Below are 288,358 nucleotides of genomic sequence, written 5' to 3'. Positions count from 1 at the left end.
TGTATTTGTGTATTAACGCATTCCTTTGAAAAACTGCACCGATAGTGCATTTTCCTGTGTAATAGCTCTACGGAAATTAAACCCCGTTGATAGTGTATTTCTATGGATAATCGTATTATGGTGATTTGAAACCGCTGATAGTTTATTTTATGCCTAATTGTTTTATTTCCATTCAAAAGCCCGCCGATAGTGTATTTCGTAATTCCCATGGAATTACAGCTCCGATAATGGAAAAAAGGCTTTGTTGTGAAAATTGCTCCCGATAACAAGGGTTGGGGCAATTAATGGAAAAGGACTGGTGATAGTGGCCAAAAAAGGGAAATTTATAAACATTCAGTCTAGAAATAGATGACTGATACTCCGGTGGAGGAAGAAGAAGGAACTCCATCAGATTTAGAAGAAATTGTAGCAGGATTTGCGCGTTTGTCAATATCGCCTGCACCCAGGCCACTAGAAGGAGACACCATTTTCGATGTGGAAAACATTGAAAGATCTATATCAGAACAACAACGATTAGAGGAAGCTGGCGCTGAAAGACAAGCTTCAGAAAATCAAGTGTGAAAAGGGTGACACGATCTCTACATATCTGAAAAAGCTCACCACCTGCAGGGATGAGCTTGGAAGTGTAGGGATCACGATAGCCGATGATGACATGGTGAGTCTTGCACTCCTCAGTCTTTCTGAGAGCTGGCATAACTACTAAGACTCAGTTAATGGAAGAGAAAAACTTCCATATTGGAAATGACTTTGGTTGGATCTGATGCAGGAGGAGACAAGAAAAAGCACCAGAGATGGATCCTCATCAAAGCAAGATGATGAGGAAAATCTAGCCTTGGCGAGTAAGGCAAGGAAAGGGAAAGGGAAGGCATCCCATCCCAAATCCAGGTCTTCCCATGGTGGGAAGAAGTTTGACAAATTGAAAGTGCGATGCTTTCATTGTCATCAAGTGGGCCTTATGCTACGAATTGTCCACAGAAGAAATCCAAGAAGGGATCCTCGAAGGTATCTGATGGTGAGGCACTGTCCTCACAGTTTGAGTTGGATTTCTCTCTTATCACATGCATGGTTTCATCCATGGTGGGATGTGTGTGGTACCTGGATAGTGGAGCTTCATTCCACATGTCAGGTGACAAGAATATTTTTAGTACCTTGGAGGAGAAGGATCTCCAGATGCGGATCGAGATGGGTGATGATGGAAAGTATTGTGTTTCCGGTGAAGGTACGGTTGTGTTTTAGAGGGAGCATGGAGCTCCTCTCACCTTGACTGATGTAAAGTATGTACCAGGTCTGAAGAAGAATCTTGTGTCCGTTGCTATGATAGAAGATAAAGGCTATGATGTAGTCTTTAGTAAAGGAAAGGTATTCCTGAGGCATATCGGTATTGGACAGACCAAGCGAATTGGGATTCGAGTAAAGAATCTCTACAAGCTAGAGGTAGATGACTGTGTTGAATTGAGTTCCAAAGCTGAGATGGTGCAGAGCCAAGATGTTGGCGAGCTATGGCATAAAAGATTGAGCCACTTGCACCATGGAGCCCTGAAGATCATGCAGCAGATTTCTACCAGACTTCCCAAGGGAAAACTGGAGCAGACGAATACATGCAAAGGTTGTACCTTGGGTAAGTATTCGAAATCTTCCTTTCCAGATCGAGATAGTATAGCTGGAGCAATTCTGGAGCAAGTTCACTCAGATGTTTGTGGAGCTTTCTCTACAGCCTCCACCACTAAACAAAGGTACTATGTTATTTTTATTGATGATTTTTCTCGTAGATGCTAGATCTACTTTATGCAAAAGAAGGATTATACCTTCTTGACGTTTTGTGAGTTTAAAGCCTTGGCAGAGAAAGAATCTGCAAAGAAAATAAAAGCCTTGCATAGCGACAATGGCAGAGAGTATGTCTCCCAACAATTTAAGAACTTATGCACTGCAGAAGGAATTAAACGGGAGTTGAAGGCACCCCATAACCCACAGCAGAATGGGGTGTCTAAAAGGAAGAACAGATCGATTATGGGAGTAGCTTGAGCGATGTTGCATGACCAAAGCCTACCACTGCATTTGTGGGTTGAGGCATGCAATATAGCAGCATACTTGCAAATAGAAGCCCGCACCGTATACTGGGAATGAAGACACCTATGGAGGCCTTTTCCGGGAAGCAACCAGATGTGAGTCACTTCCAAATCTTTGGATCATCAGTTTACTGTCATGTGACCAAAGATGCCTAGAAGAAGCTAGATCCAACAGCTGAGTTGGGAATACTTGTGGGGTGCACTGATACACCACACAACTATCGCGTGTACCTGCCTACCAAGTCAGAGGACAGTGGTACGCAGGGGTCTGAAGTTCGACGAGTAGAAAGCCATGTGAGTATCACTTGAGAGGGAGCTCAAGTTGCATGCAGATGAGGAACTTTCAGTTCCTAAGGAGGAGGAGCCTTAGATTGATGCGGAGCAGCCACATGCAGAGGATCCAGGAGTGGAGACATCCACTCATGCTGAGGCTTCCAAAGATGAGTGGAAACGCTCAAGGGAAGCTGACAGGTTGATGTTGGATACGCGGGAGAATATGGGACAGCCATCTTCTCGGTGCAGACAAAGGGGGTCTCCCGAGCAGTACATTGGTTAGATGGCCCTGGTTGGGGAGTGTGTAGAGTCCAAGCCTTCTTCATTCGAGGAGGCAATGTAGCAACTAGTCTGGGTTGATGCTATGGTAGAGGAGTACAATTCTATCATTCGAAACAGTGTGTGGAATGTTGTCCCAAGACCTCGGGACAAGTTAGTGGTGAGTTCCAGATGGCTTTACAAGGTAAAGCAAGCAGTTGATGGCAGTGCTGAGAAACATAAGGCAAGGTTCGTTGCTCGAGGTTTCTCACAGGTCGAGGGGATCGACTACGATGAGACCTTTGCTCCTGTAGCAAGGTACTCATCTATTAGATCAATGTTGGCACTATCAGCTCAGACGGGTTGGAAGATCCATCAGATGGACGTGAAGAAAGCATTCCTCAATGGGAAGATTGAGGAGGAGGTGTACATTGAGCAGCCAGAAGATTTCGAGACCTTCGATTGTGAGTCACATGTGTGCCGACTCAAGAGGGCTTTATATGGGCTGAAGCAAGCACCCTGTGCTTGGTACACTAGGATCGACAGCTATTTCACCACGTTGGGCTTCACCAAGAGTGAAGCAGATGTGAACCTTTACCACATCATGGTAGAAGGTAAGCCATTGATCATTGTTCTTTATGTTGATGATCTAATTTTGACAGGTGATATTCAGCTAATCCAGTCTTAAGGAGGACCTCGCAAGAGAGTTCGAAATGAAAGACATGGGTCTTATGCACTACTTTCTAGGTATGGAGGTGTGGCAGAAAGATGGTGAAGTATTTGTGTCTCAAGGAAAGTATGGCAATGAGATATTCAGGTGCTTTCACATGGAGAAGTGCAAGCCCATGTAGACTCCTCTAGCTGGGAACTGGAGGAATGAGGATGCTACTTCATGTGAGGTAGTAGCTACTACTGTTTATCAGTAGCTTGTGGGTTCACTTATGTATTTGGTGAACACATGAACAAACTTATGCTTTGCGGTGAACCATCTGAGTCAAGCTATGGTTCAGCCTACCAAGCTATTTTGGAAGGCAGCGAAGGATGTGCTGAGATACCTCATAGGCACATCTCAGTTTGGATTGTGGTACAGAAGGACAGAGGGAGTGAAGCTTCAGGGATTCACAGATGTGGATTGGACAGGGAGTCCATTAGAGTGAAAGAGCACCTCTGGAGGAATCTTCAACCTTGCTTTAGCTGTAGTTTCCTGGTACAGCAGGAAACAAAGATCAGTTGCACTTAGCTCAGTAGAGGCTGAATACATGGCTACTAGTCATGCTGCATGTGAGGCCATTTGGATGCGGAAGATTCTAGTGGGATTGTTTGGTCAGAGGATGGATCCAACCATGATCTACTGCAATAATCAAAGTTGTATCAAACTCTCTAAGAATCTAGTTTTTCATGACAGGTCCAAGCACATTGATATCCGGTATCACCATCTTCGAGACTGTGTGGTCAAGAGGATCATGTTGTTGCTGTATGTTTCGACCAAGGAACAGGATGCATATATTTTGATGAAGGCATTGTCAAAATGCAAGTTCGAGTTCCACAGAAACAGGATTTGGGTTACTAATAATCCCTTTCTTGTTGAGAGGGAGTGTTGAAAATAGCAACAAGAAATGCTAAATATAGAAGTGCTAAAAATAGCACTGCCATAAATAGCATTTCGGGATACCTTCCTATTTTAGTTAGTCCCTGAACTAAAATAGAGAAGTAAAATTCAAATTTGATATTAGCAGTTGTTTGTAAAATAATTAATTAATTCATATTGAGTTAATTAGTTGTAGAAAATAAAACATGAAGTCTAGGTGAGGACATGCAACAGTTTCTCCATTGATTGAGGAATTTATCCCTTAGTTAAAGAGATAAGGATGAGTTTTAATTTGAGTTGTAATTAGTTAGCTCAGTTAACTGAGTTAAGTCCAGTTAGATTAGTTCAAATAGTTTGTTGAACTAATTGTGAGTTCAGTTAGTTAATGCATGCATGCATGTAACTACTGCACTTCAGATAACTAAATATTCTCTCATAAATAACTCATGCATGTCAGTTCAATCAAAGACCCAGTTGAGATCAGATGGAGGGACAGTGTACTATCAGTTGCAGGAATATTCCATTGTGAATATCTCTTGCATGCAGAAGGAATTCATTCCTTGGAGATTGCGCAGTTACTTCTTCAGTTTAGTGAGTGTGTGATGAGGCCAATTCACACAGGTGGCATCACTAGACCCCAAGGAAAACTGCGCAAGGAAATAGGAGGCTTGGAGGGCTGAGGGAAGGCATATCTTGTGTCTATTCAATCTGTGAGTTGTATTGTTTGATTATAGAGAGAGCAGGATAGCTTGTGAGCTGATTCTTTTTGTAATCTAAACATATTTCCACTTGTATGATAATACAGAGATTGGGGTTTTAGGTTGAGACTTTCCCTGGGTTATTCTTCTGTGTTCATGTATGATTGATTTCTTTTCATCTATTATATGTGTTCTATTTGATCTTGCTCATATTCGATTAAGCTTCCGCAAAGTTTGTTGTAGAAGTAGATCTTGTATTTTGCTTTAGTATATCGCATAATCTGTTGATCTACAGTGGGAATTTCTGCAAATCCAAATAAAAATTTGGATTTGGGTTTGATAATTGATGGTATGGACCAAAATAAAACACTTCTGCCACATTTTGTTCGCACACCAAAAAAATTATGGGAGGAAAATTTTATTCAGTTTCACTTGGTTGGTTGTGTGGTCTTTAATGGGAAGATGTTTCCAAGGGTTTATTTCACAGCTCCAAATATTCATAATGATGCAAATCTGACCATAACTATAATAAAAAATGTGGTTTCTCATTAGTCTAGTATTCTTCTTGAAGTTTTGTATCTGCAATTAGACAACACAAATCATGAAAACAAAATCAAGTTGTTTTTGGATATCTAAACATGCTTGTTGAATTGAGAATTTTAAAAAAGTTAAAGGTTGGTTTCCTTCATGTTGGGCACACTCATGACCATATTGACTAGATGTTTAGTCATTTTTCAGTAACATTTAGGAGGAAGGATGTTGGGAGCCTGCCATCATTAATTGAATGTATTAAGAAATCATACATTCTAGAGCCTTTTTTTCATGCGTTGGAAGAAAATATTGACATGCAAATGTTTATTTAGGGGTAGCGTGGTGAGGAAAAATGAATTGAACAACTTAATGGCATTATCTTCCAACATCAAATTTGTATCAACAAAATTGATGAGAAAACACTTATATGGGACAAGAAATATTCAACTATTGCAGAATGGGGGCCGTCATCAAGTTTAGCATTTTTGAAGTTCATTCCAGATCATCTAGTATTTGCATCAAATATATTATTATTACAATAAGTTGTTTAACTCCATAATGCATAAGGCATAAGAGAGAGATAAATTATTATGATTGCTTGGAAGAAAAGATGTATTAGATATACACATGAGTACTTTGACGTTGTTGATTTAGTTTGGTGGGCGTCTTTTTTAAATAATAAAAGTGATATCATTTCAAGATCAAGAAATGAAGATACAATTTTGAAGACTCTATTTATTTGGACGCAAAATATAACAAATGAACAGGAGGAGAGACACATTGTTGAACAACAACAATCTCGAGGAATTATTAATTCTCCACAGGTATAGGAAAGAGAAATCTATATTGGTTCTAGAAGATCATGTGCACAATGTGAAGCCATAGAAGACCTTTACAGGGGTTCTTTGCAGGATTTTAAGGAGGGTTACATGATAGCTAACAGATGGAGATCCACTTGGATATCCATTCTAGGTTGCCAAGGTTATAAAGGTCATTAAAGAAAATGAAGATATTACAGTTGTTGAAGTACATTGGTATGCCACAAATACCCACCCATTCAATGGTGTGTATAAGCCAGAGATGGTAGTTGAAAAACAAATTGGAAGAAGGAGAAAAATAAAGGGTACAAATATAAATCGTCACTGCACATACCTCTTAAAATTGGAGGACGTTGACATACTTGTCTATAACTTCAATTTAACGAAGAGAGGAACTATTCGCTTTAGGACCATATATATTTTGAAGAAGTTGCTACAAGAAGAAATAATGTTGAGATGAGAGTCTGTTGAGCCTAGTCGTAGATCTAGAAGACTTTTGAAACTTGAAATGGTGGGCATGCATGTTGACTCAGATGAGGCTCTAGTTGATGAAAGAGAAGAATATGGGTCATCTTCATTTGCATCCAGTCATTCATTTGAAGATGTAGATTCTTATGGTGTGCTAGAACCTATGGGTGATTTTGAATAAATGTCTAAGATATTTTATGTAAATGATGTTTGCATGGTAACTTGAAATAAATATTTTGACTTCCATATGATCTTACATGAAGTTATGAGTCATTTCTATGTTTGTTGGATTATATGTTTGTGTTATGAAGAATTCATTTCTTTAGAATATCCACAATGCAACGTGAATGCAATAATAAATTACAAAAATAATGTATGTTATATTCAATCTACCAAAGTTCATATTTTGATTAAAAGTAAAGAAATATTAGAAATTAATGTTTATTTTTTAAATTATACAATGATATTGTCATGATATTATTTATTGTTATAATTTGGTATAAGATAGTTTTAAAAATGTTGAAATTTTAATGCCTCATTAAAAGGGGACACTTTGTTTTGATGGTTGATTTTTAGGTTTTTGTTGCAATAGGATAAGTTGTCTTAGGTTAAGATTTGAAAAGAGCTATAATTTTAGCCTTTAAAATAAAAATTACTCTTGGAATAATGAATCTTTCATTTTAATTATTATAATAAAGAAGTTATAAGTTAGGAAATTTAGAATTGGAGCATGATAGGAAGAACCTGAACTAGGGTTTTGAGTTAGGGTTTTGTCGCTAGTCACCATGGCGGGGCGCGGAGGAGGGAGTTCAGCTCCCTCTTACAGACAAGTGGTTGTGGACAGGAGCAAGGGAATTGGATCGCATAGCTTCAAGAAACCAATGGAGGTGGCCTTAGAGGCTACGAATATAGAAAAAGCGGAAAATATCAAACCTCATGGACAGGAGGAGAATCATGAGGAAGCTAGTAAGGAGAAGAGGACAGAGGTTAGTAGTCAGAAAGTTGCTCCTATGAGTAAAACAGGGGTATGTAAACCCAAGTCGACCACTATTCCTCGGGTCATTTTAAGTGATCCAGTGCTACAGGTGCACAGAGATCACATGGCGGAATATGTGGTTATCTATAAATTTATGGGGATTTGACTGACAGAGGAGGCCCTGCAAGCATGGATAAGGAACCACTGGAAACCAAAGGGGGAAATCAACCTTCACCTTGGGTCCAAGGGTTTCTTCATAGTGGTGTTCACAAGCTTAGAGGATAAAGACAAAGTGTTCAATGGAGGACCCTATTTTTACGCTTTTGCGCACCTTTACATGCAACCATGGGTGATGAACTTTGTCCTGGAACGAGAAACTTTCACATCGGTACTGATAGGGATAAGACTCTACTCCCTTCCTTTAGATTATTGGCTTCTAGAGTCTCTAAAGGTTATCGGCAAAAATCTAGGGCATTTTATAAAGATCTCTGATGCCACTCTAAGAGGCAAATATACCTCCTTCGCCTGTATATGTTTGGAAATGGAATTATTTGGGGCACTTCTTGAAGGAATCATTTTAGAGGTGTATGATGAGGAATGGGTGCAGGAAGTGGACTATGAACATGTCCAATTTAGGTGCCCTAAGTTCCATGAACACGAGCACCTATATAGGGACTGCCCATTGAACAAGCTGGAGAGCAAGACAAAAGACACTACAGACAAAGATCCCGAGGGTTTTACTAAGGTGGGGGGGTAAAGGGAAAGGAGACAAGAGGTACCAAAAGAACATTAATGAAGACGGACAACCAAGCCACAATAGTTTTAAGATATTACAAGAAGAAGTTGGAAACAACGGGACAAACCAGGAATCGGAGAATATTCCCACTGAGAAGGAAAGGGATGCCAATATGGAGGATATACCAGAGAACAAAAAACAAAAGGATGATATGCCGAGCATGATGGAGCTTAGTAGGTAACATTAGATGACCCCAAGTGACGCTGGAATGGAAGACCATGAACTATAGGAGATTCTAGAGAGGGACAATTTAGATCTAGAAACGTTTTTGGAGCAAGGAATCACTAAAGGGGTAGCTTCTTTACCAGAAGAGGAGTTAGATAGAGTCCAACAGCTCTTCCTTTGGAGATCACAAATGAAGGGTTTTGGAGTCAAAAGGAACCATGATAGCCAAGAGAACATAGGGGTGAAAACGATGGAGGATACACCGATGTATTCTTCCAAGAACTCGGGTAGGAGAAGAGGAAGAAAAAAACAGAATGAGTTGCTGACAGAATGTGGGAAACTTATGATCAACTCAAGTAAGATGAGGGATCTTACCAGTTACTCCTTTACAAACCTTTCTTAATGAAGCTTACAACCTGGAACATTAAGGGTCTATGAAGTAAAAGGAAACAAATAAATCTTAGTAGTAGAATAAAAGAAGAAAAACTTGATATGGTTTTTATTCAGGAAACAAAATGTTTGATGGACAAGATCAGAGAGATACACAACAAATGGTTAATCAAGTATGAGTATCTAGAGGTTAAAGCTGACAACTCGGCGGGTGGGATTCTTACACTATGGGATCCTCAGAAACTTGGAATCCTGGATGCTGAAGCTTCTAGGAACTATCTATCACTGGTGATTCAACCTTTGGGTGATAAGGAGATCTACATGATCACTAACATATATGGTCCTCAAAAACTAGAAGACAAACTTAAGCTTCTGACCTCACTTGAGGAGCTGAGAGAGAGATATCCTGATGTGCCCTGGATTCTAGCAGGGGATTTCAATATGATCATATCTCTTACAGAGAAAAAAAGTGGTACCAGAAAACTAGGCAGAGACTCCATTTCCTTCCAGAACTTCGTAAATAACATGGGGCTAGTGAACACTGAAACAATGAATGGAACTTTTACTTGGAACAATAAGAGGGAAGGGGTTTCTCAAGTCGCCTCTAAACTAGATAGATTCATAATCTCAGAGGACCTCCTTCTAATAGGCCTTGATGTGTCAGCTATAATCCTTCCCTTCAGAGGCTCGGACCGCTGGCCTGTCCAACTTGAATCTAATTTTATGGGTACACCGAGGAACAGACCTTTTAGGTTTGAAAATGTCTGGTTCTCTCACCCTGACTTCACTAGCCATATTGAAAAATGGTGGAAGGAAGGTATGCCCGTTCAAAGCACTAAAATGTTCATGTTACAACAGAGACTTAAACACATCAAATCTAGGCTTAAAGATTGGAATGCAAAAGAGTTTGGTAATATTTTTAAAGCCAAAAAAGAAGTTGAGCAAAAACTCCAAGGGATTAATTAGATCATCATCATAGAAGGTTTTACCAAGGAATGGAAAATTCAGGCTGACTCTCTTCAAAACAAATGGGAAGATCGGTGCATGCAAGAGGAGATTCTCTGGATATAGAAATCGAGGGTGCAGTGGATTAGACAAGGAGAAAGAAACACAAAGTTTTTTCATAGATCAACCTTGGATCATAGATCACATAGTAGAATTTCAAAACTTAAAGCTTCTCAAGGAAAAGAGCTTGTCTCTCACAAAGAAATGGAATCTATCCTAGTTTAACACTTGCTGGGAAATAGTCAAACAAGATACCCTAGATGTTGTGGAGGACTCTAGAAGATCCAAAATAGTCCTGAAGGATCTTAATGCCTCTTTCATAGCTTTGATTCCGAAGCAAGAAAAAGATATGACTTCGGACAAATTCAAACCCATAGCCTTATGTAATGTGGTATACAAAATTATTTCCAAAGTGATCTATAATAGACTCAAGCCCCTTCTTCCTGCTCTCGTCTCAGAGGAGCAAACTCGATTTGTGGAAGGGAGACAAATTCTCAACAATATTATACAAGCTCACGAGGTGGTACACTCTCTTAAGAGTAATAATCAAGCTGGTACGATCATGTAGCTTGACCTAGCGAAAGCTTATGATAAGCTAAGCTGGTCTTACATTAGGGCAGTGCTAAGAGCTTATGGCTTCGACCACAACTGGATAAGATGGGTTATGGCCCTTGTAACCATGACTAGCTTCTCCATTCTGCTTAACAACTCTCCCTCTAGAACCTTTAAGCCTTCCAGGGGTCTCAGACAAGGGGATCCACTCTCCCCCTTCCTCTTTGTTCTCATGATGGAAGGGCTAGGCAGAGCGATCAAAATGGCAAATGCTAAAGGAAGAATCCAAGGTCTGAAACTTACCCCAGAGGGTGATGCTTCTACTCATCAACAATTTGTGGATGACACAATGCTGCAGGGCATTCCCACGGTCAAGGAAGCCAGAGCTTTCAAACAGATCCTGAACGACTTTGCTTTGGCCGCTGGTATAGAGGTAAGCCTTGACAAATCAAAGGTTTTCTTTTTTAACACTGACATTGCTATTCAGAGGAACCTCACCAGAATTCTTGGGTTTCAAAGGGATCAGTTACCTTCCAAGTACCTTGGAATGCCTCTTACGGACAAACCTCTAAGCAAGGGAGTGTGGGAGCCGGTAACTAATAAACTGCAGGACAAAGTCAGGAAATGGACATGCAGGTCTTTGAATTTGGCTGGGCATCTTGTGCTTACAAAGGCTGTCCTCTAAAATATTCCCATTTTCATGTTTTCAGCTCTTCCTGCTCCTAAAGCAGTTATGCAACAAATCAAGAATATTCAACGAGATTTTCACTGGGGCAAAGGGGAAGAGAAAAGGAAGTGAGCTTTGGTAGCTTGGGACAAGCTCTGCAAACTTAAGGCCCATGGTGGTTTGGGGCTTACTGACCTTGAAACCCTGAGCAGAGTTTTAGGAGAAAAACTTTGGTGGAGGTGGCTGAAGGAATCAGAAACCCCTTGGGCCAAGCTTTGGAAACAGAAATATGCATATAATTGGCAGGAGAGGGATCATATCTAGATGTCTGGGCTCATCAAGGGATCCCACATTTGGAACCTTGCTTGGGAGAATAGATCCATTGTCCAGTAGCATAGTTTCTAGGAGATCCGAGCTGGGAACCTTGCACGGTTTTGGGAGGATAACTGGCAGCAGGAACCAAATTTGTTTAGAGAAGAACTAACCGCTCTCAAAAATGACACTGACAACAAAGGTTTACTTATGGTAAGTGACTTCTAGGATCAGGTAAGGGACAATGGTAAATGGAGAATGTGGAAGGATCTTGGTTATAGTGAAGCGAGTCCTTTAAAGGCCCAAGTGGATTCCCTAGCTCTTGATCTGGAACAGAGGAAGATTTTGGTGTCATCCTCATCTGACCAACTGAGATGGGGTTGAAACAATGAAGGCACCTTTAACCTCAGAGAAGCTAAACGCAAGGCCCTAGGTTTTGATCATCCAAACCCTGATCAGGTGTGGAATGACCTATGGCAGAACCTGCAATGGATGAAAATCAAGTTGTTTATGTGGCTGGTTCACCAAAAGAAAATTCTCACATGGGAGAATCTTCTGAAACAGGGTTTTGTGGGCCCATCCAAATGCCATTTATGTGGCTTACAGGAGGAGATGATGGAACATTTACTAAACCTCTGCCCCTTCACCTCAACCTTGTGGGATTGGGCGACCTTAGTGTTCGGGCAAACTGACAAGGACAGACTCAGCATCACCAACACTTTGAAGAATTGGAGGAAAGACTTCTCAAGTAATGACATTATTAACAAGGCTTGGACTCTGGTTCTAGGCTTTATTATCTGGTATGTATGGAAAGAATGCAATGGTAGGATTTTCAAGAAAAAAATAGGCTCGACCTAGAACATCATTGTCCAAATTTTAAGGCAGCTCAAAGATATAGTAGGAGCCTTGATTTGGAAAATTCCTGAGGACCCTCCATCGCCCCAGGATGATAGCATACTGTTGTAGTTGGGTCTCCATTCTCTGGTCCCCCAAGGCACTGACAAGGGTGTGAACAAAACAACTGCTGGTAAAGATATTTGGAAGCCTCCTCCTCATGGTTTTTTGAAAATCAATATAGATGGAGCTTCTAAGGGCAACCCAGGGATGGTTGGATTTGGTGGTGTCATAAGAGATGAGCAGGGGTGCATAAAGGATATCTTTCACAGTCATTTGGGGAATGCCACTAATAACATGGCAGAGCTCATGGCCTTAGAGCAATGCTTGGAAATCTTGGTGGAGTCAAATTTACACAATGCCATCATTGAAGCTGACTCTGAATTGGTCATTAATGCGGCCAAGAAAATGTGTAATGGAACGGCACCTGGAAAAGTGTCGAAACATTGGAGGCTATCGCATGTCTTTCAGCATATTCATTCCTACCTATGAACCTTGAGAACTGTCAGCTTCGTCCATGTGAGAAGAAAATCCAATATGTTCGCTGATTGTCTCACGAATAAAGGAGTGCTATGTAAGGAAAGCTATATTCGGCATGATTGGGAGTCTATACCCTCTGGAAAACTGTGTGATGATTGTCAATATTAGGCTGCCAAAGATATGGAGCACTTCCAGACCATTAGCAGTGAGCAGGAGGAAGACTAGCGGAAGGAGGAGAGAGAGGAGGCCCTTGAGCCGTAGTCACTCCTAATCATAAAAACTCAAATGAAGAGAAGAGTGAAATAGTGAAGTGGATGCACAGTAACTATTGGATCTAGATGATCAACGGACGAGATGTGTTCGGGATGGGTGGTTAGGATTAAGTTGCATAAGGTGGAGCTTAGAAATGAACAACAGAGTTTCAATCTAAGTACTGGTGGATGTTGAATGATGAGAATCGATCTGGACCATCGGATCGACAAGGTGGATTGACGGTGCTCAGTAGACTAGCAGGAGTAGGAGAGAGAGGAAGTCCTGGAGCCTGGTTGAAATGCCGTAGTAAATCCTAACCATCGATCCCATAGTCAATGCTTACGTCTTAGTCAACTATGGGGGTCGAGAGCTAGTTAACCTGTTTGCTAGATGAAGGGCCGCAGACTGTGGGATTTAATGGCCTTATTCATCCAAATATCAGGCTGGAAAGGAACCGAACGTTAACCACAAGGACGAACCCGAGCATTTATAGATTAAAGTGGTTTAATCTTTATCGGCTCCGTAAGGATGTTAATTGTTGTGTAAGTGGTCCGAGGTGATGTCATTGTAGACCGTTGGATCAAATGGGTTTTGATCGATGGCACTGGATCACCGAGCAACTCTGTTGATCAGAGGAAGTATCGACCGTCTGATAGAAGGTAATTTTGACGGTGGTGATTGAGCGTTTAGGCTTGGGCGAGCGGACCCGAGAAGATTATCAGCGCGGTTTCAATTTATTTGAAGTCCGGTCGTTTTCACATTTCACATGTGAGAACGGTGAAATCACATGGTGGTGCATTGTAATGCAATCTTGCGACATCCGTTGATCTGGCGGATTATATCAATGGTGGAAAAAGGAATTCGCATATCGCAAGTCGGGAATTCTATGTGCATTTTCTTTTGATTCTTTGTAACTATGTGATGCGATGTATGATTTTGGGTTTTGTTGACCCTGTTGTCTGTTAACCAGCAACGGGTATGTCTTGAGCTGGTCTTTACACTAGTAAAGACGTGTACCATATGTAATCCCCCTTTTCGATTAATTGAAGGTTCCACTCTTACTTGAACAAAAAAAAGAATCTTTCATTTAGTTGTTCATTATTAAAAATTGTTTTAGTCATATAATTTGTCCATAATTTCATGGTTGAAATATGTTAAAAACTTAAGGTTTTTAATTCCATGGTTGAAAATTTGTCAAAATCTTAAGGTTTTTCTAAGTTATGATATTTTATCTTTAATGCTATTGTTGAAAACAGTTACAATTTTAGGGTTTTTTTAGAGTCAAGATATTTTTCTTTAACAACATGGATGGAAATTGTTGGAATTATAAGGCTTTGAGACATGATATTTTATCTTTAACATCATGTCTGAGAATTGTTGGAATTTTATGGTTTTTCAAAGTCCTGATATTTTATCTTTAATTCCATTGCTAAAAAGTGTCAAAATTGTAACCCGTTTTTTTTTGTTCCAACATCAACACTTATTGTTTTGAGGGTGTTTTTTAATCCATTTTGCAAAAAAAAATGGTTTTTATTTCCATTTAAAAATAATGTTGAAAATTTACCCTAAAAATACATCGTTTTGGCATATACAATTTTCGTTTTTGGGTTGTTTTTCATGTTTTTTTGGGGTTTTTGGGCTAGAGTTCTCGTTTTGAGGTAATATTTCACGTTTGATCGGTAACTATGTTCTTCTAAGTGTGGTTATTTTCTAGATAGTTTCTCTCAGTTCTATCCATATAGACATAGTTGTTGTATAGTTAATGGACAAAGAAAATATTTGAAGGGTCATCTCATATTAGCCTTCAAGTTTTCTTCCTCTCTATAATTCATGAAAAAGTTGATGTATCTTTGAAGTGTCTAGGCACAATTTTTGAATACAAATATAATGTTACTATTAAAAAAAATTGACCAAGTTGTAACTAGCAACCAAATGCTCAAATTGAGAAAATTCCATGTGGAATGGAATCCTCTCATCATGCAATGCAGTCTAAGACTAGGTTGAATTTTTTTACTACCTGGACCATTTTGCATTAGGAACTGTGAATTTCCTCAAAAAATGTGAAAATTATCACGATGAGACTTCTTTGATGTAAGAGTTGTCATGAAGAATATTGCACCAAGGAAAAGGTCACAAACAAACTCGATATACTCTAACCATATGGTATGACACAGGTACACTTAGACACTATCTAGAATGGCTTCTTTGGTATGTGTTATATTCTTTGCATGGTTGTTTCCATGTGTTGTACATTGCATCGAGTGTAGTGGTGGGGGTAGGGGATGGGGGCAGTGCGAGTGTAATTGGAGGGGTGGGGGTTTAGTGGCAACAACCCTGAAAAAAATTTGGGTGTTTTTTGTATCCATTTTTTGTGATTTTTGGCATATAATTTTTGCCAAAAGTGGTTTTGTGGCACATGGTGATTTTCCCATGGTTTTGTAGTTTTGATTAGAATTGTGGTTGTATTCTAATCTAGGGTAAATGGATTGAAGATTCATGGATTTTACCGGATATATGAGAGAGAGAGATCTTGCTAGTTTTCTTGGTTTTTAGGATAAAATCTCTATGTTAATTTGTGTGTTTTTCAGTCCATCTTTTATGTTTTAATTAAGAATTTATTTGAAACAATTAATTGTACAGGGTTAAAATCTGCATGGCCCATAAATCAGTGACCACTCCTACAAATACAAGCTCCCATAAAACCATAAGTCCTAAAGAGAGCCCACATGAAGCCCTCCAATCCAATTAGAGATAAAAGTGACCTAGGGGAAACTTTCAAGTGAGAGGGGCGTGGTCTAACTAAATAATTAGATACAAAATTGAAGATGAGACACAGTTCTAGGATACCTAATACAAGGACTCACATGGATTTTACATGGATTTTGAGTTGTGACCTTCGACTTACAATGGTGATGAATGTTGCACTAAAAAGTCTATGTACCCCGGTTGACAAGAGGGGTTACAGGCCCTAAAGGAAACTTCTAGGCATTCAGGAGAGGTAACAACGCCTCAAACCACCACACATGACCTCTTGAAGGAATTCTTTAGATTTGAGTGGGGATGTTGGTGCCATTAGTATTTTTTGAGTATTGGGTATGGATTTGAGGGATTTGGAAATGGTCAGGGGAGGAAATTTCATAATTAGGCCCTAAAGGAAGTTTTTAGGTATCCAAGGCTAAGGAGGATTCCTCAACCAACCACATATGTTCGCCTAAGGGTATCCTTGGCTTATGATGGGGGATGCTAGTGCCATTAGATAGTTTTGAGCAATGGGCATAGGTTTCGAGGGAGGAAGCTCGTGCCTTATGCCCTACTGAAAGATTCAAGTGATCTAGGACCCTAATCAATGCGTCAAAGAATAACACATGACCTCTTAAAGGTATCTTTGGCCTTTGAGAAAGCATGCCAACTCCTTTAAAAGGTTTTCAACATTATGAATGGGTCTTTGGATCTCAACATGACCAAAAGAGAAAGTGCAAACCTTATTCTCTAAAAAAAACCTTCTAAGCATGTTTACTCAAGTCAAAAATTATTGAACATGACCTCTCAATAAAATTTCCACTATAAAAATAGAGATATTAAATCTTTTACAACACTAAACATATTACTATATACATGGCCATTATAACGCTATAGACAGTTTTAAGAGGAGCTAGACCCTTAAACCCTAAAGAAAGCATGTAACTTAATCTTACGCAATAAACGTGAGGGAAAAATTGATCAACATAATATTTAAAAATAACAAAAAAAAATACTTAATAATATAGTTTAAACATAATTTTAAAAAAACGACACCTCAAAAAGTAAAATTGCTTCTTTTATATACCTATAACGTTTAACTTACCAAATCATAGTTTACTTTATACCGCTTTCTTGATATTTCATAGTTTAACAAAGAAAGACGAACGACAAAATAGATATACGCAAAGCCAGCTTTGAGGTTTGTTTCGTTTGTTTTTAACTTTTTTTTTTATTTTTTATTTGATTTAAAATTATATCAGATATTTATTAAATATAAGTATTTATAAATTTATTTATATAATAATAATAATTCAATTTTAAGATTATGGTCCTTTCAAATTGGTGTATGAATTTTTTTTTTTAATGGGACAAGAGATTCATATTTGGGCAATAATTTGATTGTTAAATTTTAAGAAGGCATTACATACTCTATTTCTTTGATTTTGAAATAGTGACCTCTCACGGAGAAATACATGCTCTTAACTTTTTTGGTTTATTATAAAACGTGTTTTTGGAAATTTCTCAATTTTTTTTGGTTTATTAAAAAAATAAATTTATTTTAATTCATATTTTTTTATTGTGTTTAGAAGTGTTTTACAACTCAATGTGAAGAATATCCAATAACTTGTTAAATGACGTGTTAAATCAAATAATAAATAAGAATAAAGATAATGCATACTCAATTAAAAAAGTAACAAAATAATAAATTGATTCAATTAATTTGTTTTATTATAGTTTTGTCAAAGCATTTTTCCATATAAAAAAAAATCATAATATGTATAACACATTAAAATTAATTTAAAAATAAAGATTCATATTAGTAACCATCATATTTTAGAACATATAATGAATGAACCTAGATCTATATTAATTATGGACTTAGTAAGTGTTCAAAAGGATCAAATCTCAAATCTCTCAGGATGCAAACATCTTTTTGAGTGTAAAACTTGAGGAAACATTTGAGATTTGATTCCTCTAGACCCTTGGTAAATCCAATATACTAGTTGTAAAAAGAAATGTTTTAATATATTTATGCATGGTAATTAGGTAAGAGTTTTTTTTTTTTTCATTTTGTAAGCTCTATTTCTATATTTAATTCAAGTCGTAATTACATTACATACTACTCGGAAGCACTAAGGATCGCCTTGGTCTTCCAGAATGGAAACCAAACCAAAGGCTAAATCTTAGGCTTGAGCTATAATGTAGAAAAATAAATAGAAGTTGCATAGTATGTTTTCCAAAATAAGACCAAAACTTGGGTAAACCATAAGTCTGCAAGTTATAGTTAAAAAATGAATCTAACTGACATCAAATAGTAAACTTGTAAGAGAAATCAAACCTGAATTATTCATGCCTATGTGTCAGAGAAGTTGGTGTTATTGGAGGAGGCTAGGCTTGATCTTCCAAGAGGATTCGTTCAATTCTTTGCAGGCACTGGTTCATGATCTCATATAATAAATGGTTTTCATTGGCATTATGATACAGGTGTTGTCCTTGATGGCAACTCACATATATGATGAATGATAGCAGTTCATAGTGCAATAGGTTAACCACAAAGGATTACAGATCAAACTCTAGGGGTTGAAGAAAGAGAATGGTTTAAGAAGTATACATCGGTTCACTTTTGTCCAAACAGCGTACACACATGGGTTAACAGAACAAAAGCAGCGTATATGTATGCACACACTTTCATAGAAGGAAAAGTGCGTATGGGACTGAAAATCAAGGTTTTGGCTCAAGGTATTGGTCTGAGGTTTTGGTCTGAGGTATTGACAAAGGATCTAAGTATATAAGAAGGAGAAGATCAAAAGGCTAAGTGTGCAAGTAATGAATATCTTATGAAGAGCAAATATGCATGTTATGGGTTTCTGGTGCTTTGCTTGATTTGAACTAAGGATGAACCTAAGCGGTTGATGATGGATGAGATTTGATGATGGATCAGGATCATAAGACCTGAAATGTATTATCATTATGTGGTCTGATCATGGATAATCTAGATTTGGATGCTAACACATGTTTTATTATGTAAATGTTATGATCTGGGTATGACTGAAGTCTAGAATAGTTGTGAAGTTTTTAGTTAGTATTTGTAGATGTATACATTGGTTCGCCTTGGTCAAGGCACGTATACACGCCAGTTCGATACTTAAAAGTAGCATATACATTATGAGATATGATGTTTGAAGTTGCAATTGGTTCTGGTTGTTGATGCAGAGTTCTGGGTTTTGCTCTGTGTTTTGGTGACTGTGTTCTGGTGACAGTGTTTTGAATGTTCAGATTGATTGATTGTGATTTGCGTCAATGTTGATGGGTTTTTAGTGATTGGTTGTATTGCAGTGGTGATTGATTTTGAGCTTCAATGTTGCTGATGGGTCCAGTATGAAAATTGGATGAAACGTGGCCTTCATATTATGTTGTTGTGTACTAGGAGTATCCAGTCTGAAAATTTATGAAATGTGGTCCCTGGAGGAAGAGAGAAGGTCGTAGCCTTCTGTAGGCCAGCGCCTACGTACTGGTAAACATATCGGCCAGTACAAGAGCTAGGGGGTTGTAGTTCCCTTCTAATAGCAGCTGGAGAATGAGTGAAGGTTGGAGCCTTCTGTAGGTCGGCGCCTACTTACTAGTAAACATATCAGCTAGTACAAGAGTTATGGGGTTGTATCTCCCTTCTAGTAGAAGCTGGAGAATGAGAGAAGGTTGTAGCCTTCTGCAGGTGGGTGCCTACATATTGGTATGAGTCTGCACCAGTACAAGATTGTAAACAAGTTTTTCTTATATTAAAAGAAGACAGAGATGACAACAGTAGGTGGTTTTTCTCTCGCATTGGGTTTCCACCTTAAATCTTGGTGTTCATGTGTGTTACTTATGTGTGATGGTTTATTTTTTTATTACTGCACATGGTTACTGTTTAAATGGTTAATAAAGTACTGATTAAAGATCAACATATGATGAATTAACTGAATCATAAGTTCATTGGATATACATTGGTTGCCTTAAAGATAGTTGCGTGCACACACAAGTTCCCTTCATTGAAGTAGTGTATATAAATCTGAGTATGAAATGAAAAAGTTATTGATTTGATAAATACTAATTCAGCCTCCCCCTCTTGGTATTATTCCCAACAATTGGTATCAGAGTAGGTCCTTTGGCAGAAGCTTGATCGCTTGAAGGAGATCCCTAGAAACAATGGGGAAGAAGCTAAAGAAGAAAGCGCCTCAGAAGAAGAAGACTTCTCAAAGGAACAGTGACAACAGGAGAGACAATTGACCATCAGGTGGAAGAAAGTATTCAGATTCAGAATCACCTACAATTGAAGATGAATAAGCAAAAGAAGTATCAGGTACAAATTTTTGGTCTTTTGGTGATACTTTTCTCTGTTCATGCAATGTTGAAGATATTGAAAGTGATATAGAGGTAGAAGTTAAAAGACTCAAAGATAAAATTAGAGATCAACAAGATCTATTTAACAAAAGGGAGTTTGTCTTCAATGAAGAAGTTACCAGATTAAAAGCTTAGTTGGAGGAAGGAAACAACGTAAGGAATAAGTGCAAGGAAAAGGAAGACCAATGTCAAAGATGCAGGATGAAGTGACATCATTAACAAATGAAGTAAATGAAAAGAGTTCAACAATAAAGAGACTTAAAGATAGGTCCAGTTACTATGAAAGTCTTGAAGCTGAGCTCGCCTCTATAAAAGAATATCTTGAAAATCCAAATAAGTAGAATGAAGAACTACCTCAAGCAAATGAAGAACAAGAAAATGAGATTCTCAAATTAAGGCAACAAGTGGAAGAAAGAAGAAAGGTTGAACAAATAATCAAGAAACAAGATCTTGAAAAGGAAGAGCAATATTAGGTTGAGGTAAATATCCTAAAAGGTAAATTAGAAGAAAAGGATTAACTTTTACGATTTCAAGATAGTACTAAGATTTTGGACGACATTCTTAGTAGTAAAAGGTCTCTTGCCATCAAATCTGGTCTTGGTTTTCATGAAATTGTTAAAGGTGAATCTAGCTCACAAACTAGAGCAAGGAACTCTGATGCAAAATCTAAAATGCTCAACAAGGAGATAAGAGGTCAACCCCATCAACAACCAAGGAAAGAAAGTCTTCAAAGAAAATCATTTACTCCTAACCATGCAAGTGATAATCGATTCTTTCCTCTACTAAATCATGTTGAATGTTTTATATGTCATAATTTTGGACATGTTGGAGCAAGATGCAAAAGTAGAATGGTTCAAGCTAATAACCATCACACAGAAAGATCATCAGCTTCTAAGTACTTTAAGGGATATTCTTTTTCTTGCAATATGTTTGGTCACAAAGCCATTGACTACTATAGAAGGAATATGAAACATATAATATGTTATGCTTGTAACAAGTTCGTGCATATAGCAAAAGAGTGCAGGAGCAATTTTCGGCCAACATATCAAAAGGAGAAAACATTATCACACTCCAAGATATGAAGAAGAAGGAAGTACAATCAGAAGGATAGCTCAGTCTACAGATATAACAGACTCAGGGGGAGCTGAAAGTGTGAAACTTTAGTATTCCAATTCTCATACGCAGTTATCATGAATACAAGCCGAGTATATATGCGAGTTAAAAGCTTCACAATCGTGTATATGGTGTTTTGAGTAAGAAGCAGTGGGATAGACTCGGGAAAAGGGGTCTGATATGGTTCAGTCAATTATCAATTATCTTTTCTGTTTTAATTGATGATTATTATAGTCTGTTGATGATATGTAGAAGTTCTTTTGGCCCTCATAAGTTGTTAATAACTTGATGAGTAACTGGTTTATGATGATTCCTTGATGATTCTTACTGACAAATGCAATGATCAGATCTGACAGTGAACATATGGCACAAGTTCAGGGGGAGCATATGCTTCTAATAATGCATTGTTTTCATTATACATGATGATACTTATATTGTTTGATTCACATAGTTGCTTTGATTCATATGACTCTTTTGATGATGGACATATACAGGTTGTTGATCTTGATGTTGTTGACAGAAGCTTATGGTACAAATCATATATGGTGTGTGATAGTTGTTGATGGCTATCATGGTCTTGTTTAGATCATTGGTCCTTGTTATGAATGTCATGTATATCATTTGATGTAAAGGTCATGTAAATACCTAATTTGTAACCCCACTATGCATGGGAAGGATAATGTAATAATTGTTATTTCAGTCATGTATAAACATTTGGTATATCCCCACTTGGTTAGGTGGATGAGTCAAATTTGGTGTATCCCCACTTAGTTGGGTGATTGATGTATGTATGAGTCATTGGTCTTAGGAAGCTCATACTCACTTAGTTGATTTATAGAGTCATGTTATTCTTTTGAAACATATATCTGCAGACTCTACATGTACTCAGGGGGAGCATGGACATCATAGTGTATCTCAAAGGGGGAGAATATCTTGGTCTGCCCTTTTCCCTTGATTTCAAAGGGGGAGAGTAGCTTGGTGTTGTTTGATATATCTATCAGGTTCTACAGCTTGACGTAATAAACACCAATATGGTTGCCATCAAGTCCAAAGGGGGATATTGTTGGAATTATGATACAGGTGTTGTCCTTGATGGAAACTCACATATATGATGAATGATAGCAGTTCACAGTGCAACATGTTAACAACAAAGGATTACAGATCAAACTCTAGAGATTGAAGAAAGAGAATGGTTTAAGAAGTATACACTGGTTCACTTTTGTCCAAGTAGCGTACACACGCGGGTTAATAGAACAAAAGGAGCATATACGTATGCACGCACTTTCACAGAAGGAAAATCACGTATGGGATGGAAAATCAAGGTTTTGGTCTGAGGTTTTGGTCTGAGGTATTGACAAAGGATCTAAGTATATAAGAAGGAGAAGATCAAAAGGCTAAGCATGCAAGTAATGAATATCTTATGAAGAGCAAATATGCATGTTATGGGTTTTTGGCGCTTTGCTTGATCCAAACTAAGGATGAACCTAAGCAGTTGATGATGGATGAGATATGATCCCCAGAAATGTATTATCATTATGTGGTTTGATACTAACACATGTTTTCTTTTGTAAATGTTATGATCTGGGTATGACTGAAGTCTGGAATAGCTGTGAAGTTTTTAGTTAGCATTTGCAGATGTATACGCTGGTTCGCCTTGGTCAAGGTGTGTATACACGTTGGTTCGGTACTTAAAAGTAGCGTATACATTATGAGATATGATTTTTGAAGTTGTAGTTGGTTCTGGTTGTTGATGCAGAGTTTTGGGTTCTGCTCTATGTTTTGGTGATTGTGTTCTGGTGACAATGTTCTGAATGTTCATATTGATTGATTGTGATTTGCATCAATGTTGATGGGTTTTCAGTGATTGGTTGTATTACAGTGGTGATTGATTTTGAGCTTCAATGTTTTTGATGGGTCCAGTATGAAAATTGGATGAAATGTGACCTTCATATTGTGTTGTTGTGTACCAGGAGTATCCAGTATGAAAATTTATGAAATGTGGTCCCTGGAGGAAGAGAGAAGGTCGTAGCCTTCTGTAGGCCGGTGCCTACGTACTAGTAAACATATCGGCCAGTACAAGAGCTAGGGGGTTGTATCTCCCTTCTAATAGTAGCTGGAGAACAAGTGAAGGTTGGAGCCTTCTGTAGGTCAACGCCTACGTACTAGTAAACATATCGGCTAGTACAAGAGCTAGGGGGTTGTAGCTCCCTTCTAGTAGAAGCTGGAGAATGAGAGAAGGTTGTAGCCTTCTGCAGGTGGGTGCCTGCGTACTGGTATGAGTCTATGCCAGTACAAGATTGTAAACATGTTTTTCTTATATTAAAAGAAGATAGAGACAACAACAGCAGGTGGTTTTTCTCCCGCATTGGGTTTCCACCTTAAATCTTGGTGTTCATGTGTGTTGCTTATGTGTGATGGTTTATTCTATTATTACTGCACATGTTTACTATTTAAATGGTTAATAAATTACTAATTAAATATCAACATATAATGAATTAGCTTAATCATAAGTTCTTTGGATATATGTTGGTTGCCTTAAAGACATGTTCCTCCATTCATAGTAGAAGTCCATCACTATTGCCATTTTTATTAAGTAGGACGTTGGCCAACATCTCCTTAGGCCACCAATATAGCTCCACCGTAAGCCAGTATTGGTTGCACCTCCCTCTTTCTCAACCTAGTGCTAGTATCCAACTCGATATAGAGTTGAGAACATTCGTATTAGAGATGTCCTCTCACTCCTTAGCCACCTCTTGTTTGATGTCATCAATTTCTTCTGGGATTACTAGAGAAGTGTGCATCCAATACCTATTTTCCATTGCCTCCGGTTTGGCTCATGCGTGTGCATTGTTGAGACCGTCATGACCTCTTGAGCCTTGTCGAGAGTGTTTTCTCTGATGAGGCATGTTTGGCTAGGATGGGTTCTTCATGGTGGAGAAATATTTAGAAACAGAGGATGAGTGCATGACAAGATAGGAAAGAGCCACGGAGGAGTGAAAAACTAGAGGAGAGGGAAGCCACTTCACTTGGGCATGGATTCATCTTGGGGCCACTTATATGTTATGGAGAGACCAAATATGCAGAATTGATTGTGAGGGAATGCCTTGTGAGGTCGAGAACGAAGCAATTCTTGACGTGAAAATCCTTTTGTGTGTGGAGAGAGACAGTGACGAAATTAATAGAATGAAACCCAACCAATTGGCAAGAACTTGCAATGGTGTTTTATGCGATAGGCTTGAGGAAATAAAAACAAAGGTACCAAGCGTGGAGGGTCTGGTCCTTTCCCAAAATGCAAACAAAAACTAGTATAACCATAACCCATTGCACTTGGTAAATGTTAAGCCCACTCCAATTATCACTCCTCTTGAATCATGAAACATTTCCTACCTTGGAGTGAGTTTATTCTTGTGAATTTTGTAAAACTCAAAGCTTTCAATGGCAGTGGTCACCCTGAAAAGGATGTGCATTATGAACTCAATTTACATGAGTCTGCTGCAGAGCAATATCGATTGAGTGTTGATCATTATTATTAACCATATGCTTATACAAAACTTAAGTGTGTTGATTTGATGGCTAAGCTTCATCCCATCTGTTGACGTGTGCATGTGGAGGGGGCATGGAGGCTAATGCCCCCCTCGTTCTCACTACCGATATTTCGTCTAACTACATAAGTGAACTCTCATTTAATATACATGTGGTCAACCCATTAAAGAATAATAATTAAGTAAAAATTAAAATATAAACAAAATTTATATTTAATTATTATTTTTTAAATAATAAAATCTAATACATTATTAAATATATATTAATTATAACACCATTTTTTATGTTTTTATAATATTATTAATGATAAATATGATTCTGTTATTTTTAATCAACTATATCTTTCCACTTTATTTTTTAATTTATTATTTTCAAAATTATGATATTATTACAATACGAACATCGAGGATGAAAATCACTTCCTCTTAGTGTGCCCCGGGTACAACGACATTAGATCTCAGTTTCAAAATCTTTGTTGCAATACTGACCTTCCTAGCCTTTTACGTTGTCAAAATTACAGTGAGCTCGGGAGGCTTCTCTCCAAGCTTTTTGAGCATAGGAATAAAATCTTAAATCAAACTAAACAATTCATTTCTTTAGGTCCAATAGACCAAAGTTTGGTCTCAGTGGACGTTAACCACCACCACCATCATCATTATCAATATTTTTAATAAATATTATATTAATTATAACACTATGTTTTTATGTTTTTACTAATAAAAAAATATAATTTAATTGTTTTTAATCAACTATATCTTTCTTTTAATTTTTAATTTATTATTTTCAATATTATTATATTATTACAATATTTTTAATAAATATTATATTTATGTGTATCTCATTTTTAAAATAAAATTTAAGTATTAATATGCATATACAATTAATCATATACGACATTTAATACATAAATTAATGTAATTTATTATTTTTACTATTAGTATAATACTTTTAATAAATATTATATTTATGTGTATCTCATTTTTAAATAAAATTTAATTATTATCATGGATATGCAATTAATCACTGCATTTAATACACGGATTCATGTAATTGCTCACAGATTTATATAACTCAAATGTTAAAACAATAAATCCTAAAAAATTATTTTAGTTTGTGCTTTTCAAATTAAGTTAAAATGATTATGTTATTATTTTATTTATTTATTTTTTAAATATAATTTAAAATATGTTTTTTTTCAATTTTGTTATGATAAAAAAAAATATAATCCATATAAAAAGGTTTTTTTAATTATAATATAAAAATGTTAAATTATATAAATATATTATCTATATAAACTTTTTATTGATGTAATTAATATATAATACAAAAATTTTGAAAATTTTCATTTTACACTATATATTATTGACTGGAGAGAGTTATTTTACAATTTAGAATGAAGGTGACTAATTTATTTTGACCATATCACTAAAATTCATCAAAATTTTAAACCAATAACCATACTTTAAAAATCACTTATTCACCACCATTATTTATTCATAACTTTCATTACATAATATATCAATTATTCTTCCTAAAGCTGGTTATACGCTTTACTCCTCTTATGTCGAGGCATTTAGTATTTGAGCCTTCTCCTACCTCAATTTCAATGATATATATTCTTCTTACGTATGTACTACATGTTATCTAATTGGATATCTCATTAACACTGTGGGTATAACATCCCACTTAATTGCATGTAATTCCTAACACTCAATAAGTAGCACAATAAAATAGTAACCAATTTATGGTTGACCATTTCTACTTATTGAAATAATCAATGTGTTAATTCTTGTCATTTCTTTGCATTACTCTCTATTCCACTACAACACTACAAGGTTCTATGTTATATAACACATTGCAGAATTATTTGTTCCCATATAACCTTTTAGGGTTCCCTCTCCCCACAATGCTACTATAGCTACCCACAATACTTAGACTTGAGAAATTCGATATAAGTGCAAGGATTAAATCTATCCTGGTTCATTCATCAAGCTCGACTATACCCATTGTAAAGTATCTTAAATCAAATTTTAAACCATGATAAATAGTGAAAATTTGAGTTATCCATGCATGTAAGCACACACAAATGCAACACATAATGAGGTGGGACATTATCCTCGTTCATCCACAACTTTTATCATATGCAAAACGAGAATGATAACATACAACCTTCAAAGCTTAATGTAAATTAATCAACTAAGAAGGTATTCATATTTTTATGAGATGCTTTATGCATAGAAAAACAATAGCTCATATAATTATCCCCCCACACACATCAGTACCCATACTTTAATTACTACATCTGAAAATAACTAGAATTCAGAATCGTAATAAGGGAATTCTTATTTAGTAAAATAAACGATTTTCCTAAAATACTCACCCTTCAAAAACTGCCGACTGTGGGGTTCGAACCTACACGCAGTTATGCGCAAATGTTCTTAAGTCGACCCCCTTAACCGCTCAGGCAATCAAACTTATATAATTAGTAAATCATAATGGCCTTTTGGATGCCTGAAACAGAGACATCCCTACTCATACAAGTGAATCCTATCTAAGCAAAGAATTATATGCTCCTAAAACCTCTGGTTGTCATATAAAAGAGAAGTAATTTTTGCTTACGTGCCCAACAACGTGTTTATTTCCACAAAAAATTATTTGTTTCTAGAATGCGTATGTACAGATGTGCAACTTGATAAGCCATCGCACCCGAACACCTCCCACTCAGTGGATAAAGCATGCAAAAAAAAATTGACACCACGGATCGAAAAAGGAAACCAGTTGTCCTTGTTAAAATTTTCGCAGTTAATCATATTGGAAAGTGATGTTATGTTTTAATTATATCAATAAAACTAACATCTAACACCCATTTGCATTTATAAACTTGAGTTCTTTAAATAAAAGGTAATAATGTTAATATAGCTCTCTTTCCTACTAATTTAATATAGGAATTTATATCAATTCTACGACAATTGAAAAAAAAAAGTTACTCTCTCTTGATTATTGTTAGATTGGGAACGTGGGACTGGGAAGCGTTGTTGCATTGTCATCACATTGGACGCTTAATCATTCCCGCTGAATTTTACGACCACACAGTTGTACGCTATCATGCTTCCTATGACCATACCTACCACAATTTTATCTTGATCTTGACATAGATACAATTTCACTCAGCCCTAGGTGTGCCCTTATTCCCTCGAGAATGCCTAGCTTCATGTTAGGAAAGATTCTTTCAATTTTACGAGCCGTATCAATAAACCACTTGTCATGTTCAGTACTAGCCCAAGCCAAACCAATGGTGTGAGCCTTCAAGTAGTGTGGATCGAATGGGCTGTTCTCTGGGAGTAGCAAATGTGCAAGAAATTCATCCATATCACAAATCAAGAGACCATGATTGTTCTTGTAACCAAAAATCTGCATTTCATATTTCCATCATGTGGAAATAAACTTCTTCAGATTCATGACTATAGAAAACACTTCCTCAACGTTTTGAGCCAAACGTTCCAGTGAAATTTTGAGCATTTGTCACTGGGAATAGACATCACAGAATCATTCCCCAACACCTTATATAATGAAGGAAATACTATGAATGTCTTCACATTTATTATTACAAATAGAATCAATGGGTTTTATGATCATAAAACCAAAAGGAACACCAGAATGATTACACTGTCATCGACGACCATCCGGGGTACACATAAGACCATGTAAGAAGTTATTCACCACCTGCTTCCAAAGATGATCGAGTCACTTAGGCTCCAGAATCTTATTCATGAGTATAGGTTTTAACCCCGTACAAAAATTACCTTCATACAAATTCTAAAACACATAAAATAAACAATGCGAGAGCATAACACATAAAACACATATACACAGATATTTTCCCCTAGATCCCAAAACTAGGACTACCAACTTGATTTTTCATTATGTTCCTTTAATGTTACAATACATATTTATAGAAGCTGAAGCATCCAATACCATGGACCGAAAACCATCACGTCCAAAACCATGGACTGAAAGCCATCGCATCTAAAACCACGAACCGCAAACCATCGTGTCCAAAACCATGCACAAAACCATAGGTAGGTCCGCCTAACCTACTATAGGGTCCAAGTGCCCACCTTTACCAACAACACCTTTTTGTCTTCTATCATATACCTCACAAAGTGATACTGAACATCAATGTGCTTTGTCTTTAAATGATAAGCAGGGTTTTTTGCCAAGAAAATTGCACTTTGGCTATCACAGTCTATCCTTATAGCTCCCTGTACTAACCTCATACTTGAAAACAATCTCTGTAACGAGACTGCTTCCTTGCTTGCATGAGTGGCTTCCAAGTATTCTACTTCTGTAGTTGATAGTGCCACTATAGATTGTTTCTTACTCATCCAACTGACTACACCTCCAAATAGGTTAAACACATACCCACTTGTAGATCTTCTCTGATCTAGATCTCCAGCCCAGTTTGCATCAACAAAGCCACGAATATCCAACACTCTGTCCAATCCTCGTCTTCCTTGGTAGCACAAACCATAATCACTAGTGCCACGCAAATACCTGAAAACCCGCTTCACTGCTATCCAGTGCTCCTTCCTTGGTTTTGACATAAACCTACTCAATACTCCCACTGCATGTGCAATGTCTGGTCTAGTACAAACCATTGCATACATCAGGCTACTGATTACACTTGCATATGGAACATGGGACATGTACTCTTCTTCTTCTTGTGTCTTCGGACATTGTTCAATAGATAACTTTACACCTACAGGAATAGGAACCTTCACCGATTTACTATCCTGCATATTAAACCTCTGCAGTATTGTCTCGACATACTTCCTCTGGTTTAACCAGAACTTCCTCTTTGCCCGATCTCTTTTAATTTCCATGCCCAAAATATAGTTTGCAGTACCAAGATCTTTCACGTCGAATTTGGAGGACAATTGGGTCAACAAATCCTAGATAATTTCTTTTTCATTTCCAACCAGCAACATATCATCCACATAAAAGACCAGATAAATAACACAGTCACCAATTAATTTAAAATACACATAGTGATCTGCTTTGCTTTTGGTGAAGCCAAGTCCCCATATAAATGTATCAAATTTCTGATACCACATCCTTGGTGACTGCTTTAACCCATACAGAGACTTTTTTAACTTGCATACCAGTTCTTTCTTACCCTTCACCGCAAAGCCTTCAGGTTGCTTCATGTAGATCTCTTCTCCCAGATCCCCGTGAAGAAATGTTGTCTTCACATCCATCTATTCTACCTCAAAATCAAAAGCAGTAGCAACAGATAAAGGTAATCTAATAGAAGCTACCTTGGCAACAGGAGGAAAAATATCACCAAAATCAATTCCTGGAACCTGGGAATAACCTTTTGCTACCAACCGAGCTTTGTATTTCTCCACCTTTCCTTCTACATTTGTCTTCTTCTTGAACACCCATTTTCTACCAATGGGTTTCCTTTTAGCCAGCAACTCCACCATATCCCAAGCCTCATTTTTGTGCAAAGATGCCATTTCATCAACCATGGCCTCTTTCCAGAGTTTTCCATCCTCTGAATCTACTACTTCTTTCACAGTTATGGGATCATCATCAATAATAGATAAATCAAAATTTGAATAGAAAGCAGATGGACTATACCTTTCTGGTTGCTTTCTTTCTCGAACCGATCTTCTCACACCCGGAGTTTTTGGCTCTTCATATTCTGATTCCACCTCTGTTGTAGAGTATGATTCTTCCTCCTTAAGCTCAAACTCTATATTCTCAGGTTCCTTTGGTTGGAGTTCATGTTTAATAACATCTTTCACCTTTTGGAACACCACATCTCGACTATACACAACCTTCCTCATTACTGGTGTTAGAGTCGGTCTGGTCAGTCCTCCGTCAGAGATCAAAACTCTTTATGCATTTCATTTTTAGGAGTCCCGCTCCATTTACCCAGCTGCATTCCGCTAGGAGCATGCCATAATCTGACGGAAAAGGTCATGCTAGTCATTTCCCCTCATGTCTGGCTCCTGCTGGCTTAGGTCTTTTGTCAATGATCACCAAAGTCCATGACAGTCAAGGTCTGGTCCTTTAATGGACAAAAGTCATTTTCAATCATTAGGTTTAGGGATTAATCATTTTGGTCTTTAAATATGTCCAGTAAAGCCATGCAGGCCAGAGTGAGGCCATTACAAAGTAATGATTCAGAGAGTTTCATCGTCATATTGATAAACTTCGACTGTTTTTCAAAACTTTGTTTTGAAGAAAAGTCAAATAGTGTCATTGGTGATAAAATTTTCAAAAAATTCGCTAGTTGATTTCTTCAAATGCAGGCATGGTTTCTGTGGCCAAATGTCATGTCGTGCAATCCTTGCAAAGAGTGCCGAAAATTTCATCATTTGAGCTAAAATTTCAAAGGGAAAGTGAAAATCAGTGTTGCTTTAAGTCAGCGAAAAAGTATCAAAACATAACATTAGAAAAATGGGTTTTTGAAGAAGCAAAAATTTAACCCATGACTTCCAAGTCTTTATATACAAGTTTCCACCAAAATCAAAGTCATTGTGTGAATCAAGTGCATAGGGAAGCATTGCAAAGTGTTTGAGTGTGCATCGTGCGTGTTTGGAGCAAGGTTGGAGGCAATTTTCAAGGCGCGACGCATATACACAGGGGCGTGGCGCACACAGAGCCACCCCTCAGTGTATTTTTTCAACGGGCGCGACGCACACCCAGGGCACGACGCACTGGGTTTTGCGCATGGCGCACACCCACAGAGGGCCAAAACCGTGCCAAATTTCCTCAAATTTCTTGTGAAGCCCATCAAATTGAAAGGTAGGCTCTATGACATGACTTGTTCATCAAAGTTTATAAATAATATGGTGGTTTATGGCTATGTTTGAAATGCAACAAAACTCATAAAATCAACCACAAGAAAACACCAAAGGCCATTGTTGCTAGGGTTGCATAATTGTGGTATTGAGGCCAAGGTTCCATTTTCACCCACCATTTTTCCCTCACCTACCATTTTTCCCTATCCTCCCTTTCTCATTTTTCCTATTATCCCTACCCTAAAACACTACCAAACCCTATTCCCTTCCCCTCCTCTTATTTGTCAACATAACACCCCAAAAACCTACCCTATCAAATTCCCAAACTCCCTACATATCCCTAAACAAACTTCTCCCCATAACCCATATTCCCATCACATTACTCCCCTCCTAATACTCCCTTTTGTTTCATTGTTCCCCTTGGTGGCAGATATCACAAAAGCACCCAGCTTCACACCACCATCAAAGGGCAGCCTAAATACAGTACACAGAGCAGTCATTGCATCACAGCATTCATTAGAGTATGAGATGGAGACAAAAAGTGACTCATCCTCGAAAGAGCAGGCTCCCAGGAGACATCACAAGAGTGGCAAACATGTTAGGGATGAGCCCACTACCCTCACCGAATTGCAGGCCTGCCCTCTTGCCATGTCATGCTTCCAGCACCTATCATGTTTTGAGTTTTGTCTAATGTTCGAGTTCATCATGAGTTGGCCCGTCTTTTTGTGCTTCACCTACATGGAGATCACTCTATCTTGGCCGGGGTCACCTTCACACTGACACCCGAAACTGTCTCATTAGCAACCGGTATACCGAATGTTGGAGAACCATGGCACAAGAAACAAAAAGTTGATTGGCAGCATTATGAGCCTTACATTAAGGCCAGTTGCTTGAGGCATCTCACAAGAGTCTTTCCATTCAGATATTTGAAAGATGAATATGCTCCACTCATGAAGTTGATCATGAAGTACTTCAGCTGTGAGGGGAGGTTCTCTCGTCTATATGCCTATCACATCAGGTTTCTCATGCACTTTACTAGGGTACGGATGATGAACATCCCATTTTTCATTTGCAGGAACATAGAGAGGATGAACACCTTCATGCAACACAAGACCCCTCAGCAGCAACTTAACAGTGTTTATCACTTTGCTCTTATTAAGATTTTGGTGGATCATCAGCTAGGATTGCAGGGCATTACTTGGGATGACTTCATCTCCCGTGACCTCTTCAACACTTCACAGGTAGAGTCAAAGGTTGAACATGATATAGGTGGTCCTTTTCATCAGTATGAGCGCCATGAGACCACTACTATGCCAGTATTCATCACCTATCTGAGGGGTGCTAGACATTTGTTTGTAGCAGCAAAGCGAGTGTTATCTCCACCCGGGGTGGAAGGGGCCTCGCTTCCGACATTAGAACTACAGGTACAGGACAGAGGTAAGGAGCCAATGCATGATTAGGGGTCTTAAGGTGAGCCATCAGGTGAACGAGAGACCGAATTCGTTCTCCTTCATGATGATGATACAGATACAAAATCGACAAGTGCACAGCTCAAAGAGATCATCCAGGAGCAGCAATCAGAGATCGAAGCCTTATCCCTTGATTTGGAGAGGGCTAAGTGGAACATGAAATATCTAGAGTAGAGGAACAAACAGCTGGAGGATCAGCAAGCGATCATGGAGCTACAAAACATTCGTGAGCATCGCCAAGCTGCACAAAGGAGAAGAGTTGAGCTCATGTCATTGGAGCAAGAGATTAATGAGGATCAGGAGGCCAACCTCGAGAGAGTTAACATGCACTTGGAGAGGCTGCTGGACAAGGCCGACAAGGACCATGCACTGCTGAGACACATGGCTTTCCACTACATGGCGCGAAACAAAGTATGCAAGGCTCGAATTAGGAATTTGAAGGCTAAATTGAGGAAAGCAATCAAGAAGCAAAAGAGGCAAAGGGAGCTCGATCGACTTCAGATATTGGCCGAAGCCTCTTTGGCCTAGCATAGCACTTCATAGAGAACCTCCAGCCCAAATTTCAAGAAATTTGGGGCAATTTTGGTCACATGGTAAATTTTTGGTCACAACACAGGTTTTTTCTCCCTGTGCGCCGCGCCACTGGCGCGGCGCTTAGGATTGGGAGCTCCAAATCACAAATGGTTTGCATTTTTGGATTCAGCATGAAAAATCATGACTACTGGTGCTTGGACAAGAAATTTGGACATGATTTGAGTCTCCAGGAGGTCAAAAACACTCAAAAAATGACCTCTCTGCCCCTATTTTGACACACAGGAAGCAGTCTTGGGAGAATGAAGATTTGGAGGGGAAAATGAGCACCAAATTCAGAAATTCCACTTGGGTTGGAAAGTAGACAGGCCAGGCTTTCCAACAAGCACACTTGGGCACATTTTGGACTCCTGCAAGTGCCTCAAAACAGGCTCCAAAGTGGCGCGGCACATATAGAAAGTGGCATGGCGCATATAGGAAAAAAGGCCAATTTCACCTCCGTTTCGCGAAATTTCAATTCATGACTTCTCCAAGTGGGTCCGCTCATCTACATTTCACCTTTTCGGCACCTAAGGCAGTATTTAAAGTATTTTCACTCCAGATTGGTTTCTATCCAAGTGGCGAAGGAAGGCGAACAGTCACCCAAGCCATTTGTCATGTTTGTAACGCTGCACCTGTAGCTAATGGTTGGCTTTCCACCTCCATTTTGTAATGATTCGAGTAACTCCCCAACCCTTGGGCATTCTATCTCTTCATGGCACATTCTATATATTGTATGCAAACTATTTGCAAAGGGTTGGTTGGCTTGTAATTTCTGGGAGACTATGGGAGAGAAACTCAGTTCTTCATTGTATATTTTGACAGAGGATTAATGAAAGGCAGCGGCTCTGTTTCATGAGATTCATGTGGTTGTGAGTGTAGCAAATGTGTCTCTTATGTTTCATATGTATTTCGTAATGTTTCACAGTTCATTTCATATTCATTTCCAGTGAAATTTTCTAAGTTAGATAAGGTAGAATTCATTTTTATTGCTCTGCCTGTGGGAAAATTTCATGTTCAGTGTTCTTCTTCTGTTGAAAAGGATTCATGTACTTATGCCCTTTTCACCCTCCTAAGAAATTCCTTCATTCCGCGTTATGTAAAACTAAATTGCTAGACTTTCTTCCTGTCTTGCCTCACGAAGTAATCTGTGCCTTTGTATTAAATTCTCTACTCATTGCTGTCCATTGGTCCCATACCATCCCAGAAACTCAGTCATTCATAAAAAATTTCTTCTTGTATCCATATTTACTTACTAGCCTAAGATCAATATTTCACTGTTAGTCATCTCAAACCATTCTGTTTACTTATTCGCTGAGCGTGACTCAGAGAGAGCCCTCTCCTGTTCTGGTAGGGCTAGCTACCAGACTGAGCGTGGTTTGTGGTTACCCTGAATTTTGCCTTCCTTCAGCCTAAGGCAGATTTAGGTGCTAACATAGTGGTGACCATACTGGGGATGAAAATGGTTTGCTTGAATATTGTTTTGCCCCAGTACATATCTCAAGTTCAAAGCTGATTGTTGATGGTGAACAACGATCAGACATAAGAAGACGGCTGAAATCATTCACCTGGCGACTCCTTTCACTGAAGAATCCAGCAACCGGTGCTTCATGGTGACTCCACTGCAGAGGGATCAGTAGCTTTGAGATTTTTTTTAAAATGGAGTGGATTGCAAGAAGATACGCTCCCATGAGCCGAGATCACATTCCAGGCTTTCCAAATAAGATTCCGAAAGTAGATTGGTCAAGGAATTTGCCTACGTTTAAAGATGATGGTAAGAAGGACGCTGCTTTACATCTAGTTCGATTTCACATGCATATTCGCAAGTTGAAGGTTGATTTTCCTAAAGATTGCTTGATGAAGATATTCATGGCCACTCTGGAAGGTGAAGCCCAATCTTGGTATGAAAGTTTGTCGCCTGCTTGTATTTACTGTTTAAAGGATTTTCATGCCCTGTTCATTGAAAGATATCAAGAATCTTATCCATCATTAAATCTAGTTCATGATTGTTGCAAACATGCTTCTACTTTTATTGAAAGCCTTGAAAAATACTATGAGGATGATAATTTTATGGATGATGAGATCATGGAAGCCCTGTATGAAAATCCATTTCAGCAGCATAAAGATGATCATGAAAATTTGCAGCAGGATCAAGATCTTAGTACGGTGGAAGAGGAAGGAATTTTGCATCTTGACAGTCAACAGGAATTACATGAAATGGATCAGCTATATGAGGAAAATTTGTATACTCCTTCACTTGAAATTAATGAAGACAATCATTGTTTGAGCAAGAGAAAAAAAAAAGTATTATCTCCTCTGTCTAAAAATGAGATAGATCAACTCTTGAATGGTCAGGTTACAGCTCAAGTTAATGCAAATCTACAGTGTGCACATGGTCAAGAAGGTGACGGTAGAACTTCTTCCTCTAGTGAAAATGATGATGGTCTTGTAAGCAGCTTTATAGATCAGCAGGCTGAAGATCTCCATATGGCTGGAAATGATGAAAGAAGAAGTTTTGTTTCAGATCTGGTGGAAATAAAAGATGATATGCAAGAAAATGATGTTCCAATCTCAGATAATGGGGATGATAAATCAGATCAAGAGACAGATGGTGAGGAGGAAAAAGAGAGTTGCATGGTTGAGGCTGCCTCAAATGGAGAAAACAGAGGTACAGACCTAACTGACCTTATCTCACTAGAACTAGACCTTCATGAGGAGGTAGCTCATTCCCTCTATGAACAGCGAGATGAGATCTTTGTTCAAGTAAGTGAAAAAGCTCTGGGTGAATTTATGGTAGATGATATAAATGATTGTGTTGGGTTTCAAGAATCATTTGAGGTTTCTTTTCTCATGATTGATGAATGCAAAGACAATCTAGTTGTCATATCATATGAAGATGACCTACAATATATTCAGACTTCAGCAGACCAGACCATTCAGGATTCCCTTTCAGACTCTTCCTCATATGTCTCATGTTTTGAAATGTTCTTTGAAGAGGAAATCTGCTCACCTATTTGTTCAGAATTTTTTGAAGACCAGGAGCATACTCTTATTTATGAAGAAAGACCAGAATCAAGAGAAAAAGATACCTTGTTTTTTCAGCAGGAGGTCAATCTTCATGTTTTTCAAGATCCAATGGCAAATCTGTTGCAGACAGCAGTGAAGGTGATTATTACAGTCTTCAGTGATGGAGGAGATCATGGTCAATTAACTTTTTGGATGCCCAGTTCCAAGTATCTACTGTTGACCAGGAGATTCGATCAGGAGAATCAATCAGCAAGGCACCTGCTTGATTGGTTACATTGGAAGACACATTACACATGATTGTACATATTTCATTAGTACACAGGTGGATGTCATCATGATTTGAAACCCTCGAATCTTGATGGACTACTGCCATTGAATAAGTTTTGTCAGTTCTTGTGTTAGTTAAGTCAGTCATGAGTCATTTCCTTTTGCATTGAGTCAGTTTTTTCAGTCATGTTGGTTTCATAATTAATGTCGGTTTAAGTCAAGTTCCAGTCAATAAATGTGTCAAAGTCTTGTGTTTTTTGTCGAAATAATGACTCCATAGCCCAATGGACGAAGGCACTGTCTAGCTCTTCCAGAGATCTGCTGTTCTTGGCACCTCCAAGGAGCTACCATCCCCCATTGGAGCCAATGTTAGAGTCGGTCTGGTCAGTCCTCCGTCAGAGATCAAAACTCTTTATGCATTTCATTTTTAGGAGTCCCGCTCCATTTACCCAGCTGCATTCCGCTAGGAGCATGCCATAATCTGACGGAAAAGGTCATGCTAGTCATTTCCCCTCATGTCTGGCTCCTGCTAGCTTAGGTCTTTTGTCAATGATCACCAAAGTCCATGACAGTCAAGGTCTGGTCCTTTCATGGACAAAAGTCATTTTCAATCATTAGGTCTAGGGATTAATCAGTTTGGTCTTTAAATATGTCCAGTAAAGCCATGCAGGCCAGAGTGAGGCCCTTACAAAGTAATGATTCAGAGAGTTTCATCGTCATATTGATAAACTTTGACTGTTCTTCAAAACTTTGTTTTGAAGAAAAGTCAAATAGTGTCATTGGTGATAAAATTTTCAAAAAATTCGTCAGTTGATTTCTTCAGATGCAGGCATGGTTTCTGTGGCCAAATGTCCTGTCATGCAATCCCTGCAAAGAGTGCTGAAAATTTCATCATTTGAGCTAAAATTTCAAAGGGAAAGTGAAAATCAGTGTTGCTTTAAGTCAGCGAAAAAGTATCAAAACATAACATTAGAAAAATGGGTTTTTGAAGAAGCAAAAATTTAACCCATGACTTCCAAGTCTTTATATACAAGTTTCCACCAAAATCAAAGTCATTGTGCGAATCAAGTGCATAGGGAAACATTGCAAAGTGTTTGAGTGTGCATCGTGCGTGTTTGGAGCAAGGTTGGAGGCAGTTTTCAGGGCGTGACACATATACACAGGGGCGCGGCACACACAGAGGGCGCGGCGCACACAGAGCCACCCCTCAGTGTATTTTTTCAATGGGCGCGGCGCACTGGGTTTTGCACGTGGCGCACACCCACAGAGGGCCAAAACCGTGCCAAATTTCCTCAAATTTCTTGTGAAGCCCATCAAATTGAAAGGTAGGCTCTATGACATGACTTGTTCATCAAAGTTTATAAATGATATGGTGGTTTATGGCTATGTTTGAAATGCAACAAAACTCATAAAATCAACCACAAGAAAACACCAAAGGCCATTGTTGCTAGGGTTGCATAATTGTGGTATTGAGGCCAAGGTTCCATTTTCACCCACCATTTTTCCCTCACCTACCATTTTTCCCTATCCTCCCTTTCTCATTTTTCCTATTATCCCTACCCTAAAACACTACCAAACCCTATTCCCTTCCCCTCCTCTTATTTGTCAACATAACACCCCAAAAACCTACCCTATCAAATTCCCAAACCCCCTACATATCCCTAAACAAACTTCTCCCCATAACCCATATTCCCATCACATTACTCCCCTCCTAATACTCCCTTTTGTTTCATTGTTCCCCTTGGTGGCAAATATCACAAAAGCACCCAGCTTCATACCACCATCAAAGGGCAGCCTAAATACAGTACACACAGCAGTCATGGCATCACAACATTCATCAGAGTATGAGATGGAGACACAAAGTGACTCATCCTCGAAAGAGCAGGCTCCCAGGAGACATCACAAGGGTGGCAAACATGTTAGGGATGAGCCCACTACCCTCACTGAATTGCAGGCCTGCCCTCTTGCCATGTCATGCTTCCAGCACCTATCATGTTTTGAGTTTTGTCAAAGAGTGGCTAATGTTCAAGTTCATCATGAGTTGGCCATCTTTTTGTGCTTCACCTACATGGAGATCACTCTATCTTGGCCGGGGTCACCTTCACACTGACACTCGAAATTGTCTCATTAGCAACCGGTATACCGAATGTTGGAGAACCATGGCACAAGAAACAGAAAGTTGATCGGCAGCATTATGAGCCTTACATTAAGGCAAGTTGCTTGAGGCATCTCACAAGAGTCTTTTGATTCAGATATTTGAAAGATGAATATGCTCCACTCATGAAGTTGATCATGAAGTACTTCAGTTGTGAGGGGAGGTTCTCTCGTCTATATGCCTATCACATCAGGTTGCTCATGCACTTTACCAGGATACGGATGATGAACATCCCATTTTTCATTTGCAGGAACATAGAGAGGATGAACACCTTCATGCAACACAAGACCCCTCAGCAGCAACTTAACAGTGTTTATCACTTTGCTCTTATTAAGATTTTGGTGGATCATCAGCTAGGATTGCAGGGCATTACTTGGGATGACTTCATCTCCCGTGACCTCTTCAGCACTTCACAGGTAGAGTCAAAGGTTGAACATGAGATAGGTGGTCCTTCTCATCAGTATGAGCGCCATGAGACCACTACTATGCCAGTATTCATCACATATCAGAGGGGTGCTAGACATTTGTTTGCAGCAGCAAAGCGAGTGTTATCTCCACCCGGGGTGGAAGGGGCCTCGCTTCCGACATCAGCACTACAGGTACAGGACAGAGGTAAGGAGCCAATGCATGATGAGGGGCCTTTAGGTGAGCCATCAGGTGAATGAGAGACCGAATTCGTTCTCCTTCATGATGATGATACAGATACAGAACCGACAAGTGCACAGCTCAAAGAGATCATCCAGGAGCAGCAATCAGAGATCGAAGCCTTATCCCTTGATTTGGAGAGGGCTAAGTGGAACATGAAATATCTAGAGCAGAGGAACAAACAGCTGGAGGATCAGCAAGCGATCATGGAGCTACAAAACATTTGTGAGCATCGCCAAGCTGCACAAAGGAGAAGAGTTGAGCTCACGTCATTGGAGCAAGAGATTAATGAGGATCGGGAGGCCAACCTCGAGAGAGTTAACATGCACTTGGAGAGGCTTTTGGAAAAGGCCGACAAGGACCATGCATTGCTGAGACACATGGCTTTCCACTACATGGCGCGAAACAACGTATGCAAGGCCCGAATCATGAATTTGAAGGCTAAATTGAGGAAATCAATTAAAAAGAAAAAGAGGCAAAGGGAGCTCAATCGACTTCAGATATTGGCCGAAGCCTCTTTTGCCCAACATAGCACTTCATAGAGAGCCTCCAGCCCAAATTTCAAGAAATTTGGGGCAATTTTGGTCACAAGGCAAATTTTTGGTCACAACACAGGTTTTTTCTCCCTGTGTGCCGCGCCACTGGCACGACGCTTAGGATTGGGAGCTTCAAATCATAAATGGTTTACATTTTTGGATTCAACATGAAAAATCACGACTACTGGTGCTTGGACAAGAAATTTGGACATGATTTGAGTCTCCAGGAGGTCAAAAACACTCAAAAAATGACCTCTATGCCCCTATTTTGACACACAGGAAGCAGTCTTGGGAGAATGAAGATTTGGAGGGGAAAATGAGCACCAAATTCAGAAATTCTACTTGGTTTGGAAATTTGCTTTCCAACAAGCACACTTGGGCACATTTTGGACTCCTACAAGTGCCTCAAAACAGGCTCCAAAGTGGCGCGACGCATATAGGAAAAAAGGCCAATTTCACCTCCGTTTCGCGAAATTTCGATTCGCGACTTCTCCAAGTGGGCCCGCTCATCTACATTTCACTTTTTCGGCACCTAAGGCAGCATTTAAAGTATTTTCACTCCAGATTGGTTTCTATCCAAGTGGTGAAGGAAGGCGAACAGTCACCCAAGCCATTTGTCATGTTTGTAACGCTGCACCTGTAGCTAATGGTTGGCTTTCCACCTCCATTTTGTAATGATTCGAGTAACTCCCCAACCCTTGGGCGTTCTATCTCTTCATGGCACATTCTATATATTGTATGCAAACTATTTGCAAAGAGTTGGTTGGCTTGTAATTTCTGGGAGACTGTGGGAGAGAAACTCAGTTCTTCATTGTATATTTTGACAGAGGATTAATGAAAGGCAACGACTCTGTTTCATGAGATTCATGTGGTTGTGAGTGTAGCAAATGTTTCTCTTATGTTTCATATGTATTTCAAAATGTTTCACAGTTCATTTCATATTCATTTCTAGTGAAATTTTCTAAGTTAGATAAGGTAGAATTCATTTTTATTGCTCTGCCTGTGGGAAAATTTCATGTTCAGTGTTCTTCTTCTGTTGAAAAGGATTCATGTACTTATGCCCTTTTCACCCTCCTAAGCAATTCCTTCGTTCCGCGTTATGTCAAACTAAATTGCTAGACTTTCCGCCTGTCTTGCCTCACGAAGTAATCTGTGCCTTTGTATTAAATTCTCTGCTCATTGTTGTCCGTTGGTCCCATACCATCCCATAAACTTAGTCATTCATAAAATATTGCTTCTTGTATCCATATTTACTTACTAGCCTAAGATCAATATTTCATTGTTAGTCATCTCAGACCATTCCGTTTACTTATTCGCTGAGCGTGACTCGGAGAGAGTCCTCTCCTATTCTGGTAGGGCTAGCTACCAGACTGAGCGTGGTTTGTGGTTACCCTAAATTTTGCCTTCCTTCAGCCTAAGGCAGATTTAGGTGCTAACAATTGGGTTCCAAAGCTTGTAACCCTTTAAACCATCCTTATACCTAATGAATATGCACTTTTCAGATTTACTATCCATCTTGGTTCTTTTCTCCTTTGGAACATGTACATATGCATCACATTCAAATACCCTCAGATGTGAAAGAGAGGGTTTCTTACCAGTCCATAACTCTTGTGGAGTCTTATCCTCCAACACTGATGAAGGTGATATGTTGACCAGGTAACATGTTGTCTTCACCACCTCTGCCCAGAATTCTTGTCCTAACCCGGCACCACTGAGCATGCTTCTTGCCCTTTCCATCGACGTATTGTTTATTCTTTCTGCAACTCCATTTTGCTCAGGTGTGTATGGAGTAGTCTTCTGCCATGCTATACCACACCTCTTACAGAATTCTTCAAATTCCTTGCTGCAAAACTGTCCACCATTATCTGACCTCAACACCTTTGTCTTCTTCTCTTTCTGGTTTTCCACTAGAGCCTTAAATTCTTTAAACCTGTCAAAGACTTCAGATTCCTTCTTAAGGAAATATATACATGTATTCCTTGAGAAGTCATATATAGATGATACATAGTACATAGACTTACCCAGTGATGGAACCTTCACAGGTCCAAACACATCACTGTGCACAAGCTCTAATATCTGTTTCGCCCTCTTACCACCAGAGGGGAAACTCACCCAATTTTGCTTCCCATATACACAATTTTAAATGAAATCAAAATCCAGAGAGCTATTACTCATAACTTCTACCATACCTTTACCATGAAGTATTTAAAGGCCCTTCTCTCCAATATGTCCAAGCCTTTGATGCCATAGCATGGTCTTCTCTCCAAAGACCACTAGATTTTCTGCTCCACATTCAGGAACCATAGAACTGTTGCACCCATCAACAACAGTGCTACTTGCAACTTGTACAGAGTTCCAATACGAACTCCCTACATCAATACTAGTGCTCCCCGAACCATCTTGCAGGTATCTTTCTCGAACACTGTTTTTACCCCTGCATTATCCAACTTGCTGACAGAAATCAGATTTCTGGCTAATGCAGGAATATGCAAAACACCCGGAAGTGTTCTAACCCTTCCACCTTGCAACTTCAACTTGACTTTTCCACGACCAACAATTCTAGCCTTCCTATCATCCCCTAAGAATACATCACCACCATCGTATTTCTCATACTCGTAGAACCACTCTCTATGGGGAGTGAAGTGAAAGGATGCACCTGAGTCAATCAACCATGCCTCATGATCTACATGTGTACTTAAAGAAGCCAAGTACACATCCCCACCTTCATCAGAGGTGGTTTTCACCTCTGCAGAAGGAGAATCATCAGATCCCTTTCCTTTGTCAGAAGCTTTAAATTTACAGTCCCTTTTGTAGTGTCCTTCCTTTCCGCATTTCCAGTAAACCACCTTTATAGGTTTTCTTGGAGATTTAGATCTCCCTCTAGATTTATATCTCCCACTCGATGACTTATTTTTGTTTCTGTTATGGGACCGTCCTCGTACAGACAAGGCATCACTATTTTGGCTCTCCATATTTTTCCGTCTCATATCCTCCGTTAGCAAGGATGAGACTATTTCATCAAACTGCAAGGCAGTGGCATTGCTACCTATTGCAATAACCAGACTATCCCACGAATCTGGTAGAGAACACAACAAACTGATGCACTTATCTTCATCTAAAATTTTAATATCAACAGATAATAACTGACTTACCACATTATTAAATGCATTCAGATGTTCTGTCACTGAGTCTCCATCTTTCATCAACAGGTTATACAGCTTTTTCCGCAAGAACAGTTTATTCACCAGAGACTTAGATTGGTACAAAGTCCCTAACTTGTCCCACAAATCCTTAGCCGTAGCTTCCATTGATACATTCAACTATACTGAATCTGAGACACACAATTGTATTGTGCTCTTTGCCTTTTGATCCAACTTCTTCCATTCTTCATCAGACACTGTCATTGGTTTAGTACCTGGATCTACCACAATCCACTGATCTTTATCTACCAACAGATCTTCCATATTGAGTTTCCATAACTCTTAACTCTGACCATTAAATTTCTTGATCTTTATCTTTCCATTGCTCGCCATCTTCTTTCAGCACCAGAATTGATCCCAGAGATCTCCCACTAAACAAGGTCTACCACAGGCCCGAGCAAAACGCCTTAGCAACAAAGGCGTCCCCTTGAAGCCAAAACAACTCTAATACCAAATGTAGGTTTTAACCACGTACAGAAATTACCTCAATACGAATTCTAAAACACAGAAAATAAACAATGCGAGAGCATAACACATAAAACACATATACATAGAGATTGTCCCCTGGATCCCAAAACCGGGACTACCAGCTTGATTTTTCATTATGTTCCTTTTAATGTTACAATACATATTTATACATGCCGAAGCATCCAATACCATGGACCAAAAACCATCGTGTCGAAAACCATGGACCGAAAACCATCGCATCCAAAACCATGGACCGAAAACCATCACGTCCAAAACCATGTGTGAAAACCATGCACAAAACCATAGGTAAGTCTGCCTAACCTAATATAGGATCCAAAAACAATTTCCTCGAGGCGCTACCCCGGATCCTGTAAAGGGGGGCTACCCGTCCCCCTCAAACCCTCTGTGACCCCCCCACTGTGCAATTGACACAACGATGGGGGGGCTTTGCCCCCCCTCTAGCCCCCCGGTTAATTACGTGGGCTGGTCGTGGAAAGAATATGACACAACCCAAAAATGGGTTGATCACCACGTGCATGGTACTAGACAAAGTTCATATAACCTCTCAAGATATCAAAAGAAGCATAAATTATACTATGTTGAATAGGTTGATACATATATATAGCTGGTTCGACAGAAGACCATGCTCAATATCCCACATACCACCTTTGAGGATTTCACGACCCCACATAACTGGGTGACCAGATTCAGTGATTGCATCATAAAATGACCAATAGAATTAGCACTCCCAAATCAACCACTAGAATGGATAACCATACACCATTCTAATCTTGTCCTCTTCTTCAGTAGCAACTAAATGAGATCTAGCATTGCAAAAGATGTCCAAAGGTTTAACCCTCTGAGCATTCTTAACTTGATGGGCAAGGTTCCGAGCATCTGAAAATGCATCATCAAATACATCACATTTCTTATGACACATGTTTTACATTACGCATCTGTAGGGCTCCTCAGCGCTTGAGCCAAGTGGCCACAGATAAAACTTACAATCATTAAGGTGTGTGGGATAGACAATATGAGTAGGTCGAAAGTCATCTCAGACTTATCAATGTCCCTCATAATATCAGGGTCCTTAAAGTCAATACACTTGTATTCATATTCATTCAATAGCATGAAATCATTTCTACAAGCATCAGGTGAGAATATTAACATTTGTAACCACTAAGAATCTCAACACTCTTATCCACACCATACCATTTATCAATAAATGGAATGGCATCAGCACAATAATCTCCAGAAGCCCCATGTACAAAGTAGGGGGCAGTACTCTCTCATAGTATAGTAAGATTCAACTTCATGGGAGCAGACTGGAAACAAAACACGATCAAGTGATTTGCAAAATAGGCTTGTCGAGAGCCTTTTCCACGCACATAATTATCATAAAACTTCGACCCTCACTATTCTTTAGTGATTCATGCACATAGTAATCATTTACTGGTTCTAAAATTAACTCCATCAAACCATACACACTTAATTCTCATAACACTTCGACCCTCACTATTATTTAGTGATCCCTTTGTGCAATTAGAAACACAAATAGTTACATGGTTGTCAAGCAGTATAGGAGATTTCACTCTTCATTACAATATCAAACTTTATCTATTTCAAAATTTATAAATTCCAATAACTTCGGTTCCAAAGTACTCCTCCAATAAATCATTTTAAGATTTAGTTTCAACCTTTATGGATTCTAATGCCTTAGGGCACTACTCTAGAACTCATTGGAATATTTTTTATAGAAATTTTATGACCTAGTTAAGGACCTACAACTCATTCATATCTTACCAATGCGGGTTGGCCCTTAGGTCGCAATATTTGAAGTTAGAGCTCTGATACCATTTGTCACAAACCCCTTGACCCAATATTAACAATCACTTGCTATGCTCCCATCACTAAATTTAACTTCAATTAAATTTAGATTCAATAGTTGTCACATGCATAATTATTTAATCATCTCATAAGCAAAGATAACACATGCAATTACTCTCATATGCTTAAGATTCGACAACATAAAGAGTAAGGAGCCAACATACAGAACATCCCATACTATTGAATCAAACTAGATTAATTGAAAGAATGTCCCTTGAAAATCCAAGTACTGCCACCCAACCTAGAAATGACTTCCTTTAGTTCACGCCCGAGCCGAGAGTTCTTGACATGGTTTCCTTTAGCGGCATCCTGCTTTTGGTTGGATATTTTTATCCATTTTCCTAGGATTTTCCCAAAATAGCTTGCCTTTCTCTCTCACGAGGCTTTTCCCATAAAAGCTTTCCTTTCTTTCCTGCAAGGCTTTTATGTTTTTCTTGCTTGTATTTATCTCCCGTGAGGCTTTTCCCATAAAATCTTTCCTTTCTCTCCTGCAAGACTTTTATGTTTTTCTTAAACTTAGCATCTTTCTCCAGCTACGAAGCTTAATGGATATTTATCTCCCATTCTATTAAGCTTATCTAGAATTTGATCTAGAAGTCTTATCATGAAATAATTATCCATTCTCATTCACCAACGAGATTTTATTTGGCAAGAATCTCATCTCTTGTTGTCTCCTTTTCCAAGTGATTAAATTATCTTTATAAAGTATTTACTTTCATTGTTACACCTCAGACCTAGTTTTTTTGTTACGCTCAGTTTTAGCTTAGGTACGGCATGATAGCAACATAGTGTTACATACAATGGAGAGGTGTTACAATAGAGATTTGATCGCTCTCGACTCTTGGTAGATCTATAGTTAAAATGGATCTAGGCTGATAATATAGTTTGAGTGAGTCTAATGGGCTCTTGGTAGATCCACAGTTAAAATGAATCTACGTTGATAATATAGTTTGAGTGAGTCTAATGATTAAAAACATATGTTTTATTAAATAAATTATAAGTTCAAAGTTAAATAGATTATATGTTCAAATACAAAAGATAGATACTACCATAAACTTCAACAACCAAATATATATTTTATATTACATTTATAGATTTATAGGTGGTGAAAATTAACCAATCACTAAAAACATCACTCCAAACACTCCCAACATTACTACTTTGATAACTTTAACTATGATCAAATCATTCATTCAATTGTTTTAGCAATGTTTCATTACACTATTGTACCACTGTGTTCATGGACCACCGTGCCCAATATTTTAGCAGAGATAAAAAAGAGATGCCTATTATTTTAACCATTATATTGTTTTCCCGGTACAGGACGTGATTGTTCCTAGCAAGTGGATCTAGTCCATGCCAAGAGACGAAGAGGGTCTATTTCATGCATAGAGAGTTCATCGTCCATTCCGCAGACATGACAAATTTAGCTTCTAATGTTGATACCTATTGGTGGTATCCCCACCAATTACGAATTAAGCAGTTGTGTTACTCCTAACTAATATGGTCCAAATATAGTTTAGATGAAGTGCTTTGATTGGTGATGGCTATGTGAGCGAGCATGTTTGCTCTCAAAATTTTAGATCCAAATTAGTTTTCGAGGGATTCAAATCCTCTCTAAATAAATGACATAAACAATGTAATCATTTACCAGACATTTTTATCTTGATCGTTGATTCACTGAATATTTGGTAATAAGACGGACCAAACAGACATGGAAACAGTGAACTATTTGACCTCGCCCATATCCGTCTGATTACCGAATATTTAATGAATCAGCAATCGAGATAAACTTAGTGTAATCCACCTAAAATAATATTCTTAGATGATAATTTTTTTTTTGATTTATAATTTAAAATAAACCGATATTATTCATTGTTGTAAAACATCGGAATGGTTTTGTGGAAAGGTTTTCTTAATTCGTATAACCAAGACTATGCCATTGCGTGTCTCTCGTAAACAAATCCTAAACACATTCGTATTTGTTTATTAACAATAATAAAATGGCCACTCTCCTAGCTCATCAACATTCCCATTAACTAACTAATACAATTTACAAACATGCATTCAATATCATTTAGCTATGACACGAATAAGCTAAATATATCTTGTAGACATTTTTGATCTAGTAACGTTGTGAAAAGGCACCTTACCGATGGATATTGGATATGTATCAATGTTGATTGTGTAAGGAATTCATTAGGGGAATTAGGAAGCAGGAACAATCAACTTTGGTCATAAATCATTCTCGTTACTGCCCACTTTTTTTCATTACATTTTTTATAATCAAGCTAGGAAAGATTTGACTCGTTTTAGTTATACTTCATGTTTTTAAGTTGATTATCAAATAGATGACTAGGTAACAAATAGAGGTGAATTTATATATTTCTTTTCCCATTCTACGTATTTCTTTAGTGATTTGGTATATATATTGGAATTTTTTTTAATAGGATGTTCATTTTATTCATTTGGTATATATATTGGAGCTTTGTTATGGATTAGTTTATATTTATTGGAGCTTTGTTATGGATTAGTTTATATATTTTTTGGAAAGAATATATTTTTTTTTTTTTGTATAGAATCATTTTAATACTTAGGTAAGAATTGGGTTAAATATCGAGTAAAATTTATAACTTTATTCTCATATATTTGAGTTTATTTAATAATAATATTTTGAGTTTAATTATTATTTTTATTGTTATAAGGTAATCTATTTATAATGAGTTTTTATTTTTTTTATGCAATATGTATAATATAGTTGATAAAAGAACTATCAAACCAAGTTTATTATAACCACTTTACTACCTACTTGTTTTACCCTTATTTGTTGGATTTTTTTTTCTCACTAATGAGTTGTTGGGATGCATATTTGATTACAATATAGGTTCAATTTATTGCATTCATCACTAGCTAGCTCGTCAAGCAATCTTTTAGGTAAACCCTATGTTTTTCCATGTTAACAAGTACCCCAATGTAGCTACACATAAACTATTCTTTAGAGCTCAAGGTTGTTCAACAATAAAACTCGAAATCATTAGAACAATATAATTGATATGAGTTCAACATGTTAGTTGATAATAATCATTCCTCCCAACCACCTCAGATAAACCTAATTGAGTATACTAAGACCTTATCTTTTCCACTAGCTTACTTAATCATTAATTTTTCTTGATTGTTCAATCATGTAATACATTATAGATTCTTCCACATGGTATACATTTCTTTCTATGTGGTGACTGAGTAGAAATTTAAAACATATTGCTCTTAATTCAGTTGTTACCAAAGTTTAGTTGTATTTCTTTTGTAGCCACAAATGAATCATTAAAGTCTATGCTTACATAAGAAAGGATACCTTACAATGGTCTACTTAATGTAATTCTCCTCACAATAAATCCATATCTCATGGAGTCCTCTCTAGCCTATCTCATCTAGACCTTGTTGAGCTTGACTATTCTTTCATTTCACTAATAAATTGTATGGTGAACAAAGAAACTATTCAAAATCGAATTTATTGTAACCATTAATCTATCTACTTGTTCCCTATTTCTTCTAATTAGTTTTGTTTTAGCTATTACTCAAAAATATTGCATTTATGGAATACTAGGTTAAACCTAGTAAAACCTTATCTTTACCATTATTTATCTTAATGATATAATTAAATTATAGTGTCAGGTAATAAACCCTAATTTTTTCCATAATTAACACTTTTATGATGTATGTTGTAATTATAAAGCACTATGATACATATAACTCATAATTTAGTGACTTATTAAGATTCTTAACAAAGGAAAGCCTCAATTACGAAATTCATTTCCTCCCTATAATTCCATATATTAGAAAGTTTTCTACCTATTCTATTTCTTCAAATTTCTTCAAGAACTAACCATGATTTTCCTTTATATACAAGTAAAACAGAAATTGATTTGTCCTTTCTCGAGATTCAACAACTCATCATTAAATGAAGAATATACAAAAATATAAGCATTTTAATCAGTGCTGAAATTTAATCTCCACACGTGTAGATTGAACACAAAATTTGTGAACATTAAATATATTTAAGGTCTTCAATTTGGATTCACACAAATTACTAAAATGCCAATTTTAAAATGTTAATTAAGTTTTTAATAATTTAAGAATTGTAATTTTTTTAAAATGGAAAGGAAATAATTATTTTAAAAATTTATAATAATAATATAAAATAATTAAAATATAAATGTTTGTGAGTGGTAGTATAATGAGTAAAAAAAATGTTAAATAATTATTTTAAAAATTCATAATAGTAATATAAAATAATTATAAATATATATTAATATAATTATAAATATATCTGGATGCGGGTGACTTAAATGAGATTTAATGAAGTTATTCAGGACTGCCGGGGCGTGGTACTGCCATCTGCTGCACCGCGCAATTACCCATGCCTCCAACTGGTGTCAATTGGCTCGCTCTTGGCTGGATTCGGCTCACTTAAGGCGAGACCGATCCCACATGAAGTTAGCATTAAAGAATTGTTCAGTCCAACGCAAGGTAAACATTGTTTCAATCATGGTCCTTTCGGCTCCCCTTCCCTATATTTATTTCCCATTCTCGCGCCTCTGCTCATCCCCTATAGCTCTTCTCTGCTACAATTCGGTTTGTGATTCCTGTGTGTCGCTCTTGGTGGCTCTCGCCGCTGGAACTGCACCCCCCTTTCTTCAGTCTCAGGCCTATTTCTCGATTTTCTGTGGAATCCACCTGGTCCTTTATCTATTCCCCACCGGAGATTCCTGCGCTCCTTCGCCCTCCCTCTGCAGCCTCATCATGGTTCGGCATAGAAAGCATAGTCGTATCGGTGGAAGCCGTGGGGGGCGAGGACGCTCTTAGAGAGCTCAGTCCGCTGACCAAAATCCTGCTCCCTCTTCTCTTCCCGTTTCTCAGTCAGAAGTGCCTCCTCTCAACCCTCCTTGCAGGCCTTTCTCGCATAGCACATTTCAGTCCTCCCGCTTCCAGTTCCAAAGCAACCTTAACAGGCCCATTATCTTCGCCCATGTTTCGGTTATTTTTTCTAAATAAGAAGCGCCACCTCTGGTTACTATCCACCCTCTTGTGAGCTCTCTCAGGATAATCTTGGCAAAGGGCAAAGCCAGAAGGATGAGCAGAATATGGCAGCTGCATACAAGCTGAATGAGCGTGGCAAACAACATGACAAGGTCGAAAGCCCTGATGATTCTCAGCAGCCAGGTGGTAGCTCACATGGCAACTTGGTATCGTTGGCCGCGGCTGGCTGTTCAAGCGACACTCATCCCTCGTCGACTCCTCCTAGCGGCAATGATGCTGGTGACGTGGCTACAGCTGAAGAGGATTGGTATGGCAACTCCTGCCTAGTGGTTGAGGAGCCCCCGAACCTAGGAATGGAAATGTAACGCTACCTGGCATTTTCGCTTCTCCCTGTTTTCTCATGTATGGTCCTGGTTCGATGCGCTCAGGCGATTTTTGGCTTGATAGTTCAGATTTCCTCTCGGCAGACTGGAATGTGGTCCCTTTTTCTGATAAAGTGGCAGATTGTAGCTCTTATATGGATTCGGTTAGCTTTCCTTTTTGTGCTAATGATCCTACTAGGATTCGACTTCTTACTTTTGCTTATAGTCCTCCCATTCTTGGGATGGTTTGCTGTGTTGTCTGCTCTCAGATGCCTATTCCTGAAGCTACAACTTGTAATATTATTTTGACTTTCTTTTAATAGATTTAGCCTTTACTTAGAAAAAAAAAAAAATTATAAATATAAAAAATGTATATAGGTGGTAGTATAATTAGAAAAAAAAAGAAAAAAGAAACATGTTGGTAATTTTTTATGATAGCTAAATAGTTAAAAGTTCGATCATAAAAAATGTATATAGGTGGTAGTATAATTAAAAAAAAAACACATGTTGGTAAGTTTTTATGTATCTAGATAGTAAAAAATCTATCTCTCCTCTTATCAAACCAACAAAAAAAATTATAAATACAAAATAATATAAATGAATACTAAAAATAATAAATATTAAAAATGTTAATAGACAATTTATTTATATATAAATAAATAAAATTTATATATAAAAAATATATTAAATAAAATTATATAATTTGTATTTATAATCTAATATAATATCTATAAAATAAATTTTTATAAAAATAATAATATCTTATTAAATAATAAAACAATATTATAATAATTCATTTAAATATGTAAATATGTAAAAAAGTATTTCCATTAATCATTGTAAAATCATTTAAATATAATAAGTACTTTAGTATAGCATGAGAGAGGTTACTAGAAAATAAATTTGTGAAAGGAAGTTTTAAATCCATTTTTAAAGTACTTAAAATATAATGAGTAATAAATTTGTGATTTAATAAATTGATAATTGGAATAGATTTAAGTTAGAAATTGATATAAATATTAAATAAAATTTATTTATAAATATAAATATTAATTAATTATAATACAGGAAAATTTATTTATAAACATACTCAAAATAAAATGTATAATATTATTTAAATGATAATTTTAGTAATATTAAAATAAAATGATAATATAATGTATTATTTTATATAGTTTAATAATAATTTTATATTTATATTTATATATAAATGCATAATTTTCTATCTATACTATAAATAGTGTGTATCATTTATGTATTTTATTTTTGTTTTTAACTTATTTTCAATTTATATATTAAAACTAGTAATATTAAATTTATAATTTCTATTAAATTTATAATTTCTATAAAATATTGTATAGTAAAATATTATAATTTTTTTTGAATTGTTTTAGTAAAATATCTATAAAATTAATAATAATAATAATAAGTATAAAAAAAAAATGTCATTACTTTTAATAATACATTATTAAAAAAATCGTTTTATTAGATTAAGTTTTAATTTTTTTTCCTTAAGTTGTTAAAAAACCTATGAATGAAAAAAGTTTATTGAAAAAGTAGCAATGAAAGGAAAAGGTTGCGTAAAATATTATTATATAAAATTTGATTTATTTTGCTATTCAATTCAATGAAAAGTCAGAGATAATAATAGTGAAATAATAATAATAAATATTTTTATTTACAATTTATTTAATAGAAACTAAGAAATTTGTATTACATAAAATATTGTAGTTAACTTTAAACACTAAGATTACAAAAAATGTTAACCTCAGATTTCAAATAAAATTGATAACTCGTTATCTATTGAAAAAATTGATAACTCGTTATCTATTGAAAATAAAGAATAATTATGTCCACAAGTATACATCCCAATATTTCTTACATCTATATAAAAAAACTCCTAAGATTCTAATTACTTTGCTAAACATAACATTTATTGAAAGACTTGGCTATTGGTTTTGTAGATTGATTGGATGAGATTATTGATTGTCAATACTCATGTCTTCAAGAATTTGTTGGACTGTGTCATCCTCCTTAATCTTTGGATGAACAAAGTATGTAGACATTTTAAAATTTGAGGTTGTCCTCTAAGAATTTCTACTTAAATTGAGAAACACATTTCTAAGCATATTACACTTTATTTATTGTATCCATTGAACAAAAATATTCTTGATTACATAATTATGTGCGGAACATTAATGTTCGTTCTCTTGGAATTTGATATAACTAAGAAAATGGAGGTCGTGTTACACTAATGGATACTTAACAAAATAGGGCTACTAATTCTTAATTGAGGTAATATTATATTTCAACTTGTGACCATGAAACTAGGACACTAGATCATTACGTGTGAAACATTAATGTTCATTCTCTTGGAATTTTGATATAACTGAGAAAATGGAGGTCTTGTTACACTAGATGGATACTTAACAAAATAGGGCTATTAATTCTTAATTGAGATAATATTATATTTCAACTTGTGACCATGAAACTAGGACATCGGATCAACCCTACTGCTCACTCTGTGTATAAATGAACAAGGTCACTTGACACATTAAGAAGACCAAAATACCTAATGGGATGTGCATAATCAAATAAAAATATCTCTCGAAAATAAGTCACAATCACCAACAAGAAAGAGACCCTTGAATTTCAGCCTCTTGGGAACAATGTCACAAGCACCTTAAACAACTCAGGAATGGACTAGACCCTTGTGCTAAAAAACACAGTGAAGATTCAAACACTAACTTGTGATTTCAACACACATAAACCAAATTCTAGAGGCTACAACATAGTAGTGTAAACCACAATCTTGTAAGAAGAAATAAACATAGGGAGATTCTTACTAGTCTACTGTCAAGATGTTCAACCTTGTTCTAGTGTTTATGTGTGCCTCTAATTGAAGTTCCATTATTCCACCACTATAATGATAAAACTCAACACAACATTCAAAGGATGAGCCAAAATTAAAAATCAATGTGTGAAGAATTGATGCACACGTCATAGCTTATCCCCTAACCTCATATGCAATCCAAAGCATTTAATGATGAAACATGTGTTTCATAAATGAGCTGATATGTGCTACTATTGTGTAACTTGCTTGATTATAGAACTAGATGGTAATATAACACCAATTTCCCCCCTTATCACCCCAACTTTGAGAGAAGCATCCTCATTAGCTTGAGTGTATTATTGTGTACCTTGCTTGATCACCGAACTAGATGCTAATAGAACACCAATTTTTTCCCTTATAACTTGCTTGATTATAAAACTAGATGGTAATATATCACCAATTTTTCTCGTTATCACCCCAACTTTAAGAGAAGCATTCTCATTAGCTTGAGTGTCTTCTTGATGATCTTGATCCCAAGAGACCTAGAAAATGAGGTTGTTTGAAAAATACTATTGTCTTTATGAGAGTGAGTTATAATGGAAGCAATCTTATTATCAGAACTAAAAGAGAATTTCTATAACATCAAATTAATAATTAAACTTGAGCACTTCATAAATGTCAAACTCTTAATTCCTGACCCAATTACATATACACTTTTTCTTGATTGTTCAGAAATTCTCCAAAAATCCAAGCAAAAAAAATTAAAAATAAACTCCCCTCCTACCACCCTTAACTTGATTAAAAAATGTAATTGTGAAATTTGTTTCTTATCATTTTTAGATATATATTTCTAAAAAACATATTTTCATGAAACCAACAATAACACAAATATTTTTATAAAACTAATTATGTTGAACAACCTACCATTATCATGGATGTTTGCCTTTGGTGAGTTATATGTGTACATTGGTTTCAAGGTCTTAGCCTTTTTGGCCTTCCTATAATTGACTTTTGGAAAGCAGAACACAAGTGACAAAAATATTACTTGACTTTGGAAAGCAGAACACAAGTGACAAAAATATTACTTGTCATTCCTCGTTTTTCAAATTAGGTTAACTTAGAATAAGTATCTCTAATGACCTCTTTGTCCATTTATGTTAGTAATTTTCGTGGGACACACATGCAAAAAAAATGAGTAACACTGACTTTCATGACACGTAGACAAACGGGATTATGTACAAGTAAAGTCTTCATTTGATATGAAGGGATAGACACATAGGTTGCTTACGTGGATGCACACGAAACCTCAAACCCGCATTACACTACATGTTTGTAAGGCTGTCAACTTGCAACTTATTAAAAGCGTACCTATATTTTTTTTAAATATACACGTGTACATTGATATCATGTTCTTAGGCTTCCTATGTTTGACTTTGGAAGCACCTAGAAAACTTGTTTTTCAAGTTAGGTGAATGTGGAATGAGTGTGTGTAGAGTCATTATTGGATTATACGTGTACCTTCATCTCAATCTCAAGGTATTAACCTTCCATCATTGACTTTGGAAAGTATATAACAAGTCACAATGTATAAGTTTTTTATGGTTAAAATTTGATTTGTGACTTTTATGTTTTTTTTTTTTATATGTGAAAATTTGGCTCTGTTGGAAAGCGGTGTTCTTATGTTAATATATTAGAATGAATTTCATTACATGTTTAATTAGAGCTATAAAAAAGAGTGAAATTTTTATTTGTAAATGGTTTAATTTTTAATTATAAAATTATAAGTAATTTAATTTGAACATTTTTGTTACTCTTTTTATTATCAGGGTAGGGTAAATTTTTTTATTTTTTTTTCCTTTTCACGTATATTTTTTAATGATGGGTATAGGCTAAGTGCTTTAAGGGTTTTTCATCGATTTTTAGATTTAAAAATGTATTTTAAGTGACAAAAATTAGTGATTTTATACAAAATTGTGTCACTAAATTTTGACAAAAATAAATAAAAACGCAGAACAGTTAAGTTTCGGTCTTATCTAAAAACCACGAGAAAAAAGATTAAAAAAAATAAAAATTATAGCTTGTAACAAAATTAAAGATAACAAACCTTATCTTATCATCTTCCTCAAATTGCTTCAAACTCTAGCCAAAATCACTTAACTAAAGGAGGGTTAGCATAAATATGTCAACTCTTGGTTAAAACAATGGGGAACAAAGAAATACATCACTAAGAAAAATAACAGTTATATTGAAAAAATTATTCTGTTTATTATTTTTTTTATTATTTGATGTCATAAAGAAAGGATAAAAGAAAATTAGGATGCTACAGGGGAGGTTATTATGGGTTTGGTCTAAAAGATCAAAAACATTTCTTGGTTTTAATTAGTGTATAGAAAAAGAAAAAAAAGGTCAATATCCATAAAATAAGAATAAACTCTCATGATCTTTATACTGGAAAAAGACATTCCTAAACACAATAAGTAGAAAGAATTTGTTATCTTTGTGATATTAGGAGAGTTGAAAATAAAAAACACATTTTCTTACTATATATGTGTACACCCACATTAAATCACAATTTCAAAATATTTATTATAATACTCAATTTGTCACCTTTTAACTTATCAAAATTATGGTCAAAGGATCTCAAGTCTAGTAGTTTGGTGAACAATTTGTTTCCCTAATTGGGTGGGTTCAAGTCTTTGTAGACATGTTGTAACTTGCCTCTTTGTGGCATTTATGATAAGCATTTATGAAATAGTTGTATATGGTGATTCTCGTTTGAGTTTAAAAAAAAAAACTATGATAATTTAAAAACTTTTTTTAACATATAAATAAAATTTCCCATGTTAGGTGATCATCAAGAAAATAAACCCATTAATCCCCACATGAACATTATGCCACCTCCTAAATGCACACTTACGAGGACAAAAAGATATGATAATTTTAATATTTTTTTAAACATTTTTAGCATATAAATAAAATTTCCCATGTTGGGTGATTATCAAGAAAATAACCCCAATAATCCCCAACATGGAGGTTTTAAATGCACACTTGTTATGAGGACAATGCCACATTTAGGAAGGAAACTCCAAGCTAATCTTGGCATGAGACGAGGTTCAATGATGGAATCATTATCACCCTCAACGAAGATTTCACTACTTAATTTTTTTCATGTTTGAGTTGGTTTTTCTATTATTTAAATCATATCAATTTTATTTTCGAGAATCTGTATTTCTTAATCCCCTGTTCTACTACTTTTTCTCTGGCATTATTGTGCCTTCTTATGTCTCTTTCCATCACCCTCCGTTATTCTATGTTGAGTGTATGTTTCCTTCCTCTCCTCTCATTACGATAGTCTCTTTTGAGCATCTTAGGTAACTAGTCTTCGATCGGTCTTTTTTTCTCTTTCAATTGTTGCATCTTATCCCCTTAACAACACTTGAGCACCCCTGATCATTATTTTTTTGTCAGCCCTTGGCTCTCTCTCTATTGAATCTTTATGTCCCCTTTGTATCACTTGAGCATTTCATCTTTCTAATAGTTGATCAGTCACTTCATCTCTCTTTGTCAAGCAACCTTATCCCTCATCTCTCATTCCCTACTATGTCCTTCATCATGCCTCACCAAGGCCTTGGTTACTCCATCTAGGGTCCCATAAGGATATACTTTCTCCCTCATGTATGTGGACAATCCAACATGAAGGTCTCTATTAGCAAGTACCAGGAGCACCCCTCTCGCTTGACTTCAGAGGAAATGGATGCAATAGAACAAGAAGCGCAGGTGGAACATAGATTTATGTCTAATATAAAGGTGGAGGAGAATGTCAAGCAATGATCCCTTCTACGGGAAATACCCACTGAGACAAACCCAATAGATGCAAACAATGGATTTGTATTCGCAGATAAAAACTATAATGAGTAAGGCATTGGTTGAGATAAATGAAAAACAAGAGGAGTTTCTTCTCTACATTGACGCCTTGCAACAAGAAGTTAAGAGATTAGATAGCAAAGTTTTATTGTTAGCTATGACACTGGCAAACCTAGAATTCCACATCACTAGAAAAAGACAAGGAAGCTGCCACCCTCGATTCTCCCAACAATTCATTATACTCTTTGTTTTAATGTTTTCATTACTAAGATGCAAATGTAGACTACATTATCCTGTGAACTATCACTACTGTACTTTATTTTTTTGTTTTTTACTCTAATTTAAATAAGTATTATAAAACATTTTAATTGATTTTTGTAATCTCAAACTTGTTTATATATATATATATATATATATATATATATATATATATATATTTCCTATTAACAAACCAATTGATTTTTTATTTGTAATACAAAATTAATCTAAGTTAAATAATTAAAAAAACATATTTTCCAATATATTTTTTTTTAATCTTATAACTAAGCTTAACTACGGGATAAAATAAAACATAATAAAAATATTTAAAATAAATTAACAATAATAAAAATATTTAATTATCATTTTTTTTAACTGAAAATGTAAACTCTAACCCTACAATAAATTAAAAATAATAAAAGAATCTTGTTTCTAACTCTACTTCTAAATAAAATACAGTACATAAAATTAATTTAATTTTTATAGCCCAGAAGGATGTTCTTCAAATATACGGGAATTCCCATATGGCCTAGAAATTATTTATTAAATGTGGATACGCAGAAACCCTAAACGTAGAGTATTATTTGACTGTAACGCCAGCAATTGCTTGATGATTGCAGCATAAGAATTATTCGTTCCAGAGTTACTAGGACCCTTGAAATTCAAAGAGTCCTGCCGTAATTGTCAAATATAATCATTACCGAAAACAGAATTCCAGGAGTAAAACGAGGGAATGATAGCCGCGCAGAAAAACATATTTTTGAGTGAAAATTTTGACAACGATTTTATATTTTAAATTTTCTGCATTGCAATTACATTTTCAAAGATTTTAATCCAGTTTGAATCGACAGTAATAATCTGGTTTCTCCTGTTTCCAACAACCGGAAGAATTTACTGTAACATTTACAATTAGCAGCAGCATGTAAGTATTCATTTAAATACTGTGAAGCTCTGCTAATGGCGGTCAAGGATCGATTAAGTTGAAAAGGAAGCTTTCAGGCCATCATTAATGTGAGTAAATCTTCTTTTTAAGTCCTGAAATTTATATAATTGTTATTTTTTAACTGAAATTGAGAATATGTAGAGAACGGGTAATTTGGAAAATATTCATCATGGTTGTTATATTCAATATAACTATTTCATAAATGTCATAATTATCAAGTTATATATAATTATTTCATAAATATCACAAATCATCTAGTTACATTGTATTTTTGAAACAAATGATTCATCGTTAAAATTCTGAGAAATATTGTATTTTCCAAACAAATGATTTACCAAACCATTCTGGCTTAGATTCTTCGAAAAACCCTATATAATTAATGGAGTACCATGTCCAGTTCTGTGTTTGTTGTATATTCTCAATGAGTTTGCAGAAGAAAACAAAGAAAGAGGATGGGAAGCTCAGGAAAGAAGAATCTGCAAAAAAAAAAAAGGCTGTCAAGCATGAATTGATGGGTTGAAAAAGAAAGCGTGTGTTGTTGTTAGGGGATTCAACTGAAATGCCGCGTTTGTAAGGCATACTTGTACTGCGCATCCGCATGCAGCTATCCCCATAATTCCAAATAACAAATACCTGCCGGGAATAATATTACCCACAACATGACCACCATTCTTCCCTGTAATTTCCTGATAATTCAATCCCCAGGGGGAACGAGCAAAGGAGGGCCATTATGATTGCGAGACGTGGCTTAATCCTGCGCCCGCGGCCCCGCCCAATGATCGTCTTATTCACCCCACACAAATCTTTGTTGCTGCACGCGCCTTGTAATTTTGTGGCGCAGGCTTATTCAGAATAGGAATCCCATCCCCCATGCCTGGCTTCTTCATGATTGCAACTTAGCCCCTTTTCGCTCAGACCCATTGGCGCGTGAAAATTATACTGTAGAAAAACCATCATGGCCCAGTTTGGCATGAATTGTAATGGCTGCGATTATCATCCAGGAGAACAAGATCATGAGAAGTGTAGGCTACAGAGCATAAATATTGCTCAGGACATTGATTTTCTCGGTAATGATATGGAATACTGCAAAAGACAGGAATCTGTAACTGAACCTGATCTTGATCATGATCAGGCTCCCCATGGCTGCTGCAAGAGCAGAGAACCTAAATCAATCGATCTTAAGCAATCTGCTCAGGCATTGAATATCAGAGAATTAGGTCTTGGGAATTCTTTAATGAAAAGTATAGGGCCTGAGGATCAGGGGATTCACATCTGGACTGAGCGCGAGAGGCGCAAGAAGATGCGTAATATGTTCTCGAATCTCCATACCCTTTTGCCACACTTACCAGCTAAGGTAATTGCCTCTTAAATTTCTGAATTCCACCAAGAACTTATTTATTCCCTAATTCTTTTCAAGTATTTTTCATCCAAGATTTGCCTGGCCCTGTTTCTGTTTGCGTTACATGTTAGAGTATTTAATTTGCGTTGGGGTTTTCTGAACTTTACAATTTTCAGAATAAGTTGTCAGAATAAGATAGTGCTCTGAGTAGGAAAAATAGTGATTGTTATTTGTGACCAGGCGGACAAATCTACCATAGTGGAGGAAGCAATCAGCTACATCAAAACCCTGCAACAGTCGTTACATGTTCTTGAAAACCAGAGATTAGACAAAGCCCGAGCTGCCACGACGTTGGAATTTGAATTATCAAACACTTTCCATGAGCTGCAGCAGCAGCAGCACCATGTCTCAGCTGCTGCCATGAGATCTTCATCAGAGACTCCTGTTTTTTACCATCCATTAATTCCTGAGTGCAGCACCTCCAGTGGTTTCGAACCGTGGATCAGTAAGCAATATTCAAGAACAATTTCTGCTGGTTCTCCTGCAATTGACCACTGTAACTTTTTCCAAACATGGTCATCCCCAAACGTCGTGCTGAGTGTGTGTGGAAACGATGCTCATATGATGATCTGCAGCAGCCCACCAAAGCAAGGCCTGCTCACTACAATATTTTACACTTTGGAGAAACATAGGGTGGACGTTGTGACTGCTCATATCTCCTCAGATAGCTGTAGGAGCATGTACATGATCCATGCCCAAGCCCACACGGTATATAATTTGCTGCCAGACTTCACTAGTTCCCAATTCAGTTCCATAGATTGATTTGACACAGACTGATTTATTACATTCATTCAAATTTCTTTGGCCAGAGATTTAAATATATTATTTGGTCACAGGTTTATATATTTCATTCATTCAAATTTCATTTCCATGCATTCATGGGTAATAGATTCACATAAGTCTCCATTCATTCAAGTTTCATGACTGTCAACAAGATCAAGTTGGGATGGTTGAAGTGAGGAATTGTTATTCTTCACCTAGATTCCATTCCACTTGTTACAGGCTTGTTCTAGTAAAGCTGATGTACACGTTCAAATCCCCCACCAAAAAAGATTTGAGCAGTGAAGTGAACTGATAGATAGATGGTATATATGTTGCAGATGGTCAATACTGGAGATCAGTTTTTGGATTCAAAGTCAAGCGAGGAGACGTTCAGATCTGCTGCAGGAGAATTGGTCATTTATCTCTCCTCTTGATCACAGCTTTAGGGTTAATTATCGTTGCAGGATCCACAGTAATTCAGTTTGGAGAAAATTTATGCTGAGATTCTTGCAGGTATTTGCAGAAACTTCTATGCCAGCTTGTATAGTAGTGATTGAAAATTAATATGCTTTGTATAATCGCACATGAATATCAGCAAATTCAGTGTTAAATTTTCCAGTGCAAAATGGTGTGGCTTATGTGGCATATTCTTAATTGGCAATGCCAATTTCAGCTCTAAATGAGTTTGAATGTACATGTCATAATGGTCTCATGGATTCATAAGGGAGAGGACAGGAGCCACCTCAACTGTTCAAGCACTAACAGGAGCCACCTCAACTTTGCAAGCACTAGCATAAACTTAAATCAAGGAGTGTATCTTCATGGCTCTAAAAGAAAAGCTCTGGGAGTTGTGTACATTGAAGTGTTGAGTATCATGTACTCTTACGAAAGGAGAAATATGCACGAGAAAGGCTATAAAAGCTCCACCGGAGCATGGTAAATAATTATTTATGTATTTTTTAAATATCTTTTATATATTAATATATATGGATAATGTATGAGAGGTTATTCCATAAATATATTTTGTTATTTTGATCATATATTATTTTGTTATAATTATATATATCACTTTTATTAAAAAACTTTAATTGAATTTATTTGAGGTGGTTAGTAAGAATTGTTTAATTTTTGTAAGTGATATAGTATTAATCAAATTTTAATATTTATATTTCAAAATATTTGATTTTTTATAAATTCAAAGTTTATATATATATATAAAAGTTATATTAAATATGAAAGATATTATATATTTTTTTCATTTTGAATATATATATATATATATATATATATATATATATATATATGAACATGCCAATAAAATGTTCCAAAGATACAATTATTAGTTATTTAAATTGCATTTTTAGATCCATAAAAAGATTTTAACATTTTTAAATCCATAAAAAAATTTCCATATAAGTTAAATATTTTATTTATGGTACATATTAAAATAAATCAATATGAAGTCATTTTCTATATATCTCTAAATTTATATTACATATTGATTTTTTTTGTTATTAATATTTTTGAAATGCTACATATAAATTTCATATTAAATTGCTCAATTTTAAGATATTTATTATATATTAGTTAACATGTATATTAATTAATATGATTTTTCTTTTGGTTATCTCTCTACATAAAGTTGATATACAATTATTTATATGGTTAGATATACAATTATGTTAAGTAAAAGAAATATTTAATTTATGGCTAAGAGTGAAATATTTTTTTATTATTGGTATTTTATTTTACTATTATAGGCCTACTTTATAATAAGTATGGAAGGAACTGTATATCTCCCTCATTTTGGATTGTAATGTCAACAAAGATCCATCTTAACTTTGGATTTATCATGTATCAAGAGGGATCAAATCCTAAACATTCTTTTAAAGTGAAAAATCATGATGAAAGATTTGCACCTCCAAGGATTTGATTCCTCTTTGTTCATGATAGATCTATAGTTAAGGTGGATTTACATTGGTTCTAGTGCCAAGCAGTGGTTTGATGGATTTATGTTTGTTCTAGTGCCAAGCAATAGTTTGAAATTTTTAGATGATCATCAATATGTATCAGTACATGTTCGAGATGAATATGAACCTTTAAAATTTACACCATTATGAACCCAAATAATAACTAAGTAGCAATGTTTAGTGATGAAGTCTTTGGATAATAACAAAATGAAATGATAAATATATTGAATCATGTCAATCTATCTTCTTCAATTTTTCAATTTTTAGCATGGGGACACAATCTGTAAATGATAAAAATTATGTTTATATATATGTCTAAGATGAATTCTTATGATCATTTTAAATTTACTTAGTTTTCTTATTTTGTTGAAAACATAGAGTATACAATTCAAAAGTATATTTCAAGAATTATATGAGGAATAAGCTGAATAGAAATAAAGTAACAATGATGAATGATGAAAAATGTACATTGAAATCACTGCATGTACACATAAACCATTGCAACAATTTCAATGTACATGACAAAACAAATTGATTTCAATGTATATGTCAATTTCAATTTTCATCCAATTTCTTTTTCTATTCAATGTAGATTTCACTTTTATTTACAATTTTCATATGCAATTCTATTTTTATTTCATTTTCAATTTCTATGTAAATTTTAATTTTAATTTTTTTTTTTTATATATCAAATTCTATTCAATTTTTAATACATTGATTTCAGTGTACATATGAATTTTTAGATGCATTCATTTAGAAATGATAAGAAATTTGCATTGAAATCAATCCATTGATTTTAATATATATTTCAATTTGAATTTACATTTCATTATCAATTTCTATTTTTATTTTTATTTAAATTCTAACTTATTGACTTAAGTGTGTATGTCAATTTCTAGATTAATCTATAAATGACGAAAAATGTTCACCAAAATCAATATATATACAGAAAAATTAAATTTCCTTAGAATGATGGATATCCACTGACTTGCACTTTTATATCTATTTTTTATTCTCAAAGAGATATAAAATGATAATTATAGACATTAATTGGTATTTATGAGCTTTAATATGATTATGACTCGGTATTTTCAATTGTAATGTTGTTAATTTATGTAGCCAAATGAATAATATTGGAAGATTATGTTCAAATGCAAATGGAATTTTTCTAATTCTAATTTTTTTTTGTAAATATTCAAACTTGATCACATGGTTTGCAGTGTCACTTATTTTTCTTGAGAGTACTTCATCAATGCAGGTGAAATCAATATATTGATTTTAGTGTATATGTCAATTTTAATTTTAATCTTTATTTCTAAGTCAATTTTTATTTATGTAGATAAGGGCTATCCTCTTAGTATGATATTGCTTCAAGTTATTAATTTTCATATTTAGATACGCACATATTTATTCTCATTTACTTCAAAAATCACTTCAATATCTCAACATCTTCATTGATGTTTCAATGATAATGTTCTTGAGACTACTCTATCAGTATATGTATATTGAAATCAATACATTGATTTCAATGTACATGTGAATTTCACTTTCTAATTCAATATAATTTTTATTTTTTTTTCTATTTCAATTCTACTACATTGATTTTGGTGTGCATTTGAATTTCTACGTGTGTTGATATAGAAATAATGAAAAACATACATTGAAATCATACACAAAAATCAAGTTTTCTTAGAATTAAAAAACTCTACTTACTTGCACATCTATACCTACTTTTTTATGGTAAAAAAGACATAAATGGTATTTTTAGACGTTAATAAACTAATTTGTATTCATGAGCTTTGATAGGATAATGACTATAATTGGTGTTCATTTTCCTTTTCACTCACTCTATGTGTCCACTGAAATGTTGTTAAAATATGTAGCCAAGTGAATCATATTGGCATGTTATGTCCAAAAGACAAGCACCTTTTTTTTTTTTTAAATCTTTTTGTCAAGATTTAGACTCCATTACATGGTTTTCATACATAGATGCCACTTATTCTTCTTGAGACTAATCTATCAATTAATGTACATGATTTTCATTGTACATGTCAATTTCAATTTCCATGTTGATTTATATTTCTATCAAGACAACGTTATACTCTTATTACTATGTTACTTTAAATTTGGACATTGTTATTGTTATTTTTATTGTCAACAATCTCTTCAATATCTCAATACTTTCAATATTGTCTAATATTCACCAATTGCATGTAAACCTTGCTTTTTGCATATGGTTTTTTATTTACCTATATAATCCACTTTTCAAAGATACCAAAACCTGAGAGTCTAAAATTACTTCTTTTTAATTTTAATTTCTTTCATTTTAATCTCACATTTTTATACATAAATCTATATTTACTATACCACTTTTCTATATCCTTATATTTTATCGTCCTAAGCACAATAGGAAATAAATTTCCATCTTCATTCTATTATTTTTGTTTTTTTCTATATTTTTATTCTTACTTAATTAATTCTATGTTCCACTATTTACATTCTTCCACTTTTCTTTTAACACATTTTCCTATTCTTTCTCCCTAATATCTTCTAAACTAATTTTATGGTCTATTATTTATTTATGGTTACTTTTAACTCATTTACTATTTTTACTTTCGTTCTTGTATCATTTATTATTTTATATGGTATTATTAGTCCTCTCCCTTTTTATGTTACAGTTTCTCTTCTTTATATATTTTTATCTTTGAGTTATACTTATCCTTAAAGTTTCTATTTTACTTCATTATTTTTATAATCCATATATTACTATTTTTTCTTTCATATTTTTTACTTATATTTTTATTTTTATTTTTATAACTTTTATATTATTATAAACCTCCATTTTCTTTATTTTCATTTTAAATTCTTTAATAATTCTCATACTAATATGACTTTTAATTCTATAATTGATTGTACATTTTTTAACCAAAAAAAATTACTAATATGACTTTTAATTCTATAATTGCTTATAAATTTTTTATAAAAAAAACATTAAAAAAATTGATTACACTTTTTAAGAAAAGAAAAGCGTTATGGAATTTCCATAAAAATCTACATAGGTTAACAAAAGAAAATGATTATCAAAATTCCTTGAATATTTAACTTAAAAGGATCCGCCTTGAAATTAAGTATTGGTTACCCATCACTCACACTTAACCCAGACAAATTAATGTATTTGGAAGAAGCAATAACCACTTTCACTGTATGTTTGTTGTATAATTCATTATCTAAAGTTCGACTAGGCAAGAGAAGGCACGGGCCATATGATTGGAGTTTAGGAACTTCATGTTCATTTAGAAATATTATCCAAAGCAAGAGTAGGCACAAATCCTATGATTGAAGTTCAAGAAGTTCTCACACTTAACCCAGACAAATTAATGTATTTGGCAGAAGCAATAACCAATTTCACTGGATGTTTGTTGTATAATTCATTATCTAAACTTCAACTAGGCAAGAGCAGGCATAGGCCATATGATTGGAGTTTAAGAACTTCATGTTCATTTAGAAATATTATCCAAAACAAGAATGAGCACAAATCCTATGATTGAAGTTCAGGATGATTAGAGTTTAAGAACTTCATGTTCATTTAGAAATATTATCCAAAACAAGAATGAGCACAAATCCTATGATTGAAGTTCAGGATGTTCAGAATGATTATATTTATAGTTGAAAAATGATAGATATTCCTAAAAATCCAAAACCTAAAAAATAATAGAAATTTAGGTTTTAAAGATTAAAATTTATTAAAAAATATATTGAAAATCAATTTCAAAATTCTAAAAAAAATAAAATTCTAAAGAAGGTGATACAAATAATCTCAATAGGAAAAAAACTATAACAAATAATCTTACGAAAGCCCATGATCCATTGAGAAAGAAACTATAACAAATAATCTTACGAAAATCCACCATCCATTAACATAGTAGCTACCTACAAACCAACTTTTATTCCCATAATGGCTACCTCCAATTATATATATATATATATATAGATATATATATCCCATATATTATATATTTATTTAATATCTTATATATCCAATATATCCAATCAATACTATAACCTTAGAATACAACATCGTCACTATAACGTTAAAAGACAACGTTATTATTATATATCTCAGCTTTAATTATAAATCACTACTTTAAAGGTTGGATTTCATTAAAAACAATCTTTTCAGATTTAATATGTTCAAATGGGTGGACAATATTTTTAGATTGATATTATTGTGTATGTTTACTTATTAATTTCAACTTAATCAACTTTATCGAACTCTATTTGTCATAGAAATTGTGCCCTATAGAAGGTAGAGTAACATATTGACTTAAGATAAAAACAAAAAAACAAAGTGATATATTTTTATATGTCACTACTTTTGCACTAATATATTTTGGAGAAGCATGGATACTAGATAGCACAATTCGCAAGGAACACCATGAGCTCAATCTACAAAGAAAATTTAGCAAGTACAATGAACTGAGTAAGCATACTGAGAATGAGTTATTGATGTTTTATAATGTTTAATTTAAATCAACCAAATGCATATAAATATTTATGTTTTCTTATTATAGTTGACATTGTTTTTTATTTAGTGAATATTTTATTTTTATTTTAAAATGGACACTTGTCAACTCCAGGTTGAGCAAAAAATGAATTACACATCTCCCTTATACTATGTTGTAGAATGCACATCTCTGTGCAATGTGTCATGGCATTTTTAATTAAAGCTAACCAAATATGTATATTTATTTGTTTTTTATTATAGTCAGTATTGTTTTTTATTTAGTAAATATTTTACTTTTATTTTAAAAGGAGCACATGTCAACTCTAATTTGACCATAAAAGGAATTGCACATCTCCTCATATTGAATTGTAGAATGTGCCTCTTAGCATAATGATGAGCTTTGTTGTAATGAATTTGGGCCTTCTTGTTGATTTTGAGTTGATAATTTTCTTTTTTAGCATGTCTACTACCACTATAATCATTAGGTACACCACACCTACCCCTAACATGGACACAATTTAATCAGGGAGAATGAACAAAGGACCTCATAATATTTAACATAGCACATTTACATGTTTTCTCAAATAACCTAACGCCAAGGGCTAAGTTTAAGTTGATAATTAGATATATATACCATAAATCTAATTATCAACTTAAACTCATCCCCTGGGGGAGAGATTATATAAAAATAATTTTGTGACCCGTGCACACATAAGTGGATCAAGGACCACCTCCATGTCCTTCAATTTCAAATTCATAAGTTAGCAAATTGAGTGGTTGGGATCATGATTTGTTCTCCCATCCACCTAGGTTACACTATTGAAAAATGTGGCAAGAAAGTCTCAATTTGATTTTGCCTTGGTCAAATTGAGAAAATTTGAATTTCCACATCAACAAATAACTTGGATGTAGTTAACTTGTGTGACATTTCTTGTGTCACCTAGTGTACTCAATAAATTCAAGTTAGACGGCTTGGAGTTCAGTTAAGCATGTGTGATTGCTAATTTGTAGTAATCAAGGTCAATTATTTTAAGTTGTTTTCAGTTAAACTAGTTCTAACTATTGGAGGAACTAGTGGAAGTTCAATTGTGTAGTGGGACTTCAGTCTAACTCAGTGATCATGTAGTTAATTGATCAATCAACCCAAAATATCTAGTGCATGTAAATAATTTGAGTTCCCCGACTGTGGTGGAGATTCCAAGGCAATGTAACATCAATTGTAGACTAGTCTTGAGTGTACAAGTGCTGTATGCAGTCATATGATCAACCTTGGAAATTGCGCAATCATTTTGCAAGAAATTCATAAATAATAGGGGCCTAATTTCCTTAGGAATTTCGCAAGGAAATAGGGGCTCAAGAAGAGGCAGAAATTGACTAAGTCTAGGTCAGAGCTTCTCAGTGAGCAGAGAGATATGTTATTGACTTGTAGGTTGTGCTTAGTTGAGCAAACCAATTGTAATACATATTTATTCATCAAATTAATGCAAGCAAGAAAAGTGGTTTTTAACGTATTTCTTTCCCCTGGAAAAATATTGTGTGCATGTGTGTTATTTATCTTTGCATGCTTTTGATTGATGTTCTAAATTGTGAATTGAATTTTGCAGAGAAATAGAGTAGGTCTGTGTCTTGTGATTTTGATTAAAATTTCATCAGTAGTTGCAAATCTACACCATAATTTCTACATGGTATCAGAGTCGGATTCACATTAGAACAACAATTTTGAATCTTTTTCTCAGGAAGTTTGAATTTGCAGTTCAGTGTAGCAAGATCTCTTCAGAGTTGGGAAGATGACCTTCAACGGGCTGAGACTAGAGTATGACTTGGAAGGAAGCTCTAATTTCATTGCATGGAAGGATCACATGGAGGTGGTTATTGATGACAATGGATTGCTAAAATATGTCAAGGCAGACATTGCAAAACCAACATTAGTTGATGCCCAAAACCTAGCTCAATGGAAGAAAGATGTAGCCAAGGCGAGGAGAGTAATACTGGAGAGACCACATTATCTAAAATCTCTAAGGGAAAGAAACTCCTTACGAAATGTGGCAAGCACTGATATATCTATTCCAAAATAGCAACGACCACAGGAAATTGGCGCTCAAGGATAAAATTTGAAATATCAAGATGCAGAAGAATGACACTATTTTGTAGTATCTTAGTAGGTTCACACAATTTCTTGATGAGCTTGGAGGGGTCGGCGTTAATGTTGCATAAGATTACTTAGTAAGAATAACAGTTCTAAGTCTTCCCAAGAGTTGGCATAGCTACCAAGATTTAGTGAACGAGAGGCATAAATTACCTAACTAGGAACGCTTATGGTCTGATTTGGTATAGGAGGAAATAGGGTAGAATACCTAAGATGGAACTTCATCCAAGGGTGAGGATGAAGAAAACTTTGCATTGGTTGGAAAGAGAAAGAAGGAAAAAGGGAAGAAATCTCAAACCAAACTAGAATCCAACCAAGGGGGAAGAAGAAAGATTTGTCCAAAATTAAATGCTTCAATTGTCATGAATCCAGGCACTATGCCACGAAGTTTCCACACAAAAATTCAAGTAAGAAGACCTCAGAAGGAGAAACAAGTGAATATTTGGCTTCATAGTTCGAGCTTGACTTCACCCTTATCACATGCATGGCCAACATAGTGATGGGGAACTTGGACTTTAGTGCCTCATTCCACATGACAGGGTGTAGAGAGTTTTCCAGTGACCTAGAGGAGAAAGATCTCCGTATGCATATTGAGATGAGGGATGAAAGAAGGTATAATGAGATCGCGATTGATACAGTCTTATTTTATAGAGAGTTGGGATACCCTATCAAACTCAAGGATTTCATGTTCGTTGTAGACTTAAAGAAAAATCTCATCTCTGTTGGAGTTTTGGAAGACCGTGGTTATGATGCGATCTTCAGCAAAGGGAAAGCATTCCCGAGACACATAGCCACAGGACAGGTGAAGAAGATTTGGTTTCACATGAAGAACTTGTATAAGCTAGACATGGAAGGTTTTATTGCATTAAGCAAGTAAAGTGAAGAAAGTGTAGAGCCGCGATGTCGGTGAACTTTGGCACAAAACACTTGGCCATTTTCATCATGGTGCCTTGAATATTATGCAACAAATAACCACTAGCATTCCTAAAGGAGCACTTGAGTAACATGATGCATGCAAAGGATATATCTCAGGAAATTACACAAAATCCAGATTCCATGATCGAGACAACAAAGTACATGCAGTCTTGGAAAGGATCCACTCTGATGTTTATGGACCTTTCTCGACAGCCTCCACTTCCAGACACAAATATTTTGTCATTTTTATTGATGACTTCTCAAGGAAGTGTTGGATCTTCTTCATGTGGAAGAAAGATGAGACATTCTCCAAGTTCATAGAATTCAAGGCACTAGTTGAGAAAGAAACTGACAAGAAGGTGAAGGCTCTCAAGAGTGATAATGGAGGTGAGTATGTTTTGAATGAATTCAAAAATTTCTATGTGAAAGAAGGAATTCAAAGAGAGTTGACAACACCCCACAACCTACAACAGAATGGGGTGGCTGAGAGAAAGAACCATAATGTTGTGGGAGCTATGAGGGCTATGTTGCATGACCAAGGTCTACCACTACATTTGTGGGTAAAGGCATGTGACATAGCAGTCTACTTGCTGAACCAAAGTCTTCATCGGATTTTTGGTATGATTACATCAGAAGAGTCCTTCTAGGGGAGAAAGTCAGATGTGTCGCACTTCAGGATTTTTGGAGCCTCTATTTACTGCCATGTTTGCCATGTGTACTTATCTTGCTTCAGAATGACAGTTGTGTTAAGGGATGTAAATTTTGATGAGGAAAAACTGATGCAGTGCTCTCTTGAGAGGGAACTTTAGATCCCACAAGAAGAGGAGCTTTTAGCTCCAAAGGAGGAGCCTCAAGAAGTTGTGGAGCAACCAAAAATTGAGGAGTAGAGAGTGGAGACATCCAATCAAGAAGAACCATCTAGAGAAGGCAGAAAAAGAACCAAGGAACCTGATAGTCTTGTGTAGGATGCGAGGGAGAATGTAGGAGCTCCTTAAAATTTGTGGAGGAAAAGGAGGTCACCTGAGAGGTGCAATGACTACATGGATCTAATGACTGAGGTTGTAGAGACTGAGTCATCCTCTTTCAAGGAAGCAATATAGAAACCTATATGGTTTGATGCAATGGTAGAGGAATACAAATCCATTGGAAAGAATAGTGTTTGGGAAGTGGTCCCAAGACCGACAGATTAATTAGTTGTGGGTTCGAGATGGATCTTCAAGGTCAAGCATGCAGTATACAGAAGCATAGAGAAGTATAAGGCCAAACTTTTGGCCAACGGATACTCTCAAGTTGAGGGAATTGACTATGAGGGGACCTTTGCTCTTGTAGCAAGGTACTCATATATTAGATCAATTCTTGCACTGGCTACACAGATGGGGTGGAAGATCCACCAAATGGATGTAAAAGCAAAATTCTCAATGGGGTTATTGAGGAGGAGGTCTACATCGAACAACCAGAAGGTTTTGAGGCATTTGACAGGAGTCTCATGTGTGCAAACTCAAGTGAGCATTGTATGGTCTCAAACAGGCACCTTGTGCTTAGTACACCAAGATTGATAGTTATCTCACCAGTTTGTGCTTCACCAACAGTGAAGTGGATGCAAACTTCTATCACATATTGGTAGAAGGTAAATTACTTATTATTGTCTTATATGTTGATGATTTAATTTTGATTGGTGATGAGCAGTTGATCAGATATTGCAAGGAGGACCTTGTAAGGGAATTTGAAATGAAGGACATGGGTCTCATGCACTACTTCCTCGGGTTGGAAGTATGGAAAGGCGATGGGGAACTATTTGTGTCTCAAGGAAAGTATGAAAATGAGATACTACAGAGATTCCACATGGAGAGTTGTAAACCCATGGAGACACCTCTAGAAACCAACTGGAGGAAGGAGGATGCCACTTCAGGTGAAGAAGTGGATGCTACCATTTATCGGAAGTTAGTGGGTTCACTAATGTATCTTGTGAACACATGACCAGATATGTGCTATGCAATCAAACAACTGAGATAAGTATGGTTAGGCCAACCAAATTATTTTGGAAGGAAACTAAGCATGTTTTACGGTACCTCAGAGGCACTACCCAGTTTTGACTATGGTACATATGAAAAGAGGGAGTGAAGCTGTATGGATTCACAAATACAGATTGGGTAGGGAGTCCATCCAACCGAAAGAGTACATTAGGTGGAATTTTTAGTGTTGGCTCCACAATAGTTTCATGATATAATATGAAGAAAATATCTGTGGTGTTCAACTCGACAGAAGCAAAATACATGGATACAATTCAAGGAACATGTGAGGCAATCTAGATGAGAAATATACTTGTGGGATTGTTTGATCAGATGCTGGATACAACTGTGATGTACTGTGATAATCAAATTTGCATCAAGCTCTTTGAGAATCCTATATTTTATGATTGATATCTATATCTATATCTATATCTATATATATATATATATATATATGGTATCACCATTTACAGGACTATATGCAGAGGAAGATAATGTTGCTACAATACATTTTGACTGAGGAACAAGATGTTGGCATTTTGACAAATGATTTATCAAGAAGGAAGTTCGAGTTCCACAGGTGAAGGATAGGGTTGGTTGATAATCCCTTTCTTGCTGAGAGGGAGTATTGAAAAATGTAGCAAGAAAGTCTTAATTTGATTCTTCCTTGGTCAAATTGAGAAAATTCAAATTTCCACACCAGCAAATAACTTTGATGCAATTAACTTTGTAACATGGCTTGTGTCACCCAGTTTACTCAGTAAATTTGAGTTAGAGGGCTTGGATTTTAGTTATGCATGCGTGATTTCTAATTTGTAGCAATCAATATCATTTAATTCAAGTTGTTTTCAGTTAAACTAGTTCCAATTGTTGGAGGAACTAATGGAAGGTCAGTTGTGTAGTGGGACTTCAGTCTAACTCAGTGATCATCCAATTAATGATCCATCAACCCGAAATAGCTAGTGCATGCAGAGAATTTGAGTTCCCCAGTTGTGGTAGAGATTCCAAGGCACTGTAACAACAGTTATAGACTAGTATATGACACATTAAAAATGAAAATGTTGGACACATTAACTTGGATATGCTATTGGCAGTTAGTAAAGTACGATGAAACCACATGTGTATATTGATGTGGGACTACATTAATATTATAATGGACTATGGATTAAGTCAATGTGTTATAAAATTTAAATGATTAATGTTATGTTGTGATTTTGCTTATGAAATTATTTGATGTATTGATTATACTGCGTTTAGGAACAAGGGCCATGCTTGTCGATCGGTTCACATATAGGTAATGGAATTATATGGAATATTATAGAGTATTTCTAGGAGAGGAAAAATAATATTTCTATTCCCACCTACTAGCACTCATTTTACATGTCTTGAGTTAAAAATATAGTGATGTTTTTACTTACTATGAGGAGAAGTCATGGATTCAGTTATTCATGAGGTTTAGTTCAGGGGTATGCAATAAGATGATAACCTTATTCCTAAATGACTTTAAATATTTCAACAAGGGTGATAAAATATTGAGTTAATAGGGTTTCAACAGTTGCGCCATTCCCCCACCAAGAAAGTTAGTTGCTTAAAAGACATGCACAAACATGACACCCTTGGTGCTTACTGAACAATTCCTCTTGAAGGGCATGGTAAAGCAAGGAAACTTTGGTATTAGTTATAATTTTTTCAAAATAAACATTGAAAATGGTAGAATAAACATGTTAATATGGTTAGTTTATCATGCATATTTGATTTAAAATATGAGAAGAAAACTTAGTTATGAATCATAGTCATAAAGGAAAATTTAATTAAATGACATAAATGTGATACAACATATATATTATAAGTTATCTCATTACAAGCGAAATGATTTAGTTAATTATAAGTTTTTTTTTTTAGTTACATAGTCCAAGGTTGCCAGTCCTCGATATGCCTAGTGGAAAATTAGACTAGATATTGAACTATATAATCTTAAGATTGAAGAAATTGTTTCTCACTAATGCATCTAAAAGACTAAAAGTGCAACACTAATGTTGATTGTTCTAATACATTGGTGGGATATTATTAATCTAGTAAAAATGAATTTAGACTTGCATGTAGCCTGAGTTGTAGTGCCTATAGCGATTTTCAACCTGCAGGTAATAGGAGGTACCTAAGAAGAGGGATCCAACCCAAAGCTTAGCTACAAGCCCTTCACTAAAACTAACAACCATGATTATTTGGATAAAATCAATGGCCACTTTTAAGAGCAATGGTTCTAACCATTTGACATAAGTAGAGGAGGGGGGTCCACACTTGTGGATCCAACTCTTAGGTCCACTAGGTATATCGAACGACGACAATGTGTTGAAGAAGATTGACATATTATAGGGGGAGCGATGAAGTCAACTTAGGAAGGGGTGCACTCGTGATTCCTCCCTCCCTTGGAACCTTGATATTTCTTGGTGTGTTCATTGTTGTCTTCATTTTCAATTCCTTTTGACTCCTCTAAGGAGTAATATCAATCGAGGAGAATGATGAAAGAAAAGATGACATGAAATCAAAAATTGTTATCGTTTTGCGATGGGGAGAGGTATGCCATGGTTGGATGTTTTCAAAGAGAAATAGAGGAAAATAGATCCTTCAAAGTGTCTCCACAACCTTCAATGATATTGTGGGAGGGGAGTCTATAGCAACCTGATAAAATTGGTTTACATTGAGTCGGTGCAAGATGCGGGGGTCCATGCCAGGGAATTGTTGTAGGGGAGTAATATATGTTGTAGCTTGTGTTTGGAATTGCAAGTGAAGAAAATCTAGAATGAATTTCTCCCAACTCATATCTAGTGAGGCATTCATTAGATTTATACCATAATAGGCTAGCTAGTCTAACAATTTGTTACCTTCTCAGCAAACATGCGAGAGGAGAGGAGTTGGGATTTGAGCCAAAAGTTTTGCAGTATGAGAGACATGGGTCTTTAATTTGCAACTTTTGGTAATTTAATTTGGATAAAATACACAGTGGATTTTGTGAAATATATTGATGATTGTCTTTGAATCACCTTTAATGATGAGTTTGTTGTATTTTTTTGTTGGCAATGAAGAGCCCTTGTTCCAAATCCCATATTTCAACCACATTGTCTGTGGTATGGTTGATGGTCCCAGTAAATATGTACACAATCCGACCTTGCATGTTACGAAAAAATTCCCCGTAGCTTGCAAGTCTAGGATTTCATTTATAGGGACCATAAAAGTTAAGCTTAATGAATTTATGCAGGGGGAGGATACCAATGGGATGGGCAGGAGGGGTAAGTGGGAGTGGGGGGGTGGGGGCGTAGATGCTATATGATGGATAATATGAGGAGATATGCCAAGAAGTGAGAGGATTTGGATTTCAACTAAGTTTCATTCCTAGTCCTTTTCTGTCTAGGATAAATAAATAACTAATTCTCTTAAATTATTAAGGATGGTTTACCAAAGGTCATTGAAGAAGGAGTTGGTTTTCTTAAAAAAATTGATTATGCTCCTTCCACATGTTCTAGAGGAGGAATCCTTGGACCCAGTTCCACGCTAGATTTATAAGAGGATTAGAGAATGGGGATGGTTTCTAGAAGTTAATATTTTGGAGGATGCATTCAACGTCTCTATTAGTTTGGTGAAATATATTAGTGAGGTTGTCCCAAAGAGTGGCCATTTAGCAGTATTTGTTAAAGATATGATTTTAGGTTTTAGAGTTGGAAAGGAATAGGATATAGATTGAGGGACCTATGAATCCCCGACATTGAAGTTTATCCGAGGTCAAAGTTCTTTTCTAGTTTAAAATCCATAATAAGATAGTTATTTTTGGCCAATGTTTATGTAGATTTTCCGGTAGATTTACAGCTCATGTAATTTCCTAAAAAACAAGACAAGAATATACTCTACACTTTACAACAAAAGCCCATAAATATTGATAAAAACAGTAATCGATAAGAGGAAGATAATCAATGGAACATAACATAATATGTAGCCAGGGAAAGCTACAGCCCAAAACCCCTACTATCTATTTTACATTAATTAGAAATCCAATATGAGAATGCAATGCTTGTTCTCACAAGAAAAATCTCTGCACAAGTATAATCAACTCTCAGCTCACAATCTATCTCAAGCCAAATCCTTAGCCTATTCTGTAGTTCTCCAAGACCATATTTCCTTACGCAATTCCTACGATAAATAGCCCATATTTAAAGGGAATTCATGCTTCCAAAACTGTGCAATCCAAACATAGGTCCTTCTCTGATTTCATGCATCATATTTACAACTCAATAAATCATAAAACTAATAGTACACTATCCCTGCACTTTAGTCTCAATTGGGTCTTTCTCATAACTGACATGCATGAGTTTCTCATGAGGGAATCTTCAATTAACTGGAGTAACACTTGTGGATGCACCAGTGCACCAACTAACTGGTAGTCCTCTATGAGTTCCATAAACATTAAAACTAATTTAACTGACCATAACTTAGTAAAATGATTTAATCTAATTACTACTCAAATAAACCCATCCTCGACCCCTAAAATTTAGGGAGAAAATATACATGACTCCAGATAGACTTCCAACTCGAAATACCTAAGTTAACTAAGTCAACTTAACTTAGTTAACTATTACAAGTTGCTACGAGAAAAGAATTACAATTTAACTCTCAATTTAATTCAAGGACAAATTAAATTGGAATTTCTGGATGTTATTTTTAACATTTCTTGTTGTTATTTTCAACACTCCCTCTCAACAAGAAAGGAATTCAACTCGATCCTAATCCTGAACCTTTGGAATGTTCTACATGCAACACTTCTCTCTACTGTTGTTGCTACAACAATTCCAGAAATTATAAAAACCATCCAACCTGAATTACTATGATTCATCTGTCATCAAAGTCTCTGACTACTACTGCCTTTGTCAACTGAAAAACATTGCACTTCTGCTGACTATGCCTTTCTACATTATTGTCAAACCTTCTCTGTGCTCTTTAGTATCTGATTTCTCTAACCTCTATCACTTTGATCTCTAATTGCATCAACCACCACTAATTCCTCCCGCTACTATGTACTTTGGGCTCCCGTAACAAGGTATGATCTATGAGATAAAACCTCTCAATGGACCCTGCCCAATTTCGGCCCTCTTGGGACTATCACTACACATCACCCCACCTCACACCTAGAGGTATGGTTACACGTTCTCCCTCTACCCACTTGGCTTGAAATTCCCCCCCTACTGGAGGTCTCTACATGAGTGGATGACTCCACTTGGTCTCCTATCTGCTTCTCCAGTTGTGGCTACTCCACAATTGTTTGAGTCTACTTCTGAGGCTGCTTCTTCACTGCTTGAGTGGATCTCTCCACTCAACCTCCTCTCTTCTTCTCCAATTGTAGTTGCTCCACAATTGTGTGAGACTTCTTTTGAGGCTTCTTCTGGGGCTGGATGTTGAGAGGTAATTTTCTCTCCCTCTCAACCAAAAAGTCTCTTACCTTTGCCTTTCTCCTCAAGGATTTGCTCGCATCTTGTACAACAGCATATAGGTTCTTGACCTGTGCACCAATCTATTTCACCTGTCCCATGGTGATGTGTCTAAGGAAAACTTTTCCCTTACTAAAAATCACATCATAGCAATGGTCTTTCAATATAGTGACTAAAACAAGATTCTTCTTTAGTCTTGGAACATACATCACATTTGTAATCCTCAGAGGGGAGCCAGACTCCTTCTTAAAGGTAACCGTACCACTCCTAGTATCTCTATACCTCCTGTAATCTCCAAACTCTATGCTCTTCTTGAGGTCTTTCTCCTCAAAATCACTAAAGAGATCTTTGTTCCCCGTCATATGGAGCAAGGCACCGTTGTCAAGATACCACACACCTCCCATGACAATGTTGGCCATGCATGCAATGAGAATGAAATCAAGTTTGAATTTTGAAGCTTGAGCTTCCCCTGCTGCAGCTACTGTAAGCTCCTTCTTGCTTGCTTTCTTCTGTGGGAAATTCATGGCATAGTTCCCGTGCTCGTGACTGTGAAAAAACTTGACTTTCAACAATTCCATCTTCTTTCCGCCCACCTCACCTTGGCACTCCTTTCCCCTGGCCTTATTTTCCTTACTCGCTAAGGAAAAATCCTCTTCCACTTCCTTGGAAGAGGTCCCATCTCTAGTGTTTTGTCGAAACTCCTCTTGTACCAAATCCGACCATATTTGTTCATAATTTGGCAGCTTCTCCCTCCCATTGACAGTAACCTGATAACTATGTCAACTCTTGGGAAGTCCTAGAAGATATAGGCTTACCATATCATCCTCAACAACAATGATTCCAATGCTTCCAAGCTCATCTCGACAATGAGTGAAGTTGGTCAAGTAATTTAGAATTGAGTCGCTTGACTCCATCTTGATTTTTCGAAGTTTACCTTTCAGGGCCAACTTCCTATTGTCACTATTGCTCTAGAAAAGGTTTGTTAATGCTTTCCACATAGAATAGGGAGTTTCGTTCCCATGAAGACTCGAGAAAATTTGGTCTCGAACTCGCCCAAGGATTATTCGCCTCGCCCTTGCCACACACTTCTTACATTTGGCCAAATCTTTTGCATCAAATGTTGGTGGCTTAGGAATTTCTTGATGAGTGAATTCCTTCAAGCCATTATCCTCCAAAATGGCCTCCATCGTATCCTTCCAGGCTATATAATTTGAGCTGCCATCCAAGGCATAGTTGAGCCGCAAATCGTAGAACGCCATCTTCCGATCCTGAAGTATGTATTGCAAATTCGAATTTCACCTCTAACCCTAAACTCAAAAACTTTAAAATCTCCTCTACTGTACTGTAATCATATCTGATACCATGTAGATTTTCCTGTGGATTTATAGCTCATGTAATTTCCTAGAACACAAGACAAGAATCTACTCTAATATTTACAGCGAAATCCCATAAAGATTGATGAAAACAGTAATCGAAAAGAGGAAGATAATCAATGGAACATAACACAATACGTATCCGGGGAAAGCCATAACCCAAAACCCCTGCTATCTACATTGCATTAATAAGAAATCCAAGATGGGAATACAATTCTTGTTCTCACAAGAACAATCCCTGCACAAGTGTAATCAACTCTTAGCTCACAAGCTAGCTCAATCCTAATCCTTAACCTATTCTGCAGCTCTCCAAGCTCCTATTTACTTGCAATTATGACTTGTAATTCAAGATGCAACTTGCTAGCTTCATCTTCCCAAAATTTCAACTGTGCTTGGAGTTGATTTTCCTATTGAGACAATTGTTGTTCCAACTGTAGAATTCTATCATTTTTATGCTTCAAAAAATTCTTTAATCTGGTAACATTATCAATGTTGGAATTTGCATAAGCCCCATTGAAATAAACTAGCTCCTTAGTTTTATGATCTTCCTTAAGTTGGGAACAATCCCAAAATGTTTGTAAATAAAATTTTGTTCCTTCTCTTTCATTTTTTTTTTCCCTTGTTTCTGCTTTTCCTAATAAAAACCTTCTTTTTAGGACTATAAAAGACATTAAATGAATGAATATATTCCATATTGATTGGTGGTAAGGATATCTCCACTATTTTTGTCTGTGTATTGTTACTAGAGATAGAACTAATGGAAGTTTTCATCAGGAACTCAGAAGTAGCCAAACCAGTTTCACTGCAAGCATCAGCATTGATGGGAGGAACATCTAAAATTGAAGTTTCTCTATCTATTATTGTGTATTCTGCTTAAGAGTAGAATTCAAAGGAGGAACCTCAGGAGATTCTTTTTTTTTAGATGTATCTATTGTCATCTTTGAAAATTGATCCCATGGTTCATGTATTTTAATTGAAGCAATGACCCTTTTGATAATGTCCATTTTTAGAAATTCATTAGTGTATTTTGCAAGAAATTGCTCAACATTTATTTTTTCTTCATCAACAATAATAATTAATGCCTTAGATGTGGAGGATTTCGTGGAAATGGCTTCACCAATTGGTTGTTGCAAAATCATAGATAGGGATGCTCTCCTTTCCTATTTAAATGTAAGAAAAACTTGGTGTTGTTCAGGGGAGATTTCTTGAGCTTTCTGGAAAACTTCTTCATTAGATTGAACTCTACAAAACATATCATCAAAATAGGACTTATCATGTACATATATTTTAACAAAAGCAAAAACACAATGATTTCCAACAATTCTCAGAGGGTCATGATGTTTAAAAGGAATTTGGGCCAACTCAAGTGCACAAAAAAATATTAACTCTTTCCTAGCATGTTAAGGGTTCTCTAAGGTATAAATTTCAATCTGTATAGGAAAACTTGGATAGATTTTCTTATATTTTTTGTGTAGTTCAAAGGCAATGCATATCTAAACTATCTGATAGCATATTATTTACAAATCAATCTGGCAGGGATGAAAATGGGTAAGGCATGTCGAGGTTCCATACAACCATATATTCTCAGATAAGAAATTTATCCTCAAAAAAGCAATCACCAATCTGGTTAATGCCTTTCTTGGCTTCTTTTGAGACCTAGAGGGGTTTTCAATGGAACATCTCTTCATAAATAGGAATTATGACAAAGTGGTGAATTGTATAAAAATGATCAAAGTAATTATCCTCCTAGAGATTTGAATGGTCTATGTGTATGGGAAGTGGTTCAGTGTTAATTTTTCTTAGGGTTATATTGTTGTTTGCTTTGATAATTGCATTTCTTCATTAACACATTAAGTTCACACCATAACATCATAACATTATTCATATTTACATCATTGTTTAGCAGCATATGCAACTATATAGAAAGAACAATGTTAGCATCATCAATGCGACAGAACATAAAGGAACAATAGAAGAAAAGAATTCACACATAGAGACACCAGGATTGGTCGGAGACCAGGGAAAAACCCGCTATGGGGAAAACCCTTTCGAATTCTTCTTATTATTAGATTTTCATCAAATGATTCAGAAAGAGAGAGTACAATGATCCATATATTCATTCATACAACTATTCATCAAAAGAAACTACAACATCCATGAAATAACCCAACAATGCTTATACTCAAAATCTTGATTCAGAAGCTTGTAATGAACTGTCATTGTCTGTAGTCAATTGCCGAATAGTGAAGCCACTTAGTGAAATATTTGGACAACTAAAATTCCATCATTTAGGTCCCAGTCACATGAAGGATGATTTATGCGTGTGACTGGGGAGCTTCCAGTCACTCTCTGGAGCCTACAAGTGACCAACTGCAGTATGCAACTAAGATTTTGAAACCCTAGATGTTGGTGTCATAGAGGACTAGTTGTGTGTGCCACTGGGATGCTTCAGTCACATGTATGAGCCTGGTGAGTGACTACAGTCAAGATCTAGCTATCATGTGCCCACGACTGAGGCCCAAAACCCTAAAACAAAAATACAAGCTTCAGACCTTGCAATTTCATCTTCGAACGAACCTGTTCCTCTGCGGACAAGCCTCATACCTATGTGAGCGAAAAACCAAGATAGAAGAGTGTTTCATGATGATGTCCAAATGAGGTATAGGTCACTTGTATTTATATCCTTCCAAGGGTGTCCACTTTTCTTTAGGTTTGACCTAATCCAATATGCACATGTGGGCTTATAATTCAAAATTAGACTTTCCCTTATCCGTTTTGAGTGATATTTAAGTCGATTTTGGTCCTCTCGAAAAGAGGAATTCAATGTAGTCATTATCTCCATAAAGTGAGATGTCTAAAGTGGAATTTGACCGGAGTTGTATATTTTAACACTCCCTCTCAACTAGGGAGAATTCCACCTGCATAATGTCATGAGTATCCTGTCAACAAGTCATATCCAGTCTCAAGTATCTCATGATCACGTATTTTCACTGGTCATCTCAATTAATCTCTTGCTTGTTCTTGCTTATTTCTTAATTTTCCCTACTCATATGCTGAATATTCTCAATTCTAAAAGAAGAATAATTTTTCATCAGAGGGGAGCCTAAGCTACCACTTTATATTCATCATTCTACCACTTGGAATCTCTACCAGCAGGCTACCACCCAGGAACATTAGCGGGGAGTCAGATCTATGACCCGCATCAACATTGGAGACCATATCATGAGGGGAAACATATATTAAACTTGGAACCCAAAATCTCATGGGGGAGCTACTACTATGACCCCATATCAAGCAATAGGTGATATGGGGGAGCTACTACTCAACCCATCCTATTGCTTAGAGATCCTCCCAGTAATGGCCCTCAATAGTCATGTGGTATAACACCTACATCATAATATGAGCTTGGGTGAGATACACGACTTACCAAAGGTAAGGATCACACGCTCCAAAGCATCATCATCCCATTGGCTACACGGGGAGGGACAATCCCAACAAGCCCAACTTGTGGGTATGATTCCAACTAGGGTATGCGTTGTAAAGACCAAGATAGGGTGAGGTATTACTCCAACCCTATGGGTAATAGATAGGGGTGATACCCTATTGTATAGATTTCCCTCAACCCCAAGAGCCCTCTATCTCAATTCCCCACCCTATGAGCTCAAACAGGGGAGGAAGAGCTAGCTCAGTGTCCTTGATCAACGATGCTTTCTGTGTATTAAAAACATATCACCATGCTCATATCTGGTAATCATCACGTCTTAATAGAATTTATTTCATATTCATACAGGACATTAAATCAATATCATATTAGAACAAAAATATATATATCACAAAAAGAATACCATAGTCATCCTCCTTCTCAAGGAGGTGCCAACCACAAGCCTAAGATTGTCTCATACATCAACATTGTCTTAATATATGAAGGTATTTCAACCCCAATTATATATGGGATTATCTTCCAATCAGATCCCACTCTTTATCATCATAATGTATCCATGTCATATCCATAACTTTCTCAAACATCTCTCCAAAAATCTTCTTCGTCCTGCCTCATATCCAGTCATGCTAGAAACCTCATACTCAGCATCAGTTGTGCTTAAAGCTACGAAACTATCATATCATGGCAGATCTCATACTAAGGAAACACCCAAATGCGCTCATCAATAATAATCCCAAAGATCATCAATACATCCATGTAGTCACATATCACATGAAGAATGTCTTAGTCCAAACAATTGTTCATTCCATGCAAATATCTCGAAGGGTTCTCAGTGGCAACTCTATGTGTATGAAGAGGCTCAATCACGAATAGAATTAGGTTCTATGTATGACATACATGTATACGGATGGGTGTTCAATCAAAACATCAATGCTTCAAAAAACTTTTGGTTTCCATGTTGAATTCAACAATATCTCTTCACAACTTAAAATTCAATTGGAGTATCCAAGATTTGCATTTCCACTTTCCAACACTTCTTCAATATCTTTGCAATATATATTTTATTTTCCCAACTTCATAAATCGATTCATCATGCCATGATTTATTATTTCAAACTTCATAACACATATCCCTCTTACTTAGATCATCAAAGGCTCATTAGTTTTCAATAGTAGATTGTCAGCATATAAAACCAAAACCAAAACTCAAAATGATACCTTGGAACACTTCTGAAGGAGAGGTTTGGATCAACACATCATCCTGGCTTCACCAGATAACTATCAATGCATACACATCAAGATCGAGGAGCTTGATTCATACAATGCTCTTTGCAAACATAACACTTTACCAAACCAATATGTCCAGTCTTACATAAATCAATATTGTACAATCAAATCAATTGAGTCAACTTATCGAAGTTTATCTTCCAGATCAAAACTAATATCAATATCACAGTATTAGATTCTTTAGACCAGGTGACAGGTAGAGCTCTCATCAAGTCATGACTTCATCTATTATCATGCCAACAAGTTGTCATTTAATTATCAAACCAAACTTTATCATGACATCCACATGATCATAATATAAGTCACTAGATGAAAATGCATATGCCAAGGATAAGTCATTCATGTTCCATCCATTTATTGTGACATTACTTAACAATGAATCACACATGTTTATACTTCAACCATTGTGCTAAGGACAATGAGGAAATACAAAACCATTATTAATAGTAGTCACAGAAAGGTACTATGCCTGTTTAGCATTATTATTAAGGCAAATCATCAGTCGTTAAATCAAATCAATAGTCATAAGGTCAAATCCAAATTTTCTATCACAGAGAGATCTATAGCCCAAAACATATCACAACATCAAGTCAAAGTTCTAAATCATTATCAACCATCAAGTCAAATACTTCTTATCTATATCAATCAACCAAAATCATAATGATTTTTGTTGATATGCATATCCCGGTCACCTGCAAACACACATTTATTCAACACATTCAAATCAAAACTTCCCTGCTCATAGAACTTCCTATTTTCTGCTACATGTCTGTAGGACTATCATCCTTGAGGTGAACTTTTGATTTCATGCACAAAAATTCACTCTTGTGTCCTATAGGCATACACCCATAGGCCTTCCTCTGAGCATTCAAGAGGCTACAATCACACTCTTGATCTTACTTATGTGTGGATGAGAGGCTACAGTCGCACCTATAAGCTTACATATGTGTGACTAAGGCTTGGAGTAATGGAAAACTCTCTCTCCGAGATCAGAACTTGGTTGTATATCAACAATGTCAGATATTTGACTATTCAGGTCCTTAAATCTTAGTTCAATAATAAAGAATATTTTATACATATAATGAAAGTGATGATAGAAGTATCTTATGGAGATATTCTCCCTCTGAATGGGAAGCCACTTCAGTCATATTTTTTCAAGTCATAAACCTGTCTATAATACTATCATGCATCCATAAATCTATTAGATCATAAATTCAGACTATATCACATATTCATCATGGTCATATCAACTATTTCATCATGAAAACAATCTTTCATCAAGGGTTAGCATCAAATATCTAATAGGACTATATATCATGTAACTCAATCCATTAAGTCAGGGCATTCAATTTTACCATATGTCATGATTACTAAGCACATCAAATCATAACCATGGTAAATATGAATCTCATTTTTATACTTATATCATTATGCTTTTCATAAAAAAATATAAATAGTATCAAGTTACCATTTGTTATAATCAAGGTTCTAAACTTCTTTATGAGATCAAGGTATCTAGAATGATAGGAGTTAGCCAAACATCTGTTGGCATTATGATTCAGGTGTTGTCCTTGATGGCAAACCCATTCAGGTGATAAATCAAGAAGGACGCAGGAAATATGTTCAGCAAGTGCGTCCTCGCAGGTATACCATACAGAACCCGCGTCCAGGGACGCAGGCCAGCCGTTCAGGAGGTGCGTCCGCCCAGTGCACACATTTCAAGGCAGAGAAAAGCACGTGGGGGTTTCTTGTGTGGTATCTAGCCGACGGTTTTGTGTTTCTATGGTGTCGGCTCGTGGTTTTGTTCCATGTTTTGGGGAGAAGCTTGCCTATATAAAGCAAAGGAGTTCATTTGGATTATGCATCATCTTGGTTGAATATCTTTTGGTGAGATCTAGTCCAGATCTATGAAGGCGAATCTTCTAATGGACTGTGATCTCTATGGCGCATGATCAGATCTGTGGATCTGAGTGTTTGGGTTGGTTCTGAAGTCCTCATATCTTTTATATCTGAAGGGACGCAGGTTCAGTGAAGGGAAAGTGCGCCGGGACGCAGTACAGTAAAGGCTCAGGTGCGTCTCTGAGGCAAAGGACGCGGCGCGACTGTGTTATTGGGTGCGTCTCTGAAGCAAAAGACGCGGCGCGATAGTGTTTCTGGGTGCGCCGGTCGCAGCAAAGCATAGAGGAACAGTGCGTCGGCACGCAGAACAGTGGAAGGTAGACTGCGTCCAGTCGCAGGTCACAGAAAGAAAATATGCGTCCCTGTCTTAAGATGATCTGTTGACTGTATATTTCTGTTCATAAGGTGTTCTGGGTTATTTCTGTAATTACTGATCTGATATCTGTAGTGGACTGTATCTGTTGTATTCTTGTTGATCATTTGATTCTTCATAAAAATAAGTAGGGGGTTGTAGCTCCCTTCCAGGAGAGACTGGAAAACGAGAGAGAGTTGTAGCTCTCTGCAGGTTGCAGCCTGCGTGCTGGTAAAGGACTGCACCAGTACAAAATCATTGTAAAAAGAATTTCTTGAAAGAAGATAGAGACATATTGCAGCAGGTGGTTTTCTCCCGCATTGGGTTTCCACCTTACATCTTGTGTTCTTTGGTGTGACTGTCTATTTTCTTTATTCATGCTCATTATTTTATGGTACTGATATGCAAGAATAATTCAAAAGATCAAATAAGGAAGATTTGGTAAATTGCTTGATAATACTGATTCACCCCCCCCTCTCAGTATTATTTCCAACAATTGGTATCAGAGCAGGTCCTTCAGAAAAGCTTGATCGCTTGAAGGTAGATCGTTCATCATGAGCAACTATGAGAGAGAAGCATCAATCAGGCCACCAGTTTTTGATGGGACAAACTTCAATTATTGGAAGGTAAGAGTTACTGCATATCTTCAATCTCTTGGTACTGAAGTTTGGGACATTGTAGAAACAGGCTATGCTTTTCCTTCAGCTACTCCTACAGATCCAGCTGAGAAAAAGAAGTATGAAACAAATGCAAAAGCAGTCAGTACTCTATTAGGAAGTATATCCCAAACAGAATTCATGAAGGTAATGCACTTCAAATCAGCAAAAGAAATATGGGACAAAATGATCACAAGCTATGAAGGAGATGAACAGGTAAAACAAGCCAAACTTCAAACTCTCAGAATTCAATATGAGACTCTCAAGATGTATAATGATGAAAGTGTGGCTAATTATTTTCTTCGGGTAGATGAGATTGTAAATTGTATGAAAAATTTGGGTGAAGAAGTAAAGGAGTCTCTAGTAGTTCAAAAGATTCTAAGATCATTATCCCCCAAGTTTGAATCCAAAGTATCTGCTATAGAAGAAAAAGAAAATCTCCGTGTTCTTACTATGTCTCAGCTACATGGAATTCTAACTGCTTATGAAATGAGAAAGGGAGGACCATCAGACAGAAGGGAGGCTGCTTTTAAAGCATCAGGCAAAGAAGATTACTATGAAGCAAGCCATGATCCAGAAGAAGAGGAAGAAGAATCAAATTTTGTCAGAAATCTTCAAAGAGGTTCTGGAAGGTTCAGAGGTAAGCTACCTTTCAAATGCTTTGCTTGTGGAAGAGTAGGTCATTATGCTGCAAAATGCTCTTATAAGGATAAAGGAAAGGAACCAGTTAGATGGAACAAGAAACAAAGCGCAAATAAGAAAAGCTACTACACCCATGAAGATAGTGATGGCTTATCAAACAGTGATGAAGATGAACAAGGTAATAAATATAGGTTGTTAATGGCATTTGAAGATGATGATTATGAGGATGCTGTAGATGTGGATAACCTTTATGATGAAATTACTAGACTCAAGAGATGCATAGAAGAAAAGAACATGATTATTGATACTCTACAATTCCAAATTGATGAAAAGGAAAAACATCTTGAAAAATTAGAAGGTGAAATTGTTGGTCTTAGAAAAGAAATTGAGAAAACAAAAACTATTAATCTCAAGTTTGTCAAAGGATCTGAAACTTTGGATGAGATTATCAGTGTGCAGCGGTCTCCACTAAATAAGACAGGTTTGGGCTATAATGGAGAAACTTCTCAAGCATCCACTTCAAAAAGTTATCTTGATGCAGCAAGAAGAAATGAGCAAGAGCACAAGGAAGATCATCAGGTAAAGCAGGGACAAATGTCAAGCAGAAACTATCAGGGGCAATCCAGCTTAAGGGTGAACAAAAGCCACAACCAGCCACAGGTAAAATCTTCTCAATTTGGTTCAAGAATAGATGAAAATAGAAATTACAATCAGTTGGCTGGTAGATCCAATAATCGCAGAAGCTTCTTCAATGGACAATGCTTTTCTTGCCATAACTTTGGTCACAAAGCAGCTCAATGTGTTGCGTATAAAACAATCACGACTAGGGAAGCTCAAAAACAAAGAAGTATGACAGGGATTACAAAAAGGACCTATAACAACTTTTCAGCTCTTGAAAATGAAGTTGAATGTTCTATTTGCAATAATTTTGGACATAAAGACTTTGAATGCAGAAGCAGGTTTCCGGAAAGAAAGGTACAAGAGCAGAAAAAGGAACAAGCCTCAGGCGCCAAAACATGGAGAATAAAGGAACCTCAAACAGAAAGATGTGGGATAGCATTTTATGCAGAAGGACAAGAAAATCTATGGTACATTGACAGTGGATGTTCGAAGCATATGACAGGTGATAAAGAAAAACTTGAGTCTTATTCTAATTTAGAAAAGGGAAAGAAAGTCTCTTTTGGAAATGATACTCCTGCAACTATAAAAGGAAAAGGTATTGCTCCTTTAAAAGAAGATGTTAAGGCTGGAAATGTTTTGTTTGTTGATGGATTGAAGCATAATCTACTAAGTGTCAGCCAGATGTGTGATCAAAGAACCGAGGTTATATTCAGATCAAATGGATGCCTTGTTCGTGATCTTGATACAGGTAAAACAGTTCTCAAAGGAAAGAGAACTCCAAATAATCTATACATATTTGATGAAGGACAACAACAATGCTATCTAAGCAAGAATGAAGAGCACTGGTTATGGCATCGAAGGTTGGGACATCTAAGCTTCTCACAAATAAGGAAAGCTTGCAAATATCAGGCAGTTCGCGATCTTCCAGATATCAAAATTCCTGACAACACCATATGCAGATCATGTCAGTTTGGAAAACAAACCAGAACTAACTTTCCAGAGAAAGAAGGATCAGCCAGCATGCCTCTTGAGCTAGTACATACAGATGTATGTGGACCATTCAGAAAAAGAACACCTAGAGGAGAGGAATACTTGATATTATTTATTGACGATTTCTCCAGGTTTGTTTGGTTAGGTCTTATGAAGCACAAAGATGAAGCATTCGAAAAATTCAAAACCTTCAAAGCCTTGGCTGAAAATGAATCAGGTCACAAAATTAAGTGCCTCAGATCTGACAGAGGTGGGGAATTTACTTCAAATGAATTTTTCGATTTCTGTGATGAACATGGGATAAGGAGAGAATTCTCTATAGCTAGAACGCCTCAGCAAAATGGAGTTGTTGAAAGAATGAACAGAACAATCCAACAAATGGCTCGTGCTATGCTTGATGAATCAGGAACCCCCGCAACCTTCTGGGGTGAGGCTGCACATACTGCGGTTATTATTCTCAACAAGACAAATGTCCGGGTGAACAGCACTCAAACCCCTCATGAGCTCTGGAGTGGTAAAACTCCTTCGGTAAAGCACTTCAAAATATTTGGGAGCAAATGCTATATCAAGAATACTGAGGAGCAGCTTGGCAAACTTGATCCTAGAGCAGATGAAGGCATTCTTCTTGGCTATTCTCCACATAGCAAAGCATACAAATGCTACAATAAAAGACTTGGCAGAATTGTTGACAGCATTGATGTAGTGGTTGATGAAAAGGGATATATTCCTAGGCAAATACATCGTGAAGACATCGAAGAAGATGAGAGCTACCCTCAAAGACAGAATGATGAAGAAGAAGAACCTCAAGAAGAATCTCAAGAAGAACCTCACGAAGAAGCAGAAGAACGGACAAGAATAGAAGAAAAGACTCCATCCAGATATGTTCAGAAGAACCATCCAGAATCTCAGATCATGGGACAAAAAGAAGCAGGTATACAAACTAGAAGAACAGTTGCAGAAGCTTCAAGCTATTTGGCATTACTTTCCTCCACCGAACCACAAAATGTGAAAGAGGCATGCAAAGATGAATGTTGGGTGAAAGCAATGGATGAAGAACTTGAGCAAATCGAAAAGAACAACACTTGGGAGCTGGTTCCTAGACCAAAAGATAAGAATGTTATTGGAACAAAATGGGTCTTCAAAAATAAATTGAATGAAAATGGAGAAGTAATTAGAAACAAAGCCAGACTCGTCTGTAAAGGGTATGCGCAGCAAGAAGGAATAGACTTTGAAGAAAATTTTGCTCCTGTTGCAAGACTTGAGGCCATCCGAATGTTCCTTGCTCTCTCAAGTTTTCAGAACTTCAAAGTATTTCAAATGGATGTGAAATCAGCCTTTTTGAATGGAGACTTGGAAGAAGAAGTGTACATTGAACAGCCAGATGGGTTCATTCTTGGAAATGATCCAAATCTTGTATGCCGATTGAAAAAGGCTCTCTATGGTCTCAAACAAACTCCAAGGGCTTGGTACTACCGGTTGGACAAATATCTTCATCAACAAGGTTTCTTAAAAGGTTCAGCAGATAGCAATCTGTATATAAAAGTTGAAAATGACAAATTGCTAATACTTGTTGTGTATGTAGATGACATTATTTTTGGCAGCAATGAAGAAGCTATGAGTCAAAGCTTTGCCTCAGTCATGCAGAAAGAATTTGAAATGTCCTTGCTAGGAGAACTGACATATTTCCTTGGTTTGCAAATCCAACAGAAGGAAGGAGGAATCTTTTTATCTCAAACCAAGTATCTCAAGCAGATTTTGAAGAAATATGGCATGGAAGATGCAAAACCAGTATGTACACCCATGGTCACAGGATGTAGTCTCAGTGCAAATGATGAATCTGCAGCAGTACATCAACCAACCTACAGATCTATGATTGGAAGTTTACTATATTTGACAGGTACCCGACCAGACATCATGCATGCAGTTGGAATAGTTGGAAGATTTCAGGCAAATCCGAAGGAGACTCATCTTCAAGCAGTGAAGAGAATTTTCAAATATCTTCAAGGGACTCAAAATTATGGCTTATGGTATCCTAGAGATACAAATCTTACTCTTCATGCCTATACAGATGCAGATTGGGCCGGAAGCGTGGATGACAGGAAAAGCACAAGTGGTGGTGCGTTCTTTATGGGTCCCAGACTGGTCTCTTGGTTCAGCAAGAAACAGAGTTCAATTGCCTTGTCTACAGCTGAAGCAGAATATGTTGCTGCTGCATCTTGTTGCACCCAACTCCTTTGGATGATGCAGAATTTGCAGGATTATCAAATCACTTGTACTCCTCCAATCCCTATCTTATGTGACAACACAAGTGCAATCAGCATCTCAAAGAATCCGGTTATGCATTCAAAAACCAAGCACATACCAATCAAGTACCATTTTCTCCGGGAACAAGTACTTGAACAGAAGGTCAAGTTGGAGTATGTTCCTTCTAAGGAACAAGTTGCTGATATTTTCACCAAACCGTTGCCCAGGGACACTTTTGAATACCTCAGGCAAAAGCTGGGGGTTGTTGATGCATCATCTTACTGTTGATCATCTTCCTATTGGTGGTATAGGCTCAGGGGGAGCACATAATGCATTGTTGGCATTATGGAGAAGGAGATCTTGGAAATAGCTGCAATATGTCTCTATCTCCTTCATGATGGATTTCTGGTTACAGATCTGGAGATGCATGAGCATAGGGGGAGCATACCCTTTGCCCTTGATGTCAAAGGGGGAGAATGAAGCTGAAGATTATGTGGTTGCCATCAAGTCCAAAGGGGGAGATTGTTGGCATTATGATTCAGGTGTTGTCCTTGATGGCAAACCCATTCAGGTGATAAATCAAGAAGGACACAGGAAATATGTTCAGCAAGTGCGTCCTCGCAGGTATACCATACAGAACCCGCGTCCAGGGACGCAGGCCAGCCGTTCAGGAGGTGCGTCCGCCCAGTGCACACATTTCAAGGCAGAGAAAAGCACGTGGGGGTTTCTTCTGTGGTATCTAGCCGACGGTTTTGTGTTTCTATGGTGTCGGCTCGTGGTTTTGTTCCATGTTTTGGGGAGAAGCTTGCCTATATAAAGCAAAGGAGTTCATTTGGATTATGCATCATCTTGGTTGAATATCTTTTGGTGAGATCTAGTCCAGATCTATGAAGGCGAATCTTCTAATGGACTGTGATCTCTATGGCGCATGATCAGATCTGTGGATCTGAGTGTTTGGGTTGGTTCTGAAGTCCTCATATCTTTTATATCTGAAGGGACGCAGGTTCAGTGAAGGGAAAGTGCGCCGGGACGCAGTACAGTAAAGGCTCAGGTGCGTCTCTGAGGCAAAGGACGTGGCGCGACTGTGTTATTGGGTGCGTCTCTGAAGCAAAAGACGCGGCGCGATAGTGTTTCTGGGTGCGCCGGTCGCAGCAAAGCATAGAGGAACAGTGCGTCGGCACGCAGAACAGTGGAAGGTAGACTGCGTCCAGTCGCAGGTCACAGAAAGAAAATATGCGTCCCTGTCTTAAGATGATCTGTTGACTGTATATTTCTATTCATAAGGTGTTCTGGGTTATTTCTGTAATTATTGATCTGATATCTGTAGTGGACTGTATCTGTTGTATTCTTGTTGATCATTTGATTCTTCATAAAAATAAGTAGGGGGTTGTAGCTCCCTTCCAGGAGAGACTGGAAAACGAGAGAGAGTTGTAGCTCTCTGCAGGTTGCAGCCTGCGTGCTGGTAAAGGACTGCACCAGTACAAAATCATTGTAAAAAGAATTTCTTGAAAGAAGATAGAGACATATTGCAGCAGGTGGTTTTCTCCCGCATTGGGTTTCCACCTTACATCTTGTGTTCTTTGGTGTGACTGTCTATTTTCTTTATTCATGCTCATTATTTTATGGTACTGATATGCAAGAATAATTCAAAAGATCAAATAAGGAAGATTTGGTAAATTGCTTGATAATACTGATTCACCCCCCCCTCTCAGTATTATTTCCAACAACATCAAGTATACCAATATATAAAAAATCAATATTTCCAAATAGCTTCATAGAATCAAGAAATTCATCATGTCTAAAATGAAATATTCTTGCCAAATATCAAGAGTATCAAAAATCAATGTCTCTATGTAGCTCTACCATGACTTAACTAAATACATCATCTCATTATGAGTACCATGAATCAAACTTTCATATGCATGAGCCATTTGTGAAGGTGATATACTTATCATACATTAGGGCTTACCTTTCCATCCACATTGAAACAACACCATACAATTTAGATACATGTGCACCTTCTCATTTTACATAGGTAGCTTGTAGCACTTTGTCACCTTTTCATCAAGTGCCTCTTTACCTTTTCCAACGCTAGTTCTTCGCTTCCTGCACTAACCATCTTTCTTACATCTCAGATGATCCTTAAGAAGGATCCACTTATCCTATATCATCAAGAGGTTAGAGGCATCGAAATAATATACATGCAAGAAGTATAAGTAATAATAAAAACAATAATCATATCCATAGGTATAAACAAAAATAAAGACATAAAGGAGAGTCATAAGTCAAAAAATACTTATCTTCAATGAGAGGTGATCATCTTGAACCAACCTTTAAGGACCATAACTGTCCATTGTCTATAAGAAAATATTTCCTTCTCTATTTTAGCCAACTTTATCAGCAACCAAGACTAATAGAGACTATCTCATCAAGGGCTTCATCAATTATGACACACGTGCTTGAGCATCTTCACATTGACCCTACTAGGGTTTCTATATTTAATATCTCAAATATTTTCCATAAACCAGGGTTTCTCTCAAACCCTTCTAATATCTGTCAAACCCTAATACAAAAATTGCCTAGGGTTTCCTTCAAACCCTAGAATTATTTTATGTATCCTCCATCCCATCTTTCTTCCATTAATGGTGTCATCATAGGGGTGATCTCCATGACTTTTCTTCAGCTCGGATCTGATTCCATGTTAATTTTTCTTAGGGATATATTGTTCTTTGATTTGATAATTTCATTCCTTCATTAACACATTAAGTTCACCCCATAACATCATAACATTATTCATATCTACATCATTATTCAAAAGCATATGCAACCATATAGAAAGAAAAATATCATCATCATCAATGCAACAGAACATAAAGGAACAATAAAAGAAATTCACACATAGAGACACCAAGATTGGTTAGAGACTAGGGAAAAACCCACTATAGGGAAAACCTTTTCAAATTTTTCTTCTTATTAGAATTTCATCGAATGATTTAGAAAAACAGAGTACAATGATCCATATCTTCATTCATACAACTATTCATCAAAAGAAACTACAACATCCATGAAATGAACCCAACAAAGCTTACACTCAAAATCCTGATTTTGAAGCTTATAATGAACTGTCACTGTCTGCGGTCAACTGTTAAACACTGTGGTCACTGAGCGAAATCTTCGACAACTGAAATTCCATCATTTAGGTCCCGTTCACATGGAGGAGGAGTCATGCATGTGACTTAGAAACTTCCAGTCGCTCTTTGGAGCCTACAAGCAAGCGACTATAGTTTGCAACCGAGATTATGAAACCCTAGATGTTGGTTGCATAGAGGATGAGATATGTGTGCGAATGGGATGCTTCAGTCGAACGGATGAGCCTGGTAATGAGTGACTACAGTCGAGATCTCTCTTTCTAGTTCCTTTGACTGAGGCCCAAAATCCTAAAATAGAAATGTGAGCTTCGGGTCCCGCAATTTCATCTTCGAGCGAAGATATTCCTCCATGGATGAGCCACAAACTTGTGCGAGCCAAAAACCAAGATAGAAGAGTGTTTCATGATGATGTCCAAATGAGGTAGAGGTCACTTGTATTTATAGCCTTCCAAGGATGTCCAATTTACTTTAGGGTCGACCTAATCAAATATGCACACGTGGGCTTATAATTCAAAAGTACACTCTCCCTTATCTGTTTTGAGTGATATTTAGGTCAATTTTGTTCCTCTCGAAATGAGGAATTCAATGCAATCATTATCTCCATCAAGTGATCTTTCCAAAATGAAATTTGACCCCAATTTCATATTTTAACATTCAAAAGAAGTAAATTTCCATCACATAGCAAGAAAGGAATTTGGAAAGAAAATGGCATCCATAATATAAGCTAGAATATAAAAAGGAAGATCGTGGGTATTAGTCTTAAAGAGTCTAAAAAAACTAACCTACTTGGATATGTTTTCAGATAGGATAGGTTCCTAGTTAAAATAATAACCCTATGAGGCCTATTAAATGAGGGTAACATATTCCAAGGAAACTGTGTTACTCTTTTTCTGCCATAAATCATACAAAGCATGACAATGAAAAAGGAGTGTGTTGAATTTAAAGGAGAAATGGCATACACTTTTGAAACCTATTATTTATATTTTTGTTCACAAATCCTCCATGGTTTAATCAATTCACATATTTTTTTTCATATTAAACCTATTATTTATATTTTTGTTCACAAATACTCCATGGTTTAATCAATTCACACATCATTTTTTCATATTCAACACATTCCTTTTAAATGAATTTCTGAAGGAATTCAACATTATATTGAAGTTTGAGCTCAAGAAGCTCATACATAACTTGGAGGTCCTTGGGATGAAAGGAACCCATGATTACACCACGAGAAGTTCATATTATCCACATTGATGTGTCTACATGGTTTATGGCCCAACGTATCATGTTTGTGTATGGAAGAATTGTGGGTCTTGCATCAATTTATGAAGGGAATACTTTGTAGCATCACACCATGATGTGTTTGGCCACCTACCACCCTAAATTCATTCGAAAGGACTGCCTCTAAACTTCCATGAATTTATTCCTCTAACATTTTATACCTCTTATACCACTAAGACACACCTGCATCAACCTTTGTGATTATTTTATCTAAAAACATAAAAGCATTTGGATTCTTCTCATCAAGATCTTCGAGAACTAGTCATAGGGGTCTTTGCACCTGCTTGACTTGCTTACCAAATCCAAATACATGAAAGAAAACATAGTTAGAAAACGGTTTATTGTTTCAAAACTTATTCATAAACTTCAAAAAGAGGCAATCATTACATATAACTTTGAAATAAATGTGATTAAAGACTGAAATACCATGCACTAAATGTAGGGTGATGTACTAGTTACATGTGGATTTTCCTAATTAATGTTGAAAATACTTGCATGTTGGAAAAAGCCACATTTGCTAATAAAAAAATTGAACGTCAATTATTTGACTAATTCGTGTGACGCAAGATGATGACCATGTTTACAAGATTTGTCACGATGAGATGGAAAGATGAAACTATCTGCGGACAGGAAAAGAATTGTGTTTTCAAACATTATTGGATTGATTTGAGTTGACAACTTCTAATGGGGCAGAGTAATGACATGTCAATCCCTAGAAGGTGACATGTGGTATTTGAGAATGAATTCTGCATATGGTGATTTGGCCAAGATTTAGGTAACATGTGGCAATATCCAAGACTGCCACATGGAATTGTATGCCACGTCGTCATGGGGCTCATTCCTCAGATCGATGTTATAATGTACCATTGAAAATGGTCAGGGTACGCAAACTAACAGAGGTTGTGAGATGAAGATTTCCATGATATTTAATGGAAAAAAATTTGTCCCGCTAGGGGACTGTATGGAAAGCCTAGCACCTTAGTAATCAAAAGGGGACGAGAAATATTTATGAAATATGACAGGAAATTGAACATCATGCCATAGAATTTTATAAAGTGAGTTATGTAGGCTCTTAGCATGGGATACCGAGGTGCGGGATGGAGAAATTTGTGGCAAATAGATTGGAATTTGTTTGTTGCACAACAAAACTCTGGAAAGGCATGTGTATAATGTAAAGCACAGTCTGATTAGAGGAAATAATTTTTTGTGCTGAGATATGTGAAAAAGGACATTACTTAACAATGCTTATAATACTTGACCATTTTTTGTAGTGTTTAAAGGGGGTTTTAACCATGAACTTTGTACATATGGGAAGATAGTGGAATTTTACAAGGGAAGAATACACGATAAAAGGAAGGGTTTGGAAGGGGGAGAAGGGAAAAGTAGTAAATAAAAACTTAAGAGGGTCCCTATTTTATTAAGGATTAAATACTACAACGTTGTTATTTTTCCACAATAGAATGGTACCCCAAGTGAAGAATATACGCTCCATTTTGAGAAGGGATTTGGAAATTAACAAGGATTTGTTGGAGGGCTGATATTTTTTGGGTGAGGTTTGTTTGTAGATTATTGCCCCATTCTTTCCAAGTGTGCCAGGTTGAGCAAGAGGTAATTGAGGAGTTCCAATATTGAGGAATTGTTAAGAGTCCTCTGGCCTAAACCGCATATTTGATGGGATAGATATGCATTTGCTGAGCTAGTTTCGGCCATTTTTTTTTGTGAATTTAGCACTTTGACCATCTCTTACCTCCCAGAAGATGTGCTCTTAAATGAGATATTTGTGTGCTCATGTTGCATTCCATATATGGGATCCTTTGATGTTGTTTTCCTACTTGATAAGGTTAGACTTCTACATATTAGGAGTGTATTTATTTCTCCACATTCTACACCAAAGAGATTTTGGATTTTTTATCCATTTCCACTAAGTCTTCGCACTAAGAGCTCTATGCGAATTTTGAGATCTTTGAGTCCCAATTTTCCTTTGATTTTAGGTTAACAAAGCTTATCCCAAGCTTGTAGAACCCATTTTTTTTCTACTTTGTCTCCTCCCCATAAGAATTAGCACTAAAAAATTATTATTTTGTTGACGATGAATTTTGGGGGTGCAAAGGCAGAGAGAAGGTAGATATACAATGATTGAAATACATATTTTAAAAGAGTGAACCACCCAACTAAGTTGAGAAAGTGAAAGGTCCAGCTTGATAAATAAGTTTCAAATTTTAGAAGAAGGTTTTCCTAGTTTTTTTTTCCTTGAGGGGTTAGACGTTAGGGGGCACCCAAGTATTTTGCTGAAAGGGAGCTTTTTTGGAAGCCAGAAGTCTTACAATATGGGTTTGAATAGCGAGAGGGTTGTTTAAAACTAAAATTTGGGATTTGATGAGGTTGATAGATGTAGTAGATGTTGCAGAGAATGTAGTAATAATGTGCTTGAATGCAATGGCTTCCTTGATAGTGGGTATACCCATGAGTAGGGTATCATCCAAAAATTATTGATGTGTGGAAGAGTGATTCTGGGTACCAAGAGGTAGGCCTTTCAGGAGTCCAGCATGAAGTGAAGCAAAGAGAGACTAGCCTAAGACTTTAGCCACTAGTAGGAAGATGTATGAGGAGATAATATCTTCTTCTATGATGCTTCTAGTAGGTGTGAAAGGGGTGTGAGGAGAACCATTAATGAGGATGGAGAAGAAATTTTTGGTGATGAAGGCCATTATCTAGTGGATCCATCTTTCCTCGAATCCAAAAGTTCTAAGAATGTGGAAGATGTATTTCCATCTTAACTTATCAAAATCTTTGGACATTTCTAGTTTTATGAGCATATCAAGGTTTTATGTTACAAAAGGGTATGATGGTGTTCATAGGAAAGGATGATGTTTTCCATTGTTTATCTTCCCTCTACATATCTGTTCTACTCTTGGAAGATGAGAAAGGGAAGGATGGGTTTTAGTCTAATAGCAATCACTTTGGAGATGGCTTTGTAGATGACATTGCATAAGGAATTGGGGCAACAATTAGAGGGAATGTTGGCTCCAAAGAATTTGGGAAAAATGGTGCTGAAAGTAGCATCTAGGGCTGAGAGTATGGAGGAGGAGTGTCTGGAATCTTCTACATTCTACCATATATCATTCTTTAGGATAGGCCAACAAGCTTGATAAAGTTCAACTGTTAGGTCATCCAAGCCTACGAATTTTCCTTTAGGTATATCCATGACTACAATTTCCACTTCATGCATGGTGATTTATTTTAGTAGCATGTCATTCTACTCCTTTGTGACAAGCTTAAGGATATTTTAGTGATTTTCTCAATTGCTTGTCTCCTATTTGTGATGAGTTTGAAGAGAAGGGATTGTAAACGATTGAGAAATTCTTGCATGATAGCTTCATGATCCTCTTTTTTTGGTTGGTTGTTTATTTAATCCTAGAAATTTGATTTCTTTGTCGATGATTAATCATTGATCCATGAAAGAAATGGGTGTTTTTCTTGCCTTCTATTAACCATTGGAACCTTGATTTTTGTTTCTAGAGGATTTATTCTTACTTTAGTCATTATTCTAACCAATGGGAAATGATAGCTTTTTGTTGATTTGCTTCATATGTTTTTCCTTCTGATATGATTTCTTGTTGTATGTTGGTGTTGTCACTGCTACAAAACCCTCCAAAACTTCACCATATTTAATTTGTGGAGCCTACCAAACTGTTGCATAAAGTTTCGCTTTGGTTTTCAAGTGTTGTTTCAAGTCATTCTACATGTTTCAAGTGTTCTTGATCATTCTTAAGTGTTTTTGCATTGTTTAGAAAATCACTAGTGCGCTTCATGGTTACAATACCTTTGTTTGTTGTAAAACGAAACTTTCGGCCGCAGTCGCACACACTTTGTTTATTGTACTTGGGGAGTGTTTGTAAACTAGAGTTTTGATATGTATTCCTCATTGTTCAAGCCTGTATAATTTTTATTGATGAGTTGGTATGTGTCACACTTGATTTCATGTCTAAACTCATTTTATTCGCCCGTTGTTCTATCTTCTATACATAGACAAATTTGGTTGCACAAGTTAACCCATTAAGGCTAGGAGCGCATTGGCTCACTCTTAAGCATTGATCAAGAATACTTTGTTGTTAAAAAGTGCACCCTATGCCCTCTAAGAGTGCATAGCACACTCCTAATCATCATTCCCATTTCCCATTCCTAACTCCACATAGAAAAATCAAGTCTTCCCCTTGAGTAGACTCCTTCGACTCGAACAACTGTGTCCTCCTTGAGCACATCCCAAAGCCCTAAATCCTCATCCCTTCGTCTTTCATCAATGATACCTATGCCCTCCTTGTCTCTATTGAGTGCATGAGCACACCCTGAAGCCATGAAGCTTCATCCCTTCATCCTTCGACAGTGCATCTCGCGCCCTTCCTATCTCCCTTGAGCGTGTAACATACTTGGGAAGCTCAGATGTTATTCGTTCATCCTTCAAACATGAACCCTATGCCCTCCCTTGAGCTTTCTATCTCATGTTGAGTGCATGAGCGTATCCAAAAGCCTTGAAGCTTCATCCCTTCATACTTTCAAAGTGATCCCTTGCACCCAAAAGTTACCCTTGCTCTTCCCGAGTGCACTGTTAAGTCATGAAAATAAATTGTTTTAGGCTAATGCTTGCTTTCCATGAGTGATTTTAGTTGTAGGTGTTTCCAAAACAACATGGAAATTATGTATAAAGAGGTCGAGCAAAGAGGGCATTCAAAGGAAGCATTCAAGAACAAAGAACACACTGAAATACCGATGATCAAAGCAACCCAAAAGACTCCATGTGATCAAACACCCTTTGGAGGGTGAAGACATCAACAACATGGAAGTTACATTCAATATCATAGATACAAGTGGCAACATTGTCACCTGCCAAGAAAGTCCATGTCAACAGTCACTATGAGTCCTAGTCATCAACGATAGTGACTTGTCATGTCCTCACCACATGATGATGTGGAAATCATGATGTAATGATGTAATTATTGTAAATACAGAGAAGTGGAAGTCCAAGAGTCTTGTATGGAAAAAAGAACCATGTGAAGAAGTCCAAAAGACATGTAATTTGATGAGTCATATGTAATTCCAAAAGTCACTTGGAAGTTCAAGAGTTATAGAAGTCCAGAGGTCATTAGAAGTTGGAAAGTCAAGATTCATGAGGATATGAAAGGTCGTGCCTTATGTTATAAAAGGAGCCTCATTACGCAAGCAAAATACTTTTAACCTTAGCTTCTCCCACAAGGAATTAGAGATATAGATATAGTACTTTTGGGAAGCAAGGAATGGCTCTAATGCTCCACTATTGGAGCTAGTTATGTTCATTGTACTCATGTATCTTGGAACTTTTTCTTAATACTTGAAGCCATTTGGCCAACATATTTTCATGCATAGATCGTGCATGTTTTGAGACGACTCTTTTAATGTTTGCAGTTTATGTTGACTTCCTTATGTACTAATGTAATTGAAGTATTTCAGTGACTTTGGTGCTCACCTTGTTGGAAATGTGGTGTGATGATTTCAATGAACGTAGCATCTATGTGAACTATTTCACTTGATGTATAATGATTCTTTCTTGTTTATGTGTGTGCATATCCACTAGATTAGTAATATTAATTTTCTTTTAGAGGCGGAAAAATTTCTCCCCATGCAGTGAAAAAAACTTGATACATCTACAATTGAAAAATTCACAAGGCACATTCTCTTGCTCATTCAAAAGCACATGCACACTACTCTCTCATGCTAATTTCTTAAGCCAAGGAAAATCTCTAAGTTAATGGCAGTGGAACCACATTTTTGGATGGGACTCCTACTCCAAACAATGTGAGGTATAATTGGGACTTCATATTGGGTAGATCCCCTATATATGGGTGGGATATAGCACCATCAACATTCTGACGCTAGAAGGAGGGAAACCATTTTTTTTTGGTTGATAACTTGTCACATCCTATCCATTCATTTTTTGGACAAGGCAGTAATATCTTGAGTACCACTCCAACTCCTATTCCCAAGGTAGGAGGCTCTTCTGAACCTCGTCTGGAGTTGGCCTACAAAGTTACCTAAGAACAACTTTGGCAAATTTGGTCTATTAATTGTCAGTTTTCCAAAGCTATCGGTTTACTCCCTGTTGCTCATAATCTTCCTCATCATCCCAAGAAGAAGAAAACGTGTACTCATGTATTGGTTGCATCGGTGGAAGATTTGATCTTCCACTCTTGAGGAATTGGTAGAGTCTTCAAAAGACACGTGTAACAAGAGTCGCTTCCACCTATTCATGAAGAGTATGAGGAAGATCTTGTTCTTTATGACAGAGAACAACCAATGGTTGATTTCAAGTTTAACTGTGGTTTAAACAATGAAGGAGAAGGCTCATTAGATTCAGAAAAGGAGGAGGAACCAAGGGACAAAGACATGGCTGATCAAGAATTGGATTGGATGGCCCAAGGGTCGCTCACTCTTCCGAATAACCTTCATAGAATGCCTCGACATCTAGAGAAGTTTTTATCTAAGTTTGATACTGACAAGAAGACAAAGGTAGAAGATCATATCAATGATTTCTACATGAATCTACAAATTCTAGAGGTACGATATGATGATGTTGCTTTTAGGATTTTTCCTTTCACTTTAGAAGGTAGAGTAGCAACATTGTACCATAGTTTTCCTGCTAATTCAATCCATGGTCTGAGGGAGTTTAAGAAATTGTTTTTGGAGAAATTCTTCGATGACAAGACTCTTGCCATGTTATTAAAGGAGATCAAAAATATTAAGATGGGGGAAAAGGAGAAAGCCAAAGGTTTCATTCAAATATTGAACCACATATTGAACAAGTTTCCCCCAAATACGCAGCCTCATGATTCTATCATTATAGATTATTATACAGTTTCCTTACCAACAAACATTTCTGCTTTTGTTAAAAGAGTTGCAAAGGAGACACTGTCATTAAAATTTGCAGAAGCAATCACCATGGAGAAAGACTTGCGTGCCATTGGAGCCATTACTGATGATGAGGAATATAAAGGCTCCAAGGAGATTGGGAAGAAGTCTCAAACTTCTTCAAGTAAGGCTAAAGAAAAGGATTATGTTGATATTGAAAGACTGACTAAATATTTAAAGGAATTTACTAATGAAGTCTAAAAATTAAATAGAAAGTCAAGTGAGGCTTCTACCAGTAGAAATCCCCCTAAGTCTTTCTTATTTAGTAGGAATAACAAAAACAAAAATCGACTGAATACGTTTTCCTAGAGTTAAAATGTTGTGTTGAATGTTGAAAGTATAGGCATGGATAGATACTATTCCTTCCATCAAGAGTGGAATTCAAATAAAACCTTCCCACAGTGGAACCACAACATGAATTCTCTAGCAGCACATATTGTTAATACTTTACTAGAATATGAGTAGTCTAAGTAAACAAAAGAAACAAATGAGTATGCAATGATTGAGGAAAGTATAGGTATTGGAAATTCAGTTAATACTTTTGATTTCATTCTTAAGACTGGCAATAAAAGTTCTGAAGCACCACCTCAAAGTGAAGCCCCTCATAAAAAAACTGGTCATTATAGTTTGAGGAGAAAACAACCCATTTCTAAACAGGAGGTGATGAGACAAAAACTGAAGGGTCAATTGTTAAGAAGGCTCACACCACCAACTAATCCCGCTCATAATACACAAAAAAGTATAGAAATATTACTACTTCTAAGAATACTTCCACTGGCAACAAAACCAAGTCTATCCCTCTAAACGTTTCTAATAAATCTACACCCCCAAACACTTCATCATTGCTCACTAGAAATTAATCTATTGATTACAATATATTTGAATACTTGAAAAGAGCTCGTTCCAAGATTTCCATCTTTGAGCTCACAAAGATAGCAGGCCAGTGTGAACTGTTTGTCCAAGCCTTATCATAGCCTTCATCAGGTGACAAAGCTTTGAATTCTCAAAATGTGTCCAATAAGTCTTCTGGAACTCTTGAATCTGTGGTTAATGTTGTAACTTTAGATGCTAACGATATTTGCCCCCCATTTTTTCTAACTTACAAAATATTTAATTACAATGTCCATAATTTTTTGGCTTATTCAGGTGCATCTGTGAATGTAATGCCATTGTTTGTTGCTAAGAAAATTAATGCTAAATGGGACAAAAATTATGCATAAATCATTTAGCTAGACATATCACTTGTCTAGGCCATTGGTGAACTCAAGAATGTTATTATCCACTTATCATCAGATCATCGGGTACACCAATGCATAATTATTGTAATTGTGGACATCCCTGAAACCTATGGTGTAATTTTGAGTAAAGACTCGTCTAGTAAATTACAAGGGTATTTTGCAACATATTGGTCACACTTATGACTTCCATATAAGCGTAGAAAAAACTAGATTTGAGTGCAGAGTGAACCATACATGAAATATACTATGACACCACTTGAGGGTCATAATGAGCATGTTCCCTTTGCAGATCTAATCTTTGGAAATCATTTCTTGGAAATTGATCACGGGTTTATTAAGCACAACCATCACCCATCCCTCTAATACACAATTAGAGCTCCTTGTACTCCAACTGGTGCTAATGAATCGTGTAACATATATGTACATAGAAATAATAGTATAGGAACTAGTTTAGTAGCTAATAATATTTGGACTTTGTACTTTGAGGATTCAAATATGTAGGATGGCTATAGAGTTGGTTTTATTGTCATATACCCAAATAATAAGAAGTACATCCTATCATTCCATTAACAATTAAAGTGCACTAACAATACTATCGAATATGAAGCTCTTATTCTTGGGGTTAAGAAAAGCCATCAACCTGAAGGTAGAACTCCTCAAGGTAATTGGTGACTTAGAAGTGGTTACTCAATAGGTACGAAACACTATCCACTATGTCTCACCAAGTTTAAAAAAATACAAAAAATGAGGTATGGCGATTGATTAGTTATTTTCAAGCTATTAATATAATTTCTTCTTCTAGAATTAGAAATGCTGCAATAGACACATTAGCTATTGCAACCACTAGAATGTCGCCTTTAAAAATGGTTTTTCTATAGATATTATATATAAACCATATGTACTAGATAACGTAACTAATTTCTATGTTTTAAATGACGACCAATAGATACTGCATTTTATGGATAATGCTAACATATTCAAAGTGCGGCCATTGAGGAGGATGAGCATGATAAGGATTTAAAGGAAGCATCTGATACAATGAAATGAAATATTATGCCTAAATGTCTAGTGTCCTTGGAAAATTTATATGACCTACAAAACCAGTTCATAGGACCAATTAACACTAAGACTCAGAGCTCAAAGTTGTCATTTGAACAAGTCAACTTGGGAACTCAAGACGATCTGAAGTATGTAAACCTTGGTACATGTTGTTCTCCATAAGAATGAAAGCATTCATCCACTTGTTCAAAAAATATTGGGATGTGTTTGCATGGAATTATACTCATATTATCCAACATGTCATTCCCATTAAAGAAGGGGGAAACCTTTTCAACAAAAGCTAATAAAAGTTCATCCAATGCTAGAATATCTAATCCAAAAGGAGTTGAGGAAGTTGTTGGATGCTCAGATAATTTTTAAGGTAAGACATTCTACTTGGGTTTTGAATTTGGTCCCTATCAGGAAGAAGTCTAGTGAGATAAGGTTATGTGTCGACTTCCATAATCTCAATCAAGCATCAGACAAAGACAAGTACTTGGTGCCTTTCATGGAACAGATTCGCCAAATCATATCTAGGTCTGAGATGTTCTCACTGCTAGATGATTTTTTTGGCTACAATCAAGTGCTAGTGATAGAACCTTACCACCTCAAAACCATGTTCAGGACCAAGTGGGGAACATTCTCCTTTAAGAGCATGCCATTTAGGCTTATCAACCATGGTGCTACATTCTAAAGAGAAACGGACATTGCTTTCCACGACCTAATTGGCAAAGTGTAGAAGTTTATATGGATTATGTTATTGTGTTCTCTAAAAGAATATTAGACCATGTGCATCATCTGAAACAAATATTTGAGTGGTTTCATGAAAATGGGGTTTCTCTCAATCCCAAGAAACACATCTTCGGTGTGTCAGAAGGAACTCTCTTAGGACACATCATTGAAAAGAGTGGAATTAAAGTTGATCCCGAAAGGGTCAAATCTATAACTCAAATCTTGTTCTCATTAAATAAGAAGGCTATGCAATGTTTCTTGGGAAAGATTATTTTCCTATGTAAGTTCATCTCTGACTATGCTCAGATAGTTAAACCATTATAGGAGATGATAAAGAAATATGCAATCTATAAATGGGACAGAAAAGAGAAATATTCTTTTGCTCAAATTAAACAAGTTATTGTTGAGGTGCCTGCACTATTTATTCCTGATTATGGAAAGGATTTCCTTCTTTATACTTTCACTTCAGATTCATCTATTGTATTTGTATTGACTCAGAGGGATGCTAAAGGAAATGAACGACCTATTTCTTTCATGAGTGCTAGCTTGCAGAGGTTAGAGTTGAATTACCCAGCCATAACTTACGTTGTATATAAGGCAATCAAAAATTTCATTCCCTACCTTCTTAAAGCTCACACAATCATATATGTTCCCCATCCAACTGTTAGAACACTCTTTTTGCAACATGGGTTGGGTGAGAAGAGGGAAAATTGGATGACATGTTTGCAATAATATGATCTGGAGTTTAAGCTAGTTCATACTATTAAGGGTCGTGGCCTTTGTCAATTAGCAGCAAAAGTGAGAGATGCTCTAGAGAAATATTTTCAGGATGGGAGAAGGAAATAGAGATGTACAATGTTGAACAAGTTCCCCAGACAAGCTCGACAACACCATGGTACTCAGATATACAAAAATTCCTAGAGCATGGCACCTTGCCTACACATCTATCGAAAAAAGAAAAGAGGGAAAACTTCCTTAAAGCTTTATCTTCTCAACTTGTTCATGGAGTGATTTTGAGAAAGCACCACAATGGTGTCTTGCTAACATGCCTTGAGCCTCAACACACACAAAAGGTATTGAGAGATATACACAAAGGATCGGTAGGTGGTCACTATGTGAGTGATACAACTGCATATAAACTAATGAGGGTTGATTATTATTGGCCCACCTTATTCAAGGACACTCATGCTTATGCCCTTAAGTGCCAAACTTATCAAAGATGTGCCGGTCGAGATCAAAATTCCGCGGCCCCACAACTACTAGTAGTAGTTTAGGAACCTTTTCAATAATGGGAACTAAATGTTATTGGAGAAATATTCCCACCTTCATCAAAGCAACACAGATACATCTTGACAACAACAAATTATTTCACTCAATGGACAGAAGTAGTTCCTTTAATACAAGTTAACAACCAAGAAGTCATCCAATTCTTGAAGAAGAACATTATAACCAGGTTTGGCATTCCCATGTATCGTGTCTTTGATAATGCGTTCTATTTTTATTCATTGAAACTTTATGACTTTGCATTAGAAAATGGTATTGTATTGAAACATACATCTAACTATTATCCATAAGGAAATGGTTTAGAAGAATATACAAACAAAAATCGCATTCATATAATCAAGAAAATCGTTTTCTCTAAGAAAAGTAATTTGAGCAATGCTTTAATGAATGCATTATGGGTTGGCCATGTGACCCCTAAGCCTTCCCTCAAAACCCCACCACACTTTATGGTAAAGAAGTTATCTTGCCTTCAAACCTATGTCTCCCAACCTTGCAACTCTCCCAAGAGTCCCAAGGTAGACCATAACTTCTGGTTCAAAGCAGGATAAATACTTTGCTTAAGCTTGAGGAAGAAAGGCTCAAAGCTAAGGAAAGATTTTACATCCATCAAAACTGTATTAAGCATTGGTTCGACAAAAAATATGCAGGGACGAAGAATTTCAATGTCGGTGACTCAGTATTAAAGTGGTATAAATCCCACGAAGAGAAAGGAAAACACACGAAATTCCAATCATTTTGGATAGGCCCCTACACCATTGAAGAGAAGCTTGGTAATAATAATTTCAAGCTGAAATCCTTAGATGGGAGGACTGATCCTATTTTTGTTAATGCCTGATATTTCAAGCACTATTTTCAGTAGTAGTTGATCTACGTTTCCTGTACAATTTTTCTTTATTTCTATTTTTCTTTTTGCTTGTGCCAATCTTATGTTGTGTGTCGAGTCATGTCTTGTCTTGTTTCTTGTCTTAGTCACTTTACATAAATAAGACCTTTTGTGAAAGAGTGCATGTACCAAAAGGGCTTTGTGGTGGAATAAAGAGGAGATGTGACAACCACAATTCTTGGATATTTGTTAGTTATTCTTCTTTGTTTTGGGAAGATGTCATAGGTTGAGCTAAGTCCAGATGAAAAATATGATACATCCAAAATGAAAAACTTGAGGGAACCTATTAGATTTACATATATTATAGTATCCAAACTCCTTCACTTGGTTTGAAATCTACTTGTTGTGTTACATGCGTATCCAATCTAGTAGAGAAAGGATAAGGGGAAAATCTAAAGTGAGAAAACCAATATAAGAGGCTATATAAATAATTCTATGAATGGGCAACCTCCAAGTTGGGATCCCTCTTCCGTCCATTGAAAATAATAAGTGTCAAAGTACAATCATATTAAATAAATAAATAAAGGGTGTGTAACACCCTCCTCCCACATCGAACCAAGCAACTAGCCAGTTGGGGTAAACATGTGATGAGAGGCTACTATGATATGATTCAACCTCCTAGGTAACCCTAAGGAAATGGAATCGATGGAAACACAACATGCAGACCTCCCTCAGGTGCTTTAGGACCCCACCACTCCATGTGCCCAACCACTGAGTTAACCTAGTATTTAGATGAATTAAACCCAAAGTCGCTCCCATGAAAAGTCATGCATGTGACTGTAACCCTATAGTCGCTCTCATAGGCTTGCCTGCCAAAGACCCAAATTATCAGTGCTATGCCAGGGACTCCGAGATTTGAGCCACTTTTTCAGGCCCAGAGCCCAGGTCACTGCCCAGAATTGAACCATCTCTTCAAATCAGTAAAATATCATGGAAATGACAGTACTAAAGAAAATTCTTGTTCAAGACCTTGACTGGACACCTACTATCCATAACAGACATTTTGTTAAACACTTAGTAATATGTAACCTACAGGTGTAAATAACATATATGAGCATAGGGGTTTCATGCTTATCGGAGATTCGCTATGCGGCATTGTCTCCTTATCACATTAGATGCCATTTCATGCATTAGGTCATAGATACATTGATCATTCAATAGCAAGTAAGAACATAATGAGAGCCACTCATGGTTGATGTCATAAAACATGTAAATAACTGGCATAATAGGGATAGAAATACCAATGAAATCACAGCCATATAAACCACATATAATCCACCATAATACTCATATAAATACAAGGAGAAATAACCTCTTATTTATGATCTAAAATCCAAACCCGGAGTGGGACTTTGACATTCCACCCGATCGTAGAATGGCTGAGCCAAATCTCTCTTCATTCATTCACCCTTGTTCCATATTCCAAGCATCAATATGGGATTTCATAGAACACATCAATCAAAACTCATCTAGGGCTTCTATAGGCCATCCACCTCAACCCATAAAACAATGATTCCACCTCACGACAAGACATCACAAAACCATCATCAGATCAGTCTCTATCCGAGCCTTCCAGGGCTCTAGAGTGTTTTTTCCAACCCAGCTCCCAGGACTAGTAACTCAACCCATGGCTTATGTCAAGCTCCAGAGTGTTTTTCCACCCAAGGCATCCAAGACTAGTAACTCAACCCACAACATTTTCTAGGCTTCAAGAGCATTTGTCCAACCCAGGCTTCAAGAGCATTTGTCTAGTAACTCAACCCACCAATGGCTTCCAAAGTGTTTGTCCAACCAAGGCTTCCAAGACTAATAACTCAACCCACCAATGGCTTCCAAAGTGTTTGTCCAACCAAGGCTTCCAAGACTAGTAACTCAACCCAAGCTATCATAGGGATTCCAGAGCATTTTTCCAACCAGGGATTCCAGGACTAGTAACTCAACCCACGTTCTTACAGGGCTTCCAGAGCATTTTTCCAACCAAGGCTTCTAGGAACGAATAACTCAACCCAAGCTAAAGGAAACATGAGAACCAACCAAAACAAACACTGAAAGTAAACTGATAATCACCATGGCTATCCAAGAAATGGAAAGGCTAGAAAAATCCACTGTCAATCCAGACAATCGTCCATTCCAGTGGCAAATCATAACCAAGAAACCACATGCACGTGCCATGCATACCAAAACTAGTGAGGAAAAAATACATGCAACTCGATACCTGTAAGAAAATATGATGTAGTTGCTGATCTTGGAGCCCTCTTGCACTTTCCTGCTCTTCCTTTTTCTTCTTGCTCCAAGAATCCAAGTATTCCACACCCACCAAGAGTGCTCCAAGAAAAATCTAAGTCTCCAAGAGTATGAGAGAGAGAGAATAATGAGAGAGTTCTAAAACCAAACTGAACAAGTACTGCCCACTAATCCTCAGAAGCATTTTTATTAATGAGGCCTCTATTTTCTTCGTTTTCCATTATTTTCCTTAATTTTACTCCTCGCATGCAACTTGTGACCTTTCACCTTCCTTTTCTCCTAATTTCCGTTATTTTCATAAATAAAATGCCAATTAATGCCTCATGCCTTTCCAAAACCTTAGCCATTACCTTTGCCAATTTCCTTAGCCATAATAAACTAATCAACACCCACTAAGATGTTCACCCACCATTCAACTTAGAATACGTGTCCCATCACTGTGGCCTTATATATACTTTTACATGGAATTTTCACCAGGGCTGTTACAGGGTCAAAGAAGAGAAAGGCTTCCTATGGAGGGAGGTGAAGAAAGTGACTTTGTCGGGGTACTTTTCAGGCTCACTATTAACAAAGAAATGCTTGTGTTCCTTTAGTGACTCCGTCGGGGTACTGTTTAGGTCTACTTGCAGCGAATAAATACTAGATATTAAACTCATACTCTGAATATATAAAACTCACTACGTACCCTCCCCTAGATTGAAACAATTGTGGTATGGCATATCTTTTGTGTGTTTGAACAAAGTAAAGGGAAGTAAGGTGTTATGTTTACAAATGGGTTGTAAGGGGAAGTCAAGGCAATCCAATTGGTGAATCAATACTTCCTTAAGGGATAACCCTTTAACTGAAAATCTATTCCTAGGAAGAGAAGTTGAAATTTGTCTAGTGTGTCGCCAAGTGTTGTCGCTGCTACAACACCCCCCCAAAACTTCACTACATTCAAATTTTGGAGCCTACCAAACTGTCGCATCAAGTGTCTCTTTCGTCATCAAGTGTCGTTTCAAGTCATTATACATGTTTCAAGTGTTCTTGATTATTCTTAAGTGTTATCAAATTGTTTAGAACATCTCTAGTGCGCTTCATGGTTACAATACCTTTGTTTGTTGTAAACCGACAATTTTGGTCGTAGTTGCACACACATTTCTTATTGTACTTGGGGAGTGTTTGAAAAATAGTGTTTTGATTTGTATTCCTCATTTTCAATCTTGTCTAACTTTTATTGATGAGTTGGTATGTGTCACACTTAATTTCATGTCTAAAATAATTGTGTTCACTCCTTGTTCTATCTTCTAGACTTAGACAAAATTGGTTGCACAAGGTAACCCATTAAGACTAGGAGGGCATTGGCACACTCTTAAGACTCCTTCATTTTTTGGAAGTGCACCTTGCACCCTCAAAGAGCATAGTGCACTCTGAAGTATCATTCCCCTTTCTTGTTTCAAATTGTTCCCAGGAAAATCAAGTCTTCCCCTTGAGTGCACTCCTTCGACTCAAAGAGTTGTGCGCTCCTTGAGTGCATGAGTGAATCTCGAAGCCCTGAAGCCTCCTCCCTTCATCCTTCAGTAGTGTACCCTGCATTTTCCTTGGCTCTCTTGAGTGCATGAGCGCACCCTGAACCCCTAAAGCTTCATCCCTTCAACATTCGACAATGTGCCCTCTTCCCTTCCTATCTCCCTTAAGCGCACAATGCACTTGAGAAGCTCGAATGATATTCCTTTATCCTTCAAACCTATGCCCTACACCCTCCCTTGATATTTCTCTCTCCTGTTAAGAACATGAGCGCATCCCAAAGCCTTGAAGCTTCATCACTTCATCCTTTCAAAGTTCGCCCTTGTGCCCAGAAGTTCCCCTTGCTCTTCTTGAGCGCACTGTTAAGTCATGAATAGAAAATCTACATCGAACATGTTAGAATAGGACATTTTTTAGGATGATGCTATTTTTCCATGAGTGATTTCAGTTGCAAGTATTTCCAAAACAGCATGGCGATGATGCATAAGATATAAGGAAAATAGGGCATTCAAAGGAATAATTAAACAACAAAGAACACGTTGAAATATTGATGATTAAAGCAACCCAAAAGACTCCATGTGATCAAAGACCCTTTGGAGAGTGAAGATGTCAACAACATGGAAGCTACATGCAAGATTAGATATACAAGTGGCATCATTGTCACCTGCCAAGAAATTCCATGTCATTAGTCACTATGAGTCCTAGTCATCAATGATAGTGACTTGTCATGTCCTCACCACATGATGATGTGGAAATCATGATGTAATGATGTAATTATTGTAAATACAAAGAAGTAGAAGTCTAAGAGTCATGTATGGAAAAAAGATCCATGTGAAGAAGTCCAAAATACATGTAATTCCAAGAGTCATATGTAATTCCAAAAGTCATTTGGAAGTTCAAGAGTTATAGAAGTCCAAAGGTCATTAGAAGTTGGAAAGTCAAGAGTCATGAGGATATGAAAGGTCATGCCTCAAGTTATAAAAGGAGCCTCATTACTCAAGAAAAAGACTTTTAACCTTGGCTTCTCCCATAAGGCATTAGAGAGATAGAGATAGTACTTTTGGGGAGAAAGTAGTGGCTCTAACGCTCCACTATTGGAGCTAGTGATGTTCATTGTACTCATGTATCTTGGAACTTTTGCTTAATACTTGAAGCCATTTGGCCAACACATTTTCATGCATAGATCGTGGATGTTTTGAGACTACTCTTTTAATGTTTGTGGTTTATGTTGGCTTCCTTATGTACTAAAGTAATTGAACTATTTCAGTGACTTTGGTGCTCAACTTGTTGGAAATGTGTTGTGATGATTTTAATGATTGTAGCATCTATGTGAACTATTTCTCTTGATGTCTAACGATTATTTCTTGTTTATGTGCATTTGTACCCACCAGATTAGTAATATTATTTTTATTTTAGAGGATCATTTTCTCTCCCTTGCAGTGAAATTATAACCTTGATAAATCTACAATTAAAGAGTTCACAAAGCACACACTCTTGCTCATACAAAAGCACATGCGTGCTACTCTCTCTTGCTAATTATTTAAGCCAAGGAAAATCTATAAGTTAATGGAAACCAAGCCATATTTCTGGATGGGAATCCTACACCAAATGGTGTGAGGTATAATTCGAACCTCATATTGGGGATATACCCTATATGTTTGCGGGATCCAACATTGTAAAAAATTGGACATTTCTTTTTCTAGTTGGATCTTATCTTTGTGGATGTGTCCAAAGATAGAGAAATTCCAATCTCTGATTTTTTGCTTGAGAAATTTAAGTCTCTACTAAAAGTGAAACATGGTTGTTCCAGAGAGAATGTTTGAATCATTCCATAATGATTCCACCTTTGGGAGGAAGTCAGGAGACCAAAGACGGAAGGATTCAAATTTGAAGGGATTTTTATTAATATGACCTTGCAAACTCATTTTCACCTACATTGGCCAGTGGTTTGAGCCATGACTTGAAAGAATGTTGGCTTCGAAGTTGGTGGAGGAAGTAAGTAAGGAATATGTGATGAGGAATCCGTCTAGTTTGGATGCAATAGAACTACCTCTTCTTTTGTTGTTTCAAGTGTATATGCCATTTTTGAGTGTTAAAATATATTAGGCTGTAGTTTTTGATGAAATTATTGAAGAGTCAAATTTTCTCTTCCATATTGCAAGTTCCTCCTTCATTTTCTTGGAGGTTGGTTATTATGTTAAAGTATTCTCCTATAATCCAAAATGTGTGCCCAATGATTTCATACACTCTCTGGAGATTTAGGAGAAATATGTATTTGTCTAGAGAAGATATAGGGCCATATATGTTATATATTATATATTGGATAACAAAGCTAATATGATGAATGATGGTTTTGAGGATTCGAGGGGGGGAGAAGGAATTTTTAAGAGTGATGGTGGAGGGGTTCCATATGATGGCTAGGCTGCCTAAGGAACCTTTGGCATTGTGGGCGATGTGTTCATTATTTCTCAAGATTTTCTTGATGTATTGATGAAGGAAAGTTGAGAATTTTGTTTCTTGAATCAAATGGATGTTAGGATGTTCTTGTTGGATTTTATATTTTAGGAGTTTGTGCTTGGATTTATTTCTAATACCTCTGACATTCTAGGTGATAAATTTTATTGAGGAATGTGGGGAGAGGGTTGGAAGATGAAATCCATAGTTGCTACTCTTCTGAAGTTGACTAGGAAGTCTCGTAAAGCTTGCAAGGGTTGAATGTTGGTTTTTCTTCCTTTCTTTTTTGGTTATTTTGGACTAATTCCTTGATATTTTGGTGAATTTATTTTTGTGCCATGAGAAGAAGAAGAGTAATGAAGTATAGAATTATCACCTAGTTTCTAAGATTGTCAAAGTGTTTTTTGCTTCTTGATATATGCTCAGGCTATAATCTACACTTGCTAATATAGAATTTTTGCGGGATCCTTGTTGTGCCACTCCTTAGCTAACAACTGTAGGCCTATGTTTTGAAATTATATAGTGTCCATGTCCTCCAGGTCAGTTTTTTATTGGATGGGTCCCTCCATCTCTAAATCGTTTATATTTTTTGGATCTACGGGTTGGGTGTCAAATCCCTCCATGCTTGAGTGTTTGGGTTGATCGTTTTTTCCTATTTCCATCAACAGTGATTACTCTAGTTCTTGAATTCAATCTTGCTTTGTGAGGTGTTGTAGCACTATGTAATAATTGTGGTATGAAAATGAGTTGGGAGTTTGGGTGGTCGTGCCTTTCCTGTATATTTTCCTTTTATTTTCTACCTTAGTGAACCCTTCCTAATCTTGAGTAGTTAGGGCTACATTAGGGGCTTGTTTGGTTTGTCAATATTTGAATAGGTGTCCATATTCGTGACACTTGCGACATCGAAATTGGATTTTCTCATAGTCAATGTATTGTTCCCTAAGTTCATCCTCACATCTTAGAACTATTTTTGCTAGGAGCTTTTGTGAGTTGTCCTTGAAAAAAGTAATGAATACAAGTTTAACCAGAATAAAAGATTCATATAATTAAATACATAGTAAATTATTTGGCATTAATTATAAATGTACTATGACACTTATATCTTTGCATAAGTCTAAATTAGATATTCCAATCTAATGTTCTCATCTTTTTTAATGGTATAGTGTAGTTTTTTTTATTTATTATGTCCTGAAACCAATTGTTGGTATAAGTATTAAATTACAGATATGAATTATCATAGTTTAAAAATAATTTAATTTCTTTATATTTTCTTTCTATACAATTATGAATAATAATTATTTTTAGTTTCATAATTAGTTTTTATCATATTTATTTTATTTTATTTTATTTTTATTAATGTGTTAAAACACTAGTTTTTGAAATATAACCTAATATCAGTCAAAGAAATTATACTAAATGATCTCATGACACAGATACATATGAGCGGATCAAATCCCAACACCATGTCTTTCAAATCAAAAGAATCATATATTTTCTCACGAGGAGTTGAGGGAAGATTGGTACACTTGGAAAAGAAAAGTTATAAAACAATTCAAAAAGGCATAAAATCATTCCTTTATTTAAATCAGAAGCATTTACATTCTAAATTTAAAAGTAGACAACAACAATGTTTAGTTGGGACCCTTAGTGAAAATTCCCCTAGGGATGGATCTAAATGATCTTCTTAACCCCATATTGTAGACAATTAGCCAAGTCATCCAAGAAGTTGGCTATAGAAATGTTAATTGAGACCCATTCAGTCATTTTATTACAAGAACTGATAACAAAAGTGTAAGATTTATCCAAGCTCTTAAGGGGTTGGGATTTTAACTCTATTGCTACATTAGAAATATCTTTGGGAAATTAATGAGGTGAAAATTAGGATCATTCTTTTGTTCTAAATCTTTGGATTTTTCACTATGTTTTGGAACTTCTCTCCTTTATATGAATCTGAAGAAGTAAATTAGTTTCTTGAATATTTATGGTCCTTACTCTCAAGGGAAAGAATATTGAGAAAAAAATCTTCAACAATCCTTGGTTCCATAAAAGGATATTGGTGATAAAATTCCCCTTGATGCATCAAATATTTGGGGGAAAATTTCCCAAGTGGATAATATATCTTTTCTTCGTAAATAATATGGAAAGGGTAGTTTATTGGACATTGAATATATACAACTCACCCTATCATGTATTGATGGGAGGATATGTGAGGCAATAATAGCAAAGTCATTAGATAAATTTCCAGTTTTAAATGTTTTCCTTTAGGAGACACTTAAAATATGTGAATGGTTTTCCTTGGGAGGAGACTGCGATCACAATCATGGAGTTGACCCCTACACAAGGTAAGTTTCCTAACCCCTTCAAGATGAACCTTGAATGGCTCAAGGAAAAGTACTTTGTCTTAAAATCAAAGATTATTATAAATCCTTTAATGAATCCCTTAATGAGTCCACAACCATTCAATTCCAAGAAAACTTGAAAAAGGTCAAGCACATGGAAATCTAATGGTCCAATGAGAAAAAGGAAAAGGATGATTTTTTTTTTAAAGAAAGATGAGGAGATTCTAGTCTCCAACCTCACCAAGGATGGAATTAGTTTTTTGATGGAAAATAATAAATTTTAGATAAGTCAACTTGAAAAAAAAAGAAGAAAAATGATGTTGGATGAAAAGAAAGAACCAGGCACTTGAAAAACAGGGAAATTTAGATTTAGTCAAGTGATAATACTACAAACAAATTCCACAAATTTCCCAACCACGGGAAAATATAAAATGTACCTAGAAGATTTCAAAGAGGATGGATCGAGGGAAATGACCTTCCTTGAAACTTCCACTTAAGGACTAAAGTACCTTAAAATGTTATTCAAATATGACTCTTAGGATACCATTATGTCTTAGTGGCTACAACACCCTCCAAAATTTTGGCCCACACTTAAATTTTGGAGACTACCATGGATCCTATTATCGGTCATTCCTTAGTCACTTATTAGTAAGGTGATGATTTCAAGATCTCTTCTTCAATATCAAGAGTCGTTCACGCTTCTATCTTTATATAGAAAGTGTCATCTTCGGGCATGGGAGTTATCGCTTATCATGCAAAGGGAAGTTTTGGTTTTCTTCAAGGGGAAATGTTTGTTAAAATGAGTTGTTCCCATCATGTAGATAGGTATCACACTCATTTCCAAAGTCCCATGCACTATTACACAAGTGTCGTCATTATCCTTAAAAAGTATATCATCGAATTCACACTTGTCGTAAGTTGCCACAAAGGTTGTTGCATTAAGCAATGTATGTTTTCATATGTTCTGGATGATATATGTTGTATCACTAAGTTTCCAAGTGTGTGGTCACGTTCAAGTTTTATCACTATTCACATCAGTTTCACTGATCCCACACTTAGCCAAATTACGGAGGATTCCTAGCAACCTAGCCTCATCCAGCATTCCTAAATTGTGCACTTCGCATCTGCAACCATCAAGCTTTTTCCTTGCCTATTGACACTGCTTAATGCATAGAAATCCCAGCATCCTTTGGCATCCAAAACTACACAGAGGCTACCTATAGTGACATTCCCTTAGTCAGAGCTCACTTCCATTAAGAAATATGCAGATTTGTCCTCCAGGCCTCTCTGCAACCCAATCCCCCTCGCCTTTGAAAACTGCGTGGATTTTTCCTCCAGGGCCTCATCCCGTAGCAACCATTGTCTGCTTGAACTATGTAATTCTATCCCTCAATGGGTACTACACAAAATTTTCCCTCAGTGGGCGCTGTGGCAGTCTTATCCCTCAGCCCAGCCCAGTCACTGAGCCTTCTCCCCCCAGACCTAATACTAGTTCCGACTCAGTCATTGGATTATCATGCAACATCTTAGACTAGGGGTTTATGAGACTAATGTCCTCTTTTCATTAGTGGACTACAGATACAGGAATTCTTCAAGGCTATGGCAACATGATGAAGAAGGAGGACATTCTAGATGACACTAAGAAGTTTAGGAGAAAATATTCTTATCAAATTAGAAGACCAAGGAACCTGGGGTATGATAGAAGATCGGGACCGCATGAAGACTCCATCTGATTCATAACCCTTTGGAGGGTAGGTACGGAAAACAAAGCACATATCATAAAGTTGAAATACACCTCTTAGCGTAGTATGAATGACAACTTATCATTGTCATATCATTATGTCTTCAATGACATGTATGGTCGCAAACACTGAAAGTCATTCCATGTGTTTTCTCTAAGTGTTTTTCTCCCTTTCGCTTGTTGGATCAATTGTCATCTCTTGGCATGTTTGACTATTATGACATGTTTGTGAGCCTTCTCTGATGGTTTCAAAGGTCGACCTCTGTGTATATGATTTTTCCTAACCATGTAAACACATGTCACACTCATACACAAAGTCTTGAGCACTATCACAAAAGTGTCATCACGATCATCCTAAAGTCTATCTCAAGTGTTGCACTTGTCGCTTTTTGACCTGAGATAGTCACATAGAGGGTAATGCTTTGTTTTTTCTCTCGGTGGTATATGATGTCGTTTCATCAAAGTAATTTAAGTGTGTGATTACATTTCAAGTTCATCAGGAGTCTATCTACCTTCTGCACTTAGCCACTTTCGGAAAATCTTCCTGACCTGGCAACTCAACTTCACCATGCCCCAGCTGAGTTGTGTACTGTGCAGTCTCAACCCTCATTGGTGTGACCTTGCTACCTAGAACTGTGCAGTGCGTATTCAGTATCTTCCAAGGTAATTTTATTGTGCAATTCCAGATCCCAACAATGTTCCTTCACCCCCAGAATTGCGTAGTTGTGCCTCCCAGACTGCCTTGAAATACACACTTCGCACTTTCAGTCTTCAAGATTTTCCATTTCCTGCTGGAACCCTGCAATGCATAGAGATCCCTACTTGCCTTGGCCTCTAAAACTACACATATGTTTCCTTCAATTACCTTCCCTCATCCAGACCTCACTAACCTCAAGAACTGCGCATATTTGTCCTCTAGATCTCTCTGATGCCCATTCCCCCTTGCCTTTGAAAACTATGAAAACATGACCCATCATGGCCTCTTCCCACATCAGCCACTATGGTTTGAAGTGCACATAGCTTACCCCTCATGGCCTCATCCCACATAATCCACTACTAGCTTGAACTGCACAATAATGACTCCGAGTGGCCACTACGTAATTTTTCTCCCCAGTGGGGACTGCACTGAAAAGTTCCTCAGTCAAGCCTGAGTTGCATTCTACGTAGTCTTAGTGATCAACCCCTCTCCTTGTCACCTGGAGCTTCGTAACAGGCCCTCTCTCCCAGTCTGTCACTTGTCTCGGGCTCAGTTCATGGATAACAATGCATCATCTTAGACTAGGGAGTTTTCGGATTGATGTCATCCCATCATGAGTGAATTGTAGGAACATGTACACTATCAAGTCATGGCAAGATGATGAGGAAGGAGAAGAAGGAGGAAATCATTCCTAAGGCTCACTTGTAGTTAAATAGATGAGTGAACCTATCAAGAGAAAAAAAAGGGACACAAGTTTGAAACCACCTCCCAAGACCAAAGATCATTGAAGACCCTGTATCATCAAGATATGTGGAGGAAAAGAGAAAGCATATCCAAGAACACATCTATAACTTAGCAACAATAGTGACTTGACATTTCCACATCATAAAGTCAGTCTATGTCAACAGTGTCATTTCAAGTCATGTCATGAGTTTTCATATGCCACATCACTATTGTGGGTCATGTATATTGTAAATCAAATGTATTGTAAAGTGAAAGTCCAATGGACACACATGAATATGAAGAGTCATGTAAGTTGAAAAGTCATAGGAAGTTGAATAGTCATGAGGGTAGTCAAAGAGTCACAAGGGGAAGCATCCCCCTTGGTTATATACCCCCCCTCATTGTATGAGCAAATGACTTTTCACCTTGGCTCCTCCTGCAAGGAATTAGAGAGACTAGCTAGTTCTTTGAGGAGAAAGGAGTGGCTCCAATGTCCCACTACCGGGGCTAGTGATGTACAATGTAAATATGTGTCTTGGAACTTTTTCTTAATAATAGAATCCTTTTAGGGCCAACACGTTCTTCATGGATGACTTATAATGTTTGTAAGACTATTTTGTGGACGTTTGTATTTCATGTTTTCTTTCACATGTACTAATATAGTTTAACTATTTTGTTATTTTAGTGCTCATATTGTTGAGAATGTGTTGTAATCATTGTTATTTTTGTCTCATCCTTGTGGACTATTCTGCAGGATACTAGAAAAAAATTTCCTTGCTTATCGATTATAATGACCATCACATCTGTTGTGGAATATTCCACTAGATGTTAGACGAATCTTCCTTTGTTCATTGGTTGTAACAATTGTCGCATCTGTGGAATATTCCGCTAGATGTTAGACAAGTCCTTTTGGTTCATGTGTGTCTCTTCCTGGGTGGTACTATTACCTCTCACTTTGAGGCTCACTTTCTCCTCTCATTTTTCAATAAGAGAACCTAGACACAGTTGTGTTGTACACTCACCTTTATTTTTGAAGATACCATTGCATCACTCTCCTGTGCTGATAGCTAGAGCCAAGGCAGATCTTTGAGGATTTCGAAATCGGTTCTTTATACTAGATGGGAATCCTACACTAAACAGTGTGAGGTATGATTGGGACTTCATATCATGGAGATCCCATTGCTTGACGGATTTCCAGCACCGTCAACAAAATGGTGCTAGAAGGAGGGAAAGATGATAAGTTGAGCCTATTGAATCTGGTTTGAGTCTCTTATCTAAAATGGCTCATACACAAATCATACTCCTGGGGTGTTTCTCCAATTTTTCCCTTCATAAATTTTTAGCCGCTGAGGAGCCTCTTGATCACTTGTCCTGGTTAAAGTTTGATGGTGAGGATGGAACATCCATAACGGAGCACATTTCTAATTCTTAGATTTTGCAAATCTTACGAAATCAATGATGAAGAGTTGTCTTGTTGTTGAAGCCTCGAAAATCGGGTCTACATCAAGGGGGATACCCACCTGGTCCGGACCTTGGTTAGCAGCTCCTTTTCCATTTGGTATAGTGGGTCCGACTGGGGATATGGGACCAGTTTCCCAATTTACGTGTGTGTGTGTGATGGACTGATATTTCTCTTTCTAACAGTTTCTAAATGGAATACTTCTACTCTAATTCTAATCTAATAATATAAAAATTGTATTCTAATAAACAGAAATATCTAAGTCTACACTAACCCGGGGTGTAACCTTTCTTTTATGCGATCTAAAATGATTTCAAATAACAACTGGTAATAAAGATCATTCAACTGTTATGAGAAAAGAATTCAATAAAGATGAACCACTTCGTATAAAAAGTTAGACGAAACAGTTGTGAGAAACATATCGCATAGTAAGCTACTCATACATCAAGCATAAATAAATAGCTATCACCGTACAAAAGTGCCAAATGATAACTCAGGCATTCATACATCAATATATAAATAACTGAACATGAAAATCACTTTAACACAAGGGCAGAAATAGTTAAGAGATAGAAGTACCATTTATAACTAGTCCTACTCATGAGCTTCAAGCGATAACGATTTATCTCTTCTTGATCTAACATCCACTAAGAGTACAAAAGTGCAACATCAGTAGCAGATATCAAATGCAAATATCAATAAATCCTGTTCCATTCATTCATCAAAACCTCCTCAGAGGGTACAGAAGTGCATGTTCTGGGGATAAGTTTTTGACAAATTTCAGGACCCTTCTCTAAATGCATGAGAAGGGTTTAAATACTACTAACTAAATCTAAAAATAAATTATTACAAAAATTTAGGATGCGGTTTAAATGACCGTCCTCATTTCAATAAAATAAAACAAAATTAAAACTAAAATTGAATCTAAAATTAAAACTACTTATGTATCTGCTCCTTAAAATCGCATGCATTCAGCATCTGTTTGAGAAGAGTCGGCTGGCCGACTTCTGATTTTAACTAAGCTGAGAAAACAGAGTCGACAAGAGCTGGCGCCATCTTTTCGGCGGAATTGATGATACATTTAAGAGTCATCCACTGGCTATGTGGCTTTACCAAGTATGCCCAGTAATAATCCCAGTTCAACTTGGTTAACCCTTGGATTGCTTGTGCCTTTTCTTGAGCTTTCTGCTTCCAATTTGTCTCTATCGTTTCTTTCTTGCAATTTTTGGGGCTTGCAGGTGACTGAGCAATTAAAAGCTTTCATTTTCGAGAAATTTTTCTCAGCGATGTTGCCTCCGTTTCTTGGTACAGGTTTCCTTGATGCGTTTTTCGCCTTTTGCGCTTTTTCCTTCCAGTAGATATCGTTCTCTGTTCTCCGTTCCTGCAATTCACAAGTGAAGTGAAAATAATGACAAGGAAGGGTGATGGGAAAGTTTTAAATGCCGAAGATGCATAAAATATACCACCTTACGTGAGATGATTTTTCGATAAGTACGAAACCATATTCCATTAATAACTGGAAACTAACTCATTTATTAGCATTAAAGCTCATAACCAAGTGTCAGCTTATGGAAAATACTTTTTTGAATAACGAGTCCGAAAGATCTGCGATGAAGCGATTTTGTGATTTTCTTTGCAATATCGCAGATCGCAACATCGCAGAATCATAACGTCGCAGAGTTGATCGCTCGTGACATCGCATTATCGCATTGTCGCTGTATCGCGAAATCGCAATATCACAATATCGCAGATCGCAGGAACGTAATATATGACAATATTTGTTAACCTGTTTTCTGCGAAATGCGATTTGTGATCGGTGTCATCGCATATCGGCAAATTAAAGTGTTTCAATGTAAATTGTGCTTGATGTATGCGATGCGATATTTGTTTTTTATCGCATATCGCGATCTCGCAATGTTGGAATTTGGCTTGTAAGGTGGTATCCTGTCATCTTTTTGCGATGCGATATTTCCTAAGGAAAGATTTTGTCTTACCTTATCATAAAACTTAGATTTTTAGATTTTTCAAGGGGGTTTTCCTAAGCTTATGATGGTAAGTTTTATTCGAAAAGGAAATTTAAGCACTACTTTGATTTTTTAAATTTTTAACTAAGGGTCCCCACTTATTTAGTATTAGGAATAACACTAAATAAGAAGGGGGGTTGTTGCTGGCCACAACAATTGGCGATTCACTTGGAAGAACTAGTTATCTCTGCTGCTCTTTTGAATTTTCAAAACTTCCAAAACATAAAATTTTCCAGAAAATTAAACTTTACTATAGAAAGACTAAGTACATTATGCTTTTGCCTATCAATGATATTTTGTTTCTTCTTTTTCCCAACTTTGATTATTTACTTCCTCAAGCCAGTCCTTGTATCTACATCAGTCATTACTTGGTTTATAAAGATAAAAACAAAGTCTTCTCTGTAAATCAGTTTTAAATATGCTCATTTGTCATAGGTAGAGCCTTTGCTACCAGCAAGCGTTTATAGCTTTGACAGGGTTACCGATTATCCAGCAATGATCCTGTATCCTACTTAGAGAAATTTACAAATTTTCAGAGAAAAATCCATTTCCACACCTTTTGCTTTCATTTTCTTTTTATTCTTAAAGAGCAATGTCTTGGTTTGGTAGCCAATTCATGACACAGTTATTCACTGATTTATAACTTTGTTGAACAAGCTGGCTCGTGATGAGACCCCTTTTCTTTTGATTTTAACAATCTTGAGTCATTGCCCTGTTGTGGTATGCAGTATTTGGCAAAGTCAGCGAGCTATAACATCTATGATCATGATAACTCGGCTCGTGATGAGACCTCTTACTCTTTAAGTTAAAGTGTATCTTTGGTTCATTCTCTGAATATTGTAGTTTCCTAGGTGGGGAGGAAGTCATTTTTTCCTTAAGACAGCTCTGGAAAACAATGATAGAGTTTTTGGGAAAGAGATTTTCTACAGAGAATCTTCATTTTGTTATTGATACCTTTCATTGACTGAAATAAAACAATTTCTAACTAAAGGTGTTTTTTGTCAAAGTTTATACAGTTGAAACTAATATCATTTCTAGGCATATAGTCTTTAACTGTATCTTTCAATAGTAATGATTAATTTTTCAGAAAGAATTCTATTTATACAAGTGAAAAAACAAAATCTAGAAGAGAATTTGTGTCTTTTTCGTGAATCTCAAATGTAACCATTTACAACTGATTTTATTATGGAAAGAAAAACAACTACTCTACAAGAATAGAAGAATGATCTTCTATGGAAAATATTTCTTAAGAATCTGACCATTAACAGGTAAAGAATCTCTTCTCCCTGTTAAATCTTGTAACATGAAGGTAGATGGACCTATGACTTCTATGATTTGAAAAGGACCAAGCCACATTCTTTGAAATTTTGTATGTTTTCCCTTTTCCTCATGAGCCTTGTCCCATTTTAAAACTAGATCTCCCATCTGAAAATCTTTTCTAGATATCATATTGGAATCAAAAGAGGCTTTCACCAATGCTTAATGATGAGCGTGAGTAATCTTAGCCCGTTCTCATTGTTCTTCTAATTTAATTAATTCCAGCTGCCTTAGTTTTAGGGAAGAAGTTGGTGCTTCATCAATATATTGAACCAAGGCTAAAGAGGGAATTGCCAGATGTGTTGGAAGAACCACTTCTTTTCCATAAACTAAATTAAAGGGAGAAGTGCCGATAGAGGCTTTATGCGTTATTCGATCTGCCTATAAAGCATATATTAAAGACTTATGCCAATTTTTGTGATTTTGGTCAATGGTTCGCTTAATGATTCTGATTAAGTTCTTATTTGTAGATTTAGCTAACCCATTCCCTTGTGGGTAATAATTGGCCGAGTATTTAAGCTTGAAACCCCTTTTGAGTGCAAATTCAGTCATTGCATTACCAGAAAAATATGATGCATTATCAAACATTAAAGCGGAAGGCAATCCAAACCTGGTGATTATGAACTGATCTATGAATTCAATGATATTTTCAGCGTTAGCCGTCTTGAGTGGGACTACTTCTACCCATTTAGTAAAGTAATCTGTTGCTGTCAGGATGTATCTATGCTGTTTAGAAGAGTGAGGAACGATCTCACCCATTACATCCAATCCCCACTGATCGAAAGGCTATTCAATGGTAACTGGTTGCAGTGGCAAGGATGGTTTCTTTTGTCTCCCAACAGCAGTTTGACAAACTTGACATTTCCTTACGTAGTTATGTGCGTCTTTGAATAATGTGGGCCAGTAATAGCCTGCGCGTAAAATTTTGTGAGAAGTTGCATCTCCCGCATAATGTCCGCCTGCTGGCCCATCGTGGAGTTCCTGCAAGACTTTTTCAGCTTTAGCTTTCTCAAGACATCTAAGGAGAACAGAATCACAATTTATTCTAAAAATAACGTCATTCACGAGTTGATATTGTTTGGCTTTTAACCTTAGGGCTCTTTTCTTGGTATGATCGAGGTTTGTAGGAGCATATCCATTCTTTAGATAATAAATAATATCGGCGTATAATGACTCAACATTGTTTAGGCTTACCTCGTACACTTGTACCTCTGCAGATGGATTTTCGGACATTAGCGATGCTCCTGCCAACATTTTGCAAAAGCCTTGACCTTTTACAATACTTGCTGGTTTGATTTCTACGTCATATTCCTGTAAGGCAATAACCTAATTGGCCCTTATTTCACCCACATCCTTCTGTACTAGAAGATTTCTTACCGCTGGAAATGGTACTATGATCTTGGTATGTGTTTTGAGTAAAAAAGGTCTGAAATATTTAATTGCTTTGAAAACAGCATAAGCTTGTTTCTCCACATCTGAATAATTCAACTCAGCTCCTTGTAAATTGGAACTGAAAAAAGAAATTGGGGCTTCCACCTTTTCTTGATTTGCTTGAGTGAGTATCGCAACATATGACCTATTTGAGGCAAATGTATACAAAATAAAAGGATCGGAAAAATTTGGAGTTGCTAAGGATGGAGCATTGATAATTGCTTGTTTGATTAGATTGAATGCCTCATGTTCATCTTGGCCCCATCTAAAGTTTGCGTTCTTTTTAATCATGGCTTGTAAAGGAGATACGATTCTTGAAAAATCTGGAACAAATCTCTTTACAAAGTTAATCTGGCCAAGGAAAGATTGCATGGATTTCTTGTTGTGAGGTAGGGGTATCCTTGATTCTGTCAGGATCAATGTGAATTCCAGATTTTGACACTATGAATCCTAGAAGTTTTCCTTCACTTAATGCAAAAAAATATTTTTTCGGGTTAAGCGAAATCCCATACCTTAAACAACGTTGGAAGATTTGTTTTAAATCTTTGAGATGGTTGTTTCGTTTCTTAGAATAAACAGTTATTTCATCCAAATAGATTACCACTGATTTATTAACTAATCCCTTGAATGCAATGTCCATGGCTCTCTGAAATGTGGCACCCGTTTAATCAAACCAAATGGCATCTTTTGATATGTGTATGTACCCCATTTAGTTCTGAATGTAGTTTTCAATTGATCGTCGGGATGTACCAACACTTGATTGTATCCTGAGAATCCATCCAAGAATGACATTAATTCTGAGCCCGCAACTGCCTGCAGTATTTGTTCCATGGGAGGTAAAGGAAAATTATCCTTTTGGCAGGCCTTGTTAAGGTTTCGAAAGTCAATGTAGATTCTAATATCTCCGTTTTTCTTTCTGACAGGTACCATATTGGAGACCCATTTAGAATGTCTAACGGGAAAAATTATTTTGGCTTTCAATAACTTATTGAGTTCAGTTTTGATTTGATTTTCTAAATTTGGATGGATCTTTCTCAACTTTTGTTGGACAGGTTTTTCATTATCGATCATTGGGATAGTATGTTGGATGATGGAGGTGTCGTATGTTTTGATTTCATCGTAATTCCAAGCAAAGACACTTTTGTATTGTTTCAAGAGACAGATATATGCTAATTTTTCTTCAGGGGCTAGGCCAAGGCCTAGGTTGATATTCTGTGGTTTGGCATCAGTTCCTAGATTTACTAATTCATAATTCAAAGTTGAACTTTGGAGTTTTGAATTGGTAGATCTTTTGAATCGATCTTTCAAATCATAAAGGTCTTCTAATTTGACTACTGATTTAGGTATAGCATTGTTAGTACTATCCTGTTGCAATTGTTGGTCATGTTGGTCTTCGTCAATTATTTGATTGGTGTAGGATCCTTCAGATGTGAGAAAACTCACGATATCAGGATCGTCGTTGAAAATCCTCCAATTGGTAATGTTATCAGGAATAGATGGTCTAAAAATTAACTCAATTGAAAATCGGTCAGGGCTAAAATCTTCTGAAGGAATGAGCTTGGAAGCTACGTTGGCTAAGAGGTATGCGCTAGCATTCTGGAGTCTGGGAATTGATGAAATATTAAATGCTATAAAATGTTCAGTCAGATCTTGAACTAAAGATTGGTAATGCTTTAAATGACCTGATAAACAGTGTATAGTATTACGTACCTGTCTGATTACAATTTCAGAATCTCTGAAAACTTGCAGGTATTTGACGTCTAATCCGATTGCTTTGTATAACCCTTGGACTAGAGCCTCGTATTCTGCGGTATTTTTGGTGCACTCAAATTCGAGTCTGCAAGTTAGCATAGTTTTATCTCCATCTAGGCGTACTAACACGCATCCTGCTCCTGCTCCTTTGTTAGACTTAGAACCATCATAAAATAGTTTCCAAAACAAAGATTTATTTACAGGGCTATTTATAAAATTAATGCATTTAGAACTATCTGTTTGAGAGAAATTTTCTACTTGAGATAAAACAGAATGTTCTAAGTAAGGTGAAGTATGAGCATTAAAATTTCCTAGGAAAGAATCTACTGAATAGTTGCCTATGATGTTAGAATTATATGCTACTGGTTCATTTTCTCCCTCGAGTTCTATTACTATGTATTTCTGATGTCGTTCGCGCTCAACTTTTATTTGGTTTGGTTTACCATTATAAGGAAGCCACATGTGAGACCAGTCGGTTGCAAAGTATCTGTGAAGTTTTTCTGACCAATCTCTGCTAAGAGTTAAGCCATAAAATTCAATAATATCAGCAACTAAAATGTCAATAACTTGACATACCTTTGGGTTGGATGACAACCTTATGGTAACCTGATTTAACTCGCCAATCACTTCGACTTGCGATTGATCTAGCTGAACTATGCGTACAACGGATTTCTGTGGTTGAACGTTCAATTTTGCACATATTGATCTTGGTAAAATATTCGATGAAGCTCCAGAATCCACTAAGCAATTATGCACGTTTTTATTGAAAATTTCATAAGTAAGGAGAAATGGGGGAGTATGCGATCTCGATCTTCCTCCAATTAATGCGATATCGTTTGGATCAACTTTATTAATCGCATTAGTTGGAGGTCTTCCCATATCATGGGAAGCTTGAGAGATTACAGCGGCTGGTAAAGGTGCAACTGGTACAGCATGTAATTCTTTCAAAAGTACTTTTTGTTGGTGTTTTAACTTGCTCAATTCAAAAAGAGTAATATTGGCCCTAGTCTTTTTCATATCTTCTATGATATTATACTCCATTTCATCCGAAACGATTAGCGTTTTAGATGGAGTTGATGTGTCTGTTTGGACTGGGCTGGTTTGAGTCGCTTTAGGTGATGTTTTCTTGGCTGCAACTTTATCCTTAGTCATCGAGCTTGCACTCTTTGGCTTAGGTGTAGGTTGAGGAGGATCAAGTTGATTTCTGCTGCGAGTACTAACCGGGAATGCCTCTTGATCCTCTTCATCTGGGAGGATGAAATCCCACATACCTTGTAACTCTACAACTTCTTCTTCATCGGTATGTTCTTCAGTAGCGTTTTCCTCTTCCTCTTCTTCTAATTCAGCATTTGTAATAGCATTAGGGGGTTTGGAATCGGTTGAAGGATTTCTTTTAAAAGGCCTGTATGGCTTTTTAGAAGAAGTTTCTGCCACTTGTTTTTTAATGTCGACCATCTCGTTAGACATGGTCTTCAAAAATTTTTGTAATCCTTCTAAATCGAATGGATCTTTCGGTTTTTTTTTCTTGGGATCTTCTTTGAAAGAAACCTTCTTAGATTTCCATTCCTCTATCGCGTTTTTCTTTTCTAGGGCCATAATACGTTTCTATACTGCTATTGCTTCTTTCATATTTTCAACTAAAGTTGTTTTGTTAGCCCTATCAACAAAGATTGCTAAGTTTGATGGTAAAGCAATAATATACCATTCACTTCGCACTTCTTCGCTAGGCTGAGAAGCAGTAGGAATTTTGTTTAAGATTTTATTGAAACGTAAATTGAAATCTTTGATAGGTTCTCTTGACTCGGCCTTAAGGTTAGACAAGTCATTGATCAGTGTCGTTGTAGACCTGTCATCACCAAACTTGGTCAGGAACTGTTCTTGGAAGATGTCCCAACTAGTAATAGATCCAGATGGTAATGAGAAATACCATGATCCGGTTGTTCCTTGCAGAGTATAAGGAAAAAGTCGAACAACAGCATCTTCGTTAACAACTCCATTGAGATTTATGGATAGCATAAAGTTATTTATATGTTCTTCCGCTAGCATGCCTGCCTCAGGATTAAACTTAGGCAGCCATTTTTCAGGATGGGCCGGTAACTGACTCAAAGGTGCAGGCATTAAGACTGCCCTTGGGTTATTCCATGGAGATTGGGCCATCGCTGAACTACTAACAGAGGAAAGTGCAGAAGATGATCCCTGCGGTTGAGAAGATGAGGATATTACGACTCCAGATGGTTGAGAGGGAGTTGTGGAAGTTCCAGTAGGCTGATGGACAATGATCTGAAGTGGAGGAGTGGATGGTTGACTTCGCTGTGAAGAGGTTGAGATGGATGATGATGATGAAAGAGTCTCGCTATCGGATCCTTTAGGAGACTTCCTTGCTCTCTTCCTAGTAGGTAGAGGTAATTCGGTTGGCTGAACACCAAATTTTTAACCTGGTAAGAAGATGAGCATGGTTATATTGCGAAGTCATGCTGCCTTGAGATTTATCAGATTTTCGAGGAGATATAGAAAATCGCTGAAGTTTGTGAATCAAAGATTCAACTTCAGGAGGTTCAATAGTAGATTATTCTGAAATGTCAGGGTTTGTAGCAGCGACTGTTGCTCCAGTGACTTCTGACTCTGGATTTATAGATTCTAAATGCAATGGAGATGTCGGGGGAGATGGTGAGGGAAATTTACTCTCAAAATGGTATTTAGATTTAGATTTACTTGCCATTCACAGTTTGAGCCCTCCTTCTAGCGCCAAATATGTTGAAGCCCCAAAAAAACGGGTCTACAACAAGGGGGATACCCACCCGGTCCAGACCTTGGTTAGCAGCTCCTTTTCCGTTTGGTATAGTGGGTCCGACTGGGGATATGGGACCAGTTTCCCAATTTACGTGTGTGTGATGGACTGATATTTCTCTTTCTAACAATTTCTAAATGGAATACTTATACTCTAATTCTAATCTAATAATATAAAAATTGTATTCTAATAAACAGAAATATCTAAGTCTACACTAACCCGAGGTGTAAACTTTCTTTTATGCGATCTAAAATGATTTCAAATAACAACTGGTAATAAAGATCATTCAATTGTTATGAGAAAAGAATTCAATAAAGATGAACAACTTCATATAAAAAGTTAGATGAAACAATTGTGAGAAACATATCACATAATAAGCTACTCATACATCAAGCATAAATAAATAGCTATCACCGTACAAAAGTGCCAAATGATAACTCAGGCATTCATACATCAATATATAAATAACTGAACATGAAAATCACTTTAACACAAGGGAAGAAATAGTTAAGAGATAGAAGTACCATTTATAACTAGTCCTACTCATGAGCTTCAAGCGATAACGATTTATCTCTTCTTGATCTAACATCCACTAAGAGTACAAAAGTGCAACATCAGTAGCAGATATCAAATGAAAATATCAATAAATCCTGTTCCATTCATTCATCAAAACCTCCTCAGAGGGTACAGAAGTGCATGTTCTGGGGATAGGTTTTTGACAAATTTCAAGGACCCTTCTCTAAATGCATGAGAAGGGTTTAAATACTACTAACTAAATCTAAAAATAAATTATTACAAAAATGTAGGATGCGGTTTAAATGACCGTCCTCATTTCAGGAAAATAAAACAAAATTAAAACTAAAATTGAATCTAAAATTAAAACTACTTCTGTATCTGCTCCTTAAAATCGCATGCATTCAGCATCTGTTTGAGAAGAGTCGGCTGGCCGACTTCCGATTTTAGCTGCGCTGAGAAAATAGAATCGACAAGAGCTGGCGCCATCTTTTCGGCCGAATTGATGATACACTTAAGAGTCATCCACTGGCTATGTGGCTTTACAAAGTATGCCCAGTAATAATCCCAGTTCAACTTAGTTAACCCTTGGATTGCTTGTGCCTTTTCTTGAGCTTTCTGCTTCCAATTTGTCTCTATCGTTGCTTTCTTGCAATATTCGGGGCTTGCAGGTGACTGAGCAATTAGAATCTTTCCTTTTCGAGAAATTTTTCTCAGCGATGCTGCCTCTGTTTCTTGGTCCGGGTTTCCTTGATGCGTTTTTCGCCTTTTGCGCTTTTTCCTTCCAGCAGATATCGTTCTCTGTTCTCCGTTCCTGCAATTCACAAGTGAAGTGAAAATAATGACAAGGAAGGGTGATGGGAAAGTTTTAAATGCCGAAGATGCATAAAATATACCACCTTACATGAGATGATTTTTCGATAAGTATGAAACCATATTCCATTAATAACTGGCAACTAACTCATTTATTAGCATTAAAGCGCATAACCAAGTGTCAGCTTATGGAAAATACTTTTTTGAATAACGAGTCTAAAAGATCTGCGATGAAGCGATTTTGTGATTTGCTTCGCAATATCGCAGATCGCAACTTCGCAGAATCATAACGTCGCAGAGTTGATCGCTCGTGACATCACATTATCGCATTGTCGCTGTATCTCGAAATCGCAATATCGCAGATCGCAGGAACGTAATATATGACAATCTTTGTTAACATGTTTTCTACGAAATGCGATCGACGTCATCGCATATCGGCAAATTAAAGTGTTTCAATGTAAATTGTGCTTGATGTATGCGATGCGATATTATTTTTTATCGCATATCGCGATCTCGCAATGTTGGAATTTGGCTTGTAAGGTGGTATCCTGTCATCTTTTTGCGATGCGATATTGCCTAAGGAAAGATTTTGTCTTACCTTATCATAAAACTTAGATTTTTAGATTTTTCAAGGGGGTTTTCCTAAGCTTATAATGGTAAGTTTTATTCGAAAAGGAAGTTTAAGCACTACTTTGATTTTTTAAATTTTTAACTAAGGGTCCCCACTTATTTAATATCAGGAATAACACTAAATAAGAAGGGGGGTTGTTGTTGGCCACAACACTTGTGTGCTTTTCTTCCTCACCCTTTAAGGTCGTGTTCATTGGTGGTGCCATACCTTGCCACCCACTTCCATTCATTCCCTTTGTCACTTCCTTGGGGAGCTTCATCAAGCCCTCGGTGAGTATAATTACCGAAATGTTTGCAAAATAATCAATCTCTTAAGAATGGAGCCTAATGAATTAGTTAAGAATAATTCTGATTGATTCCTTCACCTTTGCTATGAAATTTTGGAAGAAGATTTGAATTGGGAATTCTTGAAACAAGAGTTTAAGCGCTTGGTTCTTATTGCTTCATGCGGTGAACCTGAACCTCCTAATTTTTCTACTTCCCCAACTCTTGTGAATCATGAGACACCTTTAATTTTAGAGGAGGAATTCACTGTCCCTTTTGTTCTTTGTCCTCCTCCTTTTCTAATTCCGATAGGGGTGCCTCTCTATGATGGTAACAAAGTTGAAAAGTTTGAAAATCAAATTCCCAATCCATTTTCTCATTCTTGTCCTACCTTTCATAACTCATATTCAATGGAGGGAATTCCAGAATGGCTTATGAGGCCTATGTTGAACACTAAATCCCCCACTCTGTAAGATGATGTCACTGTTCATAACTTGAGTCTCGAATCTGATCTAGATTTCTGCCATCCCCTATCATCTGCTGGTCATGAATCTTTGTACCATGATCCACTTGAGCAATTTGTGCCACCAGCTAGTCTTCCACACTCTCTTGATTTTTGCATTGTTGGTTCAAATTGCGATCAGGTATAAGGAAATCACTCTACACAGCTAGAGGAGAAAGAAGGTGAAGGTGATTTCAATTTTTCTTATATTTTTCAAGATCCTTCATGTCAAGATGATGCGCTTCCATTCTTGGATGATTGTCAATCTCGCAATCTCAGTAGTGAATCAAATGTAATCAATTCTTTGGATAAATCCATAGCCTTGGGAAAAAATCATTCTGATGAAGATAATTTGGCTGGTGTACATGGTAAAAAATTCCCAAGTGCATCATCTGATATTTTGGTTTCTCATGAAGATCTTACCTCTAATTTTCATATCGAAACTTCCTCTTCACCTAACTATCCCTTGTGTCCTACCATTTGCAATGCATCTACCTGCAATGAAGATACTCCATGTGTCTTTCATTTCTTTATCCGACGAGTTATCACAAAGAGGTTAGGTTTTCCATGATGAGATTGAAAACAATCAAAACAGAGAGTACTCTTCCCATCCCTCATCGTCTCTTTTCTTGCATGAAGACCACTCTTCAAATTAGCTTGCTCATGAAATTCCACAGATTCATTTATCTTTGAATTACTATCAGAAGAGCCTTTCCATTTGAGTAAGATGATTGTTGAAGTTGAAAAATTCGGTGAAACCTATGACAAAGATGGCTACCATCCGATGAGAAGTATTGAAACGAGCAACAACATATATCCTCAAACCATGAATGATCTGATTCAAGCTTCAAAATGAAATTCTACAATCCTAGGAAGTTCTCGGACCTGCCAAGGAATCGAGGCACTTCAACTTCTGTTGATGGTTATGTAAGGATCTTGAAACTCCTATTAAGCCCGCCGAACTAAGTCAGATCTGGTTTCTCTCACACAAACCTTCTTTTTACATGGTTTCATTTAGTTTAAATCTATTTCTCAAATATGTTTGCTATTTCGAATGTAATCTTTCAAATTTTTGAAATTTTACTTCTAATCGCACTCAAGAATATTTTTTGGTTCATTCGTCTTCATGCAAGTCTCTTGCAAAAAAATCAGTTATTGAATGTGTACCTCTCGTAGAAGTTGATTATTCCAAAGACCATATTTGGCCGAAGGAATCATATCTATCGTATGTATTTCATGAACAACGACTCCTAGATTTCTTTGTGAATATCATATCTCGAATCTTGTCCTTCATTGCACCTGAAATCCTCTTGCATGTGAATGAATGCACAAGTTGTCACACGAATCAAGTTCTTCTTCGTTCACCATATCCCAACTGGTCTCATGCATTTGTGGTGCTAGCATCCTTTTTAAACTCTTTTGATGACTATGATGCTTGTACAATTTGTCCCCAGTTGCAGGAAGGTGGTTTGTCATATTTGGCTTGCAAGGAGCTTGATTCGATTGTTCAGAGCATTCACGAGATTGTTCAAATTGATTTTTCTTTGTTTATTGCAAAACAGGAATCTAATGCTTCAATTAGCTCATCTGATCATTTATTTGTCTTTGGTGATTGTCATTCAGCTTATCATTTTCCCATCAACACATTAAATGACAGTTGTTCCACACCCCTTGATATTCATTGTTCAACATCTCTCTCTTCATATTTTTGTCAAGCAAGAAAGGAACTTCAGCCTTTGTTGATGGTTATGGCAGGTCCTCACTATCTTGGCATGATTGTTGAGTATGATCATATCTATTTTCCCTCACAAGATTCCCATCGTGATCCCATTTCTCTAATAAAAAATTCACCTTTTTCAAGATTTCGGGGTTTTCAAGAGGGCCATCATGAATTTTACGATCCAATCGTTGAATGGCTGGAACAATCTTACTTGGAAAGCTCTGTAGCAAACAACAAGTTTCAATATTTCATCACGCTTGCTAAGGAGCTCAGTGTAGATGAAGACACATCTGCAAGAAGCTTCCGAGGTTTGTTGAAAAATGGTATTCATCGAAAAGGTAAGCATGTGGATTGGATGAAAGTATTGGTTGTGACACACCTTTCTACCCACAAGAAAGACCTTCCTTTTCTTGTGCAAGTTATTCAATTTTTTATCTTTTCCATTGCACAGTGCTTTATATTCGTTTTAATTGTTCGTATCTCTGTGGATGCAGGTTGGGAACAATTATGCTGGCTTCACTGGAAATTTCATTACACATGACCCGACCTTTTAGCTGTTAGGTTAGCAGTAGGATTAGTTGCATCCTAGCTTTCCCTCTCTTGCACCCATTCTACACTCGTTCCTTGTAGTCTGTCCTCATTTTCTTATTCTGGTTCTACACCATGTTTGCTTTAGCCATTTGTTCTCTTTTCTTCTGGTTTTGTTTCTTCGTTCTGTAGATTCTTTCTCTTGTCTTTCTTTATTTCTTGTTGAGTTTTTCCTTTTGTTTCCCATTAGAGGAAATTTCAGCCTAAAAGTGGCCTTGTAAGGGAAAATCAAGAAATTAGTAAAAAAATGCCATGTAGACAAATTTTTCATATTACTTTACTTTTTTTTTTTTTTGTGGTAAGCTTTGGTAGGACTCTCCGATTTTCATGCCCATTACATACCCCGCTATGGGGGAAGGGTAGCCCAAGATTTGAACCCAAGACTTCTAGTTCGGTGAGACTTCATTTCCACGGCCACTGCCACTTGAGCTACCCCATGCAGACTCATATTACTTTACTTTTATCTATGTTCCACGATATTTATTAGCATGAAATTTAATACAATTTTTTAATATACTATTTGTAATTTTTTACTTTGATCGAAATTCCTCAATATATGACACTTTTTATTAAAATAATTATCTATATCTATATATTTTATATTTATATTTAAATGTTTATATTTAATTGTCTATATATATTTTATATTTAACTCATTTTTTTTGGTGTTCTTTTAACATCGTTGTCTACCGAGACCATAATTTTGACCGGAATATATTTTTTGTCCGGAATCTGGTAATTTGTCCTTTATGGAATACATTGTTTAACCATTTAACTATTTTATATTTAACTATTTTTTAATCTTTTAATTATTTTATATTTAACTATTTATATTCAACTATATATTTTATATTTTTTATTGGAATTCAGTCATTTCTCCCTTACAAAATACATTTTTTTAACTATTTAACTATTTTATATTTAAACTATATTTAACTATATATTTTTATATTTTTGGCTAGAATTCGGTAATTTGTCCTTTCTAGAATATGGTTTTTTAACTATTTAACTATTTTATATTTAATTATAACTAGATTTTATTTTTAACTATTTTATATTTTATATTTAACTACAACTATCTATATTTATATTTTATATTTAACTATCTACATATATTTTATATTTAACTAATTTTTGGGGGGTTTTCTTGGGGGGTGGTCATTAATTTCAAATGGGCCCGCAATTTTAATTTATATTTTTCAATTAATATGTGTAAGTTAGGTAAATAATATTAATAAAATATTTCATGAATATCCAAATTAATAATAAAATATTTCACGGATGACCAAATTAAACAATTTAAAATTATTTGGGACATTTACCTCTTTTTAAATTTAAAGGATTTTGATTGGTTTACATATTATGACATGGAAATTTTGTGAAAATTTCAGGCTGAAATTTCATCTAATGATTAGGCGAATAAATGTTGTGCCTGGTCCTATTTGGCATATGTTTGGCTTCTTAATATGTGTGTGGCCGAACTATAAAGAATCTTGTGACACTTCAGCATTTGGCCAGCCATCTGTCTATCTTCTTTGAGTTGGCTACATCTTTTGGCTGATGAAGTTTCGACGGAAAATACGATCCATCCATAAGGAGAGTTTTGGTCCAACCATGAACCCACATCTAGTTTGAAAATCTCATGCTTATACTCGGTTTTTCTGCTTTGGTTTTCTCAAGCTTATTCAACTAGTAGAAACAAAGAAGGGGAAATCTAAACAATAATACAAAAATCATAGGTCTCTATATGCTTCTCTAAAGGAACAACCTTTTCTACTCTCAATAATTTGGGATCCCTCTTCCGCCCCAAAACAAATAAGTTCCTATGCACAATTCTCTTTGAAAAAAAACAAAGGAGAAAGAAGAGAAAGGTTTCTTGTGCAGAGAGGTACAGCAAGCAACTCTGCCGAGGTACTATCCAGGCTCGCCAGCAGAAGATAAATGTTTGTGTTCCTACGTGACTATGTTGGGATACTCTCTAGGCCTGCTGGCAGTGGAGCAACACCAAAGATGAAAAATTATACTCTGAAAATCTTAAGCTCGTGAGCTACACTACCTTTCCCAACTAGAAACATTTTGATTATGTTGAATATTATGTTGTCTTCGACTGAGGAGGTATAGAGGGGACCATGTTTGTTTGTGGGGTAAATGGGAAGGCCAACGAAATATACATGATGAATCAATACTCCCTAAAGAACCAAGGCCCTACACGGAAGGGGTTAACCAAAACAGAGAAGATGGATTCTACTGGTGTGTTGCCAAGTGTTGTAGCGGCTGCAACACCCTCCAGAATTTTAGCCTATACTCAAATTTTGGAGCCTACTATGGATCTTGTGATCGGTCATTCCTTCGTCACTTATTGGTAAGCTAATAATTTCAAGCTATCTTCTTCAATCTCAAGAGTTGTTCACACTTCCATCTTGATATAGCAAGTGTCATCTTCGAGCATGGTAGTTATCGCTTGTCAATCAAAGGGAAGTTTTTGTTTTCTTCAAGGGGAAATCTTTGTGAAAATGAGTTGTTCCCATCATGTAGACATGTTTCATGCTCATTTCCAAAGTTTCATGCACTATTACACAAGAGTTGTCATTATCCTCACAAAGTTTATCGTCAGAGTTGCACTTGTCGTAAGATGCCACAAAAGTTGTTGCATTAAGTGAAGTATGTTTTCATATTTTCTGGATGAGTCTATGTTGTATCACTAAGTGTCCAAGTGTGTGGTCACAGTCAAGTTCTATCACTATTCACATCGGTTCCACTGATCACACACTTAACCAAATTCCAGAGGATCCCTAGCAACTTAGCCTCATCCAACCTTCCTAAACTGTGCACTTTGCATCTGCAACCCTCAAGGTTTTTCCTTCCCTGTTGGAGCTGCGCATTCCACATAAAACCCAACATTCCTTGGCATTCAAAACTAGGTAGAGGTTACCTCCAATGACCTTCCCTCATCCATAGCTCACTTCCCTCAAGAACTGTGTAGATTTGTCCTCCAGGCCTCTCTACTTCCTAGTCCCCCTTGCCTCTGAAAATTGCACAGATTTGTCCTCCAGGGCCTCATCCCATAGCAGCCACTTCCTCCTTGAACTTCACAATTTTGTCCCTCAGTGGGCACTGCGCAAAATTTTCCCTCAGTGGCCATTATGCAGTCTTATCCCTCAATCCAGCCGAGTCACTTAGCCTTCTCCCCCCAACATAATACCAGTCCTGTTTCATTTAGTGGATTATAATCCAACATCTTATACTAGGGGTCTATCAGACTAATGTTGTCTTGTCATGAGTGGATTATAGATACAAGAATTCTACCATACTATGGCAATATGATGAAGAAGGAAATGAAGAAGGAGGACATGCTAGATGACACTAAGGAGCTGAGGAGAAAATATATTTATCAGATAAGAAGACCAAGAAACCTGGGGTATGATAGAATATCGGGAGCACATGAAGACTCCATCTATTCATAACCCTTTGGAGGATAGGTACGAAAAATAAAGAATATCTCATAAAGTTTAAATACACCTCTTAGCGTAGTATGAATGACAACTTATCATTTTCAGATCATTATGTCTTCAATGACATGTATGGTCGCAAACAATGAAAGTCATTCCATGTGTTTTCTCTAAGTGTTTTTCTCCCTTTCACTTGTTGTAAGGACTATGAATAATTTTATCAACTATTCCCTATGAACAGAGTATGACTTAACAGAGTATCACAGCCTACAGTCGTTGCAGAGATAGTAAATGAATCTAGAATTACCCATGAAGAACCTATGATAATAATTCCTAAATTTATAAGTGTAATTGACATAACCAATGAAAGTACTTACCTGTAATCCTACGGTCGATGAGGCCTCAAACTATTCCTGCTTCGGTTACCAAGAGACCGAAACCACCCAGCCAAACTGAGCAGAACCTCGCTACTCAGTCCAGTAAACTTCTCAGTTGAAGCAGATTGTTCCCTCATGCCTAGAACCTCAGAACAAGTAAGGCCCAACTCTTCCTGATGATAAACAAACTCTGTGTATCAGTTTTTCTCCTCCTTTTCCTCCCCCTGTGCCTCCAACTGTCCCTTCCTTCTTATATGTTTCCATTTGCCGACATCCTCCATCACCGTGTCAAAATTATGATACGTGTTTGATTTTTATAAAGAAAATCTGATTTTATTTTATTTGAAGATCTTAATTTGAAATAAAATTTATTTATTTATTTTAATGATTTACTTTTATTTTATTTAATTTATAATAATAATTTTTTTATTTTTTTTTTAAATTTTTTTTTTTTTAATTTATTATAAGTGGGTCATTACACTTGTTGGATCAACTATCATCTCTTGGCATGTTTGATTATTATGAAATGTTTGCTAGCCTTCTCTAGTGGTTTCGAAGGTCAACCTATGTGTATACGAGTTATCCTAGCCATGTAAACACCTGTCGCACTCATACACAAAATCTTGAACACTGTCGCACAAGTGTCATACGGTCATCTTAAAGTATATCTCAAGCATCGCACTTGTAGCCTATTGACCTGAGACATTCACAGAGAGGGTAATGATTTGTTTTTTGTCTCGATGGTCTATGATGTTGTGTCGTCGAAGTACGCTAAGTGTGTGATCATAGTTCAAGTTCATCATGAGTCTATCTTCCTCCTGCACTTAGCCACTTTTAGAAAATATTCTCGACCAGGAAACTCAGCTTCATCGGGCCCCGACTGACATGAATTGTGCATTCTCAACCCTCGCTGGTGTGACCTTTCTACCTCGAACTATACAGTGCACAATCATTATCTTCTAAGGCAGTTGTACTGCGCAATTTCAAAGCCCGACAACCTTCCTTCACCCCTAGAATTGTGCAGTTGTGACTCCTAGTTTGCCTTAAATTGCGCACTTCACATTTTCAGTCCTCAAGATTTTCCCTTGCCTGCTGGAACCCCGTAATGCACAGAAAAATCTGCCTCCCTTGGCATCTATAACTACACAGATGTGTCCTTCAGTGACCTTCCCTCAGCCAAAGTTCACTGCCCTCAAGAGTTGCGTAGTTTCTTCCTCCAGGTCTCTCCACTGCTCAGTCCTCCTTGCCTTTGAAAATTGTGTAGAACTGACCCCTCATGGCCTCATCCCACATCAACCATTGCTGGCTTAAAGTGCAATATTATGAATTCCAGTGGCCACTGTGCAATTTTTATCCCCTATGGGGACTCTACTGAAAAGTTCCTCAGTCAAGCCTGAGCTGCACTCTGCGCAGTCTCGATGATCAACCCCTCTCTCTGTCACCAGGAACTATGCAATGCACAGTTACTGGTCCCTCTCTCCCAGCCTGTCACTTGTCCCGAGCTTAGTTCATGGATTACAATGCATCATCTTAGACTAGGGAGTTTTCGGATTGATGTCGTCTCGTCATGAGTGAATTGCGGGAACATGAACACTATCAAGTCATGGCGAGATGATGAGGAAGGAGAAGAAGGAGGAAATCATGCCTAAGACTCACTATTAGTTGAAGAAACAAGGGAACCTATCAAGAATAAGCAGAGGGACACAATTTTTCAACCACCTCCCAAGACCAAAGATCATTGAAGACCCCACATCATCAAGCTATGTGGAGGAAAATAGAAAGCATATCCAAGAACACATTTATCACTCAGCAACAATAGTGACTTGACATTTCCACATCCATAAGTCAGTCCATGTCAGTGGTGTTGTGACAAGTCATGTCACAAGATTTCATATGCCATATCACTATTGTGGGCCATGTATATTGTAAATCAAATTTACTGTAAAGTGAAATTCCAATGGACACACATGAATATGAAGAGTCATGTAAGTTGAAAAGTCATAGGAAGTTTAACAGTCATGAGAGTAGTCAAAGAGTCACAAGGGGAAGCATCCCCCTTGGTTATATACACCCCCTCATTGTATGAGTAGGGGACTTTTCACCTTGGCTCCTCCTGCAAGGAATTAGAGAGACCAACTAGTTCTTCGAGGAGCAAGGAGTGGCTCCAATGTCCCACTACTGGGGCTAGTGATGTACAATGTAAATATGTGTCTTGGAAATTTTTCTTAATAAGGGAAGCATTTTAAGGCCAACACGTTCTTCATGCATGAATTATAAATGTTTTTAAGACTATTATGTGGACGTTTGTATTTCATGTTTTCTTTCACATGTACTAAGATAGTTGAACTATTTCAGTTATTTTAGTGCTCATCTTGTTGAGAATGTGTTGTAATCATTGTTATTGTTGTCTCATCCTTGTGGACTATTCCACAGTATACTAGACAAACTTTTCCTTGCTTATCGGTTATAACGACTGTCACATCCACTGTGGAATATTATGATGGATGTTATATGGATCTTCCTTTGTTCATTGGTTGTAATGAATGTCGCATCCAATGTGGACTATTCCACTAGATGTTAGATAGGTCCTTCTGGTTCATGTGTGTCTCTTCCTATGTGGTACTATTACCTCTCACTTGGAAGCTCACTTTATCCTTGCCTTTTGCAGTAAGATAACCTAGACACAATTGCGTTGTACACTCACCAGGCACACTCACCTTTCTTTTCAAAGATACCATTGCATGACTCTCCTGTGCTGACAACTAGAGCAAAGGCATATCTTTGAGGATTTGGCAATCAGGCCTCTATACCGGATGGGACTCCTACACCAAACAGTGTGAGGTCTGATTGGGACTTCATATCAGGGAGTCCCCTTGGTTGATGGATTTCCAGCATCACCAACACATTATTACAGTTATCTATTTAAGTTTCTTTCTCCCTAGATATATTAAACTAGAGGATAGTCAAGCACTTATGGTGGAGGTGGGGAAAGAAGAGCTCCTCTAAACTCTCCAAAGCTTCTAGAAGGTCAATTGAGCTAGTCCAAATGTCCTTTCTATTGAATCATTTCTTAATTTATATGATTTTATTGTAGTAAATTACAGAAAAGTAGTGGTATAGAAATTCCTTATAGATTCAAACTGCAGATTGTAATATGCTAAAACGATTGACTTGAATCTAATCTACTCATAAAAAAAAACAATAAACGATCGATGAAATTACGAATCATAAAAGAGAAATAATTCAATCACACATAACACAATAATTTTATGGAGAAATCCACAACTTAAAACCCCTGCTATCTGTATATTGCATTAATCAGAAAATATGAGAAGATTACAATGTTTTTCTCAAGCTTGAGCAATCTCTGCACTATCTCTATCTATCTCACTACTTACGAGACAAGCTCAAGACAATACTTATCCAATTATGATGTCTTCCAAACTCCTATTTCCTTGCGCAATTTCCTAAGGAATTAGCCCATATTTAATTTGGAAATTCCACAAATATGAATTGTGCAATCCTCATAGGCCTTCCTCTGATTGCATGCACCACCTGTACAATTTAGATGATTATACAACTGATAGTACAATGTCCCTGAAATATAATCACAATTGAGTCTTTATCAGATTTGACATGCATGATTTAATTATGAGTGAATCTTCAGTTTACTAGTTGATCACTGTTGGTTACACCCCACTACTGGATCTCCCACTAATTCCTCCATCACTTGGAACTAGTTTAACTGACTTTAACTCAATTAACCTAAATTAAATAACTAAAACTCAAAATAAACTCAACCAAATATCCTATAATTTAGGAGATACTCTACATGAATCTAGTTAGACCCTCAACTCGAATTAACTGAGCTAACTAAGTCAAATTAACTTAGTTAATTATTACAAGTTGTCATGAGATGTGGAATTACAATTTAATTCAAGGAAAAAAATAAATTAGGATTTTCTTGTTACATTTTAAACACTCCCTCTCAACAAGAAATGGATTATCTGCTACCATGATCTTGCCTCTGTGAAACTTGAATTTTCATCTTGACAATGCCTTTGTCAAAATATCTGCATCCTTCTCCTCTGAATGTACTCCAGAAACATAATTATCCGTTTCACAAAATCTTGTAGATGGTGATAACAGATGTTGATATGCTTGGACCAATCACTCTGATTGTCACAGTAAATCTCTGTAGGATCAATCTACTAACCAAATAACCCAACAAGGATCTTCCTCATCCATATACCCTCAAAAGTTGCTTGACTAGCAGCCATATACTTTGCTTCTGCTAAAATGAGTGCAATTGGTATCCGCTTCCTGTTGTACCAAGAAACTGTTATTGAACCAATAATGAAGATCCCCCCTAATGTGCTCTTCCTGTCAGATATACTCCCTGCCCCATATGCATCTGTGAAGCCTTGAAGCTTCACTCCCTCTATCCATCTGTACCAAAGACCAAACTGAGTGATACCTATGAGGTATCTCGACACATGCTTACTTTCCTTCCAATAAATTTTGGTTGGCTTCGTCGTAGCTTGACTAAGCTGGCTAACTATAAAACACATGTCAGGTTGTTTGTTCACCAAATACATAAGTGAACCCACAAGTTGTTTATAAATAGTAGCCTCCACCAATTCACCTGAAGTAGCATCTTCCTTACTCAAATTACCTGTTAGAGGAGTCTCCATGGGATTGCTGCTTTCCATGTGGAACTTCTTCAATATCTCGTTGGCATACTTTCCCCGGGAGACAAACAATTCCCCATCTCCTTTCCATACTTACATACCAAGAAAGTAATGCATGAACCCCACTTCCTTCATCTTGAGTTCTCTTGCAAGATCCTCTTTGCAAAATATTTTCAGCTTCTCATCACTTGTTAGAATAAAATCATCAAAATATAATACTATAATAAAAAATTTACCTTCAACCACAATATGGTAAAGCTTCGCATCTACTTCACTTTTGGTGAATGCCAACCCGGTGAAATAGCTATGATTTCTGGTGTACCAAGCACGGGGTGCTTTCTTTAGTCCATACAATGCTCACTTGAGTCTACACACATGCAACTTTCTATTGAAGCTCTCAAATCCTTCTGGTTGTTCAATATACACCTCTTCCTCAACCATACCATTGATGAATGATATCTTCACATCCATCTTATGTATATTCCATCCCATCTGCGTTGACAGTGCTAGAATAGATCTAATTGAAGAGTACCTTGCTACTAGAGAAAAAGTCTCATCATAATCAATTCCCTCCACCTGAGAGAATCTTCTAGCCACAAATCTGTCCTTACATTTCCCCACACTCCCATCTGCTACTTGCTTTACCTTGCAAAGCCATCTAGAACTCACCATTGACTTGCCTGTTGGTCTTGGGACCACTTCCCAAACATTTTTTTCTGATAATGGAGTCATACTCCTCAACCATGGCATCAACCCATACTAGTTCTTGCATTTCTTCCTAGAATTAGGATAGCTCAACCTCTAAACTCTCGCTCATTAGAGTCGTGTAGCCAATGTACCGAACTTGTTATCACCAAAAAATTGATCATGTAGACTAATTTACTAGATGGATCGAAGTATACCATGTAAAGCCAATTTTACCCTAGTAAAATTGCCTTCACTGTGAGAAATTACCTAATAAACCACCTTTATTAAGTAATTTATAGTTAAACCCATGAAGAATAATTAAACAAATCATTATTTATTTGATTGTCTTCTAGGAATAATTAATTTAACCACTGTTTTATTATTATTCCTTTTCAAATTTGACTGAACCATGAAAAATTAACAATAAATCATTATTTTTCTTATTTTTCTCTAAGAATAATTAATCAATCACTAATTAATTATTATTCTTTGTTAAATTTGACTAAATCCCCTAGGAATAATTAAATAAATCCTTATTTGTTTATTATTCCTTAACTAATTCATTGAGATGATAAATAAATCATTTATTTATTTATTATTTCTAAATAAAAGTTTAAATACTTTTTCCCTCCTAAACAAATATAATAAAATATTCCAAGTGGTTATTCCAAGAATGAGATCAATAATATTTTATTATTGTTTATTATTCAAGGATAACTCAATATTTTGTTATAAATAGAAGGGTTTTCCATTCATTATTCACTTTTGATTATTTTCATTGTTGCACCCATTGTTGTAACTCTAATTATTTTCGTTGTCACACACATATTTTTGCTGGTTTTGCACATTATAAAGGAGAGAGACTCTACACAAGCTGAAGACATTCGAGGATAGCCAAGAACCCATCCCTTAGAGGGGGACTGGTAACATTTATTTGTTCTCTTCACAGATGTTATTATTAAATTATTCTTTACATATTTGGTTTCCATTGGATTTTTGGGGTTATTACTCTTTCTTTCACTGTTTGACTATGATCATAACATAGATAAGAATTTTGGCAAGTTTTCTTTCTATTAATAGTTGCAGATCTACAACGTTTAGCAGTCATTTCTATTGTTGAGATTGTTTGTCATCCACAATATAAGTGGGTTCTTTTCGTACAACATTGAGCAGAAAACACCAACAAATTGGTGACTCCACTGGGGATTTTCTGATTGTTGCCAATCGCAAAATTGGCGACTCCATAAGGTTTTATACTTCAGATCCAGAAACTTGGTTGAAATTTGGTTTCAGCATAGGGTTTCTTCTTTGTTCAATTATCTTAATGTTTCCTAGTGTTTTAACCCTAGATGTGATAAATTTTCGACTTCCGCAAGCTTTCTGGTTGTTTCCGCAGGTCACAGGAACCAACCGTGACAAAGGCAACACTTTTTCCAAAATTTGCAGACCGGGAGTCTCAGAACAGAAATCATAGTTTTCAGCCCAAAAGGTGTGATCTGGGCTTCAGAACACAACTTCCAGCACAAAAAGTCTGATTTCATCAAAAAACAAGTCAGAACCTGCGATTTCTAGGTTTTAGGGTTTTTCTCAGATCTATTTCTGGGTTTTGTTGAGAGTTATCTATTGGGTGTCTGACCTCCATCTCATCCCACTTAGGCCTTGATCCATTCAGATTTACTCGTTGAAGTCAAATTTAGCCTCCCCTAGGGCTTCCAGTACACTTCCACCTTTCTAGGAGGAGTTTAGCTGAGTGAGAAGTCTGAGTTTCTGCAGCGCCTTCAGCCACATTTTCCAGATCTGTAACCGTTTGTTTAAGATATGATAAGATAGGTTTCTACCATCCATAGTTTCAAATTTAAACTTGTTTGGTCATTCCCTTAGGGTCCAATCGGTTTCCCTAGGTGTTTCACCCATCTCCCTATCTTTTCGCAGCGATATTCCCCTCTGATTTTTTTTTGTTGTTGCACCACTTTCCAACAACTTAGAGTCACTTGATCCCAATCACACTGACATTCAAATCTCTTGACCGTTTCAGTGTATTTTCCATAGGTTTAGCCACCAAGCAGTACAATTTTTGCAAACCTAGTTTGGGTGGGGTTTAGTTAATTGTTTTATTTATTTATTTTCTGTTATTTATTTTAGTTTATTTGCAACATTTTTTTTTCCTTTTTACAAACACGATCTGGTCTTAATCAATTAATACACTTGCACACACAAGAATACCTTAAGAAAAGGATGCTTGGTTTACACCACCAAGCCAAGACTTAACATAATAAATTTATCTCTCCGCATCAGAGACAAAAGATATATTGTTGATCCCCCTTCACCATTTCCATGTTCTATGTTTCCTTCCATCATTGCGCCATCAAGGAGTGTGTCGCAAAGAATATTAGGCCTTCACCCCCAGTTTCTTCTTGGGTGTATTAGTCCTCCCTGTCGGATTCGAGTTCATAGCCCTCCAAGTCCCCATACCGACTATTCTCCTGGTCCTTCTAATTCCTCATCTAATTCCAAGCCCCCTTCACTGCATATCGTCACCATCTCTGGACCCATAGCTGGTGCAGGAACCCAAATTGGCAGTGGGTCCGGTGCTATACCGGTGGTCACATCCGGCGAAACAGTCTCAGGAACCATTCCAGCAGCCCCCATGCTCCCCTTTATGGCTGGGTTAAGTCTACCGAATCTTAATAGTTGATAAATGACCCCATACACCATGATACTAGTTGGCCCTCTATGCCAACTAAGCTCTCCTCAAACATCCCAAAGTTTGAGGGTATTTTTCGAGAGGATCCTTCCACATGTGGTGTTCGTCCAACTCCATAACCGATGACTCCATTTGTCCTCGGCTCTTCCAACACACGCTCACTGGAGATGCTGCAAAATGGTATGTAGACCATCCCTCCACCTCTCATTCTATTTTCGCGATGCTTTCTAAAGTGTTCTTATCATATTTCCAGTTACCTCTCCAGTAGGACACTAGTACAGAGCTATTGACTACATTCCGTCAGTCCTCTGTCACTTTCCTTTCTGACCATGTTCAAGAGTGGTGTCGAAGGAGGAGCACATGTCGTGCCCTGCCTTTCGAAGACTGTGTCTATCTAGATTGGTTTATTAAGAGCCTTTTATCCCCCATTAGAAAAGATGTCGCATCCCATTTTCCTCAGACCGAGGAAGAAGCTCTCCATACCGCTTTGAGATACGATCTAATTTATGCTCAACCAGGTTATGTATATACTGTCATTCCAGACCTCCCTCATCCTGGAAGTGCCAATACACCAGAGGCATCTCACGCCACTGACGGTATTGTTGGATCCCTTTCACACTCTTCACCATATTCTCAATAGAGTTATGGCTATCCACAGGTGGGACACTAATTCCTCCAACATTTATGCCCCTCCTATTAGCAACATGTTTCCAAGACCCCAACCCATCTACCAAATTATTACTTCTTCTTATGCACAACCTGATGCTCTAGCCCCTCAAGCATTAGCGCCGCAACATCCCATGCACCCTCAACCCCAGCAACCATCGCCCCCTCAGGGCTAAGTGTTTGTGTAGAAGAGTGATACCAATCCCCAGAATTCGAAGAAAAAGAATAAGGGGAATAGTAACAAGGGCAACCATGGTAACCAACCTAGTGAACCCCAGGGAACCAGCCTAACACCAACAACCAGCAACATGGCGTCCAACCCAAGCAGAACAAGGCTATTCGTACAAATAAGCCTTGTGCATGTTGTGGTGTACATGGAAACTATACACATGAGTGCCCCCTTTTACCCCAGATGCACCAAATGTGGGAAGCTCAACCAGCTTCTCGAGGTCAACAATCACCTCAGAATCTTGTGCCACCTCAACCAGCCGCACTCACAAATCCTTTCCCTCAGTAAGGATTTGTTGCTGCTCAACCCCAACCAGGTCAAGCAGCCCACCTCCCCCAACCTTCTGGTCCCGGTGACTACTAGATCCTGATGATGAACTCTGATGAGGTTAACCCATCCAATATCAACCTACAAACTTGGTCACGTCAATATGACAAACCCTCCACTTTGTTAGCTATCGAATTGAAAACCAAATTGTACGTTGAGCCTCTTATGACACCAAATGGTCCTTTACAGCTCCCTCAACCCAAAGTTGAGGCCATTCCCAAGATTCCAAAGGGACCATTATGTTGTAATGCAGCTTCTAATAGATATGCCCACACATACAATATAATAGACGACTTGGCGCAATCACCTATTGATGTTGACACTGGAAGTCCTCCAGTCATGCCTTTCCCAAAAGAAGGCTCTACTAACTGCCTTGGGCATTGTGCATCGTTCTGATGATCATTTGATTGTCTTCCCAGATGATACATCAAAGCATCCCCCATTGCCTTCATCTGTTGCTTTCCCGATACCAGTTAGAGTTCGTAATGCCAACATCTAAAGTCACATGATTTGTCCCCCTCCACCATCACTTTACGTGTTTGGGATGGACACTCCTCCCAGCCCCTTGGAATGTACCCCAACTGTCCAGTGACCCTTGCAGGAAAGGTTGTCCATGTCGATATCGAAGTCATTGATGCCCCTTTGGATTAAAACATCCTCTTAGGTCGTAGTTACATATATGCCATGTTAGCTATCACATCTAAGGTGTTCCGCAAGATGTGCTTCCCCCACGAAGGGAAGATTGTTACCATTTATCAATTGACTTACTACAAGCTGACATCTGTGACCTCCCCTGAGTCCATCATCTCGTTGATGTCCGACAACTAATCTTCAACTCCTTGCACCAGTGTCTCACTCGGAGTCTATAAGGATTCCTCATTTTTGGGTGCCTTCCTTGGTCCCCCCCCCCCCATTTCTGAACCTACTTCCATGAGTGTTTACATGTTACAAGCATCACGTGCTACCCTTAAGCAGTCTGATACACCTAATCAACAACCAACTCCTCAACATGTTATTGTTGCTCTTCCAGCTGAACCCCTTAGACCCACTCCCCAAGGACCTCCTCAATTTGTGGATGCCTCTCCTATGTTCCCTCCAGGAACTGTTCCTCCAAGTCTTAACCATCTAGGAGCTATTCTGCTGGGACATTATCCTGCCGACCAGATACCTTTCTTATTCCCCCCTCTGGAAAATTTTTCTATACCTGTCATGGCTTCGCTGGTCCTTTCTAACATGACTCTCAGGATCCTAGTATGGTACATCGATCCCCATGAAAACACTCCACCTGGTCAGCCAAGATCGTATCACGTTTTGACCCCGGTTCAACTGGTCCCCATGACCCCTGCCTCTACTTCAGTTCCATCACAAACTCAACAAGAACCAACTCCTATTACGAAAGAATCTAGCCATGGGGAAAAGCCAAAAGGAAAGATTCAAAGGACCAAGCTCCCCAAGCTCCTCCACCCCCTAAGGTCCCAAAGCCGAGACCCCCGTGCGCTTTGTGTGAAGTCATTGGGCACACCACCAACAATTGTCCTGAGCTTCCTCAAATTAAACCTTTGGTTCGTGAAGTGTTCCCTGAGTCGAATATTCCAGAAGTCCATGTTAACATTCTGGTCCCACCTACGAAACTCAAAACTCTTTGCACAAACCACCCTTGTGCCCTTTGTGATCTTCATGGTCATTATTCCCATTTTTTCCCTCGTCTCGATGAGTTTCGCGATTTCCTTGGGGCGATTCGTGACTATGAGGCCACTCGTAGTGGAACCTCTGCTCCTCTACCTGTGGATTTTGGTACCACCAGTCAACCAAAACAAGGAAACTCTGGCCCTTTTATTGTGATCCCTCCCACTGATGTCGAGATGACAGACACCACAGGCCCCATACTTTACCTATTGTCATCCTTGAGTTCCTCACTAGCAAAACTTCCTGAGGTTGCTACATGCATTTCTGTCGAACCTTTTTCGACAAAATCTGAGGTCTCAACATCAGTAGATCCTCCATCTACCAGTATTTCATTTACCATTCAAGACGATGCGTATGTGTGTTGAACCTTAGAATTACCTCCTCCTTGACATTTGTTCTCACCTTTTTCTCTCATTTTCTTATAAGACTACAAATCCAATCAATGATAAATGCTCGGTTTTGTCTTCGGAAAGCATTAAAATGATCACCATATTATATTTTCATGTTCTTGTTATTTTAATAGATTTTTGCAAATTAGCTACAGAACGCAGCCTATTCTCCAGGTAACTGTGGGTTCCGTAGCTACTCTCATGGTTTGGCAGGTTACAAGTGTCAAATGAAGATCTGGGCCACATGGGCATTTCCAGAATCATCTCAACATGGATTCTATCCTATTCACTTGGTCCAGATCGACAAAAAAGCGTGCCTAAAGTCATTGTCAAATATGGAGTCAAATACATTATCTAGAAGCAGTAGGACTCTTGATTTTCTCTTTCATAGCTAATCAAGAGTCTAACAGTTTTTTTGAAGAGTTAATTCGAATTAAGACACCTGTAGTTGATCAGAGGTTAAACAGCCCTATTACAATTCGAATTAAGCCACTTGTAGCAAGTTTTCTCATAAACAGTCATGTTAGAGTTAATTCGAATTAACCACCTGTAGCAAGTTTTTCTCTTAAAACAGTTATGTTATTTCCCTATAAATATCGATTGCATGAAACCAAGAAGTAGTTAGAACCTAGAAGGAATTATAGGCTTTTTGCTGACACTCTGTATTCTGACTTCATTTTGTTCATAATACAAACTTCGTTTTGTCAATGGTGGTTTAAAGTGCATCTTTAACTAGCTAGCATCCCAGCCACATTAGTTGCAAAGGGCCCTTTCACTGAATGAGGTTTTTCACTTATTATTTTCAGTTTAATTTCTATTACTCTGTTTTCAACAAGTCTGTTTTCTCTAATTTAGAATGATGTTTCATTTTAGTTTGTAACCAATAGTGTAAGGATAAAATCACAACTGTGCAACCTTGTTCTTTTGAGATATTTTATGGAAAAATGACTTAATGAAGATTGAAGTAATAAGAATACACAATTGCTTAGTTTTGTTACTCATTTTCTTAGCATAGAACTATCAATTAGCTGTATTAATAGATGTTCTCAAAAACCATTTCAAAATGATGATGATTCTAACTTAAATGGTTAAATATCTAATTCATATAGTGATTGAATTTACTGAGTACATTATTAGTTTTACATGCTTTTACCTTTACTTTTCTGCTTTCAGGTCCTTAGTTGCATCACTTTACATTCCAAAAAATCATTTCAAGGAGATTGATTCCATCATATTCCAAAATTGAATGGTTGAATGTTTAAATGAATGCAATTACTGAGTTACCTTCTGCATCAATATCACTTTTGGTTTTTAGAATTAGATCCATGGATTAGGACTAATGATAAGATAAGATGGATTCTCTATTTCCTTATTAGGTTCTAACTAGTCAATAGTTCTTGGTCCATTTTTAGGAGATTAGATTAACTTAGGAACCTTTCCTTTCCTTTAAAAATCATTAGATCCATTTAAATCTCTCATAGATTGTATATTCTTAGACATCAAAGAACAGAAACCCCCAAAACAAACATAAAAATATAAAACAACGAAGTAAGAGAAAAGTTAACTAAGCACATATAGTGCATCACACTTCATCAGTCTATAAACCTCGGTTGATAATTCATGCAAGAAATTTAGGACACTAAATTGACTAAACATTTTGGTGCCGTTGTCGAGGAAGTGTAATTAGGTAACTTCATCTCTGTTAGGTCCCTATAATACTAATGATTACCTCATTACTATTGTATTTATATCCCTTATTAATATTTTTTTACCCCTATTGTCCCCATATTGTTATTACTGTGCCCCATAGAATCCCTTTATTGTTATTTTTGTGCCTTTATATTATTATTGTTAGGTCGGCTGGGTTATATTGTGACTCCTTAGACTCCTATATATAGAAAGGAGGTTTTGTCATTTGAATCATCAAAGAATCATTCATTTGTGTAATGTAAAGGAGGTTACCCCTCGAAGAGGCTAAATTCTAAGGCATTGATCTATCTTTTCTATCTTTTTGTGAGCTGGTTTCATAACATTTGGTATTAGAGCTTTGGATTCTAGGGTTTCGCTGCTCCAAATAGGTCATCATGGAATTTTCGCTATAACTTTTTTTCTGCGACGTTTCAGAAGTGAAAAAAAAACCCATTTGAGACAATATCACAGTGAACCTTGAGTCTTAATTTCAGAGCTTTTCGCACTATATTTGCGGAGATATGATCTGAGGAAGTTGGTTTTTTTTGCAGACTCCTGAATTACATTCCAAACAGGTGAACTGGGGAAAATCGTCATAACTTTCTCTCTGGGCATTGGATTGGAATTTCGTAAGAAGGTACAGAAAGAGGATAGACTGTAGTTTCTTGTATATATTTTTCAGAACCAAAGGTCGAAACAGGGACACATGGCACGTCGTACAAGTTCGCTCTACTGAACTAGTCTATAATCAGGTCACTGTGGGAGATTTGGCATAACTCTTCCTTGGAGAATCCAATTTGGATCAGACTAGTGGCATTGGAAAGAGGACACAGAGGGCTACTGCAGGTTGCAATTTTAGAATTGGATGATCCGAAATTACAGAGATACATCAGAGGCAATATCAAGCTCCTACAAAGTGAAAAAAGGTGTGTAGATTTTTTTAAATTTTTGCTTAAGCTTGGTTTGAAAAATTATTTTGAAGGAATTCAAAGGGGATAGTAGAGCATTATTATCGGTAACTGATGCCTCGAGGAAAGAAAATGAAAACACCTATTAGGAAACCTGAAAGCTCTGGCATGACTCATGAAGAAGAGGAAGAAATGCTACATGATATATCAAAATTACAAGACCAAGTGCAACAAAATGTCACTCTCACAAAAGCTAATAGAAGCTAAGATAAATGGCGTGGAATCTAAGATAAAGGGCGTGGAAGCTAAGATGGATGATTTGAAGGTAGATTTGAAGACAGGCATGGTAGATTTGAAGACAGTTTTGACAAATTTTCTACAAGAAATACTTACTAATGGTGAAAGGGTAGTAAAGGAAACTCATGATGTGAACAAAAGAAATGTTAATCATGATTTCATAGACTCTAATGTTGGATCGAAGACCAACCATATTCCAAAAATCGATATCAGGAAGTTTGATGGTAAGGATCCCGCAACATGGATATTACAGATGGAGCAATTTTTCGATCTCAATAATGTGCAAAACACACAAAAGGTACGTATTGCAACTTTATATTTGGAACCAAATCAATTTGTATGGTATCAATGGCTTTTCTCTCGTAAAAAAATTATCACTTGGGCAATTTTTACAGAATAATTGATAGCACATTATGAGGATACAAAAAGCAACACTTTTTTTAGCCAATTGATAAGTCTCAAACAAAAGGGTTCAATAATGGAGCACATTGAGGAGTTCCAAAAATTGAACATAAGGGTAAAAAATATTCCAGAGGAGCATAGGATTGATGTGTTCATAGGGACTTTAAAGGATAATATCCAACCTGATGTTCACCTTTGTGAACTTGATTCATTAGAGAAGGCATTCAGGTTAGCAAGAAAAATGGAAAGCAAAATTATGGCAACCAAGAAGCATACCACTCACAACTATAAAGATGGAAGTGTTGTTGCCCCTAGTCTTCCACAACCTATAAGGTTGACAGCACAACAATTGGAAGAAAAAAGAGAAAAAGGGCTTTGTTACAGTTGTGATAGCAAATACACTAAAGGTCATAAGTGTAGAAGAAATTATTCTACATAGATTGTGAATAGGAAGAAGAAAAGGAGCAAGAAAGGTCAAAAGAAGAGGATATACTCCAGGAACAAAACCTAGATAAAGAAGAAATGAAACCGACCATATCTCGTAATGCATTGGTTGGAATTACCACTCCTCAAACCATCAAGATAGAAGGACAAATCAAGAAGAAAAAGGTAATAGTGTTGATTGATTCAGGAAGTACCCACAATTTTATTCATTGTAAGGTAGCAAAAGAATTGAATTGCTTCCTATATCCAGCACTAGAGTTTCAAGTGATGGTTGCAAATGGAGGAACAATAAATTGCTCTGGAAAGTGCCATAATATCAAGCTATCCATGGGAGAATATGTATCTACTAGCCCAATGCTTTCCATTCCAATGGGAGGTGATAATGTTGTACTAGGGGTCCAATGGCTACAATCCTTGCGTACGATAGCTTTTAATATTCAAGAACTTTTCATGAAATTTTTGGCGGAAGGAAAGGAAGTTGAATTAAGGGGTATTGTAGGGAAACCGGGAAAGATAATCAGCTCTAACAGTATGACAAAGCTTCTAAAAAAGGAACAAAGAGTTGTAATTGCACAATTATGTTCGCTAGATGTTTCCACATCAAAATCATCTATTTCTCCGGATCTCCAAAAAGTCTTGGACAATCATTCCAAGGTATTTGAGACTCCCATAGGTCTCCCACCTATTTGTGATCATGATCATGCTATTCATCTGATTCCAGGAAGTGTTCCTCCAAACATCAGGCCGTACAGATATCTCTATGCCCAAAAGAGTGAAATTGAACGTATGGTTGCAGAAATGCTAGAGGTTGGTATAATTTAACCTAGTCAAAGCTCTTTCTCTGCTCCAGTAGTATTGGTGCACAAGAAGGATGGATCATGGCGCATGTGTCTGGATTATAGGGAGCTCAACAAGCTCACTATTAAAGATAAGTTTCCCATTCTTGTCATTAATGAATTACTGGATGAATTGCATGGATCAATTTACTTCACCAAGTTGGATCTTCATTCAGGATATCATCAAATTAGAATGAAGACTGAAGACATTTCGAAAATAGCATTGAGAACTCATGAGGGTCATTATGAATTTTTGGTCATGCCTTTTGGCCTTACCAATGCACCTTCTACATTTCAAGGTTTGATGAATTCCATTTTCAAACCCTTCCTTAGAAAATTTGTGTTAGTATTTTTTGATGATATACTAATCTATAGCAAGTCTTGGAAGGATCATGTTGAACATGTTGACAGGGTGCTACAACTATTGGAGGAGAAACAATGATATGCAAAAAGATCCAAATGTTTCTTTGGAGTACAAGAGGTGGAATATCTGGGTCATATTGTATCTCATGAAGGAGTTAAGGTAGACCCTAGCAAAATTAAAACCATTAAGGAATGGAAAATGCTAACATCCATAAAGCATCTGCAAGGATTTCTCGGGTTGACAGGGTATTATCGCAAGTTTGTTAAGAATTATGGGAGAATAGTAGCACCTCTAACAACATTATTGAAGAAAGATGCATTTTCATGGACTCCAGAAGAAACAAAGGCCTTTGAACATCTTAAAGAGGCAATGTGCCAAGCACCGGTCTTGGCTACACCGAACTTCACAAAAACCTTTATTGTGGAATGTGATGCTTCAGGAAATGGAATTGGTGTTGTTTTAATGCAAGATGAAAGACCCATTGCTTTTGAAAGTCGTCCAATCAAGGGAAAGTTTTTACACAAAGCTATTTATGAGAAGGAAATGTTGGCAATACTACATGCACCTAAGAAATGGCGACCCTATCTAATGGGAAGACACTTCAAGGTAAAGACGGATCATGATAGCCTTAAATACTTTTTAGAACAAAGATTATCCTCTGAAGAGAAACAAAAGTGGGTCACAAAGATGTTGGGTTATGACTTTGAAATCATCTACAAAAATGGGAAGCAAAATGTGGTGGCAAATGCACTCTCAAGAAATGATGAGGATGTGGAAGCATTGTTGTGCACCATTTCTATTATCCAACCAGATTGGCTAAATGAAACAAGGGAGGAATGGAAGAATGGTGAAGAAGTGTGGGCACTTATTTGAAAGTTACAACAAGATTCCAGTACATCTAATACATTTAGCTGGAAAAATGATTCGTTATGGTACAAAGATCACTTATACCTCTATAAGAATTCCCAACTCAAACAAAAGATTCTTATGGAATTGCACACTTTTCCCTTAGGAGGGCACTCAGGATTTTTAAAAACTTACCACAGGGTTAAGAAGTAATTTTTTTGGGATGGCCTTAAATCGGATATTCAAAAGTTTGTGGCGGAATGTTTGGTTTGCCAACAAAATAAAGTTGAAACAATTAAGACCTCGGGTCTATTACAACCTTTATCCATTCCAAGCCAATGTTGGGAGGAGGTTTTAATGGATTTTATCACAGGTTTACCCAAGTCTGAGGGAAAGAGTGTCATCATGGTGGTAGTTGACAGACTTACCAAGTATGCACACTTTTGTGCATTATCACATCCATTTAAAGCCAGTACAGTTTCTACTGCATTTATGGAAACAATTCAAAAGCTACATGGAAACCCAAAGATTATTGTAAGTGACAGGGATCCCATTTTCATTGGAAATTTTTGGGCAGAATTATTTTCTTATCTCGGTACTCAGTTAGCTCATAGCTCATCTTATCATCCCCAATCTGATGGGCAAACTAAGATAGTAAACAAATGTTTGGAAGGATATCTTCGTTGCTTTGTATCTGATAAACAGACATAATGGGTCAAGTGGTTGCCTCTGGGTGAATGGTGGTATCACACTTCCTTCCATATAGCAACAAAAATGACCCCATTTATGGCACTTTATGGATATCAGCCACCATCCATCACATAATATTTAAGAGAAAATTCTAAGGTTAAAGCAGTGGAACATCACATCGAGCATCAACAACAAGTCCTCCAACTCTTAAAGGATAACCTCGTGTTGGCGCAAAATAGAATGAAACAGCAGGCAGATCAACATTGCAGTGAAAGAAGTTTTGATGTAGGTGATTGGGTATTCCTATGGCTACAACCATATAAACAAATGTCCCTCAAGCAAGCTAAGAAGGATAATAAATTATCACTAAAGTATTATGGTTCGTACAAGGTGTTGCAAAAGATTGGTACTATGGCATACAAATTGGAGCTTCCTGCAGCTTCTCGAGTGCACCCAGTTTTCCATGTTTCATGTTTAAAGAATGTTATAGGCGACAAGCTCCCAGTTCAAACAATATTGCCAGAACTTGACAAGGAAGGAAAAATTATATTGGAACCAGAAGCAGTGACAGAAACAAGAACTCGAAAGCTACAAAATCGATCAATTTCAGAGTATCTCATCAAGTGGAAGAACTTATCCACTGAAGATTCCACATGGGAGGATGAGAATTTTATACAGAAGCATCCAAAACTACTCAAGTGTTGAGGACAACACTTTTTTGAAGGAGAGGGGCATGTTAGGTCCCTATAATACTAATGATTACCCCATTACTATTGTAGTTGTATCCCTTATTAATATTGTTGTGCCCCTATTGTCCCCATATTGTTATTACTGTGCCCCATAGAATCCCTCTATTGTTATTTTTTGTGCCTTTATATTATTATTGTTAGGTTGGTTGGGTTATATTGTGACTCCTTAGACTCCTATATATAGAAAGGAGGTTTTGCCATTTGAATCATCAAAGAATCATTCATTTGTGTAATGTAAAGGAGGTTGCCCCCTCGAAGAGGCTAAATTCTAAGGCGTTGATCTATCTTTTCTATCTTTTTGTGAGCTGGTTTCATAACAATCTCTTACATCAAAAAAAATGATTTGCGTAGAGAAACAGACTCTAGGGGTAGATTCATAGCTAGAGGCAGGAGTTCAATTCCTATAACACCACCTACTCCACCAAGACTAAGAAGAGATACATCTCCATATCAAACTCATACTCATAGCCATAGGCCTCTTGAAGTTCTAAGGTCATAAATTCAATCAAGAGGATCTCCTACTTCATCTACTGAGGCAGTCCTATAGGAAGAAAATCTTGGATCTCCAACAGAAGGAGTAGCCTTTTTCACCTCTATAGGAGAACATATTTTAGTTGAAGAATTAAGAATACCTAGTGGAGAAGAAGAAGTAGAACCTTTCTTCCACATACCATTGATAGAGGAACCAGAGGAAGAGCAATTAACCTTGCAGGTTGAATCTTATATTAACTCTGAAGAAACTATAATGGCAGAAGAAGGAGAGGATGGAGAATTTTCACTGTTTGGAGGAGGAGGAGGTAGAGGAAGAGGTAGAGGAAATAATGGAGAAGGTAGAGGAAATAATGGAAGAGGTAGACGAAATAGGGAAGTTAATAATTCTTTTGGATTCCCTATTGATCTGAAATGTGGGTCTAAAGGCTTCTTGTCATGCTTACAAGAACCTCTCCCACTCCAAAGCTTAAATATCCCCAAGATCTAGCTTATGCTTGACAATTTGCAGAATTAAAAGAACTTGAAATAGGTTTATGCTTTTAGTTTGCCTTTGACTGCTTAATTGCCTTAAGTTTATTTTCTTAAATTGATATATAAAAACACATAACAGTAAATGCAGCAAATAAACAAACACATAAAGACAAGAAGTTTAATTAGGAGTTCACGCTGATATCTTGGGCTATGTCTCCATGAGCTCTAGTCAACTCAACTAGGCTCTTTGGGATTTTGGTAATCTTCTTTTACAAGTTACACACTCAACTCCATCGGTTTACAACTGAACCTATGGGTTTAGAATACCATCTTATCCCGCTGGCTATCTATACTCTGCAAACAAAACTATGCTTCTCTGGACTAGATTCCTTTAATCAGTGCTTCAGGCTATCTTGAGCTCTTGGCTTGCACCAACTCCCTCAGAATTCTTTTACTATCTTTGTAATTCCTACTTCTATCTTTAGCACACTTCGGACATCAGCAATAGCTTGATCATTTGATCTCTTTGCTGTTCTGTAACTTCATTACAGCCCATGGCTCTTAGAAGTCTGTTTTGAGCTCTCTGGCTTTGCGGCTTTAGCTCTCTAGCTAACTGGCTCTAGATCTCATCTCTCTGGCTCATCTAGCTCTGGCTCTCTTAGCTATCTGGCTCTATCCATCTGGCTCTTCGTCTAACCTCTGGTGGCTCTTCCTTTTCTCGGCCCTCTGGCTCTAAAGCTCTCAGGCTTTCTGGCTCTTGGTGCTCAAGTTCTCGGGCTCTTTATCCCTTCCTCATCCTGAGGAATCATCCCTGGGCAATTCGCCCCCAACCTCTGGTGGCTCTATGCCTCTATTAGCTCTACAGCTATGGGATGTTACAGTGTGAGCTCTCTGGAGAGAGAACTTCCTTGAAGGGAGCCTGTTGTGAGCTCCTCGAAGGGAGACTAACTTCTCCATTGCTACATTTTTGTGAGCTCCCTGAAGGGAGACTAGCTTCTCTGCTACTACATTTTTGTGAGATCCCTTGTCAATCGTGCTCTCTGGCTTTTGTAAGGAATCCTTCTAACTCTGCTGTTTCCATCTGTTCCTCTCTGTGCCATCATTCCTCTGCGGCTTCCTCTACTCCTTGTGGCTCTGCGTCTGGCCCTCTAGCTCTATGGCTCTGTGGCTCTGCGTCTCTATAACACATTCCTGTTACAAAACGCCCGCTATAGTGTGGCACAAATGAATAGGAACCGTTTTACATTGGAAAAGACACAGTAGGCCTTTTTTCAGACAAAATCCGAAAATAGAAATATAACGGAAATACACAAGAAAAACAAACACAAAACACATCATCGAGCACAAATCTAGATTTCAAATAATATTAAATCGTGTCTATAATCCTTATCGGGTCCGCCTTTGGCCGTAATATCGCAATCGCATTGTCGCATAGTCAAAAACCCAAATACACGGGAATACACAGAAAATCCGAAACTCCAGATTTCAAATATTATTCAATCGCGTTCATAAACATCATCGGGTCCACACTTTGTCGCACGTTGCATTGGCATTGGCTCCTTGTATCAGGGATTCGCCGATCGTCAATCGCCGATCACCGATATCGACGCATTGCTATCAGCCCCAATCGCATGTCGCATATTGCAATCGCAATGACCAAGAGGGTCTTCCCTTTGAATGTGCCGATCGCCGATCACCGACCATCGCATATCGCAATCTACTCGCCCAAGGTCCCGATATCGCATGGCATCCTACCTCTGATTCGATATATCGGAGATTGCTAATCGGGGGTCCTTAAGTCCTTTGGTCTAAGTCCTCCCTTTGAACCTTCCGATGTGATTTTTCCATAGAAATCCTTTATTTCTCTTAAGTCCCATTTAATAAGAAAATGCCTCCTTTTCAAAGGACAATGGGCAATTTTCTTTTTACAATAACTTCTTCATCCGAAGTCCGTTTTAGCCCATTCAAATTGCGTTAGATTCAATATGAAGAGATATATGCAATGAAACTATTCCCAAGAGCATCCTATGACTTTCATTTTCCTCTGTGAGGAATATTCATAGACTTAGAAGTCTATATTAGATCCATTTTGGATCACGCCTTCCCACTAAAAAATCTTTTGGACTCCAAAAGACTGATATACTGATCTCAACAGTAAATGAGAGTATGTCACCCTCTTCTTTCAGCCTCCATACACTTGCCCTGTGTAGTGCCTCTGAACAAAATCCTTTGAACACTTTCCTTCCTATATGTGCTTGTTCTCCTGGGAAGAACTATCTTCCTCCTTGACTTCATGCAGAACTCCTGTTGAGAAGGTCACATAAGGTAGTTTGAACTTCTTTGCCTTGATCATTGATCCAAGGTGGCTCAAACCAATGTGAAGTTGCATCTTCTTCACAAAATTTTCATTTATACCTATTTGACATACTGTCAACAACAACTATTAACAACAACAGGTTTACATATAACAACTGGATGGCCTAAACTCCTGATTCAACAAAAGAAACAGATTTCACATCTTGTGAACACCTCCATGTCTTTACATCTACATACAAATGATTGACTAGATAACAAGTCAACAAAACATGCCTTTAAAACAATTGACCCTTCAATTCAAGCATGTAGAAAAAGAATTCTACAATTCTTTTTCAAAGATGAAACACTTCATCATCATCTCCATCTTGGAGACCAAATACATGTTTAAATACAAGGAAATCATCAACATCCTTGTGTTCATGCATATCATGCTCATGCATGCATTTCATCTTTCAACTTTCACTTAAGTACACTGTACTTTCGAAGCTGAAATGAATATAATGTTGCAGCAATAAAGTGAGCCTCCTACTCAACTTTTCCATTCACCTTCTTGGTAAAAACCTGCAACTTGCATCTCATTAACAAATAAATGCAAATAGATGCAACTTGATATAATGCATTTTCAAAAAGACATGCAACCTTAATTCGATAAGAATTCTAACCATTTGTTACCAATCCATTTCAAAGGTCCTTCCTTTGTCTACACATCAGCATCAACATGTGAATCATCCTGAAACACATCATTTATGGAAACTTCCTTTCCATTCCTGCCATTTTCTCTTTCCACCTTCTTCAAGTTTCGTGGAAGCATTGTTGGATTCAGAGTCCAACATTTTGCAGCAATATGTCCTTGCTTATGGCAGTAAGTGCAACACATGTGCATCCTCTTAACAGCATGATTTGCCTTGTCCAATGGACCTTTGGCTTCTTGCTTCCTTTCCTTCAAAAGTTTCTTGCATGTGGCCATTCTCTTCCAACATCTAGAAACATTATGGTTATCCAAACCACAAAAGGAACATGCAATTCTTTTCCCATACTTATATGGAAATTTACCATGTTGAACATAATCAAAAGGAATATGATTAGAACCAGATTTATACCTTTCTCTTTCACCTTTATTACCTTCATGAGGAGGTGAACTGAATGAAGAAGTAGCTCCCTTTGGGACACCATCAACCTCTTCAATGGTTTCAAAGTTTCCACAACTCCCTGGTTCAAGTGTATGCTGATATACACCTTCTTTCTGCAAAGTATGCTTCACACTATTGCATTCCCCAAGAATACAATCTTCACAATCTTGAGGTAGAAGACCTAGAATGAAACTCCTTCTTGGAGCTGTTTCAATGGTATTCATTGTAGCTTTGGAACTTTCTCCATAAGCTTGTCCATAGCCAAGACCCAAATACTTAGGCCTTTCCTTAACCATTATTGGCTCAACAATACCCTGTGCATGTTTACCCAAGCCTTTTCCTTCATAGTCCATCTTGGACATTAACTTGGACTCTATGCCTCTGGTATGTTTTTCAAAAGAACCAATATAAAAATTCTTAGAGGAAATTGAAGACAAACTGGAATTATTTACCTCTTCTTCAATCTGATACTTGACTAAGGCTTCCTTTGCAATAAAGAGTTGTGTCTCCAACTCATGCATCCTTTCTGCAACTGCTTCTCTTCCTTCATGGAATTCAACTGCTCTCTAAGTCTGGTGCTCTTCTTTCATCCTCATACATTTCTCTCACCATATCCATCATGGTGAACAAGTCTTGCTTCATGTCTTCATCAAAGACTCTTGTGAAGAAAGAAGAATTTAAGGATTCACTTGTAGAAGTTGTCATTATCAGAATGAAAAAAAGAACTTCAAACAAGATTAACAAAGAGCTTATTCAAGCAACCTTTTGCAAAAAACCTCTTGTGCTTCAAGGATTGATTTGAAGTCCTTTGGGATAATAAGAATGCCTTCAACCCTTCTTCCTTCTTGTCCTCTCCTGGACTTAGCTAATAATAGCTTTCCCTTCACCTCTGCAAACTCAAACAACAGTCAGTTTACAAACAATCAAACAACAAAATCCTTGCTACTGTTTGAACACCTTTCAAGTAAAACAAGCATTTAGATTGCTCTATCAATCAAGAATTCTTATCTAATACCACTTGCATCATGATGCAATATGCTTCATGACCACCTGCTCTAGTATAACCAACTTTGATATCACCTTCTTGAAGGTGGGGTTAATCAACCTTTGGCTTTGATATAAACAACTCTGATACCACCTGATCTGAAATGGGGGTCTAAAGGCTTCTTGTCATGTTTACAAGAACCTCTCTCACTCCAAAGCTTAAATATCCCCAAGATCTAGCTTATGCTTGACAATTTGCGGAATTAAAAGAACTTGAAATAGGTGTATGCTTTTAGTTTGCCTTTGACTGCTTAATTTCCTTAAGTTTATTTGCTTAAACTGATATATAAACACACATAATAGTAAATGCAACAAATAAACAAACACATAAAGGCAACAAGTTTAATTAGGAGTTCACCATGATATCTTGGGCTACGTCTCCATGAGCTCTAATCAACTCAACTAGGCTCTTTGGGATTATGGTAAAATTCTTTTACAAGTTCCACACTCAACTACATTGGTTTACAACTAAACCTATGGGTTTAGAATACCATCTTATCCCACTGGTAGTCCATACTCTGCAGACAGATCTAGGCTTCTCTGGACTAGATTCCTTCAATCAGCGCTCTAGGCTATCTTGAGCTCCTGGCTTGCATCAACTCCCTCAGAATTCTTTTATTGTCTTTGGAATTCCTTCTTCTGTCTTTAGCACACTTCAGACATCAACAATAGCTTGATCATTTGATCTCTTTGCTGTTCTGCAACTTCATTACAGCCCATGACTCTTAGAAGTTTGTTTTGAGCTCTCTGGCTCTCTGGCTCTAGCTCTCTAGCTAACTGGCTCTGGCTCTCAACTCTCTGGTTCATCTAGCTCTGGCTCTCTTAGCTATCTAGCTCTGTCCGTCTGGCTCTGCTTCCAACCTTTGGTGGCTCTACCTCTACTCAGCCCTCTGCCTCTGAAGATCCCAGGCTTTCTGGCTCTTGGTGCTCAAGTTCTCAAGCTCTCTGTCCCTTCCTCATCCTAAGGAATCATCCCTGGGCAATTCGCCCCCAACCTCTAGTGGCTATGGGATGTTACAGTGTGAGCTCTCTGGAGAGAGAACTTCCCTGAAGGGAGCCTGTTGTGAGCTTCTCGAAGGGAGACTAACTTCTCCGCTGCTACATTTTTGTGAGCTCCCTGAAGGGAGACTAGCTTCTCTGCTGCTACATTTTTGTGGGCTCCCTTGTCAATCATGCTATCTGGATTTTGTGAGGAATCCTTCCGACTCTATGGTTTCTATTTGTTCCTCTCTCTGCCATCATTCCTCTGTGGCTCTTCAGCTTCCTCTGTTCCCTGTGGCTCTACGTTTGGCCCTTTGGCTCTGTGGCTCTGTGTTTGGCCATTTGGCTCTATGGCTCTATGTTTGGCCATCTGGCTCTGTGGCTCTGTGTCTCTATAACGCATTCCTATTACAAAACGCCCGCTTACAGTGTGGCACAGATGAATAGGATCCATTTTACAATGGAAAAGACACAATCAGCCTTTTTTCGGACTAAATCTTGAAATAGCAATATAAAGGAAATACACAGGAAAAACGCACGCAAAACACATCATTGAGCACAAATCCGGATTTCAAATAATATGAAACCGCATCTATAATCCTTATCAGGTCCGCCTTTGGTCGCAATATCACAATTTCACTGTTGCATGGTCAAAAACCCAAATACACGGGAATACACATAAAATCTGAAACTTCAGATTTCAAATATTATTCAACCACGTTCATAAGTCTCATTGGTTCCACGCTTTGTCGCAAGTCACAATCGCACATCGCATTGGCATTATCTCCTTGTATCGAGGATTGCCGATCACCAATCGCCGATCGCCGATATCGGTGCATCGCTATCGACCCCAATTGCATGTCGCATATCGCAATTACAACGACCTCGGGGGGCTTCCCTTTGAATGTGTCGATCGCTGATCGCCAACCATCGCATATTACAATCAGCTCGCCCAGGGTCCCGATATCGCATGGCAGCCTACGTCCAATCCGATATATCGGAGATCGCTAATCGGGGTTCCTTGAGGCCTTTGGTCTAAGTCCTCCTTTTGAACCTTCCGATGCAATTTTTCCATAGAAAGCCTTTATTTCTCTCAAGTCCCATTTAATAAGAAAATTCCTCCTTTTCAAAGAACAATGGGAAATTTTCTTTTTACAATAACTTCTTCATCCAAAGTCCGTTTTAGCCCATTCGAATTGCGTTAGATTCAAAATGAAGAGATCTATGCAATGAGACTACTCCCAAGAGCATCCTTTGACTTTCATTTTCCTCTATGAGGAATATTCATAGACTTAGAAGTCTATGTTAGATCCATTTTGGATCACCTATAGTTGATGAAGAAACATATGCCACAATGAAAAATATCTCACCTTCCGTCCTCCCAAATTTTCATGGATTAAAAAGTGAAGATCCTGAAACCTTCTTATTTGAATTTGAAGTATTGTGCAAAACTTACAATTATTTACAAGACTCTCAAAAACTCAAATTGTTTCCTTCAACATTGAAAGGAGCTGCTTTAAAATGGTTCATGGGATTGGTCACTCAGTCTATTAGAACATGGAATGACATGAAGAAAGTGTTTTTGGACAGGTATTTGGATTATTGCATGCCTATCAATCACAAAGATGAAGTGTTCAAAATGATGCAAAGAGAGGATGAAAATTTGGAGGATTTAATTGAAAGATTCAACTATAACCTAAAAAGAGCAAAAATGGATAACTTAGATCAAGATACTTTAAAAGCTCTTTTATTAAAAGCCATTAGAGATGAGTGGATAGATATAATTAACATGATGGGGAAGGGAGATATTTCTCAACTCCCATTAAGTGACATTGGAGAATTTTCATCTCTTGAGAGGAACGTCCAAAACTAGGAAAGGTCCAAGAGATCTTTCTCCTGTTAGAGTGAATAAATCTGCAACTGGATCAGTGAGTAGGGCAGAAATTGGAAACATGCTTGATGAATTTAAAACAGATATTCTAGGGAGCCTTAGTGAACAGATAGACACCCTTAAGTTACAAAACAAGCAGAAAGCTGAGAATGATGCTTTGGCTATCTTCTGTCCCAAATGCAGAAAGAAGCACGCTTTAAGAGAATGCCCTTTGGATGCAAAAATCATAAAGACTTGTGTGATTTGTTCATAAAACCATGAGACCAAAAGTTTTCCTTCAATACTTGGTCTTAAGGTTGTTTTTCAAGAGGAAACAATTTCAAATCCAACAGAATCTCTTTACTTTGTCTCTAAGAGACCATGGCAGGGGAAACAAAACCAAGGTTTTAACAACCAAATGTATATGCAGCCCCCTCCAAATTGGAATTCCTGGCAGCAAACTTGGCCTGAATCTCAATCTCAAACTCAACCTTGGGCTCAAGGAATGCAAAATCCTTATGGAATATTCTCTCCATACTATCAATATCCTCCATCATATCCAAACTATCCTCCCCAAAAAATTCCTCAACAAAATCAACAACCCCAACTTCAAAACCAAAACCCTCAACTTTCACTGCCATTTCCACAGAGACCAAATTAGTTACCTGCCCAACCATTACCAAAACCCAATTTCAGAATACCTATATGGTGGAAGGACAACAATTTCCAACTTATATGATCACTCCATTAGATCTCAATGATGTCCAACTGAGATCTGGTAGGATATTAGAAAAGAAAAAGCCTTTTGTAGTTATTCAAGAACAAGACAATTCTAAGGAAGATTCTCTACAGAAAAATAAAAGTTTTGAAGGAACATCTCCTCAAAACTAGAATACTGAAAATGAAAAACAGAAAGAACCAATAAAATCAACTCCTATCATAGAGCAACCACCAGTATCCACTTATACACCTCCTTTTCCAGAAATGTTACAAGTTGATAGAGGGGTATAAAAGCATATTATGTTGCCTAATTATGATTTTCTAAATGAATTGAAAATTTTCTAGATCAAAATCCCTTTGTTACAAGCCATTAAGGAGATCCCAATTCTAGCTAAAACAATAAAGGAGTTGAGCATGAAGAAACCAGGAAGAAAAACAAAAGAAATAAAAAGAATTCATCTAGCAAGAAAAATAGCAGACATAATGATGGGAAAAACTGCCATACAAAAATATGTAGATCCAGGAATTCCAGTTGTAAAAACACATATCAATGGAATTGAAATTCTGAATATACTGATTGATTTAGGAGCACCAATAAACATAATGAGAAAATAAACCATGGAACATCTCAAACTTCCCAATCTTCTTTATACACCTACATTACTGCAATTGGCGGATAGATCTGTAATCAAACCAGATGTTGTGTTAGAATATATTTCAGTGTCCTTAGACTCTTGGGAGTACCCTATTGATTTCAAGATCTTAACCCTAAAGAGAAATCTAGGAGGACATCCACTCATATTAGGAAGACCTTGGCTGGCCACAGTTGATGCTTTCATTCGCTATAGATTTGGTGATATGTATATCTCTGATGGTAATTCAACTAAGAAATTCACTCTATATCCTCCAGCAAGAAAAATCATAGAGATATATGACAAAGAATGGATTCATGATGAAAATGATATTCAGCCTCTTTACTATTTCAACCATTAGTGAAGATAGTCAAATCTTAAATATAATGGAAAATTTTGAATCATCTCCAGAATATGAACATGATCAATTTCAAGAAAAATCCAATATTGAATACTTGTCATCTAGGCAGATGTCTCTCTATTCTATGGAATAATTTGGTAGCTCTACAGTTCTTTCCAGGGAAAACATTGAACATAAACAATAACTTGGAAAAATTACGACAGGAAAAGCTAATCAAAACTTTACAACAACATTCTTTTGCATATGCATGGGAATACACTGACATGAAAGGAATTAGTCCTAAGACTTGTATACATAACATCTACGTTGAGGAAAATTGTAAACCTATCAGACAACCTCAAAGAAGGATGAATCCAAATCTTAGGGAAATTGTGAAAGAAGAGTTGCAAAAATTGTTGAATGTAAACTTCATTTACCCAATTTCAGATAGCCAGTGGGTTTATCCTCTAGTGATTGTGCCTAAAGGAATGGTAAATGGAGGGTATGTATTGATGATCAAGAATTGAATAAAGCTACCCTGAAAGATCATTTTCCTTTGCCCTTATAGATCAAGTGCTAGATACATTAGCAGGAAAGAAATATTTCTCATTTTTGGATGGTTTTAGTGGTTACAATCAAATTCAGGTAGCACCTGAAGATCAAGATAAAAACACATTCACCTGCCCATGGGGAACTTATTCCTACCAAGTACTCCCTTTTGGATTGTGCAATGCACCTGCAACATTCTAAAGAGCAGTACTCGGAATTTTTTCTGATCTAATATGTGATTGTGTAGAGGTGTATATGGATGATTTTACAGTTTATGGGAATACATTTGAAGAAGCTTTAGAAAATTTGGAAAAAGTTCTTAAAAGATGTAAGGAAGCAAACCTTTCACTAAGCCATGAAAAATGTTTTATGATGTTTACAGAAGGGATTGTTTTAGGACATCACATTTCAGGAGATGGAATTAAGGTTGATAAATCTAAAGTTGAAGTCATCTCTAAATTATCAATTCCAAATTCTCAAAAGGATGTTAGAAGTTTTCTAGGATTCACAAGATACTATAGAAGGTTTATAGAAAATTTCACTAAACTAGCATCCCCACTCTTCAAATTGCTCACCAAATATTGTGAATTCAATTGGAATCCTGATTGCCAGTTGGCATTTGAGACTTTAAAAGAAAAAATTTCTGAGGCACCCATCTTAAGAGGTCCAAATTGGAAACTACCTTTTCATACTTCAAAATATGCTTCAGATACAGCTCTGGGAGCTGTATTATGACAAAAAAAATTGATCCCTTGTGCCATCTATTACACAAGCAAGAATTTGACACCCACTAAGTTAAATTACACTGTAACTGAAAATGAATTCTCAACCGTTGTTTATGCCATCAATAAGTTCAGACATTACATAACATGCTATGAAACCTTTGTTCATACAGATCACTTTGCAATTAGGTACTTAATGAATAAACCTATTACTAATGGCAGAGTTACAAGATGGTTATTACTCCTGCAAGAATTCAACATCACTGTTCTAGATAGACCTGGAAAACAAAACACAGTTGTTGATTTCTTGTCTAGAATTCAAAATATCAAAGATGACACTCCAATTGAAGATAAATTTCCTGATGAATATCTTTTTGCAGTAACTACTCAAACCCCTTGGTTTGCAGATATTTCTAATTACTTAGTCATAGGAAAATTACCTTCACATTTGTTTCCTAAGGAGAAAAGAAAAATCATTCAAACAAGTGCAAGTTACTCATGGATTACTAATGAATTGTATAAAACAGGTCCAGATCTCATGATTAGAAGATGTGTTCGAGAATATGAAATGCCTGAAATTCTTAAGGCATGTCATGATGAACCTTGTGGTGGACACTTTGCTGATGAGAGGACAGCCTATAAAATCCTTCATTTAGGATATTATTGGCCCTCCATCTTCAGAGATGCCAAAGAATATGTAAAAAGGTATGACAGTTTCCAAAGGGTAGGGAAACCTTCTCCTTTAGATGAAATACCACTACAAACTCAGGTACTCATTGAACCTTTTGAAAACTGGGCCTTGGATTTTGTTGGACCAATTAATCCTCCATCTAAACAAAAGAAGTATATTTTGGTATGCACCAATTATGTCACCAAATGGGTAGAGGCTAAATCATTGCTAATGAAAAATCTGTAGTTAATTTTCTTTTTGAGGACATCTTCACTCGTTTTGGTGTTCCAAGAGAAATTGTGACAGATCAAGGTTCTCAATTTACATCTAAAATGGTGGAGAGACTTGTGGAAGAATACAAGATAAAACATAAAAATTCTACTTGTTGTGGGGAAAAGTGTCTATTCAGAACGACCCTATCCCACTAAGGTGTGACAGTGCCTTAGCAACAAACAGAGAAAACTACTTTTGTATTCTTCTTTATGAACTATAAACGAAGAGGAATAGGATGAACCAACCTGTGTCTTGCGCTAGTCCTTTGATCCAATCTCTCTCCTCTTTGACAGCTTCCAGCTACCTGCTCCCTTACTTGCCCAGCTTCACCAAGTTCCTGTAAGATCACAGAAGAAGAAAACTACACAAAGACATGGATTTATATTCATAAATAGCTTAGGATCAGATTTAAGCTAAACATACAAATGTAACAAACATCAATGATACACAAGCATGTAGGAGAAACTCAAATAGTTTTATTGATATAACAAGAAGATCCAGGAGGAGATACAACCAATGATTCCCGATCCAGCATCAACCTCCCAGCAAAGGAATCCCCTCTTCACCTCCAACAAAGCATAAATCACCCAATACTCTGATATCAATCTCAAAACCAACAGCAATTCTCTGCAATGTACAAAATTCCAGCCTCTGGATCTCTGGGATGAGGGATCCATATATAGATGTATGCAAAGAAGATGAGTCAGCTTGTCTTTTGACTAGTGTCTTCTCTCTGTCAGTTCTTGCTTCCACTTGGAGACTGAGAGCCTCTTACTCATCCTTGGTCGAACTCAGTGAGGCAAGTGTCATAGGGGAAGATTCTGGAAGCTTCCATTGTCTTTCCACCTCGCGAAATGGCACTGCCATTTGTCATTTCCCGCTCAACGCACCCTGGTAGTGCATTTAGGTGCGTTGCAGCGCACCTAGCTAGTGTACTTGGGTGCTATGCAACGCAGGTAGCTAGTGGAGCAGCTGAAATGATCCTGATTTGACTGATTCTGAGCAGTTTCTGGTGGAGAACTTCTGGGAGAAGCTGTAATTTGTTGACCTTGTTCCTTTAGGGGTAGGAACAACACTTTTAGGGACTTAGGATCCCTTGGTTTATGGACATTTCATGCTTAAAGCTGTAAGGCACAAAAATGTCTATAACAGTTGCCCCCTAAAGTATGAGGCCGTTTATCGGGTGAAATGCTTTATTAGGAGGATCCGAAGTTCTTTCAATGCTGGGAGGAGACCTGTAATAAGATACAATACAATACATTATCTTCATACTATTTTTCATGATCTAGCTGAGGCGGGAATTCCCATGCTCAGCTTTATAAATTCATTTTCATGTACATAGGACAGACAATCGTCTGTTGGTAGACTGATGATTCTGATAGAGCCATCATCCTTTTGGTAGGATGATTATCTGTGCTGCAATGTTGTACATTTCAATGTCTTTATTTTCCTGAATATATATCGCAGCCCGGATGGATGAAACTAGATCCGGGGTCTTCAATCTCGTCCGATCTTCACTCGAAGTACAAGTCGATCCATGTGAGAAATGTTTTGAAGTCGAACATGGAAAGACATCGCTTGATTACCAGTCAATGATGTAAACTGTTAACAAGCGCGAGAGGAATCACCGATAATGATGATGACCCTCAAGGTACTGCAGTACAATTCACGTGGTGTGAATAAAGGACTTGGCGTCGAACACCACGCAAAATCTTTCGGTCGAAGGTCATTGATATATACCTGTCGCCGGAAGTGAGAAACTTGCCATTGAGGCATGCAAGCTTCAAAGTACTGAAGGGGGGTGTTCCTAGATCAACTTCTTGGATAATGAGCTGATGTCGACAAGAAGCGATCCGTCAAAGGAGGGCCTTAATGAATCCCACATCAATGACACGGAACGGAGCAAATGATTTTGATGGAGGTGAAAACGATCTGATGATATATGGTTCAGGATGGCGGTCATGAAAGAATGAAGTATAATGTATGGTAGTGGATGGGACATAGGTGACTTCTCTTGAACATATCGGCGACACTTATGTGATGGATTGGTAGCATTTACCCCAAATGTGGATGGTATGGCGTGACCATGGTGATGTGACCGGTGAATGAAGCAACCCAACCCGACTCAGGCACGGAGTGGAAGTGTCATGTTCAAGAGCAACTTGCTACCAATAAAGATTCTTTGAGTTTTTCCCAATTTTTCCCCAGTCATTGCTGACCAGTACCTCTTTATTTTTGTCAAGCTTGAGGAGGATAACATATGCTTGTTCTATAATTTTCCCTTCGGGCAAACCCATCGCTATGTTTTAACGAGCCTAGCGATAGTGAAACTCGTTCTCGTCTAAAGACAAGTTTGTCGCTATTAATCTTTTTAACGAGTCTAACGACAAAGATAACTCGGTCCTTTTCATTTTTAGAGAGTCTGAAAAGGTACGTAAAGTTAACTCCAGAATTCCTTTTTCGTCATCTAATCCCTTAAGCCCGAAAAAGTATAAAACAATACAGAAGGGATGAATTTTCGATAGTTTTAACGAGCCGAACAAAACAAGCGCTCGATCTTTTTGTGCAATAATCCCTCAGGTCCAAAAAGATTAAAATCTAGAGGAGGGATAGCACTTCCGGTCGCTTTAACGAGCTGGAAGGCCAAAACTCGGCAATCTTTTCATATTTTACGAGTCAGATGAAAAGAGCTTAAAGAAGACTCGTCTTTTGAGGAACGAGTGATAAAATGGGTAGCAGCTGATTCCAGGTAAGGTTTGGAATTTTCCAATCACGGCAGTGTCACAAGGATGGCTAGTGAAATCACTCTTCGCAGAAGTTCCTCAAAATGGGTAAACAATCAAATGGAGGTGAATGATCGGCCAATGGAAAAGTGGAGGTGACGGTGCAAACACGACCAAGGCTTTAATGGCTGATAATGCTACATTCACGGTGGTTATTTACGGAGGATAGTTCATTTTTTAATGAGCTTAAACGCGGATTGAAACACTTGCTCATGTCTTATGTTTATTTTTTAACGAGCTTGAACTATGCGCTAAAACTGCTCGAATAATCCAGTCATATGATAAGAATGTCTCATATAAAAACGGCAACTTTTAGATTTTTGCCCCACATCCTTCCTTTATGCAAGTTAGGAAACGACTAATCCAAAAAACAGATAAACAACCGCTCTTTGCTTGCACTCCAAAAGGTTTGCATGCCCCCAGGTATAAAATACGATTTCAAGGTTACCCCTCAATTTGCAGACAAAACAATTGTTTTATCGGGAAAGGCCTACCTCTTACAGGTTACCCGAAGATTGCTCTGTTCACACAGCAAACAAAACACTTCTTCGGCGATGTCTACCGAGATAAACAAGGGTGAGTGGCGAGATCAACCAACTCACATAACTTTGACAAAAGAATCTTATTCTAGAATAACCCCTCTTCCAATCACGGACGGGGTACAGACTAGTCATATTCTCCCGCGGAAACCTACCCTATACTCGAAGTTTCCCTGCCGAAGCAGACCAGGATGCATGCCCCCTGGGTTTCAGTCATATCCCTCTGAATTACTCGCGCTCATCGGGAGGACGGACTGGGGGTTGAGACATTTCTTGCGTGAAAAGACCATTTAAGGATGGTATATGACTATTTGTTATGCGTGATCCGGGAAATGAAAGCTGGTCCACGAGCTTGACCACTCTTCCTTCGTGCGGAAAACACATTACTCTAAAGAGTGAGGAGACGATGGCTCCTGTGCAATAAATATAGTCTCGTCCAAGGAGTAGGTTATAACCCAAGGGTCCTTGAACTACCATTACGTTCATTTGAACTGTCTTCCCTCTCAATGTTATGGGCACATTGGGAAGGATCCCTAAAGGTTGACTGGTTCCTTTATCAAAGCCTGTCAGATTTCTCATCTCAGGCGAAAGCGGTGGCGAACCAAGCGCTTTCCAAGCAGTAGAGGAAAGGATACTCACAGAAGCCCCCTCATCTATGATGGTACCAGCCATGACCATTCTATATATTTGAACGATAATTCGGAATGGTATGCTTGCTGGTAAACGGGGTCTGCCTAGTTGATTCCAGTCGAAGGAGACAACTAGGTTGCTTGGAGGTGGGACCGAGTAGACGACCAGGTATGGCTCTGACGAACTTCTTTCCTGCGGTAAAGGAATGGGTAGATTGCCCCCATGTTCGTCGGAGTCTGTGTTGATGAAGAGAATTTGGACGGTGTCATCCTTGTTCTCTTCAGTGACTGTATCATTCGAAGATAAAACCTCTGAAGGCAAGACCGGGTCAACTGCCGCCTCGACCCTTTGACTTTCGTCTGGTATGGATTCAGCTGGTTTATCTTCAATGACAGGTGCTTCAGCCGACCACTTGAGCGGGCCAGCTGGATTCTCAACTAACGATGGACTCGGCAAGAGTTTTTTATATCCAGGAGGAAGTCGTAACGGTGAAACCGGACGATCATCCAAAACTCTTTTAGCTTCGTCTAAGAAGGGACAACGGTGGATGGCATGATCGCCTTCGCACAGTTTACAGGGAAATCTAGCTCTCCCTTTTTGTCCTGGGGCTTCACTTTCGCTAGTTGACGGTGTGCTTTCAACATGATTATCAGAGGTTGATGACACCGGATTGTGCAAACGGGGAGACCAGTCCCTTAGTATCCGGGGGATGCAAGGACAATCTCTGTGAAAGTGGTCTCCCTTGCAAATGACACATGGCGATTTAGGCCTGGTCGGTGCAGTGTGTGGATTTTCGTTAGACGACACTTGTTTCCCTCCATTCGCCTTTGGCTCCTTCTTCTTCTTCTCTTTCTTCTTCTTTTCCTTCTTCTCCTTAGGAACTTGACTTTTGGCTTTGCCAGCCCCATCAAGCGAAGAGGAAGGAGGAGAGGAAGAATTAGAGGAAGTAGAAGGATGGTGGGAAACTCTGGACTCGTCTAATTGCCGATTCGATTGTTCAGGAATAGTGGTGTTCTGAATGACATTGGTTGAGAAGAGCCATACCGACAAGCCAATTGTCAGTCCTGGAAGCGACAAGGTGGCCATATGGGGTGCACCAACATCTCCCCAAGAGGAGAAGGGACTAGGATTTCCACCAAGGGGAATTCCTTGGTTGGTAGACTCCATTTTCTCAACCTAAGATCAACGTAGGAAAAGGGTAATGATTATTCCGTTTAAAATAAATTTTTAGACGCTTTAGACACAACTTGTTTTTTCAGTTTTTAAGAGTCGAGAAAAAACAAAAGATGACTCTAGTCTCCTTCGATTTTTAATGAGCCTGAAGTGACAAGTGCTCAGATGGACCTTTTCCGTTAAGGAGTCTGAAAAAGAACGAAAGGGACTGCTCTGGAGATCTAGGTAGAGGGAGTACCAAACCAATCACAAAACTGCAGAATACGTTTTACGGTACGGCAGTCAATCTTCCCGAATGCTGTGTTCGGTGCATTGCAATCAGTAGGGCGGTCGACACGGCTTCCTATGGATAAAAGGTTTTAAGCCTATAGGGGTCTCCCAATATATACTCGATGGTACGTGGGAGCACAAGTCCATACTGGCACTTATCATCTCACAGTGGAGGAATCACCCAACCATCAGTGAGGACAACAGTTACCAGGCTTTACGACGCCGGAATACGTCTCTAGCCTAGACCTCTATGTTGTGCGTTAAGTTCCAAAGCGTTGTTAGATTCATTCAATTTATTTTAAGTTGATCTTTCTTATGAAGTTTGCCTTTTGGGTTCACCACGAGATGTAGATGTAATTCCTAAATGCAATCTAAAGATGATAAGCAAATCTTTTATCTCTTTTCAACAATGAAAATCCTAGCTACAAGGGGAAAAGAAAGACACAATCTTTTCTCAAAGAGCAAAGAGCACACTGTAAATGCACTTTTCCTAAATCAAGCCATACAAACTATCAATATGCAAATGCACATGTGCATGTATTTGTTTTTCACTTTCTTAATATTGATGCCTAAAAAGAAAGTTGATGTACAAATCTGAATTTGCTTTCAAGTGACAAACACAAACAAGCTTCTTTTCGAAATCAAAAGGTAGAGATGATTACGACACTTTACGATTTTCGAAATAAACACTCGTTTCGACACTAGAAAGTCACAAATTCAAACCAAAGGCAAAAGTAAAAGCATAATCGACTGTCAACAGCAAATAAACTTTCTCCTAAGACCAAAATCGACAGCTACGACAGATCTAAATCAAAGGACGACAGTATGACTATTTTACTTTTGCAATGGAAAACTGTAAATGATGCCACAAACACACAAAAACACCTACAGTCTTTTTGTACAAAGGAGGCAGAATTAAGGCAAAGAAAAGGAGTTTTCAGACAGGTACACACACTGATCACAGGCTGCAAAAATCAGAGACAAAACTGGAAAAAATGAAGCAAAGAACCTCAGCTGCACAAGGCAAAGCTGATCAGCGCACCTGTTACACAAAGAAACTGGATTGCAGCGCAGGTAGCCCTCTCGGGACCTGCGTTGAAATGCAGAACCTCTTCACAGAGCCTGTGCTGGGGCAGAAACAAGAATTCTATTCGGGTTCTGGGTCACGGTTTGCAGTTTAATCTATGGTTTTTGGCCGAGTAAAAGCAATCAGTAATGCACAATCAGAGGGATGATTTAAAGGAGGTCTAAGAGCTATCACAAAGGGCAATCAGATCATTTGTGAATCAGCTTTTCAAATCATAAACAGATCCAGTGAATGGATTGAAGTAGCAGGTGTCTACTTTGCATTTATAAATGGCAAATGCAGTTCGATTGCTACTTCTAAGTCTATGAAACAAACAACAAGAGAAACACAAATAAACTAATTAGACACGTTCCCCAGCGGAGTCGCCATTTTGTTGTGGGGAAAAGTGTCTATTCAGAACGACCCTATCCCACTAAGGTGTGACAGTGCCTTAGCAACAAACAGAGAAAACTACTTTTGTATTCTTCTTTATGAACGATAAATGAAGAGGAATAGGATGAACCAACCTGTGTCTTGCGCTAGTCCTTTGATCCAATCTCTCTCCTCTTTGACAGCTTCCAGCTACCTGCTCCCTTACTTGCCCAGCTTCACCAAGTTCCTGTAAGATCACAGAAGAAGAAAACTACACAAAGACATGGATTTATATTCATAAATAGCTTAGGATCATATTTAAGCTAAACATACAAATGTAACAAACATCAATGATACACAAGCATGTAGGAGAAACTCAAATAGTTTTATTGATATAACAAGAAGATCCAGGAGGAGATACAACCAATGATTCCCGATCCAGCATCAACCTCCCAGCAAAGGAATCCCCTCTTCACCTCCAACACAGCATAAATCACCCAATACTCTGATATCAATCTCAAAACCAACAGCAATTCTCTGCAATGTACAAAATTCCAGCCTCTGGATCTCTGGGATGAGGGATCCATATATAGATGTATGCAAAGAAGATGAGTCAGCTTGTCTTTTGACTAGTGTCTTCTCTCTGTCAGTTCTTGCTTCCACTTGGAGACTGAGAGCCTCTTACTCATCCTTGGTCGAACTCAGTGAGGCAAGTGTCATAGGGTAAGATTCTGGAAGCTTCCATTGTCTTTCCACCTCGCAGAATGGCACTGCCATTTGTCATTTCCCACTCAACGCACCCTGGTAGTGCATTTAGGTGCGTTGCAGTGCACCTAGCTAGTGTACTTGGGTGCTATGCAACGCAGGTAGCTAGTGGAGCAGCTGAAATGATCCTGATTTGACTGATTCTGAGCAGTTTCTGGTGGAGAACTTCTGGGAGAAGCTGTAATTTGTTGACCTTGTTCCTTTAGGGGTAGGAACAACACTTTTAGGGACTTAGGATCCCTTGGTTTATGGAAATTTCATGCTTAAAGCTGTAAGGCACAAAAAATGTCTATAACACTACTCCTTACCATCCACAAGAAAACGGTCAAGTTGAATCTACCAATAAGGTGATGGAAGGCTTCCTAAAGCCTTATGGGCCTACAAAACTACATGGAGGAACACAATAGGATATACTCCCTATGAGCTTATTTATGGAAAGAAAGTCTTGTTCCCTTTAGAGTTTCAAATCAGAACCTTCAAGATGGCAGTCCAATTGGGATTGGATTTATCAAAAGCACATAAACATAGATTGAAGCAACTCAATGAGCTTGATGAAATCAGGCAAGATGCAGTTCAAAGAACCAGTTTAGTCCAACAGCAAAGGGCTAAATGGCATGATAAGTATATCAAGGAGAAGAAGTTTCAAGCAGAGGGTTGGGCACTTTTGTTCGATTCAAAATTCAAATATTTTCAAGGGAAGTTTTAGACTCATTCGATTGTGCCATATGAGATTGAAGAAGTCTTTAATAATGGAGCAGTGAGAATAAGGACAATAGATGAAAGAAAGGTACCTCTTCTTGTGAATTGTCATTGGTTAAAGATATATCATAAGCCAATTTCAAGAGAGGATTTTGTCAGAATTTTCCAAGATAACACTGAAATGAAGTTGGTGAAGAAGAATTCTTCTTCTCCACTAACTTAGTTTTTCTTGTATATATATATATATATATATATATATATATATATATATATATATAATAAATAATATATATATATATAATAATATATAAATAAAATGTATAAGTATGAAAACCAATTGTTCATTGGCATACTTATACAGGAAATACAGGGTGAAAATCAAAGATTTCTGACATCCTATATTTCCTATTTTCTTTTTGTAATAAGTAGTGACATAAAGCTACATTCATTTGCAGTTCCTAATCTGCAAATTCATTTCATTTCATTTCATCTCACTTCACTTTCATTCCCTTTCACTGTTATATTCCATTTCCATTTCATTTCACATTCATGTTCCATAGCCATACTTCATCTTTATCATGTTCTGCAACTAATTCCATTCCGCAGCTAATTTGATTCTGCAACCATATCTCATTTCGCAGCTCTGTTCCAAATAAATGATGATTGCATGGAATTGAAGAATCTTGTTTTTGAAGACCGATATGCTAAAAAGGGTATCTGTGGATCAACATCAAAGAAAACAACAAATGAAAAGGTTAAGTTCTAAGAGCTAAAGTGCAAAAATTTATTTTAAATAGCAAGGTTAGAATATAAAGCATGTATAATATCGGCATTCATATGTTTCCTTAACGAATCATCATTTGATTTGATTGCAATCTCCATCGTACCGCATATCTACCACATCCTCCATATTTTTTCACATAATGGTCCATAATTAACTCCCTCATTATTTTTAACGGTCATGACTATGACATGACATACTTGTCCACGTTTCTCCAAAACCCCTACCATCTACTTATTTCATACAAACCCGCAGTTCCTTTCACCATATTCGCAGTCAGTCCTTTTCATAAACTAGGAAAGTTAATTCTGGAGGTTGAGGAACTCTGCGTAGTAGAAGGCATGGGGCTCATTGTCAGATCAAAACCAGTAGGAGCAAAGTATATGGAAGGATACCCATAGCTCAAGGAAATGTTGCAGAAGGCTGGATGGCTCAAATTCATCGAGAAATTTGATGGTTTTCATAAGGAGATTACAAAATCCTTTGCTAGATCTTTTGATGGCACAGAGGTAGAAATTGGAGATATTAAGTTTGCAGTAACTGAGTCATTCATAACCGAGGCTACAGAACTTCCAAGGCATGGTGAAAGATGGTTCAAAAACAAGGAATTCCACAATGAATCATGGAAAGTAATACTCAGAAACCCAGGTATGGATGTCTCTGTTTTTAGAAAAGGAATTCCCATTTCAACTCTTAAAAGTAAGTGGAGGAACATGCTTTTGATATTATAGAAATTTATCACCTGTGAGGGGACATTCGATTGCATGTATGTCTACCATATCAGTTTACTGATGAATTTCCTAGAAAACGGAAAAATCAATCTTCCCTTCTTCCTACTAAATAGTTTAAGAAGGATGGCCTGAAATGTGCAAAAGAAAATAGAGTTCATATATACAACCATGTATCATCATGGGTTGATAAAGGTACTGATTGAGTTTCATTTAAAAGGCATAGGAGATACCTAGGAGAATTTTCTCATTAGAAACCATTTCCAAGAAGCACCAAAGTCACCTAAAGAAGATAATGCTAGAAGAAGAAGAAAAAAAAGAAAGAAGACTGGTATAACTATTAAAGACAGACCTAAGTCTTCATTACAGAAAGATGATGAAAAATTAATCTCTGAAGAATTGACAGAAATTAGGAAGCAAATCAGGACAAGAGGAAAAATAAGAAAGGAGAAAAAGGTCACAAAGGAGGAGAATAAGTCATCCACAACCTAGAAGAAGCTCTAGACTCCGAGGTTTGGTAAAGAAAACATCGTCAAAAGGGACAAAGTTTATAAACTTAGAAGAGGAAACCCCATAAACATCTCTTGTTAACATCCCTTCTGCACATAGTCCTCAAAATTCTCCTGATCATCATTTTGAAGGTAGCCCAAGCAGAAGATATCCAGGCATAGACCCAGTGCAGCAAGAAATATATGATTATATAGAATCAATGCAGAAGAGAAGTGCCTCAATGAATCTAGAACCTTTTGTCAATCCACAAGAACCTCTAATTCACTCCCTCAAACAAGAAATTTATGAATTAGAGATATTGAACAGACATATCAAACAAGAGAATGAAACCTTGAAGGAACAAAATAAATTGGACAAGGAAATTCATGATAATACCATTTTGCATCTAGGACTGTGGTATAAGAAAAACAAGAAGTTGAAAAGAAAGAATAATATTCTAAACAAAACAATCATTAACCTCAAGTATAGGCTTCTTATGAGAAAACCCAGAATGACAGTCACTTCAAAGAAGAGCAAAAGAAGAAAATTGGATGTACTAGCAGAGGTGTCTGAGCAAATGCATTAGAGAAGAAGAACTCACATTTTTGGCAAATTGCATGAGGACATGCAATGATTTTGCAGTGGGGGTATGTTGAACCTCAGAATTACCTTCTCCTTAACATTTGTTCTCACCTTTTTCTCTCATTTTCTCATAAGACTACAGATCCAATCAATGATAAATGCTAGGTTTTGTCTTAGGAAAGCATTAAAATGATCACCATATTATATTTTCATGTTCTTTCTATTTTAATATATTTTTGCAAATTAGCTACAGAACGCAGCCTATTCTGCAGCTAACTATGGGTTCTGTAGCTACTCTCATGGTTTGGCAGGTTACATGTGTCAAATGAAGAACTGGGCCACATGGGCATTTCCAGAATCATCTCCACATGGATTCTATCCTATTCACTCGGTCCAGATCGACAGAAAAGCATGCCTAAAGTCATGGTCAAAGATGGAGTCAAATACGTTATCTAGAAGCAGTAGGACTCTTGATTTTCTCTTTCGTAGCTAATCAAGAGTCTAACAGTTCTGTTGAAGAGTTAATTCGAATTAAGCCACCTGTAGTTGATCAGAAGTTAAACAATCCTATTACAATTTGAATTAAGCCACTTGTAGCAAGTTTTTCTCATAAACAGTCATGTTAGAGTTAATTCGAATTAGCCACCTATAGAAAATTTTTCTCTTAAAACAGTTATGTTATTTTCCTATAAATATCGGTTGCATGAAACCGAGAAGTAGTTATAACCTAGAAGGAATTACAGGATTTTTGTTGACACTCTGTATTCAGACTTAGTTTTGTTCATAATACAAAATTCATTTTGTCAGTGGTGGTTTAAAGTGCATCTTTAACTAGCTAGCATCCCAGCCTCATCAGTTGTAGAGGGCCCCTGCACTGAAGGAGGTTTTTCACTTATTGTTTTCAGTTTAATTTCTATTACTTTGTTTTCAACAAGTCTGTTTTCTCTAATTCAGAATGATGTTCCATTTTAGTTTGTAACCAATAGTGTAAGGATAAAATCACAACTATGCAGCCTTATTCTTTTGAGATATTTTATGGAAAAATGACTGAATGAAGATTGAAGTAATAAGAATACACATTTGCTTAGTTTTGTTACTCATTTTCTTAGCATAGAACTGTCAATTAGCTGTATTAACAAATGTTCTCAAAAACCATTTCAAAATGATGATGATTCTAACTTAAATGGTTAAATATCTAATTCATGCAGTGATTGAATATACTCAGTACATTGTTAGTTTTACATGCTTTTACCTTTTCTTTTCTGCTTTCCGGTCCTTACTTAGTTGCATCACTTGACATTCAAAAAAATCATTTCAAGGAGATTGATTCCATCATATTCCAATATTGAATGGTTGAATGTTTAAATGAATGCAATTATTGAGTTACCTTTTGCATCAATATCACTTCTGGTTTTTAGAATTAGATACATGGATTAGGGCTAATGATAAGATAAGATAGATGCTCTGTTTTCTTATTAGGTTCTAACTAGTCAATAGTTCTTGGTCCATTTTTAGGAGATTATATTAACTTAGGAACCTTTCCTTTCCTTTAAAAAAATTCATTAGATCAATTTAAATCTCTCATATATTGTATATTCCTAGACATCAAAGAACAGAAACCCCCAAACAAACATAAAAATACAAAACAACGAATTAAGAGAAAAGTTAACTAAGACCATATAGTGCATCACACTTCATTAGTCTACAGACCTCAGTTGATAATGCATGCAAGCAAATTTAGGACACTAAATTGACTAAACAATGTGAACCTTATTTCTCAGGTTGATGCACCAGGTAATGCCGCCACATCATGTAGTAAGTCTTCCTCCAGTCTGTTCATCTCCCAGCCTGATGAGGACACCACGGAAGCTATGTCTACCCCTGATTACCCCTACCCTTAAGTAAGGGGGCATTTCTTTAGAGGATTTTGAGGGCCATTTCCTTTCTAATTCTCTCAATGCGCTCTACCTTAAGAAATTTTGCTCATAGCACATCCCTTTGATTTGCGTGTCTTTATTTCTGCCATGAAGTTAGGTAGATTGCATCATCTCATCCATTGTCTTTTGCACCTTTCAGATGGATCCATCATCCACACCGTATATCGGTCACACTGACGGTGCAAGTCACTTTTCCTGGAACCTAGCCTCGGTAGCCTGGGCGATTTTTACCCCCTTGCATACGTTAGTCCTTTCAAATGACATGTGCATTGGATTTGCCACCAATAATCAGGCAGAATATGATGCGGTGATAGGTTTGTTAGTAAATTCCCTCACTCATCACATCCTTCATCTTCATGTTCATTTAGATTCCTTGCTACTTGTCATGCAATTGAATGGTGTGTATCATGTGCATAACAAAGTCCTATTTAGAAAATATCTACAAGTGAAGCTATTGATACGTGAATTTGAAACCATTACTTTCAGTCATGTGCCTAGAGCCCAAAACCACTATGTAGATACCATTGCAAAAAACATTCTAGATTGGCATTTATCACATGTATACCACAAAAGATAACCACACAAATGGCGAACCATCATCGTCATATAAAATGCATAATCATATTATGTATCATAAAAGTGTTTGGATCCATAGCTCTAAATACATCCAACATGCCCATAGCATGTTACAAAAATCACAATCAAAGGGACCCACATGTCCCTGCATCTAGTCACTGTCCGGCGGATCTCGCACCAAAGGCTCTGCTCCACCTACACGTAGATCACATACTGCCTGACCTGCCATTGCCACATGCCGCATGATACCTCGCCACTCTGAGGGAAGACTGATACACTCATCTGTGTACCAATCCTCTAAGTTGTGCCATCCGCGCTCTGAAACCCCGATCAAGAGTACATCAAACCTACAATGCAAATCAGCAAGCAGCACAATATCCTCTGGACCCTAATGTGATGATGATGTCCCCCGATCTGCAGCCCCAGGCGCTATGGCTCGGCTTGCATATCCTGTCGGCTTCACCGGTGCTATGTCTGCATACAACATATTTCACACTCAGTACCATATACATGTGACAAAAATATAAAATGCACCATAAAACATAGCAACTTAACACTTACCATCTAGTCCCCATGCTCCCCCGAGTGAAGTGGCAAGTCAGGATCCCCCTGATAGTTCATCCCGCTATAAGGGTAATCATCAATGTAAAGGGGCATCTGATCCTAGTGTGCGAAAAACTCGGGTCAGAACACCCGTCCGACTCCCCCTCCTCCTCCTCTCTGTAGTAGCTACCCCCAGCAGCGCATCCTAGGCTCCTGTGGGCCCCCATATCGGATCTGTACATGAGGATGGATAGTGGGTATCTTCTCAAAGAAGAACGCACACGATACTATACCAAGAGTGCATTCATGATTCACTTGCCTCTTTCAAATACTCAACTGTCATTTCACTGATGATAGCATCATCTGGGCCCACCCATAATAGGTCCCAGCCAAAACACTCTCAACTAACATCATCTGCCCTCCAATGATGTGGTGGAAAATCTTGCTACCCAAGAGCCATAGCATAGCTGCGGCAAGAACCTGTGTCTCTAGCCTCTCTAGATCAACAAGTGGGATAGTCATGCCCTTGACACAAACACCCCGTCGACAATGGTGCTCCACGAACTGAGTAATGTTCATTCCACGAGGTAACACAAGATGAATATCCCCCACCACTTCGAGAGGAGGCAGTCAAGTCAAAAAGTAAATATCTTGTAATGTGAGCTCGATCTTGTGCCCTTGCATGACAAATACCTCCTGGTCTGGATCCCAATAGCTCACAATTCTCGATAGCAAGGGCTCACCTACCCTCTTCAATGGATTCTCTACCAACTTGATAACCCCATAACAATCCAATGCCCCTCAAACTGCTTGATCCCCCTGGATCTCGGATCGAAGAGTATCCAAGTCTCGTTCATGCTAGTTGATTTTCAGCTCTTCCATATCTTCAAAACACCACATGTCTTATCAGTTCAGAAAAGAAAACAACCGGCTACACTGATCAGATTGCAGCCCCCACCAGGCTAGCAGACCAACCCTTCCTCCAGCCACAAATCACAGTTTTTAGCCCAGAAAGTACGAGCTCCTAGGTTTCTAGCTATTTCTTGCGAGCCATATCTCACTTATGGACCCAGAAAATTGTGATGCGACCGTGAGCAAGGGCAAGGGTCTCTTAGGGAGCTTCCAGGTGCCAAAAATCACAAAATAAACCACAGAAATTGAAGAGATGAGTAAGGCCACCTACCTAAAAGTCACAGATCTTGACTCCGACAGTTGGTTTGTCTGCTACAATCTCCACACGATTTAGGGCATTTTCCTCCTCTCCAAATTCACCACAACTCACTTAGCAAATGAATCCAAATTGGAGGGAAAATGTCCTTTCATATAAGAGTCCCTAATTTTTCTATCGCCCATTACGACTAGACCGTAGCTCAATTTGACAAACCATCAGTACCATTGAAAATCTCTCATCGAGCTCTAAACTGATCTTCCTAAGTTTTTGATGATTTGACACTTCACCCAGAAACCATTTTTCCAAGAAAGGTCACTTTGTCGCCTCTCAAAATCGAATTTCATCATAAAGTGAAACTTGTACTTTGAGGCCCACCTCCTCTTAATACTTGTCGTACCATATGTCAACTTTCATCATGAGTAACCCTCATTTACTCATGTTTTGATGGTCCCCATCAGGCCTAGTCTGTGTGACAACGTCATCGAGTCACCCTTGTTCAGAGCATCCACGATGAGTCACCCTTGCTTCTTGGAGTCTATTTCATGTCCCATCATCTTATGTCATAGTATTCCATCCATATTTTCATATCATTCATCCTATGTTTCCCATTTTGACCTTCAGTCATACTGTGCCCATCCCCTCCGGAGTTGAGTCAGTTGCTACCAGGTCAACCATGCACGTTATGCTCTGACAAGGGTAATCGACTATTTTTCCCTTAGTTCCATTTCCCCACTATCCCTGGTGTCATTCCATCAGTCACATTAATATTTTCCCTCATGCTTTAGTAGATGATCCTCATTGCCTCATCTATCGCGAGCCCTATTATGTCAACATCAGCTCATTTATTCCAGAAGAATGACCTAGAGGGTAGTGTATCTTGTTTCCAGCTTCCATTCTTGTTCAGTGCCTTGGGTCGAGCAGAGGGTCTCATTATTTCCCTTTAAATTGGTCGTTTCGTGTCCGTGATCCATACATTTCATGGTCCAGTGATGCAGCAGATTGTACTAGTGATTCCCAGTTTCAGATCTCATGAGGGGGTGGCCCTTCAAGTAGCCCCCCACATATCTGGATGAATACCTACTATGCTACAAAATCAGATGCAGTTCCACATAGTTTATGGGTTTTGTTCCTACCAATCGCAGTGTTCACAGCATGCACGTCTCCTCCAGATGATCCATTCAGTTTTGTAGAGCCCTTCCTTTTTCAACAGGGCTTTTCTGGTTGTTCTACCCTCCCTCCAACCCATTTTTTGAGGGAAGGGGCTTTGTATCTCATGTACTTAGATATTATTGTATTCAGTCCTGGCTCATGTTTTTTCCAGGTGCATTATGTATATGGGACACATTGTATTATTTTTTGGCTCTGTTATGCCAGCATGTCATGTACCATTCAGCATGTACTTCATTGCTCAATTTTATATTTTTGGGAAAACCATTATTTTTGTACTAGGTTATCTCGGCGGGTATGGGTATACCTCCCCCGCTTCATTGAGGTCTGGTACCACAACATAAAAGAAGACTTGCATTAGTCTCACCCCCTCTGTCACTATCCTCTCTCAGATTCAGCTTCATTGGTCTCTCTCTCTCTCCTTGACTCCCCTGTGTTGTCTAAGTGATTGTGTCTTTACAACGTACTTCGGTCATACGTTTTTCTCCTAACACTTGTACGTTGGGGGGAATCTGTTATCACCAAAAAATTGATCATCTAGCCTAATTTACTAGATGGATCGAAGTATACCATGTAAAGCCAATTTTACCCTAGTAAAATTTCTTTCACTATGAGAAATTACCTAATAAACCACCTTTATTAAGTAATTTACAGTTAAACCCGTGAAGAATAATTAAATAAATCATTATTTATTTGATTTCCTTCTAGTTATAATAAATTTAGCCACCGTTTTTGTTAGCTCTGCTACAGTTTGCAACATTTGATGGATTAAATCAGGTCAGGCAGTGCTGGTTTGGGTTGCAGAGGGTTTGCAGTTGTTTTTTTTGTCCTTCTCCTTCATTTTCCTTTTTCTCCTTATAACTCCCACACCTCCATTTCCTCATTCCCCTTATTCCCTTTTAAACCCCGTTTACCCCTTTGCCCTTTAGTCCCAGCGCATTTTTGTTTTAACATTATTAAAGCGCATAAACCTTTTTAAAAGGCTTCTTGGGCGTTTTTTTTTGTTTTAATATGATAAACCCCAATTACCTTTTTAACCCCCTACATATAATTAAAAACATAACATATCGGTGGGCCCCTTACCGGTCACATCACCTGTCATATCAACCAAAACGCATGTTAATTCTCCATCGTCCGATCATCCCGCGGAAATCCAACGATTGATGCTTCTCCCGCTCCGCCAACCTACTCAACTGTTAACCCGCGGGGAAGTGGTTTCCCGCCGGCCATGTGTCATATTTTAATGGCATCGCATCGTTACATACAGAAACCGCCTTTTCCCATAAAGCAGTGCGAGGAAACCGCTTACCGCCCTTCCGGTACGGTCTCCCGCTCGTTAACACGTGTTCACCTCCGTCGCCCGATAGCCATCCGATCATCCATCCTGTAATCGGACGGTCCATGATCCTCCTTTTTTCCTACTCGCCCGATAGCCTCTCAGATCGAATCTCCACCGTTCATTCACATGATCCAACGGCCCTCATTGCATCTTCTTTGTCATCTCCCGATAGCTCCTCCTACGCAATCTTCGCCGTTGTTTTTTATCATCCGATGGTTGGGATTTGTTCCGCTGTTTAATCTGCCTCTTGTCTTTCATCGCCTCCTGCCAATTTCCAATGTAATTTTCGTGTTTATAATAGTCCTGTGTACCCGAAGAAAGAACGAGATCGTGGTTAAATACTCAGTGCATTTAATCTGCAACCAACTGCATTTAAAGACAGAATGGCTGAAGGGCAAGAAGGACACCCTCAAGCATTTCAACCATTTAGCAGTCATGGAAATGCATTCAAATCATATTTCACCTATTCAGGAAGGACATCAAAGTACAGAGAGAGCCATTTTGTTCATTAAAAACAATCAAACTGTATCAGAGACCCATATCTGATTGTAAATGCGGTTGGTGGTCAGTTATGACCCCTCCATGCATGGGTATGCAGAGCAATTTTGTATTCAGCCTCCATATATACCCAGAAGAAAGATGTAATGAGATTGATGAGTGTTATCTTGCTGTAAGGTTCAACTTCTGGAGATTGTAACTATTGTGATACCTGCAGCGTCTGGTATTCATTTTCAGCTAATGCAAGCTTCTTTTGTTGTTAATTGCTCACTGTCCACTTCTTCTTCTTTGTTCCAGGTTGTGCCTATTTTGCATTTATTCATGTGTTGTTAATGTTTAGCATTAGATGGGTTGTCATCCCACCTCTGTGTTAGGATTTAGCATGTATCATTGAATTTGTTTGCAGGTTTCTGTTATTTTAATGCCAGAGAGCTATCATCCTGTCTGTGTATTAGAAAACAGATTTACAGACCTTTTAACTGGTTTCAGCTGGCCATCACAGGGTCCTGTGCATCTGCTGGTGTGATCAGTGTTCTCCATCATCACATTTTCTTTAAAACTGTGAGTGATTGGTGGTTAAAAGCCTTGTAGTCTAGGGGTGTTCACCCATGTCTGGGGTCAAGCACAGTAGAAGTGGTTATCTGGCTTGAATATGCAGCATTTCTCTCATTCATCCACCATATTTCCAACATTTTTGTTGTGTTTGTAATGTTCCCGAGCATCTCTAATATACAACCTAGGAGAGTTTCTTGGGGTGATAACATTAATTGGCGCTGTTGCTGGGGAGAGGAGAATTGAAGCTCAGCTTCCCTGGGAAAACGACACAGTTCCAAGCTTTGATGATAGACAAGGTTTGGACACATATTTTGGTTGTAACCATCTATCTAGCGACTCCATTGGAGGAAGACCATCCTTTGGTGACTCCACTTTGAAGTTCTGGCTCAGTTTGTGAGACATACTCGAATAAATACTCAGAAATTACCAGCTGAACCAGTGCCTGAACCTGAGAGGACTGTTAAATCGAAGAAAGCTTCACAAAAAGAGGCATCAGGATCAGGTAAGCCTAAGAAATCTTATTCATCTCTGAAAGATAATGTTACTGCTGAAGATTTACAGTTGCAAGATTTAGAAATCAGCACTGTTAATAAATAAATTACTTCAGAGATTAGTTTAGCCCCTTGTTCAGTTAGTTCCCCTTTGAATCTCAGTCCAAAGAAAGTTTCCAATACAGTCCAAAATATCCCTTTTTCTCTGCCATTCATCACATTACTCCCTACCATTCAATCTGCTAGTATTCTTCCAAATATTCCAATCATGGCAGGACAGAAAGCACCTACGAGGATAGAAAGAATTGTTGCTGCTAGATATGGACCTTTAGTCTTGCCTGTTCCTTTAAATCCTATGCCTGTGGGAGAATATCAAAAATATATGCCTATGTTCACTGGAACAGAGGGAGTAACAGCAGAAGAACATCTTGAATCTTTTTACAGTTATGCAGATAATTTAGATATAAGTGAAAATGATGTGTGGATGAGAGTTTTTGTTCATAGCCTTGATGGAGAGGCTAGGAAGTGGTTTAGAGAATTACCCCGGAGATCTATAACAGATATTGAAGCATTAGATGATGCATTTTTGAAGCAATGGGGAGATAAAAAGGACTTGCTGTATTACCACACTGAGTTTGGTAATTTGAAGAGAGAAAATGGTGAATCTTTGCCTGATTTTAATAAAAGATTCAATCATATGTACAGTAAGATACTAGCTAAGGTAAAGCCTACTCCTACATCTGCCAAACTCACTTATTCAATGCTTTTGACTCTACTTTCTGCATATTGTTGAGAGAAAGAAGATGTGCTATGCTAGCAGACATTCAAGATGCAGCACTGGAGGCCGAATCTAATATTATGGCTGCAGAAAAGCTAAAAAGTCAAGCTGACAGAAGGAGGCAGAGAGCTCAGGCTTCTACTTCTTCTGCATCATCTTCAGAGCCTAAATTAGACAAAATGACTAAGATGATAGAGTCATTGGCTGCTGTTGAGGGCCCTGAAATCGGGTCAACAACAAGGGGGACACCCACCCGGTCGGGAACCTGGTTGGCGGCTCCGTGCCCGTTTGGTGTAGCGGGTCCGACTGGGGATAACGGGACCAGCTTCCCGTTCTAAGGGGTGTGTGTGCGTGTAGAAAATAGTGATGTGTGTGTGTAGAAAATGATAATAGAAAATCTGTAATTATTCCTTAACTAATCTAATTCTAAACTCTGAACTGATTTTATACTACTTTAATCTAACAAAAACAATACATCTAATCTACACTAACCCGGGCAGAATTTTTCCATTATGCAATCTAGAAAGATTTCACAGAATAACTGGTAATGAATATTATTCAGCTATTATGAGAATATAAATCAATTAAGATGAACCATCTTGCGTAAAAAGTTAAGCAAAACGGTTGTGAACAACATATTGCATAATCAGTTATTCATGTATTAAGCACAAATCAATGACTCCACCGTACAAAAGTGCCAAATGGTAGTCCACTCATTCATACATTAACATATAAATAACATCAGCTGTATATTACTCCAAGAATGCAAGCAGAAACTAGTCAAGAGATAAAAGTACCATTTATGACTGATTTTAAAACTTACAGACTTTAAGCAATAATGATCTATTTCTACTTGCTCCTAATGCCTACTAAGAGTACAGAAGTGCAACATCAGTAGCAGGTATTAAAATGCAAACATAAATAAATCTTGATCCGTCCATTCATAAAAAACCCCCTCCGAGGGTGCAAAAGTGCATGTTCTGAGGACAAGTTTTTTGACAAAATTTCGGACCCTTCTCCAATGCAACGACAAGGGTTAAATACTAGTAACCGACTAATTTTAATTTACACAAATTTAGGGAACGGCTTCAAATGACCGCCCTTTTACTAAAAGCAATTTTATTTCTAAAAATCAAATCTAATTTCTAACCGTTTCTATATCTGTTCCTTAGTGTTGTAAGCAATGCGCTGTTTGCCCTGAAAGAGTTGGTTGGTTGTCCTTTCCTTTTGTTCGAGCTTGAAAATTAGAAACAACAAGCGCTGGCACCTCTTTCTGTCAGACTAGAAGATATTTTCGAAAACCTTTCTCTGGCTGGGTGTATTCGCTGTGTGCACACTTAGTACAACCCAGTTTCTTTTTGAACTGATTTTGTTGTTGCTATTTCGGTTTCTGGTCGTGTGAATGACTCAATGAGTTAGAAGTCGCGCTGTATGGACAATCCCCTGTTTCGAGAATTTTTTCCGTTCTTTGTTCCAGGCTTTTCTGGAGCGTCTTTCTTCTTTTGCGCTTCTTTCTCTGCTTTACCAAGTCTGAGCTTCAGGATCTTTTGTAAACACGCTGCTTTTGTGTGCCTTTGACTCTGAGTCTTGGACAGTCTATTTTCATCAGTGCCTGTTGGGCGATACTCTAGAATCCGCGGTTCTGCTGCATGCGGCATCCAATTGCGGAGGCATCTTCTCTCTGTTGTCTTATTGGCGCTCTTCCCTTAGATGTTTCCTGCATATAGATTTATATCAGTCGCATGTCTTGCAGTTTACGCAAAGAAGAAGGGAAATGACGAAAAGATTGACATGAAAGCATTAAATTCTAATGAATGCATAATTCTGACATTCATCATGACTTGACTCTTCGATAAATGCGATGCAATCATTTCTGGATACTCAAGCATGCAGTCATTAATTTCCCTTAAGGCGCACGTTCAAATTTTGATCTACCGTGTATGTCGGAGAATTCTTGCGATGAGTCTTTTCTGCGATTGGTATCGCAGTATCGAGGGCTGCGACGTTATTAAGTGTTATCGCAGATCGCAGATCGCTAATATCGCAGATCGCAGCTTTGCATGGTCACAGATCGCATATCGCAACATCGCAAGGTTTTCGCTTTGTCACTTTGTGCTGCTCATGCGACATTGCGACGTGCGACGTCGCATATCGGCCGTCGGCGTTCGTTAAGGTTTTCTCTTTAAGAGCGTTTTGAATGTATGCGATGCGATGGGTTCTCGCGTCGCTCCTTCTCAGTGCATTTATGCGCTTTGGGCAAGCGCTCCTTTTTCCATTGCGACGCGATATAGCTTTTAGGGAGTTGATACAAAAGATTTTTTTCAAACAAAAATATTTTTTGGATTTTTGGCTAAGGGTCCCCCTTTGCTTGATGTTATTACTAATATCAAATGAAGAGGGGGGTTGTTGATGACCACAACAATGGCGATTCACTGTGGAGAACCAGTTATCTCTGTATTTCTATTGACCGTTCACTTCCGAAACAACAAAATTTTTATATGTCTAAATTTTGTTATGAACAGATAGAGTAGATTACCCCTCACCTCGTCAACGATACTTTGTCTCAACCTTTTTATATCTCAATTGCTTGCTTCCTCAGGCTTTTTCTTGCATTCGCACCAGACATTACTTGGTCTTGATTAAAGATAAAATAAGGTCTTCTCTGCGTACTGGCTTAAAAGTATACTCATTTGTCGTAGGTAGAGCCTCTGCTGCTCGCAAGCGTCCATAGCCTCGACAGGGTTACCATGTTATCCAGCAATGATCCTTTTTCCTGCTTGAGGTTACTCGCAACTTTCTAGAGAAAAATCCTTTTTGACACACTTTTCCTTTTTTAATTCTCTAAAGAACAATGTCTTGGTTTGGTGGCCAAATTATGACACAGTCACTCACTCGATTTACATTTTTGCTGAACAAGCCGGCTCGTGATGAGACCTCTTGTCTTTTGATCGCAACAATCTTAAGTCGTTGCCCTGTTTTGATAGACAGTATTGGCAAAGTCAGCAAGTTATAATATCTGTGATCATGATAAGTCGGCTCGTGATGAGACCTCTTATTCTTTGAGATATAGTGTTTTGCTTGGATTATTTCTCTAAATGCTGCAATTCCCTTTTAGCAGGGAGGAAGTCATTGTTTTTCCTTAAGAAAGCTCTGGACGACAATAATAGAGTTTTTGAAAACAACAGCTTTGCAGAGAGTACTTATTTTATTATTGATGATACCTTTCATGGTGCTTATACAAAACAATTTTTTTTTTCACCAAAGGTTGCCTTCGTCAAAGTTCTTTGAGGTTGAAACTAATATCGTAATCAAGGTGAAGTTAACTCTATTTATTAATAATAAAATTCAGATTTTTCAAAAATTTTGCTATTTGTACAAGCGAAATCAAAATCTGATAGAGAATTGGCGTGCTCTTTTCATGAATCCTTATTACATGATCATTTACAACTGGTTTTATTCATAAAAAGAGAAAAACAAAACAAAATGAAATATAAAAACTAAATCTATCCTACAAAAATTAGAAGAATTTCTCTTCTATGGAAAATATAATTTAAGAATCAGTCCATTGACAGGTAAAGAATCTCTCCTACCTGCCAGATCTTGCAACACGAATGTGGACGGGCCTACGACTTCTACAATCTGAAAAGGGCCAAGCCACAGCGTTTGAAATTTCGTATGTTTGCCCTTTTCTTCATGAGCCTTATCCCATTTCAAAACTAAATCACCCATCTGAAAGTTTTTTCTGGTTATGATGCTTGAGTCAAAAGAAGATTTTATTAGCGCTTGGTGATGCGCATGGGTTTTCCTAGCTTGTTCTCTTTGTTCTTCTAGTTTGATTATTTCCATTTGTCTTAATTGTAATGAGGAAGTAGGTACTTCATCGATGTACTGCACTAAAGACAAAGAGGGAATGACTAAGTGAGTCGGAAGAACCACTTCGCTCCCATAAACTAAATTAAAGGGAGAAGTGCCGATCGAAGCTTTCTTTGTGATTCTATCAGCCCATAAAGCATTTACCAGCGTTTTGTGCCAATTCTTTTGGTTTTGGTCGACTGTTCTTTTGATAATTCTGATTAGGTTCTTGTTTGTTGATTCAGCCAATCCATTACCTTGCGGATAGTAGTTGGCAGAATATTTTAGTTTGAACCCTCTTTTGAGCGCAAACTCAGTCATGGTATTTCCAGAAAAATATCATGCATTATCAAAAATTAAGGCCGTTGGCAATCCAAACCTAGTTATGATAAATTGGTCTATGAATTCAATAATATTTTCAGAATGAATTGTCTTGAGAGGAACTGCTTCTACCCATTTGGTAAAATAATCAGTTGCCGTAAGGATATACTTATGCTGCTTAGAAGAGTGAGGAACGATCTCACCTATTATGTCCAAGCCCCATTGACTGAATGGTTGGTCGATGTTGACCGGTTGTAGCGCCATGGACGGTTTCCTTTGTTTTCCTGCAGCAGTCTGGCAGACTTGGCATTTCCTTACGTGATTGTATGAGTCTTTGAACAGCGTGGGCCAATAATATCCTGCATGCAAGATTTTATGTGCAGTCGCATCTCCGGCATAGTGTCCACCTGCTGGTCCATCATGAAGTTCCTGCAAAACCTTTTCGGCTTCAGTTTTCTCAAGACACCTAAGAAGTACAGAATCGTAATTCCTTTTAAACAGGACATCATTTATGAGCTGGTATTGTTTAGCTTTTAATCTCAGAGCTCTTTTCTTGGTATGATCCAGACGTGATGGAGCATACCCGTTCTTAAGAAAATAAATGGTGTCAGCATATAATGATTCTGCGTCGTTTAGGCTTACCTCATACGTGTGTACCTCTTCAGATGAGTTCTCAGGGATTTGCGATGCTCCAGCTAACATCTTGCAGAAGCCTTGACCTCTTACGATGTGTGCTGGCTTGATCTCAAGGTCGTATTCTTGTAAGGCGGTGATCCAATTCTCTCTCTTCTCGCCCACATCCTTCTGTATCAGGAGGTTTCTTACCGCCGGAAACGGTACTATGACTTTGGTATGGGCTTTTAGCAAGAAAGGTCTGAAATATTTGATTGCTTTGAAAACGGCATATGCCTGTTTCTTGACGTCAGAATAATTGAGTTCAGCACCTTGTAAGTTCGAGCTAAAGAATGCGATTGGGGCTTCTACCTTTTCTTGATTTGCTTGAGTTAAAATCGCAGCATAGGATTTTTCTGAGGCAAACGTGTATAAGATGAAAGACTCTGAAAAATTTGGGGTAGCCAAAGATGGAGCGTTAATGATGTCTTGTTTAATTAAGTTGAATGCTTCGTGCTCGTCTAGACCCCATTTGAAAGTTGAATTCTTTTTTATCATATTTTGTAAGGGAGAAATAATACGTGAAAAATCCGGGACAAATCTTTTGACAAAATTGATCTGTCCAAGGAAGGATTGCATGGCTTTCTTGTTATGAGGTATGGATATTTCGGAAATTTCCTTGATTCTATCGGGTTCTATGTGAATACCAGATTTTGATACTATGAATCCGAGCAATTTCCCTTCGCTTAATGCAAAGAAAGATTTCTTTGGATTGAGCGAAATCCCATACCTCAAGCATCTTTGAAAGATTTGCTTCAAATCTTTGAGATGGCTGTTTCGTTTTTTGGAGTACACTGTTATATCATCCAGGTAAATCACTACTGATTTATTGACTAACCCTTTAAACGCTATGTCCATGGCTCTCTGAAAGGTAGCTCCGGCGTTGATCAGACCGAATGGCATCTTTCGATATGCATAAGTGCCCCATTTGGTTCGGAATGTAGTCTTTAACTGATCATCGAGATGCACCAGTACTTGATTGTATCCTGAAAATCCGTCCAGGAATGACATTAATTCTGAGCCTGCTACTGCCTGTAGAATTTGCTCCATAGGTGGGAGGGGAAAGTTATCTTTCTGACAGGCTTTGTTGAGATTCCGGAAGTCGATACAGATTCTAATATCTCCGTTTTTCTTCCTAACATGCACCATATTGGATACCCATTTGGAATGTCTGACCGGGAAGATTATTCTGGCTCTCAACAACTTATTAAGCTCAGTTTTTATCTGATTTTCTAGGTTAGGGTGTATTTTTCTGAGCTTCTGCTGGACAGGTTTCTCGTTGTCAATCATAGGGATAATGTGCTGAATGATAGAAGTGTTGTAAGTCTTCAGCTCATCGTAATTCCAGGCAAAAAAATTTTTGTACTGTCTCAGAAGGCGGATATATGCTGATTTTTCTTCAGGGGTTAGGCCCTGGCCTAGATTAACGTTTTGCGGCTTTTCGTCGGTTCCTAGGTTGACTGATTCGTAGTTCAGAGTTGAACTGTAAAGCTTGGCATTAGCCGACCTTTTGAACCGACTTTTCAAGTCATATAAGTCTTCTAATTTGACCACCGATTTGGGTATAGCATTATCAGTGCTACTTTGTTGTATTTGGTGATCATGACAGTCTTCGTCAATTATCTGGTTTGTGTAGGATCCTTCAGAGGTGAGGAAACTTACGATGTCTGGATCGTCGTTGAACACTCTCCAGTTGGTGATATTGTCAGGGATGGATGGTTTAAAAAATAATTCTATTGAAAACCTATCAGGACTAAAATCTTCGGAAGGGATAAGTCTAGAGGCTACGTTAGCTAACAGGTCTGCGCTTGCGTTTTGAATTCTTGGAATTGACGAGATGTTGAATGCTATGAAATGTGCAGTGAGATCTTGAACTAACGATTGATAATGCTTTAAATGACTTGACAGGCAATGTATGGTGTTACGTACCTGTTTTACGACGATCTCAGAATCTCCAAAGACTTGAAGATACTTAACATTCAGTCCGATTGCTTTGTATAGGCCTTGAACCAAGGCTTCGTACTCCGCTGTGTTGTTCGTGCAATCGAACTCAAGTCTGCATGTGAGCATAATCTTTTTCCCGTCTGGGTTGATCAGAACGCATCCTGCTCCTGCCCCCTCGTTGGATTTAGATCCGTCAAAATATAATTTCCAAAATAAAGACGTATTTACAGAATTATCTAAAAAACTAAAACATTTTGAGTCATCAGTTTGGGAGAAATTTTCAACTTGGGATAAAACTGAATTCTCTAAGTATGGTGAAATATGAGCACTGAAATTGCCTAGGAAAGAATCTATTGCGTAATTGCCTACAATGCTGCTATTGTATGTGATGGCTTCATTTTCTCCTTCCAGTTCTGTCACTATGTATTTTTGGTGCAACTCTCGTTCAACCTTTATCTGATTTGGTTTACCATTGTATGGTAACCACATGTGCGACCAATCGGTTGAGAAATATCCGTGGAGTTTCTCCGACCAATCCCTGCTAAGAATCAAGCCATAGAACTCAGGGATATCAGCTACCAGAATGTCGATAACCTGACACACTTTTGGGTTAGACGACAATCTTATGGTCACCTGATTAAGTTCACCAATCACTTCGACTTGGGATCGATCAAGTTGAACTATACGTACTGCGGATTTTTGAGGTTGCACATTCAATTTGGCACATATGGATCTGGGTAAAATATTCGTTGAAGCACCAGAATCGACCAAGCAATTGTGCACGTTTTTGTTGAAGATTTCATATGTGAGAAGAAAAGGAGGAGTATGAGATCTTGATCTTCCTCCAATCAAGGCGATGTCATTTGGATCAATTTTATTGATCGTGTTGGTTGGAGGTCTTCCCAGATTGTGGGAAGCTACAGCTGTAGGTAAAGATGTAGTAGGCACAGCATGTAATTCTTTCATCATGATTTTCTGCTGGTGTTTCAGTTTACTCAATTCATACAGAGTGATATTAGCCCTAGTCTTCTTCATGTCATCAATGATGTTATACTCCATTTCATCCGACACTATTAGTGTTCTTGATGGAGGTGTTTGATCAGATTGGACTGGGCTAAGCTGGGTCGCTTTAGCAGTTGTCTTTTTGGTTACGACCTTTTCTTTTGTTGCAGGGCTTGCGCCCTTTTGTTTTGGGGTAGTTTGGGGAGGATCAAGTTGATTTTTGCTTCTCGTGCTAACAGGAAATGCTTCTTGATCCTCTTCCTGTGGGAGGATGAAGTCCCACATTCCTTGTAGTTCTACAACTTCTTCCTCGTCGGTCTGCCCTTCAATGGTATTCTCTTCTTCTTCGTCTTCTTCAGATTCAACGTTTGAGACAACACTGGGTGGTTTTACCTCCATGGGAGGATTTCTTTTAAAAGTCCTAAAGGGATTTTTCGAAGAAGTCTCTACTACTTGTTTCTTGATATCGACCATCTCATTGGACATGGCTTTCAACACTTTTTGTAATCCTTCCAAATCGAAAGGATCTTTCGTTTGCTTCTTCTTGGTGTCTTCTTTGAAAGAGATCTTCTTTGACTTGCGTTCTTCTATAGCAGATCTCTTTTCTAGGGCTACCACGCGTTTTTCCACTGCTAACGCTTCTGTCAAGTTGTCAACTAAGGTGGTCTTGTTTGCCCTATCTACGAAGATAGCCAAGTTTGGAGGTAAAGCCGTGATGTACCATTCACATCTTACTTCCTCGCTGGGTTGTGAAGCAGCGGGGATTTTGTTGAGGATCTTATTGAACCGTAAGTTAAAATCTTTAATGGGTTCTCTAGCCTCAGCCTTAAGATTATATAGGTCATTAATCAATGTCGCCGTGGATCGATCATCACCAAACTTGGTGAGGAACTAACTTTGAAAAATGTCCCAGCTTGTGATGGATCCGGAAGGTAACGAAAAGTACCATGACCCGGCTGTTCCTTGCATTGTATAAGGGAAAAGCCGGACAACAGCGTCTTCGTTAGTAACTCCGTTGAGATTAACAGAAAGCATGAAATTATTGATATGTTCTTCGGCTAGCATACCTGCTTCTGGATTGAATTTAGGTAGCCATTTCTCGGGATGGGCCGGTATAGGGCTCAGGGGTGGAGGCATTAAAACCGCCCCAGGATTATTCCATGGAGACTGGGCCATCGTGGAGCTGCTAGCTAATGGAAGTGCAGAAACTGATCCCTGATGCTGAGAAGGTGAAGAAATTAAGATCTTTGATGTTTGAAGAGGAAGGTTTGTGGAAGATGGGTGAGTGAGTTGGAATGGAAAAGTGGGTGGTTGACTTCGCGGTGAGGGAGTTGATATGGACGAAGTGGATGAAGGAGTCTTACTGTCAGACTCTTGAGGTGTTTTCCTTGCTCTTTTTCTGGTAGGAAGAGGGAGTTCACTTGGTTGTATGCCAAATTTTTCACTCTTTAATCTGGTAAGGGGATGAGCAGGGTTGTACTGCGAAGTCACGCTGCTTTTAGATTTATCAGACTTCTGGTTAAAAATGGAGAATCCCTGGAGTTTACGAATCAAAGTTTGAATTTCAGGGGGTTCAATAATAGATTGGTCTGATATATTCGAATATGTAGTAGTGGTGGATACTCAAGCGACTTCAAATTCTGGGTTTAACCGTGTTGGAGAAGTCGAGGGAGTTGATGAGGGTGTATTACTCTCAGAATGGTATTTGGATATTGCCTTAGGTGCCATTCATAGTTCGTGCCCTCCTTCTAGCGCCAAATATGTTGAGGGCCCTGAAATCGGGTCAACAACAAGGGGGATACCCACCCGGTCGGGAACCTGGTTGGCGGCTCCGTGCCCGTTTGGTGTAGCGGGTCCGACTAGGGATAACGGGACCAGCTTCCCGTTCTAAGGGGTGTGTGTGTGTGTAGAAAATAGTGATGTGTGTGTGTGTAGAAAATGATAATAGAAAATCTGTAATTATTCCTTAACTAATCTAATTCTAAACTCTGAACTGATTTTATACTACTTTAATCTAACAAAAACAATACATCTAATCTACACTAACCCGGGGCAGAATTTTTCCATTATGCAATCTAGAAAGATTTCACAGAATAACTGGTAATGAATATTATTCAGCTATTATGAGAATATAAATCAATTAAGATGAACCATCTTGCGTAAAAAGTTAAGCAAAACGGTTGTGAACAACATATTGCATAATCAGTTATTCATGTATTAAGCACAAATCAATGACTCCACCGTACAAAAGTGCCAAATGGTAGTCCACTCATTCATACATTAACATATAAATAACATCAGCTGTATATTACTCCAAGAATGCAAGCAGAAACTAGTCAAGAGATAAAAGTACCATTTATGACTGATTTTAAAACTTACAGACTTTAAGCAATAATGATCTATTTCTACTTGCTCCTAATTCCTAGTAAGAGTACAGAAGTGCAACATCAGTAGCAGGTATTAAAATGCAAACATAAATAAATCTTGATCCGTCCATTCATCAAAAACCCCCTCCGAGGGTGCAAAAGTGCATGTTCTGAGGACAGGTTTTTTGACAAAATTTTGGACCCTTCTCCAATGCAATGAGAAGGGTTAAATACTCGTAACTGACTAATTTTAATTTACACAAATTTAGGGAACGGCTTCAAATGACCGCCCTTTTACTAAAAGCAATTTTATTTCTAAAAATCAAATCTAATTTCTAACCGTTTCTGTATCTGTTCCTTAGTGTTGTAAGCAATGCGCTGTTCGCCCTGAAAGAGTCGGCTGGTTGTCCTTTCCTTTTGTTCGAGCTTGAAAATTAGAAACAACAAGCGCTGGCACCTCTTTCTGTCAAACTAGAAGATATTTTCGAAAACCTTTCTCTGGCTGGATGTATTCGCTGTGCGCACACTTAGTACAACCCAGTTTCTTTTCGAACTGATTTTGCTGTTGCTATTTTGGTTTCCGGTCGTGTGAATGACTCAATGAGTTAGAAGTCGCGCTGTATGGACAATCCCTTGTTTCGAGAATTGTTTTCGTTCTTTGTTCCAGGCTTTTCTGGAGCGTCTTTCTTCTCTTGCGCTTCTTTCTCTGCTTTACCAAGTCTGAGCTTCAGGATCTTTTGTAAACACGCTGCTTTTGTGCACCTTTGACTCTGAGTCTTGGACAGTCTATTTTCATCAGTGCCTGTTGGGCGATACTCTGGAATCCGCGGTTCTGCTGCATGCGGCATCCAATTACGGAGGCATCTTCTCTCTGTTGTCTTATTGGCGCTCTTCCCTTAGATGTTTCCTGCATATAGATTTATATCAGTCGCATGTCTTGCAGTTTACGCAAAGAAGAAGGGAAATGACGAAAATATTGACATGAAAGCATTAAATTCTAATGAATGCATAATTCTGACATTCATCATGACTTGACTCTTCGATAAATGCGATGCAATCATTTCTGGATACTCAAGCATGCGGTCATTAATTTCCCTTAAGGCGCGCGTTCAAATTTGGATCTACCGTGTATGTCGGAGAATTCTTGCGATGAGTCTTTTCTGCGATTGGTATCGCAGTATCGAGGGCTGCGACGTTATTAAGTGTTATCGCAGATCGCTAATATCGCAGATCGCAGCTTTGCATCGTCGCAGATCGCATATCGCAACATCGCAAGTTTTTCGCTTTGTCACTTTGTGCTGCTCATGCGACATTGCGACGTGCGATGTCGCATATCGGCCGTCGGCGGTCCATTAAGGTTTTCTCTTTAAGAGCGTTTTGAATGTATGCGATGCGATGGGTTCTCGCGTCGCTCCTTCTCAGTGCATTTATGCGCTTTGGGCAAGCGCTCCTTTTTCCATTGCGACGCGATATAGCTTTTACGGAGTTGATACAAAAGATTTTTTTCAAACAAAAATATTTTTTGGATTTTTGGCTAAGGGTCCCCCTTTGCTTGATGTTATTACTAATATCAAACGAAGAGGGGGGTTGTTGATGACCACAACAGCTGCTAAAATTTCTAAGTTGAAAGTTGAGCAGAATCCAGGGAAAACAAGGTAGCAGAACACATTTTCTCCAAGAAATCCTATTCCTTTCAGAAGAGCAAATGAGCAGTTACAAGTTATGCAAAGGGGTGAAGAATTAAGGAAGACAGAAAGTTAAGGCTCCTTTCCAAAATGTAGTCATGGACGAAGAACAATTTGAAGAAGATGAGGATGAAATTCACTGCATGGAGGATAAAGGCAGCGCTGCATTTTTGACATTGGCTGAGTATGAACAATCATTGCTGCAGGAAAAAGACAATCAAGAATGGGACCGAGAAGTTGTTCTACAAACTGAACAGCAGTATAGATATAACCTGAGGTCGAATGCAAAGAATGTCAAAGAGAATCCTGCACAAAGAGCTGTTGTCCAAACAGAACCACAGAATATCAAGCAGAGAAGACCAGTAGCTGATCCAGTCATCCTCAAACCTCCAGTTCAAGAGGTAAAAGGTTTTGATAAGTTACCTTCTTCTTTCAATTTTGAGTCAGAAGTCCAGAAATTTAAAATCTCTATGCCTCTGGTAGAGTTGGTAAAGAGTGAAGTATTTAGAAAGCCTATCCTTGAAGCCCTTGAGCTAGAAACCACACAAACTTCCATTGACTCGGTCAATTTTCAAGATGACAAGCCTGCCATTGTGCTCAGCCCTATGATTGAACCTGCTGATAATAATTCTCCATATTTTTATGTCTCATTGACCATTCATGACAAAATCCTCCACAATTTCCTGCTAGACACAGGGGCCAGCCACAATTTGATGCCTAAAGCTGTCATGGATGAGTTAGGCATTGATATCACTAGACCCTATCAAGATTTATTCTCTTTTGATTCAAGGAAAGTGAAATGTCTTGGATTGATTAAAGATCTGGCCATTACCTTAACTCAACTACCCAGGAAGAGTATGATGATGGATATTGTGGTAGCAGATGTCCCTCCTAAGTTTGGCATGCTATTGTCCAGAGGGTGGATTAAGAGGCTAGGTGGGACATTACAGAATTATATTTCTTATGCCATTGTCCCAGTTTTTGGAGGAGAAAGCAGGAGATTGTATAGAGAAACACAGCTGGAATACATCATCAGTGATGAAAAGAATCCTACTAATCATCCCATTTATGCAGTGGACACTGGTTTTGGAGCATGTATTCTCCAAATAGAAGAATCTCATAAGGCCTCAATGCAGATTAGGAAACCAACAGTTCTTTGATGGAGCGTGTTCCAAGGAGACTGCAGGAGCAAGGGTGGTGCTAGTATCTCCAGAGAAAGAAAGCATACAACTGTCTTTTAAACTGGTTTTCCAAGTTACTAATAACATAGCAGAATATGAGGCTCTGCTGTTGGGCCTTAATGCAGCAAAAGACAGAGAAATCAAGAATCTTAAGGTGTTTGGAGATGCTGATTTGATTATTCAGCAAGTAAATAAAAATTTTCAAGCAAAGCACCCAAGTTTAAAGGCATACAGAGATGAGGTATGACACTCAAGGATTTCTTTGAAAATTTCTGTATTTCATACATTCCTAGAGCCCAAAATCAGCTTGTTGATTCCCTTGTTGTTTCTGCTAATCTATTTATACCTTCAATACCTCCCAGACTAGTGTATGAAGTCCAAGTGAAGTATAGACCATCCTTGCCTGACAATGTCCACAATTGGAAGGTTTTTGATGATGATGATGATGAGATAAATAGGTTCCTTCAAGTCATTGATGAGTTTGCCAAAATTCAAATTGACCAAGAAAATGATGCCTTGTCAAAAAGCCCCCAGTCCCTGCTTAGAAATAAAATTGGTAAAGATAGCATTGTCCAGCTTCCTAGCAATCATATTCCTAAGGGCCTAATTCCTCTTGAAAGACTGTTTGACCATAATGATGTGACTTACAAAGCTGCCCAAAAAGAAGACAAATCTGTAGTCTGTAAGCATGATATAGGAAGTTTAGGTCAGCCTAGGTACGTGAATTTGTCCACTCATTTGTCTGCTGATCAAAGTGTTGGATACTGCAATTTAATGAGGCAATTTGCTGATGTGTTTGCCTGAGAGTATAGTGATCTGAAAACGTATGACAAGAACATAATTCAGCATAAAATCCCTCTGGAGAAAGACACTGTTCCTTTCAAATAGAAGCTGAGACCAATAAATCCGATGCTTCTTCCATTGATTGAAAAGGAAATTAAAAAATTGTTGGCTGCCAAGATTATAGTTCCTCTTAGATATTCCAAATGGGTAGCCAATTTGGTGGTGGTGAGGAAGAAGAGTGGAGAAATCAGACTCTGTGTTGATTTCAGAAATTTAAACAAATGCTCCAAGAAAGACAACTATCCTCTGCCCAAGATGGAGCATTTGCTGCAAAAAGTCTCAGGAGCCAAAGTAATGTCTTTCTTGGATGGTTTTTCAGGCTTCAATCAGATTGTTGTTCACCCAGATGACCAAGAAAAGACTGCATTTACCACTCCTTGGGGCACTTTTATGTATGCCAAAATGCCATTTGGATTGATGAATGCTGGAGCCACCTTTCAGAGAGCTATGGATATAGCATTTGTGGGAGAGAAGGACAAATTTGTGCTTATCTACCTTGATGATATAACAGTTTACTCTAGCAACCATCAAAATCATTTGCAGCATTTGAAAAAAGTGTTCTTGAAGTGCAGGAGGTTTGGAATATCAGTCAATCCCAAAAAATCTCAATTTGCTTTAAATGAAGGCAAGTTGTTAGGACATATTGTGTCTGCTACAAGTGTTCAGATTGACCCAGAAAGAGTCAAAGAAATTCAGACTTTGTTTGTCCCTAGATCAAAGAAGGATATTCAGTCTTTTTTGGGCAAAATAATTTTTGTCAGGAGGTTTATACCAAATTTTGCTGAATTAGTGAAGCATATTAACTCCATGTTGAGAAAAGGATCAGAGGTTAAGTGGACTGATGCAACAAGAAAATCATTTGAGTCTATTAAAAAGGCTATTATGGAGGCTCCCACATTAATAAGTTCAAATTACAGCAAGGAGTTCCATATATTTTCTTTTGCCTCTGAATACATCCAGTGGCATTTTTCAGCAAGAACTTGAGGGATGTTGAACTGAGGTATGATATTATTGAAAAACAGGCATATGCTCTTATCAAATCCTTGAAAGATTTTAGAGTTTATATCCTTCATTCCAAAATAATTGCATATGTACCCTCTACTGCAATAAAAGATGTCCTAACACAACCTGATGCTGATGGAAGAAGGGCAAGATGGATTACAAAAATGGTTGAATTTAATATAGAGCTGAAGCCCACCAAGCTAGTCAAATGTCAGGGGCTTGCCAAGTTATTGGCTGAAGAAAATTGCAAGTCTTTAGATATTGATTTCTTGAGCACAAATGTAGAAAATGGTCAGACAAATGAAGAAGAGGAAACAGTTGTAACAAAGGGAAATAAGTTAGTGGCCGAGAGTCTAGCTTCTTGTAATTGGTATGCTGAAATAATTAATTTTTTGCTGAAGCTAGAGATCCCTTCAGGATTTACTCAAAGTCAGGCCAGAACTTTAAAACTTAGGGCAGCAAAGTATTGCATTATGGAAAATCTGCTCTACTGGAGGGATCCATCTGGAATATTTTTAAGGTGTCTGGACAAAGAACAATCAAAAGAAGTTATGCAGCAGTTTCATAACAGCATGTGTGGAGGGCACCATTATTGGAAAACTACAACCCATAAAATTCTCAGAGCTGGGTACTATTGGCCCACTTTATTTTCTGATGTATTTTCTTTTGTTAAATCTTGTGACAGGTGCCAAAGATTTGAAGGAAAACAACAGCTGAAATCCCTGCCCCTAAAACTAATACTTGCAAAAGGACCTTTTCAGCAATGGGGTTTGGATTTCATTGGTGAAATCAATCCACATTCCAATGGCCAGCATAAATGGATATTAGTAGCCACTGATTATTTCACTAAGTGGATTGAAGCAATTCCTACAAGGAAGGCTGATCACAATGTGGTCATGAAGTTTTTGACAGAGAATATCTTCAGCAGATTTGGTTGTCCACATAAATTAATCACAGATAATGCAGCAGCCTTCAGGGCAAAATTATTGGTGGAAATGTGTGATTCAATGGGTATTAAACTTGTTCATTCCACCTCATATTATCCACAAGGAAATGGTCTGGCAGAATCCTCTAATAAAAGTCTAATCAGGATAATTAAAAAGTTGTTGGAGGACAATAAAAAGAATTGGGATTCAAAGCTCAAGTTTGCACTGTGGGCTGACAGAGTGACCATTAAGAAATCCATAGGCAATTCTCCTTTCAAGCTGGTATATGGCACTGATGTTGTATTCTCAATTCAGCTAACTCTCCTTGTGGCAAATTTCCTTCAAACAGAGAATAATGAAGAAGAAGACATGGCAAAGAGGATCACTAATTTAGCAGAGTTGCATCAGATTAGAGAATAGCTGGTTGAAAAGGCTGCAGCACATCAAAGAAAGGTCAAGGAGGCCTTTGACAAAAAGGTAAAAACAAATAGTTTTCAGATTGGTGACTTGGTTTTGAAGCGGGATGCACTGAAAGAAAAGAAAGGAAACCATGGGAAATTTGATGCTTTCTGGACAGGACCTTTCATCATTTCACAGGTTCAAGGGAACAACACCTTCATACTGAAAAGTATGGGAGGAGAGATAGTTTTTGATGGCCCAGTTAATGGGCGGTTTTTGAAAATTTATGTTGATTAAGGTCTTTGACCTTAAAGGTTGTAAATATTGTGTTTTTATCAGTTTTAGTATAGATGCAGTAGACTCCATGCCCAATGGAACACTAGGAATTTTGGTTAATTTGTTTTCAGCTGGAAAGGCAATGGTCTACAGGTTATTAAGACGTCACATGAGGCTCTGATCCCCAGAAGGAGCCAGTGTTAGCTCTGCTACAGTTCGCAATATTTGATGGATTAAATCAGGTCAGAAAGTGTTGGTTTGGATTGCAGAGGGTTTGCAGCTATTTATTTTTTCCTTCTCCTTCATTTTCCCTTTTCTCCTTATAACTCCCACACCTCTGTTTCCTCATTCCCCTTATTCCCTTTTAAACCCCATTTACCCCTTTGCCCTTTAGTCCCCACGCATTTTTGTTTTAACATTATTAAACCGCATAAACATTTTTAAAAGGCTTCTTAGGCGTTTTTTTTTGTTTTAATATGATAAACCCCGATAACCTTTTTAACCCCGCGCATATAATTAAAAACATAACCTATCGGTGGGCCCCTTACCGGTCACATCACCTGTCATATCAACCAAAACGCATGTTAATTCTCTGCCGTCCGATCATCCCGCAGAAATCCAATGATTGACGCTTCTCCCGCTCCGCCAACCTACTCGACTGTTAACCCGCCGAGAAGTGGTTTCCCGCCGACCACGTGTCATATTTTAATTGCATCGCATCGTTACATACGAAAACCGCCTTTGCGTGTAAAGCGGTGCAGGGAAACCGCTTACTGCCCTTCTGGTACAGTTCCCCGCTTGTTAACTCGTGTTCACCTCCGTTGCCCGATAGTCGTCCGATCATCCATCCCACAATCAGACGGCCCACGATCCTCCTTTTCGCCTACCCGCCCAATAGCCTCTCAGATCGAATCTCCACCGTTCATTCACATGATCCAACGGCCCTCATTGCATCTTCTTTGTCATCTCCCGATAGCTCCTCCCGCACAATCTCCGCCGTTGATTTTTATCATCCGATGGCTAGGATTTGTTCCGCTGTTTAATCTGCCTCTATGTCTTTCATCGCCTCCCGCTAGTTTCCAATGTAATTTTCGTGTTTATAACAATCCTGTGCACCCGAAGAAAAAAGGAGCTCATGGTTAAATACTCAGCGCATTTAATCTGCAACCAACTGCATTTAAAGACAGAATGGCCAAAGGGCAGAAAGGACACCCTTGAGCAGTTCAACCATCTAGCAGTCATGGAAATGCATTCAAATCATATTTCACTTGTTCAGGAAGGACATCAAAGTACAAAGAGAGCCATTTTTTCATTAAAAACAATCAAACTGTATCAGAGACCCATATCTGATTGTAAATGCGGTTGGTGGTCAGTGATGACCCCTCCATGCATGGGTATGCAGAGCAATTTTGTAGTCAACCTCCATATATACCCAGAAGAAAGATGTAATGAGATTGATGAGTGTTATCTTGCTGTAAGGTTCAACTTCTGGAGATTGTAACTGTTGTGATACCTGCAGCGTCTGGTCTTCATTTTCAGCTAATGAAAGCTTCTTTTGTTGTTAATTGCTCACTGTCCACTTCTTCTTCTTTGTTCGAGGCTGTGCCTATTTTGCATTTATTCATGTGCTATTAATGTTTAGCATTAGAGGGGCTGTCATCCCACCTCTGTGTTAGGATTTAGCATGTATCATTGAATTTGTTTGCAGGTTTCTGTTATTTTAGTGCCAGAGAGCTGTCATCCTGTCTGTGTATTAGAAAACGGATTTACAGACCTTTTAACTGGTTGCAGCTGGCCATCACAGGGTCCTGTGCATCTACTAGTGTGATCAGTGTTCTCCATCATCGTATTTTCTTTAAAACTGTGAGTGATTGGTGGTTAAAAGCCTTATAGTCTGGGGGTGTTCACCCATGTCTGGGGTCAAGCACAGTAGAAGTGGTTATCTGGCTTGAATATGCAACATTTCTCTCATTCATCCACCATATTTCCAACATTTTTGTTGTGTTTGTAATGTTCCCGAGCATCTCTGATATACAACCTATGAGAGTTTCTTGGGGTGATAACAGTTTTATTATTATTCCTTATCAAATTTGACCCAATCGTGAAAAATTAACAGATAAATCATTATTTTTCTCTAAGAATAATTAATTAATCACTAATTAATTATTATTCTTTGTTAAATTTGACTAAATCCCCTAGGAATAATTAAATAAATCCTTATTTGTTTATTATTCCTTAACTAATTCATTGAGATGATAAATAAATCATTTATTTATTTATTATTTCTAAATAAAAGTTTAAATACTTTTTCCCTCCTAAACAAATATAATAAAATATTCCAAGTGGTTATTCCAAGAATGGGATCAATAATATTTTACTCTTTCTCATTATTCAAGGATAACTCAATATTTTGTTAGAAATAGAAGAGTTTTCCGTTCATTATTCACTTTTGATTATTTTCATTGTTTCACCCACTATTGTAACTCTGATTATTTTCATTGTCACACACCATATTTTTGTCGGGTTTTCACATTATAGAGGAGAGAGACTCTACACAAGCTAAAGACATTTGAGGATAGCCAAGAACCCATCCCATAGAGGGGGACTGGTAACATTTATCTCTTCTCTTCACAGGTGTTATTATTAAATTATTCTTTAAATATTTGGTTTCCATTGGATGTTTGGGGTTATTACTCTTTCTTTCACCATTTAACTATGATCGTAGTATAGATCTGAATTTTGGCAGGTTTTGTTTCTTTCAATAGCTGTAGATCTACAACATTTAGCAGTCATTTCTATTGTTGAGATTGTTTGTTATCCACAATCTTAAGTGGGTTCTTTTCGTACATCATTGAGAAGAAAACACTACAACAGAACTGGTGACATCCTCTGCCTACATTGTGATGTGGGTTCTCCCACATTCTCTCTAGCATCAGGAATCAATATGTCAACCTCTCTGGTACACTTCCTTCCATCTCTGGAAGTCTCTACATGAGTGGGTGCTTCCACTCTTTGATTCTATGCATGTGGTTGCTCCACATCCTACTGAGGTTCCTCCTTCGTGGCTAAAATTTCCTCATCTTCATGTAACTAAATTTCCGTCTCAAGGGAACATCTCATGGCCTTCTCTTCATCAAATTTCACATCTCTACGAACCAGTGGCATCCTATTGGATGACAGGTATACTCGATAGTTGTCAGGTGTATCAGTGTACCCCACAAATATTCCCAACTCAGTTGTTGGCTCTATCATTTTTTGTGCATCCTTGGTAGCATGACAGTAGACTGATGAACCGAAGATCCTGAAGTGTGCCACACCTAGTTTCTTACTTGAAAATATTCTTCTAGTGTACTTATCCTGAGAATTTGGTGAGGGATTTTGTTCTGCAAATAAACAGTTATGTTGCATGCTTCAGCCCACAAGTGCAATGGTAGGCCCTGATCATGTAACATTGCCCATGCAACTCCCACAATACTTATGTTCTTCCTTTCAGCCACCCCATTCTGTTGTGGGTTATGAGGTGCTATTAACTCCCATCGAATGCCTTTTGATGCACATAAGTTCTTGAATTCATTCGACACATATTCTCCACCGTTATCGCTTCTGAGAGCTTTAACTTTCCTGTCCGTATCTTTATTGGAAAGTGCTTTAAATTCACAAAATTTAGTAAACATCTTATCTTTCTTCTACATGAAGAAAATCCATCACTTACGAGAACAATTATCAACAAATATTACATAATACCTCTGCTTGGTTTTGGAGATTGCAAAGAATGGTCCACACACATATGAGTGAACTCTATCAAGGATCACTTGCGTTTGATTGTCTTTATCATGAAAGGAAGCTTTGGTGTACTTCCCCAATGTACACACTTTGCATGTGTCTCTTTGCTCTAGTGTACTCTTGGGAAGTCCTGTAGCAATTTATTGCACAATCTTCAAAGTTCTGTGGTGCAAGTGACCCAATATTCTATGCCACAGCTCACTGATGTCTCGTCTCTGCACCTTCTCTGCTTTTGTTCTCAAATAAACTAAGTCTTCTACATCCAATTTGTAGAGGTTCTTCACCTGAACCCTTATTTTCTTCACTTGTCCTGAGGTTATGTAATAAAGGAAAGCCTTTCCCTTACTAAATATCACATCGTAGCCATTGTCCTCCAACATGGAAACTGAAACCAATTTCTTCAAACCAGAAAGATACATGACATCTTTTAATATGAGAGGAGAACTAGACTCCCTCTAAAAGGTAACAATACCAATGTCGGTTGTGTTATACCTCCCATCATCTCCCATATCAATGTGCATCTGGAGGTCCTTCTCCTCCAAGTCACTAAAGAACTCTTTGTTGTTGGTCATATGGAATGAGGCTCCACTATCCAGATACCACACACTACCCATCACTAATGTCACCATGCAAGCAATGAGGGTGAAATCCAGTTCGAATTGTGAAGAAATAGCTTCACCTACTGATCCTCTTGAGGGCTTCTTACCAGCCTTCATGTGTAGAAACTTTGTGGCATAATTTCCCAAGTCATGAGAGTGAAAACATTTAATCTTCGACATGTCCTTCTTCTTTCCTCCCTGACTAGAATATCATTTGGAATGGAATGAATTCACCTTTCCAGCTATGGAACATTTCTCCTCAACATCATGCTTGGATGAGGATCCATCTCTGATGTTCCACCAAATCTATTCTTGTACCGTGTTGGACCATAATTTCTCCCACTCTAGTAGCTTCTCCCTCCCATTAACTGAGTCCTGGTAGTTATGGTATATCTTGGGAAGGCCTGGAAGTGTTAGGCTCACCAGATTGTCTTCAACAACTATAAAATCAACACTTCCAAGCTCGTCCTGAAATTGGGTGAACTTGGTCAAGTACTTCGGTATTAAGTCTCCCTTCTCCATCTTGATCTTTCTGATCTTGTCCTTCAGTGCCACCTTCTTGTGGTCATTGTTGTTTTGAAATAGGTCTTCCAAGGACTTCCAAATTGCAAATGGATTTTCCTTACCATCTATGTTCGAGACAATATAATATCGAACTCCTTCTAGGATAATCCTTCTCGCCTTTTCCACACACTTTCTCCACTCTGCCAGATCTTGAGCATCAGCTAGCTTAGGAATATCTTTGTTAATGAATTCCTTAGGCCCATTGTATTCCAAAACTACCTCCATCCTATTCTTCCAAGAAATATAGTTCGAACTACCCTCAATGGAATATTTGAGTCTCAATCTATAGAATGACATCCTGCTGGCTCTAAAGTACGATACTAAAAATTCAATTTCTCCTGCAAAAGACAAACTCATATGCTCCTCTTCTATAGTGATTTCATCTTTGATACCATGTGGAAACTCCTTGTAGATTCAAACTGCAAATTGTAATATGCTAAAACAATTGACTTGAATCTACTCTACTCATTAGCAAAATAATAAATGATTTATGAAATCACAAAGCATAAAAGAGAAAGAATTCAATCACACATAACACAATAATTTTCTGGAGAAAGCCACAGCTAAAAACCCATGTTGTCTGTATATTTCATTAATCAGAAAATATGAGAAGATTACAATGCTTTGCTCAAGCCCAAGCAATCTCTCCATTATCTCTATTTGTCTCACTGCTTCCAAGACAAGCTCAAGCCAATACTTAGCCAATTTCGTTGCATTCCAAGCTCTTATTTTCTTGCGCATTTTCCTAGGGAATTAGCCCATATTTAATTGGGAAATTCTTCAAATATGAATTGCGCAATCCTCATAGGCCTTTCTCTAATCGCATGCACCATTTATACAATTCAAATGATTATACAACTGATAGTACATTGTCCCTGAACTCCAATATCAACTAGATATTTCTCTGATCTGACATGCATGAGTTAATTATGAGTGAATCTTTAGTTTATTGGTTGATCATTGTTGGTTACACCCCACTACTATAGGTTTCACCCCGCTACTGGATTTCCCACTAATTCCTTTATTAGTTGGAACTAGTTTAAATAAATTTATCTTAGTTAAATTGAATTAAATAATTACGACTCAAAATAAACTCAACCAGGGCTCCTATAATGTAGGAGACACTCTACATGACTCTAGTTAGACCCTCAACTCGAATTAACTAAGCCAACTAAGTCAAATTAACTTATTTAACTATTACAAGTTGTCATGAGATGTGGAACGACAATTTAATTCCTAATTTAATTCAAGGACACAATTAAATTAGGATTTTCTTGTTGAATTTTCAACAAGTGGAAACCTCAAGATCCAATAGGAGAATTTTAGTATTCATCAACTCCACTTTTATAACACTTATTACTAAGTTTTTTGATATCTCTTGGTTTGAAAATTTTTATCCCATCTCATTGTGATACTACATTACAAAATAATATCAAAGATCAACTCAAGAAGATTGAAGAAGATTCTTTCTTGATAATATCCCTTGACCATTTTGTCGTACTTGAGGGGAGACAAAGACATGGGATAGAGGGGTTTTCATAAGGAGGTCACTACTCAATAAACACTAAGAATTTAATGGTGATGACGATAAAAGTAGATCTTTTCAAGTAATTTGACAGAGTGAGTTATATCTTCTTAAGTCGGATAATCCTCATCAACTTAGAATTCAATCATCAATTTGTTATGTGATTCATGAGTTGCATTAGTTTGTTCTCATTTGTTGTTCTTACTGAAAAAGTAGCCTCCCCCTCTTTAGACCTAAAAGAGGAATCAAGAAAGGATTTATATTTTCCCCACACCTCTTTATTCTAGTAGTAGAAGGATTCAACTAATCCTTCATGACAACCTCAATAAGTGGCACTTTAAAATATATCCTCATAGACAAACATTGTAATGTCTGTCATTTAATATTTGTTGACAATATCCTTATTTTCTATGATGGAAACAAATGAATAGTTGACAAGTTCAAAGAGATCATTGATCCCTTTTGTGAACCCACTAGCATGAAGATCAATCCAACCAAATCAATGATATTTTTCTAGGGTCTCTTGAAGGAAAAAATACTTTGTATCTCCCAACTCTTTTCCCATATAGTAATTTAATTGATCTTGGATTCAAATGATTATGTTTTTATATAAAATTTGATCTCTATCTTAAAGGTGACAAGTAGTGGATTATTCCCAAAGTTGAAAAAAAAATTCAATACCTGGTTTAATAAATGGCTCTCCCATGTTGTAAGGTTAGTTCTTATTAAATTTATCCATGAGGTTGTCCTATTCTCTTGGATGTCACTTGCCTTGATCCTTGAGGGTGACCTAAAGTGAATCAGAGAGTTGTGTTATCACTTCATTTGGATTGGGTTAAGAGAGAAGAGAGGAATGCCTTCAGTCTCCTAGAGGAAAATTTCAATTCCAAATTTTAAAGGAGAATGGGGACTTAAAAATATTTTATGTTCTTAAAATAACTTTCTTTAAAAATTAGTTGAAACCACCTACAAGGTACTTGTATGTGGTTGTATGTCATAAATTAAAAATACCTAGCCCCAAACTCTATTGAAGACTAGGTAAGGACGCCCATACAAAAATTATTTAATTCCTCAATCATTTAGAAAGAAACTACCTCAACATTGCCTTTGTTTAAGAAATGGTTGATTTGGTACATTAGAAGGCGGGGCGGGGGTGGGGCGCAGTTTAGGTAGGAATGTATCCATGAATTGGAAGCAATGACTCCTACAAACTACCATCCTATCTCATACATGATCGTAGGTTCAAAATTTTCCATACTTGAAGGCATTTAGAAAGGCGACTCTTTGCAAATAAATGAAAAGAACAATAACTCACTTTCAGAAAATTGGATCTTATGGAAGAATATGTAGATAGTTAGAAGGCCTATACTAATAGCCTAAGAGAATTCTTTATCAATCTAAGCAAGGAGGAAGATAAATTATGTAGTCTTTAAACTCCTCTAGGATTAAAAACCAAAGGTTGGTTATAAGGCATTTTCATTAGAATGCAATGAGGACCCACCAATCTAGTGGTGGAAGATAATCTAGAATTTTAAATGTCCTATTGTATCTAAAATTTTCATGTGTGTCCTTCTCAAAAAAAAGGTGCTAACTTTGGACATTCTATGGAAAGGAAGCTTCAAAGGATCTGCTAGATGTAATATTCCTATCCCTTAGTCATACCATCTCCTTTAGAGCTAAAATTGGTCTTGCAATAAATAATCTTTGTGAACTGAAGACTCTCAAACTAGTTTTTATGTTGGTTAGACATGCTTTAGCCATTTAATGAATGAAAAGAGACTTCACCTTGAAAATTTTTACTCTATAGCCATTATTTCTTGATATCAAGAATATACATTCATCCTTCACTCATCTTTATTGTGCTCATGTCTATAGGGATAAAAACACATAAGTAGACATGCATTCCAAAGAAGGAATAGAGCTACATGAGGGCACTTGAGAAGTCCTTGAATCCTCTCATGAACAGTCTTCTTCTAATTTAATGAACCTTGACTTTATATTTTTCACTTTATTTGATATTATGGAACAATTATCTATGAAACTTTCAATTTTCTAAATCTTATTTCAAAGACCATATTTATAATTTTTAAGAATACTGGAGATTAGAAAATTTGGGAAAGTCTATATGTAAACATTATAGGCTAGTGCTAGGAGAAATAAAAAATATTTGAACTATTTGAATTTATGAATTAAAATCGAATATTTCATAATATATATTTTTGTAATTTTGTTACTATAACAAAATTACTTAATTTTTTCTTTAGAGGAAAAAAATATGGAACAATCCCGAATATGTTCTTGTCCTTAAAAGAAAAGGTGGGTGTTTAACTTTAATTGAAACATTATTAACTCGAATTAAAATATATGAATAAATGTAATAATTTTCTTAATTAAGGATTTTATACCAACTTTTAAAATTTATGCATACTATGTGTGTGAAATAAAAAGGTGTCTATGCTAAATAATGTTGACGAAATTAATATTTAATTAAAAATAAAAAGTAGTAAGGATATCAATTACATAAAAATAAAATAAACTATCTTACTTTTATAACTTTAATTTACACATAACCCTGAATGGGGTTTTAGGAGAGCAAGATGGTGGGGGGTGGGCTACCATCGTCCCACCTAGCCATTCAATTGATGGACATGGAAACCTCTCCCGTAGTTGTCATATATTCCTTGATGGATCTTGATACATTCACTCCCCGCACCATGTATTATCAAATGTGCTCTCGTTGGCCTCACCCTTGTCTAATAGAAACCACTCGACCTGGCACCACTTGGGGCACTAGCCCACTCCTCCCTCTTGTGATTTCTTAGTCACAACATGCTAAGCATTTACAACCCTTGTAATGAAAATTCAATACAACTTTTAGTCTAGCCACCTCAAACTCTATTTTGCTACGTCTCTTTCAAATTTTGACAAAATCCACTTAGAGGTCTGGGTACCATTCTTTCTCACAAGAAATAATAGGACAAGGGTGAATTCCTCCTTTTTGGTGCCCCTATCCATGCCAAACTTGAATATTGATTCTGCCTTCAAACTATTGGTGGTCAAATATAGAAAGAATAATTGCCCGACTAGCGAATATCGCTCCATAGTGATGGTTTTTCATGTCTTACTTGTAGTTTCCATCCTAATGCAGTACTGACAGAAGCTCTGACAATAAATTAGCTCTCATTGCATGTAGTCAACCTATCATAATTTTTCCACAGATTTGCTATGAATAATGGTATTCTCCTTTGAACAAGTCCAACTCTCCCTCTTCTGGATTTAATTTAACACTCCCACCTCTACATATGCTAGTTGAGTTTGGTTCTCGTCCCCGGTCTCAACATTTCCCTATTCACTTGTATGTTCTTCACTCACCTCCCCTCGAGGTATTTTACTCTCTTCCCTGAATTTTTGTTCCATATGATATCACCCCCACTAACACTCTCTCTCATTGACCTCCTTCTCACCCCTCTTGGAAATAGTTGGCATTGAGTCTCGGTGCATCTCTCCAACATGGCCTTATCTATCCACTGATGGCATCTCCTTTTCCCCCACCTATTATAATATTGACATCCTTCATTTTTCATATGGCTCATTGTCCTCCCCCGTGACACTGCCATGCCTTATCAGTGAGCATGAATCCATCGGGACACTGCATATTATTAGGAATAGGGCAGTCAGGGAAGTACTAGAACCCACCATAGATTGATTGAATCTATTGCAAGCTTTCAAATTCTAACACTAGGTCCAATTCAAGTGGAACTTACATGAGATAAGAGGGAAGGTACCTCTCAATGAGACCTTCTCTCATACAAGAAAGTACTTGCAAAGTTGGAATACTAAGATATTGACATAGACGACACACAAGGATGATTCAATCAATACATGTATATTGTGGACCTATACTAGCACATGAAATTTTTCATGGGAAATATTTTATTAGATCAACATGATTGACGAGAGGATCTCCTCCTCTCCATGGAGCACCTACACAGTCATATAATAAATATGGATCAGTGCCTAAAGTGAACTGAGAAGCACATTGACATTCCCCTCACCACTATTCATTCTTCAAGTAGAAATTAGGAGTGAATACAGGTCACAATTATAGTCTCATATCCTACCTCCTAGTTCCCCTTTCTGTTATGCCTCTAATTTTCCAATTTTCTGAGTCTTATGCATGTAGTAGTGTTTGGCCTTTACTTTACATATAAACTTATAAACTTATAGAGGTTAATATATATTTGTGTGTGTGTGTGTGTATAACCTTATTGTGGTTGTGAATTTTTCACAAATTTTTTTATCGAGAGTTTAACATGATAAAGGATTTTACACATAGTATCAAATAAATGTTAAATACACTATGCCTTGGACCAGTTTATTATTTTATGCATTAAATTTTTTATTTTTATTTAATTAAGTGTAAAAATTTAGTTGGCCACAAGTAGATATAATAGAAGAGGAAGGAGAGGTAGAGCATACATATGTTGAGGCATATATCCTCTAACATAGCCTACACCTCGACACTCCCTGAAAAGAGACAAGGAACATGTTCAACGACAAGGAAATGTACATTTCATAGAAGTCATAACCATGATGTGTCAGTCCAAAGAACATTTGATGCATTAGTGAATAGGTTGGGAAGGGAAGACGGATATGTGTCCATGCATGCTAATGATTACAAAATACTACAAGTAACCATGTACATAGAGAGACAGAAAAGGTTAATTTTTTAGGGTTTTGTGGTTCTACTAATGGGGAAGTTTTTTAAACCTAGTTAGAAAACATGGAAAATGTGCTTGAATTTGAAGGATGACACCTCTCTTCTCAAAGTGCTCATGGGAATATTTGAACTAAAATAGTGTATATTATGGTGGAAGACCGTATTACCATAGTTAGGGATGGATTTGTCTGAAATATAATGGGAGATTTTGGAGGAACATTTCAAAGAATGCTACAATTCTAAACAAATTATTGAAAGATAGTTGAATGAGTTTAACTCATTTAGAAGAAATAATAGGTCAATAACTAAGTATGAGATTACATTTATGGAACTACTAATATATATGCTACATTTGAATACATAAAAGTTGTGAGTCAAAAAAATTGTGTATGAGTTGAACTATAACATTATGTCTAACGTGTTGATATTGATTAATCCTCACAATTTTCATGAGGTAGTTCGAAGGGCTATAATAATCGAAAAGAAACTTGTGGGTGGTGGTCACTTTAGACTATTGAGATATTCACATTTAGGGGTACAAAGACATGCGTCATAGTCAACTAGTACATTGAGACCTATGTCATGACTTAGGGATGTGCCAAGGGAACTAATGACGAGTGCTCAGAAATAATCGATAGGGAACTAGAGGTGGCCATGAAGACCACCAATGCAGTAGAATTGACTGACAGAAAAGTATCCAACCCACCTTTTCTTAGTTTGATAATAAAATTCAACTTCCTCAGAGGAGGTGCTAGACATGTGAAAGATGATATTTTCAAAGAGACCGGTTTCATGCATAGAGTGGAGCTAGCCAAGTGAAAACTCAAACTATAATCCGTGCTCTAGGTAAATCCAATAGGATCCATGTAGTGGTGAATAACTACCAAGTCAAACATCAAACCATAATATTGGAGACATCAAGTAAGGTAAATGATATTAGTTTTTCAAATATTAATAGATCGATTAGTAACAAAAATGTTTTATTTCTCATATTTCATTTTCAAAATAAAAAATTAAGACAATAGCTCAAGAAAAATTCAACCAAGTAAAGATGAATTCAAGAGTGAAATGAGAAGTAGATCATTCAACTAAAGATTTTCAAATTGATATATATGTATGCATAACTTAGGTATCATTGTATTCAACTACTTGAGATGTCTTTACATGGTCATATACTTACTTATGTGGTTTTAAACCAAGAATATTTCAGCATGTTATCCTTGTTAATGAAAGCACAATTCATGTTTAGCAAAGATAATGACTTGTCAACTCAACCTTAAAGGCTGCCATTAGTCTAGAAACTAAATAAGATGTTTAATGAAAACATCATCTTCACTATTAAATACTATGAATGCACTGCTAATTTGGTTTTGGTTAATAAAAAGATTGGGGACACTTGATTATGTGTAGAATTTTTTCCTTATGAATGTATGTCTTTCGATTTAACAAATATATGTGCCACATATAATCATTCAATTTTATCTTGGTTACCTTAGTATCTACTCCAAGCCCTAAGGAGATCATTTTGATCACATTAGCCAAGTTTTCCTACATGATATAAAGTATGGTTGTCCTTGAATCTAGATAATTATATATTTGGTGTATTATCCAAAAAAATATTTGGTTAGATTATTTATGATCGACATTACTTGATTCACATTTCTTAATTGAGATATGAAATGTATCAAAGGGATTATATATGAAGAGCCAACTACTAGGAAAGGACAAGCCTAGAGTATTGCACATAAATTGTAGTGTAGCTTTATGTTAACCCAACCATCACAAATAGGTCCAATAAAGTCTATGTTGCATCATCATAGAAAATAATTATGCACAAATATCACTGGAAATAAGATAGTTATATTCCATATAGATCCATATCCCTAATACCATGTCTAGAAGAAGAAACATAAGCAACATTTTGAAACTCCTACAATTTTTAGGGGAAACATCCATAATCAAAGATAAATCTCTATACTCATGCTAGAATAACCTTGCAATACTTTGAAATCATGAAGCTCTATGATATCCACACATTTGATCTCATTCAAATTGTCCACCCAATATATGAATACTTACCTAAAGATCTCCTCAATTTATAGTCCTCAATATTTCTAACAAGTATTTGCACGTAAATTATCACTTACAATTTATGTCATGCCCTATGAATTAAATAATATATTAATATAAAATGCAATACTCATAGAAAAATGATGTCAAAGCCTACTTAGTTGAATTTTGAAAGTAAATGTATAACAACCTTGGATAAAAGAATTGTATAACTATCTCTTTTTATGATAAGCACTTAAAAGTTTGTCATTCCACATATGTGTTCTATCATAAACTTCGAATCATGATCTATATTGAGTCATTAAGGATGGAGATGAAACTAAAGGAACACATATTATTTATTCATATAACCCTTATACTAAAGAAAATCATTTGTTTGGTCACAATAAGCTTGCATCATACACATAATGCCAATTCTTATAACCAAAATGGAATTTTAACATGCTCAACTTTGTCAATTCATTTTTTCCCTCAAAAATATTAAAAACCCCATTGATACAACTTTATCAAAGGATCAATATTTGTACTTTATAATAAAACAAGGTTTATTGTATTCAAACTCTATTCAAATGGTTGTGCTCATTGCGTTGACTTGATATTTTCAACCTCTACCTAGAACATATATATGCACAAGTTGTAACTAGATTGTTAGACATCTATCTTTCCAAAGGCCAAAATCTTGAGAAATGAGATATTGACACCACTTTGCAACATATTCAAATCTTCCACCAATGGAGGTTCTTGTTAGGATATTTAGATTCTTGGGAGTTAATTAATATCCACCCGGTCTAATGTATCTTTAGGTAAAAGTATGTTTCTTCATTTTGCATTTAGTTATGTAATACAACAGTCGCAATATGTTATAGACATAAAGTGATTCAACAAATCATATTCTCCTTGATATTAATGGTTATATTGATATGTGGATTAACACCTAATTGACCCATGACCTCTATTTAAAAATCATGTAGGGTCATTTGTTGAAGATCAATTATGGGAAAATATTATATAAATATTTATCATTTGCATGAATATATTGTTTGAAGTGGTCATGTTCATTAGTTCTCTAGATTATCTCTCTTAAAGGGTTTTGACCATGTAAAACACTAGCATACTAATATTTGATCTAGTTGTGTGCATAATTGTTTAATGTGTTCATCCTATGTGGAAATTCCATATTTTTTTGAACATGATATTAGAGCCCATATGAAAACCCACTCCCGTTGTCAATCAAGATCTTGAACCTATGTCACAGTATGCATCAAAAAATTTGTAGTTTATATTATTTTGGTGGAATTTTTGTTAGGTCCCTATACTACTAGTGTAACCCCTTATTGTGATTAGTAAAACCCCCTTATTATATTGTTGTGCCCATGTAGTCCCCATATTGTTATTATTGTGCCCCATAGAAGCCCACTATTGTTATTATTGTGCCCTTACATTATTATTGTTATGTCGGCTCTGATTATATTATGACCCCTTAAACTCCTATATATAGAAAGGAGGTCTTGTCATTTGTATCATCTAAGGATTGTTCATTTATGTAATGTAAAGGAGGTTTCCACCTCGAAGAGGCTTATTTCTAAGGTGTTGATCTATCTTTTCTATCTTTTTGTGAGCAAGTTTCATAACATTTGGTATTAGAGCTTTGGATTCTAGGGTTTTGCTACTCCAAACAAGTCATCGTGGAATTTTCGCTATAACTCTTTTTCTGCGAAGTTTCAGAAGCTAAAAAAAAACCCATTTGAGAAGAAATATCGCTAAACATTAGGTACAAATTTTAGATCTTCTGTCACTATATTTTTGGATATATGATATGAGGAAGTTAGGGCTTTTGAAAGATCCAGAATTTCATCTAAAACAGGTCATTGTGGAATTTTCGCTATAACGTTTTCGCTACGAAGTTTCAGAAGCTAAAAAAAAACCCATTTGAGAAGACATGGGTCTGAATCTCGGGTTTGAATTTCAGATCTTTTTTCGCTATATTGTCGGAGATATAGTCCAAGATATTTAGGGTTTTAGCAGGTGCCCGAATTACATCCCAAATAGGTGACCTTGGGAAAATCGTCATAATTTTCTCTTTGAACATCAGATTGAAATTTCGTAAGAAGCTATAGAAAGAGGATGGACTGTAGTTTTATGTGTATTGGTTTCAGGTCCTAAGGTTGAAACAGTGACACGTGGCACTTCGTACAAGTTCGCTCTACTAAACCAGTCTATAATCAGGTCATCGTGGGAGATTTGACATAACTCTTTCTTGCAGAATTTAATATTGATCAGAATTGCGGGGTTAGAAAGAGGACTTAGAGGGCTACTTCAGGATGAAATTTCAAAACTTGGAGATCTGAAATTACAAAGTTACAATCATTTCAAGATCGAGCTCCTAAAATCAAGAAAAGGCGATATGAGGAAGTTTGATGGCAAGGATCCATTAAATTGGATACTACAGATGGAGCAATATTTTGATCTACATGAGGTGCAACTGTTACAAAAGGTACATATTGCATCTTTATATTTAGAACCGAATCAATTTTTATGGTATGAAAGGCTCTGCTCTCGTAAACCACTTGTCACGTGGTCAATTTTCACGGAGGAAATGATAGCACATTATGAGGATACAAAGAGAAACACCTTCTTTAGCCAATTGATAAATCTCAAACAAAAGGGTTCAATGGTAGAGCACATTGAGAACTTTCAAAAATTGAATATAAGGGTAAATGATATTCTAGAGAAGCAAAGGATTGATGTCTTCATAGGGACTTTAAAAGATAACATTCAACATGAGGTTCGTCTTTGGGACCCTGATTCATTGGAGAAGGCATTTAGGTTGGCAAGAAAAATTGAAAGAGAAATTATGGAAACAAGGAATCCCACCACTCACGACTATAATTATGGAAGTTTTTTTCTCCTATCCTTCCACAACCTACAAGGTTTACACCACAACAATTGGAAGAAAAAAAACAAAAAGGGCTTTGTTACAATTGTGATAGCAAATACACTAAAGGTCATAAGTGTGCCAAGAAGAAATTATTTTACATAGATTATGAAGAGGAGGAAGAAAAAGATCAAGAAACATCAAAAGAAGAGGATATACACCAGCAACAAAGCCCAGAGAAAGAAGAAATGAATCCGACCATATCTTGTAAAGCATTGGCAAGAATTACCACTCCTCAAACTCTCAAGATAGAAGGACATATCAAGAAGAAAAATGTTCAAGAAGTGAAAGATCACATCGAGAAAGAAGAAATGAATCCGACCATATCTTGTACTTTATTGGCTGGAATTACCACTCCTCAAACTATCAATATAGAAGAACATATCAAGAAGAAAGATGTTCAAGAAGTGAAAGATCACATTGAGCATCAAGAAATGAATATGACCATATCTTGTAATGCATTGGAAGAAATTACCACTGCTAAAACTCTCAAGATAGAAGGACATATCAAGAAGAAAAAGATTCAAGCAGTGAAAGATCACGTTGAGCATCAACAACAAGTTCTCCAACTTTTAAAGGATAACACCACTTTGGTGCAGAATCGAATGAAACAACAGGCAGATAAAGATTGCAAGGAAAGAATTTTTGATGTATGTGATTGGGTATTTTTATGGCTACATCTCAAGCAAGCTATTTATGAGAAGGAAATGTTGGCAATACTACATGCACTTAATAAATGATGACCTTACCTAATGGGAATACACTTCAAGGTAAAAATGGATCATGATAGTCTTAAATATTTTTTAGAACAAAGATTATCTTTAGAAGAACAAAAAAAATTGGTCACAAATATGTTGGGTTATGACTTTGAAATCATCTACAAAAAAGGGAAGCAAAATGTTGTTGCAAATGCACTCTCAAGAAAGGATGAGGATGTGGAAGCATTGTTTCATGTTATTTCTATTATCCAACCAGATTGGATAAACGAAGCAAGGGATGAATGGAAGAAGGACGAAGAAGTGTAGCCACTCATTCAAAAGTTGCAGAAGATCACAGTTCAAACAATATTTCTAGAACTTGACGAGGAAGGAAAAATCATATTGGAACCTGGAGCAGTCACAGAAACAAGAACCCGACAACTACGAAATTGATCAATTTTAGAGTATCTCATCAAGTGGAAGAACTTAGCCACTAAAGATTCCACATAGGAGGACAAGAATTTTATACAGAAGCATCAAGAACTACTCAAGCATTGAGGACAACACTTTTTGAAGGAGAGGGGCATGTTAGGTCCCTATACTACTAGTGTAACCCCTTATTGTGATTATTACAACCCCCTTATTATATTTTTGTGCCCATGTAGTCCCACTATTGTTATTATTGTGCCCTTACATTATTATTGTTATGTCGGCTCTGATTATATTATGACCCCTTAGACTCCTATATATAAAAATGAGGTCTTGTCATTTGTATCATCTAAGAATTGTTCATTTATGTAATGTAAAGGAGGTTTCCCCCTCAAACAGGCTTATTTCTAAGGCGTTGATCTATCTTTTCTATCTTTTTGTGAGCGGGTTTCATAACAATTTTACACTAAGTGGGTTATTCTATAGCATTCAAATTGCTACTTTCAACTAGAAACACTTAATATTCACCTTAAAAGGTTTCCAAGATATGATATTTTTTTTCAAATAGAGATGTATAAAGTTTCATCACACCTTTTAAATTTTGTGTTGCATTAATATTATAAATTTGTTGTTTATATTCTCAATTTGCTACTATTTTTCATATGCATGTGCTCTTTTCTATACACCATATGTGATCTCAGGAGATTAATAATAGAGAAAAAAGTGTTATTTTTTGCATATGTTATTTGCTTTGCGCTCTACATGAACTCCACAAATCAGAAATAGATAGAAAACTTATATTTTATGAGCAAGCTAACCAAGATCTAACCCCAATATAGTTAAGTTTCAATTTTTTTTCTCTTTGAGATTTTGTTTGTTTTTTGTGTAGTTATATTGAAGTATTTAAATTAATTAATTAATTAATATAAGAAAAAAGGTGTCTTTCTTCTTCACAAAATTCGTTATATATTTTGAATTAACTCACTTGCTTAAATGCACTTTACTAAGTAAAATGCCTTAAGTTGAAGAATGTTTTTTTTAGTTACGTTTTTAATTCATTCAACCTTGATTTATCACATAAATTTATTGTAAAGTGCATTTCACTTAAATTTAAAAAAGTGAATCACTATAAATAGATTTATTTTTCTTTTTGAAGCTACTTTTTACATGCAAAAATATTTTTTAAAGTGATTCTCACTTATTTTATAAAAGTGGGTCACTTCATAAGTAATTTATTTGAAAAAGTGAGCTTATAGCCAAAGTTAGAGAAGGAATCTATTAATTGGGTTTAGCTCAAGTGGTTGGGAGAAATGTTGTTATCCTCCAAACCCGAATTCATTTCCTATATGTGACATGTTGAGCATGTGATGAGTATATCCTGTAATGGCTTCGAGCCTTTATGTCTAAGAAATATCTTGAGGACCAAAACATTATATTCCTCATATGGAATATAAGTATATTTCTCATGGAAACAAACCATAAAATAAATAGTTACCGAAGGAATTGATTGTTTTTACTCGTCAACTTCATTGTGCATTCATCACCATGTGGTCCGGCCTCCACTTGCCACATGGCACTTTGGTCACATCTTATGAATTTATTTAAAAGAGAATAACTTTGATATTCAAATTTTTCTCTCGATCATGTTTTTTAAATGCCTATTTGTTCCAAGAGATTTCCATCCATATAGCCAATATTTACTTTTAAATCTATCCTACCTACATATTTTAGTATGGCTAGTCCAAATGTTGTTTTTCTTACCAATGTAAACCACTTCTTATGGAAATCATGTATGGATGATGTACTACAAACTAAAGGATTGTACTGAATTACTTTGGGAAAATAAAAGGCCTATATTGATGTAACCACCCACCTCCCAGATTTACCCATGCTAATCGGTCCACTAGGGTAAACATGTGACGAAGAGCTACTAAGATATGATTCAACTCACCAAGTATAGTTAAGGAAGTGGAATCAACAAACCAAAACCAGACTAGCCTTCCTCGGGAGCTACAGGAACCCAAGAGGCTAACCAACCACTCTAGGTGCCCAACCCCTAAGTTAACTTTCCTTTTGATTGAACTAGACCCCCAGTCGCTCCCATGAAAAGCCCTCCATGCGACTGGAAACCTCTAGTCACTCCAAAAACAAGGCCTTCATGCGACTGCAGTCCTTTTCAGGCAATCCTGATTCAGTGACCCTAAATTCTGAGCTACTTTTTCAAGGCTAGGACTCAGGCCTCTTTCCATAAGTTGATGAAATTCTCATAAATGATAAATAACAAGAAGACAAGGCCTCTAATTCAAAACTTGAACAAGGACCTGACCTAAATCATCCTAACCATGATAGGAATTTCGTCAAACACATCATGAACATGTAATGTAGAAGTCATAAAAACACATCTAAACAAAGGGACCTCATACTTATCTGAGAATCATCAAGAAGGTCTGATTCATTCAAATTTCATCTACTAACCAAAACATGATGGGAGACATAACTCAAGATTGTCATAAAATCATGCTTATAACAAACATATAACCAAATAAATAGTAGTAATAGAACAACCATCAAAGCAATATAATAACAAGTACATTTACACACAAAACATAAAAGGAAAAGAGCTCTTATTAACATATGAAAATCCAACCAAGTCAGGGACTTCCACGTACCACCCGACAATAGATTGGGTTGAGCCAAATCTCTCTTTTAGCCAATCGTCCCTGCACCATATTCCAAGTGTGAATGTGGGATCTCATGGAATAAATCAAGAAAACAAAACTAGGGATTCTAGAGGCCAAACCACCTCAACCCTCAACCAGTGATTCCACCTCATGTTCAGATATCACTTACCATCACCATATCAGTGTTTATGCAATTTATCTAGGGCTCCAGAGTGTTTGTTTCAACCCGGCTTCTAGGACTAGTAACTCAACCCATAACTGCCATCAGGCTCTAGAGTGTTTGCCCAACCAAGGATTCTAGGACTAGTAACTCAACCCAATCTCTTACAGGACTTCCAAAGTGTTTTTCCAACCAAGGCTCCAGGAACTAATAACTCAACCCACAACCATAAGGAACATGAGCACCAACCATAAAATAAGAAGTGAAACCCACAACACCATGGCTATCCAAGAAATCGCAAGGCTAGGTAAAGCCACTATCAATCCTGGCAATCCTCCATGCTAATGACATATCATAACCAAGAAACCACATGCATGCCAAAACTAATAAGGAAATCATACATGCAACTCAATGATTGTAAGAAAAATTCGTTTTAGTTGTTGATCCCGCTATTCTCTTGTGCTTTCCTGATTTTCCTTTTCCTTCTTGCTCCAAATACCAAGTATGCCACAGTCTTCCAAGAGTGCTCCAAGAAAACTCTAAGTGTCCAAGAGTATGATTGTATGAGAGGGAGAGATAATAGAATGAGAGTGCCAAATACTGACCTGACCAAATCTAACATTGACAAAAGATATGCACTGATCCTCAGAAGCCTTTTTATTAATGAGGCCTCTAGTTTCTTCATTTTCCATTATTTTTCTTTAATTTCCTCCTCACATGCAACCTGTGACCTTTCACCTTCCTTTTCTCCTATTTTCCATTATTTTCATAAATAAAATGCCAATAAATGTCTCATGCCTTTCCAAAGCCTTTTCCATTACCTTTGCCAATTTCCATAGCCATTAATTAATCAAAAGTGATCCTTGCCACTATTTTTTTCCGAACATTTAGCTTGGAATACATGTCCCATGACCTTGGTTATTATTTTTCCTTTATTAACTTTATTATATGGATTTTTAACCCAGGGCTATAACAGACCCCTCCCACTTCGGGGAACACCGTCCTCGATGTTCAATGACATCTACAACCAGAAAGACCGTTGAAAAGCAAAACATACTTCCATGGAGCTTTATAACTTAGCTCGTTGCATTATTTACAATGAAAAACCTATTGAAAAGAAAACCAACATGAAAAACATAAAAACATGACACCCATACCACTTTTTGGAGCTTTATAACACAACTCGGTGTGGTAATTACAATGACAACCATATATAAATATGTACATATACTAAAACTGCTTTGCCTCAACCGTAAAATAATAAAGGATACATAACATGCATCTGATCAACCATATCCCATATAACTTAATCGGTCCTAAAGTGATTCCACTACACTTTATCTTGCTCGATTGCTTGGTTCCAAAGCATGAACATCTTTCTTTTCAAAATGCACTGAGGTTCTGGTTGGAATTCTCCTTTTTGTTCCACTTGTAATACATACCAATCAATAACATGGTCAACATCTTTCACATATCTTTTAAGCAAAGGAACATGGAAAACATCATGGACTTTCACTATCAGAGGCAGTGCGATTTGATAGGCCACTGGTCCAATCCCCTCAAGTATCTCGAAAGGCTCACAATACTGAGGTTCCAACTTTGCACATGACCCAATCCTCAAGGAGCTCTTCTTAGGCTTGATCCGCAAGTACATATGTTCCCCAAATTGAAACTCCTTAAATGACCTATGTTGATCTGCATAAATTTTCTTCCTATCTTGTCCTACCTTTATATTCTTCTTGATTACCTGCATTTCCTCTTCCATCTCTACCAACATGTCTAGTCCTATCAATACGATTTTCACTGGATCACTCCAACTAATTGGAGTATTACAACTCTGACCATAGAGTGCCTCAAATTGACTCATCCCCAGTGACTCCCTATACCCATTGTTGTAAGAAAACTCAACCAGTGGAATATACTCTTCCCACTTTTATTGCAAATGTATCACATACATCCTCAACATGTCCTTTAGAATTATATTAACCCTCTCTATCTATCCATCTGTCTGTGGATGATAAGTTGTGTTGAAGGCCAACTCTGTAACCAAACCTTCAAATTACTCGTTCCAAAACTTGGAAGTGAACTTAGCATCCATGTCTGACATAATATTCTTCGAAACACCATGCAATCTTACTACATCTTTGATGAAGACCTATTCTACATCATTAGTTGAAAAAGTAGACTTCACTGGAATGAAGTGCACTACCTTTGTCGATCTATCGACCACAACCATGCTAGAATCACGTTTTCTAGATGTCCTCGACAAATCTATAATGAAATCCATTTAAATGACCTACCATTTCCACTTTGGAATTGGAATCGGATATAGTAATGCACCTGGATGCTTACACTCTGCTTTTACCGATTGAAAATCCAAGCACCTAGCCACAAACTCCGCCACTTCCTTCTTCAAATTCGGCCAATTATAGAACTTCTTCACCACTGTCAATGTCTTTTGATATCCTGGGTGACCTAAATATGAATTAGCATGAAATTCCCTCAAGATAAGCTTCCTGATCTCACTGTTGTCTGGCACATAGATCCTGTCCCTAAATCTCACCAAACCATCCTCTGTGAGACGATAGTCCACATCCTAATCACCTGTATCCTGCTATTGTAACATGTTCCTAAGCTATTGGTACATGTCATCCTATTTTCCTGTCTATAAGATCCAATCTTGTAAATATGCCCCATATGAACTCGTAGCTTCTATATGATTCATCTTCACTCTTCTACTAAGAGTATCTGCCACCCCTTCTCTTTCCCTCTAACATACCTGATCTTAAATTCAAACTTACTAATCGTGGAAAACCATCCAACATGCATGAAATTCAGATTTGGTTGGTAAAATAAGTATCTCAATCCACTATGACCACTCATCAATACAAACCTCCTTCCAAGAAGATAGTGCCTCCACATCTTCAATGCATGGATGATTGCTACCAACTCAAGAACATGTCTACCATAATTTTTCTCATGTTGATTCAATTTCCTTGATTCATAACATACCACATGTCCCTCATGCATCAAGACTCAACCAAGTCCTCTCTTGCAGGCATTTGTACATGCCAGGAACTCTTTATCTGGATCTGCAATCTTTAGAACTTGAGCATTTGTCAACAACTGTTTCAACTTATCAAAACTAGTTGCACATTCTTCTAGCCATTCAAATTTCTTATCTTTCCTTTGCAATGATGTAATACGATAAGAAATCTATCAGAAGTTCCTTATGAACCTCTTGTAATAGCCTGCTTACCCCAAAAGTGACCTTACCTCATCCACATTCCGAGGAGCTTCCCATTCCATGATATCTTTTATCTTTTTTGGATCCACTTCTATGCTTTCCTTAGAAACTACATTCCCCAAGTAATGTACCTTTGTCTGAAAGAAACTGAATTTACTAAGCTTGGCATACAACTGATGTTCCTTGAGAAATCTCAACATCATTGCTAAGTGTTCAACATGCTCTTCCTCATTCTTATAATATATCAATATATAATTAATGAACACAAAAAAAATTGTCCAGGTAAGGACACAACACACTATTCATCAAGCACATAAAAGTAGCTAGAGAATTAATGAAACCAAAAGGAACTACAACAAACTCATAATTCCCATACGTGGTCTAGAAAGAATTCTTGTAAATTTACTCTTCTTTAATGCGTCCCTGATGGTATCCTAATCTAAGATCAATCTTCGAGAACACCTCTGCTCCCTTCAACTAGTAAAACAAGTCATCAATCCTTGACAATAGATGCCTGTTATTGATGGTTACCTTCTTCAAATTCCTGTAGTCAATGCATAACCTGAGAGTACCATCATTCTTCTTCACAAATAACACTAGTGCACCCCAAGGTGACACATTTGGCCTAATGTATCCCTTGTCAAGCATTTCCTTCAACTACAAATTCAATTCCACTAACTCCATTCTACTAATCTTGTATGGTTCCTTTGATGTGGGTGCTGCCCCTGATACTAACTCAATAGAAAAGTCCATTTCCCTATGAGGCGGTACATCTAGAATCTCTGCAGGAAATACATCCTGAAACTGTTGTATAATTAGGTACCCATTCAAGACTTCTACATCCTCAACATCCTTACCTTTATCACTGGAAATATCAACTGCAAATAACACACACCCTTTCCTGCAACTTCACTTTTCCTACATAACTATCACCATTCTAACTGAGGTTGCCTTCTTCTTACCCTACAAGATCCTTTGTTCTCCATTGTCATCTAATCACTCCATATCCTTTTCTTAACAATCCACCTTGGTCCTATGAAGATACAACTAGTCCACACCCAAAAACATATTATATGATCCCAATGGAAGCACATTCAAATGCATAGATGTAGGAATACCATTCAACTCAAATGCACAAGCTCTTACCCAGTGTTGAACTCTCTTCTTAGTACTTGTATCCAACTGCACTAACCAAGACTCTGCATGTACTTATTTATTCAAACCACACTTATCCACTTGGTCAGGATTAACAAAACTATAATTAGATCCAGGGTCAATAAAAATAGAAATAACTTGATCACAAATCTTACCATCCATCTCGATAATAGATTCCTGGTGATCTGCCTGCCTGTTATCCAATGTTGCATAAATACGAGGAATACTCTGCCCAACATCCCCCACTATCTGTGCCCTCTTGATCACTGTAAATCTACAGTCTACCACCCTGATGTTGTGTACAATCTCTCTTGCAATGATTTTTGCCACAGGTCCAACACTATAAAGGATTCCTACCATCACCTTGTTCTGCTCCTAAAATTGAAATACCTACCCTCTATCACATGCATTGAACTTCTTAAGTGGCATTGCATTCTCTTTGTTACCTATGTCCTAAGGTATTGTTCTCTTCGTATCCAATTTTCCTTTATTCCTCTCATTACCTTTCTAATCCTACTTAGTTTTAGATCTACTCTTTGATTTATGACGGCTTCCTCTAATGATCTGGCCTGATCAAAATCAATCTTGTCTTTGAATGCTATCGGAAACCCACTAATTAATCATTAAATCTTCACTTTATCCTCCTTCAGATAAGACACATACCTCAACAACTCTAAGAATATTCCAGTGTACTCCTCATTAGTCTTGGATCCCATCTTCAGCTCATAGAATTATTTTTCCCTGACATAATAGTATCTCTCGAATAGATACTTATTCTTGAAAAGTATCTGGAACTCTCTCTAAGTCAAATCCTCTTCATGAATACCTTTGAAATTCTTTACATCTTCCCACCAAATGTATTCTTTACCTTTAAGACTAAATGTAGCTATTCTGCCCTTCATGTTCTCTGAGTAATCATGTAATTTGAAGAACTTATTCATGCCAATCAACCATGCTTCTGCATCTTGTGACTTCTTCATTTCTCTATCAAACGTAGGTGGCTTTGCTTTCGTGAAATAATCTGGAAAATATCCCCTGTCACTCCTCCTATAAGGATGATATCAATGATGATCATGGTACTTGTCTAGACCAAAACTAGAGTAAATCCCATGTCCACTGCCTCATCTATCAGGTGTATCCAAGAACCTACCATCTCTAACTGTGTCATTTATATATGACATGTGCCCACCATGAGACCTGCTACCATATGCTCCATTAGTCCTATCCTCCTATCCATTATTGATCGTAAGTGGTTCCTATCTCTACAATTCTGACAAGCTCTTAAGGATGACTACATTAATCTCTGGCGCTTGTTTCTCTTATGCCCTGGAAATTCTCTCTTGTGACTGAATGATTCTGCCATTACCTTCTTTACATATCCTTATTTCTGCCTTCAAACTTATCAAAGTTTCTATTATGTCAGGTCTTATCTATAGGGAGAGTCTCGTGAACTGTAGTCTACCATTTTACTAGTCAACTTTGATCTTCTTCTTTCTGCAAGTATACCATGTCAGCTTAACCAAAATATAAACATAATCAATATAGCTCAATATAGTTCAGGGGAAGATATCTCATCTAGAAGATCAACCAGATTAGCACAATACATGTATAAACATAATCATAGTAGTATATATACATAATATCAATCATCATCCCAGTTACCATGCATGATGTCACAACTACAACACCAAGTAGACACAATTCATGCACAACAATATATAAAAACTAATATGCATAATGCATTCATGACAAACACATCCCAACAACAACATTATCAACTTCTACATTGCAAAACAATTGTAACAATGATTATCACCATGCATACATAACAAACACATATACTACAAGCATAATAAACACATATTCAACCGACATGTATGCACGATAAACACATTCCACCCATCCAGTCCAAGGTTTGAACCATGCTCTGATACCACTGTGTAACCACCCTCCTCCCACATTTACCCAATATAATTGGTTCACCAAGGTAAACATGTGACAAAGGGTTACTATGATATGATTTAACTCCCCAAGTATAGTTAAGGAAGTGAAATCAACAAACCAAAACCAAACTGACCTTCCTCAGGAGTTGTAGGAACCTGAGAGGCTAACCAACCACTCCAAGTGCCCAACTCCTGAGTTAACTTGCCTTTTGATTGAACTAGACCCCTAGTCACTCCCATGACAAGCCCTCCATGCGAATGAAACTCTCATTCGCTCCCACAATAAGGCCTTCATGCAACTGCAGTCTTTTTCAGGTAATTCTATGCCAGTGGCCCTAAATTTTGAGCCACTTTTTTTGGGCAAGGACTTAGGCCTCTACCCAAAACTTGATGAAATTCTCAAAAATGATAAATAATGAGAAGACAATGCCTCTAATGCAAAACTTGAACAAGGACCTTACCTAACTCATCCTAACCATGACAGGAATTACTTCAAACACGCCATGAACATGTAATGTACAGGTCATAAAAACACATCTAAACATAGGGACCTCATACTTATTTGATAATTGTCAATAAGGTCTGATGCCCTCTCACATTAGTTGCATTATCATCTATTAGGTTATCCATTAATTAACATTTCATCTACTAACCAAAACATGATGACAGCCATAACTCAATACTATCATAAAATCATACTTATAACCAACATATAACTAGATAAATAAAAAAAATAGAACAACCATTAAATCCATATAATAACAAGTAAATTTACACAAAAAATACAAGAGGAAAAGAGATCTTATTAAAATATGCAAATCCAACCAAGTTAGGGAGTTCCACGTACCACCTGACCATAGATTGGGTTGAAACAAATCTCTCTTTCAGCTAGTCACCCATGTGCCATATTCCAAGCTTGAATGTGGGATCTCATGGAATAAACCAAGAAAACCAAAACACGGATTCTAGATGCCAAACCACCTCAACCCTCAACTGGTGATTCCACCTCACGATCAGACATCACTAACCATCACCAGATCGGTTTCAATCCAAGTTGTCTAGGGCTCCAGAGTGTTTGTTCCAACCTGACTTCCATGATTAGTAACTCAACCCATGGCTGCCATCAGGCTCCAAAGCATTTTCCCAACCAATGCTTCTAGGACTAGTAACTCAACCCACCAAGGTCTCCAGAGTGGTTTTCCAACCAAGGCTTCCAAGACCATTAACTCAACCCAATCTCTTACAAGGGTTCTAGAGCATTTGTCCAACCAAGGCTCCATGAACTAATAACTCAAACCACATCCATAAGGAACATGAGCACCAACCAGAAAACAAAAGATAAAACCCACAACACCATGGCTATATGGGAAATGGAAAGGCTAGGAAAAACCACTGTCGATCCAGGAAATCCTCCATGCCAATGACAAATCATAACCAAGAAACCACATGCATGTGCCACACATGCCAAAACTAGCAAGAAAATCATACATGCAACTCGGTACTTGCAAGCAAAACTCGTTGTAGTTGTTGATCACGTTGTCCTCTTGTTCTTTCCTGATTTTCCTTTTCCTTCTTGCTCCAAATCCCAAGTATGCCACACTCTTCCAAGAGGTCTCCAAGAAAACTTTGTGTGTCCAAGAGTGTGAGAGAGAGAGAGAATAGAATGGGAGTGCCAAATACTAAATTGACCAAAGCTAACACTGACAAAAGATGTGTACTGATCCTCAAAAGAACTTTTATTAATGAAGCGTCTATTTTCATCATTTTCCATTATTTTCCTTCAATTTCCTCCTCACATGCAACATGTGACCTTTCACCTTCCTTTTATCCTATTTCCATTATTTTCATAAATAAAATGCCAATAAGTGCATCATTCATTTCCAAAGCCTTTGTCATTGCCTTTGCCAATTTCCATAGCCATTAATTAATCACAAGTGATCCCCGTCACTATGTTTTTTTCCCAACGTTCGACTTGGAATATGTGTCCCATGACCTTGGTTATTGTTTTTCCTTTATTAACTTTATTACATGGATTTTTAACCTGAGGCTGTTACAAATGATGCCACAAAGAAAGCCAAATGGGATGATAATAATAATAATGAAGCACATGGATTACTTTAAATGTCCATATTTAATGATTTAGTTTCACCTTAAAATAATTGATGACCCAAATGAAGCTTGGAAAAAGTTAGGATTCATATTTAGTAAACACAATGAGATTAAATCCCATCAGCATGAAAACCAATTAATTTGTTTAAATCACAATGATTTCTCTTACATTAAATATTGTGTATCTAAGTTCAAAACACTTATAATTTTACTTAAATGCCATGAAATAGAAATGAAGGATGACCATTGTATATATCTTAATATTGCTAATCTTGGTAGTGCATATTTTTCTATTGTATATACCTTCACTTTTCCAAAGAAGCTCTATGGATACTTATGCACCACACTCTATTGATTCCTTTTGTGATTATATGATTAGAAATAAAAATAATCTCTTGCATCTTTGAGTGATCAACATTGCAAGTATATTTGAAAAAGCCTTACTTGTCCAATAGAATAATAAATCCAAACATATTAAGAAGCAACATTCTCACAACAACAAGCACGGTAAGTGTCACAAACCCTCTCAGTCGAATTCTGATGTTAATTATGAAAAAGGACAAAAGTTAAAATGTAAGAAGACTAATAGGAATTTCTATTTATGTTGGTGAGATGGTCATCATGAGTCTAAATGTTTTGAAAATATGGATGCCTTAGAGGCAACAAGGAAGAATCGCAACATCATCTTGATTCTTCTTCTTCTAACTTTTCCTATAATGGACATGCACTTTCTACTTCTAATTTCTCCTTCAATGCAACGCCTACTTCTTTTCTAGTGAGTGGCTTATTGATTGTGGAGAATCTTATCATATGGCTAAGGATAACCCATTTTTATACTCTTAGTGATTGTAGCACCAAACAAATATTTTTTAGTGATGAAAAATCACTTTTTTGTGGGATCTAAACAATTCATTTAGATGATGATCATTTTAAAGAAGTGTTATGTGTTCTAAGTATCTCTTGCGACCTTCTATTAATATATCAAATCACTCATTTAGGTGAAGGTAAAATGGTAGAGATTTCACCTCATCACATAGTAATCAAGGACTTAGAACATCCTGGGCATGTCCTAGGAACTATAATTGTTAATGGTGATACCAAGTTGCACTACTTTGAAAACTTTGGGTCATCATTTTTTCCACTATTTTTTTTTTCATAACGATTACTCGAGTAAACTTTAGCATTAGTGATTTGGTCATATAAACTATTGCTTATTGCAACAACTATGTAATCAAAATATAGTGACTAAAATACCTCTCATTTCTTGTGGTTCACTTCCTTATCCTTCTCTCTCCATGTGAAAGTACTTCTTAACATTAATTGATAACTTCTCTTGACACACTTGATTTTATTTACTAAAACTTAAGAGTGAATTTTTTGACATGTTTTTGGTCTATAAGGTTCTTCTATAAAAATAATTTAGACATCAAGTACATAGGTTAAGCACAAATAATGGAGGTGAATATGTTAACAAAAAATTTAAAACTTTCTATATTATATAGAAAATACAAATGCAACATCTCATTCCATATACACCATAGCAAAAATATGATTGCTAAGAAAATAAACTGACATTAAAAGAAACAACAAAATGTAGGATCCATTGTAGGGGATTAAGTCTTAATTTTTTATTAGAATCCATTAATTACAATAAATAACACTCCCACAAAGGCTTTTAAAATATAACACCAAATGGATAATGGATTAAAATTAAAGCAAATGTAAGCCACTTTTATGTGTTTAGTAGTAAACCATGGGTTAATAATTCTAATGAGAAAAGGAAATCCTTGCACCTTAAAAGTGAAAAGAGAAATTTTATTGGATATTATAAAGGATTCAAATGTTATAGACTTCTTCAACCTCATTCTAATAAAAAAAAAAATCAAAATATGTTAATTCTGATGAAAATATCTCAACCTACAATCATACTTCGATGTTTATGCCACCTTCGACCTACAAGTCATTTTTGACATTTGTTCCATTTGCTCTTCCTAACTTTTAATTTAGTGATCCTATCCTAGTCTATTCTTCAAATGATGATAGTGATAATGAAAATCCATTTATGTGTACTCACCTTCCTCCACTTGGGTTGATTATGCATGAGCTTGCACTAGCACCACCACTTCTTAGTTGGGACCATACAACATGATAAATAGTTGGTGATCTTAATGTTTATCCTACAAATAAACATCATACATGTTCATAGTTTGAGCACTCTTCCTCTCTTTTGGCTCAAGTTTTAGAATCTCATGATCCATAAACATTAGAGAAGCTTCCAGCCATCTAGATTAGGACAAAACAATGAATTAAGAATATTTATCCTTTATGGTGAATAATACATGGGATCATATACCTAGATGCGGGTGATTATCTATTATAGACATTTTTGGGCACTGCAACCCCAATCAAACATGTCCATAAACCAAGGACTCCTAAGTCCCTAAAAGTGTTGTTCCATCCCCTAAAAGAACAAGGTCAGCTGATTACATCATCTCCCAGAAGTTCTCCATGAAAAACTACTCAGAACTGGTCAAAGCTGGACCATCTCACCTGCTCCATGGTCAAAGTGCGTTGCATCCCACCTAAATTCACACGGGAGGTGCGATGCATACTGAAAAGCCCTTCTATGGGGTGCGATGGGCGAGAGTGGACAAATGGCAGAGTCAATTTGCGAGGTGGAGGATCATGGAATCTTCTAGAAACTTCTCCTGTGACACTTGCCTCTCTGCATTCGCCCAGGGATGAGTAAGAGATCATCAATCTCCAAGTGGAATCAAGAACTATCAGAGAGAGGACACTAATCAAATCTCAGAAGCTAACTCACCTCCCTACAATCATCTATATATGGATCCCTCATCCCAGAGATCCAGAGGCTGGAATTTTGTATCTTGTAAGGAAGTGTTGTTGGTTTCTTGGTGTAACATCATAGTGTTGGGTGATCTAAGCTTTTCATGAGTTGAAGAAGGGATTTCTTGCTGAGAGGATGACACTGGGTCAGAACAATTGGTTGTAATCCTCTTTGCTATTCTTGATATTAATAAAGCTATTCAAGTTTTCCTCCACATTCTTGTATGATTGATGATATATGCATTTGTGTGGTCAATATATATCTGGTCCTATATTGTTTATGATAGTAGATCTCTGTTCTTGGATAGTGTTATGCTGCTTTGATTCCACAGGTGCTCTTTGAAGCTGGGTAGACGAGGAAGCGAGTGGCAAAGATCTATCAGAAGGGAGAGGAATCAAGCAAGGAACCAAGCGCAAGACAGAGGTTGGTCTCCTTTGTTCCCCTCTTATCTACTTCTCATAAAGGAAAATGAAAGTAGTTTTAGTTTGTTTGTTTCTAAGATAGCTACCAGTCTTAGTGGGACTAGCAGCTCTGCATAGACACTAGATTTCCCGATAACAAAATGGCGACTCCGCTGGGGAGCGAATAGATTGTTTGTTTGTCTATATTTGTTTGCTTTATAAACTTACAGATGGAGCCTGAAGTCAAGCCAGCTAGCCTTCGAACTACATTTGCTATGCAAGTGCAAAGTATATCAATGCTGCTTCAGTCTATCTCTGGGTTTTGTTTATGAACTGAACAATCGATTTACAAACTCTCTAATTGCCCTTGTGGTGGCTCTAGTAACCTCCTTAGATCTACCCCTGTGATTTATTTACTGATTATCACTTGCTCAGCCTAAATCCCTGAACTGTGCTGCAAACTTTGATCAAAAACTGGATCAAAAGTCTCGCACTGTACCATCGCACCCTCTCTTCAAGGATATCAGTATGCATTGCACTTCCCTTGTGCTATAGGTGGGATGCATACTGGAATCCCTGTGTAACAGGTGCACTGGTCAGAGAAGGCTAATTTTGCCTCCAGACTTTGGTTTTTCTTCACCCTTTTCAGCTCTATTCAAGAGTTTTGCTATCTGTAGTCAGTATACCTCTGTGGAAACTCCCTTCCTTGCCATTATTCCACCTCCATTGTGCAAAGAACTGTAAATTTTTTTATGTATTGTGAGCCATTTTAAATTCTCTTTTACAAAGAAGTAGCGTAATTGAACTGTCGTTTCTTGATTTGCAAGTGTCGCAAGTGTTGTTTTCAGTCATAGAAGAGAATCTGACTGTTCTTGATAGTCGATTACACTGTTACTCTTGTATTTGATTTGAATTAGTAGTTTTTCAAGTGTCGAAAGCAAGTTTTCAATTCCAAATCGCAAAGTGTCGTCATTGTCTTCATTTTGTCTTGAAAAGAAGCTTGTTAGTAACGTCGCTTTGAAAAATAATTCAGATTTGCGCTTAGCTTTCTTTTTATCATTCACACATTAAGAAGGCTAAAAACAAATACATGCATGTGCATTTGCATTTAGACTGTTTGTTGGTTTGATTTAGGACAGTGCATATAGTGTGTGCTCTCTGCTCTATGTTGAAAGAATATCATCTCTCTTTCTTTAGTAGCTAGGATTTTCATTGCAAAAATAAGATTAAACGATTGTTTATCATCTTAGATTGAATTTTAGGAATTATACATCTACATCACGCGGTGAACCTGAAAGGAAAATTTCTTAAACAAGATCAACTATAAAATAAATTTAATGAATCTAAAATCGCTTTGGAACCTAACGCACAACATTGAGAAGTCTAGGCTAGAGACGTATTCCGGCGTTGTAAAGCTTGGTAACTGTTGTTTTCATTGTTGGTTGGGTGATTCCTCCACTTTGAGACGACAAGTGCCAGTACGGACTTGTGCTCCCACGTACCGTCGAGTATATATTGGGACACCACAATAGGCTATATCCTTTATCCATAGGAAGCCGTGTCTGCCGCCCTATCGATCGCAATGCACTGAACACAGCATTCGGGAAGATTGACTGCCGTACCGTAAAAATTATTTTGCAGTTTTGCGATTGGTTTGGTAATCCCTCTGTCTAGATTTCCAGAGTAGTCTCTTTCGTTCCTTTTCAGACTCCTTAAAGGAAAAGGTCCATCTGAGCACTTGTCACTTCAAGCTCATTAAAAATCGAAGGCGAATAGAGTCATCTTTTGTTTTTTCTCGACTCTTAAAAATTGAAAAAACAAGTTGTGTCAAAGCGTCTAAAATTTATTTTAATCGGAATAAACATCACCTTTCCTACGTTGGTCCTAGGTTGAGAAAAATGGAGTCCACCAACCAAGGATTTCCCCTTGGAGGAAATCCTAGTCCTTTCTCCTCTTGGGGAGATGTTGGTGCACCCCATATGGCCACATTGTCGCTTCCAGGATTGAAAATCGGCCTGCCCGAATGGCTCTTCTCGACCTCTGTCGTTCAGAACACCTTGATTCCTGAGCAATCAAGTAAGCAGTTAGACGATACCAAAGCTACCCCCCAACCTTCTACTTCGTCTGATTCTCCCTCTCCTCCTTCCTCTTCGCTTGATGAAGCTGGTAAAGCCAAAAATCAAGTAACTAAGAAGGAGAAGAAGGGGAAGGAGAAGAAAGAGAAGAAGATGAAGGAGCCAAAGGTGAAAAGGGGCAACCAGGCATCATCTAGTGAAAATCCACACACTGAACTATCAAAACCTAAATCTCCATGTGTCATTTGCAAAGGAGATCACTATCATTGAGATTGTCCCTACATCCATCGGATCTTAAGGGACTGGTCTCCTCGTTTGCACAATCCGGTGTCAACAACCTCTGATGATCATGTTGAAAGTACACCGTCAACTAGTGAAACCGAAACGTCGGGACAGAAAAGGAAAAAGTAAATTCCCTTGTAAACTGTGTGAAGGTGATCACGCCGTCCACCGTTGTCCCTTCCTAGACGAGGCTAAAAGAGTTTTGGACGACCGTCTGGTTTCACCGTTACGGCTTCCTCCCGAATATAAGAAACTCTTGCCAAGTCCATCACTAGTTGAAAATATGACTGACACGCCATTGTGGTCGGTCGAAGCGTCTATCATTGAAGATAAACCATCTGAATTCACACCAAACGAAATTCAAAAGGTTGAGGCGGCAGTTGACCTGGTCTTGCCTTCAGAAAGTCCATATTCAGATGATATAGTCACCGGAGAGAACAAGAATGACACCGTTCAAATTCTCTTTGTAAACATAGACTCTGATGAACATGGGGGCAATCTACCCGTTCCTTTACCGCAGGAAGGAAGTTCGTCAGAGTCATATCCGGCCGTCTATTCGGTCCCACCTCCAAGCAACCTAGTTGTTTCCTTCTATTGGAATCTACTAGGCAGACCCCGTTTACCGGCTAGTGTACCATTTCGAATCATTGTGCAAATATATAGAATGGTCATGGCCGGTACCATCATAGATGAAGGGGCTTCTATGAGTATCCTTTCCTCAACTGCTTGGAAAGCGCTTGGTTCGCCATCACTTTTGCCTGAAATGAGAAATCTAACGGGCTTTGATAAAGGAACCAGTCGACCGTTAGGGATCCTTCCCAATGTGCCGATAACATTGAGAAGGAAAACCGTTCACATGAACGTAATGGTAGTCCAAGGACCCCTAGATTATAATCTACTCCTTGGACGCGACTATATTTATTGCATGGGAGCCATTATCTCCTCGCTCTTTAGAGTAATGTGTTTTCCACATGAAGGAAGAGTGGTCAAGCTCGTAGACCAGCTTTCATTTCCCGGCTCACACATAGCAAATAGTCAAATACCATCCCTGAATGGTCTTTTCACGCAAGGAATGTCTCATCAATCCCCAGTCCGTCCACCTGATGAGCGCGAGTGATTCGGGAGGACATGACTGAAACCCAGGGGGCATGCACCCTGGTCTATTTCGGCAGGAAAACCTTGGGCATAGGGTAGGTTTCCGCGAAGGATATATGACTGGTTTATGAGATTATACTGGAATAAGATTCCTTCATCAAAGTTATGTGAGTGGAGGCAAGTTGCGCCACTCACCTTTGTCTATTTCGGTAGACATCGCCGAGGAAGTGTTTTGTCTGCAGTGCGGATGGAACAATCTTTGGTAACCTGGAAATTTTTCGCTATACCTGAGGGCATGCAAGGGAAGAGCGACCATTTATTTTTAAAAAATTTTAGGTCCTCTAACCCTTTAAACTCGTAGGATTGGTCGCTTCCTAACTTGCATAAAGAAAGGATGCGGGGCAAAGCTTTGTAAGGTGCAAGCTCCATAAAAAATGGCATCTTAGATGAGACATCCTTATTATACGACTGGATCGAGCAGTTTTTATGTGGAGTTCAAGCTCGTTAAAAAATAAACATAAGCAATGAGCAAATGTTTCCCCCAGAGTTTAAGCTCATTCATTTAAAAATGAACCAATTTCCGGTAAATAACCATCGTGAATGCATTATCATTAGCCTTTGAAGCCTTGGTCGTGTTCTCGTCATCACCTCCACTCTATTTTGGCTGAACATTCACCCCCATTTGATTGTTTACCCTTTTTGAGGAACAGCTGCGAAGAGTGATCCTGTTAGCCATCCTTGTGACACTGCCGTGATTGGAAAATTCCAAACCTTACCTGGAATTAGCTGCTACCTGAATTTATCACTCGTTCCTCGAAAAACGAGTCTCCTTTAAGCTCTTTTCATCTGACTCGTAAAATATGAAAATATTGCCGAGTAATTGGCCTCTCCAGCTCGTTAAAGTGACCGGAAGTGCTATCCCTCCTTTAGATTTTAATCTTTTTGGACCCGAGGGATTATTACACAAAAAGATCGAGCGCTTGTTTTGTTCGGCTCGTTAAAATTACCGAAAATTCATCCCTTTTGTATTATTTTATACTTTTTCGGACTTAAGGGATTATATGATGAAAAATGATTGTTGGAGTTTTCTTTACGTCCCTTTCAGCCTCTCTAAAATTGAAAAGGACCGAGTTATCTTTGTCGTTAAACTCGTTAAAACCGAATAGCGACAAAATTGTCCACACAGACAAGAACGAGTTTCACTATCGCTAGGCTTGTTAAAACATAGCGATGGGTTTGCCCGAAGGGAAAATTATAGAACAAGCATATGTTATCCTCCTCAAGCTTGATAAAAATAAAGAGGTACTGGTCAGCAATGACTGGGGAAAAATTGGGAAGAAAACTTGAAGAAACTTTATTGGTAGCAAGTCGCTCTTGAACATGACACTTTCACTCCGCATCCGAGTCGGGTTGGGTTGTTCCGTTCACCGGTCATATCACCATTGGTCCATCACACCATCCAAATTTGGGGTTGACGCTACCAATCCATCATGTCAGTGTCGCCGATATGTTCAATAGAAGTTGCTCAGAGAATTCACCTGTGTCTCATCCACTGCAATACATTTACGCTCCATTCTTTCATGACCGCCACCCTGAACCTTATATCATCAGATCGTTTTCACCTCCATTAAAATCATTTGCTCCATTCCGTGTCGTAGATGTGGGATTCATTAAGGCCCTCCTATGATGGATCGCTTCTTGTCGACATCAGCTCATTATCCAGGAAGTTGATCTAGGAACAACCCTTTCAGTACTTTGAAGCTTGCATGCCTCAATGGCAAGTTTCTCACTTCTGGTGACAGGTTTACATCAATGGCCTTCGACCGAAAGATTTTGCGTGGTGTTCGACACCAAGTCCCTTTTTCACACCACGTGAATTGTACTGTCGTACCTTGAGGGTCATCATCATTATTGGTGATTCCTCTCGCGCCTGTTAACAGCTTACATCACTGGCTGGTAATTAGGCGATGTCTTTCCATGTTCGACTCCAGAACATCTCTCACATGGATCGACTTGTACTTTGAGTGAAGATCGAATGAGATTGAAGACCCCGGATCTAGTTTCATCCATCCGGGCTGCGATATATATTCTGGAAAATAAAAACATCAAATGTACATCATTGCTGCACACATAATCATCCAATATAAGGGATGATGGCTCTACTAGAATCACCAGTCTGCACTAAGACGATTGTCTATCTTATGTAAATGAAAATGAATTTATAAAGCTGAGCATGGGAATGCCCGACTCAGCTAGATCATGAAAATATTATGAAGATAATGTATTGTATTGTATCTTATTACAGGTCGCCTTCCAGCTCGAAAAAACTTCGGATCCTCATAATAAAGCATTTCACCCGACATCAAAAGATTAACGACCTCATGCTTTAGGGGGCAACTATTATAGACATTTTTGGGCACTGCAACACCAATCAAACATGTCCATAAACCAAGGACTCCTAAGTCCCTAAAATTGTTGTTCCATCCCCTAAAAGAACAAGGTCAGCTGATTACATCATCTCCCAGAAGTTCTCCATGAAAAACTACTCAGAACTGGTCAAAGCTGGACCATCTCACCTGCTCCATGGTCAAAGTGCGCTGCATCCCACCTAAATGCACATGGGAGGTGTGATGCATACTGAAAAGCCCTTCTATGGGGTACGATGGGCGAGAGTGGACAAATGGCAGAGTCAATTTGCGAGGTGGAGGATCATGGAATCTTCCAGAAACTTCTCCTGTGACACTTGCCTCTCTGCATTCGCCCAGGGATGAGTAAGAGATCATCAATCTCCAAGTGGAATCAAGAACTATCAGAGAGAGGACACTAATCAAATCTCAGAAGCTGACTCACCTCCCTGCAATCATCTATATATGGATCCCTCATCCCAGAGATCCAGAGGCTGGAATTTTTGTATCTTGTAAGGAAGTGCTGCTGGTTTCTTGGTGTAACATCATAGTGTTGAGTGATCTAAGCTTTTCATGAGGTGAAGAAGGGATTTCTTGCTGAGAGGATGACACTGGGTCAGAACAATTGGTTGTAATCTTCTTTGCTATTCTTGATATTAATAAAGCTATTCAAGTTTTCCTCCACATTCTTGTATGATTGATGATATATGCATTTGTGTGGTCAATATATATCTCGTCCTATATTGTTTATGATAGTAGATCTCTGTTCTTGGATAGTGTTATGCTGCTTTGATTCCACAGGTGCTCTTTGAAGCTGGGTAGACGAGGAAGCGAGTGGCAAAGATCTATCAGAAGGGAGAGGAATCAAGCAAGCAACCAAGCGCAAGACAGAGGTTGGTCTCCTTTGTTCCCCTCTTATCTACTTCTCATAAAGGAAAACGAAAGTAGTTTTAGTTTGTTTGTTTCTAAGATAGCTACCAATCTTAGTGGGACTAGCAGCTCTGCATAGACACTAGATTTCTCGATAACATTATCCAGGGAATTAATTTGACAAGATGGTCGGGCAGCGGATGGGTTGGCCACATGGCCACCTGCGTCCTCCCCCAAGCCCACCTGAGATGCATTCAAGGCACCTTGCAGGCACCATTAAATGAGTCCCAAGGTCGATACTGCTCCACCTCTTTCATAGCCATGGCGTCTGCAGATCAATTTGCAATCCATCCCCCCTCTCTCCACTGTGTTTGCCCTCCGCAGGCCGCAGAGCCCTGCTCTCGCACTGTAACAAGCCGTCAATGCTAGCTACTAAGTTGTATTGACTTGGGTAACGGATTCCATTATTCTCAAACCAGCCTCTGCAACTTAGCTCTGGCTCAGACCTCCTTTGTCCATCCTCTGTGAAATTATTCCACCAACTCCTCAGCTACCTACCTTGCCTTCAATCCAGCCATGGTTCGTCGTCGAATGCAAAGCAAGAGAGGAGGTACTCACGGTTGAAGCATCCGCCCTCCAGCGACGCATATCCCTGACTCTACTTCCCCTGCTTCTTCAGCCAACAATCCCAATCCATTTAGCTTTCTCCATGGCCGATACCTAGACACCCGAAGCAGAAGGGGAAGAGCGCGGCTCCAAGGTACTGAAAGGAGGGATGCTGCGGTTCACACAGAAAATTTTCCCCTTCCTCCGCATCCAACACCCCATACCACTCAATTCCATTTACATAGCACCCTGAATCGGCCCGTAATCATTGCTACTGTTACTATTACATTCTCTGAAGAAATGGACCCGTTTTCACCTTTGCCTGCACACAACGAAGAGCTGAATAGGGCAACACCAAGAAACAGAGGTGTTCGCAGCCCAGGCGAATAGCAACCCGAAGGAGATAGAGCCACCCTGCATGGCAAGGCGCTGGCTGGCAATCAGCAAGCTGTGGAAAGCAAACCTGGTGACACACAGGCTTCTGGCAACTGACGAGGCAACACGTCTAGTCTGCATGCAGGCACGGGTAGCACCGAGGCCGTCCATCCAGCTCAAGGCGAGGACATGTCAACCGAAGAAGATGATTGGTACAAATATGCGTGTCAGATTGAAGAAGAACCAGCCCCAGACAATCTCTAGCCTCGACACATGCCAGCCAGGTGTCGCCTTTTTTGCCAGGTGGATGCTTCTCATGCTGACTGGGCATTTCCAATTAAATCTATGTTTTATGCAATGTCTATGCAATGTCTGAGATGTTTCTTTGTTTTTTGGTCAAACCTGTTAACTCCTATGTGGGTCCTTTTGATTTCATGGACTGGTTTCCCCTCTGTTGGGGCAATCCCAGCTAGACAATATAATTTTGTGATGAAGGATGTTCAGCACTATGGAGGCCAAGCCTCTCTGTAATTACTTTTTTGTATCATATTAATAGAATAATCTTACTTAGAAAAAAAATACATGGTATCATATAACTCTTTTGGAAGAAATAAAAGTTGGATGTAAATGGGTTTACAAATGGAAGAAATGAAAGAAAACATATAATTAAATTTAAGCTTTTGTGATCCATCATCTGAGTTTTTAGAAATATTTTCAGAAAAATCAAATTATAAAATATTTTTCTAATGTGATTTTTCCGAAAATATTTCTAAAAACATATAATTAGTTAGCAACAGATTTTCTCAAGTTGAAGGAATCGACTTCAATAAAACCTATGCACCTACATCTAGAATGAATTACATCCACCTTGTTCTATCCCTTGCTACTTGACATAAATGGGAGGTATTTTAGATCAATGTTAAGTCTACCTTCTTACATAGGAATTTGCAATAAGAAAATTACATGGAACAATCTCTTATCTATGTTTAGAATGAATCCAATCTTTCTTACTACCTTAAGAAATATCTTTATGGTCTTAAGGAATCTCCTTAGGCTTGGTATGATAAAATGGATAAGCTTTTTCTTGACTTTTCTAAATCTCATTCTAATATTAAGGTATATATCAAGAAAGCAGGAAACCATCTCATAATGCTTATTCTTTATGTTTATGACCTTATCCTCACTGGTAGTGATCCAAAACTTTTAAAACATGTCATATATAACATCAATTAGAAATTTCAAAATGACAAACCTAGGTTAATTTCATTAATTCCTTGGCCTACAACTATTGCAAACCAAGGAAGGAATTCTTCTATGCATTTGACTGTCTTTGTCAGTTTCACATAGAATATTATAAACTAGACCCATATCTCTTCCAATCTAAAGTAAGACTTACTACTAGATGTATTGCATCTAAATTAGAAGTACATTTGTACAATGATTTGGTTACTAACCATTTACACTAACTTATACCGATATTGATATTCCCATTATTTTTGGTCTTATTATCTAGTATATGAAAACACCCCGTGATAGCCATTAGAAAGTAGCAAAAGGAATACTTCGATATATCTATGGATATATTAAAATTTAGTTTAGGATATATTACAAATTGTGGGAAACACCCTTGTTGGTTGGTTTCACCAATTTCTATGGGTTGGAAATCGTGATGTTCATAAGTCCACTATAGGTTATATATTTAGCTTTGGTTATGGACCTATCACTTTATCTTGTAAGAACCAGCAATTTCTTACCTTTTCTTCAATATAAGTAGAGTACCAAGTAGTATTTAATTCAATTTAAGAAGCCTTGTGTCTTTGGGAGATCCTTTTGAAGTTTGAATTCTAGCAACAACATCTAACCACCTTCTAGTGTGACAATCAGGGTGCCATCAAACTTGCTAAATATCCAACTAAACATCAACATAGCAAAAAAATTGAGTTACAAAATCACTTCATTAGAAATCTTATTCAATATTGTGTTCTCGAATTTCTCTTTGCTCTATAAATGATCAAATTGTAGATACTTTTGCTAAGCCTATTATAGTTTCCAAATTTCAATCCATGTTAGGAGTTGATGAAGTTGTCATTAAGGTGGGATAGGTTCTATTACCTCCTTCCTTCTCCTATTGTGTCACCCTTGTAGATACTCCAATCCCATCCCAAGTTGTTCTTAAAGGGGTGTGTTAGGATATTTTAGACACTTAGGAGTTAGTTAAGATCAACTTGGCCTAATGTGGCCTTAGTTAAAGGTGTGATCTTTAGTAGGAATTTGTATTTGTGTAATCAAATGGTCATGATGTGCTCTAGACATAAAATAATTTGACATTGCATATTATCCTTGATGCTAGTGGATATATTGATATGTGGTGTAACACCTAATCAATCCATGATCTCTATTTAAAGTGCATGGAGGTTCATTTACTGAAGGTTGACCGTGAGAAACTCTTATATAAAATAGTTTTATTTTGCATTAATATATTTCCACAAGTGGTTGTGGTGTCTTGGATTGTGGATTATTGTTAGTAACCAACAAAATACTGAGGGGGGTGAATCAGTATTATGTACTTTTTAAAAATATTTACAAATTTAAATCATAATCAAGAATCAAATAACAACACCATTCATCAAATGATAGATACACATGAGACACATATGTTTACATGGAAACCCATAAAGGGAGAAAAACACAATTCTTATTTTTGTTCTTAATGCAATCTTCAATCAATTATTATATCAATTTTATTGGCACAAACTCCTTGTTTTGTGAGCACCCACTTGTAGGAGGCATCAACCCCATTGAACTTAGCAAGCACCCACTTGCCAAAAGCTCTTATTCTAATTATGTGCAAGAACCAACCTGTAGGAAGCACCAACCTCCTTGATCTTTGTAGGCACCAACCTAAAAGAGGCTTAAACCCCTTGATACGCAAGCAATTACTTTCATAAGCCTTTAGATCCATATTTCATAAATTTCCAGACTTAGATCTATATCCAAATGGTTAAAATAGTATTGATAGAGTTTGTCAAATCCCTAGTCTATATTTTAATTCTCTTACTTATATGTTTCTTCTAGTTCTTTGATTTAACTAAAATGATTGCATCTTAGATTTGTTCTTCTATAAGTTTATTTTCTACAAATTTACTCTCAAATATTCAGATCCATGATCCATTTCTCTGCAATTAAATAAACACTCCTTAATTCATTTATTTAATTACAACTCCTAGGGGAACTCATTCACTTGCCAATCATTCCTTAAGTTTATTTTCTGCAACTTGAGTTTTACACTTCAAATATGGAATTTTTTTCTTCATAACCACATCATCACTTTGATCATTTATTCTTTTCCTTCTATTCACAATGAACTCTAACTTTTTCACTTTTGTCAATTGTTTCAGATCTATCTCTAAACCATCTCTTTGATCTAGCTGCGCATTTTTCTAAGTGAACTACAAAAGGTCGTTTATTAACTACAATACTTCCTTTCTTCTATTATCACACTAATCACATCAACTACTCATTCATATATATCTCTCAAAGATACTTATCAATTTCTAAATCCAATTTTCTTTGATTTCTAGAGATAGACTTTGTTATTTTTACATCTTTTGAACCCCAGATGCTCAGAACTTCTCTTCAATTGATATCCTAAATTAAGTGTCCCATCTATCATTTCCTGAAATTCATGACTTAGATCAAGGATATAAATTCTCATTAAAATTTTATAAGGACATGTTTCTGCAATATTTGATACCTTTTATTCAATGGCCCGAATTGTTACATTTTTCTCCTTATTCTTTTACAAAATCTTCCTGTTGAATACCTTGGGTTTAACTCCATGGTTTTACTCATAAAAGTTTTATTTTTTACTATATCAAGAGCCATAACCGTTTGACTCAAATCATGCCCCTGATCTCAATGCCCACCTTTTACACTTCACTTCTCAAATCAAGAATATGGGTCATCTATTTAAAACTTCCACACAACATAGCCAGAACCTGAATTTTATTACTTCATTTTGGTGCCTATGCACCAAATTCCCATACCATTGTTGATCCTTCAAGTAAATAAATGGTTGATATTCATTCTAAAATTATTTTGATTACATCACAATAGTCATGGGTCCTTGGTTCACTTCATTCTCCCTTACTTTCAAGATTGGTTGGGACCACGCAATCAAGATTCCTGTAAGATGTCAGCTATCCTCCTATCTGTTATTTGTAATATTTTTATTACATCCTCATAGTTATAGGTCACTCTTCCTCTATTTTGACATTTTTTCCTCATGATGATGTTATCATGCCATGTGACGTCCTCTTGGTGGTGCCATGTGTCACTCGAAGATAGGCCACTTGGCTATCAAAAGGTTGAAACCATCTTCCATGTGTCGCACTTAAGAGGTGCCACATCATTACATTGACCATATCATTATCAATTATCTCCACCAATTTCCATATCAACAGAGTGCCATGTCATCCCAGTCTCAGGTCCCTAACCAAGTTCATTTCACCATCTATCACAACTAGTTGGGCTCGTGAAATTGATAGACAATGAAATTATTGTCAAGTGTCGAAAAACTTGCCATCCCATTCCTGGGTACCTAGGAAAACCATTTCTCGGTGCCTTTGAAACTTTCCATGAAATAAAGACTAAGTATTAACACTAATCAACATTTAAACTAATCACCAGACAGATTGAGTAGGCACTGGAACCTAAACCTAGAGAGGGTGGAACCCTACCAAAATTTGTGATGCTTTTTCTCCTCAATCCTTGGGAGTTTGATTAAGTGTCATATACAATTGGAAATATCTCTGAGAAAAATATCTAACTAAATATTATGTGTGCTTTCTTTTATCATCATACCCTTCACAACCACTCAATATTCTCATAACATCTTGATGCTTCCATACATCCTATGACATAAATGACATTAGTTGTCATCAATGAAAACAAACAAACCAACAATATCCCCCTTTGGAATTGATGGCAACACTGCTAGACATTGATGTTCATTGATGAAAATAGGTAGAACTCACCCTATCAAGTCATTGGTTCAAGGTTTTCTCTTTTTTCCAAGCTTCTAGTCATTACATGGTTTCTCTTCCCCTGTTGGTCAAAAATGTTGGTCCTAAGATGGTTGGAAACACCACTAGGATGTTTTTTCTCAATGACTTATTTTTCTCCCCTTTTGACGTCAATGGAAAAAAGGCTCTTTACAACTAGCTTCTCATCCAAGAACTACTCATTGTTGAACTTTACGAGTTGGACTGCTCAACTAATCTTCTAAAGCTATTGTTACTTGTGTATCACTATTATTGGATGGGGTATCCCCCTATGAATATTGTATTTTATGTTTTCTACATCCATATTTCTCTTGTGAATGGGATCTGGTATGAATGGCTCCTTTTTGAGCTAGTATTTCATTCTTAGCCTCTACAGGGTCAATGTTGTAGGTTTTAACCCTGTACAGAAATTACATGCATACGAATTCTAAAAACAGAAAATAAACAATGGTGAGAGCAACATGAAATAGATGTACACATAGATTTTCCCCTGGATCCCAAAACTAGGACTGTCATTGATATTTCATTATATTCCTTTCAATGTTACAATACATATATATACATATATATATTCCTTTCAATGTTACAATACATATATATGCCATTAATCCTGTATTAGAACATAATTGTAGTTCCCTTGACTGGATCTACAAAATACCATGGGCAAAAAACCATCATGCCCAAAACCATGTGCAAAACCCATGCACAAAACCATAGGTAGGTCTGCCCACCTAAAATAGGGTCCAAAAAAAATTTCCTGGGGCGTTGTCCCAGACCCATAGAGGGGGTCTACCGCCCCCCTCAAAACCCCCGACAGGGGGGGCTTCTGTCCCCCCCATTGTGCTTAGCGTAACAAAGGGGGGGTTGGCCGCCCCCCCTCTAACCCATTAGCATTGCACGTGGGCTAGTTGTGGAAAGAATATAATGCACACCCAACAAATGTCATATGTAGCTCCACTCCCCTTAAACTTTACAATAAACTTATGAATATTGTGTAATTAATATGAGATTCTTATGGACCTATTTGTAAGAAAATTCTTCCCCTTAACTTGTACATCTTCAGCTGATTTGGAAAACCCCCTAACTTTGATTGCATGTTGTTTATTTTAATCACAGCAACTACCTTAGTACTTGTTTGGACAATTTCCATCCTTGGTAAGTGTTGAAGCCCCAAAAATCGGGTCTACAACAAGGGGGATACCCGCCCGGTCCGGACCTTGGTTGGCAGCTCCTTATCCGTTTGGTATAGCGGGTCCGACTGGGGATATGGGACCAGTTTCCCAATTTATGAGTGTGTGTGTGTAGAATTTGATGTTCCTGATCTAACAGTTCCTAATTAAGATATTCTAATTCTAACTTTAATCTAATGCTATGCTATTGTATTCTAATAAGCAGCAACATCTAAGTCTATACTAACCCGGGGTGTAATTCTTCTATTATGCGATCTAAAAAGATTTCAAATAACAACTGGTAATAAAGATCATTCAGCTATTATGAGAAAAGAAATCAATAAGGATGAACCACTTCGTATAAAAAGTTAGACGAAACAGTTGTGAAAAACATATCGCATAATGAGCTATTCATACATTAAGCATAAATAAATAGCTATCACCGTACAAAAGTGCCAAATGATAACTCAGGCATTCATGCAGTAATACATAAACAACTAAAACTGTATATCACTTTAACACATAAGCAGAAATGGTTAAGAGATAAAAGTACCATTTATAACTAGTCCTACTCATGAGCTTCAAGCGACAATTGATTTATTTCTCCTTGATCTAACATCCACTAAGAGTACAGAAGTGCAACATCAGTAGCAGATATTAAATGAAAACATCAACAAATATTGTACCATTCATTCATCAAAACCTCCTCGGAGGGTGAAAAAGTGCATGTTCTGAGGACAAGTTTTTGATAAATTTCTGGACCCTTCTCTAAATGCATGAGAAGGGTGTAAATACTACTAACTAAATAACTTATTTACAAAAATTCAGGATTCGGTTTAAATGACCGTCCTTTTTCTAAGCAAAACTATTTCTAAAATTAAATCTAATATCTAACTATTTCTGCATTTGTTCCTTAACGCTGCAAGCATTCAGTATTTGCTTTGAGTAGAGTCGGCTGACTGTCTCCCGCTTTTAATTGAGCTAAGCAAACAGAATTGGCAAGAGCTGGCACCATCTTCCCAGCATAATCGATGATATCCTTGAAAGTCATCCACCGACTATGTGGCTTTACCGTGTATGCCCAGCAATAATCTCAGTTCGACTTGGTGAACCCTTGGATTGCTTCTTCCTTTTCTTTAGCTTTCTGTTTCCAGCGGCGCCTCTTACAATTTTTTGGGGTTTGCAGGTAACTGAGCCTTTGGAAGCTTTCCTTCTCGAGCAATTTTCTCAGCGATGCACGATTAGCGCTAATCGCGCATCGGAAACTACCTCCGTTCTTTGATCTGGGCTTCTCTGATGCGTCTTTCGCCTTTTGTGCCTCTTTCTCTTTTCGGGTATAAAGCTCAAAATTTGTAAAAATAATGATTTCGTGAGCTCTTGACCCTGAGCATTAAATTGTCTGTTTCTGATATCAGCATCGTTCAGTACCCATTTAACCATGGCTGTATATGAGAGCTCTGTAATGGATGGCTCAGCAAAATTATGTGAACCTGCGGCTCTGTTGCATTTGGTGTCTGTGTATACGGGTGCCATTTCTATGTCTTTAGACATTGGAGCCTTGCCCTTTTTCCCCATAGTTTCCTGCACATTGCTTTGTATAACTTTTGTTCTTCGTTCCTGCAGTTCACAAATGAGATGAAAGTAATGACAAAAATAATGGCAGGAAAGCTTTAAATGCCAAAGATATGCAAAAACACGCCACCTTACGTGAACTGGCTTTTCGATAAACACAAAACCATATTTCATTAACAACTGGCATATAACTCATTAATTATCATTAAAGCGCGTAACCAGTTCTTGGTTTATGAAACCTTTTCTTGAATATTGAGCGAGGAAAATCTGTGATGGAATGTTTCTACGATTTGCATTGCATTATCGCAATATCGCTGCATCGGATTATCGCAATGTCACATTATCGCAATATCACAATGTCGCAATATCGCAATGTCACAATATCATTTAATCGTTATGTGTATTTTATGTGGTTTTACGATATGCGATATGCGATATCGCATATCGGCAATTTTAAGGTTTCCAACGTGAGTGCCCATTAATGCATGCGATGCGATGGAGTTTGCGTCGCAATCTCGCATTTTATCATTTTGGCTCATAAAAAGGTACCTTATCATTCTTTGCGCGATGCGATATCTCTTTAAGGAGTTCTTTTTTTTTTAAATTGACTAAGGGCCCCCACTTATTTAGTATTAGCAATAACACTAAATAAGAAGGGGGGTTGTTGGTGGCCACAACAATTGGCAATTCACTTGGAAGAACCAGTTATCTTCTCTTTTCTATTGAATTTTCTAAACTTCCAAAACAAAAAAAAATTCAGAAAGTTAAACTTTATTATGGAAAGATAAAGTACATTATGCTCTAACCTGCCAATGACATTTTTGTTTCAACTATTTTCAGCTTTGATTTATTTGCTCCCTCAAGCTAGTCCTTGTATTTACATCAGCCATTACTTGGTTTGTAAAGATAAAACAAAGTCTTCTTTGTAAACCAGTTTTAAATATGCTCATTTGTCGTAGGTAGAGCCTCTGTTGCCAGCAGGCGTTTATAGCCTCGACAGGGTTACCTGTTACCCAGCAATGATCCTGTATCCTACTTAAAGCAACCTACAACTCTCAAAGAAGAATCCACATCCACACTTATTGCTTTGATTTTCTTTTTACTCTTAAAGAAAAATGTCTTGGTTTGATAGCCAATTTATGACACAGTCATTCACTTGATTTATAACTTTGCTGAACAAGCTGGCTCGTGATGAGACCCCTTGTCTTTTGATTGCAACAATCTTGAGTCATTGCCATGTTGTGGTGTACAGTATTTGGCAAAGTCAGCAAGTTATAATATATGTGATTATGATAAGCCGGCTCGTGATGAGACCTCTTATTCTTCAAGATGAAGTGTATCCTTGGGTTGTTCCTCTGAAAGTTGTGATTTCCTTAGCAGGGAGGAAGTCATTGTTTCCTTAAGATAGCTCTGGACGAAAATAGTAGAGTTTTTGGAAATAGCTGTTCTACAGAGAATCTTTATTTTGTTATTGATACCTTTCATTGTACTGACATAAAACAATTTCTTCACTAAAGGTTGTTTTCATCAAACTTTATGAAGTTGAAACTAGTATCATATCTAGGCTAGAGTCTTTAACTGTATCTTTCAATAATAAAGATCAATTTTCCAAAAGATTTGCTATTTATACAAGCGAAAAATCAAAATCTGAAATAGAATTAGTATCTTATTCGTAAATTCCTAATGTAACGACTCACAACTGGTTTTATTATGAAAAGAAAAATAATTACTCTACAAAATAGAAGAATAATCTTCTATGGAAAATATTTCTTGAGAATTTGTCCGTTAACAGGCAAAGAGTCTCTCTTACCTGCTAAATCCTGTAACACAAACGTTGATGGATCTATGATTTCTACAATTTGAAAAGGACCAAGCCACATTCTTTGAAATTTTGTATGTTTCCCTTTTTCCTCATGAGCCTTGTCCCATTTTAAAACTAAATCTCCTATCTGAAAATATTTTCTGGTCATTATGTTTGAATCAAAAGAGGATTTTACTAGTGCTTGATGATGAGCATGGGTTTTCTTAGCATGTTCTCATTGTTCTTCTAATTTGATTATTTCCATTTGTCTTAGTTGTAATGAGGAAGTTGGTACTTCATCAATGTATTGAACTAGAGACAAAGAGGGAATTGCTAAATGAGTCGGAAGAACCACTTCTTTCCCATAAACTAAATTAAAGGGAGAAGTACCGATAGAAGCTTTTTTCGTTATTCGGTCTACCCATAAAGAATACATTAAAGATTTATGCCAATTTTTATGATTTTGGTCAACTGTTCTTTTGATAATCCTGATTAGGTTTTTATTTGTAGACTCAGCTAACCCATTGCCTTGTGGGTAATAATTGGCTGAATATTTAAGTTTGAATCCTCTTTTAAGTGCGAATTCAGTCATTGCATTTCCAGAAAAGTATGATGCATTATCAAACATTAAAGCGGAAGGCAATCCAAACCTGGTGATTATAAATTGATCTATGAACTCAATGATATTTTCAGCATTAGTTGTCTTGAGTGGAACTGCTTCTACCGACTTAGTGAAATAATCTGTTGCTGTAAGGATATATCTGTGCTACTTAGAAGAGTGAGGAACGATCTCACCTATTATGTCCAATCCCCACTGACTGAAAGGTTGCTCAATGTTAACTGGTTGTAGTGGTAAGGATGGCTTCTTTTGTCTCCCAATAGTAGTTTGGCAGACTTGACATTTCTTCACGTAACTGTGCGAGTCTTTGAATAACGTGGGCCAGTAATACCCTGTGCGCAAGATTTTATGTGCAGTAGCATCTCCAGCATAGTGTCCGCCTGCTGGCCCATCGTGGAGTTCCTGCAAAACTTTTTCAGCTTCAGATTTCTCAAGAAATCTAAGGAGAACAGAATCATAATTTATTCTAAAAAGAATATCATTTATGAGCTGATATCGTTTGGCTTTCAACCTTAGAGCTCTTTTCTTAGTATGATCGAGGTGTGAAGGAGCATACCCGTTCTTAAGATAATAAATGATATCAGTGTATAATGACTCTGCATCGTTTAGGCTTACCTCATACATTTGTACCTCTGCAGATGGAATTTCATAAATTTGCGACGCTCCAGCCAGCATTTTGCAAAAGCCCTGACCTCTTACAATGTTTGTTGGTTTAATTTCTATGTCATATTCCTGTAAGGCAGTGACCCAATTGGCCCTTTTCTCACCCACTTCCTTTTGTACTAGAAGATTCCTTACCGCTGGAAACGGTACTATAATTTTAGTATGGGTTTTGAGTAGAAAAGGTCTGAAATATTTGATTGCTTTGAAAACAGCATAAGCTTGTTTCTCCACATCTGAATAATTCAATTCAGCACCCTGTAAATTTGAACTGAAAAAAGCAATTGGGGCTTCCACCTTTTCTTGATTTGCTTGAGTGAGTATCGCAGCATATGACCTATCTGAGGAAAATGTATATAGAATAAAAGGCTCTGAAAAATTCGGAGTTGTTAAAGATGGAGCATTAATAATAGCTTGTTTGATCAGGTTGAATGCTTCGTGTTCATCTTGGCCCCATTTAAAATTTGAGTTCTTTTTAATCATGGTTTGCAAAGGAGACACGATTCGTGAAAAATCTGGAACAAATCTCTTTACAAAGTTGATCTGACCAAGGAAAGATTGCATGGCTTTTTTGTTGTGAGGTAGGGATATTTCAGAAATCTCTTTGATTCTGTCGGAATCGATGTGAATTCTAGATTTTGACACTATGAATCCTAGAAGTTTCCCTTCACTTAATGCAAAAAAGGATTTCTTCGGGTTAAGAGAAATTCCATACCTTAAACAATGTTGGAAGATTTGTTTTAAATCTCTGAGATGGTCGCTTCATTTCTTGGAATACATAGTTATATCATCCAAATAAATTACTACAGATTTATTGACTAAACCTTTGAACGTGATGTCCATGGCTCTCTGAAATCTGGCACCAGCATTAATCAAACCAAATGGCATCTTTCGATATGCGTATGTGCCCCATTTAGTTCTGAATGTGGTTTTTAATTGATCATCAGGATGTACCAACACTTGATTGTATCCTGAAAATCCATCCAAGAAAGACATTAATTCTGAGCCCGCTACTGCCTGCAATAACTGTTCCATAGGTGGTAAGGGAAAATTATCTTTTTGGCAGGCCTTGTTAAGATTTCGAAAGTCAATGCAAATTCTAATATCTCCTTTTTTCTTTCTAACAGGTACCATGTTGGAGACCCATTTAGAATGTCTAACGGGAAATATTATTTTGGCTTCCAATAACTTATTGAGCTCAGTTTTTATCTGATTTTCTAAATTGGGATGGATCTTTCTCAATTTTTGTTGGACAGGTTTTTCATTATCGGTCATTGGAATAGTGTGTTGGATGATGGAAGTGTCATATGTTTTGAGTTCATCATAGTTCCAAGCAAAAACATTTTTATATTGTCTTAAAAGACGAATATACGCTAGTTTTTCTTCAGGGGCTAGGACGAGACCTAGATTAATGTTTTGTGGTTTGGCATCGGTCCCTAGGTTTACTAATTCGTAGTTCAAAGTTGAACTTTGGAGTTTTGAATTGGTAGACCTTTTAAACCGATCTTTCAAATCGTACAGATCTTCTAACTTGACTACAGACTTAGGTATAGCATTATTAGTGCTATCTTGTTGCAATTGTCGATCATGTTGGTCTTCATCAATTATTTGATTGGAGTAAGATCCTTCAGATGTGAGGAAATTTACAATATCAGGATCGTCGTTGAATATTCTCCAATTTGTGATGTTATCAGGAATGGACAGTCTAAAGATTAATTCTATTGAGAATCTATCTGGACTAAAATCTTCTGAAGGAATGAGCTTAGAAGCTACGTTAGCTAACAGGTCTGCACTTGCATTCTGGAGTCTGGGAATTGAAGAAATATTAAATGCTATAAAATGCTCAGTCAGATCTTGAACTAAGGATTGATAATGTTTTAAATGACCCGACAAGCAATGTATAGTATTACGTACCTGTTTGACTACAATCTCAGAGTCTCCGAACACTTGAAGGTACTTGACGTCTAACCCAATTGCTTTGTACAACCCTTGGACTAAGGCCTCATATTCTGTTGTATTGTTGGTGCAATCGAATTCGAGTCTGCAGGTTAGCATAATTTTATCTCCTTCTGGACTAATTAGAACGCATCCTGCTCCTACTCATTCACTAGATTTAGAACCATCAAAAAATAATTTCCAAAACAAAGATTTATTTACAGGATTATCTAAAAAATTGATACATTTTGAAGTATCCGTTTGAGAAAAATTTTCGACTTGGGACAAAACAAAATGTTCTAAATAAGGTGACGTATGAGCATTAAAATTGCCGAGGAAAGAATCTACTGAGTAATTTCCAATAATGCTACTGTTGTATGCTACTGGTTCATTTTCCCCTTCTAGCTCTGTTACTATGTATTTCTGGTGTAGTTCTCGTTCAACCTTTATTTGATTTGGCTTACCATTGTAGGGAAGCCACATGTGCGACCAGTCAATTGTGAAGTATCCATGCAGTTTTTCTGACCAATCCGTGCTAAGAATTAAGCCATAAAATTCTAGAATATCAGCGACTAAAATGTCAATCACTTGACATACCTTTGGGTTGGATTACAGCCTAATGGTTACTTGATTTAGTTCGCCGATCACTTCGACTTGAGATCGATCTAGCTGAACTATGTACACAGCGGATTTCTGTGGTTGAACGTTTAATTTGGCACATATGGACTTTGGTAAAATATTCGATGAAGCACCAGAATCCACTAAGCAATTGTGCACATTTTTATTGAAAATTTTATAAGTAAGGAGAAACGGGGGAGTATGAGATCTCAATATTCCTCCAATTAAAGCGATGTCGTTTGGATCAATCTTATTGGTCGCATTAGTTGGAGGTCTTCCCATGTTATGGGAAGCTTGAGAAAGTACAGCGGCGGGCAAAGGTGCAACTGGCACAGCATGTAATTCCTTCAACATTATCTTTTGTTGATGCTTTAACTTGCTCAATTCGTAAAGAGTGATGTTGGCCCTAGTCTTTTTCATATCTTCAATAATATTGTACTCCATTTCATCTGAAACGATCAACGTTTTAGATGGATTTGATGAATCTGTTTGGACTGGGCTGGTTTGAGTCACTTTAGATGTCGTTTTCTTTGTTGCAACTTTATCCTTTATTGCAGAGCTTGCGCTCTTTGTCTTGGGGACAGTTTGGGGAGGATCAAGCTGATTTCTACTTCGTGTGCTAACTAGGAATACTTCTTGATCTTCTTCTTGTGGGAGGATGAAATCCCACATTCCTTGTAATTCTACAACTTCTTCATCATCGGTTTGCCCTTCAGTGGAAATTTCCTCTTCCTCTTCCTCGGATTCAGCACTTGTAATAGCATTGGGTGGCTTTGAATCCATTGAAGGGCCTCTTTTAAAAGCTTTGTAGGGCCTTTTTGAAGAAGTTTCTGCTACTTGCTTTTTGATGTCGACCATTTCATTGGACATGGTCTTCAAACTTTTTGCAATCCCTCCAAATCGAATGGATCTTTTGCTTGTTTCTTCTTGGAATCATCTTTGAAGGTGACTTTCTTGGATTTCCGTTCTTCTATCACGGATTTGTTCTCTAGGGCTATTATACGCTTCTCTACTGCTATGGCTTCTTTCATGTTTTTGGCTAAGGTTGTTTTATTAGCCCTGTCCACGAAGATTGCTATATTTGATGGTAAAGCAGTGATATACCATTCACATCTTACTTCTTCGCTAGGCTGGGAAGCAGTAGGAATTTTGTTTAGAATTTTATTGAAATGTAGATTGAAATCTTTGATAGACTCTCTTGTTTCGGCCCTAAGGTTAGATAGATCGTTGATTAGCGTTGCCGTAGACCTGTCGTCACCAAACTTGGTTAGGAATTGCTCTTGGAAGATGTCCCAACTAGTGATAGATCCAGAGGGTAATGAAAAATACCATGATCCGGCTATTCCTTGCAGAGTATAAGGAAACAGTCGAACAACAGCATCTTCATTAGTAACCCCATTGAGATTAATGGATAGCATAAAGTTGTTTATGTGCTCTTCTGTTAGCATGCCTGCCTCGGGATTGAACTTAGGCAGCCATTTTTTAGGATGGGTCGGTATTTGACTCAAGGGAGCAGGCATTAAGACTGCCCCAGGGTTATTCCATGGAGTTTAGGCCATTGATGAACTACTAACAGAGGAAAGTGCAGAAGATGATCCCTGCAGTTGGGAGGATGAGGATATTATGATCGCAGATGATTGAGGAGAAGTTGTGGGGGTTCCAGTGGGTGGATTGACAGTGATCTGAAGTGGAGGAGTGGATGGTTGACTTCGCGGTGAAGAGGTTGAGATGGATGATGTTGATGAAAGAGTCTCGCTATCGGACCCTTTAGGTGATTTCCTTGCTCTTTTCCTGTTGGGAAGAGGTAATTCGGTTGGTTTAACGCCAAAATTTTCACTCTTTAATCTGGTCAGGGGATGAGCTGGGTTATATTGCGAAGTCACGTTTCCTTGAGATTTATCAGATCTTTGAGGAGAAATGGAAAATTGTTGAAGTTTGTGAATCAGAGATTCGACTTCAGGAGGTTCAATAGTAGATTGCTTTGAAACGTCAGGGTTTGTAGCAGCAGTTGATGCTCCAGCGACTTCTAACTCTGGATTTAAGTGTAATGGAGAAGTCGGGGGAGATGGTGAGGGCGATTTACTCTCAGAATGGTATTTTGATTTAGATTTACTTGCCATTCATAGTTTCATGCCCTCCTTCTAGCGCTAAATATGTTGAAGCCCCGAAAATCGGGTCTACAACAAGGGGGATACCCGCCCGGTCCGGACCTTGGTTGGCAGCTCCTTATCCATTTGGTATAGCGGGTCCGACTGGGGATATGGGACCAGTTTCCCAATTTATGAGTGTGTGTGTGTAGAATTTGATGTTCCTGATCTAACAGTTCCTAATTAAGATATTCTAATTCTAACTTTAATCTAATGCTATGCTATTGTATTCTAATAAGCAGCAACATCTAAGTCTATACTAACCCAGGGTGTAATTCTTCTATTATGCGATCTAAAAATATTTCAAATAACAACTGGTAATAAAGATCATTCAGCTATTATGAGAAAATAAATCAATAAGGATGAACCACTTCGTATAAAAAGTTAGATGAAATAGTTGTGAAAAACATATCGCATAATGAGCTATTCATACATTAAGCATAAATAAATAGCTATCATCGTACAAAAGTGCCAAATGATAACTTAGGCATTCATGCAGTAATACATAAACAACTAAAACTGTATATCACTTTAACACATAAGCAGAAATGGTTAAGAGATAAAAGTACCATTTATAACTAGTCCTACTCATGAGCTTCAAGCGACAATTGATTTATTTCTCCTTGATCTAACATCCACTAAGAGTACAGAAGTGCAACATCAGTAGCAGATATTAAATGCAAATATCAACAAATCTTGTTCCATTCATTCATCAAAACCTCCTCGAAGGGTGAAAAAGTGCATGTTCTGAGGACAAGTTTTTGATAAATTTCTGGACCCTTCTCTAAATCCATGAGAAGGGTTTAAATACTACTAACTAAATAACTTATTTACAAAAATTCAGGATTCGGTTTAAATGACCGTCCTTTTTCTAAGCAAAACTATTTCTAAAATTAAATCTAATATCTAACTATTTCTGCATTTGTTCCTCAACGCTGCAAGCATTCAGTATTTGCTTTGAGTAGAGTCGGTTGACTGTCTCTCGCTTTTAATTGTGCTAAGCAAACAGAATTGGCAAGAGCTGGCACCATCTTCCCAACATAATCGATGATATCCTTGAAATTCATCCACCGACTATGTGGCTTTACCGTGTATGCCCAATAATAATCTCAGTTCGACTTGGTGAACCCTTGGATTGCTTCTGCCTTTTCTTTAGCTTTCTGTTTCCAGCGGCGCCTCTTACAATTTTTTGGGGTTTGCAGGTAACTAAGCCGTTGGAAGCTTTCCTTCTCGAGCAATTTTCTCAGCGATGCGCGATTAGCGCTAATCACGCATCGAAAACTGCCTCCGTTCTTTGATCTGGGCTTCTCTGATGCGTCTTTCGCCTTTTGCGCCTCTTTCTCTTTTCGGGTATAAAGCTCAAAATTTGTAAAAATAATGATTTCGTGAGCTCTTGACCCTGAGCATTAAACTGTCTATTTCTAATATCAGCATCGTTCAGTACCCATTTAACCATGGTTGTATATGAGAGCTCTGTAATGGATGGCTCAGCAGAATTCTGTGAACCTGCGGCTCTGTTGCATTTGGTGTCTGTGTATACGGGTGCCATTTCTCTGTCTTTAGACATTGGAGCCTTGCCCTTTTTCCCCATAGTTTCCTGCACATTGCTTTGTATAACTTTTGTTCTTCGTTCCTGCAGTTCACAAATGAGGTGAAAGTAATGACAATAATGATGACAGGAAAGCTTTAAATGCCAAAGATATGCAAAAACACGCCACCTTACGTGAACTGGCTTTTCGATAAACACAAAACCATATTTCATTAATAACTGCCATATAACTCATTAATTATCATTAAAGCACGTAACCAGTTCTTGGTTTATGAAACCTTTTCTTGAATATTGAGCCAGGAAAATCTGCGATGGAATGTTTCTACGATTTGCATCGCATTATCACAATATCGTTGCATCGGATTATCGCAATGTCGCATTATCGCAATATCGCAATGTCACAATATCGCAATGTCGCAATATCATTTAATGGTTATGTGTATTTTATGTGGTTTTGCGATATGCGATATGCGATATCGCATATCGGCAATTTTAAGGTTTCCAACGTGAGTGCCCATTAATGCATGCGATGCGATGGAGTTTGTGTCACAATCTCGCATTTTATCATTTTGGCTCATAAAAAGGTACCTTATCATTCTTTGCACGATGCGATATCTCTTTAAGGAGTTTTTTTTTTTAAATTGACTAAGGGCCCCCACTTATTTAGTATTAGAAATAACACTAAATAAGAAGGCGGGTTGTTGGTGGCCACTACAGTAAGGAAAATTAGTGAAGAGATGATTGAAACAACACTCCCAGCTTGTGTCTTAAATACTCAAAAGGTTTTCTTCCTATAGGTGGTAAAAATATCAACAACTTGTTCTTTCCTGGAAATATATTCCAACTTCACTATCTGCTTAGCCACCTATTCTCTAAGGAAATGATACTTGAAAGGAATATGCTTGGTCTTGGAGTGAATAAAATGATTCTTTGATATATTAATAACACTCATATTATCACATATAATTAGGAATATGTTTATCATACATGATTTTGAAGTCCTACGGTGTTCGTTGCATTCTCAAAATATGAGTACAACTTGTTGCAGCTACTGTGTACTTAGCTTTAGTTGTAAAAAGAGAAGTAGATGTTTGATTTTTGCTAAGCCATGCCACTAAGCTATTGCCAAGAAAGAAAGCACCACCACTTGATTTTCTTGTCATCTATGCTTTCAACCCAATCAACATCATTGTATGATGTTAATGAAAGGTTTTGAGTTTTTTGGTACCAAAGACCATAATCCACTGTAGCTCTTAGATTTTTGAAAATTATTTTGGAAGCTAAGAGATTACTTTGTTTGGGGGTAGATTGATACATTGCAACTACACCAACCACTTGGATAATATCTATCCAAGAGGTTGTTAGATACAACATACTACCAACTATCAACATATACATTATTTGATTTACCTCTAGTGACTCATCATACTTGTTGAGTTTGCATCTAGTGACCATAGGAGAACTAACAAGAGAGCATCCTCAATTTCTGAATTACTTCAGCATTTCCTTGAGGTACTTGATGTCAGAGATAAATATACCCTTTTTTGAACAAGTAATTTATCGTCCAAGGAAAAATGAGAGTTCTCCAAGCCTAGACATATAGAATTCATTTTGCATAGTTGTGAATTTTTTACTGTCTAAATCTTCATCACTTACAAAAATTATATCATCAACATAAACATCAATAATTAACATATTATCATTCTCATATTTAATATATAGATAAATGTCTAATGTCCCTCTTTTGAAATTTCATTGTTGTAGCTACTTGTCTAATCTTGAATACCATTCCCTAGGTTCTCGTTTGAGTCCATATAAAGCCTTTTTCAACCTACACACTTAGGAATTTCTGACAATTGGAAACCTTCAGATTGTTCTATGTAACTTCTTCTTCAAACTCACCATTCAAGAAGGTTGAATTTACATACATATGAGATAATTTGAAATTTTATGACGTGCAAATGCAAGAAACATCCTGATTGCTTCTAGTCATGCTACATGTGCAAATGTCTCTTCAAAGTCTATTCCTTGTATTTGAACATAGCCATTGCATACCAGCCTAGCTTCATTTATAGCAATTATCCTATTCTCATCCAATTTATTCTGAAAGACCCATTTAGTGCCAAATACATTTTTATGTATTGCTCTTGGAACCAATTCAAATGTTATATTTTTATCAATTTTATCTAGCTACTCGTTCATAGCTTTTACCCAATGCTTATCTTGACTTGCCTAAGAAAAATACCTTGGTTCAATCATAGACATAATGGAAATATGTGCTTGAATGGAAGTGTTCATTATTATTTTCCATGTTTGAACTCCAACTTTTTTCAGCAACAATCTAGTTTATAGGATGATCTTTTTGCACATATCTCGAAGAAGCTTTTAGGTGAGAACATTTTGTCTTTTCTTCTTCTTCTTCTTATTTTTATTTAGCCTAGTTTTATTCATCCTCACTATTTGTTTGGAGAGGTGGACTAATAAATATTGGATTTTGATTTCTTTTACTAATAACTCCTCCTCAACCTTGACATCAATGTAGTCAAATATTTTTCAAAGTGTTTTATTATAGTTAGTTTTCCATTCCATAGTTCATATGGGGTCTTATCAATGTTTGGTCTAAGATGAGACTTATTTAGGATATGTATTGTTGTGTAAATAACTTCATCCAAAAAGTATTTTGGTGTATTTCTTTTATCCATCATTGCTTTTTCCAATTATTGCACTGACATATTTTGTCATTCAACTACACCATTTTGTTGTGGAGTCTCATCAATGGTAAATTGTCTCCTTATATTGTGTTCTTCATGGAATTAGTTAAACGCATTTGAAGTGAAATCTCCACCTCTATTTGATTTTATGCACTTCAGTCTGTAGCCAATTTGATTTTCAAATAAGGTTTTAAAAATTTTAGACTTATTGAATGATTCTAACTTCTCCTTCAAAAATTCTACCCATGTAAGTCTGGTATAATCATCTATTATCAGCATAAAATATATCTCACCACTTGGAGTCTTAGTCCTAGCAGGTCCACATAGATCCATGTGAATAAGTTGAAGTGGTCTAGTAAATGAATTTGCTTGTCTTGAAAGGCGCTCATACTTGTTTGCTGACTTGAAAAGTCCCAGGCGGATCAATTTTTGTTGAGTTTTACAATTTGATTAAAATTCAGATTACCAAGTCTTCTATGACATAACCAACTCTCTTCAAGTTTTCCAAGATAGCAATTTTCATTTTCCTCTTGGAGTATGTACACATTGTTTGAGATTATTACACCTTTTTCTATTACTTCCCTTGTGTTTTTTTATTTTACCTCATAGTCTTTTGATCGAAAGGTAACATCATATCCTTGGTCACACATATGACTCACACTTAAGAGATTATGCTTAATTCCCTCTACATAAAGAACATTCTGAGATTTACCTCTTCTATTGTCCAAACTTACCATTCCTTTTCCTTTCATATTACCTGGTGCATCATTTCCAGATACAACACTTCTTGTATTATTTCATTTAATGACATAAACTTACTCCTATCTCTAGTCATGTGCTTAGAGCATCCACTATCCACATACTAGTGGCTCCCTTGATTTTGAGCATATAGCACAATACCACATTCTTACTTCTTATTCTTCTCCTTTCTCCGGATCTTTTTCTCTTCTTGAGTTTGTTTAATCTGACGAGTTGTTGTTAGATTGTTTTCCCTACATTGAGAATCTATGTGTCCATAATTGTGAGAGCTATAACATTGTACATTATCAAATAAGCATGCAAATGTATTTCTATCCTTGAATTTATTTCTCTATGGATTTATAATTCTACCACTTCTATGTGATTGGTGGCACCCATTTATGTTATTCCTAAATTGATTACTTTCAAGATAAGATCTATGTTTTATAGCTCTGTGACCAAAATTTGTGCAAGAAAAACAATAACCATTGAAAATACCTTTGTACCTCAGAGTAAAATGCCTTTGTCGATTTGGTCTACTAATTCTTGCATAATTCCCTCTGTGATAGACATGATCCCTTTGTTGGTTCCTTAAGCATTCTCTACAACTGTTCGATTTGTTGGTTGATTATTATTGTTGAGATGAATTATCATCCTTCACTTCTCTTGGTTGTTGATTTATTTGGGGTGCATTGTTAGTTGTACCTTTGACTACTTTAGCATAGTTGATTGTCTCTTTTTCTTTAGTTTTCTTGGTGCTTGAATCTCCTTCATAACCTAGATTAGTTTTGATGAGAGGCGGTCTTTGGATATTAATGAGAATATAATTTAGTTTTTATTTAGTTGACCCTTGGTATTTTTCAATTCCTTTATGAGGGATACAATTTTTTCCTCTCTTTCCACACTCCTTAGTTTTCTCTTTTAGTTGTTATATTAGAGTATCTTCAACTTTCTTTTCTTCTTCTAATTTTACTTTCAAAAGAAGAAGTGATGAATCTTTTGATTCATCCTTTTCAACAGTAGGTCTAGCAATCATCTCCTTTTGTTTCTAATTTTTATTTTTGATTTTTTTTATTTTTGTTAGAGCTCTAATTAGCTCACCTTCCATATCAACTTCTGCATATTCTTCATTAAATATATTTTGTTGATCTTCATCCAAATAATCCAATGCCATTATCATAAAATCCTTCATTTCTTTCTCTATTTCTTTTGTTTCTTCTTCCTCAAAGGAATTCTCATCATCTTATGAAAAATAGTTCTCTTCTTCAGTATAGAAACACTTATTCTTGTATTTCTTCCCATTTTGGATTTTTCTATATTTATTCTTTCCTTTAGGATCACTTTCTTGCTTTTCCTTTTTGTAAGGACGCTTTGATGCATAATGACCTACTTCACCACAATTAAAACATTTAAAGGGAAACTCACCTTTATATTTTCCCAATCCTCTCTTCAGCCTTTTGGCGAATTTAGCTTATTCCTCATTTGATCCACAACTACAGTATTTTGATCATTCCTTTTTCTTCCTATATGCTTTGAATGTAACCTCCCTTGAAGTAGATTTTCCTTTAGAATTCATCATTTCACATGCTATTAGTGTTCCATGCAAATGATCCAATTTTATTGAATTAATGTTTTGCATTTATTCTATAGTTGATACCTTGGAGTCAAATCTATCCAGTAGACATCTTAGTACTTTTGGGACTATAAAGGCATCCTCCACATTTTCTTCAAGTCCTCTGATAGTTTTGAATATCTCATCCACTCTAAGGAAAAACTTGGATATATCCTTGTCCTCTTTCATCTTTAGTCCTTCAAACTACATTCTAAGACCGTGAAGCTTTGCTTGTTTCACTTTACTTTCACCTTCATAACTGCTCATCATTTTATTCCATATTTATTTATCTATCTTGCAATGCATAACCTTTACCAACTAAGATTTGGGTTTTCCAATTAGGATTGGATTCATGGCTTTAGAAATGTTGGTTCAAGCTTCCTTATCATCTTTACTCAATACTACAGGTGTCTTTTCGTACCCATTTACCAGTGTGTCCCAAACATCTACACAAAGGGACATCAAGTAGGTTCACATTTAAACCTTCAAAAATGAATAATTTGTTCCAGTGAATAATGGTGCTTTCTTTGTGGAAATTCCTTCCTAATTAACCATTTCCTTGGATCTACCTTCCAATTGTTAGACTGTTGGTGAAGGAACCCACTCTAATACCAATTGTTAGTAACCAAGATAATACTGAGAATGGGGTTTGAATCAGTATTATGTACTTTTTAACAATATTTACAAGTATTTAAATCATAATAAAGAATAACATCACATAATCATTCATCAAATAATAGATACACATGAGACAAATGTTTACAAACCCATAAAGGGAGAAAACCACAATTATTCCTTTTGTTCTTAATGCATTCTTTAATTTGGAAACACCAACTCCCTAATTTTGAAGCACCCACTTGCGGGAGTAATCAACCCCCTTTAATTTAGCAAGCACCCAGTTGTCGAAAGATATGAGTCCAATTATATGTAGGTGCCAACTTCAGGAAGCACCAACCTCCTTGATCTTTATAGGCACCAACCTAAAATATGCTTCAACCCCTTGATCTGTAAGCACTTGTTTGTATAAGCCTTCAAATCCCTCTTTCATAAATTTTCAAACTCATATATTTAGCCAAATGGTTAAAATATTATTGATACAAATTTTCAAATTCTTGGTCCTTTCATGCTCTTGCTTACATGTTTCCTCTAATTCTCTAATTTAGTTGAAATGTTTGTCTCAAATATGTCTTTTATAAGTTTCTTTTCTACAACTTGAATCTCAAATATTCAAATCCATGATCCATTTCTCTGCAACTTAATATACACTCCGAAATTCAATAATTCAATTACATCTCCCAGAGGAACTTCTTCACTTGTTAATCATTCCTTAAGTTTATTTTCTACAACACGAGTTTTGCACTTGAGATATTGTAATTTATGGATTTATCACCACATCATCACTTTGACCATTTCTTCATTTCCTTATATTTGCAATGAACTCTTACTTTTTCACTTTTGTCAGTTGTTTTAGAGTTATCTCTAAACCAACTCTTTGATCTAACTGCGTATTTTTTTAAGTGAACTATAGAGGGTCGTTTGTTAACTGCAATACTTCATTTCTTCTATTCCCACACCAATCACGTCATCTACTCATTCATATATAGATCATGCAGATACTTATTAGTTGCAAGATCCAATTTTCTCTGATTTATATAGGTAGACTTTACTCTTTTTATATATGTTGAACCCTGGATGCTTGGAACTTCTCTTCAATTGATATTTTAAATTAAGTGTTTAGTCTATCATAATTTCTTGCAATTCATTACCTAGATCAAGGATATAACTGCTCATTAATTTTTTTTGAGATTTCATAGCTACAATCTTGAATACCTTATATTCAACAACCCACATTGTTGTGTTGTTATCCTTATTCTTTTAAATATCCTCCCATTGAATACCATGGGTTTAAGTCCATGGTTTTTCCCATAGAAATTTTATTATTATTATATCAACAAAGATGACCATTTGACTCAATCAATCACCCTAAACTCAATACCCACCTTTTACACTTCACTTTATAAATCAAGGTTGTGGGTCAGTTATTTGAAAAAAAATCAAACACAGTCAATGTCTTAATTTTGTTACTTCATTTTGGAATCCATGTAACAAATTCCCAAACCTTTGTAGATCCTTTCAGTAAATCAATGGTTAATATTTATGTCATCATGTTCATGGGTCCTTGGGTCACTTCATGTTGCCTGACTTTCAAGATTGAACAAGACCACTTAGTTGGAATTCCCATTAGATGTTGTCTATCCTCCAATCTCCTATTTATAATATTTTTGTTACATCCTCCCAGTTCTAGATCACTCTTCCTATGTCCTGACATGTTGTCGTCATGGTGAAATTATCATGCCACGTGGAATTTTATGGGTGGTGTCATGTGTCACCTTCAGATAGACCACTTTGTTACCAAAAGGACCAAACCATCTTCCATGTGTCACACTTACAAGGTGCCACATCAGTACCTTTCCCATATCACTGTCACTTGTCTCCACCTATCACCATATCATCGAAGTGCCATGTCATCCCAGTCCCGAGTCCCTAATGAAATTAATTTCACCATCTATCTCAACTAGTCAGAGTTATGCAGTTGACAAACAATACAATTATTGTCGAGTGTCAAGAAACCTTCCATCCCTTTCCCAGGTCCCTAGGAAGACCATTTCACCATGGATTTGTGACTTAACATGAAGCCAAGGCCACAGATTAACAGTAATAATCATTTAAACTAATCACCAGATATATTAATTAGGCATTGGAACATAGATTAGATGGAACAATACCAAACTTTCTGGTACATTTTCTTGTCGATCCTTGGGAGTTTGATCAAGTACCATGTATTGTTGGAAAGGTCTCTAAGAAAAATATCTAACTACATATTGTGTATGCTTGTTTGATCATCATAACCTTCAAAAAATCTCAATATACTCATAACATCCTCAACTTCCATACATCATATGACATCAATGACAACACACAGACCAACAAGTGTTTCCCTCTTTGAGGGTTTTAACCTTGTAAAATGTCGGTGTACTAATATTTTATGTAGTCATGTATATATTTGATTAATTTGTTTTTCCTATGTGGAAATATCATATTTTGATGAAAAAATTTCAAATTTTCCAACTTTATTTTTCACCCTTTCTATTAGGAAACCCTCATGGGGATACCCAATGAATGCTTCCACATATCCATGCATAGCATCCTTGGTAAACTTGTTGTATTAGACTAGTGCACCTCACCCAAGGCAATTTGAACCTAACTTATGTTAACATGGAACTAGCCAAATGCCTAACAAAATTGGTTGAAGTTATCTAACCCCTTTTGGGCTCTTTCACCTATAAGGCACATATTATCAAACCTAGAGTACAAAGTGAGAATTTTATTATTTTATATCGATAATTTTAATAAGCTAAACATAATATATTTTCAACAATAATTTTTCTCTCATTTTTCACCAAAATAAAAGTGTAAAAACTCAAAATTTTAACATGAAGTTGTACATATAATATGCACAACATCTCTGGTAAACTCGTTATATTAGACTAGTGAACCTCACCAAGGTAATTTGAACCTAACATATGTTAACATGGAACTAGAAAAATGCCTAACAACATTGGTTGAAGTTAGTTGAGCTAACCCCTTTTGGGTTGACTCACTTACTCTTTCACCTATAATCCGCATATTATCAAACCTTGAATATTGTAACCACCTCCTCCCACGTTTACCCACTTCTACAAGTTTACCCAGTGTAAACATGAGCATAGGGTCACTATGATAAGACTCAACCTCCTATATGACCTTAAGGAAATGGAGTTGACATTCTCCTTTCCCCGCACAACAACAGAATAACCCACCAATGCAAAATAATGCAAGGGTGAACCTAGTGAAACCTTCTCTTGCTTCATAGCAACAGTCAAAGGCACAACTGAATCCAGGTAACCCCTGAATATTTCTAAGAAAAAAACTAAAAATAAGCCAAAGGGAGAACCCGAATAGGGGAGCAACAACCAATAGCAACCCCCACAGGCACCGGGAAGGGGAAACGCCAACCGAATCAAAACCAGGGATCAACCAACAATAACCCACAGAAACAAGGTAAGAACACAAGTCTACAAATTAATAATTATTGTGTTATCTGTGGGGAATATGGTCATTATACCCACCATTATCCTCAACTCCCTGACTTAAATAGGATACAGGACAGTAGGGGGCAAGGAGGTCAACAAAATGCAATAATGAAAGGCCCCTTCCCCCATCATGGAGTGGTTAACACTCAACAACAAGAACCCCACTCTCATCCATCTGGAGGGAACCCCCATAACAATTATAATCATGACATTTTCATGAGAGGAGAAGACATCCTCCTAAGAACACGAAATCAAAGTTATAAAGATCCCTTAGAGCCCAATCCGTCCACCTCAACCACAGAAATACCTACAGGGTCGTTGACCATTCCTCGACCTTCTGTAGAATCTATGATTAAAGTGGTCAAAGGACCTTTATAACGTGCGGGACATAACCCAAAATCTTCTCATAGCTATAGCATAATCGACAACTAAGCACAATCACCCTCAGCTATGTCAGCATTAGAGGTCTTGCAAACATGCCTAACCCAATGGAAAGCCTTAGTTTCCACTCTATGTGTGATCAACCCATCTGATTCTCACCTAATGGTATTTGACTTCGATAAAGCTACTCCATGACTACCATCATTCATTACTTTCCAAATTCCTGTCTCAGTCCAAAACATTAACATTCATCATTGCATTGTCAACGAAGGGGTCTCCACATGTATCATGTCCAAATCCATCTTCCAGAAACTAGGATCCCCTGAACTCAAGCCTTCTGACATTATGCTTAGAGCATACGAAAGGTGCCCTTCTGTTCCCGTTGGCCTATACCCTAACGTGCCAGTTAAGTTGGTTGGTAAAATCGTGTTAATAGACATCGAAGTACTAGACACCCAATTGGATTACAACATCCTACTAGTTTGGAGCTATATGTATGAGATGCTAGCAGTCGTTTCATTGGTATTGAGAATAATGATGTTCCCCCATGATGTAAAAATGATTAGTATAGATCAACTCACATACTATGAGAAGGAAACCTTACCCACACCTGATGGTGTGTTACCCTTAGTCTTGTATTCTCATGAGCTTATCACTACTTACACAGAACTCATCCTTGGCCAGTTTAATCCACCAACACTCCTAGGGACATTCCCAAGAGACCCTTCGGTGATACAAGAACTTTCCACAAACACCAGAGAAGCGACGTGCATGATGACCTCATCAAACACCACCCAAAATCAAGAACCAGTTCTGGATGCTAACAATGATGTTGTTACCAATCCAACCTTCTTACCTAATTCCATCACTCATTCACCCTTCTTATATCCCCCACCTGGTTTTGTCTCGCACCAATTCATCACAACACTCTCATTTCCCCATATGGCTCTCGCAATACCAGTCTGGTATTAAACCCCATAGGCCACGCTAGCAAGCACAAGTGTCACCGCAATAGGGATCAGTCATATTCCTCCTTAGGACACTGCAACACCCCAAACAACGCCTACTCAAGTAGCGTCCACACCACAAGAAGTGTCTACACCAATACCAGCTAGCGCAAAAATAAGGGATAAGAAAAAAGGTAAAAAGGTCGAAGCTTCAAACACTCCCTCCTCTAGGGTCCCTCAAATCTGCACATTATGTTAAATCGTAGGGCACCCCAACAATGGTAGCCTTGAGTTAAATGAGCTCAAATCTCTTCTACATGCCCCAATAGAGCCAGTGAACCTGTTACAGAGTATTTTGTCACACTTCATGTTCACTTCTTGTTCCACATCTTGAAGTGCCAAAATGTTAACAATTGTGAAGTGTACTCATCATGAAATAGATACTAAAATAGCCCTAAAGAATGGAAGAAAAACTTCCCTGAGTTAATTTTAGAGAAGGTTGACTGAAACCCTAAATTTTAGGACCAACTCTCTTTGCTCCATTGTTTGCTCGTGCTGATGACAGGTTGTAGTTCTTTGACCAAGCACTTCCAGCATGGGTTTTGATATGAAACCCTTCATTGAACCTCTTCTGGTAGGTTTTCCCAAAGTGGAGGAGAAGCTTCGTATGCTATAAACTTCGAGAAACAACAAGTTGGATGTTGTTGGGTAGAGATATGGTCGAGCTCTCCCATTTGGAGCTCTTGATCCTACCTTTAAGGGCCTTCCCCTTGAGATGTGGACCTTCCTCCCTCTTTTGTGGATCTCTAACTCCCTCTCCCTTCCTATAAATCAAATCCCCTCCATCCCCAAATGGTTGGTCATTTAATGCTAGCATTCCTATGCTGATATTATGCCCAAATGCTTCCCATCTAACTTGGAGAAGGAGTGCTTGAAGAGTCTTGTCTTGGACTTGGACATCCACCAAAAGGAGGTCTCCAACATCAAGGCAATGGTTGTATGCTTCCCTTTTTTATTTATTAATATATACATCTGATGTTCACTTTCCATAAATGTCTAAATATTTATGCATTTAGCTTGATACTCCTTGATCTATCAAGTAGTTTATGTTTGATATATACTATATATGCTCTTGTATCTTGTATTACCCATTCATCTCTCTTGCAGGTACTCGGATGTAAGGAACAAGAAAGGAGTGAGCCTGGAAGCTAAGGGTTCAGATTCATCATCAAAGGATTGAGAAATTAGCATCAGAGTGAGGTAGGTTTCTCTCTCTCTCTCTCTGCATTTTTAAACATAAGCTAGGAAATTCTGCAGTAGCTTTCTTAGTTTGTTGCCAGACCCACTCATCGGGCTAAAGAGATCGCCCCTGTCCACAAAGGGGATTTATCTTCACAACAGAACACTCCTCCCCCTTTCAGAGAAAAGAGCACAACCACGCATCTTAAGGCATTGTGCACCAACCACGCATGCGCCATTTACGTAGAGTACAAGAATTATACTCATCATTGCCCCAAAATCCCACGATATCGAGATGCATTAGGTGAACTCACCCAATATAATACCCCATTAATATCCATATAGGATGGCTCCAAAAACATTTTTTACGTCATAAGGGAAGAAACTTCTTGCTCTTATCCCTCATCTGGTCCATCAACCTCCTACCATGATCAGAGGCAACCTGAACCAGCAACCACCTTACCATCACACATTTACACATTGTGCAATGTACCAGATCATTTGATCAACCAATGCAATAAATTAAGGGAATTTAATTGATTATATCTGGTACCCAACATCGTTCAAAGCACAAGACCCAGGCACAGGTGTCACACTTGTCAGATTTGTGCAGGAAATCATCATGTGCGACATTGTCCCCATATTTCTCAATTTCGTTCTTTGTTATGATTCATGTGATGTTTCATCACTAAGAATTCTAATTTATTCAAATACTGAACCATCAAATCATTCACCACCATTCGGGAATGAAGCATCTAGGTCTATTAAATGTGTGTTTGAGGAGAAATAGCAGCCAGCAACAAGGCAGGGCCCCCGTCATTTCATCTCCCATCACCACCATCAATCTAGATTAGATATTCCATCTCATGACGAGGCATCAACATCCAATGCTATGAACAATGCCACCTCATATACTATCTACTTTGTTAGTTTTGAATCGGTATGTGGAATATGTAGCGATACCTATCATAGCACTGAGGTATTCCCTATGTTACACACATTTCGGCAGCTTAGGATTCAATGTCAAAATTCTATCGAGGAAGATACTTTTCCCCTTGTACACCGACAAGAGTGCAAGAGATTCCTCCCATATAGCCACAACCCACCATAACCGAGATTCTTCCACCACCCAATGCTGACGACATGCAACATCATATACAATTCATTTCCTCATCTGTAGGAACCATGATTCGTGTTTTATGCTCATCATTTTTTGGTGTCGAGACCACAAAATCCACCTCAACAGTGGTAGCATCACAAACGGTGCAAAACCATATAATACGCACTTTTTCAACCTCTCGTGGTTCTATGACATCAACCAACAAAACATATTCTTTCTTGTCGACTAGCACAACCAAGTCTACACCTCAGCTTCAAGACCTGGCACAACCCAAGTCAACACTAGATAATATTTTCACTCAGATGAAGATATTCTAGAAGCCATGATAAAACCTAAATATCCTTGGGACGACATGCACCATCATTCATTTTTTCTACCCAAAAAACATTTGTTCCCAACAGTGCACAAATACACAATATTTGTGCCATTGAACCAAAATATTTCCTCCCACCAGGGAAAGTCGATTGGTTCAGAAGGGAACATGTCCAACATTTCACCTACAATCAAGGTGAATATTTTGTTGGAAATAATACTGAGAGGGGGGGTGAATCAGTATTATCTAATTCTTTTAATAAATCTTCCTTATTTGATCTTTGAATTATTTTTGCATGTCAGTACCATAAAATAATGATCATGAACAAAGAAAACAGATAGTCACACCAAAGAACACAAGATGTAAGGTGGAAACCCAATGTGGGTGAAAACCACCTGCTGCAATATGTCTCTATCTTCTTTCAAATTAGAAACTCCTTTTACAATGATTTTGTACTGGTGCAGTCCTTTACCAGTACGCAGGCTGCAACCTGCAGAGAGCTACAACTCTCTCTCGTTTACCAGTCTCTCCTGGAAGGGAGCTACAACCCCCTACTTCTTTTCTTACAAGGACCACTTTTCATAAATTTTCAAACTGGATCCATAAGCATCAAATGATCATCAAGTATAAGAGAATCACCCAGTCAACTGTAGTAACCAGATCAACAATAATAGGACCAAACCCAGAACACAACAATGATAAACAAAGATTTTAAGAGAAGTAAGCACCCTGCTCAACTGCTCGCCTACTTACGTAAGCACCCTGCTCAACTGCTTGCCTGCTTACAGTAAGCACCCTGCTCAACTGCTTGCCTGCTTACAGTACGCACCCTGCTCAACTGCTCGCCTGCTTACGTACGCCCCCTGCTCAACTGCTCGCCTGCGTACCTCGCTCTGAGTCCATTGAACTGCCTGCCGATCTCCGCACCTGCAACCCTTCTGTGCCTGCGTATGTACGCACCTGCAACCCTTTTGTGCCTGCGTACCGGCGCACCTGAAACCCTTATGTGTCTGCGTACTGGCGCACCTGAAACGCTTCGTTCCTGCGTATGTACGCACTTTTCTCTCACTGTACCTGCGTACCTTTGGGCAAAGATGATTTCAAGACTTCAGAAATAACCCAGACAGTCAGATCTACAGATCTGAACATGCGCCGAAGAGATCTCAATCCATCAGTAGATTCTCCTTATTTAGATCTAGACCAGATCTAGCCCTCATAAGATATTCAACCCAAAACATACCTAAGCCAAATGATCTCCTTTGCTTTATATAGGAAAGCTCTTCCTTAAATCATGGATTAATACCACGGGCCGACACCATAATAACACAAAACCGTCGGCTAAATACCAAAGGTTAAACATAAGAAACCCCACGTGTGCTTTTCTCTGCCTTGAAATGTGTGCACTGGGGGTACGCACCTCCTGAACGGCTGACCTGCGGGTATGTACGCACTTTATGTAACACCGGCCTGCGTGTACGCACCTTATGTAAGGTGTACCTGCGTACCCCTTATTTTCTTCAATATTTGATAGCTGATCATCAATTTCTGCTGCTGACTTGAAGTACTGTGATCTATCACCTGAATGGGTTGCCATCAAGGACAACATTTTAGCCATAATGCCAACAATCTCCCCCTTTGGACTTGATGGCAACCTCACAAACTTCAGCTTCATTCTCCCCCTTTGACATCAAGGGCAAAGGGTTATGCTCCCCCTAAGAACATGCTCCCCCTGAATATGACGAACCATAATCCACCATGAAAGAGATAGAGACATATTGCAGCTACTTCCTTCTGCACATCCTCCATAATGCCAACAATGCATTATATGCTCCCCCTGAACCTGTACCATCAATCAGAAGAGGTTCAGCAATAAGATGATGCATCAACAACCCCCAGCTTTTGCCTGAGGTATTCAAAAGTGTCCCTGGGCAATGGTTTGGTGAGTATATCAGCAACTTGTTCCTTAGAAGGAACATACTCCAACTTGACCTTCTGTTCAAGCACTTGTTCCCGGAGAAAATGGTACTTGATTGGTATGTGCTTGGTTTTTGAATGCATAACAGGATTCTTTGAGATGCTGATTGCACTTGTGTTATCACATAAGATGGGGATAGGTGGTGTACAAGTGATTTGAAAATCCTGCAAAGTCTGCATCATCCAAAGGAGTTGGGTGCAACAAGATGCAGCAGCAACATATTCCCGTTCAGCTGTAGACAAGGCAATCGAACTCTGTTTCTTGCTGAACCAAGATACCAGTCTGGAACCCATAAAGAACGCACCACCACTTGTGCTTTTCCTGTCATCCATGCTTCCGGCCCAATCTGCATCTGTATAAGCATGAAGTGTAAGATCTGCATCTCTAGGATACCATAAGCCATAATTTTGAGTCCCTTGAAGATATTTGAAAATTCTCTTCACTGCTTGAAGATGAGTCTCCTTCGGATTTGCCTGAAATCTTCCAACTATTCCAACTGCATGCATGATGTCCGGTCGGGTACCTGTCAAATAGAGTAAACTTCCAATCATAGATCTGTAGGTTGGTTGATGTACTGCTGCAGATTCATCATTTGCACTGAGGCTACATCCTGTGACCATGGGTGTACATACTGGTTTTGCATCTTCCATGCCATATTTCTTCAAAATCTGTTTGAGATACTTGGTTTGAGATAAAAAGATTCCTCCTTCCTTTTGTTGGATTTGCAAACCAAGGAAATATGTCAGTTCTCCTATCAAGGACATTTCAAATTCTTTCTGCATGACCAAGGCAAAGCTTTGACTCATAGCTTCTTCATTGCTGCCAAAAATAATTTCATCTACATACACAACAAGTATTAGCAATTTGTCATTTTCAACTTTTATATAAAGATTGCTATCCGCTGATCCTTTTGAAAAACCTTGTTGATGAAGATATTTGTCCAAGCGGTAGTACCAAGCCCTTGGAGCTTGTTTGAGACCATAGAGGGCCTTTTTCAATCTGCATACAAGGTTTGGATCATTTCCAAGAATGAACCCATCTGGCTGTTCAATGTATACTTCTTCTTCCAAGTCTCCATTCAGAAAGGCTGATTTCACGTCCATTTGAAATACTTTGAAGTTTTGAAAACTTGAGAGAGCAAGAAACATTCGGATGGCCTCAAGTCTTGCAACAGGAGCAAAGGTTTCTTCAAAGTCTATTCCTTCTTGCTGCGCATACCCTTTACAAACAAGTCTGGCTTTGTTTCTAATTACTTCTCCATTTTCATTCAATTTATTTTTGAAGACCCATTTTGTTCCGATAACATTCTTATCCTTTGGTCTAGGAACCAGCTCCCAAGTGTTGTTCTTTTCGATCTGCTCAAGTTCTTCATCCATTGCTTTCACCCAACATTCATCTTTGCACGCCTCTTTCACATTTTTTGGTTCAGTAGAGGAGAGTAATGCCAAATAGCTTGAAGCTTCTGCAACTTTTCTTCTTGTTTGTACACCTGCTTCTTTCTGCCCCATAATCTGAGATTCTGGATGATTCTTCTGAACATATCTGGATGGAGTCTTTTCTTCTATTCTTGTTTGCTCCTCTGGTTCTTCTTGAGGTTCTTCTTGAGGTTCTTCTTCTTCATCATTCTGTCGTTCGGGGTAGCCTTCATCTTCTTCGATGTCTTCATGATGTACTTGCCTAGGAATGTATCCCTTCTCATCAACCACTACATCAATGCTGTCAACAATTCTGCCAAGTCTTTTATTGTAGCATTTGTATGCTTTGCTATGTGGAGAGTAACCAAGAAGAATGCCTTCATCTGCTCTAGGTTCAAGTTTGCCAAGCTGCTCATCAGTATTCTTGATATAGCATTTGCTCCCAAAGATTTTGAAGTGCTTTACCGAAGGAGTCCTACCACTCCAGAGCTCATGAGGAGTTTGAGTACTGTTCACCCGGACATTTGTTTTGTTGAGAATAACAACCGCAGCATTTGCAGCTTCACCCCAGAAAGTTGCGGGAGTTCCTGACTCATCAAGCATAGCACGAGCCATTTGTTGGACTGTTCTGTTCATTCTTTCCACAACTCCATTTTGCTGAGGAGTTCTTGCTGTAGAGAATTCTCTTCTTATCCCATGTTCTTCACAGAAATCGAAAAATTCATTTGAAGTAAATTCCCCACCTCTGTCGGATCTGAGGCACTTAATTTTGTGACCTGATTCATTTTCAACCAAGGCTTTGAAGGATTTGAATTTTTCGAATGCTTCATCTTTGTGCTTCATCAGTCCTAACCAGACAAACCTGGAGAAATCGTCAATGAATAATATCAAGTATTCTTCTCCTCGAGGTGTTCTTTTCCTGAAGGGACCACATGTATCTGTATGTACTAGCTCAAGAGGCATGCTAGCTGATCCTTCTTTCTCTGGAAAGTTAGTTCTGGTTTGTTTTCCAAACTGACATGATTTGCATATGGTGTTGTCAGGAATTTTGATATCTGGAAGATCGCGAACTGCCTGATATTTGCATGCTTTCCTTATTTGTGAAAAGCTTAGATGTCCCAACCTCCGATGCCATAACCAGTGCTCATCATCCTTGCTCAGATAGCATTGTTGTTGTCCTTCTTCAAATATGTACAGATTATTTGGAGTTCTTTTGCCTTTGATCACTGTTTTACCTGTATCAAGATCACGAACAAGACATCCATTTGATCTGAATATAACCTCGGTTCTTTGATCACACATTTGGCTGACACTTAGAAGATTATGCTTCAATCCATCAACATACAAAACATTTCCAGCCTTGACCTTTTCTTTTAACTGAGCAATGCCTTTTCCTTTTATAGTTGCAGGAGTATCATTTCCAAAAGAGACTTTCTTTCCCTTTTCTAGATCAGAATATGACTCAAGTTTTTCTTTATCACCTGTCATATGCTTCGAACATCCACTGTCAATGTACCATAGATTTTCCTGTCCTTCTGCATAAAATGCTATCCCACATCTTTCTGTTTGTGGTTCCTTTATTCTCCATGTTTTGGTGCTTGAGGCTTGTTCCTTTTTCTGCTGAAACCTGCTCCTGCATTCAGAGTCTTCATGACCAAAGTTATTGCAAATAGAACATTCAACTTCATTTTCAAGAACCGAAAAGTTGTTATAGGTCCTTTTTGTAATTCCGGTCATACTTCTTTGTTTTTGAGCCTCCCTAGTCATGATCGTTTTATATGCAACACATTGAGCTGCTTTGTGACCAAAGTTATGGCAAGAAAAGCATTGTCCATTGAAGAAACTTCTGCGGTTATCGAATCTACCAGCCAATTGATTGTAATTTCTATTGTCATCTATTCTTGAACCAAATTGAGAAGATTTTACCTGTGGCTGGTTGTAACTTTTGTTCACCCTTAAGATGGATTGCCCCTGATAGTTTCTGTTTGCAATTCGTCCCTGCTTTACCTGATGGTCTTCATCGTGCTTTTGCTCATTTCTTCTTGCTGCATCAAGATAACTTTTTGAGGTGGATGCTTGAGAAGTTTCTCCATTATAGCCTAGACCTGTCTTGTTTAGTGGAGACCGCTGCACATTTATAATCTCATCCAAAGTTTCAGATCCTTTGACAAACTTAAGATTAATAGCTTTTGTTTTCTCAATCTCTTTTCTAAGACCAACAATTTCACCTTCTAGTTTTTCAAGATGTTTTTCCTTTTCATCAATTTGAAATTGTAGAGTATCAATGATCACATTCTTTTCTTCTATACATCTCTTGAGTCTAGTAATTTCATCATAAAGGTTATCCACATCTATAGCATCCATATAATCATCATCTTCAAATGCCATTAACAACTTATATTCATTACCTCGTTCATCTTCATCACTGTTAGATAGACCATCACTATCTTCATGAGTGTAGTAGCTTTTCTTATTTGCACTCTGTTTCTTGTTCCATCTAGCAGGTTCCTTTCCTTTATCCTTATAAGGACATTTTGCAGCATAATGACCTACTCTTCCACAAGCAAAGCATTTAAAAGGTAACTTACCTCTGAACCTTCCAGAACCCCTTTGAAGATTTCTGACAAAATTTGATTCTTCTTCCTCTTCTTCTGGGACGTGGCTTGCTTCATAATAATCTTCTTTGCCTGATGCCTTGAAAGCAGCTTCTCTTCTGTCTGATGGACCTCCCTTTCTCATTTCATAAGCAGTTAGAATTCCATGTAGCTGAGACATAGTAAGAATTCGTAGATTTTCCTTTTCTTCTATTGCAGATACTTTAGATTCAAACTTGGGGGACAATGATCTTAGAACCTTTTCAACCACTATAGCCTCTTTTATTTCTTCACCCAAATTTTTCATACAATTAACAATCTCATCTACCCGAAGAAAATAGTTAGCCACACTTTCATCATTATACATCTTGAGAGTCTCATACTGAATCCTGAGAGTTTGAAGTTTAGCACGCTTTACCTGTTCATCTCCTTCATAGCTCATGACAATTTTGTCCCATATCTCTTTTGCGGATTTGTAGTGCATTACCTTCATGAATTCCGTTTTGGATATACATCCTAATAGGGTACTGACTGCTTTCGCATTTGTTTCATACTTCTTTTTCTCAGCTGCATCTATAGGAGTAGCTGAAGGAAAAGCGTAGCCTGTCTCTACCATGTCCCAAACTTCTGTACCAAGAGATTGAAGATAGGCAGTAACTCTTACCTTCCAATAATTGAAGTTTGTCCCATCAAAAACCGGTGGCCTGATTGATGCTTCTCTCTCGTAGTTGCTCATGATGAACGATCTACCTTCAAGCGATCAAGCTTCTCTGAAGGACCTGCTCTGATACCAATTGTTGGAAATAATACTGAGAGGGGGGGTGAATCAGTATTATCTAATTATTTTAATAAATCTTCCTTATTTGATCTTTGAATTATTTTTGCATGTCAGTACCATAAAATAATGAGCATGAACAAAGAAAACAGATAGTCACACCAAAGAACACAAGATGTAAGGTGGAAACCCAATGTGGGTGAAAACCACCTGCTGCAATATGTCTTTATCTTCTTTCAAATTAGAAACTCCTTTTACAATGATTTTGTACTGATGCAGTCCTTTACCAGTACGCAGGCTGCAACCTGCAGAGAGCTACAACTCTCTCTCGTTTACCAGTCTCTCCTGGAAGGGAGCTACAACCCCCTACTCCTTTTCTTACAAGGACCACTTTTCATAAATTTTCAAACTGGATCCATAAGCATCAAATGATCATCAAGTATAAAATAATCACCCAGTCAACTGTAGTAACCAGATCAACAATAATAGGACCAAACCCAGAACACAGCAATGATAAACAAAGATTTTAAGAGAAGTAAGCACCCTGCTCAACTGCTCGCCTGCTTACGTAAGCACCCTGCTCAACTGCTCGCCTGCTTACGTAAGCACCCTGCTCAATTGCTTGCCTGCTTACAGTAAGCACCCTGCTCAACTGCTTGCCTGCTTACAGTACGCACCCTGCTCAACTGCTCGCCTGCTTACGTACGCACCCTGCTCAACTGCTCGCCTGCGTACCTCGCTCTGAGTCCATTGAACTGCCTTCGGATCTCCGCACCTGCAACCCTTCTGTGCCTACGTATGTACGCACCTGCAACCCTTCTGTGCCTGCGTACCGGCGCACCTGAAACCCTTCTGTGCCTGTGTACCGGCGCACCTGAAACGCTTCGTTCCTGCGTATGTACGCACTTTTCTCTCACTGTACCTGCGTACCTTTGGGCAAAGATGATTTCAAGACTTCAGAAATAACCCAGACAGTCAGATCTACAGATCTGAACATGCGCCGAAGAGATCTCAATCCATCAGTAGATTCACCTTATTTAGATCTAGACCAGATCTAGCCCTCATAAGATATTCAACCCAAAACATACCTAAGCCAAATGATCTCCTTTGCTTTATATAGGAAAGCTCTTCCTTAAATCATGGATTAATACCACGGGCCGACACCATAATAACACAAAACCATATGCTAAATACCAAAGGTTAAACATAAGAAACCCCACGTGTGCTTTTCTCTGCCTTGAAATGTGTGCACTGGGGGTACGCACCTCCTGAATGGCTGACCTGCGGGTATGTACGCACTTTATGTAACACCGGCCTGCGTGTACGCACCTTATGTAAGGTGTACCTGCGTACCCCTTATTTTCTTCAATATTTGATAGCTGATCATCAATTTCTACTGCTGACTTGAAGTATTGTGATCTATCACATGAATGGGTTGCCATCAAGGACAACATTTTAGCCATAATGCCAACATATTTCAAACAAACCTGGAAAATTCGAAGAGATCTCCTTGGGGGAAACATGCTCTCCATAAGAAATAACCACATATACATCCCTGTTCCAACAAAATAGGGATATTTTTGCATGGGATTACTCAAAAATGCCAGGTATCAGTCCCACCATAGTGGAACATCACATTGACATGTGGCCTGATGCCCATCCCATTCGGCAGAAACAATGTTAATTACATCCTTCTAAGGAAGAAGCAATGAAACAAGAAATCAATAAACTTCACAAAGTTGGGTTCATCTACCTGATTTCTTACATGTCTTAGGTTTCCAACCCTGTACTCGTCATGAAAAAATAGGGTACCATTCATGTTTGTATTGATTTTAGGGATCTAAACAAAGCATTCCCTAAAGATAATTACCCAACGCCATTCATTGACCAAGTCATCGATGCTTGCACCAATCATGAGGCCTTATCCTTCATGGACAAGTTCTATGGGTACAACCAAATTTAGATTCGCCATACTAATTAGTATAAAACTGCATTTATAACCCCTTGGGGAAAATTCACATACCAAGTTATGCCTTTCGGTCTTAAAAATGTTGGTGCCACCTTCCATCAAGCCATGAAATACATCTTCCATGATCTGTCTCATCTCATCCTTTCATATCTAGATGACCATATAGTACGTTCCAAAAAACGTGCCAACCATCTAGAGGACCTCCGCCTGTTTTTTCATAGATGTCGACAATATAACCTATGCTTGAACCCTTTCAGGTGTGTATTCTGTGCAAACGTTGAAATATTATTGGGTTTCATAGTTTCCCTGCAAGGTATCAGAGTTGACCCTCTCAAAATCCAAGCCATTAAAGAGGTACCTCCCCCAAAGACATTAAAATGATTACAAATATTTCAAGGAAAGGAAAAATTCTTACGATGCTTTGTACCTAATTACGCTACCTGCGTACAAGGTTTCTTGTCCCTCCTTTGTCAAGATATCCCTTTCCAGTGGGATGAACAAGCCCAAAAATCATTTGACACTTTAAAAGATGCATTATCTCGAGCTCGTTTGATTAGCCCCCTAGACCACAACAAAGACTATACCTTATACCAATCTTCATCGGAGGTAGCCATCACTGGGGTATTAGTCCAAGATGGACCAAACAACAAGGAGAATGTAATTTATTATGTTAGCAAGAACTTATCCGGGCATGCATTGAAGTATGAGCCAAAAGAAAAAACAACCTTAGCCCTTGTACATTCTATACAAAAGCTTTGGCATTATATCATCCTTGGAACCACTATCGTAGTAGCAGAAATAAACCCTGTGAGGTATCTACTCACTCGTTGTATGATGAACCAAAAGTATGCCTGGTGGGTTGTTATTATATAATAATTTGATCTACATTTTAACTCCCCTAAGAGAAAAAAAATCACTCATACTTACTGAGTTCATCATGGACCTTTCAATAGAGACCCGAGGCTCTCCCATTAATGAAGCTCTTCCCAATGAACATCTATTTTTAGTATCAATGGATGACCTATGGTACAGTGATATACTCCTCTTTTTATGAACTTAAAAGTTCAAACCCCAGCTTACTCGTGCTAATCAGAGGCACATATGCCAACATGCCCCCCGCTACCTCCTATTAGGGGATGTCCTCTATCGACGAGGCATAAACACCATACTACATTGATGCCTCGATCACCAATAAGTTGAAGAAGCCTTAAATGACTACCATTGTGGGGCTTGTAGTGGCCACCTCTCGGGGATGGGCACTGCCCAAAAAATCCTTCACGCTGGTTATTTTGGGCCCAGCCTCTTCCACGATTGGATACAAGCATTCAAAGATGTGAGTGATGCCAACGATGCACTCATAAGGCATGGGCGCCACCTACTCCCTTACATCCAGTCATAGTAGCCGACCCTTTATGTAAGAGGGACATCGACTTCATGACCTGTAACCCCCCGTCCTCCAACAACCATAAATACATTGTGGTCTCTGTGGATTATTTCACCAAATGGGCAGAAGCAATTCCCACGTATAATAACACCACTAAAACCGTCCAACATGTTTTCTTCAACCATGTCATAACATAGTTTGGTGTTCCCAAGGAGTTGTTTTCAAACCATGGTAAACATTTCGAAAACGAAATCTTTCAAGAGCTATCCCAACACCTTGGTTTCTCTCATGAGTTTGCATCACCATACTACCCACAGTCCAACACACAAGTAGAACTCATTAGAAAGGTCCTCAAAACCATGTTAGATGTTATGAAACCAGCTCACAAAAAGATAGAAAAGATAGATGAACACCTTAGAAATAATCCTCTTCGAGGGGGAAACCTCCTTTACATTACACAAATGAAAAATTCTTAGATGATACAAATGACAAGACCTCCTTTATATATATAGGAGTCTAAGGGATCATAATATAATCAGAGCCGACATAACAATAATAATGTAAGGGCACAATAATAACAATATGGGGACTACATGGGCACAACAATATAATAAGGGGGTTGTACTAATAACAATAAGGGGTTACACTAGTAGTATAGGGACCTAACATGCCCCTCTCCTTCAAAAAGTGTTGTCCTCAACGCTTGACTAGTTCTTGATGCTTCTGTATAAAATTCTTGTCCTCCCATGTGGAATTTTCAGCGGGTAAGTTCTTCCACTTGATGAGATACTCTGAAATTGATCGATTTCGTAGTTGCCGGGTTCTTTTTTATGCGACTGATCCAAGTTCCAATATGATTTTTCCTTCCTCGTTAAGTTCTGGCAATATTATTTGAACTGGGATCTTCTGCAACTTTTGAATGAGTGGCCACACTTCTTCATCCTTCTTCCATTCATCCTTGCTTCTTTTATCCAATCTAGTTGGATAATAGAAATAACACAAAACAATGCTTCCACATCCTCATCCTTTCTTAAGAGTGCATATGCAACAACATTTTGCTTCCCTTTTTTGTAGATGATTTCAAAGTCATAACCCAACATATTTGTGACCCATTTTTGCTGTTCTTCTAAAGGTAATTGTTGTTCTAAAAAGTATTTAATACTATCATGATCCATTTTTACCTTAAAGTGTCTTCCCATTAGGTAAGGTCACCATTTCTTAAGTGTGTGTAGTATTTCCAACATTTCCTTCTCTTGAGGGACATTTGTTT

General features: G+C 37.4%; 1 protein-coding gene across 1 annotated transcript; it reads left to right on the top strand.

Moving 5' to 3' along the window:
• The first annotated feature begins 59,122 nt into the window (after positions 1 to 59,122).
• Positions 59,123 to 62,460, top strand: LOC149204488 (transcription factor bHLH95-like). Its single transcript, XM_089393301.1, has 4 exons — positions 59,123 to 59,368; positions 59,698 to 60,654; positions 60,880 to 61,407; positions 61,800 to 62,460. Exons 2-4 carry the CDS (start codon positions 60,256 to 60,258, stop codon positions 61,893 to 61,895), a joined length of 1,023 nt encoding a protein of 340 aa, XP_089249427.1. The 5' UTR covers positions 59,123 to 59,368; positions 59,698 to 60,255; the 3' UTR covers positions 61,896 to 62,460.
• The last annotated feature ends 225,898 nt before the right edge of the window (positions 62,461 to 288,358 follow it).

The sequence above is a fragment of the Pinus tabuliformis genome, chromosome 1_2, assembly GCF_031772625.1.
Source record: "Pinus tabuliformis cultivar Carrire ecotype Pingquan chromosome 1_2, CPIR1, whole genome shotgun sequence".
NCBI lineage: Eukaryota > Viridiplantae > Streptophyta > Pinopsida > Pinales > Pinaceae > Pinus > Pinus tabuliformis.
This window is presented reverse-complemented; position numbering and strand designations above follow the sequence as displayed.

What these genes read in the sequence shown, in the direction of transcription:
- LOC149204488 (XM_089393301.1), top strand. Translation starts at nt 60,256, where the DNA reads ATGGCCCAGTTTGGCATGAATTGTAATGGCTGCGATTATCATCCAGGA. An exon ending in TGCCACACTTACCAGCTAAG is followed by an intron (nt 60,655 to 60,879) that starts GTAATTGCCTCT and finishes ATTTGTGACCAG; the next exon opens with GCGGACAAATCTACCATAGT. An exon ending in TCCATGCCCAAGCCCACACG is followed by an intron (nt 61,408 to 61,799) that starts GTATATAATTTG and finishes TATATGTTGCAG; the next exon opens with ATGGTCAATACTGGAGATCA.